Source organism: Cydia strobilella, chromosome 4 (genome assembly GCF_947568885.1).
Source record: "Cydia strobilella chromosome 4, ilCydStro3.1, whole genome shotgun sequence".
In the NCBI taxonomy this organism is placed as follows: Eukaryota; Metazoa; Arthropoda; class Insecta; order Lepidoptera; family Tortricidae; genus Cydia; species Cydia strobilella.
Window position 1 is genome coordinate 9,029,673 of NC_086044.1, and position 238,977 is coordinate 9,268,649.

A 238,977-nucleotide genomic window follows, 5' to 3' on the forward strand; every position below is an offset into this window, starting at 1 on the left:
ATAGTACCCACCATCTCCAAAATTGTAGAATCAATCCTGTCATCCAGCTTAATGACTCACCTTGAGGACAACGATTTGCTCACGGAAAACCAGTTTGCCTATAGAAAAAAGTTGTCAACAACTAAAGCCGCACACAAATTCTTTGACCATATCGTAACGGCTCTGGGTGATAGGTTAAGGTGGCGGGTATTATGTGTGATTTGTCAAAGGCTTTTGACGTTATTGACCATAATTTATTATTGAACAAACTCTGTAGTTACGGCATCACAGATGCAGCTTACAGATTGTTTAAATCATTTTTATCAGACCGGAGACAAGTGGTAAAGCTGTCTATGAATGGTAGTGGCACACTTACATCTAACACTGGATTAATACACTTAGGCATTCCTCAAGGTTCGGCACTAGGAAATACCTTATTTTTGACATTTGTCAACGACCTTCCATCCGCTATCACAACAGGATTACTAGTGATGTTCGCGTACGACACCACCGTAATAGTAAGTACGCAAACCTATGAGCAGCTGGGTGAAATAATCAATGACACTTGCAGGCAGCTGCAGCGGTGGTTTACAGTTAACGGGCTGCTGCTGAATGTGAGCAAGTCCAACGTTATGGTTTTTTCGGGACGACACGTCTCACTACCACCATGTATATCTGACGTCCCGATGCCGCTATGTACCGAGTGCAGGTTTCTTGGTTTTATGATAGACGCGAACCTGAACTGGAAGTGCCATGTCGACAAATTGTGTGATAAGCTGAGTAGTGCCGTCTATGTACTACGAAAATTAAAACCTCTTATATCGCAAATTGCATTAAAATCGGTTTACTTTGCCATTTTTCATTCGCGAATGTCTTACGGTTCTATAATGTGAGGGAATTCGACGGATGCGAATCGAGTCTTAATACTACAAAAGCGTACCCTCCGCGCCATGGCTGGCGTTAAAACAAGACATTCGTGTAGGGGTATTTTCGTAGACTACCGAAAATGACGCATTACTCACTACATACGTTTGAAGTTTTGATGTATGTCAGAAATAACTTGTCGTCGTTTTCTAAAGTAGACGTCTCTGGCAAGGTGATTCGCTCAACAGGGCGTCTTAGAACTGTCCCGCGTCGCATGGCGCTTGCAGGATAAAACCCGCGTGTCATCGGCCCTACTTATTACGAGCGACTACCCCAAGACTTGAGAGACGAGCCCTCTGACAGAAAATTTAATTTAAGTTATCTTTTCGCGGATTAGCAAAGTATTTGGTATTAAAAAAAAACTTTTTCGGCAAAAAAAATATGTTGACTGAATTTGCCCAAAACTCATATAACATTTTTTGCTTCTTATGACCTCAGGAATGCGTGGTTAAAATCGGTCGGGTTTTACCATCCCACGGTGTATAAACGTAATCGCCATTCTCTTTTCTGTTTCCTGTATTGAATTTATGGAAAATAATTACATACCTAGTTGCTATCCCTGAACGTTCATAAGTCGAGCGGGCCAGACGGAATACCAGCACTCGTGCTTAAGCAGTGTCCTCCTGAGTTGTGTCCCGTGTTAGCGAGTCTTTTCACACTCTCTAGCAACAAACGGCATGTTTCATCTTCGTGGAAGAAGGCCCATGTGCACCCTGTGCCTAAAATAGTCGATACATCGGACCCATCGAATTACAGGCCTATCGCTATTACCTCCCTTCTCTCCAAGGTCATGAAGCGTATAATTAACGCAAAGCTCCTGAGATACCTAGAAGAACATCAGCGACCGCTAGTATGGTTTTCGCCACAGTCGCTCAGCTGGTGATCTTCTAGTGTATCTCTCACACCGCTGGGCTTCGGCCATTGAGAGTCAAGCCTAGGTGCTGCATCGGCATCTTATTTCTTTCATCGTATTGTCTTGTGTATGTGTGCTTAATGTCTTTCTTCTTCTTCTAACTGGTCCTGTGCGGTTTAAGAGTAATTTCCTCCCGCGGATGCTCCGGCTATAGAATGAGCTGGGATTCATTTAAAAATAAAATAAGCAATAAACTTGCCAAATGCTTTATAAAATTTATTATGGGTGGTACGATGTAACCAACTCGTCGGCTAAATCGTACCGATGGCAGTCTTTTCGAATAAATGCATTTTCATACGTTAATTTAATCCCAGAATGCTCATCTTCATAATTAATGTAGTCAAGATACTGAACTTGTATATGCACAGGCAAACACTTTTATTATACAAAAGATGATTATTTAAGTATTGTTCTTTTATTTGACCATATACGTGACCTCTATTAGCGACATTACTAGCATCCGCAAACTCTGTTAGTCCTCTGTGTGTTAGGCCTCTGTAAGTGAGAAAACGTTATATTTGAACCTGGTTAAGTGGAAAACTGGATAAATGGAAAACCTGGATAAGCGGAACTAAACAGCTGGTCCCTTGCGATTCCACTTATCCAGTTTCCACTGTATTCATAAACAAAACAAAGGAATATCCACGTTTAAATAAAAACTGGTACGATATAACCGGCTCTTCCCTAAAGCCCTATGTTACGGGAATAGTTGTTTCTTGCTTATACAGTAGTACATTAGTACTTCTAATAATCCATATTTAATCATCATAGTTGCACAAAAATATTTTTTATATTTTTCAAAAAAAAATGTATATCAAAGGAATAGGCGGCGTCATAAAATTATATCGAAATACGACGTAGGTTAGATACGGCACCGGCCACATCAAAGTAGCCTCATCGCGACTATACCGCCTTCAAAAGCAAAATTTTATTCGCGACATTTACATATTTATTGGCATACTAGGACACCGCATGTTGTCTTCGTCCTGAAACGTAAGTGATTTTGAATTTTCTGATGTGTATTTTATTATCTGATTTTATGTGTGTTCAATGTGACTACAGCAACCAGCTTACCATAAGAAAAACGTTACAGGCACATACAGTCGTCCGTGGAAGGCTTTCATTATATGAGGGGATTTTTCATTGCGAGAATAAGTTATTTTATGACGACACTTAAAGCGAAGTTGAAATTCAAATTATGGAACTTCTGCAATGTTGTCTTCTTCCAGCTCTTAGATGATTAATGATTGAATTTCAATTAGATGGTACCTGAGTGGTAGTACCAGGTTAATCTTTTTTCTTAACTTTTACCATCCTAAGACTATAAAAAACCGGCCAAGTGCGATTCGGACTCGCGCACCGAGGGTTCCGTACTGTTTAGTATTGTTGTTATAGCGGCAACCTGTGGCGGCAACAGAAATACATCATCTGTGAAAATGTCAACGAACAGCGGAGTCTTAGTAATAGGGTCCCGTTTTTACCCTTTGGGTACGGAACCCTAACAACCGCCTGTAATCGTTTTCTCGTCCTCTAAAATTGTAATTGCATGTTCTTAGTTTTTTTGCTGAGTTACATTACTCGTGGTCGATTGTAGTTGGTGGATGGTGGAACGTTACTTTAGTTAACCTATAGCTGAATATTAGTGTTATAAAAGTATTCCTAACTCCCTAAGGTAGGTAGGTACTACTTATGTGTAGGTTATTTTACGTATAACTTGTAAGAATGGACGATCGAATTTTAAAGTTCAACTTCCCACAGGTAAGTGTTTTGCAGTCGAATGTCTAACTACGAGTAAAGCCTGACCAGTAATATCTAATCATTGTCAAGAGGGCGCTGTTATTCTCATGTATAGGGTGACAGTTCAATATAGTAGGTATGAAAAAAATAGTTCCAGTGAAATTCCGCAACATGGCGCGTGATCATATATTCCTTGTCAAGCTTTACGTACCTATACAAATAAAATATGCGGCCATTACATATTGTATGAATAGTTTCACTATCTTTAGGTCGGTTATCGCACTGCCGCGCTTGTTTTGGTGGTTCGTGATTGATTCCACTGGAATTTCCATACGCGTGTTCTGCTCATATTTGCCACTTTATTCACCCACCAGTTTACTGCTGATCTCCCCCATCCCTTGATCACCTATATAACTAGACAATGGCAGGGTATTATAATAAGTTTTCCGAGGTCACGTCCGCCTGGTCGAGGTTTATAGAGACTACACAATTGTACGGCGGGGCGACCTCGCGGCGCCTGCCGAGTCACGCACATGCTTTATATCTTTTACAAAGCCTTAAAATCTGGTACTAGGCAGGAACGACATTAAAATGCCTAAACTAACAAATATTTATTCTTATTCTTTTTCCCGTTTATTGCGCATTGAAATAGGCATTTCGTGTTCTAGCTAAAAGTTTTAAGAGCTTCATTATCTGCACTAAGTAACCAGTATCTAGGTGGACACTTAACATTATCCCTATTGTTTTTTTATTAATAAACTTATGGCGTTATTTATAAACGCATTACTAGCCTAAATTAGCGTATCTGTCATTTTGACTTATGTTTTTGTGAGAAAGGCATAAAACATAATTTAACTAATTCTGGCTCGTAAAGTTTTATTAATAAGGGGGTTAATCTGTTCGAATCTGTAACATGGGAACACCCAAATATTCCGAAATACATTTTTCCGATTTTTATAACCACGATTTTTTAAAATAAGTCCGAAATATCAAAATTACGATTTTTAAAAACACGATGGAATAAAATCACGAATGTGCTAGGTATTTCCGAAAACTTAAAATCCGATTGACATTTGACCGAAAGCTTAAAGTGCCGATTATACTTTTCCGAAAATATTTTTTTCCGAATTCTCAAATTCCGTAAAATCATTTGTCCGATCGGAAATAAAATAATTCGGTATTCAGAAATTCGGTTTTTTGTAAGGTCGGAAAATTTTAATCCGTGATATTCAAATCGTTTTAGTAATTATTACGGGTGCCTGTCGTGCCGCATCATGTTAAATTCGGCATAAAATATTTTTGGCATAAAAATTCGTCATAAATAAATTAGGCAGAACTGCGACCCTGCCAACCCGCAACCCGAACTGTTGCCAGAGGAGAACTGTTGCATTAGGTTAGGTTAGAACTGCGACCCTCAAGAAAACGAACTTTAACAATATATTCGGAATATCGTTATTCGGAAATTTAAAAATTGGGATATTTAAAATAGGAATCACGTCAATTCGGAATAAGGGCAATTCAGAATTCATGATTTTGAAAATCGTAAATGTTAAATTCGGCGTTTGTCACTGTCGGAATTGTTATAATCGGAATTATGTGGTTCGGAATTTAAAATTTCGGAATAATGGCAATTCGGAATTCGTGATATCAAAAATCGTAACTGTTATATTCGGTCTTTGTCACCATCGGAATTGTTATAATCGGAATTATGTGGTTCGAAATTTACAAAATTCGACCTTTTGGGTTTTCGGAAATGTACACCTTCGTGATTTTCATCATTCGTAATTACGACAGTCGGAATTTTGACGGGTCGAACATTTAAAAATCGGAATGATAAAATTCGACATTCTGAAATTCGGAATAAAATTTTTCGGAATTATGTAATGTACCCCTGTAACATATTTACGTGAAGTGTTAATCTTGCAACATATGCCTACCACATCAAATAATAAAGAATACCCCACGTGAATGATGCCTACAGCCATATATTGTCTGTTATTTTGAGTACGTAATCAAGTTGATACATAGCCGTACGCACGTGCTCGCCATAGTGAGATTCCTAACGACTAGTGACCAATTAAAACGAAAACGGACGAGTCTCCGTGTAATATAGATGCCTGCCCAACCAGAGTAGTATCAGATACTTTGCAAACGCCGCGTTCAAAACGCTGTCGTAATGTCTGTTTAATATAAAGGGAAAGTTATAGTTTTGCGTAGTGCAAGGCAAAAATAGTTATTTGTTATACAAGAGTGCAAAGTTGTATTTTACCCGCGAGTGTTTCAACACACGAGAAGTAAAATACATTTGCACCCGTTTTTTTTTTCCTTTTTTTTTTCATTTATTCACCATAAAGTAATATGTGTATTACATGGTATGTCGTTACAAGAGTTAGATACTTAAAATAAGTACATTACATTGACAATAATTAAAAAAATTCCCTTCAATGGCCTATTTAACATTATGCAAAGTTATTCATGTCAATACATGTTACAGTTACAGTTTAAATATTCGGTCACAGAGTAGAAGGCATGCTTCCTGAAATAATTAGATATTTTAGTTTTAAAGCTATTTATTGGCAGGTTAGTTATTTCCAAAGGCAGTTTATTGAACATTTTGATTTTTAAGTAAACGCCCTGTTTTTGACATTTTTTAAGCCGCACCTTTGGTAGAAGCAATTTGTGCCTGGATCTCGTGTTATAATTGTGTATATCCGATAATTTTAGAAGAGAGTCCGCTTGTTTGTGAATTTCTATCAAAGAATTATAGATAAATAACGAGATTACCGTCATTATGCCTAGATTTCCAAAGAGAGGTTTGGCTGAGTCCCGTCGGTTGACACCGCACATGATCCTCAGAGAACGCTTCTGTAGTACTAGCACTTTTTGAATGTCCGATGCATTGCCCCGTATAGTTATTGCATAATTTATTAGGGATTGGATATACGCTTAGTAGACCATCTTCAAAGTTTCCGAATTTATTAAAGGTTTTAGTTTAAGTAACGCAAAATTTGCCGAAGAGAGTTTGTTACAAAGTTTCTGTATGTGATCTTTATGTGTTAATTTATTATCTATTATATATCCTAAAAACTTATTACAATCTTGATACTGAAGAGTAGGTGGGTTTTTGTCTATTCGAGAATTTGTTCTATATTTAACATTTATGGTCTTGTCGGTATTCAGTACAGTATACCGTTTGCCTGGAACCAGTTCTGAAGGCTACGTTGGGTTTGCACCAGCTGTTCCTCCATTAAGTTGACTTTCTCGTGCCTCACTCCCACATGAGTGTCGTCAGCAAATAGAGTCACTTGTCTGGAATATTTGATGGTAGATCGTTGACATATATCAGGAATAAAACAGGGCCCAGCATCGAACCCTGTGGTATTCCGACATCATTGTTTTTAATTTCCGATTTGCTTGACACAAAGTGTTGTGTTGTGACACAAAACTTTTCACCTCACTATAGCGAGGAAAGTGCAACATCCACACGCTATAGATCATCTTCATCATTAAAATCACTCATTTTTTTACTATATTATAACAGAAAACTCTGGAAGTTGTGTATTTTTACGTGTGTCGGTGAGAATTTTTTTTAAGTAAAGATTTGTTGTAGCAATGGGCGAGTCGAGTTGTCCGAGATAGTTCGAATCAAGATTATGTACAATTCGAATCAACTCGACCACTAACTGACTGTAATAAAGAATAGAATCAGTCAACATTAAAACAAAATCAGCAGTAGATAGGTTAGTATCCGACCCGGTAAGTCGGCGAATGAATCGCCAACTCACCGAGCCGAGTTAATTCGACGCTATCGCACTGCTACTGTGACCATTCAAAACTAGACCTAAATTCCGTGTTCCGAAGGTCCTTTTTACAACAACTGTAGCTTAACTCGCTGTATGCCCGTGACCTTTGCCCTGTTTATCAAAAGCTTGTAGCCTGTAATACAAGTGGAAGTCCCTTTCTAACAAAAGCGGTCAAAAAGTGAGTTCCGCTTGTATTACAAGCTACAAGTTTTTGATAAACAGGGCACTTGTCGCGAACCACACGAACCGTCGAGTCGAGTCAACTCGAATTTCAACTCGAAATAGCGGCCGAATCAATTCGAGTTATTCGAATTGAAAAAAAGTGGACGCGTCACATCGCTAATTTGTTGAATGTTGACATTTCTGAAGTATAAAATGTCAACGATGCGTTTTGAAGTTGCATCGACTCAACTTGTGCGTTCAGAATTATATTTAACATCATTATAAAAAAACAAACGTTTCTTACGGAATTTTAAGGTTTATGACTTAAACTCATTAAATAAAGCTAAATTTGGTATTTTTTATTAGATTCTCAAACCATTTATTTAATGATAATTAATATCGAACGAACCATTATGATGAGCGTTTTACGTTTTGTTATCTCTCAAGCTACTTAAACACGATCCATCCAAGGTCACATTACTTTCCCCACTAGTGGATATAATGCGTTTTTACCCGCTTGTTTTAAAGGATAAAAGAACTTTCCGAGCTAGTGAGGGCAATTTTTTTTATGACAATAAACAATAAGTACCTAATACCTATCCGTGAACAAAGTTTTGTACCGAGCACTAATACAAATGACCAAGTACTAAAGAAAAACACAAAATGGCTTGTCGCTCGGATGGAGCAGGAAGGACCGCGCTACAACGTAGGCAAGAAACGCGTATCCAGAAAGAGTATAGGGTGGCCGAACAGGCTTTAGGTTACTTTTCGCTCGTGTAGTCGCGGACATGGGTATAATTTTAGTTTCAGTACATTCAGTATGATGTCCTGAACACAAATATATGAGATGACAAGCGCGAAAGTGGTGGGGATACTTTGGACGGCGCGTTTCAACTGCCCGTCTGCTCCAATGCTTATAACGTGTAGGGTGACAAGGAAGTGCCAACAGATATTGTCCTCAATCTGTTTGAGGGTAAGTTCCTGCTTAGGATTCGAGGGACGTCGAGCCGGGCTTATGAACACCACACCACCAATAAGAACAACAAAGTTGAGGATGTCAACCGATTAGCCCACAGTCACGTTATCATCCCTTTTTTCGTTAAGTAAATATATTTTCTTCACAAATACGGTGGATGTTTGCCGCATGTTTCTATTGCAAAAGGCTTAGGTACTAGAAGTGGATCAATTTGTTCAGCGTTGGATTTTTTACTGATATACTGAAGTTTAGACTTCATTAGGAAATACTACAAAAATTGCAAACATTTTGTGTTGTGACATGTCCGCTAGTACGAGTATGTAATATATATGTTGCGAAATACCTAGTTGGAGCATTCCATGAAAAACGGTAAGTTTTTCATCTAGTTTTTTTTAACAAAATTCTTTATTTTTGCAATGTCTACGTGTAGGACAAAGTATTGGCGTATTTTGCATGCGAGTCGCTTACGAAATATTTGCTTTAATTCCGAAATACTTTGTCGACTTGCGTATTATACTTAGCAAAAGTAAATTAAACAGTTTATTAAGAAAACAAGCAGCTTTAAGATGATACCGATATTACACTATAAAAAGGCAAGCCAAAAAAGAACCAGGCTCGGAAAGTCGAAAAACGGGTCCGAATGTCCCTTACGTAACGATAGAACGCTCGTTATGCATTTTAAAAACTCTTGAAAGTACGAGTAAATCACTGTACATTTTGGTCAATACCATTTAGTCGCATTGCAATACAACACAATATACCTAGCAATAATAAGTATTAGGGCCAGTTGCACCATCCGCACTTGACAGACTGATCAACGTCACCCGGCGCGCCGAGGCGGTTTACTATAAAACTTTCCGTACAATAAAATTTAGCGAACTCTTTAACCATGACAAATAGTTGGTGCAACCGACCCTTAGTCTTTTATTTAAAACGTTTTAAACATTGGGCCCATGGAGGCCCGGCACCCGGCGTCTATATAAGGATTTGGCGTCACGTTTGGTGGATACCATGGGTGACCAAAGGGCTGGCCAATACTTCGCCCAGAGAATTAGCATCGCCATTCAACGGGGCAATGCGGCCAGCCTTCTGGACACACTGCCCGCTGGCGGCGAGTTGGAGGGTATTTTTGAGTAGGGTTTTTTTTGCGTAGGTATAATATACTTTTAGGGTAAATAAGTTGACGAAGGCTGTTGCAGATTTTGCCGTTGTATTGTTTTGTGACGTAGCCTGCGTTGCGGATATAAAATTATGGTCCCTGAATAAAATGATTTGTTTTATTCAATTAAGAAAATCTACATTGAAATCAGATAGGTACAATGATGATGATGTCCTCCCAGACGTATCCGTCGACGGCGACGTCCAGACAAACTAAAAAGGGTCTTAACCTTTGGTATGCTTAGTAGCAGATCTGCTCCATATATGTTCAACTTAAACATGAAGTTGTCTAGATTACTATTTAAATAGCAATTTTTTGAAAGCACATACGAAAGGTTAACTATAACGTGCATGGGCGCGAGCGTGGCTTGCAAATCCAAATTTGGTTTTGAAAGTGCAAGAACACAAAACACAGTAGAGCTGCTCAGATGCGTTGTAGGAGGGCTTCGGCCGAGTTTTTCGGAGCTGGCGTTTGGGGTCAACAAGATCTTCAAGTCGGGTGTGTTCGAAGTTATCAAGACCCGTATTGATAGCAGTTCGCCAGTCCGATTTCTGAGATGCAAGCTCGCATAATATATACCGGTAGCCAAAAGGTGGCGTTATAAGACATCCCTGTAGCGCAGGTACCGCCCACCAGCCTTGCGTTTACCTGTGACTAGCTCAGAGTAAAATACTGCTTTATGCAGTCTCGATGGTGCCATAAATACAAGGCCTCTTTATACTTCAAAAACTGATGAGAAACATACATTATATTAGCTACTTATAGTGGCAAAATAAGTTGATGCAACTTTTGGGGATCCTGCTATTTTACCATAATATTTTAAACCGAAACATACATAATATATTAGCTACTCAGAGTGGCAAAATAAGTTGATGCAACTTTTGGGGATCCTGCTATTTTACCATAATATTTTAAACCGAATTTCATTACCCAACAAATCTTTTCCAATTGTTTATTTGTCAAATTGACAAAATTGTCTAATTTAACAAGATATCATTTCCCAAACAATAATTCACACAACTGTTTTTTTGCCAAGTGTTTTACTTGGTTTAAAAATGTTAAACAATTTTTAGTTGGTCAAACATTACTTTACAAACGATGTTTTATCCATACTAGTGTTTAGTTAAAAATTATTTTATTTTAATGCACACCAACAAACAAGCTTCACAAAACGTACTATTGCCAAAAAAGTGGGATAGGTTAGGTTAGAACTGCGACCCTCACAATAACGCAGACGCCTCGCAACAGAAAAGCAGCTTAGGTTAGGTTAGAACTGTGACCTCCACAATGTCAAACCGCTAGAAAACTTGGTTAGGTTAGGTTAGAACTGCGACCCTCACAAAAACTGACGGATGCTAGAAAAGCAGGTTAGCTTAGAGCTGCGAACCCCCCCCCCCTCCCCCTCACACACACACACACAAAGACAAACAGTTGCCAGAAAAGCAGATTGGGTTAGGTTAGAACTGCGGCCCCCACAACTACAAACTGTTGACAGAAAAGCGTGTAAGGTTAGGTTATAATTGCGTCCCTCACAAAGACGACCTGTTTCTAGAAAAGCAGGTTAGGTTAGGTTAGAACTGCGACCCACTCAAAAACGAACTGTTGCCTCAAAAGTATGTTTGGTTAGATCAAGTCACTATGGGCGTTAAGGATTTTTTGCTTTATAGCAAACAAACATTGATGTTATAATAAATTTTAAAGTGCATAAATTCTGCCTTGAGACTTGAACTCACGGCCTCTGGACCGGGATAAAATGGATTCGCGTTGGTATGGCGAAAACATTTGTGTTTCACCCGGTAACAAAGTTTGATAACTTGAAATCCTCGCAACGCTCAAGATTTCACTTTTCGAACCACTCGCTACGCTCGTGGTTCAATTTTGGAATCTCACTTGCTTCGGTATCAATATTAGCACGAGAGGTTAAACAATAACTTTGCCCCCTTGTAAAACAAATAACTATTAAAAGTTAAGAAAATAACATATGCCACATATGGAATAACAGAAGTTTACCTAGTTACCTACCCTTAAGGCGACTCGCTCGAATTTTCTGATTTTAAGCTTACATAATATTAAACCTACAGCGCAACAGAATGTAAGGAATACTTAAGCTTGCAGTGTCTTCGTCTGATCAGGAGAGTGAAGATTTTAGATGCACTAGATATTCTGCAAAATTTGCTTTTGACGTGAGAGAAGGCGACACCAGGGAGGGTGGTAAGTCTTATTTGAGGCAGCGCACGTGACGAGAAACTGGAAACGCGACTTGTATGTCGACTCGCGTCGCCCGAATTCTCATCAAGTCATTTCGCGACAATGTATTTGCAATCCCGGAGTGGAATCAACCGGAAGTTTGTTAATATAACCTACAATATTGCGCCTACCTACTTATTATAACTTGATCTGTGGGAATGATCCTAAATTGCTTTCGGTGCCTTGCCTTGTTGTTGCTAAGTCGGTATTATATTTGATACCTTCCCGCGAGTGACTAATCCACCGACGAGATATTTCACCATGCTTAGACTACACTTTACATAAATAAAATTCTCTTAGCTTATTTCAGGTTCTAAAAGGCAGGAATAAACATAATAAAGATTAATAGAGCAGATCACAAAGAATTTGCATAACTACTAAAACAAGTAAGCAAGAAAAGTCGATTCGACACCTGTTCGACGGGGGTTTATTTAAGTTATCTATAGAGATAAAAAGCGCGCCGGTAATGCGCTGGATGCTCGTAGCCGGCTGCTGTCCTCGCGAATCATTAATTTTAATTCGTACCCCGTGACGCCGCTCTAATGAATTATTGGGAATCGCTGGAGGCCCCCTGTTCCACCCCCATGGACTTCCTACAGTTTTTCTTTGGGACTTAGTATAATGTGAAAAAATGCCGCGCGAACTCGCTGCATACTAATTACTTGTTGTGTAACGCGAGGCGGCCCACCGGAACTTCGCGGGCCGGGACAAGATTAACAACTTTTGCCTCTGATCGTGATGCCACTGTCGATTTTTAAAAGCTTTCACCTCACTCTTAGTGTTTTGCTTCTTAAGTCCAGAAAGTATTGGTCCTCGTTTTATTGAAAGTAAGAAAATTGAAAGTATAAATTCGAGTCACAAATAAAGCACTAAGAGTGGCTGCCGCTTATTATGCGGCGAATTCTGAAATAAAAATAATCGAAGCTTATTTTTATGCCAAATATGATTCGGCAAATGGACATTCAAATTGGTAAGTGCATACAAAATTCTGATCACAGGTTCTCCGTCTTGTTGTGGAATAGTTTTATTGAGATGAAATAACATAAACAACGCGTCTGGAAAAGTCGCGACGGCTTCGCACTGGGAACCATCCCACCGGCCCGCCGCGTATTGTATTGTATACGTGCGAACGCTCGGTGTCCGCGAGCCAGGGGCAAGGAAACTTGAATTTTTTAAACTTCTGCCTACTCTCGTAAACTGGGGGCTGGAAAGTTACAATTGTATCTCTCCTCTTCCCCCTTCAATATGTGACCTGCTTATTTATTGGAGAGGCGTCGGCGGAGTTCTCAGACAATATGTCGCGAACTACCCGAGCAAACGCATCACACGGAGCGAACAACTTAAACAAAACACAATTTACCCCTACAGAGAAAGTGAACTATTTGATTTATACTTAACTTCAACTTTACCGTTCTTTGCAAGGTGAGTCTTAGTGTAACTTAGAGAAAGAACTGGACTGTGAGAAAAAAGCTTGCTCGTAGCTAGTGATGAGCGAGTAAAGGATGACTCACGCTAGACCGGGCCGGGGCCGGGCCGGAGCTTACGGCGCTTCGTTTTCTATGAAAAGTACCACGTGATCACCGATCAACCGTCATAGAAAATGACATGTCGGACCCCTCGGTCCGGGCCCGGCCCGGTCTAGCGTGAGTCATCCTTAAGGCGGCACGGCAACTACGTCGAGTGTCTAGCTGGCCGTTCAGTATTCAGAGCGCAATCGTCATTAGCCGAGCCAGACGTTGGATTTCCCAAAAGATGGCGGCTTTAGGTACTACCATAGCCAACTGAATAATGATGATTTAGCATCATATCTAAATGACTACAGGACACAAAACTATTTCTTTAGGTATAAGTACCTATTTTTATTATGTACGGTATGTATATGTACATTGTACAACCAACAAATGTACTAAAGTGTTTACATACATACATACATACATACTATCTGGATTTCTGAGTTTCAAGACATGTATCTACTTGTATTAAAAATGATGATGATTTTACCATAAGGTTGCCTACCATTTAAAATTGCATAATTATTAGAGAACCACCATCGCAATGGCCAAGCGGAAACATCACGTAAAATATAGGTATCGAAACCAAAACGCCTTACGCATTTAACTTTCGTCGTTGTTTTACTCAATGTTGGAATTTAAATACAGAATCCATTTTGTGTTCAAATGAGTTTTCGGAATGGCCAATTAGTTGTTAGCGCCCGGCCGCCCTCGTTCGCTTTCATTAGGCTATATAGTTCCCAAAATATCTGGGCCCCTCACAATATATCTTTCCTTCCGCGTTTTCTTTTAGCATGCGGGTTGAGCGAACGGTAAGACCAACTGTTTGGAATTTAGCTCGGTTGTTACAAAAGGATCAAGAATGGCGTTTTCAAAGCAACGATTTTTGTCTTTGCCGGTGAACAAGAATTGTACATTTCGATGCTAGTGCGGAAAGTATGTCATTACTTCTCGAGTACCGAGATATAAGAATGACATTTCCGCAAGTGTATCGAACGACGTTTTTTAATACAGTTGCGAAAAAATAAGAAAAACAACACGACGACCGGTCTGACCTAGTGGGTAGTGACCCTGCCTGTGAAGCCGATGGTCCTGGGTTCGAATCCCGGTAAGGGTATTTATTTGTGTGATGAACACAAATATTTGTTCCTGAGTCATGGGTGTTTTCTATGTATATAAGTATGTATTTATCTATATAAGTATGTATATCGTCGCCTAGCACCCATAGTACAAGCTTTGCTTAGTTTGGGGCTAGGTTGATCTGTGTAAGATGTCCCCTAATATTTATTTATTTATAACAAGTAAGGAATTCGAAACTTTTATATTATTAATTCTGTGACACCATTGACATTGACATTATGACGAGGTGTTTTTTTAGCTGGGTGTTATTATTATTGAACCCACTTCAATGAAAGTTTTTTTTTAATGCATGTTCTATAAGACAGAAACAATTGTAAATATAAAACATTGTACTATTGTTACCCAAATATCGTTAATTACGATTGTTTGTGTATCGTACATTTATAAAAACAATATCGAATGTTGCCTTTGGAAACTTAAAGCAGAAAGAAAAAACGCCTCTTCTTTGACAGTCGTTCCGTTCCATTCAGACAACTTATTATGAACGGTTTTTCAATATTCAATATAAAAAAATAGACGTGTTAAAATGATGAAGACGTAAGTAATAAAATATGAAATATGTATATTTTTCGTATTCTTACATTAACAGTAGGTTTTTATGTTGATTACGACGTTTAAAGGAAACTAATATGCACACTCATCAATAAGTAGTCATGAATTGGAACAAGAATTTAAAAAATTGGAAAAGTAAAAAGCACTAGTTCGCGAAAACCAACTTTCCGCACGCTAAACAGCTACGTAAAGTAGCACTTTTTGAGCAACTGTATTAAAAATATTATTTACTTAGCATACGGGATAGTTAAAATGTAAATTTTGAAATAAATAGGTAGACATTAAATATCCTTCCTATTTTCACTGACTAGCATCGCGAGTAAAACTATAATGAACAAATCTGTCTAACTTAAGGTAACGTTGACGAACATGTTTGTATACTACATACTATAATTAATATTATTGTTTCACGTTTTTCATAAGTCCTAGAAATTTTATTTCATAATTTCATAAGATGTTTCGCAATTATAGCACTGCTGCACTGGTGAATTGCGTAATAAAATAAATATTAATAAATATTATATTATAGGGGACATTCTTACACAAATTGGCTAAGTCCCACGGTAAGCTCAAGAAGGCTTGTGTTGTGGGTACTCAGACAACGATATACCTATATATAATACTTATACAAATACTTAAATACATAGAAAACATCCATGACTGAGGAACAAATATCTGTGTTCATCACACAAATAAATGCCCTTACCGGGATTCGAACCCAGGACCATCGGCTTCACAGGCAGGGTCACTACCCACTAGGCCAGACCGGTCGTCAAAAAACATTTTCAAATCCAAAGCCAAGATACATTTTATGTTAGAACGGAAAACGAACTCTCTCAACTCGTCAGAATGTGCAATTCCTTTCTTATTTCATAACGCAATCTTCTCGGTTCCTTATCTAACAACGAACATATCTCGCCCCCGCTCTCGAGGAAAATCGTCCAATATAAAGTCGGTTTAATTTGCGCTTTTCGCACTCAATGGGATGGAATAATATCGGGCAATTTGGTTACCGCGGGCATAAATATGGCGGGCCGCGCTGTAATTGTAACGCGGGCAATTCGCGCCTCGTAACGACCGAGAGGAGAAAACTTCGCCCGTTTGGAGCGCGATGGCCGCCTCGAACCGCCGCCATCGCGACTATCGCGAGCCTAACGGCCAAGCGCCCGCGCCGCGCCGCCCGCGCCGCCCTGCAGCGGTCCTAAAGATTCACAAAAAAAAAAGAACAATAAAAAATCTCTTTCATCTTCTATCAATCTACAGAAGCCTCTTCATAAGTTCATAACCTAAGTTTTTTCCGAAACAGAGACGTTATAATTATACTTAATATAACTACCTATAGGTTGAGATGTTTTGGTTGTATATATTTTAAACTTTATTGCACATAAAAAGTGTACAACAGGCGGACTTAATGCCATTATAGGCATTCTCTACCAGTCAACCATAGGGCTAAACAGAAAAGCGTCAAGGTGGGGTGCACTGAGAAAAACACAAAAAAAAACGTAACGAATAATATAATAATATGTTTAAATATAACTTATGACTATGAGTACACTAAATATGTATAATATAACAATAGCCCAAGATAGGGAAATGTGGAGTAAAATGGAGGAGGCCTTTACTCGTCAAGAGGTCCTTAATAATAAAAATAATTAAAAATATTGTATAAAATCGCTACCGACTTAAACATGCATGTTAAATAATTTGATAATATTTAATTTAATTTATTAATGTATTACAATTATTCTATTTTGAATTTAATAATGAAATATAAATATGTGTATAATTATTAAGGTATTAAATGGCTTAAATAAATAAATAAAAATATATACATATATATATATATATATATATATATATAAATATATATAAATATATACATATATATATATAGAATGTGTGTTTGTACACACGAATTAATGGTCCTATAGAATTTATCTCAAGCGGTTAGTCTGATGTGGTTGCAGTTTTCGGTGAAATTTACGTGTATGATTCACATTGGACGGTTTTTAATTATTAGGTTTTTCTCACTATATCACTTGTAATATAAATGCGCGATATGTTGCGAGGTTTTAAAATATAAATTAAGTGTTATGCCTACTGTTACACTAGAAGCATTTTGTTATTGTCTATTATAAACTGAGGCACTCCAAATAAACGCTTAGGTACTTACATAAATACTTTCAACCTGCGTTGAAGCTTTTAAGGTCCCCTGAGTGCAAAGCGTATTATGCGTTTCGCAAACCCTTTATTGCAAAGGCAAGTGTAGTAACTAGCACAAAAGGGCAATCTTCCCGTTACGCATGACAAAGTAAGGGGCTTGCTCACGTACCTAATACAGTCGCCGGGCAGGCTACACATGGAGCTACGGATTACCTTTGCCGAAAACGAGGACCGTTGTCTAGCGAAAGTAATTACAAATACGAAGCTTCTCCTGTGCTTAACATAATAGAATAACGAATGTCATTTTCTTTTATTCTGACCCTTCCGCGGTTCGCGCGGGGAATGCAAAATTCTCGAATTTAGAGTGAATAAACCTGCGTTGTAATTAAACTCGGGCCTGTACCCCGCGAGCCGGCCGCCCATCTTTCTCGGACGGCCTACGAATTAAGCAGCGAATTTCTTTAGTAATTCCAAGTATATATTCTTGGATGCTCTCACTTAGAAGTAAATCACTTTTACTGTTCCGATTTCACCACTCTCTCCTCTTAATCTCTACAACAACAAATAAATAAGGAAGAGCGAAACTGAACGAGTCTAGCCTTTACACTTGTTTATAAAACAATTTTGAATGTTTGCAACCTTTCAGTTATGTTAAACCATTTGCATGTAATTTTTTAATAAATTTTGATTAAAATGAGCAAGGTAACAAACTTAAAACTCACAATCCAACAAACCATCGCTAATATTGCCCTACAAAAAAAGTGAGGGCGACAATGAAACGACGCAACAGTTAACTTGGTAGTTGGTCCGCCTCAACCACTTCCGTCGCGCCTAAACTTGGGCAAACATTCGCCAATTGCCGTAGTGCTGTGCTTATCAGGCTTACTATCGATAGGCATATTTTTAATAGTACTTCTCCTCCTAGGGATCCTAGCTTACAATCCTTTTAAACAATCGCTAGTAAAAGTAAACTGAAATTTTTATAGCGACATTTCATGGCAATATTTACACTGATTTTGAAAAAATGTGCTAAAGTTGCAACGTTTGACTGTAGCTACCTAGGTAACAAGTATTTCGAAAATAATTTATTGAATCTCAATAAAATAAATAAATGTATTTTATTTTTATTATTTATTTTATTTTTGCCTTACCCGTTAACTGGAATATGTTTCGCCTTTTCACTATCTGCAGGTTAAATAATTTTACGGTTTAGACTCACTTGTTTTAGTCACTCGCACTATTAGTGTTTGAGAAAGGAGACCTAGGCTCTCCGAAACGTGTCGCGCGAGTGTCTAAAACAAGTGAGTCTAAACCGTGAAATTATTTAATGTTAGTATGTCTCACAACAGTTTAAATTCGATTATCTGAAGGTTAGTGGAAGAGGTCGCTGTTTAGCGATAAGTCCACCTGTTGTTACCTACATATACAACATATTTGTACCTGTTCATACTTATGTACCATTGCTTTTTGTAGTGTGAAATAAAACATTTTATTATTAAATCATTTTACGGTTTAGACTCACTTGTCTAAACCGTAAAATGATTTAATATTAGTATGTCTCACAACAGTTTAAATTCGATCATTTTATTATTATTTGTATGTCTTTCCCATCTCGAAACAATGCTGTTCAAGACCTTTGGTACACCATTTCGTGATTTCGTGGTTGGTCCCATAGTAAAAGTTGCTCAGTATAATTCCAAAACCTCCCTGGCAACGGGAATGCACTTATTTTTGAGGCACCCTGTATAAAGGAACAAAATCTCTATGTATGAAAATTAAATGTCATAGAGCTAGTATAGATGTGCGCCCGTGCGACCCTGAGGGACAGAACATACGCAATGCGACAAAATTAAAAACACGTTTTAACATTTCTGACAACATACCAAAAACAACCTACGTAATTTGGTCGCCCCTCTCCCCCATTTCATCTTTATATTATTATACCTCTATGGTTCATGTCATACCCCAGCTGAAAGCTGGTCACTTTTGCAACAGTTCTGCCATAAGAGATGGTCGTCCTTTCTATACCGTCCATAACTAAGTATTAGTATTTTACGGTGACAGCTGTCATCTTAATACATTTTTGCGTTTTAATGTTATAAATTGTATTTCGATGCCATCTGTCACCGTACCCAAGCATTGTAAAAAAAAATCATCACAGCAAGAAATAAAAGAAAACATCTACGTATGAATGTGATAAACAAAAGAAATAATAGTATTTATTCAGAACAACAAAATAAATGTGGTTTATGTACGATTAATATTAGTAATATATGCTATCGATAATATTCGAAACGCTAGTGTTTGGCAGTAACAGTTTGCAGGGCGGCTGATTGCTTTGATAATCGTCGGCGGAGACGTACAAATGACACAAGAACAACGTCTCAAACGGCGCAAGAACTTGTGTCTGCAATTCCATGGCAATTATTCTAGCTAGACCTTGCCTTTAGTATTTGCTTCTATTAGCCATGATAGAAATACCGTAAAATCTAGTAACTTTAGTCCACAACTTACAACTATGGTCCAAATCTAAGTTCCAGTAAAATATGTACGAGTATAAGTGTTTTTCAAATTATGTTGAATATATAATAGTTATAGAAAGAGCATTAGTGTAGGTATTTAAACTTCAAAATAAATGTAACGAGTATAAATCATAAAGGCTCGTTAAAAACTGGACCAGAGTTGTTCTTAGGACCTGATTTTACGGTACATTATTTTATACGTGTGAGAAGGAAAACTTATATTATTATCATGTGTAAATATGAATAGATGCATTCCTTTCTAAAGGAGTGCAAGTACCACATAGAGTGACTGCTATAGTTATTGGCCACTACATCGTAATTGGCCACTCCTAACAAATCAGAAATAAACAAGCCAATTGAAGCTTTATTGTTAAGAGTGGCCAATTTCTATCTAGTGGCCAATAACTATAGCAGTCACCCTACTTTTTTTACCAAGCAAGCGCGAAGCGCGAGCGAATCATGTCCTTCGTCCGTGAGCCGTGTGTTTCATGTTTTGAGCAGTGATGACAGTATTATGGAGTCAAAACATATCAGACCAATGCAAAATAAGTTACAAAAATTGAGTTGCTGCACAGACTCCAGGGGGGCGATTTTTGAATTTCGATCGCTCGATTTCGTCACTCGAAAATCGGTGGGAAACGGCGAAATGCTAATTTTTGAAATACGAGCGATAGAAATTGGGAATCTAGTTGTACTTATTGACCCCTCGTTTTCAATTATATTAGTAGGATTTAAATTGATTTAAATGCCTAGTAGTGGAGATGGAGATATTATTGAACGAAATACACGAAAGCGAGCGGTCGGAATTCAAAAATCGGCCCCAACTACTCAGTAGACTACGTTTGCCAACTTACTAACACGGCCAATCGAAAAATAGAAAGTTCTTCACAGACCAGGATTGAAACTAACTGAGTAACTCTCATTCTTCACCAACTTTACGTGGGAATCGGGAAATTTATTTTACTTTGGTATTGTCTACTGCGTGAGCCTCCAGCCGTCCGCCTAGGTTAGGTGTAATTTGTAAATTTGTTGGGTTTTCTTTTAAAAGACCACAAGGAACGGTATATTATATATGTTACCGTAAAAACCCGTTTTTTGTGAAAACTCATTTTTCCTGGTTAAAACTAAGGCATAGGTGAAAACTAGTTTTAACTGTGATGTTTCAGTCAAGAATAGTTTTTACAAAGTGCCTTGGTTTTGACTAATAATTGTTCAATATATTTTTTTTGAACGAAATGAGACTGTCAATGGTTCAAGTCAGAATTGGACGCCATTTCCCAGGGATAAACACTACTTTTCATATCGAATACGAGGAAAGTAAATAAAGAAAAAGGAGGAAATTTAAAAAATAGGTATTTATGTTTATTGTTGAATGCAAATTTAATGATTTTGTCTAGAATATTCACATTAGATACAGTGTTTGTGTTTGTGATTTTGAGGTACATTTTTTTATGTGATAGCCAGCACACGAGCACACGAGCCGCCTGATGGGAAGCCGGGGAAGCGGTCATCGTCGCCCATGGACATAAGCAACATCAGTAAACGTCGGAGAAGGCAGTTTTATGTTGGTCATTGACGCTGCGCTGGTTGATTGTATTTTACTGGGTCCTACCTCTTCTGCACTTATAGTCTGGCAAGCCATTTCCGTCATTAGTAAAAGCTGGCAAATTAAAAAAATTTGGCCTTCGTGCCTAGAAGGGTTGTCCTCCCATAGAAAATTTGAATTTCGAGCCTATTTCTACTGACAAAGTTGGTTTGCCAGACTATACCGCTTCGTATTTACCAAAGTATTTTGAAGTACCTGGAGACGGCCCAGGTGGGAATGAAGGTTTAAGATACCTGCTATTTTATTAGATATTTTTGCCTTATTCTGCACTACAGGTAAATACAGTTTGCGATTGTCATTTTGAGCTGCATCAGTAAATATTTGATCAGGCATCCTTACGTTGGCCATTGACGCTGGTTTATTGTCCCTTACTGGTACAAATACCTCTTTTGTATGTAACTCTTTGAAATTGGCGGAGTCATCGGTCCGCCAACGCACGCTCCCGATGAAGCTCCTCGGTATGGAGTGAAACATGTCGAGCGATTCTCGACTTAAAATACGTGAGTGACCCGATTTAATATATTTAGTAAGTTTATTGATTACGATTTTCACTCATAATTTTAAAACTAACACGATACTTAATCACGTACAAACTTACATTTATTTATGGCCTGATGTTTCGAACGTAACGTTACGTTCGTGGTCACAGGCAGACAACTCTTTTTACTTTGTGATATTCTAGATATTTTTTTTCTTAATTTTTATTGTAAAATAAATTTTTGTTCATGTTAATTTAAATTTGGATCATCTATTTGGGGCGGTGTGTTTTTATTTGACAAAGTTTTAATACGTACGCATTATATCATATGCCCCACACGGAATCCCCGCTAGACAACTCTTCATAGATAGTAACATAATGACACTCACATCACAATACCTCATCATCATCATCATCATCATCATCATGTCAGCCGATATTTTTCCGCGACCTTCACCAGGTCGTCTCTCCATCTCGTTGGAGGCCTACCGGCAGTTCGTCTTCCGGTACGCGGACGCCACTCCAGAACCTTCCGGCCCCACCGGCCATCAGTTCTGCGAGCAATGTGCCCCGCCCACTGCCACTTAAGGGTTGCAATTCTGCGAGCTATGTCGGTGACCCTAGTTCTACTGCAGATATCATCATTTCTGACTCTATCAAGCTCTCTCCATTGCCCTTTGCGTGACCTTGAACCTTCTTATGAGGCCCATCGTTAGCGCCCACGTCTCAGATCCGTATGTCATCACTGGCAACACACACTGGTCAAAGACTTTTGACTTAAGACACTGCAGTAATTTGGACGAAAAGATACTGTGGAGCTTCCCGAACGCTGCCCAACCGAGTCGGATTCGACGAGTGACCTCTTTCTCGAAGTTGGACCTACCTAACTGGACTGTTTGTCCTAGGTATACATAATCGTCAACAACTTCGAGCGCAGAGCCTCCGATTAATACGGGAGTTGGCACAACATGGACGTTAGACATGATCTTCGTCTTGTCCATGTTCATTTTCAGACCAACTCGTTCAGATACTCTGCTGAGATCAGCGAGCATCGCACTAAGGTCCTCCATGGTCTCAGCCATGACTACGATATCATCGGCAAACCGAAGGTGAGTGATGTACTCGCCATTTACATTGATGCCTCGTCCTTTCCAGTCCAGAACCTTGAAGGCATCCTCCAATGCAGCGGTGAACAGCTTTGGGGAGATTACATCTCCTTGTCTGACTCCCCGCTGCAATGGAATAGGCTTCGAGCTCTGGCCCTGTAGTCGGACGGACATGGTGGCGTTTTCGTACAAACACTTCAGCACTTCGATATACCGGTAGTCAATTTGGCACCTTTGGAGAGACTGCAGCACAGCCCAAGTCTCGATCGAATCGAAGGCTTTCTCGTAGTCCACAAATGCAAGGCAAAGGGGGAGGTTATACTCCTCAGTCTTCTGTATAACCTGCCGCAACGCATGTATTTTTATTTTTTTATTTTTTTATGTGATATTCAGCAAACGAGCAGACGAGCCGCCTGATGGGAAGCAGTCATCGTCGCCTACGTATGTATGTGGTCTACGGTACTATAGCCTTTACGGAAACCTGCTTGTTCGGGAGGCTGGATGTCGTCAAACCTGCGTGCGAGACGGTTCGTGATGACTCTCGAAAACAGCTTGTAGACATGGCTCAGAAGTGAGATGGGTCTATAATTCTTCAGCAAGGTGTTATCACGTTTTTTGAAGAAGAGCACCACCACACTTCTGTTCCACGCTTGCGGCGTTTTTTCTTCGCGCATGACGGAACTAAACAGCGTCTGAAGGGCCTTAAGGACTGGTTTACCACCCGCCTTCAGGAGTTCGGCCGTAATTCCGTCATTACCTGGGGCTTTGCCATTCTTAAGCTGTTTGAAAGCCATACTAAACTCGTACAGGCTGACGTCCGGGATATCTTCGGTATAGTGTCGAGTTAGTCTAGCTCTAGGGTCTCTAGCTAGATCCATGACGGGTGCTCGGGTTGTTGTGTATAACTGTCCATAGAACTTCTCGACTCCTCCCAAGAGCTCAGGTTTGGATGAGATGATCCTGCCGTCGTCGGTCTTCAGTTTTGTCAGTTGGCTTTGGCCAATAAACAGATCTCTGGCAAACACCTTCGAGCCCCCCCCCCCCTCTCTTTCCGTGGGTGTCGTAAGAGGCGACTTAAGGAAATCCGGTGGATGGGCAGCAGCGTCCTCCGAGAACTACCTCTATCAAACTGCGGTCGCCAACCCGCCTACCAAGCGTGGCGACTACGGCAATCCCCCCCAAGGGATAAAAACAAAAAAAATGCAGACACAAATAAAACCCAGACCCCTAGTCCCCGGCAGCCCCGCTATTCCTGGCTCCGGTAGCGGCTAGGGTAATGGCGGGGCAGGGGTTGCTGCAGTGAATCACCGGCAGAGGCCCGGCTACCATAACCGACGACCCTTGGCCCTGGCAACATACAACTGCCGTACGCTGCGGATCGACGAAAAGTTATTAGAACTGGAGGAAAAATTAAGCAGGTTACGTTGGGGAATCATAGGGTTATCGGAAGTCCGTAGAGAGGGGGAGGACATGATAACTCTGAATTGCGGCAGCCGACATCACAATACCTATTTTAGATAATTAAATATATTAGAATGACATACACCTATTTCCAATAAGGACATTTATAGGTTATAGGTTTTCGCGGGCTTGGTTTCCGCAACTCGACGTCATATAATGCGCCTATTTTGCGTGATGGGTTGACGGCACTACTCTTGCAACCCAACTCTTCCAGGAAGCGTCTTATTTATTTAAATTCATTTAAAAATAATACCCATTTATTTACTTAACATAAGAATCTAGGTAAGTCATGAAAAATATTTTGTTATAAAGAAGGTTCGATAATTGTTTTAACTAATTATCAAGATTTTTAAAACAAAACATTTGTTGGACAGTAAGCGCTGCTCAAATTTCCGTAACGTACGGTAATCAAGTATAAATCCCTAGCAACCCTCTGGTTCTCAGCAAAACAATACGCGCGTCCTTTTAGGGCAACAGTACTTCCACAAGTGCCACTTAACGCAACAGAATAAACTGGCGGCGGTGCTGCGTAAACACGGAAACTCCATCCCGTAGACTGTATACACGCCCGGGGTCATTCAAGTTTCATTACCAATACCTCCAAGCTCATAACTTATTCAGTTAGGGGCAGGTAACGCGTTTTAACATTCAATTTGCTACCTAAAGATACGTTATGCCGTTGTAAACGTCGCGGCTCCAAAAACCGAGCTAATAAACGACTATTTTCCGTAACTTTATTTTAGATGTCTAACGAGCGCTCGGTACTATAAAGTGAAAGAAAGTATCTTGTAAAGCAGCAATGGAAATTATGGTCTTATAAAAAAATTATGTTAGTGGAAAAGCCAAGAATAGACATTTTATGTTTTTAAAGTGTGTGTAATGTATGTGTACCTATGTGTTTCTTTTTACTTGTTTATTTAAACTGCAATGTACAATACATATAATTATGTACACAGTACAATAGCGAATTTTTAAACGACCAAAAAATGGGACGGTCACAGAGGGTACCTAAATGAAGATAGTATATCCAGGGACACATATTAATTTAATATTATATGCGCTTTCCCGTCAAATAATCATTTATTCGCTTAGGTTACGGGCGTTAGGGGTAAGTACGGTGACACCTATAAAGACTCGCACGACTTACACCCACCCGCAGCACTTAGGTAATAAAACCAAGAAAGTAGTTTTAAGGAAGCCCGCGACAGCCATAGCAGCCCCTTATTACGCCGCAAAACCCCCCTTATTACATGAGACAAACAAGTTATTCGTTTCAAATTGAAAACTTTCCACCCCACTAGCCATTCTGGGGCTGTGGCCCATAAATTCCCGCCAATTTTGTTTTATTTTGCGATGCAGGCACGGTAATAAAAGTAAGCTGGACGTGAGACAGAGCCTCTAGCCGGGATTACTCGGCCATCGCAATGGATCACTGCAGCCTTTGATATGGTGTCTAAACAAAACGGCACCTGACTAACTGGCCGACGGGCGGGCGGGCGGCCGGCGCCAGTCATTTGCGACTCCGCTCGCCATCAATCCCAAATCGATATCAAACGGTATCGGTTACGTTTGAATACCTACTCTACAAACCAACTACATATTATATTAGGACCTACTTTTTTCAACCCTTAAATGCTTAATAGGTATGTAGGTGCTTAACAAAAAATCAACTTGGTAAAAGTAAGTAAGTACATATGGGCATTTCTCAGAGGAAGCGTTTTTACGTGCACGCATAAACACGTGAATTTATTGCTTTAAAAATCTGAATTAAATCATACAAATCCATCAGCATCTGATACACTTGGACAACTAGTAAAACATTCCATGTTATATATGTATATTAAAAGAAAATAAATGTTAAGTGCTAAAATTGACGAACAGTGGGTATGTCCCACACCCAGATTTGTTGAAGCAAAAAATCATAACTTAAGACGGGAATTTTATTTTAATTAGAGTTCCGTACCTCAAAAGGAAAAAACGGAACCCTTATAGGATCACTCGTGCGTCTGTCTGTCTGTCCGTCTGTCACAGCTTATTTTCTCCGAAACTACTGGACCAATTTAGTTGAAATTTGGTATATATATTGTGACCAAACGACGGACATGTAACGTAAACAAATAAATTTTAAACACGGAGGCCAGTTTTGGGGGGTAAATGAGAAAACTAAAAAATAAAGTTTTTCAAACTATATCGAGCTACATATCAAATGAAAGAGCTCATTATCAGAATCTCAAATATGTTTTTTTTATAATTTTAGGATAAACAGTTTAGAAGTTATTCAAGAAAGTAGGCAAAAAATTACCATTCCCCCACCCCCCTTTATCTCCGAAACTACTAGGTCAAAATTTTTGAAAAAAAAATACTCAAAATAGATATTTACCTATAGATGACAGGAAAATCTATTAGAAATGTGCAGTCAAGCGTGAGTCGGAGTCGGATCCGACCGCGACCCCTACGGGGTTTTTAAAGACATTTCACTCACGTTTCACATAAAAAATACATTGTTTAAATTGTGTAATGTACGGAACCCTCGGAACGCGAGTCCGACTCGCATTTGGCCGGTTATTTTAATGTTGTTTCACGTATTGTACATTAGTCTATTATTTATATTATTGGGCTCAAAATAATTTACGTATTAATATTATCAAATAAATCCAATTATTCCACTTGGCAACACGTGATTTCACTGGAATTTATAAACCTTGTCGGCATATCACAAAGGAGTATACCAGGAACGCCGCGTGCGCAGGTAGCTTCAGTCGCGCCACGTTTACTGGCGAGAGGGGACGTCGGCTCCCGGTCTGCCTGCGGATTTCGTAAAGGTGTGTTCAGCATTGAATTCGGTGGGTTTGGTCACATGATTTTTTGAATTCGGTGAAGCAATTAATTGTTTAAGTGCTTGTGCTTTTTTCGGTTTAATAGTGCGTAAGCTACCCTCAGAGGTATGTCATATGCATATTAGAAACTCTTTTTCATACTATGATTATTATTTCTGTAATTATTGAATAGTGATTAAAATTGAATTCAGTGGGTATGATTACCGCTGATTCGGTGGAGTTTTTGACCACCGAAATCAAAAAATAGTCCACCGTTGTCAATCTTTAAATTTATTCTGAGCTTAATAGCATCGATCGCAGACGTTTCTGCTTGTTAAAAATTAATATTTATTATAAAATGTTCGTTGTTTTTGTACTTTACAGCATATAATGATAATTTAAACCGTACATGTTAGCATATGCTACTAGCATGTGCATATTGTGCATGTCCAAATAAATATATATAATTTTGATTGCTAAGCTGGTGCACCATTTATTGTATATTTATTTACAGTACAATTAGCAATCCTATATGAGCATGCGTACAAAAAGCAGAAAATAATAAAAATATTTTAGTGCTAAAATAATATTTGTTTATTACAATCTTACTAATATTGATTTCAGTGAGTGTGTTTGATTTCAGTGTTTTGAAAAACTTAGATATCTCGCGAACCCTTACGTCTATAAGCCTATGGTAAGGAGGTTTTTACCACCAATATTTTTTTTTAATTTAAGCCTAATTGTTCATTTTAACATCATATGTCCATAAAGTAAAAAATATATTGGCACCGAAGTCACGCACCGAACGTCACCTCTGAGAAATGCCCATATAACCTAATTAGATTGAGTACAGGCTCCTGGTTAAAGAACATGATGTTGTTTTTTTTTTGTAAATTACACAATAGAGGATTCCAATTTAACATACAACATAACTACAGGCTAGTTCGAACGTACACTGATATCAAAATGACATCTAAAATAATGTCACTCAAATATCGCGCATTTCGCTCGTACTACATTACACACATATCTTGCGCGAGCGAATAGCACGATAACTAAATGACATCATCGAGATCAGTGTGTAGATATGTTCGAATTGGCCTGATACCAATTGGCCTGATGATTAGCTAGGAAGAAGTAGGTACCTTCTTAGGGTAAGGTTTTTTATGTACCAACAAATAGTTGCCATACCCATTAGAATTGACAGTCAAAGCTTAGACTTTCGTAGAACTATAGTATTGAAAACTTAAACGTTTAATTAAATGTTCCCGTTTTAGCCAAACAAATGAAAGTGCATAATGAAGCGCAACTCGATGAGCACCGAACAAAAGTGCAAACAATGCAAGTAGTCAGGTGCATAGTTCTGGAGCGCCTCCAATCTCATCTGTGCCGCACTTGGCAACAACAGGCCCCATGTGATCTTTACTGAACGCAATTGTTTTGTTCTTTCATACAAAACGTGTCTCGTAAGCACAAGTACACTATCGCACCAAATGCGCAATATTTTTAGAAAAAGCGTTACGACAGTCGGTGAGAGGAACAATTTTCAAGCAGCGAAAAAGACAGTTTTCATAAAGCGGCAAACACTGTCTTAATGAAGTATGTTTGCTCGCCACACAAGCTGTAAGAAAGAACCAGCCAGGTAAAAGAGTTCTTTTCATGGCGGCACGCCGCACGAATGAGTACGCGAGCACACTCCACACGGATGTAACTGTCAAACCGTCGGTGCAAATAAATAAAATCGCTTTTTTATATTTTTTTATTTTTGCATATTTTAATTCCTTTTTTAATTTTCCTTCGACCCACAAATTTTAATTTTTATAAGTATCTCTTAGTTTAGAAAATAACTAATTCCGCTATATGAACACACAACAACATTTGATCAAAAAATAGCTATGTGATTTATTAGCACATAACGAAATTAAATGCCTAGTTTTCCGTCGATGATAATGGCGAAAATGTCGAATACTTACATTTTGTCTTTGTTTTTCCAAAGGCTTAACTTCAATAACATCAAGTTATAAGTAATGTATATCTATATATAGGTACATAAATATACGTAGGTAGGTAGGTATCATCAAGAGGGAGCTAACGCCGGTCTGCCACGAATGTGGTGACCAAGATGATACGGCCCAGCACACCCTCGAAAGCTACAGGCGTTGGGATGCGGAGCGGCAAAGAATGGTGATGGTCACAAGAATAATGGGAGGGGACCTCTCGCTGCATAACGTTGTTTCGGCCATGTTGCACAGCAAGAGGACATGGAAAGAGGTGGAGGCCTTCTGTAAAGTAGTGATTTTACAGAAGGAAGCGGCGGAGCGGCTGCGCGAGGAAGACGTAGACACGCATCCGCTAAGGCGCAGACGGAGGGGAAGAAGAAGAACGCAGTATGCAGCTGCTGCGCGCCAACTTCCCCAGTAGGGCCAGTGGGTAGAGGGCCCACACTGCATGGCCTTACACGGGTGGGGGAGAGTCAAAGCGTTTCTGACCCTCCCCCTCAGATGCGGGTGCCCCGGCGTAAGCCGGCCAAGGACGCCGGGGGGGCGTCGTGGTAGAATGTTCGCGATCCCAGGATGCCCCCCCAAACGGCATATTGTGGAAAACGCCGGTGTCGTTTTAGTGGGTAGGCTCCTCCCCCTCTTTTCTCAATGGAAAGAGCCGGGAGGTGAGATTCCCACATACCCCCCCATAATAGGCCCACCTCAGGTCAGGGGGACGATGCGTAACAGCATTCCCACACCGAGAAAAAAAACTCACTACTAAATACTATTAGAAGGAAGGCAATGTGAAAACATAACAATATGTTCAGCGTAATGGCAAATAAAAACTATCAAATGTATTCCTACCACACCATGTTTTCCTTCAGAACTGTTAACTTATACGACAGACAGTAAATATCCACGACAAAGCAACACCAAAACAGTAAGCCGCAAATATTGTGGACCAGAAGGAGCGTGGGAGCCAATTAATTTTTGCTGAGACCAAAGTTTATGTTTCCCGGATAAATAAGGAGATTTAGCGCCAACGCCGGGCGCCGCCTCATAAAATGGCTAGCTCGTAACCAGGCCTGACCACTCCCCTAACTAACTTTTCTCGATAACATCAACAATAACTTTTCATTTCAGTTTCACCTTTATGACACACACATATAGACTACCTACTTAAATACTAATGGTCTTAGTACCCTAATAAGTACATTTAGGATATCAGAAATAATGTAGGTAAATTAGGCATTTTCGTTTCGAGTATCCATCGTATCGGGTCGGGTGTTCATCTTCTAAGATCAGAGCATCAATTTGCGGTAGTTTACACCAGAGCTGCTCAGCTGAGGAATTCACTGAGAGGAATTTATCGAGACACTATTAGATAGGTACCTACTTTACTAAACTTGAAACAGAGATCTACTGCCAGTTCTTCAGTCTAACAAGGGACACATAAAAGGTTTATTGATATACGTATACCTAGTTAAAACTATTATGTATATGTCGTTTATAAAAAATACATTTGCACAAGCAATCAACTCACGCAGCTCGGGCTAAGCTGAGAGAGCTAACAGAGTTCGGATGCATTTTATTTTCGTAGCGTCGGCAGAGGCCGAGCGATGACTTAATAATGACCAGGATAACACCGTTTTATTGCAGGCTTCGTGTTGCGAATATATAAATGAACCCCCAGGGGAGTGTTAAAGATGCCCTCTAAAGAACTCCTATCGAACAAGTCTAGCTCTCTGAAATGGTGCTGTAAAGCTCCCCATTCTCTGAGACGTCATCTTCCGCTTTGAACAAAACTGGTGTTGGCAAAAATACTTAATAAGAGTTGTAGGTAATACTCACCGGTAATTGATGAAAAGTTTACAAATGCTATTTTTTTTTTTTTAATTTATTGAATAAGGAAGCAAATTACAGTTTTTTAGATCATTACAAGACCCATCGTAGGCAAAACCTTATGGAGGTTTGTGTGCCGATGGGGAGTTCGAGAATAACATAAAGAAAAACAATATTATATCCTATATCTTATCATATATCCTATATCATCATAAATATTAGGTACCCCAATAGTCATTGCGTTCTTAAATATTACTATTAGAGTAAATGTATAGGTATTACTTGTTTAGGTGAAGGAAATATAAAGGAACATATATTATAACATTCTTATAACATATACCTAATAAAATGCAACGCAGCGATTTCTCAAATGCCAATATGTCAAGATTCGAGATATCAATTGATGGATGGCTAATATGATAGATTCAAGGATACACGATGCTTCAAACCATCCGTAGTCGTACTGCAGTCTTATAACTCATAAAAGATATCGCTCCATCAACCAATAAATTGATTATAGGTACATACATAAATGTATAATATACGAGTGTATATATAAAGGTACTCAAATGGAAAAAGGAAATCTCCACTCGTGTTTATGAGCACATTTAGGAACTATAAACCCTCCTTTATTATACTCATTTAATTATGCTTCTACAGTTTCATTCCGAACAGCGTACGAATGTGATTTCTCAGTTAAAATATTAAAAATTTAATTATGTTTTGGGCGAGTCGTAGCACTCGTAGCCGGCTGTAAAGATGCGCGCCCCGGTGATACACTATTAATGCAATTGTTCGAAAACAGCGCGCGGCTATAAAATTTAGCCTTTAGGTATTTTCAGAATATTGCGCCCCACTTCGTAGCCATAATTTTTCGCATTGCGGGGTTTCTAATAAAGTATATCATTAATCCGTTCCACGGTCTGTACGGAAAGTCCGTTTTTTTACTTATGGACTTTTTGGAGAACATCAATGTTAAACAAAAAAAATGTGTGTTTCAGGAAACCACGATGCAAGTGAAACTTTTTTTCGGATTGTAGGCATTTAACTGAATTTTTATGCAGATTATGCAGGTTTTAAAAAGTGGAATGAAAATAACAAAAACATAAGTAAAGTAAGTATTTTTATTGAAAGCAATTTGGTATACAAAGATAGTAACTAATAAGAGCAGGTGTAAGTACCAAGTAGGTGAATCCACCGCATGCAGCTTCTGACTATAAGTATCCTTTTTCTTTGCAATTATTATCACAATAGGAGAATTTTGCATAATATCGCCACGCCAGGCTCTGTAGCTCTGACTCCGTACACAGTTTGCTCCAGATATTTTTTTAATTTAACACATGAGTAATGATGTCATGATTCGGGTCCATCCGTCTTGTAGCTGAATAATTTCAGGCATAGGTCTTGTCTAAGCAGGTACCTCCATAGATGCGCTCTAGTTCCTCCGACATGTCTAGCGGAATCAAATCGCACGATTTTTTGCAGAATGTCATCGGACATCCAACTAGGGAACAAATCAAACTACTTATTTTATGAAATGTTTTGATTTGGTTTTTTTTAAGTAGTCACACTACTATATATATATATATACTTACGATGGACCTGGTCACTTTTTCTTCAGTGTATGATATCTATTTCAGTTTATAAGTCATCGGACACTTTTAAATTAATAGAGAAAAAACCGGCCAAGTGCGAGTCGGACTCGCGTTCCAAGGGTTCCGTACATTACACAATTTTAACAATGTATTTTTTATGTGAAACGTGCGTGAAATGTCTTTGAAAAACCCGTAGGGGTTGGATCAAAAACTAAATAATTAAGTCCGACTCACGCTTGACTGCACATTTCTAATAGGTTTTCCTGTGATTTATAGATAAAGATCTATTTTGTGTATTTTTTTCGAAATTTTAGACCCAGTAGTTTCGGAGATAAAGGGGCCCCTGGTATGGTAATTTTTTTCCTATTTTCTTGAATAACTTCTCAACTGTCGTAAAATTCGAAAAAAATTTACGATTTATTTTTTTCGAATTATAAAAAAATATATATATTTGAGATTCTCATAATGAGCTCTTTCATTTAGAAAAACACGATATACACGATAACACGATAACACGATAACACTATATAGTTTGAAAAACTTTATTTTTTAATTTTCTCATTTACCCCCCAAAAGTGGCCCCCATGTTTAAAATTAATTTGTTTACGTTACATGTCTGTCTTTGGGTCACAAACTTACATATGTATACCAAATTTCAACTTAATTGGTCCAGTAGTTTCGGAGAAAATAGGCTGTGACCGACGGACAGACAGACGCACGAGTGATCCTATAACGGTTCCGTTTTTTCCATTTGAGGTACGGAACCCTAAAAATAATGCAGAAAAAAAAAATCAGTAATGGAGAATGCAGTGCTTCAGGTATGTTCACGGAGTCCTGGACAGACGGCTTTCATGGCATTATGATGCGTAAACGTGCAGCATCCCTGATGCGACGCGTGTGCGCCAGCCCCAACAACCTCCGTGTAGTGGCCAGCAGGCTGGATTGCCCGATCCAGCACCACTGGATGAAATTATATGTCCGGTGACAGCGGGCAATCTAGACTGTGCAGTTAGGATAGGTATTATTTTTTTAACCTTAAGTAATACTAACATTATCATTTTTGTTACTAACCAATTTAATCCTATTTTATTTTATTTTTATAATATTTAATAAATAAAAAAACCAAGCCAATTTTATTTTATTTGGCGCGAAATTTGGAGCGAAAAATGGATTGTGAATGTTATCTGCAAATGCTCCTACTTTTGTCAATTAAGTTACTCGAAATATATAAACATCTTGCAATGAAAATACTTACAGGCGCTTTCCTGCTATTAAGAGCAATTTAGAAAATATACAAAGACGTGCTCGTGATATTTTGAAGCTTGAAATAAGAATAAAGAGCATCGTGTTGGAGTGCTATCGACAGGTAGAGCGCCGGCTGAGCTCGCTGATACAAATGGCAAATGCACCGAGGCATCATCGTTTGGCTGTCGGGGCCGCAAGTTTTTGGATTGTCTGCGCCAAAGCCATTTCGCTAACTTCAGCACGCAACCTCGAGTGATTTTGTTTCGATTCAATTCAAATAGAATTAGAATTATTACAAAAATTCTGTTATTTTTTTGTATGTGGGTGCCATGTGTATTTGGGTTGCTACTTATTTATAAAAGTTATCAAGTTGCATGAAAATAGCGACGTAGAGGTAGCGACATTTGTGACGATGGCCACGGTTAGGTAAAGGTCTTGTGCACTTTTGACTGCTTTTAAAAACTTGTTAAAAATGGTTAAATAGTGTGGACAACACAGTTACCGTGTGCACTTTTAGATTCTTAAAAGAAACGCTTCTAAACCAGTTAAGGTCTGGTTCTTAATTCATTTTGTGTTACGCAGAAAATCTACGCAGCGATACCACAATGCTTAGAAATAAAGTAAAAGTGAAGTTCGAGTCTCGCCCGAGACTATGAGTTTTTTTCCATTTTACCTTTATTCTTAAGCATTCGTTTATTGTTGTTAGTCTACTTATTGTCTTCCCACAATGTATTTTGAACCCTAGAATTCCTTACTTAATAACTAACTCACATAAAATAACAAATAGTTATAATATGATTTATTAAATGATTTCTAGATTATTTTACATAGTTATAGCAGTGAGCTATCGTCTGTTTTACATCAATAAAATATCTTACAAGTAGCTTTCATTAAACAACATTGTATAACAATATATGTTCCATATAATAATGACTGTAACTAAAACATAAAGTATAATAATATTAACATTATTCGTAATGCAAAAACAATTATCACATTTTGTGGAAATATCATTGAATGCTTGCTACCACACTTTGGTTACATTTTATTATAAAACTTACTTATGTCACGTTTTTGATAGGTACTTAGTGCATGAATTACATTCAATAGTTAATTGACTACCGCTTTATAGTGTCTACTAAGTAATAACAAAATTAATTGGACAAATGTATCAGGATTACAAAAACTCATCCATGTTCAAATTCCAATAAGACTGTACGAGGCCAATTTAACTTAAGTGGTCTGCCGTACGGGTACGGGCTCGTACATATTTTTGGGTGTACCTATTCTAGCTGCCAATTATTTATATTAGATAGACAAAAATGTTTATGTATGAATAGATTAGTTATCACTACTGTACTAGTTATAATTAGGTCTACCGTTTAACTGAGGCGGTCGGTAAGAAGTTATTGTGGTCAGCAACGGACAGGCTTAAGGCTTTTCGCTGCATGAAGCTGATTTGTATTATATATTAAGTATAAGTACGAGTACGTAACATATAAACTTGTTTTAGCCCAAAACTCAGGACCAACTTTCTACTGCCTGAGATAAGTGGTAGGCCTCTATCGTTTTGTACCCCACATGCCTAAAACATAAACAACTCGCGACATAAGTACTTATTATTCCACCTACTTACGTCATACTCCTTAAACAATAATCGAAATTCATAAATAGTTTCCCCTTTGAAAGGATGTCAGCGTTAAACAGAACAGAACCCAAGTTTCAATAAAGTATAGGAATTTTCATTCACAGTACCAAGTAGTTCTTCGGACTTTTTTATCACTTGATCGTCGAACTTCACCTGGCACGCCGCGAAGTGAATTGTCTGAAATAGAAAAAAATAGTGTCAAAATTATTTAATAGATCATTTCAGATACGTAAACAATTAACGAGAAGTTAATGGAAACAAGGGTACCTAAACAAATAAGTATCGCTAACAATATCAAGGATAACCCAGCTAGCAAAAAAATTACACTAGTATACCACTTTTTATAAAAGTGAGAGAAAGAACATTATACTATTTGTCAAGATCATCATCTAACATTTGTGATAGGTTATTCCGTTTCGTAGTTGCAAAGTAATAATGTCTTGTCGCGTCAAATCCGGTAGTTCTGATTTTTTTGTAGACTTGTTTAATTTATGATGTTGGGTCAATCCAAGTTCTCACCTCACCGCCAAACGCAACTTTGTCAAAAATCGAAAAAACCGCGAAATCGGCGCTCGTTGGGCCAACATCATAAACAAGTCTGCAAACAATTAGAACTACCGGATTTGATGCAAGCGTTATTGCATAACGTTACTGGATTATAAATACATACTTTATTAAAAAATATCATATCAATATCATATCATATCAATATCGTATTTGATATTTGTGTCCATTTCATAAAGTAAATAATAATAATTTCTATAAGTACTACAAAAAAATACGTTGTAACTACAATGTATTTTTTTGTGATAGTTAATAAATATTTCTTTCTTACCATATTTTTTATATTACCAAGATTTATTACTTTGCTAGCTGGTAGCTCAAATTTAGATTTAAAGTTAATACAGAATACACCTTAATACACAAGACTGTAAAAGAAAACATAATCAGAATTCGTTAACGATCAAACTATTTAGTCATAAACATTGTGACTAAATGTTTTGTGACTAAACCTACATGGTTCAGAACATACTCGTTGTTTAGTATATTACAAAGGTCAGGAGGACCCAGATTTTGTTTATAATACATAATATTTAATATAGATACACATATCACAATCTAGGCATACTAGCACCATGGGCTACAATTTACCAGAGATTACCTTATAGAAAATTAAGAGATTTGGACAAGAAACAAATACAAACAAACAACACAACCATTAAATTATTCCATGAAAAGAAGCTTATTTACGAAAAACGAAAGCCAAAGTAGTTTTGGAAAATAATTGGAAGCGTGCCTAATAAAATTACTGACCTACAAAGCAACTCATCGATGCAACTTCACGTATACGAAACCATCTAATAGACCTGAAGGAAAGACGATTCTATATTTAAAGAAATATTTTTGTATTAAGTTCAACTTTTTCAATTTAAAATAATTAACAACAATACTTAGTTTCAATTGAATTGTTTTCACTGACGATATAAATCGAAAGCCAATTTGGATATATTGGGAAATGTGCATAACGTTAATACAGCCCTCGAATGAGCACTTCATTTTTCATGTCGTTCATATGCTATCCAACATTACTTGACATCTAAATAAATATGCAATTTTTTTGCTTCGTCAATGTATATGTCGCAGTACGATAGATAAAGCCGTTATATAGTTATAGCCCTAGGGATATAATTATATGTCGTAACATAGTTATACGAAAGCGATTCATTACTATCTATTCTTACTAGGAATATAACTATAATACGTCTTTAGTTTAGTGATATAGTTATATTACTGGATTAAGTTTAGTGAAATAATTGTAAGTCCTACCTTATTCCTATTATATTCCTAGTAAGATAGTAATGAATCGCTTTCGTATAACTATGTTACGACATATAATTATATCCCTAGGGCTATAACTATATAACGGCTTTATCTATCGTACTGCGACATATACATTCAAGACCGTAGCCCTAAATATATGAATAGAATTCTAGGGATGATGAAATGACACGCGTATAATATCATTACAGTATGTATAGTAGCATTTATAGTAAATCATGCCTCGATAACTTACATTTGTCATCATTTCTGTCGTCTTCGTTCGACTCCTGACTGTTCATAGATACCATTGAAATCCTTTTATTCCGTTGCTGAAGAAGAAGTTCTGTGAACAAAATGTTTAACACTTTATTTAGCTTTTTAAACCCTCAAGCGGCAGGCTGTATTTTAAATTTAACAATTTTTCACACGAAAAATCACACAAATGCTGGTCTGAGATGACTATAGCAATAGACTACAGTTTCTTTTTTTAGGTTTAATCTCAAATCAAATTCAATAACCAATATATGGGAAAAAAAATTTCATGATTTGTGTGTAATTTTAAATACCTACTTCTTTTTATATATGTCCTAGTATTTAGTAACTTGGTCATTGAACTGATATGGTTTTATTTATAATAATAATATAATATAAATTTTATTTCAGAATTACATTCCATATACACTTAAAACTTAAAATCTATATACACATTTTATGTAGACGCTTAGACCCTTATTTGTACTTATACCTGTAGTTAAGTTTCGTAATGTTTTTTCCAAATTTTTATTTGTTATAGGTATATGACTAGTATATGTGTCTATCAATTTAGGTGCTTAAAGATAACTTCATCAAGAGGTGATTGAAAGATTTAGGTTTTTTTTGAGATCTTAAATCAGAGTAAGATCGTAGTCTCAGTCAAATGATCAGTTTGACTGAGAATAGTGTATGTTAAACTCTCTCGAGCAATAAAAACGCGATTAACTTATTGAAATATGTGTATAAAAAAATTCAGGGGGTGTACGTTCAACTTACAGGTCAACTTAAGCAACTTGAATAGCGTTAGTTTCTATATTACTTAGTTTGCTGTTTTTAAGTACCTAAGGTTAGTGCGGCCAAATCCATCAGCACGAATTTGCGTACACGAGCGCTTTTCCAAACAATAGATCTCTTCATCGACAAAGCAGCGACAGCTGCTGCTAGTTTCAGCTGTAAGAAACATGATGGTCTATTACCTAAGACCGAAAAAAAGGAAAATACGAATCACGCTCGTTTACGGAACTTCCCACAGACGGATTTGACCGCATTGACCTTACCTTGGTTTTTTGATTGTGAAAATAATGTGTTTATAGTTTGTATTCACAGTTACTCAAGTGGAGAGTAGGATCGAGGCTATCGCAGTCCGCACCTACCGTCGAGCCCTGATAACGCATTGATAACACGATAACAACAATTGCTTCCACGAATCCATCCAACATTAAATACACTTTTTAATCTGTGATTAGTTAATGATATTCAAACAAATAACTTTCGCAACTATCCATTCTTTTTATTCTAAACTTCGAGAGTATTGCATGTTTTGATATTTTGTTTCAAAATAGTAATTTTAAGCGTAATAGGAATAAGTAGCTACCTACAATTTACATTCAAATACTTAGATGCAATCAGTCTATAAACGAATAATTGAAATACTAGTTACTATCGAAACATTACAAAATGTTAAATAGTTAATATCTTGTTAAAAGTGTTAACTGAGCAGTTATATCACTGAGTTTTATCATGTCATTACATTTACATACGTATATAACAATTGTCTCGCCTTGTATGGATTTATGACATAGAGAAATAATAACAGCTTTCCAGTAAAAATCCTCTTGCATCCGAAATTATTGGGAATTTTCTGCAAACGTGTTTCTATGGGATGATACCAATACGCATAGTATAATGAACAAAGCTGTTTGGTTAAAAATATTATTCGGTTTTTGCACGAGTCCATTCTAAATAAAAGTCGCCAGCTCCTGTCGACCCAAGCAACGCTCTAGTCATGAATATTAATCCTGCATGTATGTGGATAAGCTGGTGCACAAGATTCCGCCCGCAGTTTATACAGGAACCTATTGTTGATAAACTGACATTATAGTGATGGACGAAAGCCTGCAACACTGCATCGTACTCACTAAATTATGTCCTAAAAAGAAGAATAAGTATCTAAAACAGACGACATTGCGATTAAACAAAAGATAAACACTAATAAAAGTGGCACTATTAATTTTGACAACATGACTCATGTAAAAAAAAAAATATTATGCTGATTGTTATCGATCATTAACAGTGATTAGTAAATTAAATTCGACTTTGCTTAATGTACGAGTTATTAATATAATTATAATTCCTAAAACCGAAAATCACCTCTATATCTCGAAGTTATTAGATAAAAAAAAACTTGGTATCTTATGTCTGTAACTAGAAAATATTGTAAAAAAATCGTTACGATAGTTACGAATATGTAAAACTGTAAAAAAGTCCGTACTACCGAATCTCGAAAACTATAGGCAAAATGCATCTTCAAAAGGAATTTCGCATTAGACAATCCCCCCCCCCCTATCGCCTATTGTAATATGTATTTGAGAAAACATGCTTTGTCACTAAACAGCTATGAGGTAACAAAGAAACGCGTTACCAGAAAGATTTAAACACCACTTTGCGTTTATCGGAGCAATCTCCGCGAAAAATAGGCATTGTAACAGTCAGAGTTCAAGCGATAGCACCTCCGCCGCGCTCTCGTGTTCATCCTATCAGGGAACGATAACGCTTCGTACTTGCGAACAGATACAACGATTAAAATCATGCTTTCTCTGGGTTGCATAATAAAAGTAACCATAAGATATTGACCGTTTCTATACTTCAAATTCGACACAAAGCAAAATATACGGTGGTACAGCACGAAGTGTTCATCTGTTTAAATATTTACACCAACGAAAAAACGGTGCGAACAAAGCTATCCTATTTATATGCATATGGGTGGTTTAAAAAACAAAAAGGACGCAGACGAGTGCCGAGTTCCCACCGTGCTCAGGCGAGAAGTGCACATGCAGCCCGCTAGGGGACCCAATAAAAAATGCAGTCGTCGACCTCTGAGTGCGTCATTTAAGATAAAGAAGCTCGCACTCTTCCGTCACGTACAAACACGGGAGCAGATGACGACCAATTAAAAAGTTTGTCCGTATTAACTATGCGGGAATTAGTTCCCGGCTTGCGTGCCACATGGACTCAACAAGTCCCTTTTATGAGTAATTACTTTGGCTTAATCTCGAAAGCAGTTCTCGATGAGGTTCACAACAATGCCTTGCCAAAGTTACGCGAATAAACGGATATATACAGAGTGCATATACAACTAGTGACTAGGTAACTGATTTCATTGAGTTAGTAGTTGACTTGGTTAAACTCCCTAAGGCTCGAATTCTATTGAAAGCTTTTATTGTGAATAATATTGCAAATTTGGTTTAAAATTTTAATGTCTGTCACATTTTGTTATTATAAGTAGAAGCGAATTTTGCAATGTGACGTGACAAAAATAGTACATTTCGATGCTAGTGCGGAAATAATGATATTTCCGCACGTGTATCGAACGACGTTTTTTAATACAGTTGCGAAAAAATAATAAAAACAACAAGTAAGGAATTCGAAACTTTTATATTATTAATTCTGTTACATCATTGACATTGTCATTATGAAGAGGTGTTTTTTTAGCTGGGTGTTATTATTATTGAACCCACTTCAATGAGTTTTTTTTATAAATGCATGTTCTATAAGACAGAAACAATTGTAAATATAAAACATTGTACAATTATTACCCAAATATCGTTAATTACGATTATTTGTGTATCGTACATTTATAAAAACAATATCGAAGGTTGCCTTTGGAAACTTAAAGCAGAAAGATAAAACGCCTCTTCTTTGACAGGCGTTCCGTTCCATTCAGACAACTTATTAAGAACGGTTTTTCAATATTCGATATATAAAAAATAGACGTGTTATAATGATGAAGAGGTAAGTAATAAAATATGAAATATGTATATTTTTCGTATTCTTACATTAATAGTAGGTTTTTATGTTGATTACGACGTTTAAAGGAAACTAATATTAACACTCATCAATAAGTAGTCATGAATAGGAACAAGAATAAATTTAAAAAAATTGGAAAAGTAAAAAGCACTAGTTCGCGAAAACCAACTTTCCGCACGCTAACCAGCTACGTAAAGTAGCACTTTTTGAGCAACTGTATTAAAAAAATATTACCGACAGTATTATTTATTTCGTATAGCTTCGTTATCATATTTCGTATAGGTGTTCCGGATTTCAAGCTCAAATTATAACCCACAGTACCGACAACGTTTTGCGAACTAAAGGTATACCGGTTGAACTTTCCTTGTAGGTAGCCAAAGACAACACATAATTCCGGCACACGCGCGGAACTCGTATCTAGTCACTGCAGTGTTTAACGAGGTACAGTCCTGACGACAAGTATTCCGTACAAACATCTTCACAATTTGATTCGAGTGGCATTACTATCGGACGTGATGCCGCCGAGCTGTAGATATGTAGATACTAGTATGTGTGACATGGCATTGTACTGCATAATGCCTTCTGTTCCTCCTACTGTTTATTGCGCTAGGTATATCCTTTGTAATGCATGTACTAACTATTATGAACTGAAGTGCTTATTATTCTTAATAAGTAAATTTTGTTGGTAATTTTATAAAGCAATATTTTCTTGACGAGTATCATCGACAATTTCCTTGAAACGCGCAGAAGAGTACAAATTATTTATAGACAAGTAACCTTGCTACTGTTTGTCTATTAATATGGTAGTCTCGATGTTGCAGTATTTAATATTATCAATATGTCACTTAATTTTTTTGTGAGCGAGTAAGTGAAAGTTTCCAAACAGTGAATTAAAATGATTAGAGAAAAATAATCCATGTGATAAAATTTCAACAGACGTGGTATTATAATTAGAGAAATAGGACGGTATTGGAAAATCCTGATAAAAAAATTATTTTGGTCGGTATAAAGAGTTAGGTAGTACAACAAATGAGTGTCTTAGTCATCATCTACATTTACTTTTACACAACAACAATACATAATGTAACGGAAATTCGATTTGTTTGAAAAAAAGCGAATTGGCTGAGCGATCACGTCAAAATAAGACGTTTTTATATAAATAATAATATGTACTTATAGATGAATTATTTAATAATGCGATCTCACCTTTCTTTTGCATAGCCTGTTCCCACAGAAGCGACGTGATCTCCTCGACCCAGGCGCTCCGCACGGCCGGGTCCCTGGTCTCTAACTTGTAAGACTTCATATTCCGTTTCTTGTACCAAATAGTAAATTTATACTGGTCTATTTCTTTTGCCGTGATCCCGAGATCGTCCACAGGAATATGGTCTTTGTAGAAGAAGAACTCCACCGTCGGTTGCTGTAAAAATACATTCAACAATTTAGGACAAAACACATCGTTTCGTAAAATACAAAATGCGCAAAAAAATGGCGATATACTTAAGTATAACATATAGTGTTTCTACATGTGTGCGTGTATCTGTGAGCCTCTCCATGGCATAAAATTTACCATACGGATGCTCCTATTTGAGTGCGGTTTTCAAAACTTCTACCATGTTACTTAGGTTTGAACTGAGTAGGTGCCTAAATGACAAAATTTTAAATGTAATTAGTATTATTTATATTTTAATCAAATATTCACATCTGTCTGTCTATCAAAGTTATAATAGGTAGTAACTATATTATGTTATATATTAGTGATAAATGTACGCCATAACTGTTTGAAAATGCACTGATTCTTATTCATAATAAAACTATTAATTATATGAACACAGGAATGTTAATAGTTCTTCCGCTCATATAGTTAGTATCAATGAGTTTGTTCATGTAATAAATATTAATATTTATGTAATTCATTTTGCATTAATATGTGCGAAATAATATGTGCAAATTCTATTTAATTCCAGAACGTTAAATTCTCGTTTGAAAATTGGACTCAGGTACTGGGTCAATGGTACGCACCTAGTTAACATTGGTCAATATAATAAACTACATTGTGGTTCGGTCAAATACGTAAAAGCGTCGATAACACACGATACTCATGTGTGCTCTATCGCCAAACATTCGTAATCACCGATCCGTGATATATTAGTCGCCCCCGACAAGGTTACTCGGCCATTAATGACCAGGGGCTGACATTAAACAGGAAAACTCTTTTCAATCCAGTATTGTAATGTACCATTGTTTCATTCATTAATTGTTGACTTAGCTTTATCAACCTGCATTAAGTAGGTACTTGGCGTACTTAGTCACTCGGTAATGCAAGCAACATTCATAAACATTACTTCAATGAATGCAGTTTAATAGTACTTACCAAACCTTACGCAAACTTGGACTAAACCATAGCATAGCAATAAATATAATAATAATTTCGAAATCGTTGGTATAGGTTGATTGTATTGTGACTCATAGAAATCGATCGATGTACATATTGTAATCCTAAAGTTACAGCCATATTGAGACTATACATATTTAATTTAAATAATTAAGTGTTTAGTGTTGTTTATAGGCACATAGTAGGTCGGTACGTACATAATACACATTACCTAGAATTTAAGTACATCACATGACATATTGCACACTGTTTATATATCTAAGTACACAGTCGCACAATTAAAATTTTATATTTAAAATTTGTGTTGATTAAAATTAAAGAAATTTAATTCGTGTCTGACAGTGGAACTAAATGCAGCATCATCACAGTTACTACCTTCGCTGGTATACTATCTTCGTTTATAAAAAAATATGTAGGTTTCAAACTGGTGATACTTATGTACCAACGCTCAAGAGCTCCAGGGTCGTCCCAGCTACAAATCCACCCGACATACACATGAATACCTATACAGAACGCTATTAAAAAAAACCATTCTTTACATATTTAAAGTAATGTTATTAGTGCACGTATTAGTAGGTACTTAAGCACAATCAGCATCAAAAGTAGCGGATCAGACTACGCGTCAAAAGTATCTACTGTTCTCTAACAGCTTAACACAGCGAGGTCAGCGATATATGTCTCTGTAGGTATGTAGAACAATTAGACCTTGGAAAATATTTTTTAACGCGAACTATAGAAATAAATATCTGTTTGGAAAGTATTCGAGGGTGGCAGATACATTTGGCGCGTTATTTCATCCGTTCCTATTGATGCTGACGTACATGTAAATCTACATGTGGTGGCCGCGCGGCGCGCATATCAGTGTGGTCGCAGTAGCGCCGGGAGGGCGGCGTCTTTACGTCATCTATTGTCATAACTGCTCAATATTTCATAACGCAGCCAATTTAAGTAGAAGTTTCTCATACAAGCCTTAGTCCGCCCGCCACTAAGTAGGGATCGGAACTGCAGCGAGCACTATGTTATGAAGTATGCACGACGGCTGGCTTCCAACATGTTCGGCTTTTATTTTTGGTTACATAATTAAACAATACAGTAAAATAAAAACAAAAGTTAGTTACTTATATATACTCTGTATTATAATTTAGTTAATAACATACGAACGTGTACATTTACTTTCAAGAATGGTTTCAATAGTTATCTATAACTTTTTCAAAAGTCCTATCTAGAACTGTAATCAATTATCATGATTCATGAAGTTGTCTTTTTGACGAATATGGGAATATGTTTTTTCGTCTAATTTGAGAGTAAACACTTTAAATGAACATTGGACTATGATATTATCAGTGATAAAAGAGCATAGGTACCTACTCAAATACTCATATTAATTGTGGAGGTTATAGTTAAAATAAACTGTGCACGCTCACAAAATACTCATAAAAAACAAATCACTACACATACTATATAAATGACTACTCAAGTTATCATAGGTATATTTAATAGAACAATCCCTCGAGACGAGAGACAAAACGTACCGGAATGGCAGATGCTACGAAAAGTCACCTGACTATTTCCATACATTATTTTAATTTGAAATGTAGTTTCCTATCGACGATTGTCGTCTTGGTTAGGCTCTCTGAAAAGACAGTGTGTTCAAGCTATGACAAAGGTTTTTTTTTATTATTACTCACGTTCTTACTCATCCATAAACTCTATAATGAAATATACATACTGCGACATACCAGTTAACTTCTTTTATTGCCTATCATTTGCAAAATTGTAGTTTATAAAATGAATTGCTACACGTTATTGCAAAATCAAACGGCATAAAAAAAAAACACGGAAACAAGATTATATTTGCAAGGGCAGATGCCACTCCAATCAACACCTTACTAGGTTAAAGTTAGCTCGATAGAAATAATCACTATAACAAGTCTAATTTTCGTTTAATTTCAATTGTATGTCGTTACCCTGTTTTACTTATACTACAGCAGTATTTAATTTTAGTTAAAAAATAAAATAGCTAATAATAGTAGTGATATATAGACGACCGGTCTGGCCTAGTGGGTAGTGACCCCGCCTGTGAAGCCGATGGTCCTGGGTTCGAATCCCGGTAAGGGCATTTATTTGTGTGATGAGCACAGATATTTGTTCCTGAGTCTTGGGTGTTTTCTATGTATTTATGTATTTGTATATTATATATATCGTTGTCTAAGTACCCACAACACAAGCCACCTTGAGCTTACTGTGGGACTTAGTCAATCTGTGTAAAATTTCAAATTGTCAAATTTTAAACAGAAATAAATATATTTTTAGTTTTTAAGATTTAAAACGTTAAACCAGTTAAACCCCGTGCGTTGGCCATATCTGTTGTTTCCTAATTTCCTGGCTTTATGCCGCGTCTTAATAGACGCTATAATATAGTCCTTAATTGTTATTTTAAGTAAGTTTTCAATTGTCGAGCCAAGATAATTTTACTTGTTATAAGTAGATATTTACGATTGAGTGGAATAGATTATATAGATGCATACTTACATACCTCTACCTAATGCAGTCTAGATTGTATAGTTTACTTTGTCATTGTGTATTTGATCTACAAGGCTATTTGCATATATTTTGTAGAATAAAGTTAACCTTTGTCAATGTATGATAATGCTATCACTACCACCCGACATGTAGGAATAAATTGTTGTAAGTTCTTATTTTTATTTAATATGTTGATAAAAATAGTGATTCATAGTGAGTGAGTCATCCTTACGACAGAAAACGGCTTTATAGTAGTATTGGTAGTGGCTACGTGATTAGTTATTATTATTAACGCAAGTCCTATCCGAGCATCAAAAAACATAAATACGGGTACGTTGCAATACCTATGCGTCTATAAGTACCAAAAGCTGTCATGCATTTGTTATTGATTTTGAATTCGTTTTGTGTGTTTATTTAGCTTGCCATTTTTTTTAAAGGTTACTCTAATTTTATTATTGAACATACATAAATATCTATAAAGTACACGTGAAGGTCTATTTCTATAAATTTACTTTTAGAACCAAACCCGAAATATAGTAGGTAGGTAGTATACCTATATATTTCTCAAGCGACGCAGGCACCGCCCAATGTAAATAAATAGTACGGATTAAAATATTGCTTTGTATTATCAGTGACGTGGACGTAGTTGAAAGACGCATATAGACATGGACGAGATAGGAACCGGTCTGAAACCTTGTCGTCACCTAAGAGCGCCTGCAGATAATATTCCGCGATACCTTTCTACGTAAGAATTCCAAATTCTATCAGAATTACTGGTTAGTGTTCTGTGTATTTTAAAATGAATAGGTAATCTATTCACCACGACAAATTGAAAATCGCTAGGTAGTCGAGTTACCCATATTTCATAAGAAACTCCACATCCAACAAAACAAAGCACATTTCACATGCCGTTTACCGACTTGGAGCCTTCATGAGATATCTAGATCACCTGACCAGATATTGGTGTTAGTAGTGAAACAACGCAATATCACAAACTCCATACTAAGTAATCTTGGTTCGTTATATGTATATTATTAGATTAATAGGTCGGTTACATCATCAAACGTCTGTCAGCTGTTGGTCAAATTTAACAAACCGTTTATAATCGTTTGTCCCTATCCGTTATTTTGATATTTCCGATTGTTAGAATGAAACAAAATTTGACAGATGTTTATAAGAGTTGCTCAGTTTTATGAATAAGGCACTTAACAAAATATATACATAGAATGAACAAATTTGAGTTAAATAAATACTAACCTTGCGGTAGACTAGAGTAAGCAACACAAGTTTGTCGAAGAGGAATATCCGCATGAGCTGGCGCCGGCGACGCGTGCTGTCCATAGCGTAGAACTCCTGCTGACGCAGCAACCGTCCCTGATTCATGAGGTTTATTTGAGGCTGCAACATACAATACGTCATATGTAAAAACATGCATCAACCTGAAAATACCGGCAGCAGGAATGTTTTAAAGGCATTCGATTGTCTTGGGGAAAATGATGAGACCGACTTCACAAAACAGTTTGAAATGCCATTAAATTTGTTTAAAATCATAGTATTATCTTTTAACAGTTACAATTAGCCCCAAAACGTATAAAGCTTGTCGAAGAGGAGTTCCATTCTTCCATTCTGGTCTTTATAACCAGTTCCATTTCACCAAATAGCACTCTTATTACAAATGCTTAGTTTTTAGTTAAAACTAAAAAAATAACGCTAGAACGCGTGTTGAGCATAATTTTGCATAAAAACCTAACTTGCTTAACAACCATAACGAAGAGGACAAATTTCCAAACGTAAAATAAATATGCGTCGTTTAAGAGTTCCGTTATGGTCATCATCCACAGTTCCACTTCATTTTGACAATAATGGGACCAATTTGTATGTATATACTTTCAATCAAAAAAATAATTTTCGTAGCTGGTTGTGAAATGAAGGAGTTTTGAGGTAACAAACATTAAATAAAATAAATAAATAGATAATAACCGAATTGAGAACCTTCTCCCTTCTCCTTTAAAAATTTTGAAGTCGGTTAAAATTTTACTTTCTATAATACAGCTGTCTTTATGATATCCTATCAATAAACATGGCCATGAGAATAAAACCGATTGTTTTACAAACCTCGAATAATTTATACTTTAGAAGCAAACTCAACAGTTAGTCTCAACAACGAACGGTACCTATATGTATATCTCAAACACATTTGTTTACGAACTGATTCGTGCAAGTCGTACTTTCAAATACACATAGATTTACGTAATGTTTGCACACCTGCCCGCGCAGCATGGTTTCCCCTATCACTAAGTCCGTCACTTTCGCACTCACATACTTGTTAGAACGTGACAGGCATGGTGATAAGCGTACCGTGCTACGACTCCTGATTCGTTTGTTTACAAAGACTTATTACTACCGTGACTAATGCTTACCGAAAATTACTGTCGCAGGGACAACCAATGCTACAAGTTTGAGCACCAATAATAGTACATTGTAATACAAGTGTGCTAAGTTGGTCACTACACACGAGGCGATATTGTGCGCGCGAGCTGTAAGCGAGCGCGCAATAAGAAAGCCGATGTGTGTAATAACCAATGCACACGCGTTTCATACGACGTTTTTCAACACACTTGCGAGGAAAAAAAAGAAACTTTCATATTAATCAAATTTTAATTGTTAAAAACAGTTAGTAGAAGTCTTAAATCTGTCATACTGCCGGCCGCCCCTCGCCCCGGCCGCGGGCGGGCCGGCCGGGCCGCGGCAGGCGGTCGAGCGCGCCGGTGCCCGCCAGTCCGACCAATTAAAGAAGGCTCCGTTATTAGCAATCAGTTACCTTCTTAACTCAGTCGGATAATATAATGAAAAATCACGAGTGTTATAATATACTGAAAAAGCACGCGTGTTTAATATCTAGGATTATGAGCCAAAAATCGGTGGAATAAAAACGTCGTTTTGAGCAAGTGTGTTGAAAAATATATACTTATTCTGTACAGTTACGTAACCTTATTTAAACTGCCGTGATAGGGGCCGGGGGGGGGGGGGGGGTAGTTATAGAGCATTAGCCGCTGAGCTATAGAGCATTATACCAATTACATACAAATTTCATCTTATAAGAATATGACAGCTGATGGTTAGTCATTCCAGTGATTATGTTCGCTTTCTTTAGCAATGCCTGCTAAGCTGCTTATACTTAACATGATTATCTAAAGATAATATATCAATACTTACCTACAACATGTAACAACAACGCCTAGTTAATAACGTTTTGAATAGGTAAGTATATGTACGGCCTAAATTGTCCCCTTCCATTAAAATTCCTTCAATATAATTTCAGCTGCTAATTAAGCTAATAGAAACTAAGTGGAACTCTGTGAGAACGGCGCTAAGTACAAGTAAATATATGGCTCAGAGGATTATATGATAAAGTAATCAACATGTTAAGATGCCTATCGAATCTTGTGAAGTTGGTATTGTTTACTTTGTGTTTAAAAGGCCGCTTTCCAGCGTACAACTTCCGTCAGATATTTAAAGATGGTATTTTTTGCTTAAACGATTATACAACAAGTCAGAGCACAGTTACAAAATTCTAATTCTTTTAATTTGTAATTCTTACGACATTTCAGGTTTGTAATTGTCTATTTATAAAAATACAGGGTCTAAATGAATGGATTTCCCGTCAGTAAGAATTTAGGTATAGTACTTAATACACATTTCCAAAATTAGATACGTATCTTTCTAACATTATCCCAGCATTTTGCTATATTAATTACGAGCCTGGGGTTCGCTCGGCATCCTAATTCCTGGAATTGGCACAGGCACTTAGTAAGTATGTATTTACAAAAAGTGTGTTAATTCATTGTACCCAAACATGATAGGATTGGTATTATGAGGAAACGTAGGTAACTCACCGGACAATCCCTGATGTTCTCGAGCGCCATGATGCCGTCGACGGCGGTTAGCACGCACTCGATCATGGCCTTCGTCAGCTTGAGGCTCTCGAGCGGCGACTCCTCGCCCTCCGATTCACCGTTGCTTCCGCCTGTTTCGTCGCTGTCCACGCTCAGCTTCGAAATATTCGAATCTGACTCGCTTCTTTCGTTCTCGTAATTAGTATACGTCTTCACGAGGTCATCGATGAACAGCTTGTACCTGGGTATCCTTTGCACTGGTTCTAACAGGTAGCTTGATAAGTCTAATCTATCGCCTAATTCTAATTGTTTCTCCTGCAAAAAAATGCAGAAGAGTGATTTGCATAATTAAAAGTGCTGGATAGCGTTGTCAATAATGTACGCTGGTCATTCACTTCATTCCACAATTATACCCGTAAAGATAACGATACTGGAAACCGACTTCGGCGTATTATATTCTCGCATTATTTTAAAAGAGTCGACTGTTATAGGTACGTATTTGTATCAATTACGGTTATAGCCTTTCTCTGGCTTTCGCAGACAATTTAGGTCAAATGATATGTGATCACCATTGAGAAGTGGGATTAACTGGAGCAGAATTTCAATCTACCAAGTAGAGTGAGAAGGTGGTTGCAACGCAATGGCGCAAGACCAGACGCCTAGATTTTAACTTTCACTAAATATAATCACTAATAAACAACGTATCCAAACAAACGCGAATATAAGTAACTTTGTATTAAGAACAATATATGTATTGTTAAGAATAAAAAAGGCCGCTTAAAGCTTATCGACGTGCATTTATGATTTCAAGGTGAAATTATTATTAAGTATTCTAAAACGGACTGAGAATGCATGTGTGTCGGGAACAGTTAGTTTATTTAACTGCGTTTGCCATTCTACCGGCCACCGGCGCGTACGCCGCATATGAGAAAATAATGCCACAGATTACCGTCTCAAATTCATATCTCACGAATTTACATTACTACAAAAGCAACCTTGTCGTACTCTAGATAAGGTTAGTATTTCTATACTGCATATAAAAATAATGTGATTTAACAGATACCAGTCGTAATGTACGCACCGCACTACACAATGCACTCTTGCCAATAATACGAATGATCAATTTGCTGCTTATGACATTTCATGTCCATCATGATAACGGCATCTCTCCAGTGATTTGTGAAAAGTTTACAATTCCGGTTCCCGTAGCTTACCGTGAATCGCATATCGTTTTATAACAAATATACAAATACCTAGGGCACAAAATGTTGATAGGTATTTATAATATTTAGCTTTAGTATTTTAATTTTAGTTATAGTTTTATATTCAAGTTATAACACATATTTCAAATTAAAAAAATGCCATAAAAAATAGCTACTCTTATATTGTAGCATACAACCAATTATCTTTGTTTCGGGACTTTTCAAAGATATACAATCGGATGTTATACCTAACAAACTGACGCAGTTTCCTTTTATTATTACGGACGGAGATAAACATTGTACGTATTTCATATATTTACGTTTAAATTGTAGGAATACATACATTTTAAGGTCAAAAACTTGTATTTGACAAAAGCATTTTGTCAATTTTACTTATTAAAAAAAACAGCCGACCCTTAATCCAAGGTACCCCTGATTTGGAACGAATAGCCTATCACAAGTTCACTTTGATTACTCAAATCGATCCTCGGTATCCTGTAAATACAGTAAACAATTGAATAAGATTTCCTATGGCTGTTAATAGATAGTTAACATACTGGTATCGCATCCGGAGCTACTTTCTGATTTTAATAACAGGTTATAAATTTGACCTGGATTTGTTATGGATACGATTTCTGGTTGGAGAAATATCCTTTAAGACACTGACAGATCATATTTAGACGACCGGTCTGGCCTAATAGTGGGTGGCCTGCGAAGCCGATGGTCCTGGTTTCGAATCCCGGTAAGGGCATTTTTTTGTGTGATGATGAGCACAGATATTTGTTGTTGTTTGTTTGTTGTGAGTCATGAACGTTTCTATATATTTATAAATATTTGTATAAGTATTTTATATATCGTTGTCTGAGTATTTTATTTTATTTATTTTATTGCTATTAAGGATAACAACAGCCGTAAATATAACTAAGACATAATTATGTTTACATAAAACAAGGCCAATAACAGTCATCCATTGAGTTACATTATGTAACGATTAAAAAATAACAAAAAAAAATAACAAAACACGAGAATGTACATTACATAAACACAAATGCTCGCTGCGCTAGAAGTACTACATATTGGTTGTAAAATATTTAAGTAATATAGTTTAATTTACTTCTTAAAATTATTTTAATTTCACTTAATCTAATTCTGATACAAAAACATGAAACATGAAACAAGTCAGACATCAGCCAAAATCCACAGAATAAGCACCTGGACCTGAAGTTTTATAACTAATAGAATAAGTAGGAATTAGAATTTAGAAAGGTATCTTCCTATAACGTAGGTACAACTAATTGCATTTCCCTGGCACCCAGGAGCACATAGCTTGAAAAAGTTATGATATATTAAATACTTAGATAAATTGTAATAGCATGTTTATCATGTATATATACCTATTTAACAAACGAATTATTACCGGTACCTACTGAAATTAAATGTAAGTTACAAGAATAATTAAAATTCAAGCAGTAACTGATTTTGTAGTTATTAAATTTCATTTTCTCTCAACAAAACGGAATATGCCAGATAATAGTTCAGGACAGTCTAAACGATTTCTAATTATGTCGAAAAGTAGACTCATATCAGCCAATTTGCGCCTATCCTCAAGTGAAAGGAGGTTATATTCCCGGCAATTACCCTCGTACCCAAAAGATGTTACCCACAACACAAGCCTTCTTGAGCTTACCGTGGGACTTAGTCAATTTGTGTAAGAATGTCCTATAATATTTGTTTATTTATTTATTTATTTATTTATATCTATAACAAAAACAGATGGAATGTATAACCTGTTCTTACAATCAGAATACGCCAGACACGTCACCAGTGTAATAACCGCTTTACAGCTGTTATGCATGATGTGACGGTAGGACCTAAGACCTACGGTTAATTGCCAACGGGCATTGGCATTTAGGAACTACTTTTTGCATTTAGTTTTAGCTTCACGTTGATAATAAGCAGTATGGAAATAACTTTAACACAGCTTACCTGAAAGAATTGTTTGTGCTCAAATACCAGTCTCGTTGCTCTCTTATTACCTCTGGAGTACATTACGTACATATTGAATTTTTGCTCCTGAAAATAAAGTATTTGTTCAACACTTGTTGTGACAAACCAAAAAACTGTGTAGATGCTACCAATAATATGTTTATACTGAAGATTTGTCTAACGAGTTTAATTGTTGTATTAAGAATTACAGTAAAAGTATTTGAATTATCATGCAATGCGTGTCGAAGTTTAGTGAAATTTCATCAAGTACTTTCTCCGGGCTAATACGGCAAGTAAAACTATCTGTAACCCGGGCAATCTGGCGGTAACTTACGGAACTGTGAAAAATCGTGCATTACTAATATCATGGATATAAACCGACCAAATTTGTTGGAGCCGCTGTCTAATCCAAATATCGCTAATGTTGTAAAAATAACGGATCAAGTTTATTATGAGAAGGGCCAGATTACAGTGGACGGTTACAAGAATAGACGGAATCACGCGCGCCGCAGTCCATGACACCAAAGTTTTTATGTCTACTGGATAGTTACTTTTATTAATTAGGTAAGTACATCAATTACTATTCGTGCAGATTTATCTCAGAATCTGTTTCTTTAACAATAGTTTAGTACCTATTCTTAAGATTTTTTCGTTTACTTGTTTGTTTCAAAAACTTAAAATTAAAACTTAAATTTAAAAAAAACTACCTATAAAATACACACCTATATAAGCTAAAATTACGTGAATAATTTAAATATGTAAGTAAGGGTAAATCAGAAACTATATTGCATTGTCGCGAGACCGTTGTACTTAGGAACCGGAAATATTTCAAAATTTATTGATCAAAACATGCAAGCTAGGCTGCATCCTAACTATAAAATGTTTGTGATCTGTAACTACGCAGACTGCACATTTTTGACACTAGGTTTTCTAATTCAGAAGTAAGGACTTTAAAACTAACAACAACAACAACAATCGTGTACCTTATCTTAAGTTCTGATTTTTCCCATCAATCTAAACTGACTTCCTTCACCCTGTAAAGGTATATAAATTCATAAGTGGTACTTACGAACTTCCTAAAACATTGTCCCAACTTTCTGAGATCATTCTCACAGTCTCGTAAAGCCGGCAGGAACTCCTCGGAGTGGAACCTGAAGATGCGCTCGATGTTGGCGAAAATGTCAGTCTTCATACCCTGGAGGGTGTTGGGAAGGTCATCTCTCCCCATCTCGGGAATGTAGTTCTCGACCACATGCCTCAGTCGTTCCACGTACACGCTTTCGGTGTGGAGCAATTCATTTACCCTTTCTGTCAGTCGCCTGCAAGGAGATGACACAAAACCACAATTATGATATTTATGATACTTGTTATGCGTGTTGAACTTTTAAAATAAGGTGCATGATATCATAAAAATTGAATGCACTATTGTTTGGCTTTAGCATTAGATGTTGATGTGAGTGACATATTTTAAATTTAAGTATAATAGGAATGCATATCCATTAAAGAATACACAATACCTACGTAAGTATATAATTGTCTTGGGTATCAGATCATCTGGTGAGTAAATAGCTCCATTTGCTAATGGTTTCTGTCAATAACATATCTAAACTTAACATTTTGTTTTTCACTTTCCACAATATAGTCATAGAGTGCCGTAACCGACAAGGAATCCTTTTAGGTTAGTTATGTCCTTTTAAATATTAATCACTAAAATAAAATCTTAAAAACATAATTATTTATGAGTATATTCCATATGTTACGGGGTGTCGATGGATAGGTTCAAGAATATTAAGTGTCAGTTATTATTTAGAAATAACCCAGAATTAAGGCTAGTTAGCAATGATCTCATTATAAGTTTATAAGTCATTTTACACCTTCCTTAGGACTAGGTTTGCTTCGTTAGAATCATTAGAAGTCCCATTTTTATGTCAGATCATTTGACGTTTGGAAACATTGTGGAACTGCCGCCATGTTGGAAACTATGTTCATCTTTGAGAAATTCGCCTTTTACACTGAATGCACAAATTGAAAATACGATCTAAAACAGCATTAAAGCTTATTCAATTCTACACAAAAATTTACGCCTTTGTGAAAAATATACGTCCTACAGAAAACAAGATTTTTCGGGCATTTTCCCTACTAAAACACTAAACAGTATTCTAGTTCAGCAACCTTGGCAATCGGCCGCGCGTCTCAAAAATATACCTACACATACCTTTATGATGTCATGCAACTATTCTTAAATGTTTGAAAATCATTGTAGTTGATTTAATGATACATTTAAATTTACATTTAATTTACATTCACTTATAAGTATTTAGATTGCAAGTTTAACTACAAAATTTATTGGAATTTAAAACGGAGACAAATACATATCCTTCGCCGTAAGCCAGATGCCGATTCCAGCGAAGATTCCACTTTATTTTGATTATATGACATTTTCTCAATAAATTTAATATATAAATACCTAAATATAGAAAATAACCATGTCTCAGGAACAAAGATTTGTTCTCATCGCCCAAATTCATAAATAAATGCCTTTACCGGGATTTGATCCCAGGGTTGTCAGTCAGCACTATAACTGCAGGCTTAACCAGGAAAATCAAACTAGCTTACTACTAACCAGCTAGACCTAGACCGATAGTTCGTCAGTTGTACAGTTGTGTATATTATTTGCTTAAATTCATATTATATTTATTGTTTACGGTGCAGTCAATGCTGCTGATTATCGATAAGAAATTTTAGGTTTTTGCCAACTAATATAAATTTTGTTTCATTTGCTTATGTTCAACGATTTTTATTGATACTGAACTATAAAAATGAAGAACCAGAAAAAGTTCTAAATAATAATATAAAAATCACGATCACAACCCAATGGCGAGTAAACACTGTAACACGACAATCATAATTTTATCCACAGGTGTTATCCCCCGTATTTTACACACCTTCATCTAAACACTTGCCATTCACCTACATACATATCACATATACCTACCTACCTACATATCACCCGTAAACCTACCTACGGTACACGGTACGGTACGATACGGTACGGTACGCTATGTTGTAAGTATCTACATATCTTCCTACTAAAAGCTGTTTTATGAACACCTGAAAAATAGTGCGCAGATTTCTAGCTCTATAACGTGTCTATAACATTACAGTAGGGCCTACAATATCCTTTTAAATACTCGTTGGCCCAAAAGCCCGCGAATATGCTAGTAAAACTTCCTCCATTGGGAGCGATAAAAAAAACATAAATAATAATGAACCAACCTATACCTATAAGCAACCTATATAGCTTTTCAATTATTGACAAAAATCAAACATAAAAAGTAATTATGAAAATTTTGCATCTAAAGACCAAGTTCCATTCCACGATATCAAATGAAAATTATATTTGCGACAAGACAGTTCAATAAGATGTAAGTAACTACAAAAATTTCAATGTCTGATTAATTGATTAGAGTTAGACCAAAATAAGTCTGCAACGATTTTGATAGCACACGCCAAAAAGTGTAAGTATAATAGGCACACGCAGTGAGTGTTATCTTAAACGTCAAACTTCTATGAAATTATAACATTTAAATAACGCACTGCACTGCGTGTGCTATCAAAATCGTTGCAGACTTATCTTGGTCTAACTCTATGAAATGACACTGCTAACCTAATTAGGTGTTATGTATATGACACATAATATACCTACTAAAACATCATGGTCAGATTGTTGATATTAAATAGATGGTTTCGCAAAGTGATTGTTTACAATTAGCGTCGCGAAATGATCGCACCGCTCAATATTATGTCAACAGTGGTTTATGCGATTAACAACAGAAACCCGTTAGTACCTACCTACGTAGTATGATATTACTAGTTAACAACAGTCGAAAATCCTATTATGCTTAGATTTATCAATATTCAATGCTTGTGTTACTGGATAAGTAGTACGTCTACGCGTTCGCATCGTACGACATACCATATCTCATCATTATTCTCTTGCGGTGCAGTATCTTCCAGCTTTCCCTATCTTGCGTCAGCTCTTTGACTTTTTGATACGACACGACCCCTGCTTTTTTTTTCACTTGCTCTCAGATATTTGGAGGTTTATTAAATACGTGACATATTTTTCCAGGTGAAGTAAATATAGGACATAGGACTAACTCCGAAATCATGAAAAAATTGGCTGTTTTTTTGATTTTGACATTTTGTTTGATCAGATGTCGAGGTTTTCTATAGGAGAGCCCACTTGGGGTTGGCTCCATAGTAAAAGGTGCTCAGTAGGGTGATTAAAAAATCTAACTTTCAATGTTTAACTCTCATCCCATAATTTCATCCAACCTACTAAATTAAAAATTGGCAAGTTGAGATTTTTTGATTAACATTTAGGGGTCGCTACCACCAGTACCTACCACCTACCACCTGCCAACTTTTAGTCATTGTTTACATTCAACTTGAACTTGTAGTTTAAGAATTATTGCACGTCAAAGTTCCTTACTTTTGTCACTGACACACTCACCGAGCATCATAATTCTAAGGTACTTCTAGCCAACCAACAAGCTTCAAATTTTAAACATAAGTAGTTTTTAGCTTAACAAGCCATAAAAAACGTAAAAATATTGCAATATCAGTCACGTTTTAAAGATTTAGGAACTGCATAAGTAAGTTTGTAGTCCCATATAAATATATGCTATTACTTTTGCAGTTCCAACAAATGGTAGGTAAAGTAAAGGTCTAAGATGTACGATGTGAGTACCTATAGTAGATTATGTAATAATCATTCCTCCATTCCATCATTCATTTTCCAAAATTTTTGAAATATTAAGTGTACCCTCAAAAGTTGCCGAATTAAGTATAATTATGATCTGTATTCAAAATATCTACTTTACATGTCAGTATTTAGCCTATTTAGCCTTGAAACTTTGAAAACTCCATACAAACCTAAATTTTTAAATGTGTGTTTCGCTATTCTGATATTTTTATATGATCAAAGTATGCATTTATTAAAATAACATTGCAAAATAAATCCAAAATTACAATATTTTAATATGATATTTAAATTTATACATATTACCGGCGCGCCGTTAAAAATAATGAAAAAAAAATAGTTTTTGTACTTATTTATATTAAATTAGAATTTGTTGTATATAACAGTATTATTTATAGACAAATAAAACTTTTTAGTGACTAAAACAAGTCCTATGCCAATGAATAAAATTTTGTGTTTGTATGAACTTGGCCATTTTCACGTCGTTTGAGCGAGCTAAAAGAATATAATAAACAGTACTTATTTTATTTTTTATTTTATTTTATATATAAGCCTAACTTTAAATAACTATTACAAGTTGAAAAAAAAAGTTTTTTTCTTCATACAAAAGTGACACCCTTTTATGTAACTGTTACATAATAAAAGGCGTCATTTACGTACATATCGCCTTTGAACTGAAATAAACTGAAATAAATGTCATATACGTAGGAAAAAATGACCAAAGCCAAAACTCACTCATAGAAAATAATTTAATTTGTTCTTAGAGTATATCGCCTTTGTTTAATTTCCCAAATTTTGAAATGTCGGTAGACCCCTAAATATAAATAGGAAAAATATGTAAAAAATCTGGATTAGCAGCAATGATCAGTTTTAGAGGTTGAGAGTAAAAAAATATATCGCCTTTCGTTAATGTCACAAATTTTCAAACTTCGGTAGCGACCCCTATACATCAATTTATAACTTTATAAAAAAATGTAGAGTATTTTATAATCCAATAGATCATTTGTAGGTAGATGGTGAGAGTAAAAAAAATAAAAATATATTTCTTTCAGTAGGTAGGTACTAGTTTGCATCACCCTAGTGCTCAGTATGACCTAAATATTTACCTCGCAAATTCTAGCTAAGGGTTAAAAAACACCCTGCATAGGTACCATCGCCCACAATGTTAACTGCATCGGTGGACCTTACGCCTTTTGTAATAAGGTTCACCGATGTACAGCTAGGAGTGTTGCTGTTTGTCTACATAAAACACCCTGCATAGGTACCATCGCCCACACTGTTAACTGTACATCGGTGGACCTTATGCCTTTTGTAATAAGGTTCACCGATGTACAGCTAGGAGTGTTGCTGTTTGTCTACATAAAATTATACTTTGCAAAATATTTAAAAATTGATACTAATATCCACAGCACAGTTCGACCATTGGAAAACAGATAATGCATTTGTTAAATTTATCGCGACTCGTTGCGAATTTCTTACTTTTCGCACTTGTACCGTAATGTACTATTGTTAATTGTATTGTTATTTAAATTCATATAGCTTATGAAGAAAGGAATATATTTCCCTATAATTTAGAATTAGAAAAACCGTCCAAGTGGTTACCGGTGCGGTATGAAGTAATAAATACTATGCGACCTTGCTGCCCACGCTAAGGCCGTAAGATGCTTCTTTCGTTACGAACACAACTTGACTAACAAAAGGTACCCACGCATTTACGCTGTTTTGTTTTGATATCAGTTGTCAAGCGGACCACAGGCTCCCATGAGCCGTGGCAAAATGCCGGGATAACGCGAGGAAGATGATGATCATAAATGTATCATTTGATTACGGAAGTCTTAAAAAGAGTTGATACCTGCATATTTGCTATACAAGTATGTGTCCCCCTAAGTATTCTTTACTTGGTTATATTATTTACTCGAGAGTTAGGCATCTATTGGCCGCTGTGAAGAAAAATCCCGCCAAAACACTGTCCATGAGTTTTTCACATAATTGCTAACAGACAGATGCAAAATTGAGTGTTTTTAAATAAGAATGAGTTTTCCGCACGACCTAAATACCACAAAGTACCAAAAGAACCAAATTGAGTAAAGAAAATTGAGGCAAGAAAAAGATTGATTCCACAGATGAGTAAAAAGGAAAAGCGAAGTCAGTTCTTGACGATTTAGTTGATATTAATCTGTTCATCTTGTAGTTCCCACGCATATATTATCGTGTATTACTTCAACTACGAGTACCTAACCAAACGTCATTTGTATATGAACACTTAATTTTCTTTGTATCAAACGGAACTGAATGTCAAATATGGCATGTAAACACATAGCTGTATGGCTCAAAGCATTTGAATAAACATCAAGGCGAAGCCATACAGACATAGGTACCTACTACAAACATCATAGTCACCTGTTATGCCTGTTATAAATGTAGCTTACAATGATCTTATTTTACATTAAATGAGACTAGAATAAATTTGCGAACTGTAGTTATGTGGTGTGTGTGTCCTTGGATCATATTATATCATTATGTGAACAATTTAATGACTGCCTCCCATGTTTTAGAAGACCGAGCGTTAGTTTGTTAGATAGATTTTTATTATATCCATTTCTAAGATACAAAACCTGATAAATTAAGTTTAATTTTAACTAATTTTTAATCCATTAGGTAAAATCGAATTCACCGATGCATTTGAGTAATGTTCATACGATATAATAACGAAATAAGGGCATGTTCTTATAGGAATACCTGCAGATTTATATGTGTGTGACATTTTGAATGCATAAAAGATACCTATGTATGTGAAGCAGCTAATGAATAAATAAACCAAGCGGACAAAAACGCAATATCCATATCTTAGCAGTTAAAGATAAGTAAATCAGTTATCTATGGCATGACAAAGCCTAGCGTCGATATCGCAAATATTTTTACACGTTATCGGATAAATATGAAGTGACCTCACCGTCGATATTTCTCCTTTTTCGATTCCACTGGTAGCAATACCGGTGCCGCAGACTTTGTAACACACCACTCGTTCACTGCACTCACTGTAAGGAACTCTGTGTCTGGCGCATGGCACACCTCGGAACCGAACTCGTCTGAGGACACTGTAATACTGTCATATTTTTGGTACGGAACCATACCGTCGAACGAAGATATGGACTTAATGCTAACGTTATCATAATTACTACGTTCACCGGAAGCACCTGATGTAACAGAGAAATAGTCTCCTTCATCACTGCATTCCTCGTTAATTAGAGTATCAGTGGTCGTCGACAGGGTGTCCGCTTTACTATCGTCAATATTCACTACGTATTCCTCGCCCCGGTCGGCCTTGTCACTATCGGAAGAATCATCACTGCTGCTATCAGATTCTGTTATTACTGGGCGAGTATTTTTAGGTTCTTCGCCATCTGATACTTCGGACGTTTTCAGTCTCAATAATTTTTCTAGGTCGCCTTGTGTAACCCCATATGACCAATGAGCTTCTCCTAAATGTTGATTGGAAATAGTTGATTTCCTCCGCATAACTGGTGGTTGGCGTCGACGCAGAACAACGGGGGAAGAGTTAGGTGTCGCGAAGGAAAACCGTCTCGGCGGCTGTACCACCTCGGACCTGGGGGATTTACTTTCAGCGGACGAGTCATCGTTAAATGGTTCCGGAGGCGGGGGTGCAGGCCTATGAGGACGAAGCCTCTCCACACCTGATTTCCGATCGGATACAAAACCTGATGAATTAGATTCATAACTAATTTCTGACACATTAGATAAAATCGAATTCACCGATACATTTGAGTTACGGTCATGAGATCTATTCACTGGGTGCAAATTTTGAATATGAAGTTGCACCGGGTTTACCGCACTCATTAAGTTTTCTAGGTCGATGTCTTTAACTCTTTCTAAAGATTCGGTGGAGCCCGCGAGGTTTGTCATCGACGTCTTCTCGAAGCGCAGTATCATTTCCTTGACACTGGTGCGGTCCCTCCTGATGACGACATCTTCGTCGTCGGAGCGTTGTTGCAGCTCGTCAGCAAGGTAAGTACAGAACTCCTCTTGTGTCATCGCGAAATGGAGTCAAATCGGTTGCACAAGCGCTCGCGAGGCCAGGTGCGCCCGCTCATATCAAGGCGCACTGTGAGTGCGCACAATCGACGCGCGGTTGACACTGACAGCGAATCACAACTGACGCGACGTGCGCGCCACTCGCCGCCACGCTCTTGCCGGCCGCATTATACTAATTTTCCAAATCGAGATAACTTGAGCGGCATTCGAACTTCGAACGGTTTGTTATCGATATCGATAGTGAGAATGGTATCAAAATAAAATAAAATTGCCATTAAATAATTTGTAAGTTGGAATCGACCTTCTTCGCAGTGATAAGCGCGCATTGTAATCTAAATATACCTACCTATTTTTATTATTTGGTCTTTCTTGACAAATTTTGTCCTTCTATAAATAATGCTAGACATATTATTTATTATTATTGTTGGGGTGTTGTGGGCCTGTGAGTGTCACGTCGACCAAGCAGTGATCTATTGTGACGGCCCTTTAAAGTTCGTTACTAATGCCCGTTGAGTCCAGAAAATTCCAGTAGGGTTGCAGTATGTGCCGCCCTAAGTGTATACTTCTTTTTGACATTAGTGGTCCACAGGAACAGAGAATGTGCATTGCAGTCTCCTCTGACTCCTGGCAGAATGCTAGACATATCTATACCTACTTATAAATCCATAAACTAAATACTAATTATACCTACACACATGCAGCGAGGAACAAACTTAACAAACACCGTACCTAAGTATAGAGTCCTCCCTTTTGCATGGGAATCACTACACCTTATAAAACAAAGTCCCCCGCGCCACATTTGTCTGTCTGCCATGTTCGCGATAAACTCAAAATCTACTAAACGGACTGTTTCACCTATCAATAGTGATTCTTGAGGAAGGTTTAGGCGTATAATTTATTAAGGTATTGTGTTACTACCCGTGCAAAGCCGGGGCGGGTAGCTAGTTTTATACAAAATATAATTTGTAACATCGATTGATGGTTCCGTTATCAAACTAGCAACTATATAAGTACCTACTTACGTACACGGCAAAAATGACCACCCTCGTCATTCGTCATTTTGTATTTTTTTCTTTTACAGAATTTTCAGGACTGTGAAGAGGCGATCGATGAGGCGTGAATTGTGTTTTTGTTTAAGTCTGGATCGTACAAGGGCTAAGAGGAAAGGGGACATTTTTTTGGGAAATATTTTTACACAATTTATTGCATTAGACGATAGTGAACAATAACACTATCGTCTTAAGGGTTTTACCATCTTCATCTGTCTTAAGCAAGTTTTATATTTAAAAAATAATACTTACATCTTTATATACTAATCATGACTTAAAATAGGTGTTGTATAAATAACTAGCGACCCGCCCCGGCTTCGTACGGGTTACACAAAACCATAACAAATTATACACCTAAACCTTCCTCAAGAATCACTCTATTGATAGATGAAAGGTGAAACCCGCATGAAAATCCGTTCAGTGTTCAGTAGTTTTTGAGATTATCGCGAACATATAGGTACATACACACAAACAGACAGAATTGGTCTAGGGCGGAAAAAAGTCCAAATTTTACAGGTCAGCTTTAGTCATTCATATGTCTTAAATCTAAAAGTATAGTCACTTGTTTAGCCCTATAGTGAAAGGATTTTCATTTTGGTGTATTATTTATTTGTAAATTAATTCACCAAAGTTCACGATGCTGTACACATGCCAATTTTCCGTCAAAAAACTTGTTTATTGCAGGTCATATTTTGCCGAAACTAGCGCTAAAGTATACAATTTTTTTATTCTAGTTAAAGGAGCATATATTAAGCTATTTATATTTTGTATAATATTAGTGACTTCGTATCTTAATTTGAGTGTGGCTTGGGCGAAAACAACATGGTCATTATTTTGCCAATTTTCATTATTCAAAGGAGTATTAATCTTCCTAGCTAGAGTCATGAAAAAATAGCACAAATGATACTTTAAGTATGTGAGATAATTTCTTAATTGATTTCATCTGCCGAGGCCTGCAAATATGTGAATAAAGACCATTTAACTAATAAGCGTACTTAATTTTTTTTTTTTTATTGATAAGAATGTTTACATGACATTACAGTTGAACCAATGCGTCACGAAACTTAAAACTAACAGCAATAATAATACATAAAACAGCAACAATTATAACAACAATAATATCACATAACATTAATGTTAGGTTAGGTTAGGGAGCGTACTTATTGAGGGTTTTCTTCTTCATTTACTATTATCGATTCGAGAAAGTAACACTATTTTTTTGCGTTATTGTATCTACTTAGTAGTTATGGCAAGTTTCAGCGTTTAAAATGCAGTTAGTTGAAATTGCTATCTCAGTGACCGGGATGTGCATAAGATCCTGAAAACTAAATATCCAAATGTTCCCGAAGCAACATTAGATCAAATATAAGGCTTGAGTAAACTAAATATCCAAATGTTCCGGAAGCAACATTAGATCAAATATAAAGCTTGAGTAAACTAAATATCCAAATGTTCCCGAAGCAACATTAGATCAAATATAAGGCTTGAGTAAACTAAATATCCAAATGTTCCCGAAGCAACATTAGATCAAATATAAAGCTTGAGTAAACTAAATATCCAAATGTTCCCGAAGCAACATTAGATCAAATATAAGGCTTGAGTAAACTAAATATCCAAATGTTCCCGAAGCAACATTAGATCAAATATAATTTTAATTATATTTGATCTAATTGAATTTATAATTTTAAAATGCCCACCTATCATAAAAATAATTAATTCCGCACTCCCATACAACCCGACCCACTGTGAGACGCGGTGGGGGACTTTGTTTTTATAAGGAAGGTGTGGTGATGATAAGGCTAAGCCTGTGTAAGATTATGCCAAAATCTATGAAAAACTTTGGTCTATAAAGAAAACAATTTAAATTTCTGTAATGGTACCTACGCATTAGGGCAGATTTTTAAATAAGTAGTAACTGTTATAACTTCTTAAGGTTGGTAAGTACCTCTACCACTACTACTAGACTAGAGTACTCTACGAGTACTAGAAGTGATAAATTGTACTTTCCTGCTTATCGCTATCTTGTTATCAAGCCTTGAATTATTTCTATTTATAGGAATATAACTTTTATATGATTTAAATTATTCTCAGTTCGTCATGATCTCATGACATGCATGCAACGTACAACATGTACCGTCAGAATCAATTATATTATTTGTATGGTAACAAAGGTCTGTTACGATATTTGGCCACTTTGGCCGTCACTACATATTTGATGCTGACTGTGCACTTGTACAAAAATACATATGAAGGTTTAAATAAAAAGCTACTTGCACTGATACGTTTTATTAAAAATCACTCAATCGAACTGCAAAGTCCTGAAGGAGCCATCGACGCCAAATAGAGTGGAGGCGGTAGTGGGCGCGCCCGGCCGCTTGGCTTCATCTGACTGCGCCGACTCCTGGGCCACGAACCAGTCGCGGTAGCTCTCTACTTTCAGCTTCCAGTAATCTACGAAAATAATAATCGTACTAATCATAATCTGGATGTTGAACGTGTAAAACATCACTCACATAGCTACTTCGTACTTTAAGAACAAGTTAAGAACCCTGGTGGCCTAGCGGTAGGAGCGTGCTACTTTCAATCCGGAGGTCGCAGGTTCAAACCCCGGCTCGTACCAATGAGATTTTCGGAACATATGACGAAATATCATTTGATGTTTACCACTCGCTTTTCGGTGAAGGAAAACATCGTGAGGAAACCGGACTAATCCTATTAGGGCCTAATAGTTTCCCCTCTGGGTTGAAAGGTCAGATGGCAGTCGCTTACGTAAAAACTAGTGTCTACGTCAATCCTTGGCGTTAGTTGTCAAGCAAACCCCAGGCTCCCACGAGCCGTGGCAAAATGCCTGGATAACGCGAGGAAGATGAATTAATATTATTGTCTTATTGTTTTTTAAAGTTTTTGGCGGTTATTATTACCTGATGAAAAAAAAAACATATTCCTATACCAATCTTGCAAACGGTATCTCATTGATGTGCAAAGATACAGTAAATATTTCTTCGTTTTGTTGAAGATTCAATTTCCATTGAGGTGAAAAGATGAGCAATCGAATTACATACTTTGTAAGCAAATATTCTTTTTTGTATCAAAGTAAACGCAAATAACAAAGAAATTATACATATAACATAAGAATAAGGTAGGCGATCTTATCGCTAAAAAGCGAATTCAATGCGAAGCTCATTGTAATGATATTTACCAATCAATTCCTGGAGAGATCCGTCCTGTCCTCCATATTCCATTGGGAGCATTTCTTGAGGGACGGCATGGTATATAGCTTTGTAGTCCTGGTTATAAACCTTTATCTGAAAATAATTAAGGAATATAAGTAGGGGAGACCGAGGTAGGTCAAAACAAAGATAAGTTGACACAGCGTCCATATCCCGCAAACTGTAGACGCTAGAAGTATGACTCCCAAGAAAGGAATGCTTCATTTTCCTTTCTAAGCAACTTCATCATTCATGGTTTAGGCCTCAGATGAGCAGATGAGATATTACAGCGGTTAGAGCTAAAATATTGCTAAAAGTATGTCGACATGTTTTCAAGGCCATATCTTTATCAGTTTCGGTTTTTTTCATATATATGTTTGAAGAATTCTGGCAGTGCTTTTTATCATAATATTTGGATTTTTCAACATTTTTAAGTAAAGTCCATGTTTTATAATCTAAAAGTGCAAAGAAGTGTAAATATCTGAAAAAATACAACGGTGAGGTATGTTGAAACCCCTTGTTGCAACTTACCTCGCCAATTTTTCTTTTGAGTTTGGCAGAGGCTGTTCATACTAGACTGTTAAAATCTTTTTTTTATTATTATAGCACTTTTGTTTTTACCAATTGAAAGCTTATTGAAAAATACGTGCATTTCGTAATGCTTTAGTCACTAATAACTAGTTTACTCAACAAAAATATTGATTAAAGTAGCATATTTTTCTTTTTAAAATTATAACTAGCTAAAAGACGAAATTGAAAACTAAAATTCTAAACCGAGCTGGCGGTTACCGGTGAAAATATTTTTCTGACACTAGTTTGCTATTTATTGTTTAAATTCATAAATTATAGATGTGTGTCAACTTACCTCAGTACCTGTTTTAAGTTACCTCGGCATTAGGAGAGTTGAAACAGATTGGATTGACGCAGAAAACAAATGTTTTTAAATAGTTCCAAGTACAATATGTTGTTACTGTTTCTGGTGGTAAATGGATATGAAATTTGCTATCGCGGATGATACAGACTTCGTAAAACTGGATTCTAATACAACAGAGTTATGACCGAAAAAGTAAAATTTGTGTCAATTCTCCTTGGTCTGGTCTCCCCTACTTGCATTTATTAACTTTGATTTTTATTAAATTGTATCTTAACCTGCATTGATCACAACAAAAATGTGATTTTTCAATCACACCTAAGTTAAAATAACTTAGTACCAAACCACAATCACCAGTAAGTAAAATAATTACCTATATTCGTCTATCTTGAAACATGTCGTAGGTAATATGATGAATCATCATGAAAATAACGAAGTTTATACTGTCTGCTTTGTATCAATTGTGATAGGCATTAATTATTCCAGTCGCTGTCACGAGTCTCTCGCTATCGCTAAATGTCAGCAATAGCTATCACCAACATCAAACCATGGCAGTATATCTCTTTTCGTTTGTGTTCATCAGATCCCTGATCGAATTTTCAGTTATTATATTGTTTTTTTTTGTTTTTTTCAAAAACGATTTTTTTCTGATCTTTATAATGATTATGCCTTTATGCTATTAAAACTCATCAACTTTAATATTGTTTTACTCGTAGTTGTAATTCCTCTGTCCATGTCTTTTGCTTTAACATTTTTGTGTTCGTTATAGAGATGAAATCAATTTTAACTCGTTTCTCATCTTATAGTGATTTCCTAAAGGAGTCCGGGTAACAACAGGGTTTATGTTAAAATACTTACTCTTTTCTTAAATTTTTCTCCAAGGAAGGTTTTTAAAATAGCATACGCAGCCTCGAATCCCAGTGGAGTGCTGATTATGTAGTTGGACTGCACGCGCACCGGGAAAGCCTTCTCGAAACAGGAGATCGCTTTTTTTGCTAACGTTGGAGTCCATTGGCTCAGCACGCTGATTCCCACACCTTTCATGTCAACGATTACTTCCTGAGAAATAATAAATTAGGTTTCATTAATAGTGTTTAGGACTATCTATTAACATGGCATTATTTTTCAATAAGTCAACAGTAGTTTAATTTTTAGTTAGTGAACTGTGCGCAAAGGCCTTTCACTATATAGCTATATATATTTTTATAATTTGAAAAATGATTTAATATATTAGGTAGATGCCAATGCCCAATAGATGACACCTGATGTCATCTGTATTAACAATATTAAAGATGACAAGTAATAGAACCGTAACGAGACCTAGGGCGTCTACCTTAATTACTCATCAACAGCCAAGTTAGAAACTTTTACACTTTATACTTTTACTTGATTGTCATCACCGTTTTCTTATTCCTAATCACCTGCATCCTGCATGGCTGCATGTACATATGTCATAATGCAAAATCAATACTACGGGACACAAGTGTACCATTACCATTATACATATATGTAGTTGTAGGCATATGATTTTACTTGACTGTAAAGCTCAATTATATGTATTGGCTGACTAAGCGTCATCGGGTTAATCCTCAGAGTAATTAATCCCTAATTACTCCAGGTGTTAAGATGCTATTTGTGTCATGTGTGACCTCTTGTTTATGTTACGTTATTTAATATTTTTCTATTAGATGAAGATAATATATTCAATAATTAGGTAAGAAAAAAAAGCACTATAAAACAGTTTGTACCTATGAAGGTTAAATGGTCAATGGTGGTATGTATATTATCTTCCTATAAAATCTCCCTGTTAACGGATTTTCACTTATATAGAAAAAAAAAGCTACGAAAAAAGAAGTGAATTGAGTAATTAGTCATTAGGTAATTAACATTGTTGGTAAAAATTGATGCCCGTTAGGAATATTTGTGATATTCCGAATTTCTACAGGCTCTCATTAGCCGTAGTAAGTACTATTGAGAAATGTAAACTAGTCTACTTTTGTAATTAAGATATAATATGCATGCATTAGGTAGATTTCATCTGCTGCAATGTTACGATGAGCAATTTCTAATCTAGGGAAATTCGAAGTTAAAGATAATTACTTTATATAGCCAAGTACAAAAAGACTTATATTGACCGGGATATGGACCGTGAATACCGTGATTACCATTTGTATTCTTTTCGAACTCCCGATATTTCGACGCAGTTACATGCATCTTGTTCATGGGTAATTGAAGATAGGGGGTGGGTGTCAAAGTTGTGTAGACTGCGCTCGGTCAATATAAGTCTAGGTAAGTATATTTTATAGTTTGTGTTGTTATTCTATTTCTAGGTTTAACTTTAGTTTTTATTTTGTAATATTATAATTTAATTTGATTTTCTTTGTAAATTTCTTCTATAACAATAAATAGTCTAGTGAAACTAACCGTGAATCATTAAGAATTGGTAAGTACAAAAAAACGTTAATAATTGGGTATTAACTAATTGATATATTTCCATAAGCTTAAAATTATGCAAATTACTTTAAATGATGTATTCAGCAAATGCTGTATTATTACATGAGGATCTTAACAGAACAATTTGCTATGACATAGTCTAAGCTCTTAATATTTCGAGGAATAAATAGAAGAAAGAATTTGTTACAATTTAATAGGTATACATATCCGTTTTTACTATCAATAATCTGTGCCATTCGGTTTACAGGCGCGCATCCTGTATTTATAGTTGTATAATAAATAAATATTATAGGACATTCTTACACAGATTGACTAAGTCCGACAGTAAGCTCTAGAAGGCTTGTGTTGTGGGTACTTAGACAACGATATATATAATATACAAATACATAAATACATAGAAAACACCCAAGACTCAGGAACAAATATCTGTGCTCATCACACAAATAAATGCCCTTACCGGGATTCGAACCCTGGACCATCGGCTTCACAGGCAGGGTCACTACCCACTAGGCCAGACCGGTCGTCTGTTCTATGGGTATGGTAGTTGTATGGGTTCTAGCTTTTGCTGTCCTTATGAAAACTACATTCATGCCGACGGATTTTACCTGTTTTAGGGTTCCGTACCTCAAAAGGAAAAAACGGAACCCTTATAGGATCACTCATGCGTCTGTGTGTCTGTCTGTCCGTCTGTCACACCCTATTTTCTCCGAAACGACTTCGACTGGTCCAAATTTGGTCCAAATATGTAAGTTTGTGACCCAGAGACGTCCGTCCGATGTAACGTAAACAATTGAATTTTTTGGACAGTAGTATTTATTTTGTTATCTCATTTCTGTCTTTGTGATACCGTATTACAGCATGTCTGTGATGACCCTTTACCTCGCCAGCCACGTTGAAATTGTCGTCCTCCAGCATCATGATCTCCGTGATCATGAAGGCGATCTTCAGAACGTCCGTCAGGTGGTATGTGGAGGCATCTAACACCCCGACCCTCACGATACTGGTGCGAGATGAATCTTCGCCCTGACATTTCTTCAGTGGTAAGAAGAGACTAGAAGAAAAATAAATTTTCTTAGTAGGTATATGTACTTACATAAAAGGAGGGATTCAAATCTAGGTTTAGTAAGCCGGTCCTTAAAAAGAGACTAAAAACATACCTTTTAGAAAATTGAACATTGGGAAAATTTATATATAATTATATATAAGGATTACTGTTTAAGCTGTTAATACATGATCAAACGAACTTCAAAGTGAAGTTCGATCAGTATTATATGAGTAAGCTTCATTCGAAGATATAAAAACCAGGTAGTCCTTTAACCTACTAGGCAACTCATCGCATGTTTAAAGTGGGTAGCAAAAACTTTAACTCAAACAGGTCTATCCCTACTTTTCCCCCTAGTCTTCATGGGGCGCGCGGCTTGCCGCCATTGCTCATTATTTTTAGAGACTTTACTTTCTAAAGCAAAACTTTCTTTCCGGGTATAGGGGAGGGAGGGTAGTTATATCTTCGAATGAAGCTTACTCATATAATACTGATCGAACTTCACTTTGAAGTTCGTTTGATCATGTATTATATTTCTCAAGCTTCATTCTTCAGATATAAAAACCAGGTAGATGTTAAGAGTTGAAAGTTTTGCTGCATTCTTTCCCATTATCAATATTATCATAGCATATTTATTTCTGAAAACATATTTGTATGAATAATTATCTACCATGTACATATGTGTATGTTATACACAAGTTTACTGTTCCAATTGAGTTATAAGGCATTGTTAAGAAGCACGGGAAAGTTTAGCAATGCAGGTTCAAAAAGGTATACATATATTAGGTATAGCCAGGTTGTATATATATATATATATATATATACAACAAAATAAGATAGGATATTTAAACAAAATCTAATTTGTTCTTCATAAAACCTAGTTGACTAAGATTCCATACAATTAGTGGTCAACTTTGCATTAAGTTTAATTCGATTTGAAAAAGTTTAATACTCGAGTAAACTCATAAGACATATGTCCTTTTGTGAAATGTATTAAAATTCACTGGCAGTGCTTGTCCGCGATACGGAATTTTTGAACGCTTAGAACAGTACACTATTGATGACAAGATTCAGGCTCGTCTAAGTGTAATTATCTACGAAGATAAGACGTAATTTAGGCTAACGATACAACCCAGCGTTACCTCCAGACAGGGTGAGATACGCTGTGGCTGTGATGTCTTTCCCCGCGTCTTGACGCTTATGACGCGTAGGCCGTGTGATGTCTGTCTCACGCCGACTCATCCTGTTTACGATGATCTCTGAGCAGACGACGACAATGAGAAAATTCAGTTATTAGGCGCGTGCACGCGCAAATCGGCTTACAGCAGCTCCTGATCAACGAATAGTGACCCGGCGTGCAATGGACAAAGACTCACGCGGCCTAGCGCGTTTTCGAGAGCTTCAACTTAACAAAAAAACATGTATTTGCTCGAAACATGTCTAACGTCGTTTATATTTTGATTTTTATCAAATTAAAAAATCCACCACGTTCCTGAAATTTAAAAAATATATGAACGTGCATAAATTATGCTTTCTGTTCAGTTATTAAGCATAAAGCATGTCATATGTGTGGCATCACCAAAGGTATTCTAAACAAAAATAATTTATAAGACTAGCAGTCTACTCAGCTTTCGAAGTAATCTTTCAAATAAGATTGTAATTTACTCAAACTCAAATGTTTATTATTGCGCTCATATTACATATAATGAATGGTCCAAGGTCCATTAATGGTAACAGAATATTTATTTATCATTTAATTATATGTACGTACCTTAGGTACATATATTCGAGCTATTAAAATGCATAATAATATCCAGTTAAACCTGAGTAGGTAAAATCAGCGTTTAACAAACATCATTAGGAATTAATTTAGCATATATTTATAAATAGCTGCATGTGACGAGTACCTTTAAATAGAATATATAAATGATATGAACCTTTTTTATTTTATTTAAATTACTATTATTGACCGCAAGGCGCGATTGACCATATTTTCACAAATAATGGTGTAGCGGCTTCTATTCTCGCAACGCGAACGGGACAAGCACAGCAATCAACCACGCAATCAATGAAATGAAATGAATATCAATCCACAGAAAATCTAAAAACTTATGCCCTCCATTCAAGTATTCGCTCTGCAAGGAACGAAAGACTGTGCGACGTAATGTTGTATATTTTTAAAATGTAAACATTAAAGCCGGAATAATAATAAAAATTGCCTTTGCTGTATTGCTACTATGGTTGTATTGTTGAGTTCAGAAAACAAATATTATATTAAGTGGATTCATCTTAATATTTTAATCCATGACTTATGTCATGAATGTGCTATTTATATTAATGACATAGCGGTATTGCAAGTGGTGGGTCCCCACCAACTACAGTTACTAAACTTATAATATCAAGGCACATATATTTTAAACTTGGCAAAAACGTATTGCATGGTAACATCGTATTGATGATAGCTGAAAGAGTATCGCGACCGACACATGAGAGTTGAACCATAGGTGCATTAGTCATTTATTGATTTTTTACGGTTTCTATTAGCTTCTTAATTATGTATTTATATTTTTATATGCATAATCTGAGGGTGATCAATACAATGCAATACAATCATTTATTAATAAAATTAAAATCCTTTAAAAGATAATCGGAAGGTAATCGTTTTGTAGTTTTGATACAGGTTAATAGGTATTTACCTAGTTACCCATTATTTACGACCATAAAAATAAATATTAAATATCTGTGAGAGATGCGAACAAATATATTCGTGTGTGTATTTAGCCAAATTGTACCGAAACCGCTTTATCATTAACTCAGTTAGATGGTACTCTAATGGTCACTTTGTCAGGCTTCGGCATGAACTTGTATTTATGAAGAAATAAGCGTAAAACGTGTTTGCGTTTGTTTCTTAGCTTTCGTTGTAAGTTTAGTTTTTTGCATGCCAGATGCTGGTGAAATATGTGTTACTTATGTATAATATTGTCTGACCACCTTTTGTACCATATTTCATGCAAAATAAAGTTATTTTCTTTCTTTCTTTCTTTCATATTCAGTACTCACAAATTGTTTCATTGGGTTTATTAGATAGATAATGATGAATAAACCCATTTTCCTGTAATTCAATTCAGTTAGGTGTCTTTGTTACAATTGGATGATTCAAATTATTTAATTATTCAATATCACTTAAAAAAGTAAAATCATATTTTTAAACAGACACAAGGTACTTAGATACTGACATCGCCTATGCCTTTAAGCGATCACGGTATTATAAATATATTTATATTTTTATATATCCCATAACAATATTAGCGTACGTATCCCAATAATTTGTATGGTTATATGCATATATAAACATTCAAAAATCGTCACCAAAATATATGCATTGTGCAGGGTATTACCACTTAGTTTATTCCATTTCATTTGTAGTAAAAGAGATTTTATCCAGCTTAAGTTTAGGAATTTCGATCAGATTCACATCACGTAACGTGATGTAGGTACACCTATTTAGCAATTCCCAATTTTAGAGACAAGTTATACTTATGTGGGTAATATAAAAACAATATAGGTACTATTGTATTGTTTCAATTATAAATTTACGAGGTAGTCTCGTGTTTATTCAAATTCAACCTCTGGGCGGATAAAAGTACCGTACTATGGGTTAGGTGTGAGTAAAATTTATTGTCACATATAATTGGATATTAAAAATCCAAATATATTTTATATGTAAGGATTTATTTTAAAAGGCAATGTAGTCTTGTGCCGAACGTTTCGGCAGCTAGACCGACGTGTCTCTGACACGCACAAATCAAAAATGAACCGCGGAGCGCTGGTGAAAAAATTTAAAAGAAATATTTTTAATTCGAGGGTAGACTTCGAATGTTTTTCAAAATAAAACCCGTAAGGTTTTAGATTACATAGATAGGCCTATACATGAATAAAGTATATTTGAACTTGAACTTAAAAGATAATTCTTTATTGCACATAGAAACTTGAACTTGGTGTTTTAAAATGTGCGTGGTTTTGATCGAGAACCGCTATAGATTTATTAAATTGTGTTATGCATTGCTATCGTGTTGACTCACGGCCAACCCCAAGCAAGTTCTATCTTCGTGACGACTCTAGGCCGCCCCCCAGGTTTATAGTTACCAGTCGTGGACTCACGGCCCGCGCGGTACTAAGTAAGTGCAAGGTATTTGATCACAAAGTGTAAGTTTTTTACAAAAATAGTTAAAATAGTTACACTTAAGTAAGTATCTGATTTTTCTTCAGGATCTGAAGAATCTATTATCACTCGGCAATTTTGCTTGAGTTTCTTCTGTTGGGCCATCTAAAACCAAATAAAAAGAAAGCCTCCCTCGTCTCTTTAACACAACACAATATGATTATTTAGGGCCCTTTGTTTCGTTGCGCGCTGTCCGATCTAAATTAAACCTTTGGTTGGTTCACGACCAAACCCCGGGCGCAATCGGTGTTCGAAGTACGAACAGACTTTCCATCGTGTTGGTTCACGACCAACCCCCAAGATAATTTTTTCCTTCGTGTTGGTTCACGACCAACCCCCAGGATGATTTATTCCTTCGTGTTGATTCTCGACCAACCCCCAGGATGATTTATTCCTTCGTGTTAGTTCTCGACTAACCTCCAGGATGATGAACAATTTTAATAACAAATATATTGCACAACGAATACGAAACGAATAATCTCACAGCTTACGTGTCGTATTCTCGTATAAATCGTATAATGACTGCACTAACTTTGAAACAAAATTATGATTTTACGTGCGTTCGTTGCCTCGCAAGAATAAAGAATGAGCAATGGCGGCAAGCCGCGCGCCCCATGGAGACTAGGGGGAAAAGTAGGGATAGACCTGTTTGAGTTAAAGTTTTTGCTACCCACTTTAAACATGCGATGAGTTGCCTAGTAGGTTAAAGGACTACCTGGTTTTTATATCTGAAGAATGAAGCTTGAGAAATATAATTATTTTGTTCAGGTGCATGATTCTATTTTGTTATTGAGCGCTTCAATCGCCAACAAACTGGTTACAGTTTGGCGATGCATAAATTTTGTTTGTAAGCATGTACCCTTTGTGTAAATAAAAATAATAATAATAAAAAATGTATTTTTCATAGAAAAGCAACGGAAATCTGAATGGTAAAGTCTGTGAGGAAAGAGAAGAGTCGTGAAATGTATGGGAACCAATACATTCCATAGTCCTTACACCCTAGCGGGTGCTGCCTCTGTGTGAGTCCCATGACACGGTCAAGAGCAGCATCCGCTCGGTGTACCCCTTACATTTCATTAAAGTGCCAAAAGGGTCTCTACGTGTTTGCTTCGTTTCGCACACGCCTCCCAAATGTCCGGAATACCATTGCTCCGTGATGGAAAACACATTCCTAATGATTATAGTATGACGCATCAATAGTAGCACAAAAGATTAGGTACACGTCAAAAGTTATTTGTGCAACAAGAGAGGAAAGTTGGACTTTCTTGCGAGTGTTGATTTTGAGTCCCGAGAAAGCGAAAGATTCTATAATTAATTAATAAGTTAGAATCTTGAGCGTAGCGAGGGACTCAAAAATACGAGATGTAAAATAACTTTGCTCTCGTGTTGCACACATAATTTTTCACCTCAGTAGTGAGAACATATAAAAGGTTAAAATGTGTTTCGAATTACACAGAATAAACAGAAAAAAAGGTATTATAATATGTACCATACCATACCATATACAGATACGATAGTAATAATAATAATATAATAAGATAGATACGATACGATACGATACGATACGATACGATACGATACGATACGATACGATACGATACCATACGATACCATACCAAAACCATACCATACCATACCATTAAAAATGTAATAAAAGTATGAAGTTCATGGCCTTCACCAAATTAAAAAGCTACATTGTTTCACTCCCTGGAGTGAGGAAAGTCGCACTTTCCTCACTCCAGGGAGTGACGAAAGTAGGCTTGTTCGAGCTGCTGAGGTGAAAAAGTATCTACAATAGCTCTACAGCATGAGATAGGTTACATATGTTATATACTTACAGTGTGGAAAGAATGAATGGGCCCTGGAGGGAAAGTACCTCAAAACATTAAGTTAGCTCATTTTGCTTAAAGGAAACATTCTTTTATTTTTGAATATATAAACAAAAATGCATTCAGGTTTTTCATTTCTTTTTTTTTTTTCAATTTTGTTTGTAAAAATATTCTAGAATACTAAATATTCGATTTTATGGATATTTTGTACGACAAACGAGTGTAAGACCTAATGTTTTTTTGGAGAAATGTTATCATCAACATTAACTGTATCGAATAGTAGAATAAACTACCAAGTGTTTTTTTTTTTTTTTTAATTTTTAGTCGGTACAATTCCCGGGTAAAACAAGCGAATTTCAAAAATATTTGAATGCAGTTTTGTTTATTTTTAAAATTAAAAGAATGTTTCCTTTAAGCAAAATGAGCTAATTTAAGGTTTAAAGGCACTTTCCCTCCAGGGCGCATTCATTCTTTCCACACTGTATATTTATAAAACTACTTATTAAAGGGTAGCAGACAATTTTGACGCGTTGTTTTTGCCGCTACTATCGATTCTATTTAACCCATTCAGCGCTTATCACGACACGTCGTCGTTTTGCCTCTACGAATCGGTTTCGGTATATACGGGGAAGAAACCCATGTCATCGGCTACGATGTAGCGCTACGCCCGTAGCTGAGCGGTGAATGTGTTAACTGTACAGTAATTAGGATTTTTTTTAAAGTATAGGCACTTCAACATCTTTTTTCATTAGACATAATAATATTATTATTTGCCTATAGTAGGTAAATATAGATGTTGCATCAATGTTTTATGGCCAATTAAGTATGTACCTCATATTGTTCATATTTATTAGATTTTTACAATTAAACCTGATTGTCCGTTAACGTATTGCTTAAATGCCAGTTTCATGAAAGCTTGTAACATGTATTGTGAATTAATACAGTAAACATAAAACCTTTTTTATATCCTTTTATTGTAAAAAGATCTTGTATTGTATTAATTACCTATACCTATACATGTTACAAACGGGCGCCAGATATTAGGTTCGATTACATTTACAATTGCTCTTTAATATATACACAGAGTACATAATGCGGATAGTTCTCGAAGATTGGTACAAGGGAATATCTGTGGGAGGCCGGAAAATATGTAACCTAAGATATGCGGACGATACTACCCTGCTGGCGTCGAGTCAAGGCGAAATCGAAACTCTCCTTGGCGCCTGGATAACACGGCGTTCGATTTTGGACTTGCAATCAATCGTGAAAAAACAAAGATGATGATTGTAGACCGCGTTAACAACAACCAACCGGACGTCCAAGTTCTAGCGGGATGCGAGGTACTCAATAGCTACGTTTATCTGGGTTCCACAATCACTAATGCCGGCGGCTGCGAGGGTGAAATTCGAAGACATTGCGCCGTGACTAGTCACGATCTAGATCCTCAGTGGAAAAACTAACCAAGATTTGGAAGCACCGCTAAATAACCAGAAACACGAAGGTTCGATTGATGAGGTGCCTGGTCTTTCCAATCTTTTTATACGGAGCTGAGACGTGGACCCTGAAAATGTAAGACCGTCACAAAATCGACGCACTGGAAATGTGGTGCTGGAGACGCATGCTCAGAATCCCATGGACTGCGTACCGAACTAACGTTTCAATCCTGAAAGAACTTAATATTAAAGAGAGATTATCTTTGATTGTGCAAATGCGAATCCTCAAGTTCTTCGGGCATATCTCCCGCAATGAGGACTCTATGGAACGACTTGTGGTTCAAGGGAAAGTCGAGGTCAAAATATCTCGTGGGCGTTCTCCAACGCGATGGACAGACCTCATCAAGTCTGTCACACACTGCAGCATAAACGAGAATTCTCACTCCTCCAAATATAGAGCAACATGGCGTCGCATCACCAGGGAAGTGGTGGCGAAAGACTCAACCTAGACATGACCACGACCACGCTGCCAAGAGTTCACGACTAAGAAGACATTTGCAACTACATGAATGATGCATGCATACTAGGAATACTTTAAAAGAATCATTAGCGACTGTAACCCTGAATATATTAGGGTTAATTAGTACTTCATATTTGCAACATTAGGCTCTATTAACAAGCGTAGGTAGGTACTATTAATGTGCCTTGCACATCATTTGAGTACCTAAATAATTAGCCATGTTTTTAATTACTCACTCAGTATAAACTTTTCTTACCCTAATTTGAGTATCTCTTGAATCTTCGGATCCATTGGATCTCTGTTAGATAAAAACTCTGGCACCAACCCTTTTAAAGTATAATACATATCCAATTTTTCCTTTGTACGTTCTAGGCTGAACTTGCATCCCCGTAAAAATGCCAGCAGCCATTGATCAGCTGAAATTTTAAAAATAATGAGTAAGTAGGTATAACTACTGCCATAAATTCAAGGTTCTTAATTAGCGCCATCTAACTATATTGTTCAGGACTACCTTCATAAAAAGGTCGTCAAAGATGTTGGTCGGCATGTTGATAAAAGTTGTACTACTAGCGACTGTAATTGCTACGAGCTACGGAGTAACAAACATAGATGGCGCTGCCAGATCGGAACTATTTTATTGGTGAAATACAACGCATTACTCGACTGATAAACACACTAATTACAGATAGATATACTTGATTAATCTTCTTATGAGTTTAATTGATGTAGATATTGTATTTCCATAAATAAATAAAAATAAATAAATATTATAGGACATTCTTACACAGATTGACCAAGTCCCACGGTAAGCCCAAGGAGGCTTGTGTTATGGGTACTCAGACAACGATATATATAATATATAAATACTTAAATACATAGAAAAAACATCCATGACTCGGGAACAAATATCTGTGCTCATCACACAAATAAATGCCCTTACCGGGATTAAACATGACATTTCTGGTAAATAACCATGTGGTTTCCGATAATGTTACGAAAATGTTGTCTAATCAGAACATCGGTATTTTCGGTGTTTTTCCTAGCTGTAAGCGAATGATAATGAGAACACTAACTAAGATAATTAAAACGTGTTCTCCCTAGACGCTATTCAAGTCTGCAAATACCTAGTTATCGAGCTTGTGGTTTCCCCGACAAGAAAATAATCATCCAGTAGCAGTTAGCAAAATGTTTCGGTGAGGATTTTCTCATTAAATGTTTTTGTCGCCGGGGAAATCAAGGAACTTTTAAGTTATGTTTTTTTTTAGTAATATTATATTAATATTGAAATTTTAAGTTTATTTTATAAGGTTAATTTGGATTTTATTTGTAATGTTTACAGCTAGTATTTTCCTCGCGTTAGTGTGATATAAATTTTGTGTTTTACTCCGTAGCAAAGTTTGTTTAGCCCTCGTGCCTAGAAACCCTCGCAACGCTCACTATTCCACTTTTCGAAACAAACGCCATGCTCGTTGTTTAATTTTGATTTTTTCGCTTATTCGGGTATCAATATTAGCACGAGGGGTTAAACAACAACTTTGCCCCCTTTATATATTAAAAAAGGTTATTTCGTTTTCCTCAGATTTCTCGTCAAACTGGAGACCAAAAAAAAGTGGAAAATACTGTCGTAGTAAATATTCTGTTTCATTTGTTAGATTCGACCGGTTAGTTCCTAATTAATAAATTAACTTGGGTATCTAGTTGATATTGTCACATTTAATATCACTTACTTGAACAAGTTTGAGAACAAATCAAATTATTTTATTAAATATTTTGATTTGTGTTTTTTAAAGTAGTCACACTACTATATATTAATTAAAAACTGTAATAGATGTCATATATTAAAGAAAAAGTGACGAAGCCCTCCAGTGGTGAAGGCCGGATTCGAACCGGCGTCTTTAGCTATCGCGGCTAACGCCATGAACCCCTAGGCCACCCCGCCACGCCGCGTTAGCCGCGATAGCTAAAGACGCCGGTTCGAATCCGGCCTTCACCACTGGAGGGCTTCGTCACTTTTTCTTTAATATATGACATCTATTACAGTTTTTACTTACTTACTTGATTGTATTGCATGAAGATGCGGCTGTTTCTTTAGCCAGTGCCTCAACGCCGTGATATCAGACGCTATTCTGCGATCATCTTCATTTATTTCCTTCGCTGCTTTCTTCTTGAGTGCCGCAGTCAGTGGTCGAATCGTCATTTTTTTGTTAATTCATTTACGACGCAAATGTGTTTAATCTCCAGTGGTTAAAGGTGAATAGTCACCTTTAACACAAAAAAAAACATATTTCAAATAACAAACAAAACCAAATATCCTAAGTACGAAATTCCTAATTAAAAATGTATTAGAACATGCATCTTTAGGAATTACGTGCATTAGAATTTTGATTTTCTGTCTTTAGGAATTTTGTACTTACGATATTTGATTTTAGAAATTATGCTACATAATCCTATTCACCTTTAACACAAAAAAAAAACATATTTCAAATCACCACAAAAATACTAATAGATATTTTAATAGGTTAGTTTTTTAAAGAGTATACATATCGGCGGCCGATCGTAAAATCAGGCCGATCATAAAGTTCCTGTGTAACGTTTTGACGAGTCATATTTAACCAATAAATAGGTGACTATCCAGAAATAGGTCCGTCGACTCAGGGAACGAGACAATGATTTTCACGTTTCACGATATGCCTAGGAATTTCATGATCTGCCTGATTTTACGATCGGCCGCCGACATACGTATTACAATGAAAACTAGCAGCGGACGGTATTCAATAAAATGAAATCATTCTTATAATATATGTATATCGTAATTATGTTTGTTACAGTTTACATAAGGTCAATTAACTAAAATACGTTTGATTAATAAATGTTATTAAGCACATGAATATCCATTATCAGCGCAAATGTTTACACAATAGTAGATAATCTATGTAGGTAGGTAGATACTTTATGAAGAGACTTGACTTACTTATGAATGTGACAAGTTTCCAAACGCTGCGCTAACCATGCAGTAAATTCATATTTCGAGCTGCATATATGATATAACTATATTTCACTGAAAGATGTTTAAAAAATCATTCGCCGACCGAAGTCAAGACCGGTTAACACCATACTGGGATCGCGATAATTTTGTCGCGACTGTATAGGCTATCACAGGTGATTAGATAGTGCTTCCTACGTGCGTTCTGCGAGCTAGATAGACAGATACTGAGAGCATAAAACCGATTCCACGGATTAAGTATGGTAATACGGTCGATATATTTCTTGCTTCAGGCAACCTGTTTGTCTACCTACAAACAGAAACAGAATAAAGATTCATCTCAAAAATGTGATTTACTGAATATATGACATACTTAGACTAAAACTAGTTTATACAATTTTACTTAGGTAATTTAATACATTCATAGAGCGAAGCCTTCAACCTAAGATCCGTAGCTGCCCAGAAAACTTCTTACCGACCACCTTAGTTATATAAATAGTTGATAAAATATTATTTATTTAACTGTAAATAAGTTTAATAACTTTACAACATAAAGTAAAGATAAGACGGGTCTAGTTCACCTAATCTAGAAATAAGATCAAGTAAATATCAAAGGGTGGATGCACTTATGTAGGTACTTACTCTTGCGGCAGTTATCCCTAATTGGCGAGGAAAATAGTCTCCAGACCTTGATATCTACATTTTACTAGGTACTGTGTTTGTTTGAACCAGGTTTATTTAACCCTTATCTGACCCTTTGTCGACCGGTCTGGCCTAGTGGGTAGTGACCCTGCCTGTGAAGCCGATGGTCCTGGGTTCGAATCTTGGTAAGGGCATTTATTTGTGTGATGAGCACAGATATTTGTTCCTGAGTCATGGGTGTTTTCAACGTATTTAAGTATTTATATATTATATATATCATTGTCTGAGTACCTAATAATATAACACAAGCCTCCTTGGGCTTACCGTGGGGCTTAGTCAATCTGTGTAAGAATGTCCTATAATATTTATTTATTTATTTTATTTATAATTGGCAGGTTAGTTATTTCCAATGGCAGTTTATTGAACATTTTGATCTTTAAGAGGGGGTAGCTGGTGATTCAAAAAATTAAAGTTTTAACTTTTTAAACTCTCACCTCATTATTTCATTCTCCCTACTAAAATAATAATAAGTAATTAATTTGAGAATTCTCGATTAACATTTAGGGGTATCTACCACCAGTACCACTAACCAACTTTAACATTTTTTTTTTCTAAATGCGTACTTACTGCGATATAGGATATGGTTTGCTTTTAATAATATGTTCTATGACAATATTTACCTATTATAATAGTTTATGTGACTGCTACATAATAAAAGGCATAATTTACGATAATATCGCCTTTGTTGTTTCACAAATTTTCAAATAGTTGGTCAAGCAAATCTTGTCAGTAGAAAAAGGCGCGAAATTCAAATTTTCTATGGGACGACAACCCTTCGCGCCTACATTTTTTAAATTTGCCGCCTTTTTCTTCTGACAAGATTTGCTTGACCAGCTATAAAAAGATCTATTAGTGTTTTCTAATGCAATAGATCATTTGTGTAGATGGTGAGAGTAAAAAATAAACATAAATTTTTTTTTAGTACTAGGGGGTTAGAGGAGGGTAAATTTTCAGATTCTATCAAATGAGGGCTATCGTTTTTTCGCTCACCAGTTGGCGCCTCTGTTGATGGTGGTCCAAAAGACTAAAGAACAGCTGTCAGTCATTGAAGTGACAAGTGATATTTGACATTTTAAACTATGGAAAAGACCACCATCTACACTAGCGCCCCTAGCGGCGAATTCATACGCGTTAGCCCTCATTACCCCATTACATACATAAACACAGTTCACGCACACTACTTTACTGGGACAGCTCAGTGACCCCCCCCCCCCCCCTTATGTTTTTTAAAGGTGCTATTTTGAGTTAGGTATTAACCACTAGCCTCCTTTCCTTCCCTTGAGGAATTCAAACTATCAAAGCGTTCCTTTGTAAGAAGAAAGAGAAAAAAACAGTTTTTATATAGCTTTCCTTATTTGTTCATGTCATAAGTAATGTGACGTATTTAAATGTAAATAATCCTAATTCATTTCGTTGTTGACTTTTGTATTAAGATAGGTACAAACAGCAACACTCCACAGCAGCCTGTCCATCGATGGACCTTATGCCTTTTGTAATAAGGTTTACGAACTGTCAGTTAACAGTGTAGGCGGTGGTAGGTAGGTATGCGGTTTGTACAGTCTGACAAGAAATTGTAGAAATTAAAAACTGGCAATACTATAGTGTCGTCCCTTTCAAATCAATCTAAGAAAAACGAGACAACACTACGGTATTGCCACTTTTAAGTTTCTACAATTTCTTGTCGGACTATAAAGATAGACCGAATAAAACCTAGGAGATATTTTATTAAGTCAGATATAGATAATGTTATTTACCCCAAAGCTATTGATAAGGCGCAAAATGAAATGAATGGAAATTGAACTTGTAATATTTTTTTTCGTTAGTGCATCCTAATTAAAACTTTGTCAGATGATAGTTTATGCTCTTGGAAAAAAAAATATCTTCAGCCGGCTATATCGCGATGGAAAGGCCGTAACGTAAATGCCAAACCGGAGGGTTATTTACTGGAAATGGCGCCATTTACATTTTGATCACAAAAAAATTATAAAACCATAGACAATTTGATCTTAAATTGCATAGACATAGTATAGTAGTTAGACATAAAACCAGGCGACCAGGGGTAAGAGAAAGACATATTCATGTATTGACATTTTAATGTATGGCAGCATAATCCTTTTTCTCTTTCACTCTTATAAATTTCGGTATTTCGCCATCGCCTCCTACCTATGCTGCCATAACCCGACCATGAAAAAAAACCCGGTCGGTGATAAGAACAAAGCATGGCACTATTTTCTCTTTCCTCTTATAGGAATCGCAATAAGACTATCTTTCTCTATCAAAGAGTGTCAGGCCCTTGTTATTTTATTTTATTATTTATTTATTTGGAAAGCAAACAGAAATATGTGAGCAGGAGATGAGTTTACAAATACACATTAAGGACATTCACTTATTCCCTTAACAGCTCTCACTAAAACATGTAATGAATGTTAAATTGGGATGTGTCTGAAATGGCCTTAATGTATACGCGCCTTAAAAAAAAGTGAAACTAAATGAATGAATGTAATGTAATGATAATATTTTAAACATATTCGTCATTGGTATTGATTTATTAACAAATATTTATGTTTATTTCATAATTTAAATAATAAATACAAGTAGTATATTTTTTTTAATAATGCAATGTAATTGACATTAAATTTCGATAATAGGTACTTGGTCTGAAAATACGGAAACTAATATGAGAGCTTTTAACTGAATGACATGGCATATATGGCTTTTAGCCGTTGCTCTAAGTACAATATTAAAAAAAAATACTTTCCACCCTAGGGTGGGAAATGCAATTACCGGCTAACAAACAACCTTTGAAAGGAAACTTTCCGTATAGGAGAGATGAAAACTTGTTCTTCTACGTACATACTCGTATGACCCACAAGAGATATTTTTAGGTAAACTATAATTGGGAAAATTCAGTCAATGTGGAGTTTTCTAAAGGATCCGTCCGCGCCGAACATTTCCTCGGCCGTGCGCGGCGCTCCGGCACGCCGCGACTCGTCTGTGCCGAGGGTCTCTTCCTGCTGCATCCATGACTTGTATTCTGCCATTTTTTTCACCCATTTTTCTGTAAATTGAATTTCAAAATGTTATCCTGATTCGAAAGTTCAACACCTAAAATACACCATAGCAGGTTTTACGAAAATAAGGTAAGAAATCGGTATATAGGTACATACCCATAATATAAACTAGCTAATGCGTGATTTGAATATTATACTGATCTGTCAGTGTCAAACACGTCACTTTTGACACTGACAGGTCAGTATCAAAGTCAAGATAAAATAACAAAAACTGGAATTGGCCTATTAGTTTCTTAATATTTTACATTTCCAAATTCGTACCCATTATATGCGCGCCCACTGTGCATGCGCATGACACTGAACCACTCGCGAATGGTTATACAAATTATTTGATTTATTTATTACATTTGTGGTTTTTCAAGCCCCATCCGTGGTTCGGTGCACATAAAAAGACGCCAACATCGAGTCTTTGTAGTACCCGAGAGGTACGTACGGATTTGTAATGTAAAACATTAAGAAACTGGGTCCATATTGGCTAACATAAAAAATTTCGTTCGTATATTTCTACTGATACCGTTTTGGGATATAATCATAATTCGTTATAATTTTGTTACTCGTAATTTTGCCACGACCACTATAACTCTTTCACGAATCACGAATGAATGTATGCAAACTTTCGAAAAATTTACACTACAAATTTAATACCTTACGCATTAAATATTTAATGAAAAAATTAAATGAGAAATCATATACATACTTATTTTTTTGTCCATGGGATTATTGGAATCACCATTCTCGCAGGCATCATCGAAAATTAGCTTTTAGCTGTCTGTTGCATTATTTAGTTTGAAGCTTATACCTGTTATTTCCGCAATAGTTCCGCCACTGCCTCCGTATTCTTTTGGTAAAGATTCTTGCGGTACAAATTCCCTTAATTCTTCGTAATTTTTGTGTATCTTGAACTTAAAATAAAAATAAACACATATTACACTGATTCTACACGAACCATCATTCGCTTGCCATTGTCCCATTCACTTGGGGTCGGCGCAGCATATCTTTTTCTTCCATACCTCGCTGTCACCCGTCATCTCTCTCTCACACACACACACACACACACACACTGATTCTACACGAATATGAATAAAATATGATTGTGATTAGGTAGGTACTGTAATTACCCTGTCTCTAGCTTTTGCATTTATGAGTCCTTTGATTAATTGAAAAATGGCGTCAATGCCAGCGGGTAGGTTCACGTGATGGCTGCCTTTTAACCGCAGAGGCATTGATTCCTGTAAATATTAGCGAATGGTTAGGCATCTGAACCGCGAAATCAATGTAAAATTAAAAAATCGCTGAAACTGCTTCCGAATCTAGATCCCTTTCGTCTTTTCTGTTCCCAAAATCTAGGCTATTTTGGTGTAGGTAATTAAAGCGGAAATTAAGAGCTAATAAGCTGGAAACTCGTTCTCTCAGGTTCTTTGCCTGGGTATGTAAACTTAACTTTCGGATACACAAGAGACAATTTTTATTTTTCTGCCTGTGTTTCCCTACATATTTAACTTTCAGTGTTTACCCACAAATACTGCAACTTTCTACACAACAGCCCTTATGCTTACACAAAGTACTTAATATATCACACAATAGTTGATTCTGATCTCGTCTCCTGAATATAATAATATTAAATTTACTTAATTACATACTTGGCTAACAGCTATTATTTTCTTGAGTAATGTCGGGTTGGCCTGTGCCAGATGAGCCATGGCGACTCCTTGGTAATCTACCACGATCTTCGTACCCATTACTGTCGCCGCATCGCTTTCAACGACCAAAATCTAAAAACATTATTATTGTAAACGTTAGTATATTTAATTGTAATAATATGTAATTGTTTTTTTATTTTTACATTTCAATACTTAATAAAAAATAATTTAATAAATGAGTTTCTTTGATAATGTAATAGATACATATTTACCAATTTCAAATTATACATTTTTTTTATCGTAGATTACATCTGTATGTATATAGAGATATGTATTTTCAGTCCCGGGGACTGCCGGGAAATACATACGTCTTTAGGATATACAAATACATGTTTTCTTTATTTTGCAAAATACATTTCTACACATCGAAATTTCACATAATTTAACTAAGATATCATATTACCATATTATAATTCATTTGAAAGTAAAACTAAAACCAACTAACAATAACAACTTATAAATAATAAAAATTAAAAAACAAAACTACTCTTAATTAAAAAAACATCTAAATAAGGCCCCCGCGGCATTGTGCCAAAGATGCTGGCAGCATTCCCTCGCTGAATGGCAATACTTATGCGCTGCGAGAGAAAGCCGCCAGCTCTCTGGTCACCGGTTGCGTGACATAATATATCTATGTACTGACATATATGATTTTTATTACGAAAATCATCATTCTTCACAGACGAAGACGCAGGCGGAAGCAAGTACCTAAAGGTATTATAAAGTGCATCTAAACATAATTAATACATATGTATATTAGTACGTAAAATAAAGGACCTCACTCTAGTCCAGGCGTATTTATTAAGAAAATAGTCACTTACTTGCACCAGATAAATCAAGATACACATGATGTCGGCTACATTATGTGTGTTAGGGTGGTAGAAGCCTGGGCGGATAAGGATGATGCGAGGTGACAACTTTTGAGTCGCCTCGGGAAGGATGATAACAGTTCTGAAATGTAATGTTCCAAATACATAAAAACGACCTCCTAGCCTAGTCTGTATTAGTGACCCTGCCTACGAAGTCGGTCCCAGGTTCGAATCCTGGTAAGGACATTCATTTGCGTGATAACGCAGATATTCGTTCCATGTTTTCTCGGTTCCATTACACATATAACACTTTAAACATATCTACATCGGCAACTAGTACCCACGACAAAAGACTTAATGTGCTTTATTGTGAGACTAGATCGATTTGTGTAAAATTGTCCCTTAATTATTATTTAATTATTATTAATTGCGTAATATGCAATCCATTAAGAACATTTATTAGAACGAACAAATTAATAGTTATGTTATTTCATACACATGGCTCCGACGGATAATCGCAAAACCATCGCAATACAGTTGTAACTCGAAAGTAGAACAAGATGTTTTAAAATCATGTTGTTTACTGTGTTTTTAATTATTTTTTAAATTATATTCCTTGTCGGAACCCACAAATGTCCAAAAGTTTGCACCTTTTTCTATTACCGTATTTTTTTGCGATAACCCGTCTGCCGTGTCACGCGCAAGTCCGTTAACTTAAGTTACATGAGTTACGGATAACCAGCCTAAAGGATAACTCACGTTAGACCGGGCCGTGTCCGGGCCGGAGCTTCCGGCGCATACTTTTCTATGACATAACAGGTGATCACGTGATGCTTTCCATAGAAAACGAAACGCCGGAAGCTCCGGCCCGGACACGGCCCGGTCTAACGTGAGTCATCCTTAAATCGTCTTTAAAACCGTTAAATATATATCTAAGAAAAGAAACTTGAACATTTTAAATATTTACTGAGAATAACATATGACTAAGTCATTTTTTTCCGATGGTGTCGAGCAGAACTCCTTTAACCTGTGTTTCATGATATATCCATCACTGACACCAAAATATCACCATGTTACTGGAGTTACGCATGACAGGCCGAAGAATCACGTACATTTTTTTTTAAATACATAGAAAAAAATCGAAAGTTCCATGAGTTGCGCGTGACACGGCAGCTGTCCGAGCTCCGTTTATAGATACACACACACAGCACACACAAAATACAGTGTCAAACAATATCTATGATACAACAAACCCAAGTCGGAGAAACTCCATAAACTTATTTTCAGTAGGCTTAAGGCGAAGAGTCACATCAGGTGCCGTTGTTCTCAACGTATAATATAAATCCAATTTCTTCTTAACTCGTTCCAGACTGAACTTGCAGCCTCTCAGGACTGCTACCAACCACTGATCATCTGTAAATAACAAATCCATACTGCAAAAGTTTCTGGGGACCTGGGGACCAACATACATAGTCAACGGTAAGTGACATTGAAAAGTCAGTAGCCTTACCACGACTGCGGTAACAGTGTCAAACTGGCATATTCTCTAGCGTGTGCGTAACTTACTTTCTACACATCTCGCTCGCAATAATATGCGAGTACGAGCGAGATGCATAGAAAGTAAGTTACACTGACAGTTTGACACTGACACACAGTGTTAAACTGGTGGTAGTATAGTTAGAACTTGGTATTTATTGCGCGAGAATACGGTAAATAATCGTATGAGTTCTCTAATATTGAGTATAGTAATGACACCTCAACTGACACCTATGGTTTGGAGTTATGGATGACTCACGTTAGATCGGTCCGGGCCCGTGAGGCTTCCGACACTTATTTTTGTATGACATCTATAACAGGTGGTCGGTGATCTCGTGATGCTTTCAATAGAAAACTGAAGTGTCGGGCGCCCCCGCTCGTGGCCCGTACCGTTGTATCGTCATCCTTAAATCCTACTCCGGTACTAGAGGCGGCCTCTCGAAGAAAATGTTTTTCAACACACTTGCTCAAAACGACGTTTTTATTCCACCGATTTTTGGCTCATAATCCAATATTAAACACGCGTGCTCTTTCAGTGTATTATTCCACTCGTGCTTTTTCATTATATTATCCGACTGAGTTAAGAAGCTAACTGATTGCTAATAATATGCATGGAAGGGGAGCCTTCATTAATTGGTCGGACTGGCGGGCACGGGCGCGCCCGACCGGCTGCGCGGTGCGCGGCCCGGCCGGCAGTACGAGTATGACAGATGAGATGAAACACACAATACTAACTGTTTTAACTATTAAAATTTGATTAATATGAAAGTTTCTTTTTTTTTCGCAAGTGTGTTGAAAAACGTCGTATGAAACGCGTGTGCATTGGTCATTACACACATCGGCTTTCTTATTGCGCGCTCGCTTACAGCTCGCGCGCACAATATCGCCTCGTGTGTGATGACCAACTTAGCACACTTGTATCATAATGTACTATTGGCACCTCAATGAAGTGCATGCACTTCATTGCGTTTAGTACGTCACCGACTCTGGCGAGAAGCCTCACATCCGACGAAAATTTAAAAATGAAAAATAATAATACCTATAAACCGAATAAAAGCAACAATAACATTCCACTGATTATTTTGAAATTCCACTTAAAATCGCTCGCGGCCCGACGACATTTTACTTTGGCGCATAGATTTACCATTTCGTAGACGTAACACATAGGTTGTTCACAGAACATAATGCAAAGTATTGACATATAATTCTTTATCTCGTTGTTTTTGTAGTGTTTTAACTTTTTAGGGTTCCGTACCCAAAGGGTAAAAACGGGACCCTATTACTAAGACTTCGCTGTCTGTCTGTTTGTCTGTCTGTCTTTCCGTCTGTCACCATGCTGTATCTCATGAACCGTGATAACTAGACAGTTGAAATTTTCAAATGAGATTTCAAAATTTTAAGATGATGTATTTCAGTTGCCGCTATAACAACAAATACTGAAATCAGACTAAAATAAATATTTAAGTATTCCCATATAACAAACGTGTTTTTTTTTTCGTTTTTTTGCTTAATGGTACGGAACCCTTCGTGCGCGAGTCCGACTCGGACTTGGCCGGTTTTTATTTTACTTAGAGTTCTTTAAGCGCGATTAGATCAAAATTGTTACGAGAGTCAAAGAAAGGGTTTTATGACTATTTTTATATAATTTTTATATCGCCCCTGTTAATACGTAAACATTTTCCGTCACAGCTGAAAATAAGTACCTAAATAACAATTAATCACGATTCTTTACAATGCGTATGTAGGCAGAATATGAACAGTTGCCATAACAGTTTCGCCTCTGGCTAGCTGCGCTTATTCTTTATCTTAGTGACAGACGTCAAACGCAAAAAATGGCGGACACCTCGCGGTAGGACGACGTGACTGTCCTACTATAAGCCCCGTTGTATTTACTAGTAAACTTCTAAGAAAAGTACCTATATAAAATTGGTGACAACTTCAGCACTGGGAATGACGAGTCGAATAGGCCTCCGAATGTCAGTGTCAACCCAGGTAGCAAAATGACGTCAAATGACGTCAGCGACGTCGTAATGATGTAATAATGCCGTCATTATGACGTCGCTGACGTCATTTTACGTCATTTTGCTACCTGGGAACATTCATCGTGCCAAAGATGTGCCGAAGCCTAACTTGATCTGAGCTAGATGATTGCTTAGATATTTGGTATATGGTAAATCTTAATTAGGTACTTACATTAAACATTTTTTCGCAGGTACTTTCTTATCAGTAGGACTTTCTCTTTGTTTGTATCGTCGTATCCATAATAATAAAATTTGATCGATATTTATCATTTACAAACAGTAACATCAGTTTATCATCTAGCATTTGTTGCAAATTCGGTAGTTCTGATTTTTTGCAGACTTGTTTATGATGTTGGCACAATTAATAATCCAAGTTTGAGAACTTGAGCGCCCTACGCAACTTTGTCAAAAATCGAAATAACGCGTAAATTTCGGTTTTTTTTAGATTTGGGCGATTATAACCCTAAAGTACCAGGTAGTTTTTGATAGTATCTTGTTAAGGGTCGGCTCCCCAGGTCCAATCTATGCTATATTTCTTCCTGCTCTTAGCAACTAGGGCAAGTTATAAATCATTTTCATATAATTTAGGGACGAGGAATTCATTTTTGAAATAGTCGTTATACCTTTTCGTACAAAAAAGCTTCGATGTTTGACAAAGGTGCGTTCGGCGCTCGAGGTCACAAACTTGGATTATTCATTGGACGAACATCATAAACAAGTCTGCAAGTCTGCAAAAAATCACAACTATACTGGATTTGGGCGACATATTCGTTCACTCGAAAAAGCCCTTTAATAAAGAATAAAAAAAATATGCTGGATTTGACGCAAACGAACCCCACCCCGTACTTTCAGGCGACTTACTGTATTAATTTACAAACAGTAAGATAAGTGAAACACGTACCCGTCCGGGCCTTCAAATGAGGCTGCTTTGTGATCCACTCCTTTAAGTGTTGCACGTCTTCTTGTGTCCTTTTTGTATTTTCGTTCAACTCATCTTTAGCTATCTTAGCTAAAATGGGAGCCAGTTCACGGATCATCTTCGTGTCTTACTGGAAATAATTTAAATTATCTATTTGTAGAAGAAAAATAAAAAGACTCTACTATTGTAGATATAATCTATAAAAAGTTCTCGATAAAACACTCACATGACAAAAAAGTAAAAAACTACGATTTCAAGTAGGCAGGTACTATGTTTTTTTTATTAATACAACAAACTTGTAATGATTAAAACGTACAAGCACTTTATTATTATCATATAAACAGATCGTTAAGAACGCTTATGGCCTTGTTTAAATATTTTTTAGAAAAACTTACAATTGACCAAAGGATAAGGCGTATCACTATCACTATCGACCGCCGTGTTTGCCGGTGTGTATCGACTAACTGATAAATATTACGATTGCTATCCTTATCTAATGTAGGCTGGCTGACAGCAGAATGTCCTTCTGAATCCTAGAACGTGTCAATGACTAGGTATTATGGGATATTATTTCAGTTTTTCTGTTGGCAGATTCGCAACCCAGTACAGATTATGTAACAATATTCGTGGTTAATTGTTATACGTAATAATTTTTTTTACAAAAGCCCATCTTGCGTGTAGTTGTTTCCAGTTTGCAAAAAAACGCATTTTATAAGCATAATAAATTAATATAAATACAGAGTGAAATTTTAACCACCAGCCAGCCATTTAAATTGTGTATTGCTTGACATTTGTACCTATAGGTACAAAATCTTAAAAGGTTAAATGAATATGATGTTACACATCATTTTAAATTAGAAGATATTAGAACTGCTTGTAAATTGATTTCAGAAGACTGCTTTATGGGTTCCATTGATTTGACAGAGACATATCTTTCCCTGCCAATTGCAGAGTCACACAGAAAGTTTCTAAGGTTCAGTTTTGACGAACAACTTTTTCAGTTTATTGCATTACCATATGGGTTGTGCTCTGCGCCCTATGTTTTCACAAAATTACTCAAACCGGTTTTGAAGTAACTGTAGACGCTTGTTGGTAGTTACTATAAAAAGCTCGTATCTTGTAATGTCATGCCATGCCATGTTGTCTCGTAATGTTTTGCAGTGCATTGCTGCTCGGTAAATTTTCAAAAAAGAATTACGGGGTCATGAAATTGGCCCAAGTCATAATTTTGTTTGGAACTAGCTACATATTATGTACCTATGATAGGACCCCACTCCTCCATTTATATACCTCTGAATCACAATGTGTAAGGGAAAATAAGCACCACTACAATTTTTAAGGTTTTATTTACAGGATTAATACTACTTAGTGTATGTAAATTAGTCAAACTGTAGTTGTCTAAAGGAACCCTCGACTCCAAACATGTCCTCGGCCGTGTTCGGCTTACCCGGCCGCTTGCCCTCGTCCGACCCATACTGCAGGTCTTCATCTAACCAGGTGCCGTATTCCTCGACCTTCTGTATCCAATATTCTGAACAAACATTAAAATGATATAATTATGGCAAGATACAAAAATGCCTTAACGATTATTTGCCCTTCAAAGCTAATAAAAAATGTATCCCTTTATAAATCAATTACGCACATTTATGTTTGACGACTTTATATCAATATCTAATGCGGGATGCGGGTCATGTTTGTGATCAGAAGTCATCGTTTGTAAAATAAAGGATGCTCATATGGATAGTAGCGCAGTAGCGCAGTGATAGCTCTGCAAGGCCAGGATTACACTTGTAAGTTTTACTTACGTAAGTAGGGACAAAGCTATTTGCTAGAATGAGATAACGATATTCATATCTCATTCTGTAGTATAGCTGTGTCCGTACTTACGTAAGTAAAACTTACAAGTGTAATCCTGGCCTAAGGGAAACTTTACAGGTAGGTAATTAATATGGATTTTGATAGGTGATGAAATGTATGGTATATTTAATAAAAGGCTAAGCCAACTCGTTGGAGGAAACTAACCGTTTATTTCTTGGATTGTTCCGCTGTTGCCTCCATATTCCGCTGGTAGTATTTCTTTTGGTACGTGTTTGTACAATCCTTCATAATCTTTATTGTGGACATGTATCTAAAAGAAAATAATTCAGGCAACTGTTTCATTTTGGCTACTTAATTATTTATATGAGTTGGGACTTATGAAACATACTTAACGATAGGTGAACCTTTCATAAATCGAGTTGTGTCAAATTAAAAATATAAGCAAGTAGAACGTTGCATTCTTTAAAAACCGGCCAAGTGCGAGTTGGACTCGCGTTCCAAGGATTCCGTACATTACACAATTTTACCAATGTATTTTTTTCAATGTGATACGTTATTGAAATGACTTTCAAAAACCTATAGGGGTCGGATCAAATACTAATACTAAGTAATTAAACTAATTAAGTAAGTACATTTCTAATAGTTTTTCTTGTCATCTTTATGTAGTGATAGGTGGAGCTACTTTGTGTATTTTTTTTTTTCAAAATTTTAGACCCAATAGGAGATAAAGGAATAATGGTAATTTTTTTGTATATTTTCTTAAATAACTTCTACCTACCTGCCAACCTACCTGGTCCAACGTATATCTTTGGCGGTTCAACGGGGGAACGCCGCTAGTACTCATATTATGGGGACGTTTGGGCCGGGTACTTACCGGATTAGGGTATAGGTTTCCTCTTTTATGTTATTATTATTGTACTCAATTTTTTTTCTTTGTTTTTAATCAATGTTGACGATGCGTGTTGCAAATAACTTACATGTAAACGAACGTTCTGTTTTGACGAAACCTGAGGTGGATGAGCTTATTGTAATGTGACGAAGCCTGCGCTGTGGATCTGATGGTATGCCTTTTTTTTGGTTAATAAAATTTTCTTTATACTTCTAAACTATTTATTTTAAAATTACAAAAAAATATAAATTTGAGATTCTCAAAATGAGCTCTTTCAGTTGATATGCAACACGATATAGTTTGAAACTTTTTTATTTAATTTTCTTATTTACCCCCCAAAAGTAGCCACCATGTTTAAAATTTATTTGTTTACGTTACATGTCCGTTTTTGGGCTACAAATTTACATATGTGTACCAAATTTCAGCTTAATTGGTTCAGTAGTTTTGGAGAAAATGAGCTGTGACAGACGGACAGACAGACAGACGCACGAGTGATCCTAATAAGGGTTCCGTTTTTTCCTTTTGTGGTACGGAACCCTAAAAATTACTTACAAGAGCTTAATCAGCACTTAATTATGAATCGTATAATTTAAAGATAAAAATTTTCCTAATAATAACAATGTCAGGCACATCTTATGGTTAGGGACGTATATGATTACAAACGCCTAGACTAGGATAATCCTGAATTAATCGATTATACGAGCAAAATACTTACTCTCTGCTTGAGTTTTTCATTAATGAAAGTTTTCATTAAGTTGAACACTGATTCGAAAAAGGATGGCGTGTTCAGATAATGAGCTCCTTTAATTCGAACAGGAGCCGCATCCTGAAAATAGTTTTTTTTTTTTGTAAAAACCGTTTTGTTCCATATCCGTATTACTTATTCAATTGCTATTGCCGTTTTTGGTCTTCATCATCAAATCAGGTTGATGAAATTATAAGAGGTACCTAGAATGTACCATGCTAGTTAAGTTTTAGCTCAATCGAAAACAGGAAAGTGGGTCAAATGTAACTTGTAACCGGGACATGTGAATTAGAATAAAAGCTGATATAAATGTATAAGTAAGTAGGCAGGTACCTAAGTCCATTGTAATAATGTAGACTACTATTTTATTAAAACAAAAATGTCCCAGTCCCAGTGCTGAATACTGTCCCAAACGGCTGTCACTATTGGAATTAGGATGTCAAACACTACATACTATTGAATAACTATATACATTTTAAAGTAAGTAATTTTTTTTCATTTGTGCTCAAGCTTTCTCGAGCATCTTGCATCAACAAGAAATTTAATTAAAGATTGGAAAAAAATATAATTTGTGAGATGATAACAGCAAGTACTTAACTTATTAGTAACATACCTGGTTAGTAACAGTCACCTTCTTCATTAGTGAGGGCGTCATTTGCCCAAAGTGAGCCATCGTAGATCCCTCTAAATCCATAACGCTAACTGCACCAGATACCATATACGAATCGTCTTCCATGTATAAAATCTGAAAATTATTTTATTATTCTTGATGAGTACCTGGTTCTAATTGTGGTTTGAGGATGTTTTAATACCTAATTAGTGTATATTTTAGCTGTAGAGTTAAGGTAGCCCCCCCTCCCCTGCAAACGATACATATAATATATAAATACTTAAATACATAGAAAACACCCATGACTCATGAACAAAAATTTGTGCTCATCACACAAATAAATGCCCTTACCTACCGGGATTCGAACTCAGGATCATCGGCTTCACAGGCAGTGTCACTACCCACTGGGCCAGACCGGTCGTCAAAAATAAAGATAAAAATATATTTTTACTTATACAATTTTTTCAATGATTAGTTAGTCAAAGATTAGTTTCAATGGTTAATGTTTTGAAATAAAATTCCTTTTCGGAGGCTTGGCTTTGGCTTTGGCTTTAATATGAATAATGTTTTGTCAGAAATAATGTACCTAGTTAGTATAATTACACTACTCCATACTTGTTAGTTATTCTATTATTAATATTATAATATATTCCGGGTGGGCCCTGTAGCACGAGCAAATAATTAAAACATATATTGGACTCCTCAAACGGTAAAACTTTTGTTTAAATATTAACAACTTTTAGAAATGATCCTATTGCGTATTTTTTATTATTATTCTTCCTATTTTTCATACAAATTAATTATTATCTTCAATGTACGCTATCATCATTGTAAATTGACGTTGCTTGTCACGCTTTAAAGATAACAAAATTCGCAATACATTTTGCATCTTAGATTAAACTTTAAAGTGTACTAAAACCAAACTAAAACAGTTATTTGTATATAAAAGTCGCTGTACAATTGTTGGTCAGTTTGAGGCGTACCTATACCTACAGCGTACAGTTCAATTTATTGTTCCTGCTACAGGGCCCACCCGCTATTGTCAAGTATTTTACCTTCACGATAACACTAACCGTTGACATTATGTCAACGATAGATATCTTGTTTGGATCATAATGGCCAGCTCTCATTATGACAACTCTAGGCGCCGTTGGACTTGCTAATTTCGGTAAAATGGCAAACGTACTGAAAACATACAAGGTCTTTTTAGGTAAATTAACCTTAGTTTTCACATTGGATGCGGAGTTGCGAATCCACACGCCACTCCGGCGGTGTCGCTCGCACTCACTCGCTATATTTGTGCATAGCGTTGTCTCGCTCATACACGGGAGCCGCGTGAGGATCCGCATTTGTGTGATAATCACGTCACCTGTTACAGTTTTTTCACGAAGGAAAAATACAAGTAATTTTTCAAACAAGTTTTACCCATTTTTGATAATTTCCTTGAACTTCGGATCTCTGTGATGAACTCGGAATAGCTCAGGAGCAATTGCCCTGACTGAATAGTGTAGATCTAACTTCTCCTTGGCACGTTCTAAACTGAACTTAGATCCACGCAGAAATGCTGCTAACCATTGATCATCTGACAATAACGTACTTAGTTTAGAAGTTAAATGAAATATTTAGGGGAGGCAGTCCATACATGTACCTAAGTAAAAGTGAAAACAAATCTATGAATATCGAAGTGTAGGACATCATTAGGTCGATCGGTCATCGATAGGTCTTTAAAAAACAAGCAAAACTTTTTTGATTAAGTGAATACTTTTGAAAATAATCGCTTTGAAAGTCCAAAAAAATGTGTACCTAGTTATAGGTAGAATAATTATACAAATTTACAAATAAATGACACACTTTCTTCATTAATGGTAAATGAGTTAGTAAGTGTGCAGTTGTAGTGTGAGGAACTGTTTCGATCGTACGTAATTATTGAGATCGCCGTCCTTACCTGTCCTAGCATTGAGGTGAGGCTGCTTGGCCAGCCATTCCTTGAGATGTTGTATTCCATCTTGAAGCCGCTGCGGGTCTTCCCCCAGCTCTACGCGAGCTTTTTCTTGCAACTCGGGTGACAAAGGTCGGACTGGCATTTTATCCTAAAATACACGTGAACATTTTTGCATTATTCTTTGTCGAGAGCTAGAGCTCCCATTATTCTTCGTCAAATCTAGTAACATACCTAAACGCCTTATTATGATTTTATCATATTTTAGCTTAACTTTATAAGTTTCTAAGTCATAAAAACTTAACCAATGTATTTCTAAAAGCAATATTTCACAGTCCACCAAACATCGGAACGCTTCACGGTAGAGATCATAATTATGGAATTGTATTTTCGTAATGCACTTAAGTACGCCAATACCTATTATAGATATACCTAAGTTTTTAAAAATTAACAATAACAGACAATATTGAAACACAACATTGAGCAATTATATACTTTTTATGAATAACCACGTCTTCTTGTGTGCGCACTCGCACAAATAAACTTATGGAATTATATATATTCCATTCTTTGTGTTCCTTCCTTTGTGTGTTGCTTCATAACCAATAAACTAAAAATAATAGCAAAATCTTCAGAACAGTAAGAATCAGACAAAACATGCCAACCTTACCTTAAATTTACTTTTAACAACAGTTAAAAATTACAGCACAAGATTATTGTAAAATGCTATCCGAACACTAAGATTATAAATGGATCAACAAGCTTTGTTATAGCCTTATAGCTGCCGATACCGCGTATTATCTCGCTGATAACCTTCCTTTCCCCTAGTAATTGATATTTAGGGCGACAAACATAGTAATAAAAGATTATTTGTTATAATTATTTTAGGTAACTAACTACATACATATCTAGGGGACCAGGAGTTGCTTTAACAGAAAACAATATTTATTAATAATTATAATTATTATAAAAGTCATGTACTTTACGAATGAATGTGGAGGGAGGTACGAGGAAAGGAAAACCGAGAAAAAGGTGGATGGACTGTGTTAGAGATGGCAGTACAGATGTAGTGCATAGGTACCTAATTGTTTTCCATAGTATCTTCTCGGGAACGTTCGTATTTGTCATGCTACTTCAGTCAACCTCAGTACTTTTTGCACTGACTGAAATAGCAAGACACATTCGTACGTTTCCGTGAAAATACGTTGGAAAATAATTAAGTATGCACTACATCTGTAGCACCTTTTTACAAGCTTTTATTTAACTTGCCCTGTTAGTATTTAAGTCTCTTAGTTTAGTAAGTTAGTGTGGGTCAAATCTTGAAAGCTTGACCCACTTCCCGATTTCCGATTGAGCTGAAAATTTGCATGAATATGAAAGTCGAGTGACAATGCAATATTATGGTATCATCGAGCTGATTTGATGATAGAGACAGGAGGTGGCCATAGAAACTTTGATGAAACAATAACGCAACCTAATTGTGTTTGGGGTTTTTAGTATTGTCTCGATGAGTCTTAGTTGCCTGTAGGCCGAGCACATGATTGGCGTGACAGTATCTCGCCGCGAGATAGACTACCCGTCTTTTACTAACTGTATGAATTAAAGGGGGACGGGTAGTCTATGTCGCGGCGAGATACTCTCGCGCCAATCATGTGCTAGCCCGGCTGTGGTAAGAAATGTTAAGTCAGCGATAAAAGGACTTAAATTCATCACCCTCGTCTGCCGTTACATTGTTAGAAGATAATGTCCCAGAATATAGTAGACCTTCATTTTGAACATGTGAGTGCCTCAGATATAATAAAGGCGTTTAAATCAATTAATGTCAAAAAAACTAGTGACCTCTGGGGAGTATCTGTCCATGCTGTCAAATCCTTAATAGAAGTTGTAGCGCCTGACTTGGCAGTTATATTTAATAACAGTGTTGATTGCGGTGGGTTTCCTGATCTAATGAAACATAGTAAAGTCACTCTTTTATTTAAATCAGGTAGCACATCCGACCCCACTAACTTTAGACTGATATCAGTGTTACCGACATTCAGTAAATTTTTTGAAAAATTAGTATTGTCTCAGTTATTGAAACATTTTAACATCAATCATTTAATGCATAACAAACAATTTGGTTTTACACGGGGTCGCTCAACAACCGACGCTGGTGTTGAGCTAATTAAACAGATCTTCGATGCCTGGGAGGAGTCGCAGGATGCTTTGGGTATCTTTTGTGATTTATCGAGGGTCTTCGATTGCGTCTGTCATGAAACATTGATCAGGAAACTGCACTTTTATGGAGTAAGAGGATCGGCACTGAATTTAATTAAGTCCTACTCATACGGTAGAATACAAAGGGTCGATGTGAATTAACAACGATCACCGGGGTCATTGGTCTCTATGGGTGTACCGCAGGGATCAATATTGGGGCCGTTCCTGTTCCTTATCTACATTAATGACCTGCCATACCTTGTAAAGACCCACCATGATATAGTATTGTTTGCAGACGATACCTCACTTATTTTCAAAGTCAAACGACAGCAACAAGCTTACAGTGATGTAAACGATGCTATTTCAGAAGTAGTAAATTGGTTCAATGTTAATAACTTATTGTTAAATGAGAAAAAGACTAAATGTATTAAGTTTGTCACTAGTAGTAACGTAAGACATTTGCAAACTAGTGTCATTGTGAAGGACGAGGAATTGGAATTGGTTGATAGTACAGTTTTTCTTGGTATAACTTTAGATTCTAAACTCCAATGGGGTCCCCATATTGATACTCTTTCGAATAGACTGAGTTCTGCACCTTTTGCAGTGAGCAAAATCCGTCAGTTAACTGATGTGAAAACAGCTCGATTAGTATATTTTAGTTACTTCCATAGCGTTATGTCATATGGTATTTTACTGTGGGGTGGTGCTTCAGAGATAAATACCATGTTTGTTCTGCAGAAGAGGGCTATTTGAGCAATATATATAATGAACCATAGAGACTCACTTAGAGATAAATTTAAGGAAATTGACATAATGACAGTGCACTGTCAATATATTTATGAGAATATTCTGTATTGTATGTACATAAGAACATTGCCAGTTTTAAGAAAAACTGTGACATACATAACATTAATACTAGAAATAAGCATAAGCTTGCAGTACCCTTCACTCGGATCCATAAAATAAAAAAATCATTCATGTGTAAGATTTTATAATAAACTTCCAAATATCATCACTGAATTATCTGTTAATAAATTTAAAAAATATGTAAAACGTAAACTTATCTCTAAAGCCTATTATAGCACACTAGACTACATGAATAATGAAACACCGTGGGATTGTGATTGAAAATAATTAATTATTTTTTATTGTGTTAATAATGATGAAATTGATAATTCAATGAGTACCTATATTAGGTAATCCGTATTTTTTGACATTTAGATTTTTATTCTAGAAAGTTTCTAGACTAGTATTTTTAACCGACTTCAAGATTTCAAAGGAGGAGGTTCTCAATTCGGTTGTATGTATTTTTTTTTAATGTTTGTTACTCCATAACTCCGTCATTTCTGGACCGATTTTGAAAATTCTTTTTTTGTTTGTAAGTATATACATACAGATTGGTCCCGTTTTTGTCAAAAAGCAGTTCTGATGATGGGATCCATGAGGAATCGAGGGAACTCCTCAAATGTTAAAGGCATACATATAGTGATTTTAGTATTTTCATCAACAAATCAAGCACTTACATTTAAAAAAGTGACATTTGATGAAGTGGAACTGCTGATGATGATCAGAACGGAACTCTTCAATGACGCATAGTTCACGTTTGGCGATTTGTCCTCTTCGTTATGTTTGTTAAGCGAGTTAGGTTTTCAAGAAACATTTTTGTCAAGCTCGAGTTCTGATGATGGGATCCATGAGGAATCGAGGGAACTCCTCAAATGTTAAAGGCATACATATAGTGATTTTAGTATTTTGATCAACAAATCAAGCACTTACATTTAAAAAAGTGACATTTGATGAAGTGGAACTGCTGATGATGATCAGAACGGAACTCTTCAATGACGCATAGTTCACGTTTGGCGATTTGTCCTCTTCGTTATGTTTGTTAAGCAAGTTAGGTTTTCAAGAAACATTTTTGTCAAGCTCGAGTTCTGATGATGGGATCCATGAGGAATCGAGGGAACTCCTCAAATGTGAAAGGCATACATATAGTGATTTTTGTATTTTTATAAACAAATCCAGCACTTCCATTTTAAAAAGTGACATTTGATGAAGTGGAACTGCTGATGATGATCAGAACGGAACTCTTCAATGACGCATAGTTCACGTTTGGTGATTTGTCCTCTTCTTTATGTTTGTTAAGCAACTTAAGTTTTTAAGACATATTTTTGTCAAGCTCGAGTTCTGATGATGAGACCTCACGAGGAACCGAGGGAACTCCTCAAATGTGAAAGGCATACATATTGTGATGGAACCCGGAAATGCTAATAGAAAAGTGGCTTAGGTGGGTCACAGAACAGAACTGCTATCAGAAAAGTAGGTTAGGTTAGAGCTGTGACCCTTACAGAAACGAAATGCTATCAGAAAAGTAGGTTAGGTTAGGTTAGAACTGCGACCCTTACAGAAATGAAATGCTACTAGAAAAGTGGATGGTTTTACCTCCTTTTCTACATTATTAGGCAAAAGATGCTGTCTTTTTCATTTCATTGTCTGGAATCTAAGAGTGCACCATCAACAATAAGTGAACTTTCAGCGGCATCCCCCATTGAAGTCGGTTTTTTTTTCTTAAAAATTATGTTTATTTATACAATTTTGGTGTTTGACGATCCTTTTGTGAATTTTTATTATTAAGTTTGACATATTTATAATAATTCAATGTTTTTAAGAATAATAATAACTGCATCAATAAATTGCTCTGATATTTAGATTAAGGTAATATTTAAAACTTGACAATTTAAAAGTGCTTGTTGCTAGGCCTATTTGAATAAAGAATATATTGACTATTGACTATTGAAAAGCTTGTAAGTACCATAAACGAGATTAGGACAAAAAGTTATTTACCAACTACAATAAGTTAATTTGAGGAATAAATATCTAAACATCCAAATATATAAAGTTTATTCAATATCTCAATATCATAATCGGATTTGCAATAATTAAACTGATTTATAATTAAATTCCAATAATCTAACCTCACTTTTTCTCTTTTCCGTATGTTTTAAGAAACTAAACAAAGGTAAAAGGATACATCTATATTTATTTTAAATGCTAGAGTATGCAAAAGGGAAATTTGAGTTTACTTCTTTACATATTTTCCATTATTACGAAAGAAAAAGGATCTGAGTGAGGTTAGTTTTTTGGAATTTAATTACAAATCAGAGTATGGCAAGCTTTAACATTTCAAGTGGCAGGAACCGGCTCCCGGACAATTAAGTCAATAAAAAATTAAAATTCGATTCTCAAAATGACATGCCACTTGAAGGCATAACTAAAAGCACATCTTTAGGTGCATCATTTTACCCCAGACCAGGATTTCTTAAAGTGGGGTCCACGGGGGAAAGGGATCCGTAGCATGTTTATCAGTAGTCCGCAGTAGGTCAGTTACCCACTGTAAACATGCTTATTAGGAAATCTTGTAGTAAACTTGAGGATTTACGAGACCAAAGTGTACCTAAGTAATGAAACTTATAGTAAAAGTAAATATAAATAAGGGTTTTTATTATTTTCCTAAAATATTTTTGACGGGGGTCCGTGGAATTGTTTAAATTGTGAAAATGGTCCGTGTGACCCCGCCCCAGACCATAAATGAAATGTTTATTTCGTTCTAGTCTAGAATTAGCAACAGGGCCTCGTTTTATAAATCAAACACATATCTTTTTCTTCAAATATATTTATTCATAATTAAATTTCAATTATTTGAGAACCCTCCCATCAATCATTAATGGTCAAAATAATTCAGGTAAAAATTCAGGCGTTCTAACTATAAAAATATAAAATTGTTTATTTAAGATTACTCACAATGCATCTCACTCGTAGGTATTTATAAATTGCTGTATTTATCTGTAGGTATTAAAATTCATCGTAAAAATTCAATTGGGTACGCAATCAAACTACGGTCTGCAGGCCGAATTCGGACCGCGAACGTCAATTTGTGCCGCAAAAACACAGCAGGGGCCCGCTACGGCCCTTGGCACACACACTTTGGAGACCCCAGGGGCCCGTTACTCAAAAGCTTGTAACTTGTAATACAAGCGGAAGTCACTTTTTGACAGCTTTTGTTAGAAAGGGACTTCCACTTGTATTACAACTTACAAGCTTTTGAGAAACTGGCCCCTGGGGCCTATTTCTCGAACGGTATTAGACTAATATTATTAGTCCACGAACTGTCAAATCGTATGGGTTGCCGTGACAACACACTAATAATATTAGACTAATATCTTTCGAGAAATGAGGCCCTGGTGTATACTCGTATGAAGGCTTTACATCTCATAATAGTCCGTACCTAGCCCACACATGTCTAGGGTGCGGACTATATAATTATGTATATAACTACCCCAAGTGTGAAGGCCAGGATCCAGATACGTAAGTAGTGTCATATAGGCTTGTATTACGTGTGTTCAATGGCTATGAGATGTTTAATCGAATTCCAATTGTCTGAAGGAGCCATCGATGCCGAATATGTCCTGGGCTGTTTTGGGTTTTCCGGGCCGCTTGGCTTCGTCCGTGCCGTACTCCAGGTCCTCGTCGAGCCAGTCGCTATACTCTTCGACCTTCCTCTGCCAGTAATCTAAATGGTATAATAAAGAAGAAAAATAATAATATGGTAAGTAAAAAGTCGCGATAGCTTTTATTAGGGAGGTGGGACATAGGATTAGAGAGAAGACCTCTGATGCTCACGCGGGCTCGACAGTGGTGCAAAGGTTGGCTATCGCTATCCAACGTGGTAACGCGGCAAGTGTGATGGGCACCTTTGCAACCGGTACAGCTCACGGAGGTCTTTTTGAATAGAATATTTTATTTACATTAAATACGTCTAAGTAATTTTTTATAATTTGTATATACCATTAACTTTACGTTATTTGCTAAATAATAGTACATTATGATACAAGTGTGCTAAGTTGGTCATTACACACGAGGCGATATTGTGCACGCGAGCTGTAAGCGAGCGCGCAATAAGAAAGCCGATGTGTGTAATGACCAATGCACACGCGTTTCATACGACGTTTTTCAACACACTTGCGAGGAAAAAAAGAACTCATATTAATCAAATTTTAATAGTTAAAACAGTATTGTGTGTTGCATCTGTCATACTGCCGGCCGGCCCTCGCTCGCCCCGGCCGCGGGCGGGCCGGCCGGGCCGCGCGCCGCGCAGGCGGTCGGGCGCGCCGGTGCCCGCCAGTCTGACCAATTAAAGAAGGCTCCCTTTCCATGCATATTATTAGCAATCAGTTACCTTCTTAACTCAGTCGGATAATATAATGAAAAAGCACGAGTGGAATAATACACTGAAAGAGCACGCGTGTTTAATATCTAGGATTATGAGCCAAAAATCGGTGAAATGAAAACGACGTTTTGAGCAAGTGTGTGGAAAAATTATTTTAGTAAGAAGATACTTCTACCTAAGATACAATGAAAATATTAACCATACAAAATAATTCGGCCCTCAATATAAAGCAACAGCTAGGGTTGCCTGTAGTACTACATATAATATATAGGTAGTATTGTACTATATTTAGCCTCTGTGTAATTTATGAAATACGAAACGTATAAAGTACGCTAAAATACTTTATTTTAAACTGAAACTAAAATAAGCAAAAAATATGTAAGTTAAAAAAGAAATAATTAATTTTTTGATACTTTAAAGTCTTTAAACCACCAAATACTATATTATTTAAAAAAATCTGGCCACCCTAAGCAACACACAAGTTACGAGATACCAGCTTTTTAGGGTTCCGTACCCAAAGGGTAAAAACGGGACCCTATTACTAAGACTCCGCTGTCCGTCTGGCCGTCTGTCACCAGGCTGTATCTCATGATCCGTGATAGCTAGACAGTTGAAATTTTCACAGAATATGTATTTCTGTTGCCGCTATAAAAACAAATACTAAAAAGTATGGAACCCTCGGTGCGCGGGTCCGACTCGCGACTTGGCCTGTTTTTATTAAAGTAACTGATGTCAACGTCGTTGGCAGTTACTATAAAAATACAGTAATGACATGTCATTTCATTAATTTATTTATTTATTTCTATAACGATATTGTGTTGGAAAAATCTTACAAACTAATATTATGCACATAATTAAAATTATAAAATAATGTAATGTCATGTCTCGTAATGTTTGCAGTACATTGCTGCTCGGTAAATTTTTAGAAATTAATTATGGGGCCATAATTAAGTGTAACTTATAAAAACTTCTTAATTAATGATTACACGGATAAATTATATATCTGGTTTAATTTATTGCCCGTATTGGACTGTACACACATTGTACTTAACATGTCTGTAAGAATTTATTGGAAAACTTTTTTTTAGATGAGTTAAAAACATAATTAACGTTTATTTTTCCATAGAAGAATGTGGATACACATTTAACTTTTTTATGGAAAATGTACAGACAGCAAAAATTTTTTTGCGTCAATAAGGAATATTGCGCGAAACTCTGCGTAGGGGGCGCCACTACCACAATCTCAGGGTCTACCGCGGAACAAGAAAATCGAAATTTCGTTATCTAACATCTCTGTCACTCTTGCATATTCGAGCGATAAAGAGTCGCATTTCTCGGTAGGTCCTCTGTAAACAAACGGCTTTGATGCATCAATGTCATATTTTATTCTCTCTGAAAACCTGTTAAAGGCACAGTAGGCTAAAAAAAACTAAAAAGGCTATTCCTGCGCTCTGGTGGTAGAACATTAATATCCCGTATTGACAGGGGTGCGAAACTCCTCGCTTCGGGCAAACTCGGCTCCATTCGGCTCAGCATTGCTCCGAGCAATTATTAGGGTTGGCACAACTTGACGTCCCTTTACGTGCACGACCACAGATAAGATAATGACCTGAATTTTGACAACCTTAAATAGCCGAAAGGGATAGTGATATATTAGAAAGGGACATCATGGTTCGACCCTGAACCGCTGTCAAATTTCGGTTTTGTAGGAAGTTTCCTTTCTGCAAGGTAGTACTAATATTTTTATTCTGGTATTGATGCTAATCGATCCTATTCAGGGATTAAACTCTTTGAGACCAGACAAATATAGGTTATAAGAAAAGCCCGAAACAAAAAAAAAGGGTTTTCATACAATTAGTATGGAAAAAAACATCACTCGGACCGTAGGCTTGTTTGCCACCTAATCAGAAGAAAACATTTATCGCTCGCAATTTTACGTTTTACTCTAAAAAAGAAGCGAATTAATGATCAATGGAAGTCAGAAGAGAAAAACTTGTTGTGCCGACCCCACATAACGTGGGATAAGGGCAGGAAGAAGGAAGGAAGTCAGAGTGAAGATTTTCTTTAATTTCAGCTACGAGTAAAATACCTCATAGATGGTAAATTTACGTATATACGATAGTAAAAAAACGTAGGAAAGTCACCGCCGTCGCCAATAACAGGACACACACACCAATGTAGTTCTTTTGTATGAAGAAACGGCCGTCCCCTTTTTGCTCCCTGGAATCTCTGGATATTGACATTATGGAAAATATTTTTCCCCTCACTAGCTCGGAAAGTTGTTTTTTATCCTTTAAAACAAGCGGGGAAAAACGCATTTTATCCACTAGTGGGGAAAGTAATTTGACCTTGGATGGAGCTTGACAGATAACAAAACGTAAAACGCTCATAATAATGATTCGTTCGATATTAATTATCATTAAACAAATGGTTTGAGAATCTAATAAAAATACCAAATTTAGCTTTATTTAATGATTTTATGTCATAAACCTTAAAAAGTTCCATAAGAAACGTTTGTTTTTTAATAATGATGTTAAATATAATTCTGAACGCACAAGTTGAGTCGATGCAATTTCAAAACGCATCACTGACATTTCATACGTCAGAAATGCCAACATTGTCAACAATTTTTTTACTTAAAACTTCTCACGTAAAAATACAGAATTTCCAGAGTTTTTTGTTATAATATCGTAAAAAAATTAGTGATTCTGGAATCACTGGTGATGAAGATGATCTAACGCCTGTGGATGTTGCACTTTCTTCGCTATAGTGAGGTGAAAAGTTTTGTGTTACACACGGGTGCAAATGTATTTTACTGCTCGTGTTTCAATTCCACACTCGCGGGTAAAATACAACTTTGCACCCTTGTATAACAAATAACTATTACATAATTGCGTATGGATGTATTTTAACCATAGCTATGTCCCTACGTTTGACTTTATTAGAATTATGGTTTGATTATGGTGAAAATTAGGACCGAAAAACAGATTTCATACACATTTTTAAATGCTCCTAACTCTTATATTACTTCAATAAAAAATCGGAAAAAATCAAACGTAGCTGTGGTTGATAGAAAACCACAACCTATAATTGCCTGCTAACCTATAATCTCCTGGAAAGTGCCTCCGTCTCCTCCGTACTCCGTTGGTAGAACCTCTCGAGGCACGTGCTTATACAGCGATTCGAAATCTTTGTTGTGCACGTGTAACTGAAACGAAAACGCAACTATTAACCATAATAGTCAATCTCATTCAGTATATAAAGAATTTAAAGAAAGAAACCACGTGACTCGGTCGTTAGGTACAATACAACATTGTGTATCTATGAATTTTTATCATTAGTGAAACGGCCGAGTAAGTGGTTTTTTGGTTTACATTATTTTAAGATTTCTACACCCCACTCGTTGCTTAGCTAGGTTAGGGTTCCGTAGCCAAAATGACGAAATAAGAACCTTTATAGTTTCGTCATGTCCGTTCGTCCATCTGTCCGTCCGTCTGTCTAAGCTCCGGTTGCGCTAGTTAGGCTCTGGGACATGAGTATAACATGAACCATATAAGGCAACAAATAACCCGACCAAATTACGTAGGTTGTTTTTGGTAGTATTTCGGTGTATGGTGGCGCCGCCTAATTACTGTTTTTTGATGGACACTTTTCAAACATAGAGATTTATTTTTATTTTTATTTTATTTATTTGGGGCATCAACAGCAATACAAAAATTAATACAAATCATAGTGAACAGAAAACATAGCCAATAACAGATGTCCACAAAAGTACAATTAACATGCAATAACTAAGTGGAAACACAAAAAAAAGAAGGGAGTAAAAAAGCATTCTATACAAACTAGATATGGCTTGCATAACATGTGTACGAGTGTTTTTTGAGTGATTGTGTGTGCGTGTTCGTGTGTGTGTGTATGTGACTATGACTGAGTGTGTAATGGAAGACGGAAAGATTAAGGTGTATAATTATTTACCTAGTTAGATTTCGTCAATTGTCGTTATTTTTAGATTTCAGTAGCAGTGACTGAACTCGTTTTTTTAAAGTTGATTTTGTGCAGTCGAACAAGTCGATACTACTAAATTGTTTATTATAAAGTTTTAGAATACGATTTATGGGCGAATTTTGAGCATAGTTGGTATGAACTCTGGATAGACTAAACAGGCAGCGCTCGGAATTACGCGTTCTAATAGATGGCACTGAGAAATTGATCTCCGACAGCAAAGAAGGACTGTCAATGCGACCTGAGAGTATATCATATAGTGCAGTGATGTCTACGAATACTCTTCTATTCTGGAGACTCAAAAAGCGGTGACAAATACATCTGGACTCGTAGTCGGTATCCCATTGCCTAATACGGAAGCCTAGGTGGCGCAAGAAGGAGCTCTGAATTTTTTCTATTTTTTCTTTATGAATTATATACTGGGGAGACCAAACGCAGCTAGCGTATTCAAGGACGCTTCGGACATAGGCATAGTATACTACTTTGATGCATCCGACATCCTCAAATTCACCACAGACGCGAAACACGAACCCCAGGTTCTTATAGGCACGGTTCACAATATCGTCGATATGTTGAACATATGTTAACTTTGAACATATGTTCAACATATCGACGATACAACATATTTGGCTCCTTTATATAGTCTCCATGACTACAACCTTACTCTTTTCAACGTTGGATAGTATATGGCACTTCCGACACAAGCATAAGAACTTTATCGATACGGTTTAGTCAATTATAAAATTTTTGAAACTAGAACTTCATACATTTCGATAAAATATTTCTTGTTTAAGGAGACTCGATTCAATGCAAATTATCCTACTTAAACACGCTGCTGCGTCGCATCTGCTTTAACAAAAACATTTCATTTTATGTTGTAGTAGAAACAATTGCTTCATACGTCAGAAACGCACATGTGACACCCTTGACATATAGCAACATCCATACCCTACGAAAACCTCTTAGCTTCATACTCGTACGCGCCCCGGCGGCCGGGGCGCGTACGAGTATGAAGGTATCTCGGGCTGCGGCAGCTCGCGTATCTTAGCTGTATACTTTTGGTTTGTTTACCTATATGATTCTACTAGTTAAAAGTATTATTTTTTTGTCTCGAAGAAAAAGTATTGTATACAATAGTTATATAATCAAGCTTTTCAATCTCGTACCTTACTTAAGGAACTCAGCAAGCTTCGTTGCTTAAACACGGTACTCGACTGAAAAGCAATTATATCACGATTGTATAAAATACTATTGTGTCGCTATTTATTTTAGACGTCAAATTTAAAAAAAATTATAATTATAGGGGGGCACTCCATACGTGTAAATGTAACTAGAAGTCATGTACATGTGTAACATCATATCATACGATAGGTCTAAAAACAACTCGAAGGTTTCGAAAAAAGTCCTGTAACTAATGAACTGTCCTGTAACTATTATCAGTGATCACTTGAGCCATTAATGAGTTATCCCAAAAACTTAATGTCTTCTTATTTAAAGGACGGAAGTGCCGCGTGTAAACGCCCTTTTCTCAAAAATGGACGGCAAAGTCGACGTTGCCGGTTAAAAAGTAGGTCGCGAAGTGCGTAGTTTATGGTCAGTCAAAAATTAAAAAGTTAAAAACATTGCAGTCTCGATTTCGGGACTGCAATGTTGCATACAAATTCCATTATTTGTCGAGTTGCAAACTTTTTAAAAGTTGAAGTGACCATATCAAATGAAGGCATAGGTCCATTAAACAGCCAAACAGATGATCAGTACTTATTATTATAATGTTGGTACCGCGACTATTTAGGTGTCTCAAATAGGTTGGCGTATTTTCAGCAGAAAAATACACTTCCATTTTTAATAAAAAAAATAAAACGGCGGCAAAGCAAATCTTTTTACTTTTTTCTGTGAAAATATATACATAAGAACGTTGCTTCGGTAAAATATTTCTATTATATTTGCATTTATTGCAACATTTTTGAGAAAAGCACTATATATGACTCGGCTGGAAGGCTACTTGCTGGCTTCGGATTCAATTAAACGGACTCCCAAGGTCGTCCGTTTAAAACGAATCCTCAGCCAGCAAGTAGCTACTTCCGAGCCTCGACAATAATGTACTATTTGATTGTATAAGTACCTTTTTAATATCCTATTAAGGTACGGAAACCTCGGTTTTTTTGTATTGTATAAAGTTGAAGGCCCGTGCTATAGTGTATATTATTTATTCACTGACGATAATTTTGGCCGGTTTTTGGAAACCTTACCTTACCACACGTAAAATATCAATATCGCAATTGTAGTAGGTTTACGCACCCTGTTTCTGTTCTTTTCGTTGAGGAATGATTTACCGATGTTGAGTATAGTTTCGAATCCCGGGGGCAAGTTTAAATAATGAGAACCTTTCATACGAATAGGAGCAGCATCCTGAAATTAAACAGTGCACACAATTAATTTACGAGTACTCTCTCTTTATATGCATTGTCTAGTTAACTATGTTTATCTTCGTTATCTAACTTTTAATATATTAAATATCTCTGTTCTTCCACTGGTTGTGATAGACACTTAGGATTGGCTAGCTGATTTAGAGATACCAAGAAAAAGTAAGTAAGAAAACGATGTTATCGATCCCAGTGCGCCCTCACGAACGGCAAAGAGGGTGAAACGCCGGAGTGGGTTTAGTGGGTAGGGCCAAATTCTCCCCCCCCCCCCTATTAAAAAGGATATTAAAAAGGAGCGCCGAGTCCCACACACCGTGCGTAAGTGCATTCCCACTCCGTCCGAAAAAAAAGGTGCAGAAAAAAGATCACGATCACCGATGGTCTCTACTTTGGTGTCTATTTTTCATAGGATTTTTTTATAAGTACCTACTCTCAATTATTTTCACAAAAATATATTCGTTTTTTGAATCACAAGCTGCTGTATTTTTTTTCTCATTCTGAAGATCTCTGTAAATCTAAAACCAATGACGCGTTACCTGGCCAATGACAGCCATTTTCTTCATCATAGCCGCCGAGGCCTGTGCAACGTGAGCCATAGTCGCTCCCTGTAGATCCATTATATTTACCCCGCCGCACACCACAAACGCATCGTCTTCTACATACATTATCTGGAAATAAGATAACGATAACTAGAGGCTCTGCGAGCTGTACATCTCATGAACCTCCATGGCTCCGCCATATTTATAATTATATAATCGGTTGAAAAAAAGCATACGAAAGCATTTTTACCAAGCTGAAACGGAGGCGTTTCTCTCGCACTACGCGCTCGCTTTATCTTAAATATTTTTCAATAACTATAGATAATACCTTAAAACTAGCATACACATTATACAATATATCTTAAAAACTAAAACGAACACTATGGCTGCGCTGCGATACATTTCGCAACCCCGCTGTGTCAGGCCAGGGAGCCGGCCGCGGAACCGCTGAAACTTGACACCCTTCGACCAAAACTCCTACTTGGTGAAGGTCGCTAGACGTTCAGTCGGAACGGTCACCACAAAAGAACCCTTAAGAAGAAGAAGATATGGCTACCTACCCGCATTATAATACCCATAACTGACATAACATCAGTAAGAGAATATTTGGCAGGATCGTATGCACCGGGCCTAATTAATACTACTCTTGGATCTGTGGGGTTCAGTGATTTGGGTAAAACGAGACTGGGGCTGAAACGGAATACACAAAAGTATTAACATTATTGACAGGTTAGTACCTACAATTGTCATTCGGGGTCACATAATCTAATTAAATGTACCTAATCCAATCCACTTCGAAGCATTTTAAAAATATTCCTGATTAAAAAGAACAGTAATGTCTCATGAATGAATAGGTACGTTGCATAATGTTGCAAAGACAAAAGCAAATCATGTACATACTTTAAAACAAAAAAAAGAAACTAGGCAGACGATCTTGGAAGTTACGAGGCTCAATAATTAATACGAAAGTACTTACCCTAAATTCAAAATCTCCTTAAACTTGGGATTTTTGTGGTTAATACTATAAAGTTCGGGGGCAGTGCTCCTCAAAGAGTAATTTAGATCAATTTTCTCTTTCGCTCGCTCAAGACTAAATTTGCATCCTCTCAAAAATGTAGCCAACCATTGATCATCTTAAAAACATAGATGTAAAACTATACTACATAAATATTCACCAATACTTAAATCGTTACAATTACAAGCAAAAAACTTATGGGTAACTTGCCATGTTTCGTCTATTTTTCTATTATTTATTTTATTTAATCATTATTGCACAAAAGAAAATCGTAAATAATTATCGTACAAAGGACGGACTTAATGCCATAAGCATAAGGCATCCTCTACTAGCTGGACTATAAGATTATGTTAGCTGTAGTTGTAGGGCTACAGGTGCTCAGGAGAGGGGCGCACATTTGAAAAATGTTTTATCTCTACTATTAAACTTTCTCTGTACGAAAACGAATTAAACCTATATTCAAACTATTTCAAGTAGGGGTCGGAATGGGGTTTATACTTAGTGTAGATAATGTATATTTTCTAGTTAGTTTTAGTGTTTTTGTTTAGTTTTATATGTACGTGTTTGTGTTAGATTTTAATATTTGATAATAAAAAAGTAAAATTGTATTATGAATATAAATGAGTAGGTGTTGCTTTCCAGACATTGACGACATTTTTTTATGGAATATTATTAAACACAATAAAAAAATTAAAAAATTGCGCATAAGTTGTTTGCAGAAATCGCGAAGCGTCTGGTTGACGTAACTGGTGACCGAAGAGCTGGCGGCTTTCTCGCACAACGTATCAGCATTGCGATACAGCGGGGAAATGCCGCCAGCATCCTTGGTACAATGCCTCAAGGGCCTATTTTAGATTTAAGCTAGTTATTAATTTCGTTTACGTAGTACCACTGTATATATCTTGTATGTAAATATATTTTATAACATTAAAAAATAGATATTATTATCAACTTCATTATCATAATCCGAACTCACCGGTTCTGGCGCGTAAGTGTGGCTGCTTAGCAATCCATTCCTTGAGATATTGTATTCCACCTTCAAGTTTTGTGGGATCTTCGTTTAGTTCCAAACGTGCTTTTTCCGCCAATACCGGAGACAAAGGTCGAACAGGCATCGTTCAAAGCAGATTAACATTTGGGCCCAATTATTATAAATCCCCCACATTAATATTATCACACTGATTAGTATTTTTCTGATAATATATCGCTTTTTAACTCCGGACTACGTGTTATCATCAGATTTGTTAATTGTATTCAATACCTAGGCATTTTTTAATTATAAGTCTTCAACGGCTACCCTAATACTTTTTATAAATATACCGTAAAATGGGGTGCGTAAAAGCAAAACTGACATTCAAACCTCGATAACATTTTATTTTTACATATGCAAACTGAATGGTGTATATAATAAGTGTTGCGGACGTTTGTATTTTAGTTTTTATTTTATTTTGGGTAGTTCCATTTCATAACTTTGACGATAAACAGGTAAAACCACATCACCCCGTAGTCCCTCGTAATTGGGGTGAGATTTTGGAAGATTGTTGGATCGTTTTTTTATTATGAGTATAGCTCCGTTTTAAATTGGAATACATTATTTTTCTAGCAGTAGCCCTAAAAACCCATCTCAGCCCCCTTTCATACCTTCTCTCCCCATTCATAACCCAACTCTCCCCGCGAACCCTACTCACCCCATTTTACGGTACATACATGGGAGTACTTAGAATGTGCAGTACTCAATTATATTTTGAAAATAAACTATTTTGGGGTAAGTTATATTCAATTGTTTGCTAGGATTATTGAAAATCTGAAAATGTTGCGTCACGCGTCGTCACAATTTGAACCCAATAATTTTACAAAACAATCTAAGGGCCCAAATTCTCGATATATAAATTGACCAAAAAATAAAGGGGCCGTGTGATGTTGATTAAACGCAAGTATTGTCTCTGTGTTAATTTCCTCATCTTCATCTACCTCGCGTTGTCCCGGCATTTTGCCACGGCTCATGGGAGCCTGGGGTCCGCTTGGCAACTAATCCCAAGAATTGGCGTAGGCACTAGTTTTGACGAATGCGACTGCCATCTGACCTTCCGACCCAAAGGGAAAACTAGGCCTTGTTGGGATTAGTCCGGTTTCCTCACGATGTTTTCCTTCACCGAAAAGCGACTGGTAAATATCAAATGGTATTTCGTACATAAGTTCCGAAAAACTCATTGGTAACAGCCGGGGTTTGAACCCGCGACCTTCGGATTGCAAGTCGCACGCTCTTACCGCTAGGCCACCAGCGCTTCCTCTCTGTGTTATTTTCCTTGGCCTTTATATCTCAAATACAAATACAAATAGTTTTTTCGCAGTAATATGGTTACATAATGGTCTTAAAGTAGGTCTCGGCTTAGTTTTGAAAATCCGTCACAGGAGAAACAAAAGCTGTAAGTCGATTTTCGACTACAATTGACTTTTTCACCACAGCACCTGGTAAAGGCTCTCTTGATTGTTCAAAACTAATAAAAAAAATATCCACATGTGAGGCAAAGTGTAGTGTTTGCTGGTAGAATTGACTTTTAAATGATAAATATTTCATAACAGTCATTTTCAATCGAATTGCTTTGATTATGTTTGATATTTTACAGTTAGTTATATTTTCCTTGTGTTGGTGTGGTGAAATTATTTATGTTTGGCAATGGTTGTAACAGATTACCATCTTAAGTGTAAAAATCATTTTCGAGAAGATGCAGACTATAACTACAACTATTTTTTCATTAAAATAACAAAAAGCACTTAAATATAATTTTTAAGAAAAAAATACCGACTTCAATGGGGGATGCCGTTGAAAGGTCACTTATTGTTGATGGTGCACTCCAGACAATATGAAAAAGACAGCATCTTTTGCCTAACTAAAAGGAGGTAAAACCACCCACGTTTCTAGTAGCATTTCGTTTCTCTAAGGGTCATAGTTCTAACCTAACCTAACCCAATGTTCTGATAGCATTTCGTTTCTGTAAGGGTCACAGTTCTAACCTAACCTAACCCTCTTTTCTGATAGCAGTTCGGTTCTGTGAGGATCGCAGTTCAAAAAAAAGTCCAGGTCCAGGTTTGGGTCTGGGTCCATAACGAAGAGAATAAATCGCCAAACTTGAACTATGTGTCGTTGAAGAGTTCCATTCTGATCATCATCAGCAGTTGTACTTCATCAAATGTCACTTTTTTATGTAAATGCTGGATTTTTGATAAAAATACAAAAATCACTATATGTAATATGTATGCCTTTCACATTTGAGGAGTTCCCTCGGTTCCTTATGGATCCCATAATCAGACCTCGAGCTTGACAAACATGTGTCTTGAAAACGTAACTTGCTTAACTAACATAAAAAAGAAGACAAATCGCCAAACGTGAACTATGCGTCGTTAAAGAGTTCCATTCTGATATTTCTGATCATCATCAGCAGCTGCACTTCATCAAATGTCACCTTTTTAAATGGAAATGCTGGATTTGTTGATGAAAATACAAAAATCACTATATGTATGCCATTCACATTTGAGGAGTTCCCTCGATTCCTCATGGATCCCATCATCAGAACTCGAGCTTTACAAAAATGTGTCTTGAAAACCTAACTTGCTTACCAATCATAACGAAAAGGACAAATCGCCAAACGTGAACTATGCGTCATTGAAGAGTTCCGTTCTGATCATCATCAGCAGTTCCACTTCATCAAATGTCACTTTTTTAAATGTAAATGCTTGATTTGTTGATGAAAATACTAAAATCACTATATGTATGCCTTTAATAAAAAGACGAAGAAAGCCTTTGGTAAAAAGAGTGAGGTAATGGTTTTTTAGTCCGGTAACAAATGCCCCTCACATGTGCCCCCAGTTCGACTCAACGGGATCGCTCTCGAGAGAGTCTATAGGTTTAAATACTTAGGGCATATTGTTACCGACGACTTAAAGGACGATGAGGACATGTAGAGGGAACGGAGAGCGTTGTGCGTAAGGGCGAATATGCTGGCCCGAAGGTTTGCTAGATGTTCAAAAGCGGTAAAAATAACTTTGTTTAAGGCGTTTTGTTCATCCTTTTACTCAGGTAGCCTTTGGGTCAGCTATACCCAAAAATCGTATAACGCTCTACGAGTGGTGTACAACAACGCCTTCAGAGTGCTGGTTGGGCTGCCTAGGTCTGTAGCTCCTCCGCCATGTTTGCGGAAATAAATAATTTTTAAGAAAAAAAACCGACTTCATTGGGGGCCGCTGAAAGTTCACTTATTGTTGATGGTGCACTCTTAGATTCCAGACAATGAAATGAAAAAGACCGCATCTTTTGCCTAATTGTGTAGAAAAGGAGGTAAAACCACCCACTTTTCTAGTAGCATTTCGTTTTTGTAAGGGTCGCAGTTCTAACCTAACCTAACCTACTTTTCTGATAGCATTTCGTTTCTGTAAGGGTCACAGCTCTAACCTAACCTACTTTTCTGATAGCAGTTCTGTTCTGTGAGAATCGCAGTTCAAAACCCAATCACCCACCTAACCCACTTTTCTAGTAGCATTTCCTGCTCTGCCTAGGTCAAAAATCAAAACCAGATTCGCTAGACGGTTTAAAAACTTCAGTCATCCTAATATATACAACATTATCGTGAAAAACTGCCAAATTCAAAAGTGCACTCCTTATAAGGCCGAATTTAAAATTAAGAACTGGCTAACTACGTTGAGCTACCATGACACTGAAAATATTTTAAGAACCATTATTTGATTCTGACATTTATTTATTAACTAACTAGTTGTAAATGTTGTAATCCACCCAATATGTTGACATAATGTAATTTATTTGCTTCACAATATCTTGACATAGTGTAATTTTATCTATAATTTTTGAATTGCTCTCGATTATTCAAATATAATATAATTTAAACCTCATCCGGATAAATATGTATACTTGAAAATACTATTAATTATTTTTCCTGTTGCATGCGTGTTGCTATCTGTAAATCTTTGTAAGGGACTCGGCAGGACAGGCTCAGCCTAGTGTCAGAGTCACTGTGAAAAATTTGTTAACAATGTTTTCTGGCAATAATTTTTTTTGTATTTGTATTTTTGTATTCATGTGACATTCATACTCGGACTCAGGCTCAAGTGATATAATTAGCTATAAATACCTACTATAATTAATACTAATTATTGTTGTATATGGAATATAAATTATAATTGTAAATTTGAAAATGTGACGTGTAAAATTATTATTTTATAAATAAATAATTGAAATTGAAATTGATAACCTCCTCCTTTTGAAATCTTGAAGTCGGTTAAAAACATCAGTTATATACCTTTTTGTTGATTAATCTCTTGTCATGGTATGTATAAACAGTATTTATTCAAAACGGAATTAATTCTACATATGCAAAAGTAATATAGAAAGAGAACATAAGGAAGGTAGACCTCACCATCAGATAGGAATAAAGAATGACAATGAGAGAGAGAGAGAAAGAGAAATAGATTTAAGAGTATTTTCCAATCAGTCAAATTGAAGTTGCCGGAAGGAACCCTCAGCGCCGAACATACTTTCAGCTGTTTTTGGTTTTCCGGCCCTCTTGGATTCGTTAGTACGATACTGCATATCTTCTTCTAACCATTCACTATATTCCTGGACCTTCTTCTTCCAGTAATCTGCAAAATGTTTATTATTTTAGTGACAAGTTACGTATTAAGGATGACTCACGTTAGACCGGGCCGTGACCGGGCCGGAGCTTCCGGCGCTTCGTTTTCTATGGAAAGCATCACGTGATCGCCTGTCATGCCATAGAAAAGTAAGCGCCGGAAGCTCCGGCCCGGTCACGGCCCGGTCTAACGTGAGTCATCATTTATAATTAATCATCGTAGCTCTTTTAAACAATGAGTTCTACAAATTACTGTCGTTTTCCGAAAAAAAATACCTTTTTTCGGTTGGTATTTCAGTGCTACGGCCTACGGCACAGAATAAATAATAGTACTAGCACTATTATATAATCTGTGGTACTAGGTACAGAAGTTTCACTCTCTAACCATGGAGACTATATAAAAGAGCCAAATATCTATGTATGAAAAGTGTCCATCAAAAAACAGTAATTAGGCGGCGCCACCATACACCGAAATACTACCAAAATCAACCTACGTAAATTGGTCGGGTTATTTGTTGGTTCATGTTATACTCATGGCCCAGACCCTAACTAGCGCTACCGGAGAGATTAGGAACTATTATTTAAAGCTGAAAGCAGTCACTTTTGCAACAATTCTGCCATAAGAGATTGGCATCCTTTCTATACCATCCATATCTCTAACAAAACGCGTCTATTACGACAGATATGACCGCAAGGTGGCGCAAGCGCGAGCAGGCGTCCGTTCCTTAGTGGTGCGCGGCAACTACTATGGCTAGACACCAAAATTGGTGTGGGCCGCATGTACTAATAGCGACGCGACGAAATCGCGGAGTGAGCCACGCCTGGCTACGGGTGTAATATAATTTTCAACACACTTGCTCAAAACGACGTTTTTATTCCACCGATTTTTGGCTCATAATCCTAGATATTAAACACGCGTGCTCTTTCAGTGTATTATTCCACTCATGCTTTTTCATTATATTACCCGACTGAGTTAAGCCAAACTGATTGCCAATAATATGCATGGAAAGGGAGCCTTCTTTAATTAGTCGGACTGGCGGGCACGGGCGCGCCCGATCGCCTGCGCAGTGCGCGGCCCGGCCGGCCCGCCCGCCGCGCCGCCCGCGGCCGGGGCGAACGAGGGCCGGCCGGCAGTACGAGTATGACAGATGAAACACACAATACTAACTGTTTTAACTATTAAAATTTGATTAATATGAAAGTTTCTTTTTTTTCTCGCAAGTGTGTTGAAAAACGTCGTATGAAACGCGTGTGCATTGGTCATTACACACATCGGCTTTCTTATTGCGCGCTCGCTTACAGCTCGCGCGCACAATATCGCCTCGTGTGTAATGACCAACTTAGCACACTTGTATCATAATGTACTATTCTAAAAGAACAAACATATTTATTGATAATCGGAAAAGTAATACCTCTTACATAAAATAGTCGCATATATCGTACAATAACGTCACATTTTTTTGTACCAAATATCATGAATATGAATATATTAAAATAATACGAGTAGGTACAAAATCGACCTATCATACATCATCATCCAAAACTGCCTAAGCGAAAAAAAAAACGTTCCTACTAATATTATTTTAGTGGGAGATCCTTCAATTCAGGTTTAGTTAAATTATGTTTTATACAAATACAAATGAATATATTTCATTACGTTAGGTAGGTAATTAGTCCATCTTAGGTATAAAGGAGCTAGTATTAGGTAAGTATTTATCTAAACATTGTGCAGCAATTTGTTTGTGTAAATAATGAAATAGGTGCGGGTACAGCTTGCTTGGGTTTTATCCCTTTCTTTCGAGTATTTGAAGAGTGCAAACCTCAATCTTTAGATTAGTATTTAATTTAAATCCAGTAACTGTAATGCCATACGATAAATAAATAAATAAATCCCTTTCTTACAAATACATAGTCAAAGTGACAGATAAAGACAAACGATTCCTATATAGCTAATTAAGGCCAGTAACGCGTTTATGACTAACTCCATAGGTACCTATGTTGTTTTTAGATTGATAGAAAAATGAAAAAAAATTACACACGGGTTTATCAGTTAAATCAGGCACCGAAAAGAAGCTTTTGAGTCATTACGACGAAGCAAGCTCCTTAGTCGGAACAGTTGAAGGTTAAACGGAAAGAACATGTCTAGTCACTTTTTTTGGAAAATGAAGATTTTAATCTCAAAATGTAGAGCCCTTAATGAACTATTAGTTAAAATTTCTGTTACCGCTGCAATTATAAATATAACTCGTTTTTGTCTCACTTTAAAACGACCTATACACGAAAATAATATGGTTAATTACCCACATCGTTCCTTTCAAACCGCGATAATTCAAAATGTTGTCAAAGTGACTAGACATGTTCTTTTCGTGTACCCTTCAGTTGTAGACAGTTTTCAGTTAAGACATTTAGGAAAACTGGTTTAACTGGGAAACTCAAATGGGGAAGTGTTAAACTTGAAACGGATTTTAATGAGAACATATACCTATACATACGCACGTACCTGTAATGTCCTTTTCAGTTCCCGCGTTACCACCATACTCCGCTGTTAACATATGTTTTGGGATATGTTCGTACATCGCCTCATAGTTTTTATTATGAACATATAACTGAAAAATTCAGTATATTACTTTAAAAATCCTTGGTCAATTGTTATTCATAGTTAATTACTCATAATCACTTACTCTGCTTTTATTTTTTTCATTGAGGAGTGCTTTCATTGCGTTAAAAATAGTTTCAAATCCTGTTGGCGTATTCAAATAGTGAACTCCTTTCATACGAAATGGTGTCGCATCCTACATAATGTTACATAAAGTTATACATAATACAATAAGGGAGGTATCGGTAAAATTATTATGAGAGTCAAGCGGAGCGGAAATGAGGAACAGAGAAAGCGCATTTCGTCGCATTGCGTACGTTCTGTCCCTCACGGCATGTGGCAACTCTACAGTATACTTTCTTGAAACGTCATCATTTTAATGTATTTCAAAGTTATTTCGTCTTGCCGTCGCGGTAACACGAAATAACTTTGAAATACATTCTTTTTGACGATATGTATAAAATATACATATTATAAAATATTACCTGGCCCACAACCGTAATCTTTTTCATTTGTAGTGGGGTCATTTGTAAGAAATGTCCCATAGTAACTCCTTCTAAGTCAATCACGGCCATCACCCCTGATACGACAGCATCATCATCTTCCAAATACATAATCTACAAAATAACATCAAATATGCACCAAATTATGTAAGGTCAAGTCGACCCTACTAAATTAACCTTCTTTTAATACGACTATGCCCATTACCTTTTCTATCGTATTCGAAACTGACAACACTTCTGATATTGTGAATTTGTCGGGATCATATCTTCCCGGTCTGATAATTGATACCTTAGGAGAACCAGGAGCGGCAACTTGTGGCAAAGGAAGAAAAGACCTGTCAAAATCAAAAGTATCCTCTATCTCTAAACAAATATAAATGTAAATCTTATCTTTAATCAATTGCTTTCTTACTGTAGATATTGTTTATTTTATTGAAATGCGCAAGAGACAGTACTGATTCTATTATATACGTTTAGATTTTTATACACGAATACGTACTCTATATTTAAAAGCTTTTAGGTACTAACTATGTAATGAACTTACCCAGTCTCCAAAATTTCCCAAAATCGCGGGTTTTTTGGCGTAAGCTGAAAGAAATCTGGTGCCGTAGTACGAACCGAATAGTACAAGTCAATTTTTTCTTTTACCCGTTCCAAACTAAATTTGCATGCTCGTAAAAATGTAGTCAGCCATTGATCGTCTAGAGATAAACAACGTACACGCGTCAGTAAACCTATTCGAGATTAATGTATGTAAGTAAAAAAAAAAACATTTTTAACACTGTCAGCGTCAACAACTTTACTCTTTAATTTAAAAATTATTATTATTGTGTAATAATATTTACCGGTTCTTGCTTTAAGATGCGGCTGCTTGGCTATCCAATCCTTTATATGTTGTAAGTCATTGGGTAGCCTCTGAGGATCTTCATTAAGCTCTTTTCGAGCCTTTTCCGCAAGCAATGGAGGCAAAGGTCGCACAGACATATTGCTGAATTAACTTTCAGAATCGAATAAACTTAATTTGTAGGATATCTAGCACGGTAATCTGATATCTCTCATTTATCTGTCATTGTGTGTTTAAGTACACGATAACGGTGACTTAATGCTTAATTAGGTACTATTATCGATATAAAATACGACTAGTATAAAGATACCTACTGATATGAATTGTATATTCTATAATAGTATTCTCAATAGTTTTCAAAAGGCACCTTTTCTCTTTAACCATATCAAGCTCTTTATTGGATTTCTTCTCCTTCCAGCTAATCGAATCCATCCGCCACCAGCAAAGCATTTCGAAGATTTCGTTGCCGCTTGGTCCACATTTCGCTTCCATATAATGCTTTAACCCCCCAATGATATGACCCCGTATGTAAACTTGATATTCTTGCTTTTAATAGGCATTTTTTGGTTTTGTAAGATTTTATAAGTTTTATAACGAAAATCATGTTTAATAAGTTTTATAACCCACTTAAAATAAATGCAAACTGGTGACACTGGTGGTTAAGGCAAGGGCAGACTAAAAAGAAATCTGTGTCATCATATTTAATAAAAGCTAAACTAAACTGTATATAATTCTATTAGTTTTCAGTTTTATGTTTATAACAGACCTCATTTCTTGTCTACATTATGAAAGTAACTTTTCCCCTCACTAGCTCGGAAAGCCGTCTTATATCCTTTAAAACAAGCGGGGAAAAACGCATTTTATCCACTAGTGGGGAAAGTAATTTGACCTTGGATGGAGCGTGTTTAAGTAGCTTGACAGAAACAAAACGTAAAACGCTCATAATAATGGTTCGTTCGATATTAATTATCATTAAATAAATGGTTTGAGAATTTAATAAAAAATACCAGATTTAGCTTTATTTAATGATTTTAAGTCATAAACCTTAAAATTCCATAATAAACGTTTGTTTTTTAATAATTATGTTAAATATAATTCTGAACGCACAAGTTAAGCGATGCAATTTCAAAACGCATCATTGACATTTCATACGTCAGAAATGTCAACATTGTCAATAAAAATGTACCAAAACTTCTCACGTAAAAGTACAGAATTTCCATAATATTGTCTTCGGTTACCGCGATAGTTACTCATGAAATAAAACTATGAAAACGGATTATATCGCGTATATTGAATTTATAATACATCCCGACGTTTCGAACTCTTTACAGCGTTCGTGGTCAACGGGTGACTGAGGAGAAATTACAAAGTGCAAAAATACCTACATACTAAAATAATGAACAATCATAGACTACAATGTAATGTACAACCAGCCTTAAAGTTTGTAGTCTATGATTGTTCATTATTTTAGTATGTGGGTATTTTTGCACTTTGTAATTTCTCCTCAGTCACCCGTTGACCACGAACGCTGTAAAGAGTTCGAAACGTCGGGATGTATTATAAATTCAATATACGCGATATAATCCGTTTTCATAGTTTTATTTTACAGAATTTCCAGTTTTTTGTTATAGTATCGTAAAAAAATGAGTGATTCCAGTTGATGAAGATGATCTAACGCCTGTGGATGTTGCACTTTCCTCGCTATAGTTAAAACACTCGCGGGTAAAATACAACTTTGCACCCTTGTATAACAAATAACTATATCTTAAAAAGACCAACTTGCTATCATAGTAAGTAGGTAAATATTTAATTTCGGCCCAGTGTTAATGAGTAAGTTTCCCAATTAGTGGACAAACTTTTTCATAAGTACATATATCTATAATATACATCCTATATGCGTGATTGCTTATGTACGCAACACAACTGAGACCACAGCAGTGAACGGTACACTTAATCGTCGGCCAACCCGTTTTTACAATTGCGTCAAGAGTTTTAAAATAGTTACAATGTTTATTTTAAACACATCTTAATTCAAACCAAACCCTGTTTTTTGCACGCATGTGTTTGTTTGATCAAAATCAGAATGAACGTAGATTATACTAATATTTGAAATTGAATAAACAAGTTTTCATTATTCATAACTGATGTATCATGTATACAGTGTGAAAATAATGTATGGGCCCTGGCCTTAAAACATTAAGTTAGCCCATTTTACTTAAAGGAAACATTCTTTTATTTTTTTTAAAGAAATAAAACTGCATTCAAAGAATTTTTAAAATTCGCTTGTCTCGCCCGAAAATCGAACCGACTAAAAAAATCCAAAAAATAAACACTATTTTATTCTACTAGTCGATACAGTTAATGTTAATAATAACATTTATCCAAGAAACATTAGGCCTTACACACGTCTGTCGTACAAAATATCCATAAAATCAAATATTTAGTACTCAAGAATATTTTTTGACATACGTAATTTAAAAAAAAAACTTTGAATGCAGTTTTGTTTATTTGTAAAAATAAAAGAATGTTTCCTTTAAGTAAAATGAGCTAAGGTTTTAAGGCACTTTCCCTCCAGGGCCCATCAATTATTTTCACCCTGTATAATATTAGGTTATTACCGGGTTGATGATGAAAACTATACTTGAACCAATCTTTTAACTTTATTCGTTTGTTAGAAACGTAATAGCAACCAATCCATACTAATATTATAAATGCGAAAGTCTGTCTGTCTGACTGTCCGTGTGTGTGTTACCTCTTCACGCTTAAACCGCTGAACCAATTTAGTTGAAATTTGGCATAGATAGTTTGATTCCCGGGGAAGGACATAGGGCAGTTTTTATAACAATTCATAATGGCAGGAACCAGTGACAAGTAACAGACAATTGATACTCTTTTATAAGCTAATTAAAAAAGCTTTTATAAATGTAGTGTATTGCTATACGAGCAGCGGCGTCTAGAAGACTTGGATGCTAAGCGCCATCTCCGTAAGACGCGGCCGAAGCCTTCGTATACCTACACCTACAACTCAGCCGGCCAGCTACATTGCGTACCATGTAATCGCGTCTTCAAAACCAAGTTTGGCTTCTAGAGCGTTCCATGTTCCCCATTAAAAACAGTTGGAGTCGCCGTCCTCGGACACGGCATCGGCAAATTTGGCATAGAAATAGTTTGAGTCCCGGGGAAGGCCATAGGATAGTTTTTATGTCGGAAATCATCAATAGAGAGTGTGAACAGGGGGGTGGAATTGAGAGTTAATGAATTACCTGATAATTGATGTAAGCAATTAACCTTATGCTCAAATTGAATAATTGCTATTACACTTTATCCAGGCGCTGTACTTACTCTAGCTGCTGTAATTGATTCCACGCAAACGAAGTCGCGGGCAAAAGCTAGTCATACATAAAAGTAAGAATTATCAAAATATAAGCTGTTAATAAAATGATCCTTACATGTAATAGTAATTTTAAATTTATATAGATAATTATAGGCATGACTATATATGTACTACAAAAGTACCACAGAATTGATTATGTAGAGACAGACTTCATATCGTCCACTTAACGAGCCAATGGACGCCAGGCGCTCCTTTTGTCCGAAGGCGGCCACCATTCCGGCCACCTACCATCACTCTGCCTGGCAACATGTACCGCCCAAATCCATTTTAATCTGGTAATGACGTTTCCCACGTCTTGCACCTTAGAGTGAAGTACCTCCATTTTAATCTGGTAATGACGTTTCCCACGTCTAGCACCATAGAGTGAAGTCGTATCTCGAAATTCCTTAGTCGGTTTTGAAGCTTAATACAGAGCATGGCACGCTCCATGGCTCTTTGCGCCTTTTTGTCAGCTAAATATAATAAATACTAACCATCCAACAAGGTGAACAGCGCGGTTTCTCGGTTGGTAATACACCGATATACTTTTGCTAAATGCAAATAAGGATTACAGAATTGTTTTTAAATAAGTTTTCGGGGTTGTCGTTAATTTCATGCTGGACAATAAAATAAATATATATAAATATATAGAAATTATCAAATATGGGTTCTGTTTAAAAAAAAATTCGGATGCCTTTATTGTAATTCATCATATGTAGGTAGTTGTCTTCGGTTTAAGTTTTTGTTGAAGTTCCGTTTGGTGACGTTTCGGTCTCTGGGTTATGATAGGTATTAATATACACATAGTATAGAATTATAACACATTTATTTTGGTAAATGTACATTTATTTTATAGTTTACAACCCTGCTGTTTCTTAGTAGATTGTTGACGGTTACAAAGTAAGTTTCAATGACATTACTCCTCTGTGATTATTGACTGAAATAAGCTTATGCTTAATAACTTTAATTACCTATCTTATACTTAACGACTAAATGAAATCACAGAGAATATTATATGGCCTGAATTCAAACTAATCACGCCGCGACCCGGATAAAACGGCAAGAAGGCTCTTCGACATAGAGTCTTACTAGGTATGGTATGAATTTTCTCAAATTATTTTTACGCCTAAGACCCTAACTTGTTAAACAAATTCCATTGTTTCTTTTATGCGAGCGGTCGGCCATTGTGTCTGAGCGCGTGCCAAAGCAACAATGTCGTTTAAATACCGGCTGTAGCGCTCGCCTACATTGAGGTGGTCGATGGTCCTACATTACCAAAACATGTTACATGTACTTAGATTTGAACCTTAAACCCACCACGATACAGCCGCTTTTTAAACGACATTGTTGCTGTGGCACGCGCATAGACACAATGGCCGACCGCTCGCACAAAATAAACAATGGCTTTTGTTTAACAGATTAAGGTCTCAGGCGTAAAAATCATCTGAGAAGATTCACATCCATCCATTTTGGATATAAGGGACCATAACTAGCATCAAAATTCCTGTTTTTAACCTGTAACCAACTACATAATAGGCAATTGGTATAAAAAATATATAATTTAAAGCGGTTATCAAAATAGACATACCTATACATAATTTATTGATTAAGTACCTTCTTCATTCATTGAGCAACAGTAGTAAGTGCTCTTCATTTAAGGTACTATTCATCATCATCATCATCATGTCAGCCGATAGACGTCCACTGCTGAACATAGGCCTCCCCCAAGGCTCGCCATTCCGACCGATCCTGTGTCGCTCGCATCCACCGAATTCCCGCGACCTTCACCAGGTCGTCGCTCCATCTCGTTGGAGGCCTACCAGCAGTTCATCTTCCGGTACGCGGACGCTACTCCAGAACCTTACGGCCCCACTGGCCATCAGTTCTGCGAGCAATGTGCCCCGCCCACTGCCACTTAAGGTTTGCAATTCTGCGACCCTAGTTCTACTGCGGATATCATCATTTCTGACTCTATTAGGTACTGCTAGCTAACTTTAACCGGTTACCAATAAAAAAAACTAGGTACACGATAACAAAACGACAAAAGAACATGAAATGTAAATCTATATTTACCTTTTATGTTATACCGATAAATAATATTTTTTATCGTTCTCTTCTTTAAATATCTGAAAATGCTAGAGTCGAACCTAGCTAACTCTGCATCGCATTTGCAATGACAAAGTGTGGCAATGTCATCATTAATGTCAAATTTATCTCAAAATGTGTTGTTTAGAAAGACACTCCCTCATTTTGTTCTATTCAAGTCGGTGCAAAGTTAGCTTAGAAGGACTAGAAGAGCCACGTAGTAGTCACATCCCATACAAAATGAGACTTAACGCAAACGCGTCACGTCACGCTATCGAATGAAATTTACACTAGGGGTACTAAGGAGGTGCGATTCACGCATTTCGTGCGTAAACAGTACATCACTTCGATGAGGTGAGGTCGCGCATTGCTCAACTAAAATGTCTATTATAATAAATAATATATTGTAGGTACCAAAAATATCCTATAGTTCTCGGGTCCGCATCCGAATAATTATAAATTATAATATTACCAATAATATATGATTACGAGGACCATATATATAAATGAATCAATAAATGCATGACAACTTTTTTATAGTGATATTTTGTGATCTAATCATAAATGTGACGAAGGATATCGTGATATTGTTATTTTTTACATAGAGATATAATTACTTATATATTATTTTATTATCAAGAACGCGTGGTTTATACAAGCCTTACAGATTAGTTAATACGATCATTTGAGACAAAATAATATGGACTGTTGCTTGCCTCATCACGCTGTCGCGTAGGGTGACTCCTATAGTTATTGGCCACTACATAGTAATTGGGTGGCCAATTAGGAGTGGTCCTAACAAATCAAAAAGAACCAAGCGAATAGAAGTCTTATTGTTAACAGCGGCCAATTACTATGTAGTGGCCAATAACTGCAGCAGTCACCCTAGTCGCTTTAGTTAGGACCATGGGTAAAGTAATATTAAATATTGAATTTTTAAATCCATAAATAATTTTTGACGCCTTAACGCAGGACCATTAAATTACATTAGTTATATCACAAACCCGGTGCAATGGTGATTTCTCAAAGATGATTGAAATAAATACTTAATATATTATACAGTTTACACTTAACATACTTTAAGGCCTATTTTAAGCTTAAATCACAAACATTGGACATCGCAGCTTAGCGAAGATGATTTTATTAACAGATACATTATATTCCTTAAACTACTCTTTGAATAAACAAGCATTGGAATAATTTTAAGTGAGTTTTCACTAAAATGTAGAACCCTGTTACTAAAAATATTGATCCACAATAGAAACAGGTTAACAATCAATTACCTACTTGAGTAGCTCTTCATTAGTTGAATTAGGCACTAATTTCATATATCTACACATTTATACACAAATATGAAAAAGCATGCAAGTATTTGCTATATAAACGCAAATTGGACTTGTATTGTATGCGTCAACAGATATTTATCAGTGCGTCAATATACTTACACTACTTAAATAAAGACAGCATTACAGATATACAAAATGGAAGTATGAACAAATAAAACTTGAAAACGGCTATTCGATTTTTTGTTTGACAATTTATAAATGCATAGTTCTTGTTATTAGCTTCTAATTCTTCAGTTATAATATCATGAATGAAGATAGTTTACACGAATACATCACCATAAAGTAAATGTGGTTCATTTCATCTTTTGCCAAAAAACCATACGAACCACAAAATAAGGTTACAGTTTAGTCTCCTATGAAATTATGCTATGTAGGTATTGCAGCCGTAGTTCTTTAGAGTTATTGTTCTAAAATAATGAATTAACCGCTACGAAATGTATTTTGACAGATTATTAATAATGTGACCGAGGACCTTGGCGGGAGCGCAGGGCGTTGTCGGTCCGAGGCGGGATGCTGGCGCACAGGTTCGCACGCTGCAGTGCCCAAGTGAAGCTCACTCTATTTCGAGCTTATTGTCAAAGTTTTTATACGTGTGGCCTGTGGGCCAGTTTCAGGCTGAAGACCTACAATACCCTGCGTATCCAATATAATAATATTTTCAGGATGCTGTTTGGGCTTCCTCGATTTTGCAGCGCCTCTGGAATGTTTGCCGATGCTAGCGTAGAGGACTTTTATGCCATAATAAGGAAGAAGACGGCATCTGTGGTGCTGCGGATGAGGGGGAGCTCAAATAGCATCCTGAGAATGATTGCCGAAAGGTGGGACTCGGATATCCTCCGCCGATATACCGACCTTCATGTCGTACGACCTAGGAAATAAGTATTTATATGTTTTTATGTAATAGGTAGTTTACTAATGTAGTTTTATAAGTGTCTTGTAACTAACAATTTATGGATCTCAGCTATCTGAAAATAAATAATTTTTATTTTTATTATTTATTTTATTAAATAAATATCATGCCTGCCATATGATATGACAACATGTTACATCGGTATAGTATTTTAGATTTTATACAATCGTGATATAATAGACAGCTTTTCAGAAGCTTCGTTGCCTAAGTGAGGTACGAGAGTAAAAAGCTTGATTATTTCACTATTGTATATAATACTTTTTCTACGAGTCATCTAAAATAATACTTTTTTTTACTATAAAACCTAAATAACTAATGAAAATTGGTACTACAAAAAATGTAGTGAAAAAGACTTCAACGCGCGACTATTGTTGCCCGTTTAGACTTTTCTATGGGGGCGCGGCGGCACGTGATTGGTAATTTTTTTTTATAGTTGACTACAGCGTATCGAAATGAATATTATAGTTGAGATGGGAGCCCATACATGAAAAGTACGTAATTATAGTTTGGTATACGAAATCTTAATTCAACCATTACAGGCGACGAGTAGAAAAAATCCTTTTTTAAGCTCTTAAATTAAGTACATACCTATGTACCTAAAGTTATATATTAAAAACTATTAGGAAACGAAAGTCTACAATCTCCGTTTGGAACTATCAGGTAAAAATACCTATGTATGGTAGCCAGAACTACAAGGATTTTATCAGTTTCCATTGGATTTCGTATGCGCAGGAGATCAGAAGTTGGCGAAGAGTTTCAGTTCGTCAGGGTCAAGCGCTCGCGCCGCCTTCCAGTCCGTCTCGGTGTACTCGTCGAAGTTGGACGTGTCGCCCTCGTACGACACCGTCGGCATGATGGGAGGCTGCACATAAACAATATGGTTGGAGACATTGATTTCTAAAATGTTATAAATAACTTTGCCGCTACTTGGTTCGCGTGGAATTTTATCTTGGTTATTGAATTATATTCACTTTCAAATTACTTCTAACCCCTTTAGACTAGACTAGATTTTATAAGTATGCGATACCTATAATGCTATAATATGTAATGCAATCATAAATAATATAATGATTAATGATATAGTGAAACATGGACTCGTCATATAAAAAAAAATAAGTAGGTGATGTTAATTAATTACCTGCATTTTCTTCATGAACACATCGGCCCAATCGATATTCTTGAACCATCTGTGTCTTTTTACGTCTTCTGAACCGCACTGCAATATAAAAAGAAAACAAAAATTTTGTACAAACTAAGAAAGATTTCCAAAAGTCATAAATCAAGTCAGCTGTATTGATTTTTTATAAATCACTGCCACAGTTTCGGGCTCAGTTACGACTAAAGGAATTAGAGCATCATTGTTTATCGGGACACTTGCCTCGTAAATAAGAATAAAATGGGTGACTTCGAAGCGACGTATTATGCCACTACTATTATACTATTTATAAGAATGCGCCTATTGAGGACGTTATGTTATGACACACTAGTCACAGCCATGGTATAATAATATACTCGTCACAGCTGAGTCGTCTTGCTTGCACGAGTGCATGGTATAATAATTATGCACGAGTGATAATATTATCTTGGCCATTTTTTGCTTCCTTTTTTCTATTTTTAGGGTTCCGAACCCAAAGGTTAAAAACGGGACCCTATTACTCCGCTGTCCGTCTGTCTGTCTGTCACCAGGCTGTATCTCATGAACCATGATAGCTAGACAGTTGAAATTTTCTTAGATGATGTATATCTGTTGCCGCTATAACAACAAATACTAAAAAGTACGGAACCCTCGGTGCGCGAGTCCGAATCGCACTTGGCCGGATTTTTTAACTACTTTAATTTAATTAAAATATTTATATTTTTTTACAAAATCATTACATTTTTTGGTATTTTTTTAATAGTTAGGTGTCATGTCCAACAGTAATAATACTCTCATCATTAAATGTAGCCTCAACCTAACCGCCTGTTGTCGCTTCGCGTGGTTTATTGAACACGTTTTGAGTTGTGCAAGTCATCGGGATGGCTTCCTTGCCGATGGCTAGCTCACATATCTAGATTGACCGGGTAGGAACATGGTACGCGTATTTGAGTCGAGATAGTCAGTGGTGGTGGCGACCTGGCGACTGTTTAATGTCGCCGCTAATCGCCTGATGGATGGCTTTCTAAACATCGTGGCGACACGGCGACATCGCGGTGACGCGTAACCAGCCCGTGGCAAAAAGCTCGGAGAAAACAAATCACTAGAAACTGCAGCCGATTCCAAACTAACGATCATCGGACTTCACTCGATGGGAATAGAATGATCTAATTACATTGACTTGGTATATTGAAAGTTTTTCTTCGGAATTGAGTGTGTTTCCGGTTGGTGTTTACACTGAGCTTACTACATATCTAAATGATATTTTCCATTGGTTTTTATGTGAGACGTTCCATTTTATTCAAGAACCATGAAAGTGGTGAGAAGAGGATTTACAAAAACGGTTGTTAATAAATGAAATTATTCGTAAAATTTTCAACAATTTCCTGTTTTTTTATTGAAATAGGTATATAGCTCATGTATGCGAATTTAATATAATTCTTTTGAGAATAAAGATTTCTTTAAACTGAAGTATTCAAAAATTTTGGATTCATTATTATAGTTCTTGTCAATTTTATTATAAAGATAAGGGATTAGCAGACCCTTTGTTCCAAAACAATATTATGGAGAAAGTAATAAATTTCATATAAAATTATAAACTGCAAAATAGATGTCATAATATGCTTATGCTAAAGAAAAAAAAAAGTAAAATATTTATTAAAATAGTTTAAATGGTTCCCTAGTTATTATAAAATTATTCAAATTTTTGGGAAGTATTTGTTTCGATTTTTTGGTAATTTTTAACTCTAATGAATGGTTTTACTAAAATTGACTTTCAAAAACATCTTATTGAGGAGTTCAATTAAGAGACGACGTTATTGCTTTTATGTTATGTAATGTTATCAATCCCAAATGTTTATCTTTTCATGTGTATTTAAGTACTTTAGGTATTACTTGTGCAATATTTCATTTATCAGAATACTACTGCTGCCACTAGGTAACTTGTTTGACACTAGGTCGATTTGTGTAAGATTGTATTAAAACGATTTTTCAAATACATATTATATTTTTTTGTAATTTTAATAAAAACATACGTGAAAAAATATTGTTTCATTTAGGTACTCGTAGAAGTTAGTATTCTAATATGAAATTAGTTTCCATGGATTAATTACAAATGCCAGGTTTATAAACGTGACATTTGGACTAATATCCACTGTACCAAGACGTCCAAGACCTTGTACAGATGAGTCTTTAATCAACCTTTAAAAAACTCCTACAGACAAGTTGTCAAGTGTAAGATTAGAAGTTATATATGGAATCGGCTGGAGAGCAGCCAACATCATAGCTCCGAAAAAAAAATATTTTTAGTGCACATGAACCCGAGTTTCACATGAAAGTACAAAACATACAAAAGACAACACTCTAACATCTTTCTGCGTATTATACAGCGATAATCCTCGTAACGCATATGTAATTTAAAACAACGGCGGGTCAAGCGCAAGGCTAGATATTTTCCGCCCAATGTAAACACGCGTCTGTGTACACAGCAATGATGATTATACCACTTCAATATTGATTTCTGAACGATTTTCTTCATATCTGTAATGTTGCTGTCTTCAGGCTTTCTATACTCACCATTTCATTTATGTAAGGTTATATTTGATTTCATTGCAGTCACATCCATTACAAAACAGGGTAGCTATATCAAAAGATTTGAATGTTGGAATATACAGTTTACTACGACTTACAATATTTCGCAACCGAATTACGACGGCTACAGTTATTTTTAACCGACTTCTTTACCCAGAAGGAGGAGGTTCTGTATTTATTCGGTTGTGGCTATGTTTTTTTTAATGTATGTTCACCGATCACTCCGAGACCCGTGGTCCATTTGAATAATTATTTTTTGTTCGAAACGAACTACCTCCAAGGTGGTCCTACATTAATCTGGTGCAGTTCTGATGATGGGATCCATGAGGAATTGAGGGAACTCCTCAATTTTTAAAGGTATGATGATTTGGGTTGTTTTCTTAAGCAACTGGAGCATTTTCTCTCGAAAATCACCAATTTGATGGATGGATGATGTTGATTGTTTTGATGATAATGATGATGATTTATTAAATGTAGTATGGTCAGCGATTACTCCAGCACCCGTGATCCGATTTGAGTAATTATTTTTTGTCTGAAGAGAGTTACCTCCAAGGTGTTTCCGTAATATTATTGGTTCTGATCTGATGAAGGAATTTATGAGGATCTGAGGGAGCTCCTAAATTTTTAAAGGCACTATATGGTGATTTCGGTGTTTTCTAAAGTAACTCAAGCATTTGGTTCCGATAACCACCAATTTGATGTAGTGTAAGTGTAACTGTAGCCCTGTAGCCCTGTTGTAAACTCATGGGAGTTTGACACCACATATTCGCTAACGCCTTTGTAACTTACTTTTTATAGTGGTGATGAAGACCATAGACGAAATGTGGGACTTCCCTCGTATAATTGGGTGTATTATGATTTTTGATGGGTCGGGGAATGTCGGTTGAAGGGTTGGTGGTTCAGGGTCGAGGGGTTCATTGATAAGGGGTTGATGTGCTGTGAGGTTGAGTGATCGAGGTGTTGAGGGATTGGGTCAGTGTCGGGGCGGAGAATGGATTTAGTGTAGTGACAGGAATGATTTCCCAGACGGACTCGAGGAAAATCCTGATTATTAGTAAAGTTTACGAATTTAGTGTTGAACATGATTATGTTTTTCATTCATGCGTTACGCTCTTAACAATACCTTAAATATAAAAATGGAAAAATAAAAACTTAAAAAAAAAAGAAAACCGACTTCAAAAAGGATGAAATAAAATATTATCCTTTTTAAGTATATGCGTTATCAACTTATATTAGTGCAGTTGTAATGGGATTTATAGCCATACCTAATGCTGATTATTTTTGACTGGTATTCTTACTATTTGGCTTGGCACCGACTTCAAACATATCAGTTGGTAACGCATATACTTAAAAAAGGATAATGTAATTGAAGGTATTAACGCCCCCCTTAAGGCAATTTTAGAATCGACCAAAGTTTTTAAGTATACAGGTTGCCCTCAAATATACTTTTCCATTTTTATATGCTAATATTATTTTATAAAAGGTAATTACTAAGTTACCTGTACCTAAATAAAGGATTATGATGTAAAACATATTTTTTGAAGTTACTGAGTCGATTGTTGCTATTGCCGACCCATAGCTATTACCGATCGTGATAAGAGAAAGGTATGTGCCCAGCAGTGATACGTATATTCCTAAGCTGGTGTGGTGACATAGTTTCCATAGTGGATTAATTTGAAAATTTCAAATATTTTTTTAGGGATATTAAAATTTTCTATTTCCTATATGAATGAAAATTTTCCAGAATTTTCTAGGAACTTTCACGCTTTGCTTAGTTTGGGAAGATTAATCTGGGTCAGTTTGAGTGTGTGTATTTATAATAATAGGTATCTGTCATGTCACAAAAGTAAGTATGACATGAAATTACCTATATATCTACGATCGGTAATAGCTTCTTATGGTTGCTATTACCGATTTCTATGAGTCGGTGATAAAATATGTAAGTACGAACATAAAATGCATTACCGACTCATACAAAAATATTATTTTTATTTAATTGACCTTGTACTACAAACCAGTTTGTAATTATGTAACATAAAAAAATATAAGCACATGTACGCAGTTTCAATGAATGTTGTTACTACACACCATCGGTGCTCCAAAAATATCATACCTGTGGGTAATTTTACAACGCTAAAATAAGAAAACTAGATAATAATGTGTATGTCGGTAATGTCGGTGTCGGTGTCGGTGTCGGATTTTTAAAAAGACAAATTGTTTGCGTTTAACCGGGTCCATAAAAATACATGTGTATTGGTATGTTATAATAATATAAAAGAACGAAAAACTAAACATTACGTTGTGGCCGTTACCGACTTACGGATCGTTGATAGCTGCTGCAACTAAAAGTGGTGAAGCTATCACCGTCCTATTTTAATTTAAAGTTTTAAGGTTTTAAAAGTCATTTTTTAGATAAATTGTGATGTAAAAACAAGACCAGCGCTGTAGCATATACCTATATGTTAGAGCATATGCTGAGTGGTGTCCATTTGTAGCCTCTATAGCAGCATCAATATTGTAATTATTGCATGTTAGTATAAGCTACTTGTAATTTACGTGTTAGTGTATAAGATCTTCTTCTTTTTAAATTTGTATGGTGCTGTATGTAGATTTTTACAATAAACGTTTTCTATTCTATTCTATTCATAATTTACAATTGAATGAATACATTTAGTAATAAAAAGTAAAGTACAGTGGTCAATTATGTTAATAAATGTCTTAAACAGAAAAGTCACGTTCTTACTTGAAAGTACAAGCGCCAGTATGACATAACCTGCGTCCACTGCGTCTACTGAACCTGCGTGATTTGCATATTTTATATTTTTTTCGAACTACCACTCAAAATAACGTTAAACTACTCGATACCCAACGAACAAACGCTTGTCTCTATATCTCTATAATCTACCTACCGCTGAAATGATTCTGGCAACGAAAACATATCTAATTACTTAAATAGATCGGTAATACCTGCAGATTTTCGAGGGGTCGTTGATAGCTGCGTTTACCTTAATATTTTATTTCATCCTTTTTAAAGTCGGTTTTTTTGTGTAAAAAGTTTTTACTGTAGACGATTTTGTTAACAGTTTTATGTGATAAATTACCTTCATATTTCCAAGTCTCTTAGTTCTGTCTTGTACGAGTAGTTTCTTTATAATGTCCTTCGCAACGGGGTCGAGGTGCCGTGGCCACTCCACCCGTCCGTTGAGGATTTTCTCATAGATGCCGAAGGGGTTCTCATCGTAGAACGGTGGGTAACCAACTAGCATCTCGTAAATGAGTACGCCTGAAAATAACCGACAAAAGCACATTATAACGCGCTCATAAACACTTGAATCCAATCTACTAAAATAACATTGACATTAAATCATAAATGTATGGAAGTATGGCGTACGTAGTATATTACCTTTATAAAAAATTAACTTAATAAATGATTACAATGATTCAACCTTTAATTGTTGCACTTAAATAGTACTGCCTTATTTTATTAACGACAAGACACATTGCACGTAAGTAAATTATTTTAATAAACTGCTTTCCAGCTCCATCATCTGAGTATAGATAGGATCTAAGGGAATATATCACAACACTAAATAATAGTAATGTAAACACCGCATTAAACCGTCGGTGGCAGCAGACAAGAGTCGTAAATGAATATTATATTTTATGTATCCACAGCGCGACGAGTGAATTGCGACGAACGATCGATCTCAACGCCTACAATACAAATCAAAATGAGTTTCAGCTTCGTGCACACGCACAGGGTCACTGCCAACTAGACGAAGAAGCCGTTTCTCCTTCTAGCACAATCGGATTAGGACTAACCTCGAAATCTCTAGAACAGTCCTGAAATTTGGTATGTATGTTAATTAAAGGTCTCTTTTTCATGTCCACACTATTTGACATTTAGGGACCTCGAGGAACCGCCACCATCTTGGAAAATGTGTACAAGCTTAGAGAAATTTGCATTTTACTCGGAATCTCACGATTACTCTACAACACGTCGAACGTGGTTCGCGGTAGGCCCTCTGCATTAGGGCGTCGTTGTGGCCGCCGCTGTATCCTGTCAATTTCCTTGATAAAATGTGTGACGGAATTAACATCATTCTATCTAGGAAATCGACAGATACAGCGTCGGCAACAACGACGCCGCACTTATTATTGCTAACTGAATCCTGTTTTATAGATTTCGAAAGTTGCAGTTACTTTCTTAAGTTTTGATTAGTTTACGCATGCTACATTTCTTGGGACTTTGTTTATTAATTATGCGGCTTTGTGTTTCTTTTAGTAGGGCCAAAATTTACATAATCGCAACGGTGATCTAAAGTTGTATTTTAATTATGCAGTTATCTAGACATTAATCGCGGAAACACAAGCATAAAACCGGCTCCGCATCAGTTTCCGACTTTTTATATTAGGCCTATATTATTATGAAAATGTCATTTTCATTAGTAAATTTCTACAAAACCGGCCAATGCGTGTCGGACAACGCATAAAGGAGGGTTCCGTACGTTCATTCTATGTAAAAATGCCATGCAAGCTTTGCGTAATAGCGTATATAGAGGCGGTACTTAAGTTGTTTTAATAATAAGCAGTTTTTTTTTTGGAAAAGCTCATTAACTGACCAATCGAACAGGTCTAAGTAATTATATGCATTTTGTAGTCTATTTTATTATTGTCAAATATAATTTTGTTTGGTTCATCTAACTTGAACAGTTTACAAAATGTGACACTTTCAATGATACGCAGATTACTTTACATTATCTTGAATAACTCGAAAACAAAAGAAGATCGAGGACCGATATTAAGGTAGAGTGTTCTTAGGTCCTGCCAGTACATCACCTGAAAGAATGACCAAATCCGTCGTTGGGGGCACTTCTTGTTCGCTTAGCATGCTAGACCCTTCTTAATTTAACTTTATTTTCTTATTGATCTAGTGTGAGGGCTAGTTAATCAAAAATCAAATTGTATTATTTGTAAGTAAAACTGACTCGCGCTTGTTTGTGTGTGTGTGTGTCTTTTATTTTTATTTTAGTTTTGAAAACCCATTATTATTCACAACGACGGGACTTAATCGCGTAAAATTAGGTTTATAATCGTGAGTTTAAATAAGTGAAAACCCATCCCTCAGAATTTTTTGCTTTGTTGCGACGGAACGCTAAAAATAACTAAACAAAGCTAAAACTTCTGGTAACTATATATACATTATGTAGATGGTGGTCTTCGCAAAGTTTGAAATGTCAAATGTCACTTGTCACTTCAATGACTGACAGCTGTTCTTATTCTTTTGGACCACCATCAACAGAGGCGCCAACTGGTGAGCAAAAAAATGATAGCCCTCATTGGGAAGGGTACCGCCGTGGCGAGGTGGCCTAGGGGTTCATGGCGTTAGCCGCGATAGCTAAAGACGCCGGTTCGAATCCGGCCTTCAACACTGGAGGGCTTCGTCACTTTTTCTTTAATATATGATATCTATTACAATTTTTAATTTATATATAGTAGTGTGACTAATTAAAAAAACACAAATCAAAATATTTAATAAAATAATTTGATTTGTTCCCAAACTTGTTCATGTAAAAAGTACCTAAACAAAAAATTTCACTGATATTACATATATCTAACTGCCAATTCAGTCTATATATCTGATAATTGACAGTCCAGTAAGTTTCGTGGGTATTGGATTCTTTCTCTTGAAATTATGGTCAATCTAGAAGAACTGTACTGTAAACTGTAAACCTACTGTAATTTCTCTAGTACTAAGTAATTCCCTATGGCCGAAAGCGATGTTCCAAGATAGTGGAATATTTTGTGGAAGCGGGTTAGAGCTGAAGGTATGTTTATAATATTATATTATTTTTCTTTAAAAAACTACCGCTAGAAAGTCTGGTTGAGGGAATCATTCCAGCATAAGCTAGTTCTCTAGGAGAGATCGATTTAAGAAAGTAAAAGCCCGCTGAGTCACAAAATCTTAGAGAGGTCACGAGAATGTTTAAATGTGGCAGTAAAACTGTTTAAAAATATCTTGAAGATAATGGGCATCGGCAAACGTTCAAGAAAAGTTAAGCCCACTGTCTCCAAAAATAAAAATAAAAAGTCTGAAAATGCGGTGCGGGTACGTCATTCGGTCAAAAATGTAAAAAAACAGCTGTCTGGGTCATTCCTGAGAGTGTAAAATTTGCGCGTCCAGGGGCAAAACGTACCCGAAACATTAAAATAACTGGGCATATCAATTTTTTTTCATTACCCTACTACGTACCTATTCTAACTGGCGCACGAGTATTTTTGGTTGATGTAATTATAATAATAATTAGTGAAATAAATTATTAAAGAGCCGAAATCTGACTACCCTGTAGCGTCCACTGCCCATCTTTTGAACAAACTTCCTCGAAAAAAACTAAGAATTTTTCTGAGTTAAATTGTTAGCAGATTAGTTAATGATTGGTTAAAAATATATGGTTCTTATATTAATAGAAGCTTTAAAAAAAGACGTTTAAAAATGTGTTTAGAGCTTCACTACCATTCCCTTGTCGATTTGGTTAAATTTTTTATAAATAAAAATCGCCAAGGGAATGAGATGAATAATCCAATTCTCAAGAATGACCCTTTTGCATTATGGGATTTATGGGGGAATGAGGACTAATATGTCACTTGTCACTTAAAATGGAAATACATGGCAAGGTAACTAGGTATTATTTTGAGAACACCAATGTTCCAACGGACGAGAATGTGACATATGTCGAGCATACGAAGTTTCCTAAAAAAGTTTTCTTAAGGAAGATAAAATTGTAACTAAAAAAATGACAACATTTGTGTTTTGTGACACCGATGGCTTCAAAGTACCATAACTGCCGTTAAAATCTCGCATTTGAGTAAACTTTATCTTGCATGTAACGTATTACATTATTAAAGAACATGAAAATTTATAAAATAATAACCATTATGTTTTTATTTAATACGACATTGAATTGTGTCCAGATTCCAGTCCGCATACGCTAGGACAACAGCTGCTGCTGCGTGGCTGTTGATGGCAGTTTACTTGAAATAATGACACGTTCTCTAGCGATTAGTACTCGGCTAGAGAAGTAATTTTAGCGTAGGTAGATATATGTTTTCTGTTATATAAGTTATATTATATACAATAAAACTAATTTATAATGCAGTGACTAGTGATACACCAAGAGAACATATGTACCTATAATTTAGTGTAGGTACTACTTAGATACTGCATAGGTGCCTGTGCCTGTAAACTCAGCCAGCAATCGTTCAACAATAATCAAATCACACTGTCACATATTTACTCGCATGGAACTAACAATATATCACCCAAACACTTACCTACTGGTTCAATTCGTTTCCTAAACCAACAGAGTTTATAAATAAACCTTACCTATCAAAACTTGTAAGTGAAGTTTATGTAGGTACGTAGGTAGTCATATGAACTCGAAAGTCGTACGATTGGATTACCCTAAGAAAATACACATTCAAAACATATCTTTTAAATAACTTACCTAATGCCCACCAGTCCACAGCCTTATTATGCCCTTTGCTCTGTATGATTTCCGGCGCCAAATATTCCGGAGTGCCGCAGAGCGTCCACGTTCGGTCCATGAGCTTCTTCGCGAACCCGAAGTCCGTGATCTTCAGATGCCCGTCCTTCGCCAGTAGCAGATTCTCGGGCTTCAGGTCGCGGTACACGATGTTCCGCGCGTGAAGATACTCCAAAGCTGATACTATCTCCGCGGCATAAAAATTACCTGCAAATATATATATTTTAATTTGACACTACTAACGTAATAAACAAGATTGACTTTCTTTATGGACCAATTAAGCTAAAAAGTGGGTATACCTACCTACATTAATCAACGGGCAATAAATTTAAATGATACAGAAAAAGTCTTCATTTACTTTATTAATAACAGATTTTGAACCACTTTCATATGTAGCACCTTTCTCTGATACTACGTGAAACCGGAAATCAGATATATATCCAAAAACTGGTCGTAACATCTTACGGACACCTAGAAGTCTACATAGATAATATAATATAAGTATATACCTATTTTTAACTCGTAATAAGTCAGAAGGTGGCATGTCTAATTAGCATGATTATAAGGCCATAAATGTTAATATGATGCATAGCATTATCAATCCAACCCAAAAAGTATGACTGTCAAATCTGTCAATAAAATTAGAAAGCGTGTATTTCGTTTGACCTTTAACTTCGTAATCTTTTGTTTCTTTTAAACCTTTCCAATATCATATTACTTGATGGAAACATTCTGCAGTTATCGCTATAAATAATAGGCTTGTACTTTTCCTATCTCTGACGGACAGAGAGATTTATTGTTTTCTGAAAGTGAACTATTATCACAGTTCGGATATGTGGGATTTTAATAAATCGTAAAAAATTGGCTAGCTAGTCGGTGTAATAGTGAGAGTAAGTAGAAATCATTTTTATTTTGGGTGTTAGAAGTCAGCACTGGAGCGGGTGTTGCCGTCACCAGTATTATTAGTATTAGTGTCGGCCCGACACGACAGTGCCACAGGGAAGCTCTGTCACTTTTGCGGTAGCATCGACACAGCGGATTATTTACTATACGCGCCAACATGTAGTGACAAACGAACTATTGGCTTTAATTTATGGATCCTGAAACTCGGAGCAGACATTTTATTGCTATATAGGTATAGAAAATTCATATTCATCCAGTCAAGTTTGTAAAACGTAATAAGTCACAAGTCACGTGATCGTGAGTTTTAAACTATTTTCATGATAAAATAGGATTTAAAAGTAAATTCGATTTAAGAAGTACATGGAAAAAGTTTGTACAATCGAGGACATTGGCGGTTAACCACCTTAAGGGTAAAAATCGATTAAACGTCTTGCAGACGGTCAGGCGATATCATAAAAGCACTTAAAAATGTAGGTGTTAAAAAAAAGGTTAGCTCAGGTAAAGTCTATTGCAGCCCATTGTCTTGTGACGGTTGGTATTTGCAAACTAAGATAAGGAATCCAAAATGCATCTTAATTGGTTATCTTTATGGAGAGGCGAAGCTTAGCCGAAACAACAACAACTAATAAACTGTCCTTACTACCTATTGTTTGTCTCATTACCTGCTTTTACCCTTTCCATTATTAAGATAAACAATCCTAAATGAATCGTAATTGGTTATCTCTATGAGAGGCGGAAATTTGCTCGCTCGTAAGGATCGAGGTAAAAAAAAACTGAAGTGGTTCACCGGGAATGTCCCCGATGGTATAGGTAGTTGTGAATCGTGTGCAATATGGCCTTCGTTGAGTATATTGATACAATTATAGTTGTGTTAAAGTCGGGTGATTTATTATTTTAGAAATCTTGAAACTAGAAAAAAGTCGAAATATATCGTCCGGGCTTTCAAATTTTGATTGCATGTTCATAGTTTGATTTAATGCCAGTACCTATTTAAAAATCACCGCGACATCAACACACTATTTATTACTCGGTCGGTGTATTTAACCTATCTGAGAAATCGTCTAGTATTGTATTTGTGTTGGCGCAATAAATTAGCGAGGTCTAATTGGAACCGAGACAAAAGGAGGACATAAAGAAGTTAGTGGGCGAGTGCACACGGCACAGCGCGATCGCGGAACCGCGCAGGCTTCGGCGCCCCATCAGCGACGCCTGCGCATGACCTCACCAGTCCAAGATCATTCAACCGACACGATGCATCATAATAGGCGACGATGACTTGTTTCCTTTATTTGAACTACTTAATCACCTGCTCTAAATAAGTCTCCACTAGGATACCATATAAAATACAAATTTCCAACAAGCCAAGTAGATACCTAGATGTACTTATAATATTAACTATTGAAAAAGTAGTATGTATTAAATAGAACGAGAAATAATTTCTATAAAAGTTCAAAATACGAATTGAATTTGTAGTTTGTACTTGTCCATAGGCTACGGTGACTGCTTACCATCATGCGGGCCGTATGCTTGTTAAATCAAATGAAGGCCGTTCCATCGGTTTGCCGCTGTCACTGTCACATTTCGCAAGAAAGAACGGGAAAGATCATGCGCGCCAAGTATCAATTTTGATCGAATTTTGTCGATTTTTATTTATTTTAAAAACGTTACCTTACAATATCGAAATTCGAAAGCTATGAAATTACTATTTAAGTTAAGAATGTTTTTTCTTCTTTTTTTTGTTTATAGTATCACATAATAAATAACCGAGTAAAGTATGATTAAAAGTCCGAGTTAGAGGTTACTTTGGGAATTAATTGTATCGAGCGAAGTGTCATAATTCGTGTATCGGAAGCTATGTTATTAAAGATAATATAGTCAAGAACTACATATATTTTTTCCACGTCTACGAATATCAACGCCTCTTAGAAAAACATGATCATATAAGGAGATTTTTCGTCTTCTGGCTCAGGGAACCGCCTGAATACCAATAGGAAACATAGCCTAAAACATCTTCCTCACGAAACAAGTCTCTAAAGGCTTTTGTGGATCTTACAAGTTTTTGTATACCTACGTATCGTTAGTGGCAATGCAATATTTTGGTACAATTATGGTAAAAACATAAACTGAACTAAATGTCGTATACCAAAGAAAAAGTGACTAAGCTCTCCAGTGGTGGAGGCCGGGTTCAATTCAAACCAGCATCTTCAGCTATCGTGGCTGACGCCATGAACTCTAGGCAACCCCGTCACGGCGAAACACAAATCAAAATATTTGATAGAATAATTCCCAGTTGTATGGTAAAATCAGTTTATCTATTGATGAATAAAGACCGAAGGCCGGTTATAAAACGACTGCGTTGTTTTATTTTTAATTTCAGTTCAGTATGAATTATTTTTTACAGTTCAGAAGTAAGTTTTGTGTGCAATACGTTTATATTTATAGTTTAAAATTGATATATCGTTTTTATCTACATAGGTATATATTGATTTTATACCTTATTACAGAGAAGTAGAGATTACAAGCATCATATGATTCGGAGATGAACATTTTATAAATGGGCCCAACTAGTTTATATCGAGGCATAACATTACCGTTCATTCACTAAGCGTTACTAAACCCTGCTCGTAGTTAAAAAAAATCGCGTTGCATACTAAGTAAAAATACCGAGGCAAGTTTGCAGACAATGTTCGAATGAGAGCAGGCCACACGCGGGCGTCACGTTGTCTGGCGACGGCACGGATCAGACATATTGTGTGATCGCCAGTGTACGTCCTTGTTGACAAACCACTGTGGAAATCGCCGACAAAAACCCACAAACAACGACAATCCACTCAACAACCAATCGCAGTGCCCGCGTCACATACCGACTATTTCTGTACACTTTGACATTCATGTCCTTTCCCCAGAAATACAGACACAAACGAACTGATTAATGTTGTTTGGTGGAATGGTTTAAAACGCGTTAGAAGCAAGGTGTAGCGTGAAGTTTGTTGCGATGAACTGATTATTAAGACGTTTCAATTATGAAGAAATCATTTGTTAAGATAATTTTCCATTTATTTGTTTAAAACGTTTTTAATACTCTAATAAGACTAGTAGTTGGAGGATGGCAATACAATTATATGCATTCATTAATTAGGTAGTTACATTATATCCATATTTTTTCTTTAAAACATTTCCTCACTACTGGATACACCCAGGTAGTCAGCATTAATAGCAGCCAATAAGACTATGCATCAAAAATCTACTAATTTAGCCAAGCTTAGTACCTAGCTTTATAAGATGCGATATGTCTATATATATAATACCTACAAGTGTGGCAAATAGTTTTGAACGCGGACTGTAGCTCTACTAGCTCTATTTGTAAAACTAATAGATGGTGTCAGACATTTTCGGCGCATTGTTTTTTATCCACTAATCTTGATGCTGACTGCACACATAGTAGCAGTTTAGAAATATTAAAACAAATGTGTGAACACACACCAGACAACCAGCAATTAAGCGTGAAGGAAAGAAAATAATTATCTCTGGTTTAATTCATTACAACTACCTTCCCACTTACTATAAGTATATGCATGAATACTAAGTTATGATATCTGTATTTAATATTAAGTGCAGCTATATCTAAATTTACACGCTGTGTTCGCAGTACACGCTGCATTTGAAACGCAAATTACTATGGCCATTAAACCATTTGCGTTGTCATGCCAAAAGGCGCCAATTACTAGACTGAAATGTACATTTGAGAGCCAACTTCGACCATCTAAACTAAGCTTACATCTGCGGATAAGACGTATCTCCTGGCACGAGGTGAAAACTATGACGTCAAAGAAAGCGTCACTGCAAATAAATTAAATTTGACGTGTAAATTATTCATTTGTGATTGCGACTGTGACTTATTGTGTTTGTGACTGTATTATCAATTTATCATTTATTATTTTAAACTATTTAAAGTTGTTTAGATCGACAATTACAGACAGAACACCGGAAAACAAGAAAAAGCAATATTGAGGACACTTGGCGTAAACAATGGCTTGGCGTGTCCAAAATCTTTCAACTATGTATCTTGTACAAAAAGACTGCAAGAAAGACCTTGTGATATTTTTACTCGCCACATTTGTTCGCTGACCGCCGCAACCCTTGTTTAAAATTTGCATTAAATTTTAGAATTTTGCACCAACTTTTTTATACAAATACAAACAACTAATTTTTCGAATAACGATATTTAAAATAAAGTGTACTCTCCTGTCATATTATATTAACAAGTTTTTATTGAATTGGATATTCAAATGGTTTAGACAAATTCGAGTAAAACAATGCAGCTAGAAATTAGTCTGTATCTGCAATGTCAATCATCGCATCGTGTGGCTGCACGGGCCACGGAGCTGGACATTCATCGTAACATTGCTTTGGCGTAAATCCAGCACATACCTATATTTATTATGTTTCGTCTAATTTATTTACTTGAGTAATATTCTAAACAAAACAATATTTACATTGATATCAAATCAACCATAATTCTATTGAATTTATCAATATTTTTCGTTTTTAACTACTTTTATAAGTAACATATATATGTGTGTACATATCGAATTAGAGCAATCGGTAAGAGAGAATTGAGCACTGTAATCAAATGTCAGCGGACATGAATAAATTAGTGCCCGCGTTATTATGACTTCCCATAATTACCAAGTTGATTTACTCCAGCAACCTAGTTATAGATTAACTAGATAGTGAGTAAGACTTTAGAGACATTAGTTTCTCAAGCCGTTATCATAAATATGATCTAAATCTAAAGGATTTAGCGTTAAACAAGGTGTTCCATTAAGCGACGGTATAACGAAGATGGCTGACAGAGTAGCTCATAAGTTAACAAAATCAATCCTATTGCCCATTTTAGGCCGGGTTACAAAGAACCGTTAATTTTGTTGTTGTCCCTACGAATAACCATAAAAATGGAATGAATAATATCTCGGGTGTAAAAAAAAAACGAAAATTCCGTGTGAAAAGACAATAAACTGAAATAAAAAACACAATATTTAAATGAAAAGACGATATTTTTGAAACTATGCTATCCGATGGCGAGCTGACAGAGCAACAGCCGATTTCGATTTATCGACACTTTCTAGGGACCTGTCAAAGTGATAATCGTATATAAAACACGCTAATTAAACTTAAATAATACAGGGTGATTCTTAAATTGTGTCCAGAAAAATATACACCAAAATAACATACAAAAAGAAAATTTTAGATGCATATGGTCGAGCCCTCAAGAAAGGTAAATAAAATGAGTACATAAACACGGTTGTGACAAAGTGTCCCTCAGTCGTGATATTTCGGCATTTTGGCGGCCAACTCCACTATTTTGACTTGTATAATAATTTTAACATAGCCTTAGTTACTCCCATGACTACGACAAACCTAATGACAGCTCATACGTTGAAATCCGTCGAACTACAAAGGCTGTAGAGCTGAGCTAAGAATTGGATACACATCATACATACGCGCGACGCGAAAAACATTTTTCTGTTTTGGCAGTCGGGCAATAATAGCAAATGATCTAAGCTAATCCATTTCGAAAGAGTGCATATGCCTCTAAATTAATCAAACGAATTAAGATTGTCACGACCACGTGTCTATATGTCACGAACGTGGACAGAAAAATCCGTGGCGGAGACAGATTTTTGAGGCCACGGCTGTGACAATTTAGAACGTGTTCAGTATTACCTAAAAATTACCTTTGACTTTGCAAATGTTAAATAATTAGCTTAATCTACAATGTATGACGTTTATCTTATGTTACAAGGGACACGGGAAACTGATCACTTAATGTATGTTGTTTAAAATTATATAAAGTCGTTATGTAACTATACAACTTTTAAAGTGTTATAGAACAGGGATTAGTGTCTTATATTTGATATACATTCTTGCAAAAGCACTTCATATTTTTTCAAAAAAAATTAAAGATCACAAAATCTACTACACGTTCCGTGACAATTCGAACCTGTATTTTATTTTTTGTAATATGTTTTAAAACTCTTAGGACAATACATTTAGGTTGACATAAAACTAAAGGTAAATTTCTAAGTATATTGATATAAAGTTTACATATTTTCTTTAAATATTATGCTATTCTTACGTGTAACACAAAAAAACGTTAGAATAAGAATCACCCTGGCAATTATCACGTGACTTTTCGTTCGCATCTGTCATCCCAATACCTACATTTTGTGTTGTGGTAGATATAGTTAGCAGATAATTAATGTCATTACCGGGTCTAACGCAATTAAATTTCATTATTTTACCTTTTTTCCGACGTTTCAACTAGGTTGCACTAGCTGTGGTCACGGAATCCTGACGTCCCAGCAAATTGTCGTCAACTTGGGGACCAGTGATCCAGATGTTGAAACCAAGGGATCTATCTTCGGACCAGTGCGCGGATATTGTTAGTGTTGCGTGTCGTGCCGTGGACAATAAACATTAAACAGAAACGGGTAGATAAAATTTATTTGTCTACCCCGAACATGTATATAAACTAATGTCGGGTAGTTTAGTGTTGTTTACCAATATCTCAATTAACATTTGCAGGGACGTCAGTCTTCCATGGCCACAGCTAGTGCAACCTAGTTGAAACGTCGGAAAAAAAAGGTAAAATAATGTAATTTAATCATAGTTAGCAGAGTACGGGAAGCCATAAATCACGGTTAATAACGGACGATAAATGACTTACCAGTAGTATTGCTAAAGCGTCCTGCACTCCTCAGATATGTGAACAGCTCTCCACCAGAAACGTAGTCGAACAGCATGTATATACACGTATCATCGTGCGTCCACCACCGTCTGCAATAAAACAAAATACATATTTCCAGACTAAAATGATATTTGTATATGACGACTTAAAATTGCTTTTTGCTAGGCCTTCTTGAACAAAGAATATTTTGACTTTTATATTTAAAAAAAATCTTGTCTTTTTTACTAGGAAAAGGTAGAAAAAGGCGGAAACTAATATATATTCTAATTGTACGGCACCGTCTTACATTTATCTACCCAAGTGTAACGTATGCTCTACATTCTACGTATTTAACTTTAGGGAACTAACTGTAGTTATGGATACTGTGATACTCGGTGCTCGGCTCGGAGCGTCCAGACAGCTACCGTTCGTGAGATATTGTGTCCGGCCCTATAAGGCCCGATTTCTCAATTGATTTATTTAAAATAGAGTCAAAATGTCTGCCTATTTAAAGTAGCTAATGTCCTTTGAACCGTGCTTGTTTATTGCGAAATCATTGTACGCAGTTGCATGATAATAGATCACTGCACCTAATGTCAAATAAAAGTGTGTCCGATAAGTTGCCAGACCGCAATCAGCAAGGCATGCGATTGAAATGTGACGGCATGGCAAGCAGTTGGCTCAGGCTCGGCGCTTCAAACTCCCAATGATGATATACATGATTAGGCCCAGGCCTAATAATAGACTAGTTGTTTGTTTTAATATTGGTGTTACGTTGTAGATTAAATTTTTAATAAACAATGAAACTACTACTGCTACAAGAACAGGTTATTTGACTTTATTACGGTATTAAGGCTACTTAAGATCACAGGAAGACCGCGTAAAGACTCGTATAAAACTATTATTATAAAAATAAACATAAAATAAAATAAAACCCCTAACTTAAGATGAAAAGAAAAAAACAAAATCATTTTTTTATAATTCCAAGAAGAATCCAAGCTTGAAATTATTTTGTACATTTTGCTGTTTTATTATTTTGTTCACAGTTTTTTCAACACTAGCTACTATATTTTATATCGGAGCGGCCAAGGTGCTCACAAATATCTGAACACGTCTCTATTGTCAAGGCGTTAAGTGCGTGTTCAGATATTTTTGAGCACCTCGGCCGCTCCGATATATCTGATGGCGACCGTACATACTTACTTGTATCCTTATTTTCTATGGAACGATATCCCTTCGCGCCTACATTTTTTAAATTTGCCGCCTTTTTCTACTGACAAGATTTGCTTGACCAACTATAGTCTTTGATTTTATTAAGCAGTATTAGAACGATCATACACGACGGTCTTGTAAGAACGAGATATATATGGTCGTTTATCTTACTATCTCACTCTATCCTACTATGATGACTTAAAACAAGGGCCTGACACTCTTTGATAGAGAAAGATAGTCTTATTGCGATTCCTATAAGAGGAAAGTGAAAATAGTGCCATGTTTTGTCCTTATCACCGACCTGGCTGGCATCATAGGTAGGAGGCGATGGCGAAATACCGAAATTTATACGAGTGAAAGAGAAAAAATCCTATACTGCTCAAGTTTTATATGAATATTCTTTTTCTTACCCCCGGTCGCTCGGTGGCGCGTCTATAACTACTTGTATATACTATCATACTATGTCTATGGCCTGAGATGATAGCTGACTGGGTCGTGTAGAGTAGACGCGGCCCGCGGCTATAATAATTGGCTGTTTGCATTTTTCTTTGTGGATACATACATGTTTAAAAAAAGTAAAAACAATACAGTAATGAACACTTCCCGTCCGCTAAAATTATTATTATTCCAAATTCCGAATTTCCTTTATTCCTTTCCGCGTTATTTCCTACCCTTTTACATGACGTTGGCTAAGGGCAACACCGCCCTCAAGTCCCTTAAGAAGAAAAAAAATAGGACAATAATGGTTTGAATTTTTTAAATTTGAGTTTGACCATAACGAAGAACTTCCCTTACTATTTTTGATACAATAAGGTGAACATTTCTGAGCATATTGGAGAAAAGAATGTTTACTTATTTACAACGGTCCTATTTTCCTTTCCATAGAACCATAGATAGAACACAACTATCATAAATTGTTACTTTATCCTTTTATAGTTACCGTATATCAATTTTTTAAATAAATAGAATGATTTAGAGACACCTTAACTTAACGATGATGTATCTGATAGAATTTATTTGACAGTGACTAATACAAGAATCTTACCGGTCTCTAATTCAAATACCTACTATAAGTAAATTGCCTTATTTAAAATTGCATAAGGATAAAACCATCCTTACTTTTAATCACTAAAAAACAGACACTGATTTATCATGTTCGCGAGCTCATAAAAGGAACCGCCGGACACGGCATGAAAACGTTAAACTGAATATAATTTTCCGTAGATAGAAGCCGGCGAACACATTAAACGAAGACGTAAACATCCCATGACACGGTTTAATTTTTTGACAGCCTACACAAGTGTTACTTTTATTGGAGTAACGAGCGACTTGTGAGGATTGCTGACAGCTGTTGTGAATTTTGCTACATGAGTTGCAGCTACTTAAGACGGATAAAAACGAATGATAGAGCACTTACAAATTTACTATAAATGGGTGGTTGATCTCCGCGAGGATGCTCTTCTCGTTCATGACATGGTCCACTTGCTTCAAGCGAATGACATCTGCCATGGACAGGATTTTCATAGCCAAGTACTCGTCCGCGGCCTTGTCGCGACACAAGCAGACCCTTCCGAATGTACCCGTGCCTGTAAAAAACAACTCTGATTGTTTAAGTGGCTCATTTCATGGACTATAAACTAACAAACTACTTAATGAAGGCGATTCATTTCTGATCTAAGTACGAGTGATTTTAATTGTATCTGCCTCAAAATTAAAATAAAGAAAAAACTATTCCAGGATTTCCAAACCGCTTGAGTAGCAATTAAACAATTGATGTTAGGTTTCGTATCGTATCGGTCGGTATGTAAACGTAGCAATAAATTAAATTGTATCTACAAAAAGTTCAGAGGAAGGATATTACGCGGCTTTTCTTTACCTATCAATAAAGCGTGAGTCACGGCGGTATTCTTAGACATCTGATAAGTTTACTCTTGTTTAGCAACACGGTGTATTTCGGTTTTGTTCCATTAATATGCAAATGCTATTTGAATCTAAAGTGAACAGTTTAATATTCACGTACAGAGCGGTTAATCTGGATAATTGGGTGCTTTCCCTGTACAGAATCCCTAACGGTTAAAAAAATAACTAACAACTTTTTATTAATAGTGTATCTTATTTACAAAATCACCAGATGTGAAGATCATTTGACTTGTGTGTTAACCTCTACAATGACTAGAATAAATGAGCCCAAACAAATTAACGATGTAGAGTTTATTAGCTGTAAAGGCCTGAAGCCAGTTAACACCTATGCAATTTATCAATTTTAGCCCACATTGTTATAGGGGTTTATTTTAGTAACATTTGTAAGAACAATTTTTATACGGTAACCTAATTATCATCTAGGAGTAGGCGACCGTCCGTTCGATGAACTTCAGTCGCTATTAGCTAACTAGTGATCCAGTTACAAATGAGGTTAAAACTCACTTTCATGTACAATTTAAACTTGATTGTACAAATGGTTATGCTAATACCTACTTAGCGATATTGTCGACAAGTAAGTAATTAAATGGTTTATTTATTTACAACTTCCTACGACTTACTAATTTGATTGTTTATATAACTTAACAATGGGGAGAGGACAACAAAATGGAGAGGACCCCCGCTCCGAATCGTTCCTGGTGCAGAGGCTGTCCATAGCCATCCAGCGAGGTAATGCCGTTAACATAATGGGCACTTTTGCACCGGGAGCGATAACGAACGGGGTTGACTAATAGTTACCTCACGTAATTATGCAATTATTTGTAAGAAATAATAAAATGAAAATGTTTGTGATATTATAAATTAAATTTACATCGTTTATATTCATATATTATAGATAGACCTAACAATTATTTATAAATGGTATTTTATTTTATTGTTAAGTGCCAAAACCAGATTGCATACACGTGTTTATACTTATCAATAACATTAAGACTTAACGAATATATAAATTTTGTTGCGAGATACACAGTTTCAAACCCGAAGGCCGGCTAACCCAATATCGTCGGTATTCTTAATCGAGTATAAATTTTGCGTAACACTTGTTAATTCGAGATCCCGTGACGCGAGTGTGTCGTAAGATTCCATATTATTAGCTATAGATACACTCCCCTTCACAGAATGCTAACCTTAGACAAACCAGCATAAATTGGACCTCAACATCCGTAATAGCCATGCATTATCGAGATTACACCTATACAGCGTCGCCTCGGATAGGCCACTGAACGATGAGAATGATAGCGTCCTCCTGTTCTAGAGCCCTTGCGCAAACCATTCGCTTTACATATGAACCGTTAACAAATGAATATGTTTAATCTCCTTGCCCTATTTTTCGTTTTTAGAAAAGAAAAAAATATATAGGTACATAATTTAAACATTCGGTAAAGTTGAGCCGACCTCAACACGCATTTGGGTTTTGGATTTATCTACCTAATTGTTACCAAATTTACACAGATGTGTATAACTTAACATCCTGACGACTGGGTTTAAAAATTTGCCAACTTAAATTTAACTCTGTCAAATTGACAAAGAGTCAAAATTTTAATTTGGCACACATGTATAAATAGGTATATTACATTACATACTAGGTACGGGCTTGACGCCGCGCCGACCATCCAGAGGTTGAATAAGATGCTGGCTTTTGGGCTTCACATTTGCCTTTGCACGTGACGTGACACTCTCTACCGCAGTCTTGTGGCCGTCGCAGGGACTCAAGATATCCATTTGGCTATTACAGTACAGTCAGCTGCAGAGAGAGGTGGACCCTCCCCCTGCAAACAATATTCTATGCAAGGGGGGTGCAGATTTAATCAATATATCAAAGAAGTAAAATCCCAAATAGAATCGAAACTTGATTATGACTGGGCTATAATATGTGAAGTAGAAAAAAATATCCTAAGGAAAGACAATTAAGATATCTTATGAGGAACGATGGCTCTATATACCGCACAAAGGTTTCAACGAAAACATTCACGAAAAATCGGCAGGTTTCTATTATTTCTCTCCCCGCGGGTTGCTCACCTTGTCGTGGTGGAGGGGCTTAGTAACCGTGGCTTGGTCACCCACGGTGAAGCGTAAAGGCAACCAGGGCCGGCCTGTTTGAGGCGCGGGCTGGCCTGAGGAGGACGCTCCAAGTGGGCTGATTAAGCCCGCTTGTGATGCGCCGAAGGTGGACCGTCGAGGAAGAGGACTGTCGGTATTGCGGTAAGCCGTTCTCCCTATCCTCGGCGGCCGAGGTGGGATCGCAGGGGAAGAGGAGTGATGGTATTTCGATGCGCCACTCTCCCTATCCCCTGCGAACTTGGCGGGGCCGTCCCGCTGTAGCGGCGTTGGTGGGGCTGCAGAGGAAGAGGAGTGTCGGTGTTACGATGTGCCGTTCTCCCTGTCCTCTGCAGCCGAGTTGTGGTTTTGCGGCAGAACCATAGACCTGATCTGTCGCCGGGCGCCGGGGAAATTCCTGGCGCCCGTGGCTTCCTTGTGGCGGGCTCGGGGGGGTCCGCTACAATACAGAATGGAAGCCGAGGAGGAAGGCGCGTCTTACCATCTGGCGCGCCTAGCGTGAAGGGCCTTCGGGCATTGATAAGCGCAAGCGTTCCTGTAACCCCACCAATAGGGCGGCGAGGCGGCATATGGGGGGTTTTTTAGTGGGTACACCGTGGGCCTCATTAGCCTAGACGGGAGTCCCACATAACCACTCGGGTCACCCCCCGCACCCGGGTGGTATGCGTAATGCATTTTTCCCTCCTAGCAAAAAAGAAAGGTTTCTATTATTTCTGATCCTGACAAGATACCTACAATTGATGAGAACCAACTGATAAAAGATGTTATTCGAAAAACCCAGCCAAATAATTTCTCATACTTATTTTCATTTTATCTTTTATCTAAAAGTATTCAAGTAGCTACGTGTTGCAATACTAAAGCAAATTATAAAATAAAGATTTTCTGTAATTCTTGTTTTGAAATAAGTATATGGGAATATGAGTAAGTCTTCAAAACATTAACTAAAACAAATGATTCATGAACAGACTTAACCGCACCATGTATAGATAAATAAATGACCAAGACCAACACTGTTTACATTGTATTTTTAACTCCTGAGTATTTAAACCCCAATTGGCCAGTAATAAGTACTTAAATAAATCCTTCATCTTGCCTAGCCATATAAAAAAAACAAGCTGTCACTTAAACCGTAAGGCGTGTAAGGCATCATCAAATGAATAACGTTTACTACTTGTATCACAATGTACCAAGTGTACCTACCGACGTAACAAATTACGCCTTACACATTGACATTGAGTAGTTTCATCACAAGTTAGTCCTTTTTATCTTTGCAATAATCATTTGATTAAGCTGGCACATTTGTAAAGATCTGTTTGTTAATACCAAACAATTTCTCAATCCAACCCACCCGAGCTCTTAGGTACGGTTGCACCAAACTGTTTGTCATCGTTAAAGAGTTCGCTTAATTTTGTTGAATGGAAAGTTTCATAGTAAACCGCCGCGGCGCGCCGGGTGACATTGATCAGTCTGTCAAGTCAAGTGCGGATGGTGCATCTGGCACTTAGTCTAAGTAAAAATGACAATAACTCTATCCGTAATATTGGTTCGGTCTTTAAAAATGTTCTTGTGTTCTTTTGTCAAATCGTAGGTATTTTACTAAGGTTTAACTAGGGTTAATCAAGTGCCCGATTCTGATCGTAATTCCTTGTTCTGAAACTGTTATGGATTTGATCGGGCTCCTGAACTGATTTAGAAATATTTAGGAGCCGAGTAACTGTCAAACACTGAGGACGTTTTTACCATATTTCCTAAACCTACAGTCAGAAAATATAAACTGCTCTGCAGCTGTCGTTCACTAATTTATTATTAGTGCCACCTGAAATCCGTGACCTTAATTACGCATCATCTATTTCATTATATTTGCTACGCAATGTTAGCAATAAGTCCCAGAAATAAGTATCCTACTGCTTTTACAGTTAGAAATATGAAGCTCATCCCGTTGGATGCTATATTGATCTCAGTGGGTAGCGTAATTGGATTTGCCCTTAACATCCTTTACAGCTGCATACGCTGTTTGCGAAGCAGTAGCGGAATTCCGTTTTGGAAATACATATCTATACAAAGTGACCCCTTTTATATTTTATTATGTCTTTCCAATCAAAGAACAATGGTATTCCGGACCTTTGGGAGGCATGCGCGGAGCCGAAGCCAACACGTAGATCTTTTTGACACTTTAATTAAATGTAAGGCGTACACCGAGCGGATGCCGCCCTTGCCCGTGTCATGGGACGCACGCAGAGGCAGCACCCGCCAAGGTGTCAGGGCTAGTTGATGGAATCTAAAATGAACTAGGTTATTGGATGAAAGCGATGGACTAAGTACGGAGCTATGGGATAAAAAACCGGACGCCTGCCTAATAAAACGGTATGCTTTTTTATTTCCATCAGACTCTGACTCGCCCTCACAAGATGGGCCCCCCGCAAAAAGCCACATCTAGGATGGCTCAAGGGCAACACCGGTGTGAGCGGCTCAGGGGTGTCGAGAGGTATGCGCCGCTTTCTGTCCAGTGGCTGTTAACAGCCACTGTGCCAACTCGCGTCTTATGCATATTTCACTTCCACCCCTGGAGTTTATAGCTCTAACGACTCTACTCTGGCCGGCCGGCCAAGATAAGCCATAATATTATTACCTATTATGCCCTGCTCTTGATTATAGATATGTACTTATACAGAAACATATTTAGATCCAGTGTCAATCAACACTTAAACCTTACCTACTGAGCCGGTTGACAAAGTCAAAGACAAAGAAAGGAATACGTAACGAATACGTAACCAAGATATTTTCCATCATTAGTGGTCCCATATGTCAATCAACAAATAATTAACATGTGAGACTTTTGGGTACGGTGGGAGTGTCGTCGAGACGACCCCGTGGGTTGCCGGACCACTTTCACTGAGCACTCATAACGGCGCAGCGCAGGCGCCTAAGACACGCTTCGAGAAGCGTTCACTGTGCTTGACGTCACTACTCAGATTACGTACGCGTCGGAGCCCATAAGTCTTTTGACAATGAGGCGGAAGCTTCGACCGTGAAGTATGAACAAGATACACAGCGAGCATGACGTGCTAATCTGTAGCTAGTCTTTAGCCCAATCTTGATTGCTACAACGGGTAATTCGTTTACTCTTAAAATAAACGAAAATACATAAACAGCACATTTTTATGATCATTAAAGCACACCGCCGTGCGTGATTATGCGTTTCAAAACAAACAATATTTCTACGTATGACGTATAGGTTTACAAAATGAAAATGTTTTGCCGTCCGTTTTAAATTGATGTTTGTTGCTTGTTGCTATGACCACTAATTTGTAGAGTATATATGATATAATATGTATGGAATACTATGTGTTATTTTTTTATAGGAGGAATAAATTACAGAGCAAAATCATCTCGCTCGAATCTAGAACAGCCTGACTGGAGGTAAGTACCTTCATGATATAAAAAAAAACATTACATAAACGGCATCTACTAAGAACGAAACAAACGAACATTGGGTACTTTCCCCATTAGTTTGTAGTATTCTGTTTCTGATGCTTAGCTCCCTGGGTTGCTTAGGGACCTCTAACCTGTCAAGAATATGGTGAGTATCTACGTGTTTTTTAAAATTGAATTAAATAAAGCGCACATTTGCAATGCCAATCAAACAATTAACCAATTTGTTCGAATAAAGTTGTTATACAGTCTATTGATTTAACAAGGCGATCGCACCGGCCCAATGGCTACAAGGGGCAAGGCCACTCAATCAATTTTTTTGTTCTTTGTCTCCAACGAACAATTATGAACCGCCAGTCCGCCACGTGCACCCGTCGTGGTGACAAACCTCCTATAGTTATTTGTGCAACAAGAGAGGAAAGTTGGTTTTTCTTGCGAGTGTTTATTTTGAGTCCCGAGAAAGCGAAAGACTCTATAATTGAATCACGAGCGAAGCGAGTGATTCTAAGGTAGAATCTTGAGCGTAGCGAGGGACTCAAAAACACGAGATGTAAAATAACTTTGCTCTCGTGTTGCACACATAATTTTTCACCTCAGTAGTGAGAACATATTAAAGGTTATAATGTATTTCGAATTACACAGAATAAACAGAAAAAAAAGTATTATAATATGTACGATACGATACGATACGAGACGAGACGAGACGAGACCGGATTGGACCGGACCGGACCGGACCGGACCGGACCGGACCGGACCGTACCGTACCGTACCGTACCATACCGTACCGTACCGTCCCGTACTGTACCGTACATTCGTACCGTTCATGGCCTTCACTAAATTAAAAAGCTACATTGTTTCACTCCCTGGAGTGAGGAAAGTCGCACTTTCCTCACTCCAGGGAGTGACGAAAGTAGGCTTGTTCGAGCCGCTGAGGTGAAAAATAAATTCTATTACTTTACCGCCAACGGCATGTTACACTTATTAAATATGATGAAAACATGAATTACCTGCCTTATTTTACATAGTGTTTTGTTTTATTATTGCCGTCTTGCTAACGCAAATCAGTAGCCATTGACGCAAATGTCCCACATCCCCGCGTTACAGCATCAATCGATGCTCTGCCAAGGATAGTTTAAAAAACAGTAACACAAATCTAGTATTGTCTTGACAATGCATCACATACAATGTTTATTACAAACTGAATGTTCAATCATGGCCTCCGCTTTCGAGTTCGTTAGGTATTAATAGTTATTTGTTATACAAGGGTGCAAAGTTGTATTTTACCCGCGAGTGTGGAATTGAAACATGAGCAAGCGAAAGGATTCTATAGTTGAACCACGAGCGAAGCGAGTGGTTCTAAAATAGAATCCTGAGCGTAGCGAGTGTTTCAACACACGAGAAGTAAAATACATTTGCACCCGTGTGTAACACAAAATTTTTCCCCTTACTATAGCGAGGAAAGTGCAACATCCACAGGCGTTAGATCATCTTCATCATTGGAATCACAAATTTTTTTACGATATTATAACAGAAAACACTAGAAATTCTGATTTTTACGTGAGTCGGTGAGAAGAACAGTAAAAATTTTGTTGACAATGTTTACATTTCTGTTCTGACGTATGAAATGTCAATGATGCGTTTTGAAATTGCATCGACTCAACTTGTGCGTTCCGAATTATATTTAACATCATTACAAAAAATCTAACGTTTCTTATGGAATTTTAAGGTTTATGACTTAAAATTATTAAATAAAGCTAAATTTGGTATTTTTTATTAGATTCTCAAACCATTTATTTAATGATAATTAATATCGAACGAACCATTATCATGAGCGTTTTACGTTTTGTTATCTGTCAAGCTACTTAAACACGCTCCATCCAATGTCAAATTACTTTCCCCACTAGTGGATAAAATGCGTTTTTCCCCGCTTGTTTTAAAGGATAATAGACGGCTTTCCGAGCTAGTGAGGGGAAAAAAAATTAACACCATTTTCAATCAATAAATTTTGGTTCAATCTCATCAACGCCTCACAAGCAATTAAGCATAGCAAGAAGGTAACTATTATAACTACTGTACTGTAATAACTGTAATGTAATAGTGTTTTAAAGCATTTTATCTTTTAATAGATGCTGAATAGATCAAGAAGTGAAGTAATTTATAAAGAACGAATCAACGAAACAATAAACAAAATTCTTTCCAGTTGGTGACGTATGTACGCAACTGCTTCTGTCAACTCGACAAAACTTATTTACCTAACCACGCTTGACAAGTGCCATTTATTAAAAAGCTTTTATTTTAACACATTAATCGTTGGTCAGTCTCTGACCACACCCACAATGGCTAGGTACCTGCCGGCGGCGCGGCGTATGAAAATATCGTTCGGGAACTCAGAGCCTGTTTAATTAGATTTCCGTCAAAGGTGGTATCCTAAGAATACGAGGCAGTAGGAATTGGGTTCCATGGATGCCTTGCTACTGTTAACTATGGTTATCTTTAATAGAAAATAAACATGGCAATCTATTAAGTATTAGGCTCATTTTGTGATAAGAGTAAGTACATCAATTTTAATACCAACCATTAAGTTCCAGGACATTAAACATGCTGTTAATAAAAATTCAGTACCTAAATATGCACTTCATAATGTATGATTACCACTGAGTGGGATTAAGTAATACTTAAACAAATAGGTAAGCATGTGTCGCATTGCACTAACCGCAACGTTAACGCCTGTCGGTATATGATAGTATTACTGCTTCCGATTCTTCTTAGGGTGTGTATACACCGGGTCAACAGTTGCACTCTACAGCGCACAATCTAAAACTTTCTTTTTCTATACCCTCTACTAAAAAAGACTGACCATACCACTATAGAAATACCTACTTCAATATAGCCGATGTACAAAAAAAACGGACAAGTGCCAGTCGGACTCGCCCACCGAGGGTTCCGTACTTTTTAGTATTTATTGTTATAGCGGCATCATATATAATTATATCATGTGTGAAAATTTTAACTGTCTAGCTATCACGGTTCATGATTCATGAGATACAGCCTGGTGACAGACACACGGACAGAGGAGTCTTAGTACCTAATAGGGTCGCGGGTAAAAACCCTTTGGGTACGTACCTAACCCTAAAAAGGAAATATAAAAGCTTAGTTAGATATCAAAATAGGTACCGTAAAATGGGGTGAGTAGGGTTCCCGGGGAGAGTTGGGTTATGAATGGGGAGAGAAGGGATGAAAGGGGGGTTATATGGGATTTTAAGGCTACTGCTACAAAAATCATGTATTCCAATTTAAAATAGAGCTATAGTAATACTCATAATAAATAAAACGATCCAACAATCTTCCAAAACCACCTTTATATGAAATCCCATCTCACCCCAATTATGAGGGACTACGGGATGAGGTGGGATTTCCTGTTTATCGTCAAAGTTACATATAAATTGGAACTACCCAAAATAAAATAAAAACTAAAATACAAACGTCAGGAACACTTGTTATATCCACCATTCAGTTTGCATATGTAAAAATAAAATGGTATCGAGGTTTGAATGTCAGTTTTGTCCCTACTCACCCCATTTTACGGTAGTCGACTTTCTTATTACTCCTAACGGCCCTGACTAGCAATACTTACCTTGCTCGAGCGTTAACGACTAACGACCCCATTTTGGTCATGGACCAAGTCATTTCCGGACTATAAAGTAGTCACATACTTTACAAGTAGGTACCTTCCGAATCGTAGGTATCCATGGACAGGAAAAAATACATTTGGAACAAGTCCAATATGTCAATCCAGTGCTTGAATGCATAAAGAACTACTTTTAAAATCATTTAATTATACCAACGTAATGACAGCCGTTTTTGGATTTAAAAGGTTTTGAATTACATTGAGCGCTGCCACGAAAAACACAAGTAATTTTGTTCCAAGTGTATCTTCATGCTTCACTGGAAACCGATGCCAATTTAATCAGTGATCTAATAATAAAACGTTTAAATTATCGAAGGCAAAATCATGGCCAGTCCTTTCAATCGGCTACCAACTACCAAGTACATAGCCGGACGTTTTCTAAAATAAATACTTATTGAAAACCTGATTCTTTCAAATCTGGACATTCTTGAACATTCTACTCATAGTACCGGCGGCGACCGTATGATCCACTACGTCATCTGATACATGAATAAGCCCCTTGGCACACGTTCATAAAAGTGATGCTAATTTAAAAAAAAAATAGTTAAAAAATTAGAATTGACCGAAAGCACGAAAAAAGGGCCACTTCCGGTTACGAAAAAAAGTGAAATTTACGTCATCTGATACAAAGATGAGACTGGTGGCAACAGATAGGAATTTATATGTAGCTTCAGAAACCACTCGTCTGCCTGTTCCTGTATGGCCGGAAGTGTGTCTGCCGGGCACTTTAAAGGTACCAAAAAGAGTGGAATTTACGTAATCTGATACAAAGGTGAGACTGGTAGCAACTGATAGGAATTAATATGTAGGTTCAGGAAATACTCGTCTGCCACCTCCCAAATGGCCGAAAGTGCGTCTGCCGGGCATTTAAAGGTATCCCTGCTAATCCTTCCTGGTAATCCTGGTAATCATCTGATACAAAGATGAGACTTATGGCAACATATAGCAATTTATATGTAGATTCAGAAAACACTCGTCTGCCAGCTCGCAAATGGCCGAAAGTGCCTCTGCCGGGCATTTAAAGGTATCCTGGTAATTCAGAGCACCGTGTTTGTCTTTAAATGGCACAAGCCATTTATATGAGTAAGTACCACCCTGAACTATAAAAGTATAAATTATAGTATATAAAATAATATTTGTAACATATAATTGTACTTATTATGGAGTGAATGCGAACGAATAATATTGATTGCAATGATTGCTTGTGGACTAACTTAATAAAGTCTAATACGTTTTATGACATAACAGCGATTACCTCACAGCAAGCCGCGTGAAGCCTGAGGTATCCGTCTAATGTATCCTAGAATGTTTACGTTAGATACCCGTACCTACCTGCCTACTGTTTGTTTGCCCTTATACGGGTTTAAAGCAAAACAATATTTAGTTAATAACAACAAATTATACCTACAGGTTGTTTTTTTGATTGCCGGCAATATCTTGCGAGACGAATATATAGGTTATACTGAGCAACTTCTACTATGAGAGTTATGAGACCAACCCTGAAATCACGAAAAAAATTGGCTGTTTCATAGATTTTGGCTGGTCTGATATTGATATTGCTGATGTTTTCTATGGGAGAGCCAATTTTTTCTCGCGATTTCGGTGTTGGTCCCATAGTAAAAGTTGCTCAGTATGAACAATTTATTTATTTACATCCCAAAATATTGCCGGTATTAAAAACCGGCAAAGTGCGAGTCGGACTCGCGCACCGAGGGTTCCGTACTTTTTAGTATTTGTTGTTATAGCGGCAACAGAAATACATCATCTGTCTAGCTATCACGGTTCATAAGATACAGCCTGGTGATAGACGGGCGGACGGACGGACAGACGAACAGACAGACAGCGGAGTCTTAGTAATAGGGTCCCGTTTTTACCCTTTGGGTACGGAACCCTAAAACTTAAGGGTTACAGCACTGTCACCGTGACCGTACTTTTACCAGTAGGTACACAGTGCCCCATGAGGGCAGTTACTCCCATTTGCCCGACTTGCCTTACTTACAGTCAATACCACCTTGATTACATAATTAATAATACGTGTATTATACATAGGTACCTACGCAGAAGTATTTACATTTGCGTATAAGTATGATAACAGTAGTAATAGTGATTTTAAATTTAGTCTAGTGGTTTCCAAACTAAATAATGATATTTTTACAAAACCGGTTCAGTACAATAACACGAACTAGAAACTGTAAGCGAGACAAGAAACCCGTAAAATTATTTTCAGTTTTTCTAACAGGTTTTACTGAATTTTTTAGCGGAAGTGAAATTAGTTTCGTGACGAAGGTGAAGGTTTTAAAGGTTTTTTCATGTTCCCTGTGTCGCGTCGCGTGCCAGGTAGATGAGGAAAAAGTCAACAGTGACCGCTACATGCGATGTTGACTCAAAACTTATTGAACCGATGACCTTACTTCTCAATAATCAAGTTCAAGACTACCGTAAAAGAGCTAGTTTACTTAATGGACAAAACAAAAACATACTTTAATTTTAAGTGTATCATATTATGCAAAATAACGGTTAGGACTGTTCAGTTCAAAAGAACACGGACATGTTTATTATACGCGAGTTTTCATTTTAAGGCTCACATAATGTAATTTACTATTGAAATATGTAGTTAAAATACAACGATTATTTATATTTATAAATTACTTTTATTTATTTTAGTACTAATAATTTTGTATTTCAGAGTTCATAACTTACCCGAAGACATTTCTGAAAAAATGCAAGTGGTTCTGTCACACGCTGATTGTTGATTTTAATAAGTATACATAAATTGTGATTTATACATAAGCCAATGTGTCTGTGCACTCAGTTGTATGCAAGTGAGTCCCTAATATGCTAATAACGGGCGGGTATACAATGAATGTTTAATGAGTCTACAGTAGCGAGGTGATTTATATTCATGTGCGGCCTACAGCGATTCAACAGGTTTTTATCACTGCATTTATCGCCAATATACCTATACCGACGTATAACCGCCTAAATCTTACTAAAAGGAATAACCAAATATAAAAACCTAAGACAACTTAATTAGTAAAGAAAGCATTTACATAAAAGGGAGTCACATACCTAGTTTCTTTAGGATATGCCATCATGTTACCTAGGTACTCGCAAATAAAATGTTTATTTATTACTTACACAAATTAAGTATGTAATGTCAATTGCAATGTACAGTACAGTACAGCAAAGTACAGTAATTATATGACATCACTGTGAAATAAAGAGAATAAGAACATACAAACAAGTAATTGTAATTCTAGATTAATTATTTTAATTTCTAGCTTTTTTCCCTGAGGTTAATTACTCAAAGATATTGACGTATAATATATACATTATACAATGCGCAGGCAAGCCTTAGATCCGGTGCGGTGTGAACATTTCTTTAAGAAGACATTTTTACCGCGTTTCCCGACAAATAAGAGTTTCGTTTCACCGCCAGCTAAACGCAAGCAGAATCGGATACGCGCATTGTTCACGTAATTTATGTACGTAAATAAGTGCCTTTCTTTACGGTCCTCAACGAAAGGTGTAAATACCTACTATCTGGGGGCACGGCCGTGCCCCCGCCAAGTCGAGCAAAACAAAGAGGCACCGCCGTACCATCCTTTTCTCGAAGCCACTCAGGCCATTTTCAACGTTCTGTAATTCTGTGATAGCTAAAGCTAGAACCCTGAAGTATTAAAAAAATAAAGGTAAGTATCTAATATTGATACGGTTTTAACACCCCCTGGCACTGACTAAAATAACCGACTTGGTATCACATTACATCTCAAAACTATTTTGTAGTAGAAGAACTGGGTTGCGAGACTTATTTTATTTTATTTATTTGGGATCACCAACAGACAATACATCATGAAAAAACAATCTGTAGCTTACATAACATTGAGGTTAGATGTTTGTCCAATTATAGGTAACCACAGCTTATACCAGTATCTTAGGACATACAATATAGGTACAGTAGGAAATTTAGACTTAAGCTATTAATAAATAAAATTTTACAATTATTTAACAATTATTAAAATATTAAGAGAATAAGAGCAATTTGCACTTTGCAATAGAAAAGTGATGATTACTTAATTAACATTAACATATTTTAAGAAGAGAGACAATATTATGAGGAAAACATGCAGGGACATGAAAATACAATTTAAGTGTTAATGTTTCGGCCAAACCTAACATGCACATTACCGTTTCTCGGAGTCCTGGGAGCTGAAATACTTCAGCACTTTTCTTTTGAAGTCTATGAGGCTGTTACCAAGTATATCAGCCTCCAAGGAGTTCGGGAGATGATTGTAAGTTTGATAAAACCTAGATAGCGGCGAGTTTCGCCCCAAGTTTGATTTTCTTAGCCTATTTTTGAACAGCCTGTAAACTCCAGGGCGCGGCAGTCTCGAGGGAAGGGCAAAGTTAACCTTTGCAAGCAGTTCTGAACAATCCACTCTATGGTTTATTAGTTTGTAAAAAAACGTTAGATCAAGCATTTTTCTCCTACTATTTAGGGTTGAAACATGGAAGAATTTTAGACGCTGTTGATACAACCGTAGTTTATGTCCATTACGCGATACAAGCCCTAAGTGAGTCAAAAAGCGTCTTTGTATTTTTTCTATTCGGCTCTTATGGACTTCGTAGATGGGTGACCATATTTGTGAGCAGTACTCCAGAATGCTTCTCACCAGGGCAAAATAAAGTATTTTCCTAGTACGAACGTGCTTGAAATGTTTTGAATTTCTTATCAAAAAACCTAACATTCGAGAAGATTTCTTTATGATACTATCATAGTGAGCGTTGAAGGTTAATTTACTATCCATAATAACACCCAAATCCCGTGTAGTGTTTACTTTTTGTAGCTGTTCTCCATTTATGTTATACTTTGAATCTCTAGTGTGCATCTTTTTACATGTAATGTTTTTGATGGGATTATATTGTGCCGAAACATAAGTTCCAAAGTTTTATCACACATACCTACAGTTCAACAGCCTATTAACTTTAGTATGTCAATTTACAATTCGAGGTTGTCGTTCGATTGAATCATTAGTTCGTGATTAGTTCATTACATTAAACTTGAATTGAAGCTATTGTCTGCTTTGCCCTGGAATAAATAAGGTTTATTAGATTGTTTCCTATCGCCAAGAGTGCGTACTAATTACGTTTTGGCTCACTAACTCGCTATTTAGCATCAGCTGGTGATTTTTCGCTTCTTACACTAAGGGCAAGTGTAAAAGTGAAATTTACGTCATCTGATACAAAGATGAGACTGGTGGCAACAGATAGGAATTTATATGTAGCTTCAGAAACCACTCGTCTGCCTGTTCCTGTATGGCCGGAAGTGTGTCTGCCGGGCACTTTAAAGGTACCAAAAAGAGTGGAATTTACGTAATCTGATACAAAGGTGAGACTGGTAGCAACTGATAGGAATTAATATGTAGGTTCAGGAAATACTCGTCTGCCACCTCCCAAATGGCCGAAAGTGCGTCTGCCGGGCATTTAAAGGTATCCCTGCTAATCCTTCCTGGTAATCCTGGTAATCATCTGATACAAAGATGAGACTTATGGCAACATATAGCAATTTATATGTAGATTCAGAAAACACTCGTCTGCCAGCTCGCAAATGGCCGAAAGTGCCTCTGCCGGGCATTTAAAGGTATCCTGGTAATTCAGAGCACCGTGTTTGTCTTTAAATGGCACAAGCCATTTATATGAGTAAGTACCACCCTGAACTATAAAAGTATAAATTATAGTATATAAAATAATATTTGTAACATATAATTGTACTTATTATGGAGTGAATGCGAACGAATAATATTGATTGCAATGATTGCTTGTGGACTAACTTAATAAAGTCTAATACGTTTTATGACATAACAGCGATTACCTCACAGCAAGCCGCGTGAAGCCTGAGGTATCCGTCTAATGTATCCTAGAATGTTTACGTTAGATACCCGTACCTACCTGCCTACTGTTTGTTTGCCCTTATACGGGTTTAAAGCAAAACAATATTTAGTTAATAACAACAAATTATACCTACAGGTTGTTTTTTTGATTGCCGGCAATATCTTGCGAGACGAATATATAGGTTATACTGAGCAACTTCTACTATGAGAGTTATGAGACCAACCCTGAAATCACGAAAAAAATTGGCTGTTTCATAGATTTTGGCTGGTCTGATATTGATATTGCTGATGTTTTCTATGGGAGAGCCAATTTTTTCTCGCGATTTCGGTGTTGGTCCCATAGTAAAAGTTGCTCAGTATGAACAATTTATTTATTTACATCCCAAAATATTGCCGGTATTAAAAACCGGCAAAGTGCGAGTCGGACTCGCGCACCGAGGGTTCCGTACTTTTTAGTATTTGTTGTTATAGCGGCAACAGAAATACATCATCTGTCTAGCTATCACGGTTCATAAGATACAGCCTGGTGATAGACGGGCGGACGGACGGACAGACGAACAGACAGACAGCGGAGTCTTAGTAATAGGGTCCCGTTTTTACCCTTTGGGTACGGAACCCTAAAACTTAAGGGTTACAGCACTGTCACCGTGACCGTACTTTTACCAGTAGGTACACAGTGCCCCATGAGGGCAGTTACTCCCATTTGCCCGACTTGCCTTACTTACAGTCAATACCACCTTGATTACATAATTAATAATACGTGTATTATACATAGGTACCTACGCAGAAGTATTTACATTTGCGTATAAGTATGATAACAGTAGTAATAGTGATTTTAAATTTAGTCTAGTGGTTTCCAAACTAAATAATGATATTTTTACAAAACCGGTTCAGTACAATAACACGAACTAGAAACTGTAAGCGAGACAAGAAACCCGTAAAATTATTTTCAGTTTTTCTAACAGGTTTTACTGAATTTTTAGCGGAAGTGAAATTAGTTTCGTGACGAAGGTGAAAGTTTTAAAGGTTTTTTCATGTTCCCTGTGTCGCGTCGCGTGCCAGGTAGATGAGGAAAAAGTCAACAGTGACCGCTACATGCGATGTTGACTCAAAACTTATTGAACCGATGACCTTACTTCTCAATAATCAAGTTCAAGACTACCGTAAAAGAGCTAGTTTACTTAATGGACAAAACAAAAACATACTTTAATTTTAAGTGTATCATATTATGCAAAATAACGGTTAGGACTGTTCAGTTCAAAAGAACACGGACATGTTTATTATACGCGAGTTTTCATTTTAAGGCTCACATAATGTAATTTACTATTGAAATATGTAGTTAAAATACAACGATTATTTATATTTATAAATTACTTTTATTTATTTTAGTACTAATAATTTTGTATTTCAGAGTTCATAACTTACCCGAAGACATTTCTGAAAAAATGCAAGTGGTTCTGTCACACGCTGATTGTTGATTTTAATAAGTATACATAAATTGTGATTTATACATAAGCCAATGTGTCTGTGCACTCAGTTGTATGCAAGTGAGTCCCTAATATGCTAATAACGGGCGGGTATACAATGAATGTTTAATGAGTCTACAGTAGCGAGGTGATTTATATTCATGTGCGGCCTACAGCGATTCAACAGGTTTTTATCACTGCATTTATCGCCAATATACCTATACCGACGTATAACCGCCTAAATCTTACTAAAAGGAATAACCAAATATAAAAACCTAAGACAACTTAATTAGTAAAGAAAGCATTTACATAAAAGGGAGTCACATACCTAGTTTCTTTAGGATATGCCATCATGTTACCTAGGTACTCGCAAATAAAATGTTTATTTATTACTTACACAAATTAAGTATGTAATGTCAATTGCAATGTACAGTACAGTACAGCAAAGTACAGTAATTATATGACATCACTGTGAAATAAAGAGAATAAGAACATACAAACAAGTAATTGTAATTCTAGATTAATTATTTTAATTTCTAGCTTTTTTCCCTGAGGTTAATTACTCAAAGATATTGACGTATAATATATACATTATACAATGCGCAGGCAAGCCTTAGATCCGGTGCGGTGTGAACATTTCTTTAAGAAGACATTTTTACCGCGTTTCCCGACAAATAAGAGTTTCGTTTCACCGCCAGCTAAACGCAAGCAGAATCGGATACGCGCATTGTTCACGTAATTTATGTACGTAAATAAGTGCCTTTCTTTACGGTCCTCAACGAAAGGTGTAAATACCTATTATCTGGGGGCACGGCCGTGCCCCCGCCAAGTCGAGCAAAACAAAGAGGCACCGCCGTACCATCCTTTTCTCGAAGCCACTCAGGCCATTTTCAACGTTCTGTAATTCTGTGATAGCTAAAGCTAGAACCCTGAAGTATTAAAAAAATAAAGGTAAGTATCTAATATTGATACGGTTTTAACACCCCCTGGCACTGACTAAAATAACCGACTTGGTATCACATTACATCTCAAAACTATTTTGTAGTAGAAGAACTGGGTTGCGAGACTTATTTTATTTTATTTATTTGGGATCACCAACAGACAATACATCATGAAAAAACAATCTGTAGCTTACATAACATTGAGGTTAGATGTTTGTCCAATTATAGGTAACCACAGCTTATACCAGTATCTTAGGACATACAATATAGGTACAGTAGGAAATTTAGACTTAAGCTATTAATAAATAAAATTTTACAATTATTTAACAATTATTAAAATATTAAGAGAATAAGAGCAATTTGCACTTTGCAATAGAAAAGTGATGATTACTTAATTAACATTAACATATTTTAAGAAGAGAGACAATATTATGAGGAAAACATGCAGGGACATGAAAATACAATTTAAGTGTTAATGTTTCGGCCAAACCTAACATGCACATTACCGTTTCTCGGAGTCCTGGGAGCTGAAATACTTCAGCACTTTTCTTTTGAAGTCTATGAGGCTGTTACCAAGTATATCAGCCTCCAAGGAGTTCGGGAGATGATTGTAAGTTTGATAAAACCTAGATAGCGGCGAGTTTCGCCCCAAGTTTGATTTTCTTAGCCTATTTTTGAACAGCCTGTAAACTCCAGGGCGCGGCAGTCTCGAGGGAAGGGCAAAGTTAACCTTTGCAAGCAGTTCTGAACAATCCACTCTATGGTTTATTAGTTTGTAAAAAAACGTTAGATCAAGCATTTTTCTCCTACTATTTAGGGTTGAAACATGGAAGAATTTTAGACGCTGTTGATACAACCGTAGTTTATGTCCATTACGCGATACAAGCCCTAAGTGAGTCAAAAAGCGTCTTTGTATTTTTTCTATTCGGCTCTTATGGACTTCGTAGATGGGTGACCATATTTGTGAGCAGTACTCCAGAATGCTTCTCACCAGGGCAAAATAAAGTATTTTCCTAGTACGAACGTGCTTGAAATGTTTTGAATTTCTTATCAAAAAACCTAACATTCGAGAAGATTTCTTTATGATACTATCATAGTGAGCGTTGAAGGTTAATTTACTATCCATAATAACACCCAAATCCCGTGTAGTGTTTACTTTTTGTAGCTGTTCTCCATTTATGTTATACTTTGAATCTCTAGTGTGCATCTTTTTACATGTAATGTTTTTGATGGGATTATATTGTGCCGAAACATAAGTTCCAAAGTTTTATCACACATACCTACAGTTCAACAGCCTATTAACTTTAGTATGTCAATTTACAATTCGAGGTTGTCGTTCGATTGAATCATTAGTTCGTGATTAGTTCATTACATTAAACTTGAATTGAAGCTATTGTCTGCTTTGCCCTGGAATAAATAAGGTTTATTAGATTGTTTCCTATCGCCAAGAGTGCGTACTAATTACGTTTTGGCTCACTAACTCGCTATTTAGCATCAGCTGGTGATTTTTCGCTTCTTACACTAAGGGCAAGTGCCGCAAGTGCTAGGCTAGAATATTCGCGCACAAAGCATATTAATAAATGTGTTTCTTCCACCTGCTTACATCTTTCAAATTATATTGGTAGTCTAAATTAACTGCTCTTTATCACTACATAGTGTAAAACAAAGTCGCTTCTTGCTGTCTGTCTGTCCCTATGTATGCTTAGATCTTTAAAACTACGCAACGGATTTTGATGCGGTTTTTTTTTAATAGATAGAGTGATTCAAGAGTGGCCTAGCGGTAAGAGCATGTGACAGCACCGGGCCCGCGACCTCCGGGTCGCGGGCCCGTTTCGTACCAATGAGTTTTTCGGAACTTATGTACGAAATATCATTTGACATTTAGGTACCAGTCGCTTTCGGTGAAGGAAAACATCGTGAGGAAACCGGACTAATCCCAACAAGGCCTAGTTTTCCTCTGAGTTGGAAGGTCAGATGGCAGTCACTTTCGTAAAAACTAGTGATTCTTGGGATTAGGTGCCAAGCGGACCCCAGGCTCCCATGAGCCGTGGCAAAAATGCCGGGACAACGCGAGGAAGATGATGAGAGGAAGGTTTATATGTATTATACATCAGCATTGCACCCGTGCGAAGCCGGGGCGGGGCCCGTTATTAATATATTTAATATGTCTGTGTCTCACGGAAGTTTTGTTAGATTGCCTCTATTGCTGCATACGTTCCCAAATTTACAAGATTTCGAATAGCTTATAAATAACATAAATAGAAACTTGTTATGATAATCTCTGAATGTTATTGCTAGTATAAACGTATAAGTATAAATCTTGAATAAAACGAAATCCCTGTTTACACTGGTAAGACTTCCCTAGAGTTCTCTGCACCGGACCCGAGCCGGGCACGTGTTGGCTGCTACGCAAATCACTCATAACAATGTTAAATATATCACTTTTCCTCCCACAATAATCTTTATTCTGAAAACCTATCCAAGGATGACCTGTATTATTATGGTTTTGACGAAAGAATTATCCACGCACCGGCTATGTCACGACGAAGTCGTTAGTGCTTCAGCGTCATTTAGAATGTAACTAGCCGTCTCCGATAATTTACTTAAATTTAATATAAAACTACTTACAATCCTTGTCAGAAAATTAAAACGTGAGTATTTTGTACCTGTAAATGCTTTTTTTTTATTACTGTTTTTTTGGGTTTGTTTGATATGTTAATACATTCAATAATTAACAGTAACATATTGGCAGACATCATGCAATAAAGTTTATGAATGGTCAATTAACTGTGTCAGCGATGATATATAATAAGTAAGCAAAGAGTTTGATCATGATCTAAAATAATCTGCTTATTCAGCAATTGCAATGGCATTAGATTGTTTTAAAACTAGTTCGAACCACGGATTTAGATTTTAATAAACCGGATGGAGTACACGGGCCAAAAAGGGTGTCCACATGAGAAGTCAAAGTGGGCGGTTGCATCTCTTTCTAATTAGGGTGACCATAAGTCATATGTATGTGGGATATTAGGATAAGTTGGAATGTATAGTTTGGCCAAGATCTTTTTTCATTCATGCATAGGAAGTCAGAGAGAATGGATATAGTTTTTTTCTCCTCTGTAAAACGCTTCTCAAAACCTTACTTAATTTAGTCGTTATAAAAGCTGTTACTGATGACAGACAGACTGACAGACGGACAGCGGAGTCTTAGTGATAGGGTCCCGTTTTTACCCTTTGGGTACGGATCCCTAAAAATGGTCACTTTTATTTTTAGTCTGCCTCTTTCGCACTCATGGTATGTTCATATACGTAATGGCTTCTCTTTTGCACACTTCAGCTATTCTTTAAGCGTCATCGTAGTTAATTGCACCATTTTTTTTTTTTTTGCCGCCTTCGTGTACTGACGGAAATGTGTGTTCAACTTATATAGAATATTATGTATAAATGTGTCTGTAATATTTAAGGATTTTGGATTTAAATTTTGGCAATTATATAGCTCTCATTACGTGCACAAATAAATCATTTATCTATCTATCTATCAACCAAATAATTAAACATGCCGAAATAAAGATATACTTATTTAGGTAAACTTATTTTTACATTAAGTAAGTACGTAGGTAATAAGAACTCTGTAAGGCCGATTCACATCGTGCCGAAATCATAGTCACCCTAATGAGTTTGACAATGTTTTCTTGTATTTTTATCGTAAACTTTATTAGTTGAGGCTTACCTGTGAAAAGATATACCGCAATCAACAAAACTTTCACTTCTGCAACCTTTCACACAATATCTTTTACCCATTTTATACTTTATTTCGCAAATAAATCTTGAGCGCCGCCATTCATGTATTTTGAAAATATCTTTATCAAGTTGGGGATACCAATTAATATTCAAAGTTACTACAATGTCTACCATATTAAAATTAATGTATTTTTTGTTGTGCACATGCTTGGTTAAATCAGTTAATAATATTGACATTATAACTATTTACAAATTACGTAAAATATATCAGAACCGCACTCTGAATATAGTACTTAAATAATATAAGAAGGTATTTAATTTTAGTAGTTATTGATATAAATACTACCAAAATAGTATTTTTTTAACATTGGCAACATGTGCGAGTGGGACACCGCGACCCACTTTTGCTATCTCATGTGGACCGTTTTCTCTAGTCTAGTACGAACACATTTCTGGCTCGGTGATAAGGTTCAATTTAGTATGGCAAAAAAAGTGACAGCTCGCTCCTGTTTAGGGTATAACTTCATGGTTCGAACTCAAGGACTTACAAAAAACGGTACACATTTTTCAAACTTAATTGCAATTCTAGTTTCTACCTTCTTTCGCTATGGTAATGTAGTGTCAATTTAACAAATGGGAAGCACTACTGAATTTCTAATGCATTTTTTATGTGTTTTGCCGAAACGGCATCATCGCTTAAATTTCAATATGATTATTTTGGTATCTGTTAATTTTGAACATGAGAGCTACCATATCGTACGTCAATTCCACACTCATACTAAAATCGTTCCAAGAAAAATACATCAGCTATTGCGCTGGTGCCGCTATAACAGATAATCTTTTGATGTGTGAACAGTAAAATGATGTTAATCAATAAATTGTTTATTTATTACATCCATGTACTAGATAACTATATTTAGTGAATCATTTTAAGGTTCCATTGGTGACATAGTTGAGTTATATAAATAAAGTTTAGGTAAAATAAAACAAAGCATGTCCACTTTATACACATGCTTCTAGAAAATTACTCTAGCTCTCTAAATGTGTATATTGATCGTAAACGTCAACGTGGAAAGAATAAATAGTATTTTATACAATCGTGATATAATAGAGAGCTTTTCAGTCGAGTACCGTGTTTAAGCAACGAAGCTTGCTGAGTTGCTTAAGTTAAGGAACGAGACTGAAAAGCTTGATTATATCACTATTGTATACAATACTTTTTCTACGAGACAAAAAAATAATACTTTCAACTAGTAGAATCATATAAGTAAACAAACCAAAATATACAGCTAAGATACGCGAGCTGCCGCAGCCCGCGATACCTTCATACTCGTACGCGCCCCGGCCGCGGCCGCCGCAGGCTTTTGCTTTCAATTTGGTCAACTTGGTCAACGACACCTCCTCGTAACTCATGCTGAGGCCCTGGTACCTGCTCCTTGCTAAATTCAGTTTTTCAGTTTTTTTCTCGATTTTGGCCACCGTAGCCTATAGAGACTAACAAGCAACGCTAAGCGCTTTTCGTAGGGTATGGATGTTGCTATATGAAGGGTGTCACATGCGCGTTTCTGACTTATGAAGCAATTATTTCTACTACAACATAAAATAAAATGTTTTTGTTGGCCAACCAATCACAAAGCAGATGCGACGCACGACGTAGTTCTATTCGGCGCCGATACAGTAATATCAGCACTAAACACAGATGCATTTTCCCACTTTGAACAATTAAGACAAGAATTCTTGTTAGCCGTTTGGCAATAAAATATCGTCGTTGCGCTGGACACTGAAAATTACAAAAATATAGCTACATAAAACGCGCGTCGCTGTAATTCGCTTGTTAATTTATATAACATTAAAAAGATGACGAGCATTTTCCCAGAAGTGTGGGCGTTTACCCACGTGGGACCGTATGTAGGTCGCCTAAATTCGCCGGAAGGGGAGCTCTTTTATATTTTATTTATTGGCTATTTTCGGTTCGCACAAGTCAACCTCATTATACGCGAATATCGATACTATGCCAGTAAGTAAATACACGATCCCATCCTATTGATCATGCTAAGAAAACAGTTTGGTTATTATAAAACTCGTATACTGGTGCCATAAAACTGCAAAATCAAGGCTTTTTTCCATATATAGGTAACACTCATAATATAAAAATCACACTAAAAGAGAATCAAACATTACGAAATCGAATGGAAAGCATATTTATTTTATGGAAGTGTGAGAAATTTAATGCAATACAAATTTCCGCCGGCGTTGCCTGTCTTCGCTTTCAAGTGTCTCTCCCAAACATTTCTCTTTTCCGTCACCGCGCGGGCGCGCGCATACAGCCGAGTTCGAGTTGTTCAATTATGTAGTCTTACACAACGATTGATAACTAATCGATTACAACGCCAATTTCAAATCCCAGACACAAAGATCAAACCTGTTCCGATAGCGATTACGATGCTACTTCTTAAAATTGTTATAATTATGTTTAGGTTTACTAATATATTTTTTTTGTTGTATATAAAAAAACCTCGTGCCAAATGGCATTATCTATCAGTCAACCATTTTGTTTTTATTTAGTTTGGTAATTACCGAAATGTCCCCACATACAAATGCCATTATTACATGCTAATAATAGTAATAATATTTGGTAGGTAGGTATAATTTTCTACCGTTTTAACATTATTATTATTGACTATATTCCGAAGACGAGAGCAATGTCACTGATGTATTAATCAGAGAAAGTGGATGTCGACTGCGGAGTAATAGTCAGATCGCGTAAAGCGTGGAAGTGCTCCTTGGTGGCATTACCTAAGGTGTAAGTTTGCTGAGTATAATGGCTACGCACTAACAGTACTTAAACAATTTCACGCATCTAAAGGAAAACAAACTACTAGCTAGGCTACGGCTAACGGCTAAACGGCTAGATTTTTTTTATACTTAAAGTAAATTAACATTGCCAAATGCACGTTAATTGTTCATCCGTTCAATAGTAAAACTGTTCCTTATTGCGTACTTATTCTTTTCAACCGACTTCAAGATTTCAAAAGAAGGAGGTTCTCAATTCGGTTGTATGTTTGTTTTTTTGTTTTTTTTTTATGTTTGTTACTCCGTAACTCTGTCATTTCTGGACCGATTTTGAAAATTCTTTTTTTGATTGTAACTATATACATACTGATTGGTCCCGTTTTTGTCAAAACGCAGTTCTGATGATGGGATCCATGACGTATCGAGGGTACTCTTCAAATGTTTCAAATGAACGGAAGTCGACTAGGTACGCAAAAGTAGGTTGTCTGGGAGCAAGATATAGAAATCGCCTGCATCTTTACTGACGTTAACTACATTTCTAGTGTCCCCCCCTGATCAGCGGTTTGTTAGATTTGACAGACCTTTGTGGATATAAACACCATAAATCTCTAACGTTCGGTTTATTGCATACATGCGCAAGAATAAGATCAAGTACCCATAACTTATCGCTTGGAAACCTATTTTGAGGGCATATAATTAACAGACTTCAAGATTTCAAAGGAGGAGGTTCTCAATTCGGTTGTATGTTTTTCTTATAAAGTATTTGTCCAACTGTCTCGCCTTTTAGTAAGAGTCATAAAGTTACTCAAGCGACGTGAATGACGTGATGCGCGTGACCCTGTTACGTCTGGACGCCGTTGCGCCGGGGTGACTCGCTCGCACCGCATTGTCTTTTACTTTCTTCTTATTTTAATTTGACTTCATAGTCATTGTGAGAAATAAATTTCTCTCAAAAAGATCTCGTATCCTATTGCCTATGAGCGGCTGTAACTACACGTGCAAATCAGTACTGTATTTTTTATGGTTTATGCACAGTGGCACAGAACAATCTCAAAACCAGTTTGTCTTATCAGTTTTTTTGCCTCGTGCTGAAACTTGTTTCAAGAATGAGTATTGCTTTCAATTTCTTTCCGGACGAGTGAACAATAACTCGGACAGTTACTGTTTTATTGATCCAAACATATAAATTAAACATTAGGTACCTACTTAATAGCCGATCAGTGCAACATATTTAGTCACTGTGGCACCTGTTTAATAGAGCAAGGATAATTTTATGACTTTGGCATAAACAACATAAATCCCAAATAACGTCTCACGCATGAAGTTTCAATGTTTAGCCAAGAACGTTAGTTTATCTCATATACCTATTTAGAAGGACAAATACATCGTAAATAACCGAAAAGAAGTAAAATTGGTGCTCTACAAATAATTGTGAACGAACAGACACCAATTGCATTATCTCGCGGGGTAATCATAGCACTCGTCTCGAAAATGTAAGATAACAAGGTGGCATCGGCCTAGTGATAAAATTCATTTACTAAATTAATATTTGCCGGTTACCTACAACTCCTTACTCTATTTGCCACGACACACTGACCTACATATCTGTTTCTAATCGCGCGTGACAATACACAAACGTTCGCGTGCGTTAACTTATTAAGTAAACGTTACACATTAATTAAACGTATATTTTGCTTTTCTCCTATGAGGAATTTGCAAAGCAAGTGACTTTTACTAAATTACTGGTCTCAAGGACTCTTAATTGTGCGTTCTGTCAGCGGAACCTAATATTAGCTTGGGCCCGCGCCGCCGTGTGGCAGTCATTACTGCTGTAACTAGAGCGTCGAGTGAATATAATACACAAACTAGATCTGTATTCTAACTGCGAGACGAGTGCTCTGTTTCACCTTCACAAGAATTCTAGGCAGCCGAAGCCAGTGTTACTCACTCACTTATGTACCTGAGCCGACTATGGACTGCCTGTACAAGTGTACACTTACGATGACTCATTTATTTCTTATAGGGTTTAACTGCGAAACTCCACGCAACTATAATTGCACATAAATTACTAAATGTAAAGGCGTGTCTTCCAACCAAATTAATGAACAAACCTGCTCCGATTCGGATCTTTATTTATAATTTTGGTGCGACTTTCGCCAATCTGTTTCCAAAATAAGTATCACGTTTTCGTAATTATTGTAATACATTTTATGCCGTTCCTGTGACTTTATTTTACCTACCTATATAGGTTCATTGAATAAGATGCAATTACACGAGTACATATTACATAAAATAATTGAACACGGTCAAAATATGTTTGCACATCCTTGGTATGCGATAACGATAACCCAAGAGGGCAATCATGACGTCACGGGACCAGGTGCACTCATTTCGACCATGTACCTACATAGGTACCTATTAAATTAGTACATGCTGTATTTACTCTGTTTGCCTATAAGAGTTTTTATACATACTGTGTTTCGTCGCGTTGTATGCTGTGAATGTCGCATTTGTATTTTTAATCACGCTTACCATTATTATTATAGGCCAATTTCAGTTTTAGTTTTATTTGATCTGTTTCCGATATGATACCGATCTGCCAGTGTCAAAAGTGACGTTTTTGGTTGAAGAAATGGAAAAGAAACAGATCGAATAACTAAAACTCGAATTGGCCTGTTCGTTTAACCATAGAGTAACTTATACTAGAGCGGTACTGTCATATTAAATTTTGTAACCCCAGTAAATTCACTGCCATCTGTCGACACACTTTAAAACTAAAAATAAATATTTATAAAAATACGATAAAATGTATTTAAATATGGATAAATGATTTTTTTATTTGCATTAATTATTTTTATATGATTTTGACCCATGTTCTTTCACTGGTATGCGTTAAAATTATAAATAACAAACGAAACAGTCAACGCCCTCTATACGAGTGTAGGCCAAAACTAGTGGCGCCATCTGATCGAGAATCAAATTTTCGTGATTTTCGAGGCACGTTTTTTCCTTAGACTGTATCCATCTATTACGGAGTTATATCTATCTTTGGTTTAACTTATCTATGTATAAAGCGCGCCGTAGTTTTATGCGATAAACGCAGCGTTAAACGCAATGCGTTTGCCGCACACACATTTTACATCAGATAATTTACTTATGACAAAAAATATAAGCATAACTGTGTGCCCTAATTTTGGCGTGTTCAACCTTTACCATTGCGAATTTACCGGAGAGTTATTCCGAAGGACGAATGTTTAAAACTAGAGCGAAATGTCACGGGGCCTTTTATCCTATTTGTGCAGGTCGATTGCCCTTGGCCCATATCTGCCCCGCAAAACTAGGTCGAGAGGTTGATTAGACCTCGTGTGCCTTCCAATTGCATCGAGTTTATGCGCTCGATGATAAATTGATAATACTAATAAACAATTTTCGATATTACGCAAACAAATAACAGTTCCAGGGCAATATTATTGGGTTGAATGTAATTTAGGAATGCTACTTTATTACCAAGAAACAAATTAACAGTGGGAAAAAGGTACGTTAATATATAAAAAAAAAAAAACTTTATTGCCACACCTTAGGAAAAAAATCTACAATTTGTGAAAGGATAGCTTAAAAATACAATATAAACTAAACTTAAACTTAAATATCAACTTAACATAATAACTATAACTTAAATCTATAGTGAGGCAAAGGGTCCCAATCTCAGCATGTGCGGTGCCAGAGGGCTCCGGGACGGTTGGGGTCGGTCGCTACTATCATAATGTACCCTTCTTAGGTACAGCTCTATATTTATAACTTTATGTGTATTTGTGTTATTAGTGTGCGTATATGGATATGTGGGGCTGATATGTGGATGTAGTGTAGGTAAGAATGTATTTTGTACTGTGTGTGTGTATCATGTTTTGTCATTACATACAGAGAAAAATTAAAAAAGATAATTAAAAAAGAAAAAATAATTAAAAAAGATGTATATATAGCAATAAATAAATAAATAAATAAATATATAGTAATTAGAGTTTACAACATATTTTGCATATTTAATAAATGTGTTCGAACTAGTCGCTTATATTTTAAGAACGCTGAAGGTTCTCGCAAGGGGGGTAAAAAAGACTTTACTACGTTATAATGAACCATGCACACGAATTTGTGTGGATGGATGTATGTTTTTTATGCAAAAACTACTAATAATTCAGATTTAGAAACAAATTTTATCCTAGAAATCATGCCTCTACTATGATAAAAACTATTATGTAGATAAATTTCGATTATCACTAACTAGGTATAAGTACCTATTCTGTTTTTAGGCTGATTGGATACTGAGAAGACTAAAATTGCGCACTTTGTAGCCAAATCTCCAAGTAGCTATAGGTGCCTTACTATAAGTATTCACGGTCGCCGAACCTGTTGATGAGACAGCGCTGTGGTCTAGACACGCGGCAGCGTCACAGCGTGTCAAGCCAAGTTCAAAAGAAGAGAACTAGCGACACAGCGGCCGTGTGTTACACGAACCATTTGGAGCCACTATTAACCCCTGAGTAACTCAAAATCTATTAAACATAAACATATGAAATTTGGTTCATTTATTAGGACCCTTAAGACTAACTAGAACCCCAAATTTCATGAACATAGCTCAATCGGTTATTAAGATACAACATCATCATCATCATCATTGGCATTATCGTCTATTGCAGACGGTAGTTATGGTGTAACACCGGAGAGACATTGTTTTTGATAGCTAAAAAGACCGATGCGAGACCGACATGGGCTACCGCAGGCCTGACAAGAAAAGTTTGCGGAAAACGGTACTGAAACGCCTTGGCGTCGTTTTTGCCTCTTGTCAGCGAGTGCGGCGGACCAGGACTCATCACTAAACTTAAGATACAAATATCTATAAAAATCGGGATTTTTCTCACTGACTTATTGACTGACGTACCTACTGACTCACCTAACATCAAAAACCTAACCCACTTCCAGATGACCTAGCAAGTTGAAATTTGGCATCCAGCTGGGTAATTGTGTGGATCAAGAAACAGTGTTCGAATTTAAACTATCGTGAGACATATTAACTTAGACACAGTGTTTTCTTTTTACGATTTGTAAATTCCAAAAAAAGTTTTTATTTACATACTAAGCGCCTATCGAATTTGTAATAGCAAAAATGAATTTAGTTTCGAAATTAACTATGATGCATACTAATAATTTCTATACAATACTTTTTGTACATGATGATATCCCATCAAAAACATAAATGTGAAATGAGAGCCAAGTTCAACAGTATATACTTTACGGAACGTTTCGACTAAAAACCTTAGCATAATTTTAGTAACCCTGATTCAGCGTTACTCATAAGTTTACATGGTCAAGTATGAATAACTTCACTTCTTAATTGCATCGTCCTTGAAACTTTATTATGGTTTGAATTGCTGCGGCAGAGAATGTTTGTGTTCAGAACATTCATTCTACGAAAAATATAGTCACTATATATTTATAAAGTTGCCGTAATCTATCTTGTATTTTTTTTGCAATTTAATTATCTACATATGAGCGGCAGTAACACGCGAAATCTTGTGTGCAGAATCTGCCATGATTTTTTTATAAAACTGAAGTGAAAGCTGAAGGTCAACTAATGATCCCAAAGATCATAAATTACCTAATAAAACCGATTCATATGCACGGATTATTTAGGTAAGAATGACAAATGGGTGCGTTTTATTATATTTACCAACATTTGATATAATCTAATTTTAATATCATTTACAACATACGTTAGGAATACTTACCAACAAAAAATATATGTTTATAACATATATATATGGTAGAAATTATCTAACATACTTCGTACTTATTAATATATCATAGTTTGTATTGGCTAATTAATTTTTATATAACATACATAACTTATAGCAGTGTTGGCCGAAACTGTATAATCGTCCGTTACGGTTTACGGGTCTATTTGTACTTGTTAATAGTTATTTACAATTAACGTTCGGACAACACTGACTTATAGTAATTATTACAAATAAAGATATTTGAAATATATTTAACATAATAATTACGTGACAGAAATACCTTCCAAACTATACATTTGATCATACATGTAACAAACTAAATTAGTAGCTTCTGTCGGTTGTTCTATATTAAAGCAGGTCTCCGTTAGGTACGACGAAGATCGAAGCGAGGAGGAGTGTTAGGTTGAATGGCGTACAAACAGCGCGCGAGCCGAGCGAGCGAAGCGAGCGTGCCGCGGCAGCGGCCGGCAAAGCTCCAGAACAAAATTGTTTAACTGTTAACTTTAGGGAATTTTTGAGTGGTTAAAACAAAAAAAAATATTTTATGTTTTTAGACCTACTAATTCATATGGTTTTTGATCGTTAGACTAATAATTTTTATGAAATTTAACTTTTATACAACATAGCGAGTAGCGACCCGCCCCGGCTTCGCACGGGTAGTTCAACTAATTTACACAAAACCTTTACAAATTATACATATAAACCTTCCTCTTGAATCACTCTATGTATAAAAAAAACCGCATCAAAATCCGTTGCGTAGTTTTAAAGATCTAAGCATACATAGGGACAGACAGCGGAAAGCGACTTTTTTTTTATACTATGTAGTCATGATGAAATTATCTATATTGAATGTTATTTAAAAACAAATGAGACGTTTTGACATTATATAATTCAAGTTTTATACAATGAAATTTTATATTATTCATAATTATACAGTGAGCGTATATCTTGTGAATTTTATATTAATAATTGGTATATATTATATTACTTACCCGTATGAAATATTTTCATAATTAATGAATGAAAGCAAATATTGGTTTAGTCCCTACCTAATTAATGATGCGACATATCGAGTTCTTTTACTTTAGCAAAAACATTATTTTACTATGCAGTATTTTTCCAAAGTGTTTGTTAATAGGTATCTAGTTCATATAACTCGACGAAAGAACGAGTTTTATGCATACCCAAATCACATTGTTTTGATTATTAATTAGGATGTTTCTCCTAGCTAGACGGCCGGCTAGAGTTGCATACTTTCTACTACACCTGCTGTTGTACCTAAACATTATGTTTAACGTAGTCCATTGAAATAAGTAATGTTTGTTAGTGTTCGTCTTTAACTAACAGTCTGTCAACGTTATAAGTCACGGGAGGTAATTGTGAGGAGCTTTCCAGGCTTTCAATGACTCCGGTCATTTGCGCACGTGCAGTAAGACGGGCTTTCTCTGTTGCAACTTATGGGACATGACCACTCACTTTTATATAAACTTAAATAGACAACCAACATCCACCCAAGATAGCGATTGAAATTAATAAAAAAATATGATACTAATTCTATGCCTCATCCTTATCAATCCCGACAAGTGTTTTTGACAGCAGATACAGATACATGAGTCACAAGTAAAAAGTTAAAACCCATTACGTGTGTGTATCTATGATATTTTGATGATTTCCAACGATTTGTAATCGGTTTATCAAGAGACCAGTGAGTTCATTTACGGATCCAAAGTTTTAAATTATTATTTATAATAGTTAACTGTAGAGGATTAGGGGTCATCCATTAATTAGGTACGTCACACGTTTAGGAGGAGGGGGGGCGGTCAAGAAAATGTGACATATTGTGACAAGGAGGAATGGGGAGTCAGAAACTTTGTGATGTCACATTAACTCCATCTAGTCCGAAAATTGTTTTGTGTTTTTTTTATTCGTTGTACAGTTAAATAACTAGCTTGTGTAATGATAATCGTTTCTGTTTATGTAATTTTTATTCCTAATCGATTTCTTGTTATAAAATATCTAATAGGTATTGCTTTAATATAAAATAGTAATACCTAATTCAAACTGCCGACTTTGTTGAAAACAAATTTGCCAAATGCGAACAGGTATGACAAGAGGGATAAAAAAACTTGAAATTCGTGTGACGTAATATATGGAATTGGATGACCCCTTATTAAATTACAGAAATTAGTTAACGAATCACGTAGTTTCTAATTTTTAAAAGTTGCAACATTAGAATGAGTGAAATATTTAATATAATATCCCATGGAAGTTTAGTTAAATCCTTAGGGTACTTTTATATTATTATTTCGAACGATAGGTAATTATTCTAGAAATAAAAATATATAAATACCAATTGGTTGGAAAAATGCGCGTGCATAGAACATTGTACGCCAAACATCCAATAAATATTTAAGTTCAACCAGGGGTGCGAAACTCCTCGCTTCGGGCAAACTCGGCTCCGTACGGCTCAGCATTGCTCCGAGCAATAGGGTTGGCACAACTTGACGTCCCTTTGTGTTCACGACCACAGATTAGATAATGACTTGAATTTTGATAACCGAAATAGCCGAAAGGGATACTGCCATATATGTTTTGACCCTGAACCGCTGTCAAACTTTGGTTTTGTAGGAAGTTTCCTTTCTGTACGGTAGTACTATTATTTATTCTGTGGTTCGACTAGATTTTGGCGCAACAAGTAACGTTGAATCCTAAAGTACACGTTACGTTAAACAAAATTGTACCTAACTGATTTTTAGGGTTCCGTACACAAAGGGTAAAAACGGGACCCTATTACTAAGACTCCGCTGTCCGTCTGTCCTTCTGTCTATCGCCAGGCTGTATCTCATGAACCGTGATAGCTAGACAGTTGAGATTTTCACAGATGATGTATTTTTGTTGCCGCTATAACAACAACTACTAAAAACAGAATAAAATAAATATTGCCGTTTTTTGCGTAATGGTACGGAACCCTTCGTGCGCGAGTCCGACTCGCAATTGGCCGGTTTAAAAAAAAAATACCGCCAAAGGATCATACACATATACAGCGCTGTACTTTCCTGAAAGTCAAGAACATGGAAAAATGGAAAACAAAAACTCACCTATGGTTTTAAGGATTTGCAGGTCATCCAGCTCATACTCCTTCTCCTCCTCAGAAAACTCAGACTCCGTGGTGGTGGAGTCCTGCTCCTCCGTAGACGACATGGACAGCGAGCGCACGTCAGAGCTCAGGTCCGAGCTGCACTCCCGCACCAACTTCGCACTGGCCATCATCATGCTATTTTTTTTACACCAACTTAATCCCTTATTTTTTTTAGTATCAGTCAATTGCTATTCGTTTTCAGCATAATCAAAGTTTATTTTTTTCACTACTGAATAAATATTCTTCTTTTCCAATAGGTATAAAAAGCGCGCGGAAAGCTAAAGAGAAATTGGGACGACAACGCGTTCTCTCACCGGTAGCTAGCGCTTTACTGGCCCGAGCGCTCGCCTGACGGCCCGACCGCTCTCGGAGATCAAAACAGAACAGTAGCCGGCGCGCCGCGGGCCTACTGTAGGCGACGGACGGAGATTAATTTCCACATGCGCCATGCTACTCCTGCACTTATCAAAGAAATGTCATGTATACAAGTATCACTCGGGTACCGCATTATGATCATGCGTGACCTCCCTCCTTTGCAAAACAAACAAAAGATAATAATATATAAAGTTTAAACTTTATTTTGGAACAAGCACGGTACAAAGAAATATACAAGGATAGTTATAAATGTAACCTAATATTAATATCACTGTGAAATCCGATATATAAGTACTTAATTTTTAAAGGAATAAATATGTTTACGTCTATTTTATGTCTACCACTCTACCTTAATAATATACAAAACAATATGTAGGTACGAGTATGTATATTATCTGGAACTATATACACATACTAACAACCTGTATACCTATTTACAAATGTTTCTAGTATAAAATATAATGGGGTACTAATATCTACAGTAACTTTTCTTTCTCCTGAATGTACCTACTTATTTACAGCAGATTTACAGTGATTCGTATCAAACGTCACACGAGCTGTAGGTACTGAAATAGCGTGCTGCCCTCCAATATGCGCCACCAGCACGCGATCTTAAATTATTAGGGAACTTGACGAATCCTGTGGACTCGATTATCTTCGTACAGCGCTTTCAAGTACAATCAAGGCTTTGTACAGCTCAGCAATCAACCAATCACCAAATACGTTTTTTTTTTTAATATGAGTTCATCATGGCAGGTATACCTACTACTAGGTACTAGAGTTGAAGTAGGTAGGTACTGAGCTAACTTTGCAAGGACTTTGCGATAACAAATTGTGGAGGTGTCAACATATACATCAAATTTCTATGAATAATGGCGTTTGTCATGAGACTCCCATATTTCGTTTTGTCAAATTCGGTGCAGAGTAAGCTTAGACGGGCTCTGGTTAGTAACCGACTTGAACTGAAACTGTGTTTAATGTTTGTTGATTAGACATCAAAAACAAAGCTGTTAACTTGCTTTTCGGTATCGGTAGCTGGTATTGGCGGCATCAGGGGCCATTCTACGAGTATGTGCACTTTGTAGTTGTTGATATAAAACCGTTGGTACTCGTAAGTATCGCTACAGTAAAACATGCACCCAAACCCCAAAGGTTAACATTACAACACGGTTTATCAGTCAGTGGGAAGAAGTCCAAAGTTCAAAATATAATAAAAATAAAAATATTGCAGTAATAAATTAATACTTTAACGCCATCACGTCTATACAACGTGTTTACGAGTAGGTACAGCAAAGTCGTGTCTAAAGACTACATGTGACGCAATATTTTTCATGACAGTAGCGTATTAGTGACTACCGACATTGAGTACACTTCTCGAAATCGCCACATACATAATTAAGTAGAAATAAACGCCCCATGTGAGTAAGATAATCCACAATTATAAAAGGTTTTCTCAGTAGACAAAGCAATCGTAAAATCATTAAAACCTAGTTGTTTGAAAAATATTTATAATAATACAACCAAGACGTAGTACTATCCTCCATGTGCGTTGTAGTGAATGAACTTACTGACATTGTAGTAATTTGCTGTAAAACTAAATATTACTCATTGGTATAATATACCAATGTTTGCATCATTTGCATACTGTAAACAAGAAATAAAAACAAAAAATACTCAATTCAAGCGGAGCACGATAGCAATCTAATCTGGTATTAGGCAAAAATATGCACGTATACACGTCAACGTTCAACAGCCACGTTTACATAAATATATTGTGATAACTGATAAATGAAAAATGTGACTTTATCTCTGGACACTTCAAAATTACTGTAGTGCTCTTACTTTCGAATGTTGCTATCGATTCTACTATCATCGGAGCGCTTTATTTACGTATAAACACCTATACTATACATAATTATATCTCTTATATGTATACAACATAACAGCATCTCTTTTGGTAAACAATTATATTAATAAGGCTTTACAATATTTACAACTTCTGTTTATATTTATACGATAACAGCTTCCCAATCGGCTTGTCGATAGGGCTATAGCTCTGCGACAACCGATTTTTAAATACAACAAGTAAGTCAAGTAACTAATAATTACACCAAGTACTAATAATTTACATAACAACTCTTTAACTTTTCAACCGGTATACTTTCGGCAAGACACGGCTATGCATTTTTTGTTTTTTCTTCCAATTTAATCGTTGCAATTCATCTCACCTTACATTATGTATTTGCACCAATACTAACTGTTTGCTTCCCATTATGAAACACGAATGTTTGGGCAAATACCTTAAATGCCAACATAATTTAAATTAGTATTTCCTGCTTTTGATAGTTAAAGACAAAACTGGACTAAAAGACGTGAGATGACTGAATTATCATGACATGAACGTTTCAATTATCTGTAAGGTGAATGTACCCTTATATCAATAATGGAAAGAAAACGCTTTTCAGGCATAGTTACAGTTAATCGTGGCCTTTTTATATTGGAAAGCGGGAAAGCGCAATAAGATAAAGAGTACGTTACCCTTAACGTTACGTCTGAACTTTAGAAATTGATCTCAATTTGATATAACAGGCATGTCGCTTTTAATGATTTGCATGAGCCGCAAGCCTGCTTAAAAGAAGTAGCTCTTGGAGGCAGCAACAATTAAAATATCATCATATTAATTTGTGGTAATTAGGAACAGTATACCGGCGTGTGTGGCAATAGCCAGTTTGTCATGGAACTTTTTGGAGGGGCAGAAGGCCATGGATTCAACATCTGCTAGAGGGAATCGCTCCGGGCAATGTGTCTTTGGCTTCGCCGAACATTGCTGTTGCATTACCTGTGAAACAATGGATTATTGTATAATAAGGTCAATGTGGCGAAAACCATTTATAAGGGAAGACCGTCTACAAGCTCTTTCGTCGCTTTTAGCTCTTGCGTTTGTACACATACTCAACTCACAGAAAGTCGGTAGAGCTGGAGGAGTACAGCTCTTCCTTTCTGACTTTGTCTGAGCAACGTACGTGTACAAATACGAGAGTTCTTGCCCTATGACGGTCTTCTCCGCAATCAATTTTATAAGCCGTCCTTCCTTCACCGCATTGACCTTATTACAACTGATCATAACAGAAGGTTATGTTACATTATGTAAATAAAAAATTACAACTTAAAATTATACTCGCCTTTTAATTTTTATTTCATCTTATCACAATCTGAAAGTTTCATTTTGAAAAGCATTCAGTCTGCAAGTTTCTTGCAAGGTGATTCGTAACATTTTTCTTTTATCATAATAAAGCAAATCTTTAGACGTTTCGATGTTGTTAATAACATGTATGGTGACATAAGTACATTAACAATTGTTAGCAAACACATAGGTTACGTACCTACCACGAGTCTGTGATCAATAATTGTAAGAAAAACTTTTTTGATAAAATGATTATGTATGTATTTTTAACTAGATCCTTACATAGCAATAAGAATATGATTACATAGCAAAAAAAAAGGTTATTAAGATATTTAAAAAAACAGCCAAGTGCGTGTCGGACCACGCGTAATAAAGGGTTTCGTACCTTTATACTATATTAAAAAGCCATATAAGCAAAAAGGCGTACACTGGCGGAACTTGCATCCTTTTAATAAAAAGATGTTGTTAATGTTCAAAACAATTTTCGTGGAAAGTATTTAGCTTTTTTTTTTGTACGCCCGGTTCAAAAATTAGAGGATGATTTTGAGGACACATATTTTGGACTTGCCTAGTGATTATTTTCAAAAGTATTTACTTATTTTTCTATCGAATTATGTGCCACACGTTGATGTTTACTTTTTTTCACTTTTAATTTACATGTATGAGTGAGTGCTTCTCTATTTTTTTAAAGTTCTAAACTAAGTAACGGCTGACCAAATATACCTAGGTTCCAAATTTAACTTACAGTTTTCGAGTAGTATAGCTTACATTTTTCGAGTATAATATATGGCTGTGACATACGGACAGACGGACATGACGAAACTATAAGGGTTACTTTTTGCTATTTAGGCTACGGATCTCTAAAAAGATGTACCCGAGTACCGACTTATCCCGTCGGGACCACTTGCCCAACCCCACCCAAAAGTAAACAATAAACTTACCCTATTACTTTTGGCGATTCTCGTGAAAGCGATTCCATATTTGCTGACAGCGTCATCATAAGTCAAGGGTTCTATGATCATGGATAGCTCATCGTTGACTTTTTTCTTTCTCTTCTTCGCGAGGTGAGTCATTTCTATCATTCCAATAATCTGAAGAAAGGAAAATCCATCAAGAACAGACAAAAATAAATTCGGTTGGGTCAAATGGTTGGTGGTACAATAATATTAACAGGACGAATCGAGAAAAGACCGAATTTTCACTTTGAGTCTATCATACTGATGTGGTCCACCCTGTTATCTGACAATTTGTAAACCTTATTACAAAGACATACGGTACAACACTGGTCAGTTAACGCGATTATTACACTGATGCGGATCCGCACGTTGCTACAAATGTGTAGACCACCTAATGCGCTGGCTACGGAACGCACGCTCATAGCGTCACGAGCGTACGCGCTAGCCGACCGCCATACATTTGTGGCGTTAACGTCGAGTGTGCAAGCTACTAACGCACTGAGCGTGCGTTTCGTACCCATCAGGTCAGAGTGATGCTGTTAGTATATGTGTACCTGCTTTTTGGCGTCGCAGAAGGAGGGATGCATGCGCATGATGCGCAGGGTGGGCGGCATGGACGCGACCACGCGGCCGCAGCGCGCGCAGCCGGCCGCGCAGCGCGTGCCGCCCAGGCGCCGCCCCGGCGGCACCCACACCAGTTCGCTCACAGACGCTTGCACTGCGCACAAAATTTAAAAGGTAAGAATGGGATGATGCGGATGTTTTCGTGGTTTGTTAATTATAAGGTGCATTCGATTCTGAATGGGAACTAATTATAATTTAGGCCATGTTCTACAGTTGACGCCGCACGCTGTGTACAACCTCACTTTTATACATACAGAAATGTTGCTATCTTCTTATGTCATTACTGAAATCAACGCATGCTTGCTGCTCAAAAACCTTGCCAAGCGCGACCCACCGCTGCTGTGACGCGACTCACCAATACGCCTCGCCGCAAACCGCAAACAATCTTGAACAACCGAAGAAAACACAACTTACTGATGGCGTCGTCTCCAGCAATGACGGCGGTGCAGGCCTGGGGCGCGAATGCCACGCCGAGCGAGGCGGTGGAGAGCCGCGCGCGGCCCGGCGCGCCCGTGCCGGCGCGCGCCGCGAGCTCCGCGCCGGTCGGCGCCGTCCACACGCCGCTGCCAGATCCGGCCGCGTCACCGGACACCGGGTACAGATCCGTACCTGGTGATAGAACAATATTGTGAATGTGCAATGCTCCTCATACTCTACTGGCGTCCCTGCCCTGACATCTTAACTGTATTTTTCTCAAAAATGGACGGCAAAGTCGACGTTGCCGGTTAAAAAGTAGGTCGCGAAGTGCGTTGTTTATGGTCAGTCAAAAAATTAAAAAGTTAAAAACATTGCAGTCTCGATTTCGGGACTGCAATGTTGCATACAAATTCCATTATTTGTCGAGTTCCAAACTTTTTAAAAGTTGAAGTGGCCATATCAAATGCAGGCATAGGTCCATTAAACAGCCAAACAGATGATCAGTACTTATTATTATAATATTGGTACCCGACTATTTAGGTGTCTCAAATAGGTTGGCGTATTTTCAGCAGAAAAATACACTTCTATTTTTAATTAAAAAAAACGGCGGCAAAGCAAATCTTATTACTTTTTTCTGTGAACAAGAACGTTGCTTCTGTAAAATATTTCTATTATATTCGTATTTATTGCGCCATTTTTGAGAAAAGCACTATATATGACTCGGCTGGAAGGCTACGTGCTGGCTTCGGATTCAATTAAACGGACTCCCAAGGTCGTCCGTTTAAAACGAATCCTCAGCCAGCAAGTAGCTACTTCCGAGCCTCGACAATAATGTACTATTATCTCCTACAAGGAATTTAACATTGAGCAACATTGGGTTTAACCTCAATTTTGAAACGTTATTTATAATTTGGTAATTTATAAATCTTCGACCAAAACCCTAACCACAGCCAAGACCATAAGATCAAATAAAAATATCACGGAAAAAAATCCGTCTGCACGAGCAGGTTTTAAGTGTCAGGTTTTCTTCCAAAGCTTCTAATCTTACTTAATATAAGTACTTTTGTTCATTTATTTTTATTATATAGGTAACTACTCGTAACATAACGGATGAGCAGGATCTCCTGCCACAGGTATTGTATACCTACTAGGAGATCTTTACCATTGTAAAATAACCTGTATGTTTTAAAAGAAATAAACATTTTTCATTTTTTTTTTTCATTTTCATTTTTCACTACTTTTTACCAAACCAGCTCGTAAAGGCTCTTTTTATTCTTCAAAAGCAGATAAGAAAGTTGAATTTTATCCACAAATTTTGAGTTGTTTCCTCATAATATTGTCTTCGGTTACCGTTCAACGCGCGGGTGACCACGAACGTGTGGTGTAAAGGGTTCGAAACGTCGGGATGTATTATAAATTCAATATACGCGATATGTGTAATCCGTTTTCATAGTTTTGTTTCCTCATGTTAGCTGGTGGCTCAAACTAATTTTTATGTGATGATTTTATGATACATATTTAGAGATAGAGATCTTTATTTGCATACCAGCCGGGCTAGCACATGATTGGCGCGAGAGTATCTCGCCGCGACATAGACTACCCGTCCCCCTTTAATTCATACAGTTAGTAAAAGACGGGTAGTCTATCTCGCGGCGAGATACTGTCACGCCAATCATGTGCTCGGCCTACAGTATGTTACATAGGTACAATAAAACTATAAAATATTATATACTACTTATTAGTATTACTAATTTTTTAAATTACAATTTCAACCAAGTAAAAAAAATATTTACTAGCATTTTATTTGGATTAGTTTGTAATCTTTTCCTGTTAGTATTTTGCTCGCGTTGGTTTGGCAAAAAAAATTGTGTTTCACTAGATTGCAAAGCTTGTCTAAAGGCCCATTTACATAATACAACTTTCTTGCACATTCCATACAATAAAATGATGTATTTCCGTTGCCGCTGTAACAACAAATACTAAAAACAGAATAAAATATATATTCAAGTGGGGCTCCCATACAACAAACGTGATTTTTTTACGTAACGGTACGGAACCCTTCGTGCGCGAGTCCGACTCGCACTTGGCAGGTTTTGAGTTATTTTTTATTTTACTTCCAAACTATAGGCAATACGTTTTCTAAAGTGCAAAATTTCGTATCTTTCAACACATCTCGCCCAAGATCATTAAATGAAGATCAATTTATCGCTCTAACTTGCCAGCAAACAACAATGTTAACACATAAAAGAACTTGCATAAAGTATTAATACATTATCCACCATGATTCAAATCGAATTGTTAATTCGACCCTCTGTGAACAATATCCGCTCTAACCATCAACAACATACTAAACGTATAACGCAGTGTCATTCTTTAGGTACTTTTGTACTGCATGGTAAGGCTAGATACTTACAGAATTCATAATACATAGTTTTCCATGCAAGTTCCCGTATTAAACAAAACTGATGTTTAATCGACCACGTATCTAAACTTAGTACGCCGCAGGGCCCGGAGAGAAAGGTGTGTGTTATCATACCGTGTGGTAAAAGTATGATAACCACATTCGACACGATTAGGCCAGTTGCACCAATCACTATTGACGGACTCAAAAACATCAACCAGCATAGGGAAGATGGCTTTTCTCTACCACCAGCTTGGGATCCTGTAGTCCATCTGATAAAGGAGCAAGCGAGACATAGACTGTGAGACCTTAGTGTTGGATGATGCTGGACATTCTGATGTTTTGAAAAGATGTGTCCCGCCGTGTTTGTTGCCGGTCCCATATTGGGATACCCTCCTGCAATTTAGGAGGGAATTAAATCTTCTCGGGTCCGTGGTGTAGGGTTGGAGGCGGCGTAGTTTTTATCGCGTATATATATATATCTTTACTTGAAAATAATTGTAGTGTATAACTACTATAACTAGCCTTATGAACCGATTTTGCATGTACAACCAGCCTTAAAGTTTGTAGTCTATGATTGTTCATTATTTTAGTATGTGGGTATTTTTGCACTTTGTAATTTTTCCTCAGTCACCTGTTGACCACGAACGCTGTAAAGGGTTCGAAACGTCGGGATGTATTATAAATTCAATATACGCGATATAATCCGTTTTCATAGTTTTATTTCATCAACCAGCAGTTAAGCTTAAAGGGGCCCACTGACTATCAGTCCGCCGGACGATATCGGCCTGTCAGTTAGAACAAAAATGTGACAGTTCCGAACAACTGACAGGCCGATATCGTCCGGCGGACTGATAGTCAGTGGGCCCCTTTAGTATGAAATATCTCATACAATAAAATTTTGCAAATGTTTTAATGGTGACAAACGGTTTGGTACAACCTACCTAACAGATCCAAACAATTGAGACGATGCACCGGTACATTCGGTTAAGAAGTGCGCGTTGCTAGTTGATAATAATATGACATTCTCGGTCAGACTGGTCTAGTTTGTCAGTGGAAAAACATCATTAAAATAAATATTGCTATATCGTTCTGGTAAAACCAAAAAAAACGGTAATTCTTATAGAACTAACCTGTAATGCAGGTATTGTGTGGTCGTTCGTCGTAATACGGGTGAAACACTTGAACGTTATTTTCTACCACCGACAACAAAGGCGAGTCGGTATGCAAATCATAATAGGCCGTTGAACCATCCGCGTAACCGACTAATACTAGATTATGTTCTTTTTGCTAGAAAAAATAAAATATTAAAATTAGAAAACAATAACTAATAATTAAATTGGTTTGAATGTTAGAGAACCAGCAGTATTTGACTTACTTTAGACCACGAAACAGAAGTTGCCTGATATGGTTTTCTGTTACTGCCCATAATCATTCTTAACTCCGCAACTGGTTTCAGTTTCTGGACAATTTGATTACTGAAAATTAAAAAGGTGTTTAATTATTTGCTAAGCTTTGTTGAACTCAAAAACGAAGAAACTAATTATGTTAATATAAGCTTATTTTGAAAGTTACTTACTTCTTAACTACAGTGGACGGATAGGGAACAGCAAAAATGTAGACGGATCCGCTAGAGCACGCCACCGCGAGCAGCCCCAGACGACTCGGCGCGTTCTCGGCAGTTAAGGCATCCCTCGCACCCGACGGACACCAGTCCATCGACCAAACCGTCCCGAAGTCGTGTGCTACACCCAACACTATCTCCGGTAATCTGTGCCAATAAAAATACTAAGTATTTATTTATATTACTTAAAAAATGACGATTAAAATCTATTAAAAATTACCTACCTGCGCTAACTTTGAACACCACGCGCGATTGTCAACTTTATTGGAATGCACGAAGGTGAATAATAAATTGTAATTGTGTGATTTCGTGGCTGTCTTTGGCGATCGAAGTCAAACTATTTGGGACCGTAAAGCAGTTTTTTACGCAAATTATTCCAAAAAGGAAAACTAATCACTTAAATTGGCTTTTTTTCAGTCTTTCTGCAGGACAAATATCAGGATAAATAAAAGTTCACGCGGGGTCGCGTTAGTCAAATTTATATAATTAGGTATACATATCGTAATGTAGACTTACCCTCGAAACTTGTTGAAACACCATATTTGTATTAAATTTTCGTATTTCGGCGTTTCTCCGCCTTGGTAACGCGGGCAGTCCGGACCGTTGTGGCAAGCTATAGCCAGGAAGTTGGACGCCCCGTCAGACATATCCTCTACTCGGGGCGGCACCCAGGCGATACACACTATGCTTGCACCCACGAATATGCTGGTACCTAAAATATTCAATATTCATTTATTAGGGTTTTTTTTTCAACTGCCATAGCTAAGTAATGAAAAACCTTGCAAAAATTGTATGGCAATATTGTTAAATGTTGTGATCATACAGTTAAAGTGAGAAAACCTTTTACAAGTCTGCCTTTCTGATACTAGTATTATTTTAACCTCGCCCGTGTTGCAGGTTTTTGCAGTATACCCTAACATTTATAGAACACACATCAGTGATAACAGTCCAATTCTACCGGTGTAAACTATTGTATAGGTAAATTAGTTTGTGATGGGCATATGTGATATATTGCATACATTCGATGTTCTACCTTAACACAAACATTATAAAGTCCATATTTTAAACATCCGCTCAATACCAAGATTTTTGTATATGTATGTACTGCAATTGTTATAAGGTTGAATATCAAATGTATAAAAACCATCTGTCAATCACTAACTAGGGATAATAAAGGTGCAATCGATCACTTACCACTGTCGTCCTCTAAAGCTTGGAATCTCTTCAAAGTTGTCCAAGCAGAAACAGTTTTGAATTTACAGGAGTGCTCCAGTGGTGGCATGTATCTTGTCAGTTCAGATTCGAGTACGGGTTCGTGTTGACATTGCCATCGAGGAAACAAGACTTCAATCGTCAAATAAGTTTTACAACTGAAAAAATAGGTTTAGTTAATAAAAATCTTACTTTTTCACGTAAAGAGATGGATAGTCACAGGGCGTACTTACAAATCTTCGTCGCCATTGCGTATATACGAATTTACATCTTCAACTTTGAAGGGAATACGTGTCACTTTCGACAACACTGGCGCTGGGAAAAACAATAATTTATAAAGATAAATAGTAATCCAGTAACTTTGTCGCCTTTTGTAAGAGGGTTCGTTTGCGTCCATTCCGGTAGTTCTGATATTTTGCAGACTTGTTTATGATGTTGGCTCAATGAATAATCCAAGTTTGTCATTTCGAGTGCCGAACGCAACTTTGTCAAAAATCGAAAAAACCCCGAAAATTTGGATTTTTGTTAAATTTGGGCAATTGCAGTGATATAAACAGGGCATTTATAGCCCAAAAAAATGTTTAAGGGCAATGTGTGGGATTGGTCCGCGGGATTCATGTATACCTTTATTCCAAAAACATGAAATTTTGACACTACCATGCATGTACATTTTCGAGGCAGCAGTTTTTGTAAAAAAATACCCAGATCTTTTTAAAAAGGCCATAGATGTTTACCATAGAAACACAAGATATCCTAACAAACTTGTATTAAGTAGACTTCATTCCGAACAGTTCACTTTTTATGAAAAATAGCTATTATTTATGTATGAAAATATTTAATGCCCTTCCTGAAAATATAAAACTCCTCTAAATCCATTCAAAGCCCAACTATATACTTGGCTCAAAAAACAGGTGTTTTACTTGAGTTCCTCGAAATATAATAATATTAAATAGAAATTATAGTTTTAAGTAAACAATGTAATAGATTAAGACCACCTACGTATAGCTTTAAGATAACATTTGCATGCAGCATGCTTAACCAGCAAAATATGTCACTGTACGGGAAAATCTTTCCAATATCACCTTGTTGTACCATATTTTATGCAAGTAAAATAATTTTTGTTTTGTTTTTTGTTTGTTTTGTTTGTTTAAATGAGTAGTTTTCGATAGTACCTTCTCAAGACGTTTTTAAAGTTGACTAAATTTGCTACAATACGAGACTAAAATTGTCTCTGTAGATCTCATAGTTTCCGAGATAAAGCCTTTCAAAATTTACAATTTTTTTAAATTGAAATAGTAGGCTAAGTGAGTGCAGTGAGTATGCACTTTTGTCTCAGGCGATGCCGCTTGGCACTATTATTCCTAGGTCAAACAAAGCTGTAGCCACGAGATCGTACCGTGCATATCTCCCAAAAAGGGAGGCGAAAGGGTCGGATCCCCAGGTCCAATCTATGCTATATTCCTTCCCGCTGTTAACAACTAGGGCAAGTTATGTATGATTTTAATAAAATTAACCCATTGATGGGTCGCGAGCGAATATTGAGTGGGCTCTGACGACATTCGGACCGATCGGGCGATCTGAGCATTACCAATAATATTTAATGCCCCCTTTTTAAGACGGCCAAGAGGTGGGTCCCGAATTTGGCACTTTTTGTTAGATGGGTCGGAGCCCAGTCAACTTTGAGAACCACTGTTGTAAACTGTACCACTACAAGCGAGAGGAACTTTTTAATCTTCTACCTATATATTTTAGAAGTGGAAGCACAACTTACCAGGTTCTCTATACCGTTTCTTTTTCGCTTGAAGCTCGTCATCATCATCATCATCGTCGTCCCCATAGTCATTTACCTCATTAGAAATATTGGAATCGACATCGGTATCTTCCGATTCGTCCTCTGAGCTTCCTATCTCGGCGGCCGAATCCTCGTCTCCACTGAAGTCTTTTTCGTTTCTCACTTCGCATTTGTGCCTCTGTAATTCCTCTTTGAAATCCGCACCAAATCCACATGACTGACACGAATGTGAATGCTGTGAGCAAAAAAACAACAAACACTAAATTTCTAAGTAAACTTCAAATAATATTTTACAGATCTGAGTTTGTATCGTACACACCATACTCATGTTGTCACTATAGTTTTCAATAACTGACCGCGCCCTGAAAATATAGGGAAAATGTGAGTTAAAGTAATACATTTATTATTCATTTAATAAATACGGGTGAATAATTTAATTTGAGGTCGAAATAAATGGCTATTTTATTTTATTTTATAATTAATTTCAATAAATTAAAATTGTCAATGTTTAAAAAATATCATAAGCTCGGGTTTTTTATTTAATAAATAAGTACCAAGACATTGTAAGTGTAATGCAAAACTCCATATTTTGCTTTGTCATCATCATGCTATAAAAACTTAAAATTATGAAAATGACAATAAAAAATTGTGGTTTGAAATACTCGTATACAAATGGGGAAGGCCGGTGAAAGCAAATTGTAGACGGCAGTCTTCTAGATTCCATACGATTTATGCTACAAATGCCTTCTACATTGATACTTACTTCACAGCAGCGCGCCTCTTGCCCAATATATTAATTTCTTTCTTTTCCTCAATTGGTTTTATTTTGGCCTCCGCTGTGAGCGTTTGTACCCTGTGCATCATTGCGTGCTGATTCTTATATATGCAGAGATATTTATTATTGCATATATCACACAGGGATCGATACATGTCTATTTCCTGCAATTGAATTTTGTTTTCTTTAAACATAATATGTATGTGGTTGGTAGAGATCAATGCCTTTTGGCATTAAGTCCGCCATTTGTACATTTTTCTTTGGTTTTGTACAATAAAGTTTAAATAAATATGTAATATAAAGATTTATAAAATGTATTATGAGGTAAATACCAAGTTCTATGATACCATTAGACGAAATATGTACCTATAGTTTGTCAAAGGACTGTCTCATTTCAAACATAGACAGAGAGAATCATACTATCTTTGTCTTACCTACACTAGTACTAGAACCCAAAAGAAAAGGATGAGTATAGTTCTTTTTGTTTTTATTTACTGACAATTTGGTTTGACCAACTATAACTTATGTATGTATAATAAACTGCAAATAAAAAATCATTTTTTGTAGAGATACTTTTCAAAATGTATGTATATGTTAACGAATAAAGGAAAGAAATTTACTAAAGTACCTCCTCCGTTTTTTTACACATTATGATGTGCGCATAAAAGCCAGCAAAAGACGCTCGAGTGGTACCGCACGCATTACATTTTAAATTACCCTTTATTTGTTTGTATTCTTTAAGAAATCTCTCTACAGCGTAAACGTTTTTGATGTCCTGAAACCAGATAATAACAGATTAGAATAAAAATTAACCCACGTTTCTCTACTCTACTCCATAAAAGGTACAGGAGCAATAAAAACAAGTTCCTTTGTATGGTTTCAATAAGTTTTCTTAAGTGTGCATGGGATCTTAAGTAGGTAAGTTAACTCAAGTTAACTTAAAAGCTAATTAAGCCTTACAATAGGAGTTTCGCCGACTATCCAAGTTACATTGTAATGATTTTCTATAGCGTGAGTTTTCCAATCTTCCGACTTTATCACTTCTTTACACATGGCGCACTGATTTTCATCTGGAAACCGAAAATTAAACAAATATATAAAGTTAATTATAATTATTTTATATAAATTATATAAAAAATTATATTATTAAATTATATAATTATGTAGACAAAACTTAATTTATGATTGTATTATTTTAGCAAATACGTGTAGGTAGCTCATTTACCTAAATAAGTAAGTGTGTATAAATTAAAGTATAGTTGGAAGCATGTTACCTTTATTCGAAGGCCCGATTCCTTCATTAACTGACGTGTCGATAACATCACAATTTTTGATGTGTGTCAAATAAGTTTTCACATATTTTCTCACTAAGCCACACTTGTTACAGGTTAAACCATCCATCCTTTTGCAAATTACGTACAAATACTGGTTCACGTCTTCAAAATCATCCAAGTTCTGAAAGATACAAGATACAATGAAAATATGAATGTTTACTTTTAAGCTGGATAGGATCCGACGCCACCTGTGACCGCCAACTGCACTAGTGTACATAACCCAAATGTAGATCATTCAAATGTGTATACAATATAGTATGTTTGCACATTCAAGTAGTACTAACAATTTACATTCTTAACACAGTTACTGCCAGCGACCCGCTAGGGGGGAGGGGGTGGGGGGGTTGTTCGTGGGCGCTTTTCGCTACAAAGCGGAAAATACGACCGTGTTATCGGATACTGACGGATATCGAAAACCGATTTAAATATTACAGAAAACTTTATGCCTTATCCCTTTGCCTCGAACATGTGCACGTTTTTGTTTTTTTTTATTTTATTTTTTATTTAATTACAATTATAAGCTTACAGTAATACCAAAGCGCCTATAATGCTAACAACAGTATTTAACAATACATTATGAAACAGTAGATTTATATCATTCTAAGGACGTGGTACATTCTATGTTTTAACACATTCTAAGGAGTCTTAGGTACGAAGCAAAACTATCTCAGCTAAAGATTGTCTACTACGCATTGATCGAATCCAGGTTACGATAAAGCGTCAAGTTTTGGGGTAACAGTTATAAGTACAATATACAAACAGCTTTTGTGGCTCAAAAAAGAGCAATAAGAACGATAGCTAGATTGCCTCAGACAGAGTTCTGTAAGAGCTATTTCTTGGAATATGAAATTCTCACCGTTCCTAGTCTGTATATATTGGTGGTACTAACAGATTTAGTTAAGTCTATTTTTAATATAGAAACACCTGAAGACAGAGAACTCCGTCTAGCTACTAGGAGAAAAGACTTGCCACAAACAATCTCGGCTAAGCTTAACATAGTTAAGCACTCAGCAAGCTATCAGGCCATTATTCTCTTTAATAGATTACCGGTTGAACTGAAGATGATCGTCAATGTAAACAGGTTTAAAACCAAGCTCAAGACTTTTTTGCTAAGCAAGTGTTTTTACTCAGTGGAAGAATTTTGTCAGCCTACTAATTAAAATTATTTATTGAATTGACATTATATACACTCAAATTAGAATTATTCATACATATACAATATAAATAATAGAATTATAGCGTAATTGTCATTTTTTGACTTTTTTTTTTAGTTTTAGTTGTAGGTACAAGTTGACATTTTATAATTGTATTTTTTTTTTCATTAGTCAATTATTTTTGTTATATTTGAGCAAATTAACGTTTATTCCTTGTATGTTATTGTGTACTAGCTGTGCCCGCGGCTTCGCCTGCGTGGAATTCGGTCTGTATCATGGCGAAGCAGACGCTCACGGAGACCTGTAGGCGGTTGAAGCGGAACGGGAAGTTGCTCGGGATGAGGGGGATGCGCGGGATGAACACGGCTTCTCCGGCGCCACACTCCGTCAGGATCTACGCCTACATATGTATTTCGTACGATGTCTTTGGGATCACAATCGAGACTCGCGCTGGCTTGCCGTTTCAGCCGAAAGCGAAGCTACCTACCTGGCTGCCACTGAGTCTCTCACCGTGGTCTTTCTCAGACTCCTGAACCTCAATGCGTTGCGAGGCTTTCGCGAAAGATTCGATTTTTTTCGGGAAGGCATAGAAGGCATAATAGGCGTATAAGTCCCAAATCGTTTGACAATTACTCCGTAAACGACATAGAGAATTTTTTTTTTTAAAGTACCCACCTTCGTGGCCATTATTAAGAGGAAAGGGCACGGCCGCTTCTCCATACAAACGCAGTCTCCATTCTCCTCTATCACTATGACAATATTTTTAGGTACATAATTTTATATAGGTATATTTACCATAGCGAAACGCTACGTTTTCTGCGTTTGACTTTTTTAGATTTTTTGATTATTGTAAAAATTAGGAGCGAGAAACAGATTTCATGCAAATTCTTTAATGCTTCTAACTTTTATAATAAGTAATTAAAAATTCCAAAAACACAAACGTACACGGGACATAGCTGTGGTTGATACACAACTAATTGTGTCAAAATATTTTGAATAATGTTAATATCAAGAGAGGAAAATGAGGACTAACAGTTGTACGAAAAGGTGATTTTGCGCGGGTCCTCCACTTTCGTCTTAAGTGCTTAAAGGATGCGATACGTATGAATATGGATGCGATATAATTACGATTAGGTATAATTCATGATGGAGAAAATTAATAATTTTAAATAATTACCTATGCAATTGAGCGCGTGTTGATATGCGTGTTGATTTTACCACTATGTAACTATGAATACTTGATTACTTAATGTTTACTCTGTTCCCCAAAAGTTGGCACTGTGCAATATGTGGCAATTAATTTATTGTTCAATTTAAAAAAATAATTTGTTGATTTTGAAGTGTAGGTATAGAATATTAGGTAAGGATTCAAATAACATGTAATTAGATCATAAGGATCATATAGCTTAGCGGTACCATATACGGAGAGTCATGTAAGACGACTCTCCCCATATTAGGTTAGGAATGTAATCCATATACGGAAAGTAATGTAAGATGACTCTCTAACAACCATTTGACACCTTTCACGTGTAGACCTCCCAAGTAGTGTGATTCATAGTTAACCTAGATAATTTAGTATATAAAGGATTGTATATTTTAAATGAAGGCATTATATCTTCAGTATTTAACCGACAGTCTTGTGTTTTACTTCTGTCTTGGGTCCCATCCTTACATGGCGATCCTGCCAGTGGCGTAAAGTCTACGCCATATGGCGCCTGCCGGTGCAGTAGGTGGTTCTGCACTGGCGGGGCGCGCTTCAATGGCAAAATTTCGAGTAAATAATTCAAGAAAATAATTTAAAACTCTTAATATGTGGACATTCACAAGAAAAAAAAAACAGTGAAAAACTAAAATATCAAAAAGCAAAAACTGAAAGTGAAAAACAAACAATAATTTAATTAAACTAAAATAATGTGTGGGAAAGTGGACTCTAGTGATAAACATACGTAAAATTAAATAAAGCAAGACATAATATGGACAAGATGAGAAATCTATCAGCGTGAATGTGAAAACGTGATTTAACTATTCGGATAAAGTACTGTGCAAATCCGCGAACCAAGACTGCATGTGTATGTGATGACGGTTATTGCTAACCAGTAACGAAAGCTGTGGGCGCGGCTGGATGACTCTAAGTGGACCCAAATAGACAAGAAGAAATGGACTCCTATTATATTAAGGTACACTCAATAATTGTGTTCGAGATTTTAATTATTTTTTTAAGTGTACATGTGGATATTTAACTTGCACTTTATATTAAAAAAAAAATACCGGATTTTACTTTGTTAACACGGACTTGATGCATAATAAACAAATAACGAGGAAGAAAATAAGTGATATTTATAGAAAAATTAAACGTGGAATACATATATGTAACAAAGATTAAACGAAAAACGGTTAAATATTATGATATGTCTATGAAATAAAACTTGATGTTATTTTACTATGGGATATGGAAAATTAAATGTTCGTAGGTAACATTTTGTAAAGTGATGTTAAACGATTATTTTAGAAAATGAAGTTATTACAATATAAAGGACTGGTTTAAAGAGAAAATTCGCAAAGATAGAAGGTTGAAATTGTGAGGTTTATAAAGTTGTGTTAAAGATGGCAAAGCATAAGTTTTATGATGTAATTAGCCTGATCACCTAAGAGCGAATTAAATCCTTATATGTTGTAGTTTTGATGGTTTGTGAGTAATATGAAGCGGATAATAATTGTTTTTAGATTATGAGGAAAATTAATTATTTTAAAAGAGATTATATGAGAATAATGAGAGCGGTAATAATGATATTCGTTAGCTTCAGTGGCCCGAAGGGAACTGTTGTGCGAATTAAAACAATGTAGCAAGGTACACCGGGATACAAGGGCAGGCACGAAATCCTTGTTACCTGATCATGATTCGGTCGAGCTACCTTTCGTGAAGGTCCTTGGACACGTGGTATGTTTGTTAAAGAAAGGAAGTGTTAAAAGAACTGCCTGTTAAGTAATAATTAATGGTATAAATAATATATGCGCAATAAAGAAAGAAATAATAATAAAAATATACCTTGTATCCTGAAAGAAATAATGAATAAAATAATAAATGAGTGAATATATGATATATTGAAGAGATATTGTAGCGCTACAGAATAGATAATTATGCATGTTTTATAAAAGAAATTGTATGAACACAAATAATAAACATAATAAGCATGTGAAGACGTCATAAAAAGAGAAAGAGATAAATAAATAAATTGTGAAACATTATTTTCTTGCAAGTAAATAGGAAAGACGATACTATGAAAAGTTATGCATACTGACAATATGAAAAAAAACCTGTGTAATTTAAGGTACCTAGGATTGTGACAAATAATTAATACGCGTATTATATAATGACAATGACAATGAGAAATAAGAGAATTAATAGAAGAGGAGATTGAATTAAGAATTACTTTGTTATCAAATAAGTTTAATTTTATTAAGATAAGAGATTTTTGTATTATTAATGGTTTTATTTTAACATGTAAGTAAAATTTTATGTTACCATAATTATGAACCATACTTATTATAGTGGAAGACATATGAATATTATTTTTGTGTTATGGATAAATAATTATAAAAAAAATTTCAAAAAAAAAAAGAAAAAGAAAAGAGAATGTAAAATATATATATATATAAACAATAATATAAAAAATATGAAAAAAATAAAAAATATATTCAATAATATATTTTTCCTTTTCCAGAAGGAGGGAGATGAAGTGTAGGTATAGAATATTAGGTAAGGATTCAAATAACATGTAATTAGATCATAAGGATCATATAGCTTAGCGGTACCATATACGGAGAGTCATGTAAGACGACTCTCCCCATATTAGGTTAGGAATGTAATCCATATACGGAAAGTAATGTAAGATGACTCTCTAACAACCATTTGACACCTTTCACGTGTAGACCTCCCAAGTAGTGTGATTCATAGTTAACCTAGATAATTTAGTATATAAAGGATTGTATATTTTAAATGAAGGCATTATATCTTCAGTATTTAACCGACAGTCTTGTCTTTTACTTCTGTCTTGGGTCCCATCCTTACAATTTGGCAAAATCCTTCCTCGGTGCTCGGTGGCGTACACCAGTACACAGTACGTTGTGACATGAATAGTCACAACGTACTAATTTCAGCGCCATCTGTTAGTTTGGCAGGGTACTCGATAGTCGTAGCACATATTTGAACAAAAAGTTTGCACCTTCCTAAGTAGCGCTATAAAATTCAGGTGCAACCTAACTCAATTAGTCGAGTGTGCTCAAGCAATAAAAATGTCAAATACGGCGTTCTCTGAATAAAAGATTTCCTTGGTGGATGAATTAATCTTGGTGTTCCTAAGATGTATTTAAGAAGCGGAGCTGCCCAGATTTTTGATGTAGGGGGGTGGGGATGTTTAAGATTAGGTTCTAAGTCGTTTAGTATCATTTTCAACTAAATCAAAAGACGTTTACGTAGATTTCATGTAAATTAGTTCAGGCGGTTATTGATTCCCCCTACAATATTACACCTTCCTTTTTAGTTTAAAGGTAATTTTTTTGGGATAAAAACTACCCTAGTTCTTCTACGGGACTCAAACTACTATCTCTATACCAAACTTTATCTAAATCAGTTCAGCGGTTATTGAATCCCATACCAATTTCCACCCTCCTTTTCACACCCTTAAGGGATGATGTTTGAGATTAAAACTATCCTATGCTCTTCCCTGGGACTCAAACTAACTCTATATCAAATTTAAACTAAATTGGTTCAGCGGTTTAAACGTGAAGAGGAATTAAAACGTTTTTTTTTTTTCTTAATATTTTTTGTGTTTTCACTCCGGAATGGTGTCATTTTGATATCATAAATGAATTCGGCATACCCGATTTATACAAAAACGACACCTAATTTGGCCTAGTAGCCTAAATGATATAGTTATCAAGATAAAGTATTTAACCCCTTTTTCACCACCTTGGGGGATGAATTTATAAAAACGCAGAAAGTAATTTTCTTGCTTTTTAATATAATGTTACCTTTTTGCAAAAGTTTCAAGTTAAAATAAAATTTGCATCCCAAGACAAACTTTCATCCCCTTCTCAACCCCCTGAGGGGTTAAATTTCCAAATACGTCGAAATTACTTTTTTTGTAATCGTCTATTATACCTTTCTAAGAAGTTTCAAAGAATTTTTGTAATTGATTCAAACTTTCAAACTTTGATTCAAACGCTGAAATCACTTTTCCTGTATTATAATAATATGCCCATATACAAAGATTCAAGTAACGCACTCGAAAAAAAAATTGATCTCCATACAAACTTTCAACCTCTTTTTCACCTCCTTAGGGGATGAATTTTCAAAAACGCTGAAATTAGTTTTCTTGTAATTCAATAATATATCTTTTTACGAAGTTTCAAATTGCTAGCTTAAAATAAATCTTGAACCCCATACAAACTTTCATCCCCTTTTTAACCCCCTTAGGGGTAAAATTTCTCAAATTTTTATAGCCTATAACCTGGCCGTGGATTTTTTCGACAGATTAGTAAAGTTTGCATCAAAATCCGTTCAGCCGTTTTCATTTGATGCGCGGTCAAATAAACAGACAAACAGATAAACAGACAAAAATTCTAAAAACTGTTGGAACGTGTTCTGTTATCGATTCTAAGTATCCCCAGCCAATTTTTTTTTTCGAATATCTTCCATGTACAGACTTTCGACCCTCTTCCGCTTTATTATATGTATAGATTTTTTTTTGTGTTAGCCTAAGTATTTTAATGTATAATTTCCAATGCGATGTAAATATTGCTTGTGAATGAAATAAATGAATGAAATGAAATGAAATTCATTGCCACCCAGCCAAACAAGACATCCGCGCCAGCCCACAAAAACATAGTCATGTATAGCTGTAGTACCACGATCCCGACTATCGAGTCGTCCGGCCTGTGAGCTCGAACTCATGTAACTCCTTATTTAAATAATAGCGGGTTAATGAATATGGAATCGCGACGTTCGCTGCATTTTGCTGTCAATAACTCTCTACCGATATGATATGAAAACTCACCCAGGGCCTTTCTCCTTTTCTCCATGCTAAGTAATTGTGTTCTTTCTGAGTATGCTGTATCCATTTGCCGGCCTCCACTTCCTTTTCACAAACGCCGCAGGTTCCGCCGCTTGCGAAGTCCACGTCATCAAAATCAACAACGGGAGCTCTTTCTCTTATACCACCAATCTAAAATTGTTCATTTTATTCATCAAAATCTGGCTTGCCAATTGTGCTACAGAAAAAGTCAGTCCAAACTAAGGCTTCAATTAATTTTTACACACTAAAATAAATAAATATAATAGGAGAATTTTTCACAAATCGACCTAGTCCCAAAGGGCACCAAATATAATGACCACCAAAAAATAATCTGGTACCCTAAATAAAGAAATCGCTTTCACCAAAAAAAATTACTAAACACCAAAAAAATAAGGTCTAAAATTACAAAACTAACACCTGTTTAAATCACGACTGCACTTCAAATTGTATTCAAACACCAAAAATCATGAATGATCACCAAATATAATTAATGATCACCAAATCTTAAAGAGCAAATTAATGCGATATTTTCACTTAAATAAACCACTATGATTACCAAAAAATTTATACATATTACCAAATAAAGTAAAATGATGCCAAAATTACTAGCCCCTCAAACTCAATCCCCCGTACACCGCACCGCACGCGCCGCGCTCGCCTGACCCAATCCTCAATTCAGTCACGCGCCACGCTTACAGAAAAGAAATGCTACTAGAGAACCACGGTAAGGTTAGGTTAGAACTGCGATCGTCACAGAAACGAAATGCTACCAGATAAGTAGGTTAGGTTAGAACTGCGATCCTCACAGAACCGAACTGCTATCAGATAAGTGGGTTAGGTTAGGTTAGGTTAGAACTGCGATTTTCACAGAATCGAACTGCTACCAGATAAGTGGGTCAGGTTAGGACAGCCACCGCACGCGCCGCGCTCGCCTGACCCAATCCTCAATTAAGTCACGCGCCACGCTTACATAAAAGAAATGCTACTAGAGAAGTGTATAAGGTTAGGTTAGAACTGCGATCGTCACAGAAACGAAATGCTACCAGATAAGTGGGTTAGGTTAGGTTAGAACTGCGACCCTTACAGAAACGAAATACCACTATAAAAATGGGTTAGGTTATGTTAGAACTGCGACCCTTAAAGAAACGAAATGCTACAAGAAAAGTGGGTTAGGTTAGAACTGCGACCCTTACAGAAACGAAATGCTACTATAAAAGTGGGTTAGGTTAGAACTGCGACCCTTACAGAAACGAAATGCTACAAGAAAAGTGGGTTAGGTTAGGTTAGAACTGCGACCCTTACAGAAACGAAATGCTACTAGAGAAAAGTGGATTAATTAATTTAATGGAATAACAAGATGATTATATATTTGCACATTTTTAACCAACTTCAAGTAATTTGCTTTAATAGGATAGCAAAATTAAAAAATTTGGTTATAATTTCACATTAAAATGGAGGTCTAATTTTGGTAATCATTTAATATTTTTGGGTTTACAATGATTAGTTTGGAGTCATTTGCTTTAATAGGATTACAAGATTAAAAAATTTGGTTATAATTTCACATTAAAATGGGAGTTCTAAGTTTGGTGATCGTTTACAATTTTTGGGTTAAAAATGATTATTTTGGTGTTATTTGTTTAAAAAGGATAAAAATATGGTACAAATTTGGGAATCATTTCTCATTAAATAGGAGTTCTTATTTTGGTGATCATTCATTATTTTTGGTGGTAAAAACCAATTTTTTGGTGTTAAATTTTTCTAAATCTGGTGATCTGTTAAATACATGCCGTCCCAAAGTACAAGACGATGATATACAACGTGCTCACTAGGAACCCGAAAGATTTTAACAGTATACCTATTCCTGAATTTCCTGATCATATTTATGTCATTTCCAAGCATGTATCGTTTCAAAGTCTAGTCAAAGGTCCCACTTTGTCGCTTGCCATAGGGACACTTTGGCAGATTATTCGTATAAACTTACAAGCAAATCTCATCCTTATTCCTTCCTCCTTCGCAATTCGACACATTTAATGACTAAACTCAATACAATACAATTTCAATACAATTTTGCATGATACTTGTATCTTAAGAAAGCAAATAAAGAACTGAACTGAACTGAAACTGTCCTATAAACTTTTCTGAAATTCGCCTAGTTTCAGTTAACACCAATTTAAAACAAAAAACATATTTTTATTGTTACTTAGTGCAAAACGCCTTTTTGATGACGATGTTTCCACTATGGGGCCTAGTTAAGACTAGGTAAGCCTAATCATCTTTATTGACAGGTATCAAAAAGTGACAAGTAACACTTTGCACAAAAACTAGCTTTTAAGTATCAATTCATTTTATAGTTTTACCAATAACATTGACTTATATGTAGGTACAAATATATACAAAAAACTAAAAAAGAAAAAACACTTTTTTTGCGAAATTGACACTCGTATTACATTGCTTCCTTCTTTTAAATTCGTGGTTAAAAATGTTTGGGTTCCTCGTGAGCACTTTGTATACAGGGTGGCTAAAAAATAAGTGCATTCCCGTTGCCATGGAGGTTTTGGGATTATACTGAGTAACTTTTATTATGGGACCAACCACGAAATCGCGAAAAAAAATTACCCTCCTATAGAAAATGGACCAGCCAAAGTATATGAAACAGCCAAATTTTTTTCCTAAAACCTCCCTGGCAACGGGAATGCAATTATTATTTAGCCACCGTGTATATAGGTAATTAATAAATACTTAAATATATACGAGTATAATACATTACAAATAGACAGATCACAAATCCTACGGAGATAGGGAGACTCCAACAACCATACATTGCAGACTTAATGAATAATGATATACATTAAAAGTATTGTATTGTAATTATACTGACTTTGCAGGCCTTTATGTGTTCCAAAAAGGGTTTCGCGTATTTCCTATTTATTCCGCAGTACTTGCAGTACAAACTCCCAAATTCTTTAGTAAAATTGGTCAAATGTTGATGAACCTCTTCATCATCGTCCACGTCCTGTAATAAAACAATAAGTATGCATACATTTTTATGGTTATTACAATACAAATATAGTTATTTACGATACAATTGCGAAAAATAGGAAATTCGCACCGAGTGGCGAATTTTAAAACCCCACCGTAAGGAGTGTTTTAAATCGACACGAGTTGCGAATTAACTATTCGCACATGTATCGTACAACGTTTTACAGTACATATGGCCCTTAAAATTTTCGACATTATTACGTAATGTGCTAATTATAGCACTAGTGAGGTAAAATTATAGCACCATATATACTGTAAAATTACTTATTGTAGTTACTTACCAAAGGAGCATCCCCCTCCTTCCAAGCGAGGTAATCATGCTTTTCAGACAAATGCTTTGCCCAGAGTAAACTTATTACAACTTCGTTACATACTCCGCATTTGAAAGTATTCGCTTTTTCAATTTTTGGCACTGCAGATTTATTTTCGTTCTTCTCCTCCTGTCAAATAATTAATTAATGAATAAAATAAATAAGTAACATTTTGTGAATCAAGTCGGGCCAGCCGACAAAGTCACTATGTAATTCAAAGACTATTCTCCACTTACTTCAAAACTATTAACCTAAATGAACAAATGTAAAGATGGCATGCGGTAGGTATGTCGGACAGCATACGCTAGACTGGCTAGAAATATTATCACCTATTTTTTTTTGTTCTCTAACAACCTTAACCACAGGATCTAAACCTCCGAGCTGCCCTTTGGTGCTAAGGTAATTATTTATACGTAGCTGAACGCGCCCAGATGTAAACTATTATTTATTTAAAGTTTCACAAACCTTTATGCCCTCGCAAATCTTCACATGATGTAAGTAGGACTTAACAGATTTGCAGGGCAGATCACATTTCTGACAGGTCAGAGTTCCGATTTCTTTAATAATATTACGGAAGTGTACTTGTACTTCCTCTTTATCGTTTATATTCTGAAATAAAAATATGTTTATAGAGTCTAGCAAATAAATTGTATCATTAGCAGAAGAATAAAAAACCAGCCAAGTCCGTGTCGGACTCGCGCACGAAGGGTTCCGTACCATTACGCAAATAAACGGCAAAAAAATCACTTATGTTGTATGGGATACCCCACTTAAATATTTATTTTATTCTGTTTTTAGTATTTGTTGTTATAGCGGCAACAGAAATACATCATCTGAAAATTTCAACAGTCTAGGTATCACGGTTCATGAGATACAGCCTGGTGACAGACAGACAGACAGACAGACAGACAGACAGACGGACGGACGGACGGAGAGCGGAGTCTTAGTAATAGGGTTCCGTTGTTACCCTTTAGATACGGAACCCTAAAAAACTATATACGTACATCCGTTTTTTGGGGTGATATGATATTACAAGTGTAAGAAAAAGACAGCATGATCTCTACTCATGCTCCAGTGACAAGTAACTCTTGCCAAACTATAGTAAGTTATACCTAGGTTACTCAGCACAGCCCGAATTTTTATAAATGGATTATAAAAACACGTAACCAGAAAGCAAAAACGTGCATACTCACTAAAGGAGGTTCGCCGTCTTTCCAAGCCAGATATCCGTGACTGGCGGCTATGTGTTGCGTCCAGTCGTCGTGCGCCGAGTACTGTCCGCACACCCCGCACTTCACTAGCGCGGAGTCTGCTGGTGTTAGCGCCTGCACTTGTCTCCCTACCACTAGATCCAGAGAGCTGTCTTTCAAATCCTGGTAAAGTTAACAAATAGTGTCAAACATTGCGTTATTAACCCTTAAATGCATGATTAAATTAATTAATGTAATATAATTAATTAAGCGTATTATAATTAATTATGCATCATCACTTTTCTTTGCACAGACGGTTCTAACGAGTCCAAATTCATTGCAAAAATCCGGCTCTATCACTGTATCTTGTATATATTCTGATATTGTCATCCATCTCAAGAAATGCAATACATATACACGCGAATTTAGGGATAAATTACATTAGTTACACGGCAAAATACCAAAAACGCAACGCATTTTAGGCTGATTTAAGTTATATGCGAAAAAATAATAAGACTCACAAAGAGGAGCAATAAATCATACCCGTAATTTAGACTATTTTAGACATACGAACTAGATGGCGCTGCATAATATGTCACACTTACACTACTACTTATTCCTTCGCATGACTCGACGTGTCTCATGTATTTTTTTACAGTTTTTATATTTTTGCAGCATTTCGCACACGTCAAGGCACCGGTCTCCTTTTTGATGCATACCAAGTGCTTCCGGACTTTTTCCTCGTCGGCCACATCCTGACAATAGAAATTCAAAAATATACCTAATTATTATATACAAATATGTACCTACTAAAATTAAAATCGACAACGTATTAGTGATCGAGACTCATGTCGACACACGCCGCGTTATTTATTAGCCCCGTATGCTACGTGCATGGTCTATAAAGGGCAGTTCCTGCTTATAAGGGTCAGTTTTTTTCGATTTTCACTAGTATCAAATATACATCGCGTACGATGCAGACATCCCGGCCAACCCAGCCGCAATTTAGTATTTTACTGATATTGAAAATCGCTTAACTAGAGCTAATGACTGTGTCTATAAAAATTAACATACCAAACTCTCCTCTCCACATTTCCAAGCGAGATAATTATGAAGAAAGCCTATATGACTATTCCACTCTGTTTCTAGAACATCCTGCGAGCATACACCACATTTTACTAGATACTCGTGTACTTTGTGATTGCTTGTAGAACTGTTAGCAAAGTCAACCACGTCCAGACCAGAGTTCTCTGTTGAGGTGTTGCAAACACTGGCATTCTGTGATTCCTGTAAGAAGTGAGCATTTTAAACATTCACGCAGTCCAGTACGTTGGTCTGACCAGATCCGCACCGCTCATGACTCCACAGTTCACATTATGGCTCTCCACACCGCCAAAGACAGAAACATATGAAGAAAGAACGTAAAAGAGAAAGTGATACAGAACGACCCTCAATATTGAGGAATACGATGCAAGGAGTTATTTTTCTATTGTTAAAGGAAATATTATTTGACTTAGTGATAATTGCAAAGAGGATTATTTTGAATTATTTAATTAATGCGATATTCTTATGTAAATATAATAACATCATTCAAAAAAAAATTTTAACTCATACATAGCCGGGAATCGAACCTGGTCAATATTCTTTATTGTAATCGCGTGAGTCTTCTTCTTCCTCGCGTTATCCCGGCATTTTACCACGGCTCCTGGGAGCCTGGGGTCCGCTTGACAACTAATCCTAAGAATCGAAGTAGGCACTAGTTTTTACGAAAGCGACTGCCATCTGACCTTTCAACCCAGAGGGGGAACTAGGCCTTGTTAGGATCAGTCCGGTTTCCTCACGATGTTTTCCTTCACCGAAAAGCGACTGGTAAATATCAAATGATATTTCGTACATAAGTTCCGAAAAACTCATTAGTACGAGCCGGGGTTTGAACCCGCGACCTCCGGATTGAAAGTCGCACGCTCTTACCGCTAGGCCACCATCGCTAATAATAATAATAATTGTAATCGCGTGAGTATTTGTTTGTATTATTATTGATCCTGAAATTTGAATAAAAATTTGAAAAAATTAAATGCCATCATCATCTTCCTCGCCTTGTCCCGGCATTTTGTCACGGCTCATGGGAGCCTGGGGTCCGCTTGGCAACCAATCCCAAGAATTGACGTGGGCACTAGCTTTTACAAGTTTTTTTTTTAAGCGCTGGTGGCCTAGCGGTAAGGGCGTGCGACTTGCAATCTGGAGGTCGCGGGTTAAAACCCCGGCTTCGTACCAATGAGTTTTTCGAAACTTATGTACGGAATATCTTTGATATTTACCTGTCGCTTTTCGGTGAAGGGAAACATCGTGAGGAAACCGGACTAATCCCAATAAGGCCTAGTTTCCCCTCTGGGTTGGAAGGTCAGATGGCAGTCGCTTTCGTAAAAGTAAAAACTAGTGCCCACGTCATTTCTTGGGATTGATTGCCAAGCGGACCCCCTAGGCTCCCATGAGCCGAGACAAAATGCCGGGACAACGCGAGGAAAATGATGATGGCATTCAATTTTTTCTAATTTTTTATTTAAATTTCAGGATCAATTATACAAACAAATACTACACGCGATTACATAAAGAATATTGACCAGGTTCGATTCCCGGTTATGTATGAGTTTAAAAAAAAGTTTGAATGTCATTATTATTAAATCTAAAATCGACACCATGGTTCCTAAGAACAGATTTCGCTATCTCTCATAGTTTCTGACTTCTCCATGCTGACCCATTTGCATTGATCACCCTATATTTTAACAACCTTAAAATACTGTTTAGTACTCACATCAATCCCACTGCAGCTTTTGAAATGAGTCAAATAAGCCTTGACGTATTTTCTGGTGAGTCCACATTTAGAGCATGTGAGCCCGCCACATGTGTGCGTGATTTCATACAAGTGGTCTTTCACGGCGGCGTCATCTTGCACATCCTGAAATAATGTAATAGGCTAGATGACAAATTTTCATTAATGGTATCAATCGATCAGGTTTATTCTTAGGATCAAATCAAATGTCTATATGGGTCCCATTGCATTAAAGCAATACAAAAGTCAGAAATGATAGTCAAAGCCAGACAGTCGTACTTCACTCGCGAAACGCGTCTAACAAAACGATAAGTGAACGAGACGTCAAGTTCACTGAATTTAAATGTATGGACAAAATAAGAAAATTGCGTTTTTGTCGGTTAAATATTGCGTTTATGTTTATAGTTGCTTACAATATTTTTTTTTAATAAAATGTAAGGAATCGAATGGTACCCTTACTTTTTTCCTTTTTGGAAGTTGAAAAATGACTTAAATTTTGAAACTTTCAAGTCCTGTATTTTGTAATATTTCCATATATTATTTTAATATCTACATTATTTGCCTACATTTGCTATGTATGTTACTAGATTTTGTTATAAATTCAACAGGTGTCATCATCCCTATTGACGTGATACAACGTGATACAACGTGATGCAACATGCGAAGTTGCGAACCAACTCCCACAGACCAAGAGATCGAACTGGATCGCCATCGGACACGAACTTTCAAGAAAGCAAAATAAGAGTATCATTCAAATAAAGGTTAAATGTTGAATAAAGTGTGCTTAAATATTAAGGATGTCGAATCATTGTCACCAACCATTATGCTACTGTCCGGTCCGTTATGAAAATAACGGTTCAAAAGTGGAATAGGGGGAATGTTTATAAGGTCTAATAAATGTTCGCAATTATTCCTAAAGGGTATTTTTTACTATTTTATTTTAGCATTTACACATGTCTCTAAGGTTGACTGGTAAATAAAGTAGTCAGGCATTGAATCTGCCATAAAAAAAATTGTAACAAGAAACTTCTGAAGTCAATTAAAAAGCAGTATTAACTTATTACACGACTGCCCAAAAAAGGAGTGTATTGTTTTTTTACTTAATCACTATCTCTTAAGTAGCAGTATTAACTTAATCATTATCTCGTAACATAGCTAGCGTAAGGTAACGAGATAATGAAGCTGCTTTTTAATTGACTTCAAAAGTTTAGCTAAGCTTACCAAAGCTGTATCTCCAACTTTCCATGCTAAGTAATCGTGTTGTGAGGCTATGTGGCTTATCCAGTCTTTTTCTCGCATAGATTCTTCACACACCGCGCATTTAACCAAGTCATTCGCATTTGCTATTTGAATTGCGATTTTTGTATCACCGGATTTATCGGCTAACTTCACTTCATCGAATGAAACGTTATATGTACTATCATTTTGTGACTCCTGTAATTTAAAGATATAGAATTAGGATAAATTAGAAAATGTGACAAAAACGTCATTTTTCAAGAAAATTATTAAAATCTACTTATTTTACTTACGTTAAGTCCATCGCAGCACTTAATATGACTCAAGTAGGCTTTAACATATTTTCTGGTTAGTCCACATTTAGAGCAGGTGAGGCCGCCACATGCCTTCGTGAGCTCGTACAAGTGATTACGAACTTCCTCCTCATCATGTATATCCTAAAATGTTATTTTTACAAATATATGATCATTTTTTACTCTTAGATAATTCCGGATAATTAACTGAGGACTTAATTGTAATAAACGCAAAAATGAGAGAGACAAGCCTAATTTATAAGGTGAGCTAGGTTAAGAACAGTTCCGCAAGAAGACGAAAAACTTGATATAAGTACCTACCCACGTTTTATACACGATTAAATTAATTTGCCACGATAGCAAAAATTTATAGCTCTTATTTTGGCTTGGCTTTACAATTATACGTTTCAGCATAGTAAACACTAGCGACCCGCCCCGGCTTCGCACGGCATACTCAAAACCTTAATAAATTATACACCTAAACTTTCCTCAAGAATCACTGTATTGATAGGTGAAACCGCATGAAAATCCGTTCAGTAGTTTTTTTAATTTATCGCGAACATACATACATACAGAGAGACGTGGCGGGAGACTTTGTTTAATAAGGTGTAGTGATGTTGCACGAGTAGGTCTAGTTTCGTTTAAAGTACATTCAGTAACTAAACCAACCAATCAAGTAACTTACCAAAGGCGTATTTCCATGTTCCCATGCTAAGTAGTTATGTCGTGAACCTATGTGATGATTCCAGTCTTCCGTCTGTACTGATTCTTCGCACACTCCACATTTTATTGGACCAGTATTCGCATCCGCTACATTTTCGTCAATTACTTCAGTAATATCACTAGATTCCACTTTAGGAAAGACCTCCGATGAGACGCTGTATGCGCTATCGTTTTGAGACTCCTGAAAAAATGATATTCTTCTCAAAAATTCACTGTAGATGCGCAAAAATCATTTGACCGTCAAGGGCAAGCAAAAAGCAGCAAAGATCGGTCAGATAATTTTAATTTAGGTATACCTTAGATGATATTACTATAGTTGGTCAAACCAAATTGTCAGTAAATAAGAACAAAAAAATACTATACTCATCCTTTTCTTTTGGGTGCTAGTACTAGTGTAAGACAAAGATAGTATGATTCTCTCTGTCTATGTTTGAAATGAGACAGTCCTTTGACAAACTATATATGCGAGCTATTATCTTAAGCGCTTCAAAAACCATAGGTGCCCTTAAACCCTTTGAGCGCCACAGACAGCCGTGTACGTCATCGGAAAGTCTTGCCAAGGACGGCCACAGCCGTCAGCTTCGCCGAGGTAATAGGGACGCACGCGGGACTCCGTAAAGTTCAATTTCGCCTAAATAATCGCGATCGCCTGGCGTCCGGGGCACGGCATATTCCTTCGCCGTCTGGCGTTCAAAGGGTATCAGTAGGTAATTGACGACGACAGAGATGTAGCTATACGTTAGACACGGTAGAGATATCTGCATGTCACTTCTACATATTGCTGCGCCCCTGTCGTCGCAAGGTATGTGAAGTATTTTAGCCCCTTATTTATGTTTTGTACCTATATTGTACTTTGACATCACAACGCCATGTATTGAAATCTTTAGTAAGCTATAAGTGAATAATCAAGCGGCATGCTATCTGCACAGAATAAAGCTCACAAAAAAACTTCACAGAGCAAAAGTTACAATAATCAGTGGACGAATATTTAAACAATGCATGCATATATGAAAAATTCCTAAGTACTAACTACTACTTATGTAATATGTCATGTTTGTTAAAACTTTATATGGAGTCAGGAAGGAAGTATTCAACCTGCTAACAGTACACTACTGCATGCAATAATTCATGTTATACTAACGCTCAACCCAGTGCATTTTCGAACATGGCTCAAGTAAGCTTTGACATATTTCCTGGTGAGTCCACATTTAGCGCACGTCAGTCCGCCACACGCCTTCGTCATCTCATATAAGTGGGCTTTAACTGCGGCCTCATCTCGCACATCCTAAAAAAACATAATTTAACGATTTGTCTCAAGTGAATCAACAAAAATTGGGTGATTTCACTGTTTTTCGTCGTTTTTCTGTCCCGTGAGCCAGGAGACAGCGGAAAAATCATTCTAACCCATTCTACTGACATGTTAAGTAGTTGGCCCACTGATGGTCTTTTTTTTTAATTTTATGGCCTGGGGACTTAAAGGTCTCGTAACCATTGATGGTCTTGTAACTGACATAATAATACCTGTACTAAGATTTAAATTCCAAATCCATGGTTTTAAAGTTTTTACTTTAAATATTAACTATGGCGTCCGCGTCGTTAGCAGACGCCACCACTTTATAAAAAAGCTTACCACAGGTAATTCTCCAGATTTCCAAGCTAGATAATCATGTCGAGATGACATATGTTCATTCCATTCTGAGTCCTGCATTGATTCTTCACACACGCCACATATCACTTGATCGGCTCGATCGTCGGCAGGCGGGTCTTTAATTTTGACAGTAGAATCTACTAGTTCCACGGTAGACCGCAGTTCAGATGAACAATCAGCCTGTAACATAATAAAGAACAAAATAATTTATTTTTATTGGAAATGGATGTTATAAGTAGGTACCTACAGGTATTTATTGTATATTATCTACATAGTACAGTAACAATAAGGATACCTGAATTAAAGAACAAATTACTCGTAAATTATTTTCTAGGGACATATTTTAATTCATTTATTTTTATTATTGATCGGTTTATACCGGAATTTAATTATTGATGATTTTTCTGATTGTGATTCTGACTGACTTTTGTTTGCGATGCTATGAGATGGTAATATATGTACCTACAATAGTTTAATATAATGTAAAAATGGAGAATTTGCTGCCTTAAGGGGCTACCCGCGAGTTTCATCGATTTTTGAAAAGTTTTGAATTGTATCTCCTACATTTGCACTACAGATATAGTTATAAGACAAACGGCTATCGGTTCTCCAATCTTTTATCGCCATTTTTGTCTACCGGATTTTGAAAGAAATGAATACTTATTTATGATTTTTTAAACATCGTCTAAAAAACACTTTTTTCGTAAATAGATTGCTGTGAATAGGGAATGCAATCCCGCACGAGGAATTCAATCCCGGTATTTAGCGGGATTGTCAGTCTCAGTCCCGCGGGATCCCGGTATTTGCGGGATCCCGCAAGTTACTCTACAATTTTACGAATTGGTACTAAATTTGAAGGTTTAAAACAAATAGTAAACAAAATTTAGAAATAGTACATTGTGTATCATGGGCGGTAAACAAAAATGTACGAACGAGTGTGAACTGAAGGCTTAATAACACGATTTCGTAATTCCTGTACCGTGGCACGCCAAACGTTCCTCACAAGTCTCATCACACTTGTGAGAAAAAAAGAGGGTAAAAAATAAAACCTGCTTAATTTCGGTACCTACATTACAGCCCTAGGTCCAAATTTAGGATTTACGGACCGCATTAGCAAGTGTGGCGTAAAAATACACTACAACCCCAGGACGAAATACACTACAACCCCAGGTCAAAATGAGAGAGTAAGTCAAGTGACGACAATTTTGCGAATCCTCCGCCTTCAAAAAATACTTTCACACACAGCGTAAATTTCCTAGTAGGTACTGTTGCTGTACTGCCAGTATTTGGAAACTCTTTATACACCGTCTTCAACATACTTAACAGTACATACAAGCAAAAATTTATTCGTACAAATAAATGTTTTTTTTTTAAATATTTAATAAAAACAAATATTACTCAATTCACAAGATAGCAAAAAAACAAATTCGGGCGAAATTCTCTTTCGTGTCACTACCCCCTTCCTCCACAGATGCATATGCGAGGTTTAGACTAGCAAGTACTTGCATGCAATTTACGTTACATTGCCGACTACTGAGGTAAAATGCATTCAAAAGTTTGATCAGATACCGCAATGTAATGAAAATTGCATGCAAGTTCTTGCTAGTCTAAATTTCGCTATAGGCTCCGTGAAGAACTTTCGCCAGTAACGACACGTGACGTAACGCACGTAACGAGACGTGCTACTTGTACTTAGTAACACGTAAGAACCACGTAGCTCCTCAATCCCGCAAATCCCGCGGGATCCCGCTTAATTTACGCGCGGGATTAATCCCGCAAATTTCATGCGGGATCCCGGTATTTCGGGATCCTGGTATACCGGTATTGCATTCCCTAGCTGTGAAGGATCTTACATAATATACAAAATCTACAAATATGGGTTCGTCTTTGTCGTCTCGAAAAACGTGACAGAGGATTTAATTTTAAACTGATTAACACAAAAGTTATTGCCAGAAAACCAGTTTTTTGGCCTAAAATTGATCAACTTTGATGCCAAATATCTGATAAATATGGGATACAATATTAACTTAACTACCTATAACTTAGCGGTTTCACTCACGTGTTTTTAGTCACTCGCGCGACATGTTTCGGAGAGCCTAGGTCTCCATTTTCAAGCACTAACAGTGCCTGAGTGAGTAGCGGATAGTGAGTTCGTGTTGTTCATCGCTACAAGTGTTGGGTGACCCAAACCCGCCATCGCGCCCGCCTACAACAACAGCGCAAGACTCCCCTCAACCGGTTATATCATCGCGCCGCCGCAGTACGTGACGCCCATCCGTCGTGACCGCTACTCACTCAGGCACTGTTAATGCTTGAAAATGGAGACCTAGGCTCTCCGAAACATGTCGCGCGAGTGACTAAAAACACGTGAGTGAAACCGCTAAGTTAGTTAAGTTAATATGTCTCACGATAGTTTAAATTCGGATACAATATTGCTTAAAGCCGAAGCTGTTAATATGATAAGCTACAAAAAACATTAGAAAACTAAGGAATTCAGATCGAAGGACATTGGCGTTAGGGAGCCCACACTGATAGGTCGAGCGTTATTGTTGGAACACTCGTGCGGCGCGCCATCTATTGATGTTACAGAAAGTTTATCTATAACACCTGCCACTTTATATGATCATGTATTAAAATCGTCGACGTAGAATCCCTGGTAAAATATAAAATGTGATACCTATTATAAGAAGGTACTAACTTTTAATTCCGAGCATCTTCTCACGTGGCTCAAATAAGCTTTTACATATTTTCTAGTGAGTCCGCATTTACCGCACGTGAGTCCACACCCCGTCTTCGTGATCTCGTTCAAGTGTTCACGAACCGCAACCTCATCGTGGACATCCTGGAAATATTAAAGAGGTGCTTATACGTACATATTTAGCTCTCAAATTTTTTTTAGGGAAGTAATTAAATGATCAGCCATTTTTAAAACTGATCTGCAAAAAAAACTGCCATTAAATCATTTGGGCAGCATACAAATATGTTGTCGGCAATAAATAAAAATCGAGCTGCAACTCTTGTTCAGCAAATAATTCACAAACGGTCAACATTATAACCAATATCCATCTGCTTAATAAATAGTTGAGCTGCAAAATTATTATTTGGTCAGCAAGATTTAAAAATTGGTTGGCAGTTTAATTGAGACGTATGTATATTAAACAAATGGTAATCTGATATAATAAGATGGGTTGCGTTTGATTTAAAAAATCGGCAGGGTTGCAGGCGGAGCGGAATCGTGTGCGTGCATTTTATTCGATGATTATTAGCAGTCACATTGCGGTGTTCTAACGTATTTGTTGGTGATATTTATCCGTTTTGGTACTTTGAGAGTATTATAGGTGTAAAATGGAACATATTAGCTACTAGAAAATTGGGTTAGGTTAGGTTAGAACTGTGACCTTCACAGAAAACAACTGCTACTAGAAAAGTGGGTTAGGTTAGGTTAGAACTGCGACATTCACAGAAACAAACTGCTACTAGAAAAGTGGGTTAGGTTAGGTTAGAACTGCGACCTTTACAGAAACCAACTGCTACTAGAAAACCCAAGGTTAGGTTAGAACTAATTTTTGCGGATGAGTTAAATTGTAATCCAATATGAAATAATCCGCTTACCCACTGACTGCTTAACAAAATTTGATTAATGGCGGATCGCTTACTGCCGATCAAATAATTAATTTGCCAACCAAATCAATTTAGAGCAGCTCATTATGACATTGATTGCGAACTGATTTTGAAATACTTGCTAACCTTAAGTTGCTGATCAAATACACATTTTGGCTGACCAAATATATATTTTTGTTTATCAAAATAGGAATATTTTGCAGATCGATTAAATAACACCCTTTTTTTATAAATTACAATGATTTAACAGGCTTTACTAATAGTTTCTGTATTAAACTAATAGCATCAGTAGATTGAATTTTATCACAATTGAGTGGTACGGTAGTGAAACGTATTTTAATAAAACCCACAAAGATTTAGAGTCGGGGCAAGCTATAAAGTGTGGCAATGTCACCATTAATGTAAAATGTCTATGTAAATATGACTTTTATAATAACACTCTCACTTTGTTCTTTGTAGTGCAAAGTTAGCTTCTAGGCGGACTCTGACACTCTTTTCAAATACCTACTGAAAACGAATGCATACTCTTAATAAGGCACAGTGTACAATTAGCAAGCAGTAGGTTGGCATGATTCTATGACAATAAAGTATGATTTCATTTGGATTTAGAAAAAATACTATAATTATAATTAGGTACGAAATAAAAAAATAACGTTGTAACAAAACGCGGGGATCGAACTCGGAACCAGGCCTGCACAAACGCGTGCGCTGCATGAAGGATTTACTTCATGCAGCGAACAGCGGCGAGGTAAAATCCTCCGCGATACCGCGAGCGCCCGCCAGCGCGACACCGGCGGCCGGCGCACCAGAGAGCACTTCGGCGCATACCGGGGTATGCCGCGGCATGCCACCGCCTACCGCCGCGTGTACTCTATCAAAAGGGATCAGAGACTAGTGTGCACGAGTTCTCCCCCGTGGTCCGCCGAGTTGCGCCAAGCCTTGCCCTCCCGCAGCCCCGCTACGGCCGCTACCCCGGCGCACTCGGGAGGCCTCGGTGCATACCGGGGAATGCCGCGGCATGCCGGCGGCTATCGCCGCGGTATATTCTAACGTGCTCCTTGATGCTGCGGAGTAACAATCATCCGTGATGCTTCCGAGGTCGGTCTCAGAGCATTCAAATTTATACCTGAATGTAATTGAAATAGGGAAGAATATACATTAATAAATTTAAAGTGATCAGCGCTGCGCTCCGCCGGTTTGCGCAGGCCTTAACGGTTTCCCATCAATTCGACCACATTAGGAGATACCCGACTGGATGTGTCTAGTTACCTCTAAACTCAAGTACAAAAATGAAAAATTTAAATACGAGTAAATATATCCGAAAGCCCAACACTATCAATCATGGCTCCAACAAAATATTTATTCTACTGGTGGTTTAGTCTAGACTTGATACTAGACGACAATTTCTCCAGGTCATTTATGGCGTTTGAGTGACGTGAAGTTTGGGTTTCTTGCGGTAGATGTCGCCCTTAGGCATCTTAAGGACGTTAAGGAATAGTGACTTTATCTCCTCGGGGCCACGGCATTCTTACCGCCACGGTAAGTTCACGCCCTTGAAATTTTAAGTGTCTAATAAAAATACTTTTAAATAATTTACAGAACTCAAGGTCACATCTGTAAATTCTGTAATAACTATGGCACTGCATTGTGGCTTTCATAAATTTTCATAAAAAATGTGTTGATAATTCAGGAAATCGAATGGAGGCCTCGGTAACTAATCATAATAATCATTATTATCACTATTAAACAGTTACTTTTTTACCCAAGCATAATATTGAAGGCAAATATATTTTAGACCACTTTAATTAAAATTAAAATAAATACCTAGCAAAGCAACATTTTTGTAAAGAGATGAGCATTAACATACCAATGACGGTTCTCCTGATTTCCAAGCCAGATAATCATGTTTTGAAGAGATGTGCTGTATCCAATCGCCTTCAACACTTAGTTGGCAGACCCCACAAATGATAGGCTTTTTTTCATTCTCTGTTAACAGGTGAGTCTTTGGTCTACAGTGAATGTTGACCTCATTTATCGAAGTTGATGGCGGATCAAAATGCTCAGTTGTAGTGTCATTTGCTGGGGTGCATGCCCCTGTATGATGTTCTCCAGTTGCTAAAAATATCGTACTCCGACAAGATGGGTCTTTTAGAGGGCTGTTTTTAATTGGAATGTTCTAAAACATAAAAAGTATTTTTATTTATTTAAACTTACACAAAATACAAAAATGTACAAATAGCGGCCGACTTTTAAGGGGCCCACTGACAATCAGTCCGCCGGACGATGTCTTAAGCTAGCCATACTCTAGTGAGTATGGCTAGCTTAAGACCCTAGTGGGCATGCCTGCGCAGTTTTACATGTACAGTTCAACTGCACAGGTAAAGCTGGTTAGAAAACTGCGCAGTCGAATGCTACACACGCTACGTTTTACCTGTGCAGTTGGCAAAACTGCGCAGGCATACCCTAGTGTGTATGGCCAGCTTAACACAAATGAATCATGTGCGCTTACAGCATATTATGGATATGCGCATTCCTTGTTACGGTACGGAGTTTTATTGTGGGGACACAGTACTGACGCACATGATGCCTTTGTCACATTACAACCAATTTTGACTCATATTATATAAAGCGGCTATATTTTACGGTTTTACAACAAAATAAAATGGAAAAATAGCTAAATCACATATGATGCCATAGATAACTAGCAGTTAAGCTCGATCAGCTGATGCTTTCCGCCATCTTGGCGAGAACCAACCTGCGAAATCGCCGTGAAGTTTGCGAGTGTGGAGTTATACGTCAACGTCGCGACATGGGTCTCTCCGCGAAGTCGCGCCGCGATTCACGCACATAGTCTGGAGGGGCCTATAGCCATAGGTCGTCCCACAACTGAATACTGAATACGATATCGGCCTGTCAGTTGTTCGGAACTGTCAAATTTTAGTTCTAACTGACAGGCCGATATCGTCCGGCGGACTGATAGTCAGTGGGCCCCTTTAAGTCTAATGGCATTTTTTACCAGTCAACTTTATGGCTAAACAGAGACATGTAAAAACGGTGCACGGAGAAAACTAAGAAAATAATTCTTTTTTGTCGAAATTTAACACAAAGTCAGTAAATACCATATGTCGGAACGGAACCTATATAAAAAATTGTTGTTTCATTATTTTGTGTAGTTCAATATGACAGACAACACACATTCAATACGCAGCGAATGGCTAATGGGTCAAATGGTTGTTAACCTCTTTATACATACATATAATAAAACATACATATAATCACGCCTATTTCCCGGAGGGGTAGGCAGAGACCACGGATTTCCACTTGCTACGATCCTGACATACCTCTTTCGCTTCCTTCACTTTCATAACATTCCTCATACACGCTCGCCGGTTTAGGGTGCTCTTGACCTGGCCTTTCTTCAGGATTTCCCCGATCTGATCAGAGAAAGTCCGCCGAGGTCTGCCCCTTCCAACTCACGTTTCTACCTCTCCCATATACACTCTCTTTGTTAGCCTTCTTTCACTCATTCTTTCCACGTGTCCAAACCATCTCAACATACCTTTCTCAATTAGCTTACTCAGCGTCGTCGGCAAATTGTATGCAAAGATATTGATTGAAAGAGTAGTGAAAGAAACCGATGAGAAAGTATGGGATGCACAAGCGGGATTCCGAAAGGGTATGGGATGTACGGATCAAGTCTTTTCCTTGCGATGCATAGCCGAAAAGTATTTGGCCAAAGGTCAGAAGGTCTATTGCGCTTTCGTGGATTTGGAAAAGGCTTATGACAGAGTGGTGAGGAATGAACTTTGGTCGGTACTGTCGGTGTATGGATTGAGCGGACGTCTCATTCAGGCACTGAAATCGCTCTATGAGGATTCCAGTGCTTGTGTGAGAGTAAACGGGTCGTACACTGAGTGGTTTAGCATCGAAAAGGGTGTTAGGCAGGGATGTGTAGCGTCACCGTGGCTGTTTAATCTGTTCATGGACAGTAGTTTGCATGATTTGAGAAATGATGAATGTGGGCTGAGAATGAGTGGGCTACCCGTCAAATGTCTTCTTTACGCTGATGACCTGGTATTGCTAGCGTCATCCGGTGAAAGGTTGCAGGAGATGGTAACTAGAATGCATGGATCTTTTGAAAGGAAAGGAATGAAAATAAATGTAAGTAAGACGAAAGTTATGGTATTTGAAAAGGAGGAATATATGACAAACTGTGGAATTTTGATTGGTCAAGAAAGAGTAGAACAAGTGAAAGAGTTTGTGTATCTGGGAACATTATTCACTAGGGACGGTAAGCATGATAAAGATATTGAAAGGAGAGTGAGTGCTGGAAATCGCGTGAATGGGGCACTTAACGCTTTTATGAGCAGCCAGAAGGTGTCGCAAAAGGCACGTTTGGCTGTGCATAGAGGGGTGCTGGTGCCTACACTTATGTATGGTAGCGAAAGTTGGGTATGGCAGAAGAGGCATCAGAGCCAAGTGAATGCAGTGGAAATGAGAGCGTTGAGAAGTGTGTGTGGTGTGAGATTACAAGATAGAATTAGGAACAGTGTGATAAGGGAAAAGTGTGGACTGAGCGAAGATGTAGTAACCTCTTTATATATCCATAAAACTTACCTTCACAGACTTCGTTGAAGTATGTGGCTCTTCAATATAAGCATGTGTTTGTTTAGTTTCCGGTAACTGTGTAGGTGTTTCTCGTTTTTTATTTTTCGCTGGTCGTTCGCCATTATCGGGAGGAAAGAGAGTAGAACGCTTCTGTAATATGGAAAAACTGAAACTATAATACGCAATGAATTGAAACTACATACATCAACTACGAATGTAATTAGTTACACGAACCTGTCCAGTTTTTACTGAAGGCTCATCTTTATCATTTGGTATCCCTTCGCAGTTTTGTAAGATATTTACAGTTAGCATTGTATTTTTAACCATGCGTTCCTTTTCAGCTTCCTGCTTTTTATTGTCCTTCAATAGAATTGAATAAACTTTGTGAATAAATATATTCCACGTGTGTAAATAAAATATACTTAATACATAACATGGTAATCCGGAGAAGTTTACAAAAGGTATTGCGAAAGTGACAAAATTACATGACAAAATAAATTGATCAACATATCTTAGAATGGAGAAATGTTAATGAAGAAAAATGAAGACAATAGGTACTTACGTTCTTCCTAATATTCTCGATATATACCCTTGATGTAACATTGTTTTCTGTTTCCTTTGTATTGATAGGTTTAATTACGTTCCAACACAATTTATAAGGGGTTTCATCGCAAACATCAATAAGATAGTCTCTTATATCATCATCAATAGTTACAGGAGCAGCATCTTCACTATAAATACTAAATATGAGATCTGGCGTACATTCCATCCTTGCATTATTCCAGAAATGAATATGTTCATAACTGTTTACGTCATCATACGACATTAATCGGCCAAAATCATGGCAAAGACATACTTCTATTTCATTAGAAATATTAGTAGTTCTCCTATCAGCCAGGTCTATGGACTGGGTAGATGTGTTAGAACCTTTAAAAGTGGACAAAGGAATATTTTTCCAGCCCTGTCTACCTCTACGTTCATACGTTTTAGTAGGCGGGTAATTTTGAATTTTGGTTATTCCTGAACCACCCGGTTTTTCAACACCTTGAATGGACGATTTCGAATAGATGATGTTTTTCTTATTACTCACTGCGTTGCCCTCAACCGTTTTATTTCTTTCCATAAAATGATTTCTCTTTTTTAAGTCAGCAAATTCGCTTAAGTATTTAGCAATTTCTCTAATTTTGTCCTCATGAACAGCACCTTTATTCATGTGCTGAAGTTCCAGTTTATTGCTCTCTCGAGAACCGTTATTTTTATATTCATCAGGTGCATTCTTGCTATTTTTTTGTACATTTCGTTTTTCAACATGTTCGTTTTGTTCACAAATTTGCTTCTTATAATGTTTGAAATATACAATGGGACTTCCTGTAGATGTTTCTTGAACGGCATTGTTTTTGTCCTGCTTGTGTTTATCTATTAGTGATGTTTCTATAGGATTGCTGGCTTTATTTTCGTCGGAAGTTTTCCGTGTTGATTTAGACCGCCGTCGACATTTACCTTCACTTTTCATCACATTGTTCGTGACTGATTTACAAAACGAAACCTGGCCATCATTCCGATCATCCGTGAAGGAAATATTCTTATCAGAGTTTGTTAAATAGGCCTCTCCGTTTTGCAGTGTGCTCAGTAGTTCAACAATATTATTTTCTGATATGTTAGCATCTGTCCTTCTCTCAAGTGCCTCCTGGCAAGTGTCCCTATCAGAAGGCGTATTTTCACTTTGTGAACAAGCTTTCATTAGAGAGTATTGATTTCCAGGCGAATTTTGAATTTCATTTACAGCTTCCATAACACACGGCGTTGCATTATTTTTATCCAGCAACATATCAGATTTATCTTCATTTGATATGGCCTTACTTGAAATAACTTCATTATTTTTGGAATTAATAGAGAAACTTGCGTTTACTTCAAAAGATTCTGCATTATCACCATGCTCCGAACATGTGCTAAGTGCAATAATTTCTTCCCGCTCTAACATTAAATTACTTTCGACCACAAAATCAATATGACACGGTACAACTATAGCAGTATCAATTGCCACTTGGTCTTCTATAATCACTTCTTGTTCGTGTGGAATTGGTAGTACTTCAAGATGTTGTCGAGGTTCTACATCATTTTGAGTGGTCATTATGAACTCAGATTCAGTTGCGTTCAAAACAGCGCACAGATCAATTTTGTTCATATTCTGTAAAATTTCAAAATCTTCCTTTGAAACGTCATCTTCTTTTCCAAAATTCTGCTCGAACATGTCACATTCATTAACACCCGCCATTTCAGCTGGTTCAATACTTCCAATTTCATTAGGTATTAAATCCACAATTAAATCGTCTTTTCGAAAGCTGTTCTTAATGTGACTTTTTATCGTAGTATTTATCGGAATATGAATTAATGAATTTTCTCTTGGTGAATAATTATTTTTTAATTTGTACAACTGTGAAGGATAAATTATTTCCTCTGAAATGATATTAATTTTGTTTTCATTGGATTTAGTTAAATCATGTTCGGCAGAAAATCCAATATTATTGCTACTGCAATCAGAAGAATAGGCTTCATCTGCGTGATCATCAATAAGTGTTTGTGTTTCGAGATCGTGCATTTTAATATTGCCATTGAAAATCTGATCACCCTCTTTATTCTCTTGAGTAGTCGAGGAATTTGGAATCAATTTTTGTACGTTAGACAAAGATACATGTTCTCGGAGCATGTCTATGGACACTTCTTCAGCTTTTTCAATTATATTTTCATAATTTACAAGTCCAGCACTAACTTCTGTGCTTTCTACTACAACATTTCCAACGATTTCTATTTCTCCTTGGATAACGCTCGTATTGTTGGAAATAAAGGTTGGACTCAAAAAAACTGATTTTTTCATCAATTCTGCAGTTTCTATAATTGATGTTGATTTTATTTCTGAAGATGATTGGATGACAGAAGTGGGGACATGTGAATCAAAATCTTCTTTATATGATAATTTATTTTCACAGTGATGGCTACTCTCTTTGGAACTTACATTTAAATCTGCAAGTAATAGTATATAAATAACACTTTTAAGAAAGCTTTTCTTGAAAAATATCAAATTGGTTTACAGATATATAAATTTAGCCAAATTTGTTTCCAAGGTAAACTTGCCTGTAATTTGAGAGTTTGATATGCTTCCTGTTGGTGGTCCATAATTTCCTAAATTAATGCCCAACTTTTCCAATAGGTTTGGAGGCAAGACAAATACTTCCGGAGATTCCTTTTTAGTTTTAGTTTTTGAGCCTTTGCGCGTTGTGACCTTTGTTTTATTCATTTTTATTTTGTTTTACTCAATAACAAATCATGGGCTAAGTTTAAGCTGCACACTGAAAAGCATTGCAAAATATTAAAAATAATGAGAGATCCAACACATTATAAAATAAAGTACCTAACAAATATTTTAGATTTGAATTAAATATTTGGAGTTTGATAGTGATAGCTTTAAATACAGTACCTACTCTAGATCTACCTTTGTAACATGTGTAACAAATACCGATCCTGCTCTCAAGGCTTAAAAAATATTATACCTAGACCAAACAAGTAAAGGTCCAATAAAAAGCCCCCAATAAGAAAAGATTACTATGGAAACAAGAAACACGAAATTTTCAAAAAATCGGCTTTAGCTCTCGTTTGAATTGAGGTAGTTTGAAAGACGCAATAAATTGTACAGCTCTGTTTAATTGTTTATAAAAATGTTAGTGGGTAAATTCGCCATTGTACTAATGATGTGTTTTTTTTTTGTACAATAAAGTGTTTTCCTACTACTACTTACGCAACTGGCTATAAAATTTTCGGTGGAAGTTTGCATGGTAATCATCATATTTTTGTTTGTTTTATCATTCTCTTATTTTAGAAGTTACAGGAGGGGGGGGGGACACACTTTACCACTTTGGAAGTGTCTCTCACACAAACTATTCAGTTTAGAAAAAAATGATTTTAGAAACCTCAATATCATTTTTGAAGACCTATCCATAGATACCCCACACTATGGGTATGGGTATGGGTTTGATGAAAAAAAAATTTTAAGTTTCAGGTCTAAGTACGGGGAACCCCCAAAATGTATTGTTTTTTTTTTCTATTTTTGTATGAAAATCTTAATGCGGTTCACAAAATACATCTACTTACCAAGTTTCAACAGTATAGTTCTTATAGTTTCGGAAAAAAGTGGCTATGACATACGGACGGACAGACAGACAGACAGACATGACGAATCCATAAGGGTTCCGTTTTTTGCCATTTGGCTACGGAACCCTAAAAAACTAGCAATTATATAAATTAATTTTACAGATGAAAATCTAATTTAGAGGGTCGGTTTTTTGACTAGAAGTCTTCTAGAAATCGATTTTCGCTCATGTCGTCTCGGACATGGGTATATTTTGTATCAGTGCATTCAGTATGATGTCCTGGAACACAAATATATGAGATGACAAGCGCGAAAGTGGTGGGGGTACTTAGTTGCTGTGACCTCATATATATTTACTTTTTTCTTTTAAACATATTATGTGGGGTACCAAATGAAAGGGCTTTGTGAGTAGATCACAAATATACATATAACATACTTAATTATTTTTTAACATTATATAGAGGATATTCACAGTCACTTGGTATGTATAGGTATTTTGGAATAATCCATTCAGTCATTTTCAATTTAGAGCAGCTCAAGTGGATTGTGAATTTTTTTAACATTTGCAAATAATTTATTAAACCAAGTAGTGAAAATGCAGTATGTTACATATTTGTGAACTACTCACAAACCCCCCCTCCCCCCCCCCCCTGGTACCCCACATGGTATGTTTAAAAGAAATAAAAACCGGCCAAGTGCGACTTGCACTCGCGCACAAAGGGTTTCGTTCCATTACGCAAAAAAACATGTTTAGGCCCCGCTTAAATATTTATTTTATTCTGTTTTTAGTATTTGTTGTTATAGCGGCAACAGAAATATATCATCTGTGAAAATTTCAACTGTCTAGCTATCACGGTTCATGAGATATAGCCTGGTGACAGACGGACAGACAGACAGCGGTGTCTTAGTAATAGGGTCCCGGTTTTACGCTTTGGGTACGGAACCCTAAAAACTGAAAAAACCGGCCGGCCAAGTGCGAGTCGGACTCGCGTTCCAAGGGTTCCGTACATTACACAATGTAAACAATGTATTTTTTTATGTGAAACGTGAGTGAAATGTCTAAAAAACCCGTAGGGGTCGGATCAAAAACTAAGTAATTAAGTCCGACTCACGCATGACTGCACATTTCTAATAGGTTTTCCTGTGATCTATAGGTAAAGAACTATTTTGTGTATTTTTTCATAATTTTAGACCCAGTAGTTTCGGAGATAAATGGTAATTTTGTGCCTATTTTCTTGAATAACTTCTAAACTGGCTATCCTAAAATAATAATAAAAAATATTTGAGTTTCTCAGAATGAGCTCCTTCATTTGATATGTAACACGATATAGTTTGAAAAACTTTATTTTTTAATTTTCTCATTTACCCCCTAAAAGAGGCCCCCATGTTTAAAAGTCATTTGTTTACGTTACATGTCCGTCTTTGGGTCACAAACTTACATATGTATACCAAATTTCAACTTAATTGGTCCAGTAGTTTCGGAGAAATTAGGCTGTGACAGACGGACAGACAGACAGACAGACGCACGAGTGATCCTATGAGTGTTCCGCTTTTTCCTTTTGAGGTACGGAACCCTAAAAAAGTAATAAAATACCTAAATATTACAAAATTTATTTTAGCATAGGTACACAAATTTATAAAATTATTCATTCTATATGAATGAATTATGTATGTAGGTATAGGTTATGTATGCAGTGACAGATTCAACTAAAATATAAAAATTATATATATTTTGAACTTTCAGCTTTTTTGTCTTATTTGTCTAAACTAGGAAATGCAATACCGGGATACCAGGATCCCGAAATACCGGGATACCAGGATCCCGAAATACCGGGATACTAGGATCCCGAAATACCAGGATCCCGCATGCAATTTGCGGGATTAATCCCGCGCGTAAATTAAGCGGGATCGAGCGGGATTTGCGGGATTGAGGAGCGACGTGGTTCTTACGTGTTACTAAGTACAAGTAACGTCTCCTACTGGCGAAAGTTCTTCACGGAGCCTAGATGCATCTGTGGAGGATAGGGGAAGGGACAAGGAAGAGACTTTCGCCCGAATTTGTCTATGTTTTGCTATCTTGTGAATTGAGTAATATTTGTTTTGATTAAATATTCAAAAATAAACATTTATTTATATGAGCAATTACTTAACAGTACAAGCAGTACTGTTAAGTATGTCGGAGACGGTGTATAAAGAGTTTCCAAGTACTGGCAGTACAGCAACAGTCCTACTAGGAAATTTACGCTGTGTGTGAAAGTATTTTTTGGAGGCGGAAATACGCAGAGTGCTAAATGCAAGTTGTGTCAAACAATAATAAAACGGTGGGGGGGGGGGGCGTATTTTATACCAGTAATGTCTAATAATTATTCCATAAGAAGTTTTAATAAAAACTCACTTGCTCGTAAAAGGTGTTACCTATACACGTAGGCGATGCGGTCCGTAAATCGTAGATTTTGACCTGGGGTTATAGTGTATTTCGACCTGGGGTTATAGTGTATTTTTACGTCACACAACTTACTAGGTGATGCGGTTCGTAAATCCTAAATTTGGACCTAGGGCTTTAATGTACCTACCGAAATTAAGCAGAAGTTTTATTACAAGTGTGATGAGACTTGTGAGGAACATTTGGCGTGCCACGGTACAGGAATTACGAATTCGTATTTTTAGCCTTTAGTTCACACTCGTTCGTACATTTTTGTTTACCGCCCATAATACACAATGTACTATTTCTAAATATTGTTTACTTTTTGTATTATAAATAATAAATAAAAAGCCTTTTTACCTTCTTATCAACTACTTACAAACTTGGTAACACTTAATATTGTTAATTTATTTTAATTAATATATATATATGTTTACTTTTTAAAACTTATTTTACTCGGTTAGTATAATTATTTTACTTATTTTTATGTTTATGTATTTAAAACTAAAAGTTGATAGAAACCCCACTTTATTGGGTAAAGGCCTCCTCCAATTTGTTCCACTCGTCTCTGTTTTTTGCCTTATTTAGCCATCTTAGACCGGCCGTGGCTACTATGTCGTCGCTCCATCGCTTTCGTGGTCGTCCTGCCTTTCTTTTTACGTCGGGACCTTTCCATAGAGTCGCTTCTTTTGTCCACCGTTCATCTGTGTATCTTGCTACATGGCCGGCCCATCGCCATTTTATTTTAAGTGCATATTTTAGTGCATCTGTGATTTTCGTTTTGTTTCTTATGCGTTCACTTCTGACTTTATGTATTTTCCTTAGCTTTAGCATGCTCCTTTCCATCGCTCGTTGGGTAGTGGTTATTCTGGCTTTCGTCTTTACCGTGTGACTCCAGGTTTGGCAGCCATATTTTAACGCCGGCAAAATATTGGTATCCATCACTATTTTTTTCATGTGTAATGGGTAGTCTCCTTTAAGAATCTCTTTTAAAGACCAGTACTTTTTCCAGCTTAAGGCTATACGTCGTTCTATTTCGTCTTGTGTATTGTCATTGCTAAAAGAAACTTCTTTTCCGAGGTATATGTAGCGCTCCACGTATTCTAGAGTCGTATGTCCCAGATTAATTGGTTGTTGGAAGCTATTTGTCATAATCTTTGTTTTGCTCTCATTCATCTTCAATCCTATTTTCTCGCTTTCTTCTCTGAGGGAGTTAATCATTATTTCTAATTTTTTGCTGATGGAGGCGAGTAGAACGATATCATCCGCGAACCTGAGGTGGCTTAGGTATCTGCCATTTACTTTTATTCCCTCCTGTTGCCATTTTAGCTTTGTGAATATGGTCTCTAATACGGCAATAAAAAGCTTCGGTGAGAGGGGATCCCCCTGTCTCACGCCTCTGCATATCGAAATAATATCTCCTCTCGCTTCCAGTTTTACTCTACTAGTGCTATTATTATACAAGTGTTTTAGGACATTAATGTATTGGATATTTATTTCGGCTTGGTAGAGCGCTTCCCAGATAGAGTCGTGGGAGATGGTATCGAAAGCTTTCGCGTAGTCGATGAAAGCCACGTATAAAGGTTGCTTAAATTCTCTATGTTTTTCTATTATTTGTTGCATCACATGAAGATGATCCGTTGTTGAAAAGCCAGAGCGGAAACCAGCTTGCTCTATAGGTTGAATGTTTTCTATTTTAGCGTTTATTCTACTTAGTAAAATTGATGTGAACAGTTTATATATAATGGATAAGAGGCTGATCGGGCGATAGTTAGCAATATCTTTGGAGTCGCCTTTTTTATACAATAAAACTATTTCAGAGCTTTTCCATTGTGCTGGCGCTTCGCCTGTGTCTAGGACCATATTGAAGAGCTTTGCCAAAAACGGGGTAAGTTGGGATTTTCCAAGTTTTAGAGCTTCGTTTGTAATACCGTCCGGCCCCGGGCTCTTGTCCATTTTTAGTTTTTTAATGTGAGATAGTAACTCTATTGACTCTATGGGCTTAATGGTTTCGTATTGGTTTGTCGCTCTAGGTGGTTCGATTTCTTGAAAGCTTTAATTTTTTTGGCTGTATAGCTCTCTATAAAATTGAGTTGCGTTGTTTATTATGTCTTTTCTTGTTTTTGTCTCTTTGTCGTTAGATTTTAAGCTTTGTATCCAAGTTTTTTGAGTATTTAGCTCTTTAAAACCTCTTTTTGTGCTTCTATAGCATTTTAAGTTTTTCGTTATAACATTTTTTCTGTAGAGCTGGTAATCTTTCCTTAACGCTTTACTAGTCATTTTAAATATTTGACTGAGTTCTTGTTTAGCTTCTTTTGACTTTTGTTGCATTTTAATTAATTCCGATCTTCTTTTAATTAGTTCTTTAGTTTTTTGACTTATGATTCGATTTTCTCTTGTTAAATTATTTTTATTATTTATTTGAAAGCTATTTTTGATGGCAGTTTCTATTGCGTCGTAGAATGTTTGTAGTTGTGTGCTTTTTGTATTAAACCTTCAAATTTAGTAACAATTCGTAAAATTTTATATTATTTTGCGGGATCCCGCAAATACCGGGATCTCGCGGTACTGAGACTGACAATCCCGCCAGATACCGGGATTAAATTCCTCATGCGGGATTGCATTCCCTAGTCTAAACAATTAACCGGCTCTCATAAAAATATAAGAAAATAAAAACAAAAATACATTGTGCATACAGGGTAAAAACAAGACCCTATTGTAGTTCGAAAATCGCCCGAACTACAATATGGTCCCGTTTTTACCCTTTGGGTATGGAACCCAAAAAAGTAAAAAACTTCGTACTGCCGACTTTATGACGTCACAGCAACTACCCCCACCACTTTCGCGCTTGTCATCTCATATTCTTGTATTCAGGACATCATACTGAATGTACTGATACTAAATATACCCATGTCCGAGACGACATGAGCAAAAAGTAACCTAAAGCCTGTCCGGCCACCCTACTAATTAGATACCAATGTTTTTTTTTTCTTTATTTTGGCACAAACAGTCATTACAGAAAAGTGACATTGAAAAATATTACATATAATATTGACAATACAGTGCCGAAAACGTAATAGATTATAGTTATAAATTTGTTGCAACGGACCTGAATTAACTTAACTATAAGAAGAAGATGAAATTGAAAGAAGGAAGATGTCCAGTCTGACTGCTATCCCAGAACATGTCACCTTTAAATTTAAGTAAATCAATTAACAGTAAAGTAGCAGCAGGGTGTCATTTATAGGGCATTAGCGTGCCAAGCACCAGGACGTTATATACAATTAGCTCTCTTAGCAATTAAAATAGTAACAAATGTGTGGAGCCACTTTTTTCCATGGCTATGTCTCCTGGGTCACTATGTGAAACCCTGGTTGTATATCATTTTCATTTTTCCCGAACATGACTGTGATATATTATGTCCTTTCCATAATGGGCCATCAAACATGTTAGTAGAATTTGTAACGAAATGAAAATGTTGTCCCTGGCTGACAAAACAAAATAACAACAAGAAACTGTTGGCATAACTAAATATAGGTTATAGGTACATGATAAAATTAAACAAAAAAAACTTCGTTCCAAACTACTATTTTTAAGCTTAACTTATATTGGTTATTGTTTATTTTAATTAAATTACTTATAACTTTTCAACACAAATAAGAAAAAAATAAAAAAATTTAGTTTATATATTTTTTAAAGTAGATAATATTGTAGAAAACATATTTAAATTAATTTAAGTAATTTATTATATTTGTAATTAAACGCATGCAGACAGGACATGTTTACATTTCTAACTACTGTAAAAATGCAAAAATTGATGCATATTTTTGTGGCAACTGAAAAAAAGTAATAAATACCTAAATAGTACAAAATTTATTTCAGCATAGGTACACAAATTTATAACATTATTCATTCTATATGATTGAATTATGTATGTAGGTATAGCTGTGGCAGATTCAACTAAAATATAAAAATTATATATATATTTTGAACTTTCAGCTTTTTTGTCTAACAATTAACCGGGTCTAATAAAAATATAAGAAAATAAAAACAAAAATACATTGTGCGCACAGCCCTCGTCGGGATTTGAACCATGGTCCATGATCATTACAACCTAAATCACGTGGCCATTTTACAACTGAGCTAAAAAGGAAACGGTCGCTTCTACCGAAATTGTCAATACCTTTTGTAAAACATCCATAATAATTAATAAAGTTAAAAAATAATGAAATAAGGATGTTACACCAAGAAATAAATCAATTGCGACTTACCTGATTTAATATCTTCCTAAATGATCGGGTATTCGTATTGAATGTTTACATTTTGAGAAATGTTTAATATTCTGTCATAAAATTAAAATTACATATATTATAGTTTTCCTGCAATATACTGCGCTCCTAAATTAGAACTTTAAGAAAACCCAACATTTTCTGAATCTGACTTTAGAATAGGTTAGCATATTTTTTTTAATTAGTCGGATTGTTATTTGACTTTTAACAAACTGGATGCTGACTTTTTTTGCCAGTAACTTCAGGACACATATTTCAATGGGTTCAATTATTTTGTTGTTTGTAGATTATTTCATTTGTAACGAAATATAAAGGATTATGATATGTTATA

The 238,977-nt window shown here is 36.5% G+C and overlaps 6 protein-coding genes across 7 annotated transcripts; all 6 read right to left on the reverse strand.

Moving 5' to 3' along the window:
• Positions 1-34,703: 34,703 nt before the first annotated feature.
• LOC134740967 (obscurin-like) lies at positions 34,704-62,398 on the reverse strand. Of its 2 annotated transcripts, XM_063673647.1 has the most exons (9): positions 61,168-62,398; positions 54,519-54,768; positions 53,450-53,536; positions 50,262-50,576; positions 47,623-47,763; positions 42,654-42,867; positions 37,642-37,731; positions 36,882-36,934; positions 34,704-35,744 (listed from the first exon to the last, which is right to left on the reverse strand). In XM_063673647.1, exons 1-8 carry the CDS (start codon positions 62,265-62,267, stop codon positions 36,894-36,896), a joined length of 2,238 nt encoding a protein of 745 aa, XP_063529717.1. In that variant the 5' UTR covers positions 62,268-62,398; the 3' UTR covers positions 34,704-35,744; positions 36,882-36,893. The 2 variants fall into 2 exon arrangements, with proteins under 2 accessions (XP_063529717.1, XP_063529716.1); XM_063673646.1 differs by lacking the exon at positions 36,882-36,934 and having other exon boundaries at positions 61,168-62,397.
• A 3,188-nt stretch (positions 62,399-65,586) lies between these two features.
• On the reverse strand, positions 65,587-82,120 carry LOC134741009 (retinol-binding protein pinta-like). Its single transcript, XM_063673734.1, has 7 exons — positions 81,868-82,120; positions 80,952-81,158; positions 79,153-79,312; positions 70,730-70,901; positions 68,255-68,455; positions 66,516-66,621; positions 65,587-65,767 (listed from the first exon to the last, which is right to left on the reverse strand). Exons 2-7 carry the CDS (start codon positions 81,091-81,093, stop codon positions 65,616-65,618), a joined length of 933 nt encoding a protein of 310 aa, XP_063529804.1. The 5' UTR covers positions 81,094-81,158; positions 81,868-82,120; the 3' UTR covers positions 65,587-65,615.
• A 3,126-nt stretch (positions 82,121-85,246) lies between these two features.
• Positions 85,247-115,191, reverse strand: LOC134740905 (uncharacterized). Its single transcript, XM_063673559.1, has 20 exons — positions 115,014-115,191; positions 113,999-114,155; positions 113,583-113,712; positions 113,020-113,151; positions 112,359-112,469; positions 98,645-98,789; positions 98,125-98,281; positions 97,755-97,884; positions 96,694-96,834; positions 96,060-96,170; positions 94,660-94,765; positions 94,027-94,168; positions 93,560-93,569; positions 92,620-92,755; positions 89,415-89,574; positions 88,174-88,303; positions 87,293-87,424; positions 86,771-86,881; positions 86,452-86,554; positions 85,247-85,639 (listed from the first exon to the last, which is right to left on the reverse strand). The coding sequence occupies exons 1-20, from the start codon at positions 115,150-115,152 to the stop codon at positions 85,488-85,490; spliced, it is 2,535 nt and encodes an 844-aa protein (XP_063529629.1). The 5' UTR covers positions 115,153-115,191; the 3' UTR covers positions 85,247-85,487.
• Positions 115,192-119,454: 4,263 nt separating this feature from the next.
• LOC134741148 (retinol-binding protein pinta-like) lies at positions 119,455-123,876 on the reverse strand. Its single transcript, XM_063673919.1, has 7 exons — positions 123,624-123,876; positions 123,323-123,479; positions 122,984-123,113; positions 122,761-122,892; positions 122,361-122,471; positions 122,180-122,285; positions 119,455-119,689 (listed from the first exon to the last, which is right to left on the reverse strand). Exons 1-7 carry the CDS (start codon positions 123,760-123,762, stop codon positions 119,538-119,540), a joined length of 927 nt encoding a protein of 308 aa, XP_063529989.1. The 5' UTR covers positions 123,763-123,876; the 3' UTR covers positions 119,455-119,537.
• Positions 123,877-127,819: 3,943 nt separating this feature from the next.
• LOC134741000 (cAMP-dependent protein kinase catalytic subunit 3) lies at positions 127,820-186,623 on the reverse strand. Its single transcript, XM_063673719.1, has 7 exons — positions 186,330-186,623; positions 152,867-153,035; positions 150,238-150,347; positions 142,566-142,811; positions 138,162-138,343; positions 132,475-132,552; positions 127,820-132,198 (listed from the first exon to the last, which is right to left on the reverse strand). The coding sequence occupies exons 1-7, from the start codon at positions 186,502-186,504 to the stop codon at positions 132,073-132,075; spliced, it is 1,086 nt and encodes a 361-aa protein (XP_063529789.1). The 5' UTR covers positions 186,505-186,623; the 3' UTR covers positions 127,820-132,072.
• Positions 186,624-186,932: 309 nt separating this feature from the next.
• On the reverse strand, positions 186,933-230,864 carry LOC134740906 (uncharacterized; the record flags this gene model as incomplete). The annotated part of the gene is made up of 34 exons (XM_063673560.1): positions 186,933-189,584; positions 190,871-191,020; positions 191,440-191,603; positions 191,924-192,118; positions 195,461-195,617; positions 195,706-195,805; positions 195,907-196,098; positions 196,468-196,663; positions 197,146-197,321; positions 197,397-197,478; positions 198,935-199,190; positions 199,275-199,317; positions 199,719-199,894; positions 200,359-200,505; positions 200,691-200,800; positions 201,005-201,185; positions 208,275-208,442; positions 211,171-211,305; positions 211,613-211,771; positions 212,108-212,251; positions 212,836-213,015; positions 213,438-213,587; positions 213,907-214,119; positions 215,645-215,788; positions 216,884-217,096; positions 217,192-217,335; positions 217,877-218,095; positions 219,056-219,199; positions 219,545-219,742; positions 222,261-222,404; positions 225,051-225,359; positions 227,801-227,941; positions 228,026-228,151; positions 228,354-230,864. Coding segments are annotated over 34 exons (7,929 nt in total), but the record flags the coding sequence as incomplete, so codon positions are not given.
• Between the last annotated feature and the right edge of the window lie 8,113 nt (positions 230,865-238,977).

What these genes read in the sequence shown, in the direction of transcription:
- LOC134741009 (XM_063673734.1), bottom strand. Translation starts at nt 81,093, where the DNA reads ATGACGATTCGACCACTGACTGCGGCACTCAAGAAGAAAGCAGCGAAG. An exon ending in TCTTCATGCAATACAATCAA is followed by an intron (nt 79,313 to 80,951) that starts GTAAGTAAGTAA and finishes TTAAAATTTCAG; the next exon opens with CTGATCAATGGCTGCTGGCA. An exon ending in ATTTCAACGTGGCTGGCGAG is followed by an intron (nt 68,456 to 70,729) that starts GTAAAGGGTCAT and finishes ATTATTTCTCAG; the next exon opens with GAAGTAATCGTTGACATGAA.
- LOC134741000 (XM_063673719.1), bottom strand. Translation starts at nt 186,504, where the DNA reads ATGATGATGGCCAGTGCGAAGTTGGTGCGGGAGTGCAGCTCGGACCTG. An exon ending in GCAAATCCTTAAAACCATAG is followed by an intron (nt 153,036 to 186,329) that starts GTGAGTTTTTGT and finishes TGTTTTTTACAG; the next exon opens with GCACGGGTACATTCGGAAGG. An exon ending in TGTGGACTGGTGGGCATTAG is followed by an intron (nt 138,344 to 142,565) that starts GTAAGTTATTTA and finishes GGTTATTTTCAG; the next exon opens with GCGTACTCATTTACGAGATG.
- LOC134741148 (XM_063673919.1), bottom strand. Translation starts at nt 123,762, where the DNA reads ATGTCTGTGCGACCTTTGCCTCCATTGCTTGCGGAAAAGGCTCGAAAA. An exon ending in AGATTACGGTTGTGGGCCAG is followed by an intron (nt 122,472 to 122,760) that starts GTAATATTTTAT and finishes AACATTATGTAG; the next exon opens with GATGCGACACCATTTCGTAT. An exon ending in AACTGAAAAGGACATTACAG is followed by an intron (nt 119,690 to 122,179) that starts GTACGTGCGTAT and finishes AACATTTTGCAG; the next exon opens with ATTACTGGAAGAAGAAGGTC.
- LOC134740905 (XM_063673559.1), bottom strand. Translation starts at nt 115,152, where the DNA reads ATGCCTGTTCGACCTTTGTCTCCGGTATTGGCGGAAAAAGCACGTTTG. An exon ending in TCTTGATTTATCTGGTGCAA is followed by an intron (nt 87,425 to 88,173) that starts GTAAGTGACTAT and finishes TAATGTTTTTAG; the next exon opens with ATTTTGGTCGTTGAAAGCGA. An exon ending in AACTATTGCGGAAATAACAG is followed by an intron (nt 85,640 to 86,451) that starts GTATAAGCTTCA and finishes TTCAATTTACAG; the next exon opens with AAAAATGGGTGAAAAAAATG.
- LOC134740967 (XM_063673646.1), bottom strand. Translation starts at nt 62,267, where the DNA reads ATGACACAAGAGGAGTTCTGTACTTACCTTGCTGACGAGCTGCAACAA. An exon ending in AAAAAGGAGAAATATCGACG is followed by an intron (nt 54,769 to 61,167) that starts GTGAGGTCACTT and finishes ATCTCCTTGCAG; the next exon opens with GCGACTGACAGAAAGGGTAA. An exon ending in CGACAGAAATGATGACAAAT is followed by an intron (nt 35,745 to 37,641) that starts GTAAGTTATCGA and finishes TTTCTATTTCAG; the next exon opens with ACAATTCACTTCGCGGCGTG.